The following is a 222,532-nucleotide window of genomic DNA, read 5'->3' as shown; positions in this document are numbered from 1 at the left end:
CAGGGTGGCAGACCACCCATTGGCCGGCCGGTCCTTTCATTTAAAACCGTCTTCACTTTGATCACCGGTGTGAGGGGTTGATCCACAAGCCCATCACAGAATTAGGGGAGTGTTGGGAGAGGGGAGGTGGGAGTAAGGGTGGGGGGCAGCCTGACACTTGTTCTGAGGCCTGTTTCCACTGAGCCGCTTCACTCCACATGCTGAAAGACGTTACTGCATCTGGAATTCCACTGAAAATCTGTAAAAAAAGAAAAAAAAAGAAACTGTCACGTCTCAGTGGACTGATTCACACTTTTCCAGCGGGAGGAAGAGAGAACAGTGTGTCTAGCAAAGGAGGCGGTGCTCACTGGGGTACAGTAAGGGTGGAGAGGCCTGGAAACCTGGCAGGCTGCAGGTGGGGAGAGCTGCTGGTTGTGCACGTAACAAACCCTGCTGAACCCTCGAAGGCCAGGGGTTAAAGGTCAGAGACGAGGCTCTTCCTACCCCTCCCGCCGTGGCTCCTGTCCACTTTCGCTGTTTTCACAGCTGCAGGCTGCAACCCTGAGACAAGCCTGCAACTGCCAACTTCACAAGGAAAAACATGCTGGAAAAGATGTGAGAAAAATGGGAAAACAAACGATTCATCCATAATCCTTCTTTCTGTGTGCTGTCTGGTTAAGCTTCAAGGTCACTGGCCCTGGTCTTTGTGTGTGCGTTTGTGTGTGTGTGTGTTTATGTGTGTGTATCTGTCTGTTTGCGAGTCATTATGTGCGCGAATGTGTGTGCACATAAGTGTGTGCTTGTGTGTGTATGTGTGTATGTGTGTGTGTGTGGTATGTCTGCGTCTGCGTGATAGCTCATTTGTTGCATTTGCAAGTGATTATCAGTGTAATTGTTATGCATGTTTGATAAATAGCAAGGAAAGTACTTTGCTGGCTGATATAGACAAAAGAATAACATGACCGTATAACTTCCATCTTTGGAATCTACTCTTCCTGGAGAATAAAGAATTAAAATAGGTTAGCCGCTCACAGCCAAAATAAACAGCAAAAGGGGCCTCCAAGTGACAGAAAATCCTTGCCAGTTACATGAAACTATTAGCTCCTTGGTGGGGGTCTGCAGCAGCTGGTGGGGCAGGAGCAGTATGAGCCATTTTAATAAAGAGCCACGGGGAGAAGCATGCAGCCCGAGCATTCCGGCTGTGCTCCTTTTGCTGGGGGCCATGGAGGAGAACAGCAGTTTTCATGGAGAGGGGATTACTTGATTGTGGTTCTCCACCTCCCCTAGAATGCTGCGAATCAAGTCGGCTCCTTTGTGAGCTTGGGAAAGTGCTGTATTGCTTTGTGCTGGACAGATCCGTGTGGGAAATGAGGTGTTTGGCCTGAACCGAGACAGAAAGAGAAAGCGGGGCCAAAGAATGTGTTTTGCTAAACTGAGACAGAAATGCAAAGACATCCATCTTTGCTGTTTCGATGCGAAAATAGACTCTAAAATATGCATGTGATTTACCAGTGTGCTGTATCTTAACACAGAGTTCAAAGTCACGGCACAAGCATTAAGCATTTCTCTTTGCTCGGACTGGTTGAAACCTAGACGGCATGAACCAGTAGGGGGAACTGTTGGCATTAATAAGTGGAGGGTAATATTGCACTGAAATCAGGCCGGGTGCGGTAGTCTTCTCATGGTCCATTAGCACTTTTTTTTGGTTGTGAGGTGTATTATGGGGAAAACACAAGACGACACTGCCTAACATTCGTAAAGACTGAGAAAAAAAAACAGGATGTCCAACAGCACCAATCTATTTGTTCCCTGGAGAACTGCTGAAAGCCTGATCTTATAGAAAGCTGACCCATCCTTTCAGAATTTATGGTGTGTTTTTTTTTGGTCTGAGTCGCCGGGGGAAGGGACAGGTTAATGTGATACCTCAGCCTGGCTGAAAAGATGTGACAGTAGTGCCGTCGCCTTTGTTGCTGCGACGCAGCTGCTCCCCGTGTTTCTGCTCGGTGGATCGGCGGGTGCCAGCGACAGTAGTGTCGGATTATAGTCTGCGGGGAAATGCATAGAAATGTATGGATCAGAAATGCGCCCTGTCCTGCCTCCCGTCTTCAAAAGCGCCGAGGCCTGCTTTGTGAAGGCAGGGAGGTGCCGTGGAGCGGGCTTTCCGGCTGCTGCAGTGTCACAGCGGATCTTTGCTCCCTTTAGGGCTGTGTTGGGAGAACTGAATGCTCATAATGATAAAGGCCTTGTTTCTTATGCTTTAGAAACACTTAGCCCCAGTGACATGCGCTATGGCTCTGCTGGAAAGGTTCCGATATCTTGTTTCTGTATGGGTGTGCGATTGTTCTTGGAGCAGTATAGACAATATTGCCCATAAAGCCCCTTGTGTGTGTGATTGGATTAATCACCTCATGGTAGGATCAACTAACAAAATGAAAAAGCAAGTTTAGCCTGCATTAAGGTGAATTAACCTCCGTGGACTGTCATGTATGAGAGAGAAAATGTTAAAATGACAGAATCATTCCATGTCTCTGAACTTTTCTTCATTATGACTAACTACTATATGTACAGTATATGTTTGTGTGTGTGTGTGTGTGTGTGTGTGTGTGTGTTTTCGAGAAGATCTTGATACTGATTAGAACTGCAAAATGTTCGAATGTTCCTCAAAAAATGGCGGTGTATTCATTATCCCAAAAGCACACAAAAAAAAATATCTTACAAAGAGATTTTGAACAAAGAGAACTGGGGCATCCTGTCTGTATTGGGACAATGTACTCAGGTTAGAAGGTAAAGACTGAGGCTGTGCCAGCGCTGAACATGTCAGACTGTGACTGACCTGGCGTGAGGTGTCCTTCACTTGTGAAGTAAGATCTCTCCATTAAGACAAGCACCACCATGTAATACTAAATAAATACCTTAACAGATTTGTGAATGAACTCTAGGCTCTCTTACAAAACAGGACTGTGTATATCACTTAGAGTAAGGGACTGTTGATATTTCCTGCTGTATTCTCTAAAGCTAATATTCTGTTCATCTGAAATCCTTATCAAACATTAAACAATTTAGTCTTTTCTGAACGCTATTAAATATCCAGTTATGTTTGGTGCCACTTCATTGAAATAAGAGTGCACTGCTAAACCCCACAGAAACCCATTGGGATTCCTGTCCTTTCTTCCCCTGTGGAGGAGATGGTTTATCTTTTGCTTTGATGGATGTGAGCAGACTCTGTGCTTCAAACTGGTGACATCTGTTGCAGATGTGTGATGTCTGAACGGTTGTGATCCCTTCAGTGCAGCATCCCATCCAGATCTGTCTCATCTTGGCCCAGGGAGACCAGAGGTTTTCTACGGGCTCAGTGATAAAGTGCACTGTGTGAGGGGGGCCTGTCTGCACACCTCCTTCCCAGTGAGGAATCAGCCTGAGGGCCCCACTATTTCCTCCTGTTTGTCATGTGAGCATGTGGAGTGTGTGTGTGTGTGTGTGTGTGTGCATGTGTGTGTGTTTGTGAGCGTGTGAGCGCGTGTGTGTAACTGTACACATGTGTGAGTGTGGGTGCCTGTGTTTGTGTCAGACCCTACATTTACATTTACAGTTAACGGTAAGAATTCATTTTCAAAGATTTGCATTGGTCTGTGTTTGCAAAAACATTCACAAACAGAAGTATCCTGAACTAAACATCGAGACACACTGTGTGGTGACTTCCCTCTGAACTTGACGAGGCTGAATTTTGCATGAACATTCCTGGTGTTATTTTGAGTTTGGGGAACGGCAGCGGTTGATGTTTACTGTGAGAACGCTCTGAGGCGAAGGGACCCCCTGGAGGGCGATCAGCAGGATGGGTGGTTACCGTGAGAGCGGTGTGTTTATGGGAGGGGCTTGGGTCCACTGAAGGTGATAGATTGGATCTTCCCTCCCTTGTGTCAGCACAGGCTGTCAGTCTTAGAGGCAGAAGGCAGAGCCAGGGCCCAGACGTCACATCTGCCACTACCTCTCCCCAGAGGCCCCCAGGGCATGGGAACCTACTCCCCCCCTCTGGCCTGGGACCTCACTTACTCCCTCCCACTTACTACTCCCACTCTGGTCCCTACCATTCCCTCTTTGGCTCTCACCCTCCCTTTCCGTTTCAGCCACCCCCCCCCCCACTCTCTGTTGTCAACCACACTTAACTTTACACAATATTCTCATGTCCATTTTGTTCCAAAAGACGGTACATTTCCAGAACTGATGTCGTGTCATCCTTGTATAAGACTTACTCTACAGTGGGAGTTAGCATATGGCTAAATTGATTGTAGAGTGCTCTGTAATCTCAGTCGTTACACCTGTACTCCTGATAAGTCATATTTGTCCCTTTTCTCATGAAATAATGGGAAAAATAGAAGTTACACCAAGAGGTGAAGAATGCCTGATAGGTGAACATCACCGAGCTCTGGCCTCCATGTGTTTCGGGTGTAATAAAGAACTTAAAGGATCAAAATGATTTTCATGCTGTTACGATGAGAAATCATTGTCTAACCACTAACCACAACTAGAATTTCTGTGGAAGTGAGTAATACATATGCCAGCTAGAAACCCTCCAGCATAACTTGTCTCTTGGTTTGGCCCAAGCTGTCCAGTTGTTTGACTGTGTACAGACAAGAGAAAGTGTCTTGGTGTTCTAATGACATGATACACTGTAGTTTCAGTAACAATTTGTGAAATTCGGTTGGGCACTATGATGTTACAGTATTTTTGGGTGGATGCGATTGTCCCCATATGCTATCCAACACTCACACACGCATACCCAGCTCTATTTCTATATATATAATGCTACAAATGCAGACACTCAAGGGATGTTTTTGGATCTCATTTCAGAATGCTCCATACTCAATGCTTCAGCAGTGCTTTAACTCAGCTGCCCACAAACCAGCTGCTTAACTGCCATCTTATTTCATCAGCTTTCTCTCTGTCTGAAGTTCATCCAGGACAGTGTAAATAAGGCATGAAAATGCCCCCTCCCTTTTCAGCACTCACTATCAGCTCCTCTCGCTGTTACGAAAAATTATCCAGCACCCATGGGCACAATCTATTGTAGGTTTTCAACCTGGGCACACCAAAAGCACCACAGGGGGGTATAACCCCCGACCAAAGCCCCATCGTATTCACTGGGATCTTGTTTCTCAGCTGCTTGTGTCGGAGGGAGTCGAGTTGCCACCGACATGCTCATCCTTTCGCCCCGCAGATTCCAAACACACACTAATGGGTCATTTTGCGGGTGTCGGCTTCCCTCTCTCCACGCCATCAGCTGGTTGACCTGTTTAACTCCTGCCGCTCGCAGGCATGCGGGGGGCTGAGGCGGCGGGGTTAGCGTTTCACTCGCGGCAGCTGTCCCCGCGCGAGCGCCCGCGGGGCGCTGGCCGCAGGCACGCCAGGCGCTGTTCAGGAGCACTCCAGAAGGCACAGCCAGGCGCTGTTCGGGAGCGCTCCAGGAGGCACAGCCCTCTCCCAGCTCTGCTCAGCCCAAGTGGTTTGAGCCCATGGTCAAACTTTGAGTCTTCTTCGTAAAGTTGCATAAAGACAGTAAAGTGGCACACTCTGTTCCACTCATTATCTTCCAATGACTACGTGAGATGGTGGAACCATGCGCACTGATTCCCGCTGGACACGCACAGTGACCTCACTACCACTCCCACTGATCCATTTTCCAGCTGAATTTGGATCGTCATGAAGCGTGTACGGTGTGTCTGGGGCACTGGAACTCTGCCGGCGGTCTACTGCTGTCAGGGGTGCCTGAAACAAAATGAGAGGATGGAAGGAGAAAGAGAGAGAGAACAGGAGACTGTAAAGATTCTAGGAGGTATATGCAAGCTGTACGCTAACATTGTGGAAGTCCGGGGTACCTGTGGGGTAGGCCTGAGGGACCCTGCCTGTGTTCTGTCAGAACCTAGTGAGACACTAAGGCATCACTTGTATTTCTTCTCCAGGTCCCAAGGTCTCCTTGCATGGCCCTAATGCAGTACATGGCTGTGTATGTCCATTTCCTCAACACTACTGAAGTCCATCATTTTGTTGATGGAATGTAGAGGTGTACTGGATTGTATCATGCTTTTGTATCTCTCTGAAATGATCACCAAAATGCTAAAGTGAAATAAAACCACAAGTCTTACTGAGGGAATATAAACCTGCAGTCCTGCAAGTATTACAAAAGGGTTGTCATTGATATCCTCTTATGCTCTGGAGGCTGATACATATATAGTGTTTCTCTCTGACTGAGGCGCAGCAGAGCACCCACTAATTCCATGTGGATAGAAAGTGAGAGAATCATGGGTTGGGTAACCTGCTTTCCCTCTTCCCCAAACCCCCTCCGCAGCAGGGCGTGGTGCAGCTTTGAGTGGCGAGGGGGACAAAGTCAGAGTGGCAGTTGTCCGACCCGAGGGCCACCGCAGGGAAAGCGATACCAGAGACAGCTGAGGCTGTCGTGGGTCACGACAGTCTAAATTAAATCAATGAGCTGAACGATGACAAATATTCGGGCCAACTCGGGTTTCACAAACAAAACTGCAGCAGCGTCGTTCGGGCCATGGGTCACAGACTGATCCGTCAGTGAGCCCGATCCGAGCTCCTGAAGGAGCAGAGGGAAATGTTGAGCACGCTCAGTGATGCTCAAGCTCAGTCACATGATCCAGAGCACATGGTGACTGCTCTCAGCCCTTTGCCACATCTGACATTCACACCCTTCCCTTCTACACAGAAACAACATAGCTGCATAGCGGAAGGCAACAGGGCCTCACATACAGATTTAATAGTTGTCCTCAATGTTGACTTTCGCAAACCTGTGTTATTTTCATTCAGTTCACATGTTTTTTTTGTTTTTAAAAAAATTAATATGGGTGAAAGATGAGTTCACTGAAGTGTGTTCATGAATGAAAAAAAATGATGCATGTATTGACTTAAAGTTATAGACAAATCTGGGTCTCTTTTGTTAGAGTATGTAATACTGAATGTACAAGCAACTTAGTTATGTGTGTTGCTAACAATCAAGTAATGCACTTTTCACCAGGGCATTCTTCAGTGACTGGTTTTGAGGAGGTACAGTAATATGTCACTACTATAAATACATGTCATTTTTTTATAGTGGCATCTGAATAAAATCTTGTAGTGTCGAATGCTGCCTGTCATCAAGGTGTGTCACTCTGGAGTTCCCCTCATTTTTAACAAGTGGTCTTGAGTAGTGGAGAGATGCTATTGGTCTGTTTCCGTGTGGGTGCATTACTAACATCCTCTGTACAGTATTCCACTGTGGGCTTACTGAAGCAGGGGTAGATTTAAAACGCCTCATTCTCCAAAGCAGAGGCAGTTTTAGGCATAGGCGATGGTTACATGAGCAGCTTTGTGTGTATGTGTGTGTGTGTGTGTGGGGGGGAGGGTTCATGAATTGATCCATAATAATTGACAGCCCCCATGGGATATTACAAATTTATCACAAAAAAGGCCAGAGTGGCACTATGATAGAAGCATGATGGTCATGTTGTGAAGTCAATGGCTGTATAGGGGTTAGGTTATACTTTGTTTGTGAACAGTTTAAGTCGCAGCACCTTTTCATGATGTCACAGAGCTTCAAGTTGCGCACTTCTGATTGCATCATTTTAATTAGCGAAAGCCTTTCCAAAAACACAAAAAATTTAGGCTGTTCATACTTCTTCCTGCATTTGTGACCCCTGCTTTCATTATTTTAAGGGTGTTTACAATGACATCAGCCTGGATTTCCTTTATGCAAGGGCCAGGCTCAATTGATGGAAAACATTCATCTTTCCGTAGATTCAAGGTTCAGTGGCACGCAGTCAAGCTAATTACAGCTTATCATGCACAGAACAATGTCCCCATTCAGAAATAACTCCAGAGTTGCTGATATCTGCTCTGCAGGACAATGAGAGTACAAGAATACTCACTGGATAAACAGCTCAGCTGATAGTCAGAGATCATCAGTTTACTAACCCTCATACGTACACAGTTTGTGAATGAAGTATAATATTACTGTTAGCCTTTAGGTACAGAATCAGCCCAGTCAGCACTTCTTAGTAGCATTGTTCCATTGTGTGTGTGTGTGTGTGTTTGTGTGTGTTCAAGGACTAACTTTGTCCTCGAGAGAAATTACTTGAAATAACGTCATGGTATTTTCAGCATGTGATCATTTTATATAGATGATGATGTCAACCAGAAGTGGTAACAAAAGTGCCTATCTCTTACAAAAGTGCCCCAGATGTGATAATGGCTACGCCTTATTCCCCACAACTCCCTTTTCTGTGACACAGTACAGGTTTCCTCTGATCTGTGCTATCAGGCCTGTCGCCAAACACACTTCCTCTACCCCCAGAAACGTCCACTCTCTCAGGCCCCAGCTGCATGTGTATGTGCTTTGTGTGTGAAAGTGTGTTTGTTATCATTAGGGCATTGGAGTTTTTTGAGTCTGTGCCTTTAACCGGGCCCTCCAGTGGCTAGATGCAGACACAGCCTCCTTTTGAAGCCACCTGCTGAGCAATCATCTGAAATCAGCCCATTGCAAAGCCTGAGTACTCACAGGTGGTCAGTTAATTATTGGTAATTATGCGCAATTTCACATTAATTCATGCATCAGTGATCATAGCTATTAGCTCATAGCTAATCTGTTTTGTTTATCAGTAGTCTACTTACAATAACATGCATTTAATACACTGATGTTTACTATTAATATACCGTATATATATATATATATATATATATATATAAACACTTCTTGTTGCAAAACACTTCTATGATATAGAGATAGTTGACATAATAAAGTAATTTGTCAATTAAAAAAACCTCTCTTTTTTCATATCTCTTTTAATGAAATTTTAACAAAGCTCTTTGGTAATAAGCCAATTGCAGAATACACCAGGCTCCATATCTGTAGCCAAATATGATTTTCCACCTATGTTGCTCTATCGAGCACTGGATATAAAGAAATACCAGTTATACAGTTTTGTGATTATATGCCTTTGTATGATTATTCTGACACTGCAGAGTTTGGGGATTTACGATAACACTGAAAAACCTATTCCTGCTATACACAGACATAAACAGCTATGGCCTCTCGCTCTCTCTCCACACAAATCATTCCGGGCTTCTTGGGTGATATCTGGGGCGATTTCCCAGGGCCTCATACATGAGCAATGCTCTATTTTCACCCACATTCCCACACACTCCATCTGAACTCTCTGGCTCCACGCACATCTTTCCTATAGAATGGCCAAGTATAACAGGCACCTGCCCAGTCCTCATGAGAAGTCTCCTGTTGCCCGAGACCTATATGATTAGCAGATTTCACAAGCATGTAAGCGCTGGTCTGGGTACCATGCCATTGGAAAATTGGAAGCTTGCAACTGGAAATTTGGGAGCTGTTATTGATGGCACTCGAGAAGGCCTGGCACCTCAGATACCTGTTCCACAGGATTCAAACAACTGTATCATTAATTCAGATGACAAGCAACGGAACCCAATAAAGCACAATGCGCAACATGCTATTCCTGGAAATCTGGCTTTCCCTTTTTTATATACAGAATGAAGAAGTTTCCGAAATGAAATTCCCAGACTCTCATGAATTACACGCTATTTATGGCATGATGGATTTTCAGCTTGATTGTTTTTTCCATGACATGCCCCTTGTAGCCATGGTCTGCTCAGGATATGGTGTAATGTCATAATGTCAGGTTACGACAGCTCTGTGTGCTGCTCCATACACCTGTGCAGGTTCTGGGGAGTGAAGAGCTGGATCTGCTCAGCCTACAGCTGCTGCCGTCTGGAGGTAGGAACCTGTGACCCAGCCTGGCTTGACGCCCACCACGTACAGCGCTCTTTATTTGTGTCCAGGCTTATGTAATACAGCTGAACTTCTGTTACCCTGCTGTCAAACTACTTTGAGGTTCTTGTGGACATCATGTTCTCTACAACATTGACTTGCACCACTCTGTTTTATCTGTCTTGCGGAGGGAGAGCTGAGAGAACGGATGTCTCCAGGTACCTTGAGTGCAGTGCAGTCAAGGTACCTGCAGTGGCTTGAAAGAGGGATTCAGAGGGATGTGTGGAAAGCATGCATATCGTCTTGTGCGATGTCTCTATAGAATGAAGACCAGACCAGCTGGGACTATGCTGTTTGGTAGAAAAATGAGTTGTGAAATTTCATACTTCATAGAGTATTAATGAATGTAACAATAATAATATTAATAAACACACACACACACACACACACACATATATATATATATATATATATATATATATCATCATAAAACATAATAAAGGACAAAAATAATCTATCATAAAAGCAATAAATATAGGCTACAGAATATTTAATTGACAAGGCAGCACATGGTAACCATACATTCCCAATAAGTAATATTACCTTCAAAGATTTACTGAATTATACAACTGAACTACAGTATGTACAAAATATGAAATTATAGCATTCAGTCAGTAAGTCACCATATTAGGTCAACCATGCAGTCAAGGGAGTTAAAAGTAGCATACATAAAGTATAATTACTTATTTCTTCTAAGCTGATTATAGCACTTTTTAGGTAGCCAGCAAGTGGTAGAGGTTAACTAAGTATAAAGTATAGAAGCAAAGCTTTCCTCAGCAGTAGCAAATACACATTTAAAAATACAATTGGAAGAATTTTTACCATAAGGAAAGATTTTGGTATATACCATATGAACAAACATATTAAAATACCTTTTGGTCTGGAACTGCTTTTTATGGTTTGGGCTAGGCCCCTTCCAGTAAAAGCAAATCTTAATGCTACAGAATACAATGACATTCTTGCCAATTCTATGCTTCCCAACTATTTGGGGAAGGTCCTTTCCTGTTTCAGCATGACAATGCCCCCGGTCACGCAGCGAGATCCATATAAAAATGGCTTTGTCAAGAACGGTGTGGAAGAACATGACTGGCCTGCACAGAGCCCTGACCTCAGCTCCATCCAACACGTTTGGGAACAGTTGGAAAGCCGAATGCAAGCCAGGCCCAATCGCCCAATCAGTGCCCGGCCTCTCTAATGCTCTTCTGTCTGAATGGAAGCAAATCCCTGCAGCAATGCTCAAACATCTGGTATAAAGCCTTCCCAAAAGAGTGGAGGTTGTTATAGCAGCAATGGGTGGACCAACTCCATATTAATGCCCATATTTTTGGATGAGATGCTGGATGTCAGGTGTCCATCTACTTTTGGGCATGTAGTGTATGTCATTTCAGAGCCCTGTACTTCAGTGAACTTTTGTCTGTTTAAACATTTAAAATTTTAAGAACATCCAGTAACAGGCTTCAGCTGCATGACACTATAAGGGTGAGATGGATTATATGGAATAAATGGCTCCGGTATTACAGAGCTAGCATATTAATTGGCTAATGGATATAGAGTATGCATTTAAAGTCTACTCAGCATATAGTGGGGAAACCAGAGTTGTGTAATACATTATAATTTTTATTTTTAGTAGTGTTATGGAGCAAAGGCCCTTTTACTCTTGTAATTTTATTCGCTAAACTTTGGCCTTTTGATATATCACTAAGGTGTGAAATGAGGTGTGTTTCGTTTCCTGTTTGTTAAAAGCTATGTATTTTCAGACCTAATAATGGCTGTTTCCTCAAATCAAATCGCAGCTGCATGAATACAATCTATATTGTTGGTAGTAAAGATTATACAGTGTATAATTTAATGTAATATACAACAAGATACTCTTAGTGTTCATTGATTTCTGCATCAGTCCTTTCTTGAAAATAAGTTCAGACAATGCTTGCGTTTTTCACTTTATTTGCAAATCAATTTTCTTGATGGAAAGTAAACGCCACCGATTTGCTCAAGTTTTAGATTTATATTGAGAACTTGCAGAACTGTGACTAAATATCATAATATGTCAAGTTCACTTTTACAATAATCCAGCCACAAAGAGAAAAGATGTCTATCTACCGAATGAAACACATCTATTCCCAAATAACCACTCCAATTGGAAAATACAATGTCCCCCAAATACTTTTTTTCTTGATTTGGTTCTGTACTACAAAACGTTAGATTTTTAATCATACAATTCACATGTGGCTTAAGTGCAGGTTCCCATTTTTTGTTAAAGAGCATTTTTATACATTTTGGTTTCACCATGTTGAAATAACAGCATTTTTTTTACATAGCCCCTTAATTCAGGGAACCATTATATTTGGGACAAATGGCTTCGGATGTGTTTCTGAGGTGTATTCAATTGTTTCCTTAGTGTGGGTATAGGGGAGCTTTCAGTATAAAGTCTTGATTCTAGGCTTTTGATTACCTTTGGAGTCTGTTATTGGCATTTGTTAGCCTGAGGACCAATGAGTTGTGCCAATGAAAGTCAAGGCAGCCATTATGAGTTGGAGAAATAATAAATAAACAGTCAGAGTCATAGAACAGACCTATGGTGAAACCAAAATGTATAAAAATGCCCTTTAATAAAAGATGAGACATCTGTACTTTAACCACATGTGAAGTGTTTGATTACAAATCTGGAATTGTGGATTAGATAAATCAAGAAGAAATGCCTTTGTCCGAAACATACTGTATGTCTAAAAAGTGTGATCTGAATCACCAAAGTGCAAAGTCAATAATCTATGTTCAACAAGCTATAAAACCTGTAAGGCAATGTTGTAAACGAAAGACAGCAAAGGCAAGACAACGATATGTGCACAAGGTGAGTCTGTGTAGAGGCCTTTTATGTGGTACAGCAGTGAATGGAGGGTGTCAGTGTTGGTAGGCTGTCTCTTTGTATCGCTGAGGATCTGGGGTGTGGCTGCTAACGCATGTGATGTGTGCATTTCTGCATGCAGTGTCTTAGTGACAGAGACTGGGGGTTGTATCTGTTCCTCTAGGTTTGGGCGGTGTGGCTCCTGTGATGCGCTGATCTTTGGGACATGTCCCTCCAAGATCACAGACCCAGGCATGCTTGAGAAGATTAACTTGTGTAATCCTCAGGTCCCCTGAGTGTGAGAATCAAGCTCAGCATGGAGGCCAACACAGATAGTGTCTCTGTCAGGACCCCCTCCCCCTTCCCTTCCATGCCACGGCTGGCCAAGCAGATGCCTGCAAAAGAGCAGCTGGGGCAAATAGCCTGACCTCTTGGGTTGTAGTTTCTGATTGGAACATTCCAACATTTAATGTTTTTTTGCTTCCAAGAAAACAACCCTTTACAGAAAGGGGGACACCCCCCCTCCAAGGTCAATTAATTACTTGTTGTTCTTTTACATTTGCTTTGGCAAAATTGCCCTATGTCATGCCAAATCTGCACCTTTGGATTTCAAATAGAACTGCAATTAAAAAATTTAAAAAAGGGGGGGGGGGGTGAGAGAGAGAGAGGGAAAGGGATAGAATAGGCTGCACTCCCCCTCCCTCTCCACACTCCTGACATGTGTCCCCTAATCTCTGTGCCTGGGAGTGCAAGCCTGGACATGCGGCTGACAGGTGTCTCTGAGCCGACCCCTGTGCGGATCCTGGCCTGCGCGTCGCCTTTTCTGATGGCATGAATTATGGATGAGTGCCGAGAGGAGAGAGGGAGCAGCTGAACGACGGCTCTGACTGAACTCATATTTTTTTCTTTGTGTCCACCGACTTGGCTCCTTTTTTGTTTACATTCCCTCCCCCCCACCCGCATTGACTCTAATCTTGCCCACAGACCTACACAGGCTGGACAAATATCTTCACTCTCCATGGCCACTCTCACTTACTGACACATTACCCTGAACAGCCACGCTCTCTAAGACAGATGGTGACAAGGAGCAGTGCTCAGCTGCCCAGGGTCACAAACAAACAGTTTAAACTGAAGAATGTTAATAAAGCAGAGCTGGTCATTTAAAATAAAACAGAGGTGGATGAATGAGGTTTCATGAACCACTAGCACTGAGAATATATCATAGGCAGGCCCTGACTCAGTGATCAATCAAAAGTGTTTTTCTTTGATGGAAATTTGTTAGTGACTGGAAACACAATGGTTCTTTTTTTAAGACACAATGGTTTCTTCTTTGATAAAATCTGTCAGGGTGCTTATGTGTGAAGAGCATTGGTCATTTGGACATGAGACAGACCTGGAATGACTTTCCTGCAGTATGCATGCCACACAAAACCTCCAGAGAGCCACCTCAAGGGCATGACCTGTCCTTCGCCTATCACGCACTGCTTTGATAACTGAAAGAAAGAGCACGAGAGAGCAAGAGAGAGAGACAGACAGAAAGAGCAAGAGAGAGAGGGACAGAGCAAGAGAAAAGAGAGAGAGACAGCAAGAGAGAGAGTTACAGAGAGCGAAAGAAAGAGAGTGTGTGTGTGTGTGAGAGAGAGAGAGAGAGACAGAGAAAGAGAGAGAGACAGAGAAAGAGAGAAAGAGAGAGAGAGAGAGATAAAGCCTTGATTCAGCCCTCCTTGAGTTCCTGGCTATGTTGCACATTGGCAGGTGTCCAGTCCCTAATGAGGGCTGGTGGCTGCAGTCAGCCTCTCTCTCTCACTCTCCCTCCTGCAGCCTCCCAGAGCCGCTCGCTTAATTAAAAGACACAAATCAGACAAGGGTTTTTTCTCCTCTGAAACTGCCCCGCCACAATGGCTGAAGAGCTGAATTTAATGGCATTGGTCAGGCAGGAACCGGTTGCTCAAGAGGCACACTGCGCCCCAAAAGGAGGGGGCGGGGGTGGGGGGGTCACAGTGAGCCCCAGATCACCAAGGACAAAAAGGCCTTTGTTCCCCGCGGGCCCCCGTCTGCTGGACTCGGCGGAGATGAATAAGCCTCATTCTGGTCGTGTTTCATTGGCAGGAGAGATGCGCGGCGTCCGTCCGCTTTGAGGACCTGCTGGCTGGAACATTAGCATGTGGCGGTGCGCGCGCAGGCCTGGGGGACGTGTGATCCAGACGTGGCGGGCCCGCGGACCTCAGAGGGGGGCCCGGGCCCCCCAACTGTGTCACCCGCTCCGGCCTTGCTGGCGGGGCATTTGGGCTGGCTCACTGGTTCTGAAAGGCTGGGCTAATGGACACGGTCGTCCGGTCCTGGCTTTCATCAGAGAGCCAATGAGGAGCTGTCAGTGCCCAGGCATGGAGAGCAGCTCTTCGGTGTTCACCCTGCCTGTCCTTCTCAATCAGACTGATGCCTAGACCTCCTCTGTAGTCCCCTCACTGACCTCAGAGCATACTCCAGTCAACTCACTGCTATAGTCTCCCCATTGCTTCATACAGCTTGCCCCAGAGCCTGTGACCCTGCATGGTATAACAGAGCTCATGGGTTGTGTGGCCTGAATTTATTACGCCAAAATCTTCAGACCTGTTGCAGCCATCTTTGGCATTATGGAGATCAAATACCACGCATAATATGGGAGATTCATACTCACAAGCAGGATTACCAAAAATGGAAGAGGGAGTTGTTTTTTCACTCAAAAACCATTGCTTTATGGAAACACATTTAGTATGTGCAGTTCTTGAAAACCCCAGATGTATGGTTACCCACTGTGTTCTGGAGTTTTTTGAATATACTTATAGATGAGTGTGAAAAAAAGTTTTTAATTAAAAAAATGTGTAGTCAACAAAAATTGTTGCTAAATGCAAACAATTATACAAATACAAAAATTTGCATAATAGAATTCTATTGTTTTCAGACGTGTAACTGTATACATGTTGATGACAGGCTGAAATTAAACGTGACAGGCTACTCAAAATGTTCTTTAAAATCCAAATAATTGGCAGTGAAGTTATGCAAATATTTTGTTCCTCGTTCAAACATGAATGTCAATGTGAACCCACATACTGGCACATCAGTTATAACAGGAAGTGGGAGGGAAATACACATCTGTCTCCTCCAAAATGCACTCAAAATGACAATTCTGAACTTCACTTCAATCACTGTTTTTGACCGCACGAAGGCTCACTGGTGCTCGTTGAAAGCATACAGTCGTTATGGTAACAGTCTGAAATGATATTCAGTAGATAAAGCACAGTGCATCAGTTCTATGCTATTAGAAAAAATGTCATCTTCTGTATCAAGGGTGAATTCCAACACTGGTTAAGCTGTCAAACATTTTCTTGTCCCCTCTGGCAATACAAGTATGTGGCAGCTATACTTACTCTCAGTTGTACTTTATCGCAGAAAGTATAAACCACTATATATTAGAAGATTTCAACACAAGATGGGCTTGATAATGCAGCTAACCATGGTACTTTTTTTTGTTGCTGTTTTGACAAATATAGCTGGAAAACTCTATTAACATACTGTACATTATTTCAATTTCCATGAACATCCAAAGAAAAAACCCTTCTACTCATGCCCTTAATGTGTTGTAGCCAGAGTTCCGTACAGGAAAACTGAGTACATTATATCAGTCAGGCTGGGTTACATATCACAGTAGGGCTGGACTCAGTATGGTTCCGTTGCTGGAAAAGGGATAGAAGTCAACCGGCCTGACACGCGGACCTCTGGTGGGAAAATATTTGCTGGCTTGGTCTGGGAAACCTGCTCCATTATGTAACTCCACAAGACTGGATTCTGTTGCAGGACCTTTGGAACCTTCTCTGGGAGACGGTGCCTCCGAGCGTGTGGAACAGCCCAAATCAGAGCAGCATGGCTACTTCCTGAGGGAGAAAGTTTACAGTTAGGCCAGGGGTACACGCCCAACACTGTGTGACAAAAGTCACTGTGATGAATGTATTATAAATACTTTCATGTATTCAGCCAGTGCTGTTAGCATCTGTATATCACGTGTATATAATAGTATTATATTATAATCAGTATTTTCATCTTTTTTTCCTTTGCTGCTTTGCATATTCTCTTTGTTGTGCAACACATTCAGCCACATGCAGCTCTTGTTCTAAATTCTTTGGATTGGAAATATAGGCTTCATACTCATTAGTGCCGTGAGCCACTCGGGGAGGTGTGGCACTAACCGAGGCAAACCTTACACTGCAAGAGAGGGGCTCTGGATGAAGGCAATCACTGAGATCCTGTGTGCTTGTGGAAACACTAAACCATAAACACAGGAAGGCGCTGCGCTGTTCTGGGCCCTTTTTCCCAGGGTCTCGCACAACCCGTGCTGCGGGTTTAGCCAATCAAACGGCGCAGGCTGAGAGTTATCAGGCAGAGTGATCAGCCGGCCTGCCGCCTCTCGCCCCTTGCGGTAACGGTGAGAGAAAAACGTCGGTTAAGGCGGAGCAGCCTGGCAGGTGTGAGGTGGGTGAAATCCGACTCGCCTCTCGTGCCTGAGGAGCGGAACAGTCGGCAGCTTTTCAGCTGGGAAAACACGTTCCCAGGATTAAGGGTTTTTTTTCTCTGCCCTCCTCTGTGTGCCGGGGAGAGGCGGTGGGCGATGGCAGCAGGGTCCTTGCTCAGCATTGTGGAGTCACCTGAATCAGAGGCAAGGACAATGGACCTCCACGAGAGAAATCTCTCATTACCGCCTTAGAGAGGGGACACTGCTTCTTTGTCTCTGAGGTGTGGAGACAAGCTCTGTGTGTGATAGCTAATGATGTGAGTCATTCACACTTGCCAGTATCGAATGGTTATGACTGTGGTTATGCAATATTACTGCTGACGTATTTTTATTTTTATTTTTTGGAAATGCAGATGTCATATTATGCTGTACATACTGTTTTTTCTTCCATTTTAATTTGCTTAAACATGCATTCATACTGCCAATACATAAAAAAGAAAAGCACAATATCACAAAATAAAAGATGAAGAGCTAAATAGATTAAATATATAACAAATCAATTTATGATTGAAAAATCATATTTCAATTTACAATCAAAAAACATAAAAAGTAGTCAAATAAAATACTGAATTGGAAACAATCCTGAAATAACAAAGCCAAATAAAGTCATAAAATGTATGTAAATACTAAGAGTATTCAAGTTTACATGTCCTGTAGAACTGTGAATTTCAGTTTTATTTGTGTTATTCTGGGGAAATAATTGTGCCTTACTTTCCTGTGTTCTTATACATATCTGATAGTGCAGTTCTGTCTCATCCCTTTCAAATGTGTCTCATTCTCCCTGGTTAGCCAGATTACTCCTTGTTAGTCAGTCTCCTGGCCATGCTCATGCTGACAAAGTGTGTGCGTTGTCAAAACATGTCTTTGCTTAATATCTTTCCCTTCTTTATTGGGTCATCTGGTGCAGTGTAGTGTCTCTCTCACAGCTGTGCTCACCGCCACTCTGCTGTGAATTGGGGACCGTTTCCTGGTGAGAGAAGCCAAGGTGACACTTTTCCCACCAACGCCATGTTGAGACACAGCAGTGTGAACCCACCGGGGAGGCACAATGAGGGTGGAGTGGAAGTGTGTGTGTGTGTGTGTGTGTGCATGTGTGCATGCCTCTATGTGTGTGTGTGTGTGTGTGTGTGTGTGTGTGTGCATGTGCGCATGCCTCTATGTGTGTGTGCATGCGTGCGTGCGTGTGTGTGCATGTGTCTGTGTGTGCATGCATGTGTGTATTATTTATATATGTGTGTGCGTGTATGTGTGCAGGTGTTTGGTGTTTGTGTGTGTGTGTGTGTGTGTGTGTGTGCGTGTGCGTGTGTGTGTGTGTATGTGTGCAGGTGTTTATGTGTGTATTTATGTGTGTTATGTGTCTGTGTGTGTGTGTGTGTGTGCGTGTGTGCGCACGCGTGTGTGTGTGTGTGTGTGCAGGTGTTTATGTGTGTATTTATGTGTGTATGTGTTTGTGCGTGCCGGGGTTATTGTCTCCTCAGGCCTATAAAGCCGTGCCTGGGGCAGAATGGAGCCGTGTCCTTCCTGAGCTCCATTGTGCTGTCGCAGCTCATTGTGGCTCAGCTGAACCCCCAAGATGGAGAGATCTGCCGCAGCATGAGGGTGCTGCACAATGGATCCCAGTGCCAGGGGTTCATGCAAGGAAGCCCCGAAGCGCCGCACTCCTGGGCTGCTCAGTTTTGTGGCAATTGTTCAGGAAAGAGAGGAAGTGTGTGCCTCCCCACCACACACACGCACACACACATGCACAGACACACACACACACACACACACATGCACACACATATGCATGGGCAGCTTGGGGGGTTATTTTAGCTCTCCTGCAGTCCGTATCTTGGGTCAGTTCCAGTCAGCCCAGGACAGTGGGACAATGAGCAGTCATCCTCAGTCTGTTCCCAAGCCTGAAAGGAAAGCACAAGTCTGCTTCCCAGCAGAGCCACAGAGCTGCCCTCTCCTTCCACAGGGCCCGATAAAATCCGAACTGTGACCCACGCCCTGTACTGGTGACCGTTCCCTCTGGAGAAGAGCCAGGAGCGCTCTGGCATAGAAACATCCTGTCATTACTAACGGACTTGCGACAAATTATTCGAGGATGTGTTGACATATTTCCTGCCAATCTGTGTTTTTCACTTCAGCCGAACACGATTTATCAATTCGTTTCAAAATAATAATGTCTCTGAAAATGGAAGGTAGAGTAAACAAATGTGTGCATGCCAGTATGCTATTGAACTGTTAAATGTCATTTTGTATTTTGAGATTTCTATGCATGAAGGTGATGACCATGCACATACGCAAAATAACAAGCACATCCTCAAAGCACGTGCAGCCAATATGCTTTTCACTCTCTGATCAACCCGTTGAGCTGTGCGGTTATTAGACCAGCTGGTGCAGGTGAATCACAGGTGTTAGCTGAGCAGATGGAATTGCGCAATTTGGTTGGAGATGCCCTGCTGACTGAAACCTTTCTTCCCTGGGTAGATTTGTGATTTCAATCATGTGTGGCAGGCAGGCAGGCATGGAGGCTTCTTTCCAAAGAAATGTGCCATGAAACTAATACCTGTGAGATGTGAATTTTTTCTTTTTTTTGTCTGTCTTTTCTGAGTTTCACAAAGAGTTTCACAATTTTGTTCCAGGAACTAATTTAGCAAAGTGCTTTCATAAGGCTTGCATGAGAAATCAGCCATTTGGCCAATCATTTTCATACCTATTTCTTGTTCAATTGCAATGAGTGAGTATACACGTCAACATAACTGAAATTCAATTTTCAGAAAATAGGTCCCAGAAGATGAACATAGCTTATTTTATAACATAAGAGCTATAATCAAATAATCAAAAAATAATTGATCAAAAAATAATTGTCAATAATAAAAATCCATATCTTTTCAAATTTTAGATTTAATCATATTTGCTTGTTAAAGAAAAAAAAATGAGGCTGTCCATAAGCATTAGATTGACTAAAAATAATATTTAATTGCTTCTTTTGAAAATTAACATTAGCACTAGTTGCGAAACGTAAGGACGTGGTATCCGATTTATTTAGAAATAGCGAGCAACAACATCAAAAATGAAAGCTTTCTATTATATTTTATGTTCTTCAATTTGGAATGCCCGATATGCAGGGGAGTGTAGACAAGCACATGCTTTTTGGAGGCCTGCCTGCTTCGTTTGCCAATGATCAAATAAGTGTCCACATGTGGCGACTCCTCCTGACAATTTCTGTTCACCAACCAGAATGGCACACAGGTTGGATTTCTGTACTGTAGAATGGCTTCTGATATTCACCTATAGTCAGTTTGATATGTAAAGGACTTTAGTTCCAATGACTGCAAAGCAGAAATGTTTTATGACAGCTCATCACTGTAAGCATAAGAATGTTAAGACTGTAATGTAAAACATACAACACATATCAGTTTATGAAGGTTGCAGTAGTCACTGTAAATAGTCACCTCACAAACTGAGCTGCTCAAAGTTTTTCTTCCTAGGTGAATTCTTTTGTTTTTGTTTTTCCACTGACATACAATACTGCAAATATTTTAGAGTCATGGAGTCTTTTCAACACTCATGCAGATTTCTGATTATTTGTCATTTCAGTCAAAAAATAAAATTATTAAAAAATAAGAATTAAGGATTAGATAATAAACCTGTCTGTTTTTTTTTACAGCAGATAAGTCCTTATCATATGTTAGTAAAGTGTATTCTCATTTGCTTTGTTTTGCTGTGCATTGGTACTTACATTTTGTTGCCACTGTATATTTCCTTTTTGATTGATCTCTTGATCTCTTTTTTAGGTTTTGAATCCACAGGAAACAGCCGGCTGGTGTTTTGGGCCGTTGTTTTGTGAGGGAAAAGTACAACGTGCGTCATTCAGTACATCACGAATGAAATACTCAAGGTCCTTATGCAACTCTGTTTCAAAGATGAGTGCAGAGAGGGGATGAATGACACAGTCGTGGATTTAGAAAGGTGCTCATTTTGAACAAAACTATGCAAAATTAAATTACCTCTCACACAACGGATCAAACATATTTTTATTTGATTAAAAAAATGTTCAGTGGTGTCCTAAGGACAACTGAGCTAGAACATTTTTTCCTGAATGTTCCCATCCATGCAGGTCTCCACCTAAATCACTAAGAGACATCATTTGCAAATTCACTTACTAAATAAGCTTATAAACAATTATGACCGTACTTATTAAATGAATTATCAATACTCAATGAGATACTCAAAGAGATTAGAAGAAGTAATGTTTTGCTCATTCATTTTGTTGTTTAATTTTTTTTAACAATTAAGTCATTTGTTGTTGGGATAAATCTTTGACTATGTCTTTTACTGACAGTAATAGCAATGAATAATAATGATAAATTCAACAATAGGATACAAGCACAATAAACTTGTAGGCTGAGGTAATCTTTCACTTTAATAGCATTGAATCACAGCAAGAATGAGGATTTCATTTATTTGTAGTGCGCTCACCATACTTAGCCTAATGGGAAAACAAAGTAGTGCGCTGATATAGATTATCAGTGAGGATAAATTCATCAATTTACTTATTGCTGAGGTGTGTCTTTAAAAGTTTGAATATATCACGTTGATCAATACACAACACTCATTCTAAAACAATGGACTGTGATGGAAGACCTTCTTTGTTTTCTAGGCTCTTCTCCAAAAGGTCATGCACAGTGTCTATAGCTTGATACGCTTTCCCTGGTCAATGATGAGTCATGATTGGCTCCAGCTGATCGACTCCTACCCAATAGGAAGGCTGAACTGGCCCCAGCTGTCCATCTGCTGTGAGGCGACATTAGTCCCTGTCCATCGCTGGTGGGGAAACTTCACCAGCTGTCTGTCCTCCTCACTGGCACTTTTAGCGTTGGGGGTGGGGTGATTGACTATGCTGTGGGGGTGGACAGTGATTTGGTTATGAAGCTATGGAGAGACGCTACCCACGGTAATGAGAATCCTTATCTATTCCTCAACCTTCTGTTGCACCCCAGTGTTTGCACCCTGTCCCAGGGCCTCTCAAGGTAGAGTTTAATCTAATGGCCCCCAACGCTGGCTTGGCCAAGGGAATATTTTCATCCCCCCTACCCCCCACCCATGTCAGACAGAGACTGAGATATGTTTTGGGTCCAGATGTATTTACCAAAGCTTATTCAAATGAATAGCATGACAGCATACTTTGTGATCAGTTATTAGGGTGAGATTAGGAAGTGAAATACTGTTTGGAAGGAACTCAGGATGAGCTCTGGGGAAAGACATCAGCCAGTTAACGGTCTGTGTTAGACATATTTATATAAATGATGAAACTTAATATGCAAACAAACCCTTTCCCTGGGTATTATCCTAGTGGAACAACCCTATTTAACCAAGAAAAATGCAAGTGATCTTTGAAATTCCAGCAAGATTGCTGCTGTGAGTCATTGTGCATAGAGGGTAAGATGGTGGAGGGGGGTGACTTTGTGACATCAATGTAAACTGTAAGTGAAAGAACAGTAGATTTAACACCCAGTTATTTGGATCTCCTGGCATCTGTAGAAAGGTCATTTTCAGCAGGGGCCTCATGGCAGGACTGTGGCATCTCTTTTATCTGCTTCAGATTCAAGCTGTTTATTCATTGCGAGCTGAGGCCCTTGTCCCTTCTTGTTCGTCGCTTTCAAACTGTAAGCCGTGATCTTTATGGTTGAGCTGGACTTTTCTGCCCATTGTCCCTGAGCTTAAGTGTACAGTATCTGGGCCCCGGTGCAGGCATGCTCCTAACGGGAGACAAATGGCTCCATGATTATTCGGTCAGAGAAGAAAACAATCCTTCCCTCTCCGCCTTTACAAATGCTAATAAAGCTGTGGACACAAAGGAGGGAAGCCAAAGACAGATGTGGCTTGGAGGCATGCGTGGACTTGTCTGCAACCTTACGGAGGGATCAATGGCTCCCCATATCTTAGTCCATCTATCTGTGAAAATTATTTAATGGGATTTGTGGATTTTGCCATTGTCATTGCTTTGAAAACCCTAGCAGCCTCGTTTTTGATTAAAAGTCCCTTCGGTGCGTCTCAGGGGGATGACATCTTAATTCAGTATCTTGCAATCACATTGACCCATTTGACATAGTCAGATTAAATAAATGTCAAGTGGGTAAGTGGACACCAATGTATACTAGGGATCTACTAGCACTTTTGAAGAATACAGCTATAGTGGCAGGCTAGTATATAGGTTAAGCAACAGGTCTTGTAACTGAAGGGTTGTGGGTTTGATTTCTAGTTGAGGTTTTGCTGTTCCCTTAAGCAAGGTGCTTAATATTAATTTATTTAGTGAAGTTACCCGCTGTATAAATCAATTGCACATTCTTAAAAAATATATAGCCTTGTAGTCTGCTCTGAACAAGAGAATGTGTTAAATGCTACGCTGTCAATGGAAATTTATGTGTCTGCTCTTGTGATATTTTTGCAAGATGCATCTCCTATTATTTTACTTTTAATGTAACATGTTTTGTAATAAATCAAATGGCAGGTTGGGTGAAAAACCATAAAATGTTACTTGCTTAAATTGCTTAAACGTGTTGGTCAAGGACAAAGCACGCGCACTCATACCATTGCCATCATTGTTCATAGAGCTGCGATATATTTGGGATTCTTCCAATTTATTCCAGGATCACAGAATTCTCACATATTTGTGGGTAATTGGTAAGACAGACGGAGTGACACAGACTTCCTGTGTTGCATGTGGATCAGACAGACCGATACTCACACGGAAAACAATCAGAGAAATTCGGAAGTGCAGCGTGAACCTGTTCTATAAATACCCAGGAATCCAAGCCTGCGCAGAGATATTTAGTGCAGGAAGTGCAATAGAGATGGGGACGGGTAAACCGAAACACGACCACGGCGTGAGCTGCAGATCCTGTGTCCTAAATGCTAAAAGCAGTCAGCTCTCGTGTTTCAGGTCTGCGGATGAAAGACCAACATCATCAAACACCATGGTTTTAAGCTCAGCCACACCCCTTAGAATCACATACAGAAGACAGTAGCTTTCACATTTTCAGACATACACCACTGTTATCTGTTATGCCACACATTTATGGGGAAGAAGTAAAACTATTTCAGTGATTATCAATCAATCTTTATTTTGCATCGAACCATTTACAATCAGGCAGTCACACATTGACATTCTGTGGGCATTTCCAATGGGAATGGAAAAACAGCTATAACACCACTGGCACTATAATATAATATAATATAATATTTTGGCTTGCTATGAGACAAAGTTTTTCCTAATGTTTTTATTTTTATTTTTTATTTTTTAAAGAACATGATCAAAAAGACAAATTAGGCCCATGCATCCAAGGCATCTTTCATTGTGCTGAAATAATTTATCAGGAAAATAAAACTTTATGCATCATTGTAAAGCTCTTTTCCCCACAATGTGCCAGTGTAGTGTTATTTTAAAAGATTTTAGAAAATGTAGGGAATAAATAGTTTTTTCTTTAATCCATCTGATACTTTTATGTTCCCTATAGAGTACAATTTCTGAAATTTAAATCTGAGAGGAGCCCTCTTCATACCCTTTCTTTTTATAATGTATTGACCTTGTCAGGGGGAGTCTTGGGAATGCCAGTGATGCCTTACATTGCATATACAAAAACTCTTACATAGACTTCTGATGGCAAACTAATGCAAACTATCAAATGAATTGACCAACATTACATTGAGTTGTAGCACATTATTTTTGTGACTCACTACGCATTTCCAAATTTTGCTAATATAACTGTATTGCATATGACAATGTGGTAGACAATTTAATCGTGTTCCCTTTTCATCCCAGTTTAAAATAGCCCCCTGAATGAGCACATAATCACAATTGTTTTTATGTGATCCTGTGGTGAACGGGCATTCTCACACGCTAATGACGTGGCTTCTCCAGGAAGCAAAGTGCAAGGACCAACAAAAGAGAGCATTCAATTAGGTCTACAATAATGTTCCCACAATTACAGAAAAGGGACAGGCCCAAACATTCATTAAGGTTATTAAGGGCCTTTATGTTGGGATAATCCACCCGCATGGTTTTTTCTTTGCTGTAAAAGTATGTTCATGTTCCCACCCCATGTATTTGTTTGCACTTTCTCTATGTCCACATAATTAATGTCTACAATAAATTCATTTTAGTTTTGAAAATGCTGTATTTCTCTGACTTGTTCTTGCATAAGGTGGATAATAATTGACTAGGGATGGAACAAGGTACATATACCTATATTTATGGAATTTGGGCTTATATTTATTATTTTATACAATAAACAATATTTGTATTTTGTAATGGTTACCTCCGGCTTAGTCTCCAGGCTTAAACCCAATCACAGATTAATGGTTTAGACCCGAAATGGACAGTCCACACAAGCTGAAAGAAACACTCTAGATGAAGAATCCCTTGTGAAAGGGAGGTTGCAAAAACTGAAAACAGTGTGAACATTTGTGACACATTTGTTTTTATAAATAAAGGTTTAATTTAATAATTTGATGTGTTATTTTGGATGATTATATTGAATCAATATATATATATAAATTAATGTAAAATGCTATTCCACATGAGAATTTGAGAATTAAAACACAGCTTGTTGACGGTATTCTTTATTTTATAGTCTGTTTTGTTCATCATTCAATATGAATGTGAATATTTCTGGAGAGCAATGTGCATAGTATTTCTTCTGCTCATCATTTACACACATATATTACACGCCATTCAGGGCTATATTACACGCCATTCAGATAGTTAAGGTGTAGCTCAGTCACATAGGGAGATTTTGAAGCAGAGTAGTGCTGCTCTGTTATTACAGGCAATCATGAAGTAAAGCTGGTCTAGTAGATGTGTCTGTCACAGTAACAATAGCCTTCCCCTTCCCCCTCCTTTGCCACCATCCCATCAGCTATAAACTACTGTCAACAATCATTTGTCAGTTTTCTTCTCTTATCTCTGCTCACTTCTCATCTGAATATCCATTTAAATCTGAGAGTCCCTCCCCCCCTTCAGCAAACACACTCCCACCTGGTCACTGTTTCCTCTTTACACACTTTGGGTGCCATTTCTCCCTACACACCCTGAGGCGTTAATTCTTCACACGTTGTGTCCCTGAAGTGTTCCTGTCCCATCAAGAGGACGCCTCAGAGCTGTGATGAGCGCGCTGGTTGGTCACCTTGGCAACAAGTCCCCCCACAGCCCCCAACCCATGCAAACTGTGCTCACTCACACCACAGCCCACTTCAAATAGCCTGGGGGATTTGAAGCAATTACATGCCTCTTTTCAAGCTTCCCGCCAAAGCAACCCCCTGCAGCCACGGCAACCAACCCCCTCCCCTCCCCATGCCGCTACCCCCACTTTGTCTTCATCTCTCTCAGACCAGTCCTCTGAGGATCAAGGTGTCCTGGCAGTCTCGATAGTAATAATGAGTATTGACTTAAACACCAGGCCCAGATGTCACCTCTCCTAATTACACATGTTTCAGACAGGAGAGTTTGTTTCAGCTGGCCTTTTGTCCCTTTTAACTTTTTTAAACTTCCTTTTCCACACCTTAGGGTTATCTAACAACACAAGTCAGCTAAAACTATCCAGAATGACTTGTGAGAAGGCAAACTGCAAGCTTTGATTTAACCTCACTATCACAACACAAGCTTGATTCCACATCTGAGGTTAGACTTGCTCACATGCTTTGGCTGTTTTGCTGAAACCTGTAAAGTTCAAATTTTCCTTCCTGTTAATTCACTGTTTCTGCTGAATGTGCTTCTTGTGTAAAACAAATCAAACACCTTTTTAAATGGTTTGGGTTTAATAAGCATAATACTATCGTTAAATGTTGTGTGGAGCTCCACCCAAACAACTGCTTTTCTTTTCCTTTGTAAACCAGACATGTGCACCAGAATGTGGAAGTGGAAGCTTTTTCATGCCTCTCAGCTATAAGGATTTTCTCCACCTAATTCATTCCTTATGGTGTGTAATTTAAAACTGATTCCATTTCAAACTCACAAAAAATCTAGCATTACGTTCTTTGAGATAAATTGCCCTTCTACCACTTTGTAATGTATTTATGAACCTTTGCTACAGATTTTAATGTCTCCCAAAATCATCCTTCACTAAAGTACATGAACACCAAAGTGATATATGTGATTATTTGGAACTTAATTTGGATCAATGATTTAATAGTTTATAAGCTTTAAATATTTTAATATTGTTTATATGACAATCAAAATGAAAATCAAGAGCCAAGAGGGAAATAGTAAATGATATTTAAACTGCCATAGCAGGAAACTCTACATGACTGAGATTGTGTCACATTTGTGCACAAGAGGGCTTCATCAGTCTGTGGGCAATCTCACGCAGAGCCGTCTGCTACTGACACTTTCTCTTTGTTTTGTTTCTATAGACCTTTGACCCCCAGTGAAAGAGGAACAAAGTAGAGGAGAAGCAAAGCTGTCTGCGGTGCCATTCGTCAGGAGGAAGAATCCTGCAAACGGAGCCCCATCTCTCAGGTTTAGGGCTGAGGACCATCGCACACGGGAGGGTGGGGGTGGGGGTTCGGGGGTTTGGTGGGGCGTCATGAGCCTACCCCTGTTCCTGAGGCCTGTTCCCAAGGTGCCTGTTGAAATCAGTACATTCTAAAAGCAGAGAAATGTCTCCATGGCAGTCATGTTTTGAATGGCTGCAATCTCCTGAATATCTCCAAAACTCAGCCTGTGATGATTTTTTCCTAATTCTCTCTAACTTTATTGAGTGAAGCTGAGCTACTGAGTCATGAAATAGCAGCGACCCATCATCTTACATTGTTGGTATCCCAGTGACCAAGCTGAGCCTGGAGAACTTTTGGCTCCACAGTACACCTACAAAGGAGGGGGAGTCATCCGATCCCTGACTGCAGTCATAAGAGGTCAGAAGTCAGAGAGTTCTCTACTAGAATAGAAATGACCAATCTTGGTATTACTGTAAATGCTGTGTGCAAATGTAAAAACGCACCACTCGCATTATTCTGTGAAGGAGCTAAGATAGCATGCAGAGGGACACAGTACACACGGTGTGTTTGAGAAAAATACTGTAAATAAAGAATAGTGCAGGTTTTCACAAACCACTAATAACTGAGAGAGATTAACCAGAACTAATGTTTGAGGGTAGCTAACTACACAGCAGTGTACCGCCACTGGGACATTTAGGATAGTTATATTTGTTCAGCATCCATTTGAGCCATGTTGAGTGGAACAAAGCAGATCTGGTCCAACTTATCAATACCAATTCAGTCATGAAAATATGTTGTACTTGTGTTAACAGCAGAACGACCCTTGAAGTGGAATAAGTTCATTATTCTTTTTTAATTTCAGCAAATTTTAGGTATTTTGCATTTTTAATCACTACTTTATTTCTCTGCAAAGGCTGCACTCCTGTTTTTTTATATTTTATAATTTAAAATAATGTAATCCATGTTGAGCAACTGCACACTTCACAGATCATTCTAAATACCGTGGTGTAATTGGCAGTGAAGCATGATTGTTGGGGACCTGGGTTTATAAATCCAAGGCTGTAGGTGTTATTCCCACATGGGGCACTGCCATTCTACCACCAAGGTACTTGACTTGCTTCAGTATATTCACCTGTATAAATATATTGTATGAAAAGAAGGTAGTGTTGCTAGGCGGCTTATATTTCTCTGGATAAGAGTGTCTGCTTAATCCCTCAAATGTAAACATATTGAGCATTACATGGTGGCCCTTACTAACACAAAGTGGGCCCACAGTGGCACTGCTCAAATCCATACAGAGATCAAGGTCACTTGATAAGGTATGAGTTGACCTGCGAGGCCACAGACAGGAAGTGAGCGCGCCAGCCCTGGAGCAGTTTCCTCCTTTTGTTTTTAGAATTGTGCGGGTTCTGTAGTGTGCAGACCCAACAGCCGGCTGCATGAGCCCATCCCCTGGGACTAAACTGCAAAAGGCTGGCCTACTATGTGTGTGCTTTTATCTGCACTATAACCACACTCTCCAGACATGTCAGCTGGGCTATTTATCTTCCTTATTACAAACAAGAATCAACTGCTGTGCCGTGGTTTGTTTTTTACATGTGCAATTTATTTTATTGTTGCACCTATGCACACTTGCAATTGCTCTCACAACTACTGCCACTGTCCAAATGTGAATCATTTAGAGGCCAGCCAAGGTCAGAGGACAGTAGGTTTGTAAATATGTCACACAGTACAGACTCGTCCTGCCATTCAAATAGCCCTAGGTACAAAGGAAAGGATCATTTTTGCCCCCGTGGAAGGTGCTGAAACGTACGAGCATGTATGTATGCTGGATATAGCATAGACACAGCAGGTGGCGAAGCGTGCTGTACGGCGAGGGATCGCTGGGCGGAAACGTAAGTAGGAAGACCATTGTGGACGAGTTCACCCTGTGGAGTGCAGGTGTCCAGCAAGTCCAAGGCCACCAGTGGGAAGTGGCGGCTGGCCTGGGCTCTGGGATGCAAGCATGTTCAATGCGTGACACTGGGATGTTCTGGTGCCCCCCCTCCCCCCTTTCCCATGAGTTCTGGTTCCCATCTACATCTTTGTGACCTTTGGCAGCCTGTCTTCCTCTGCTTCATTGTAAATCCAGGATTGCTTGGCCTTTATGACACTTACTTTGCTTTTTTGATGTCAAAATCTTTATTTATGTATTCCATTATTTTCATTTTTTTCATTGTTGAAAGTACATACTATGATGAAATGCAAAAATCAAGTAAGTAGTTTTTGTGCTTTATTTAATATGGGACAGGTCACATACAAATGTATGCTATTTAATTTATGTCAATCTTGTAGTTTTGACTTATTTTATGTAAAGAGTGTGTGCACATCTGGATAACAGTTGCATTCTCAGCCAAAGCAGGACTTGTATTTTTGTGATTTTGCAGAGTTTATGACTGTTTGATGGAGAATCTGAAACACTCCCCAGAGGGTCTGGCCTCATACAGTTTGTGGATGTTCTCTCTCTACACATCTACCCCACAATACGATGGAGGTCGGGGGTGCAGCTGCGGGCAGGGCTCCAGAAATAAGCCCCAGGAGGAGAGTTTGGGAACATTGTGGCCTTTCCTGACACAGACCCCAATCCTCCCCCCTAACCACAGGGCCCGGACAGTTCTGGAATGCTCTCTCTGGGAGTGCGATGGCTGCTGAGATGATTAGCTGGCATAGTGGGTACAGCACTCAACCTTTTCAACTTTTTATTTTTTATTTTTTTTACCATAGAGTTCATACTGGAGACAATATTATCATACCGTGCCACCATGAACTGTGAGTCAGAGAATATGCAACAGTTGCATGGAAAAACAAACATGGGTTTGCTAAAATTTGAAGCTGAATTTGCATTTCAGTCAGTGTTTTTTATCTGGTGAATTCCTCAGACAGCATGGTTCTGGACTATATGGGCAATGAAGTTTAATCTGCTGAAGAAACTTGCAAGCAGCACGTGAAGACAGAAAAACCATAGTTTAACTGCAGGCGATGACAAAGTTATGATGAATGATATTGTCTTTTCCATAAGGACGGCTGCCTGTCAGCATGGCAGAACCAGCAGCCTTTCGCTTATTTAACAGCAGGTTAGGGTGCAGAGGAAACAATGGCCCCCAGTTTCCTGTCTCACTTTCTTAAGAAAAAAAAACAGTTTTTGGTGCTAACAATGCATCTCTGTCTCAGGGAATGCCCTCTTGAAGTAAATCAATTGTACATGTCAAACTGATCTGCCGAATATGTTTTGTGTCCATCTTGACAAAACATATTACACGTACATTTAGATTTACAGCAGCCTACCAACACAGTTTTTCTGACCTCACCCCAAACATTATCTGTACTTAATCATGAGTACATTGAAGGGCTGCCCATGCCACCAATTATTTTCTATTTACCCTATTCATATTTCAACCGGTGTGAATCACTTGTAGGTACTTTCTCATGTCTCTAAGCTTAAAACAAACAAACATGCATTTAAAGTCAGCAAACAAAGCCTTTGCTGTTCACAGACTACTCAAATGACAGATCACTATCGAAATTAACAATACTAACAGTAGGTGTTCACACATTTCAAACCTGTTTCGTTCGTACGAGACATCATCTTTGAGTCATTATTTCAAATCTCATTGATGGAAATTTTTTTGCCGCAGTGTGAAAGGCAGTGTCATGGGGGTAAAATAAACCTTTAAACAAAATTGTGAGAAAAAATTGTGATACAGCTAGGCAGTATGAAAGACAGCCCTGTGAAGCTTTCATATCATACTTGATCCAGTATTCCTTGGACCTATTCTAACTTTTTCTTTGATAACTTGCTCAAGTACTTATGCAAACAGAAGCTGAATTTTTGAAAAAGAAAGGAACTGATTAATTTTTATTAAAAACATAAAAACAAAAAAATAGTTAAAGTAATTAAAAACCATTGAACTGTGGGAGCTATGTAATTTAGGTTATAATAAATCAATGCTCTGCATATTGGTAAATGGACTGCATTTATATAGCACTTTTATCCAAAGCGCTTTACAATTGATGCCTCTCATATTCATAATTTATGGATTATTTAACAAGTTCTTCATCACACATATAAAACGTACATATGCCCAACATATATTTTTGCCGCTGATAAAAGAGGTGGATCAGGAACAGGGATTGTATTTCAAATCACAACGTCTCTTGAATAATTATTATAGTGCGGCTTACCCACCCATGATACACAACTTGTGAAGTCTTTCCAGAAGTGAAAATGTATGAATGAATTGAATGAATTAAATATTGATTTCATAATCAGACAGCAATGGGAAAACACACAGGTATATTCACTTGTTCACATGCACACGCACACACACACACACACACACACACGTGCGCGCACGCACGCACACACACGCAAAATATGTGTATGCATGACTGGAAAATGTCACAACATTAAACACTCATAACAACCTTGGTGATGACAAACATGGGTTCTCAGAGTATCAAGATAGAGAGACCTGACCTCTCAGTTTGTGGAGAAGAAAGTTCTGGATTTTAACTGCTGGGCTTTCAATATATGGAGCTGACAGGTCTGTAACTGTCCATATGTGATGCAAAGAATTGTGGATTACTGAACTGGATTGCCTGTGGAGAACAGAAATCTTCTATTCAGATTTTAGTTGGCACTTGCTCCCAATACACACAGTGGTTAATTCTAAAGACACACACAATGCAGTACATACCTTGACCAAATAAATTTCACAAGTCCATTCATCACATTTAGCATGTGCAACAGAATATATGAAAGGGTATATTTGCACAAACTTGATTTATTGTAACTCCAGTTGCTGTGCATTGCATAGTGTTTCTGCCAGTCTTCTCTGTGTGAGATACAGGAAGTGTACTTTATCTCACACAGAGGACACTGGCAGACTGTGACTATGGATGGAAATATTATGCCACAAAACTGTAACTCTGAAACACCAAGTCTATTGAAACATTTCTTACTGTAGTGTTGATTGTCAACCTCCTGTCAATGACAACAATTTCCTGAGTTTTCACTTTATCTGGGTATATTTACATTATCACTCAAGGGCTTCTGTGGAATAAGTTGAAATTAAGAAGAACCACCTTGTGTGATTGTAAACTAGACATGTGTAAATGAGTTTTGGTTGCTCCCATTCCACAGCCAGGCGTCTGTGGTTAAAGCATTGTACGCTGAAATCTCAAGGCAGGGTGTTTCTGCCCTTGAGATGTAAGCAGACGACGAAGAATAGTACACGGAATGAGAATGTGAGGGTGTGCACTAAGTGCAAGGTTAACCGCGGAGGGTAATGACTTGTAGTGGCAGAGCATTCTGGCAGTTCTCACACTCAGTGCACGATGCCAGTTATGAGTGTAGGCTGTTCCTACATGTCTAAGCACAGTTCCCTCATTGTCTCTTTCATCATCGCCGCCTCCCCCTGCAGTTTCTCTTTTCTGTGCCCGTGGGGTCAGAGATTCCCCTGCTGAGAAGTTCCCACGCCACTCTTACCTGTCTTGTCACGGTCACTCCCACTGTCAGGCAGAAATATAGATATGTAAAATTAATCTGTGCCTTCAGGCACAGAAACTGTGGGCTGCAGTTTCTCTGTCACTCTCACTCAGGGAAGTTAACTGTGCAAATGCCTGGCAGGGGTTTGCTAGGTCTGAAGTGAAACACACAGAATCCTGATATTTATATGAAACTAAGAATACTTTATATTGAAACCCTTTAACTGTAACAGTAACATAAAAATGGACAAAGTCATATTTTAACCAAATACCAATGTTTGATACTTCTATTTATTGACACTAAAAAACCAAGACATCAATTTAAACCTTATTTTTAGATTATCCTTTAAAAAAAATTATTCTTTGAAATGGCACATTGCATTTAGTATTTAAAGGCACCAGTCAGATCTATTAGTAATAATCTCTTCAAAAAGATTGGGATTAGTAAGTATGTGTGTGAGGGGGGCTTTAATGATCCCCTTGGAAGATAAACAACACATTTAAAGATCCTCGTGTCAACGTTGGGATAAAAACAGGGAAGCAGAAAATGACTTTGCAGATGCACTGTAACTAGAGCACTTGATCAGTTACTGTCAGCAGGTATTTGTCAGGTGTGTTTTTTTTTTTGGGGGGGGGGGTAGATTGTTATCAGATCTCCATGCTGGTGATGAACTGTGCGATTCTTATCAGTGCTGACTTCTATTTCACTCCTTTTTCTCATAAAACTCTTTCAGGGACAAGAGTGATGAGAAGTGTATGTCATTTACCAAAAAATAAAAATAAAAAACATGATTTGAAAGTTTTTGTTATTCTCACTGTAACACTGTGTGCTGTTACTTCATGTACAGCTACATGGCAATGAAAGATATACTGCTTTTCCAACACAGGCAAGAGCTCACTGCAAAAACACTAGTGTTCACATTAAATTTAGTGCAAATCACTGTTACAACATACGATAAGTGCAGGGATGGCTGAAGCTTTAAATTAGAACATTCACCTTTATTTATGTAAACGATATGAGTAGTGAACACAAATGCTTTTTAAAACTTACGTGATTACAACAAAGGAACTTCAAATTACAAGCTGTTGAATCATTTCATTATTGTAATATGTTTCTTGTTTTGCACATATACATGGTATGTATATGATGTCCATGTTTTAAATGCTGTTAGGCTATTTGTAGCTTTGACATCATCAAACCTGTTGTGTTCTGTGTGTAGAGGTGTCTGCAGTTTGATTACATCTTCCTATTTATGTATTTATTATTTCAAATATTGCAACTGATAATTCCCTTGCCGTTTTTTTTTTCGTTAATACCTTTCATAACTAAAGCAATCTCAGTGTCTCAGGGATCCATTCCTATTCTTGGAAAACAACTGGTAATGAAACATATATGATGTATTTAACATTTAAAATAAACACTAAATTATTATTTCTAGTATAAATGTAGTCACATTTGTGTTTAGGATCCCTACGCCATTTGCTTTCTAAAAACACTCAAATGGGGACTTTCTCTGTCCCAGACCAGGACAAAGCCCCCCAGCAAATAGTGCCAACCTCAAGCTGCTAGCCCAAGCCGTCAATTGATTTGCAAATTAGGTAAGAACTTTGTGGACTGCGCACAAGGACAAAGTAGTGCTTTGCCGCTAGTCCCATGTTTAAAATCTGTCTGTTTTACCAACGGTCGCGGAACTTTCATTTCAAACTTAAAGTTTTGAAAACAAAAACTAAGTTTGCCGAAGGGGTGTGTGTTTCCCACTGTAATCTGAGAAAGTGCTTGGGGATAAATTGTTTTGATGAGAAGTTGTACCTGCGCGGAAGGATAACGCCCCTGGACGCGAAGTGGAAATTGCGGAGTTGAACGTAAGAAGTCATTCAGAACTGAGAAGCAGACACGACAACATCTCTCGCGCGGAGTTCGCACAGGGACATTTCTCTCACGAGTGAGATTTTGTTGGATCTATTTGTTGAGGATATTTATTTTTGTTTTGAACCTCTTCTGGAAGAAAAAAAAAACTTTGGATCTATGCGAACCCTACGTGGAGTTATACATCAGCTTTAAAGCCGAAGAGAAGGAATGCATCATTTCTTTGTGAAACTAATATTTCTGTTGTCAGTGATCGCTTTAACACGAGGTACGTTACATGGTTTCAGTAATAGCATATGCCTTTTAGTTCAGGCTATGCGGTAACATGCAGAAACAGACTTTTATAGTACGCGATTTCGTAGCAGAATTGCATTTTATACTACCATTAGTTGATGATCTGTTGTATGCATGTGCATTTATGTGTGGATAATATATAGTGATATTTTAACGAAAAGTGAATTAATTAGGTGTTTCTTTGTGGCTAGCCTACACAGTGACACTTGTTGCGCGTTGCAAGCGCAAAATCTGTATTTGATCACCGTTATTTTTAATTCATTTTTTACGTGTTTTGTAAAGTTAGCAATCCGATCTAGACCCTCGTTGTTTAATTTGTAAGAAGTTTTGCATCCACCGAAACGAGATCTTTGGTATTTTAGGACTCGTGATTTTAGCAAAAGCATTCTTAAAGATACTTTTGTTCCTTCATCATAAAATTTAGTTGCACTTATTTAGATTTCGTGGCTTGAGGTGTAGACATGACGTTTATGTCATTTATTAATATATGGATAGTCTGTGACCTGTTGCAACTGAATGATCGCCGAATGACTTGCGCTAAACATAGTTTGTCTTGCTGCTGGGATTTTGAACGTACATTTCAAATGGAAGTGACTGACTTAGTTTTACATTACATTTATTTTACATTACATTTATTTATTTTTCTTTAGAACCTTTGAAGTGTTTGAGCAGTGTAGTTTGGCTGTTTGTTGAGAATACGGTGGCATTTTTTAACTGTAGTATTACCTCAATGTAAGAGTTGAGTTTTGTCTGAGATGAGTGATTCAGCAACAGATTGTGATCTGTGAGGGTATAGGCTAGTGGATACATTTTCTGTGCCTAAAGTTATTGTTATGAGAACGTTGGTTTTGAATACGGCGCAACCTATTGTTTGAATACACTTGTTATATTGGTGTGATTACCTGCTACTATCTGTGCTGGAAGGGTGCGAGGCAGAAGTTTGAGGCGGGGGAAGCGAGCGAGGGAGGGGTGTGTTGACTGCATGAAGGGTGGGGGCATTATTTTCCCTCGCTGTAAACAGTGCAACAGGAGGGTGTTGTATGGCTACAGTGGTGGACTCTGATTTCTTTTGTTCACACATCTGAGCTCCACATCTGTTGCGCTCTTCACAGCGTTATCGCGCTTTCAAACAACGCACGCGTGGTGGTAACTTCATTTCAGACTTCTATAATGTAGAACATGCGCAAGAAAACGCTAAATACAGTCAGCCTACAGATAGAAAACTTTAACTCTCCAGTGTTATATTTCCACTATGGCGTAGCAGAATGGGTGTAGAAAAAAATATTACATTTTAATTCATTTCATGAATTCATTCAACTAGCGCTATCAGTCAATGATTCTGCCCTGAGATGCTGGCAGTATTGATCATCTTGGCCCTTTAAATTTGCAGTGAAATGTTTGGGCACCTGATTATAAAAAAATAAAATAAAAATCACTTATTCTTGGCCATTAAAGGCAGTGGCCGTGAGCTACGTGTCTGTGTGTTGTCTGTGCATTTGCAGTGTTGTAACCATTTTATTTCCACAGGTCTAAGATGCAGCCATCCCACTGAATCATGCTTGAACGGTGGGAGGTGTGAAGCCTCCCAAGATGGAAATGGCGAATGCAAGTGAGTATCATACGACACTTTGTAACTGTCCACAAAATATGAAACGCATTCAAATCTGGGGATGTTTTTGTCAACTAGTTATTCATTGCCCAGCATAGACTTTGGAAAGGGTGGCTGATCCAGTACCACGATGAGGGGCCCATAGGTTGAAGCTGCCTCATTCCTGCTTTTGATGTGTGGCATTGCTTGGCAACAGGCGGTGCTGCATTTCCTCTCTGTCCCTTTTGTTTTTTTGTTTTTTCTTACTCTTACTTTCATAGCCCTGGTGCTGTCCCAGTACGTACGCATTCTTGGAGAGAAAAGAAAAACCTTTTCCAGCGAGTGGGTGAATCGGGCACAGGGGAGATTGAGGGGGACAATGGCAGCCCCCTCTCCCTGTCTCTCAGCCTGCCGCTAATGAATGCAGGACACTTCTCTAGCAGGAGTCCCAGAGACGCTCAGAGCTCTAAATCTTGTTTTTCATTTCTTTTATGGGGCGACAGCTGGGGTTCGCCTGAAGCTCGGCAGCTATTGTTCCCCAGTCAGATTAATGCTGTGTGACTAATCGGTGCGAGGCTTCCCAGAATGCGTGTGCCCCCCCAAACCCTATGCCCGCCCTCTGGTTTTGTCCTCTGTATTTTGAATGGGGTCTCTCCCTGTGTGATTTACATTAGAAGGACAGATGGCAGTAAAGTGTAATTAGATTGGATGTAATTGTACTTTGAGGGAATTCAGAGAGGGTGGAAAAAGATGCATCAGGTGGGACCAGATCAATTTTTGTTCGTCAGAACTAGATGGAGTTTGGAGGAAAGGGTTTGGAGGAAAGCCTTTTTGTGATGGGCCAAACATTCACTGTTCCCATCACCCCCCACCCCCCACCCCCTCCATCTTTTACACAAAGACCTCTGGTGAAGAGGGCAGTCTTAAGTTGGAACCCAGTGCATTGGTGTCTTCTTACGGATTATCCTGCTGGAGATCTGTTGCTAAATGCAGTGTTGGAATGAAGTGGGCCAGGTTGGTTCTTGGCACCCCTGAGAAGGTTCTGAAAACAGGGACCCATGCTGGCCCAGGGCCACGTCTTAATTCTGTCTGGCAGCCATTCTTGCCTGGCCACAAAGCCACCATTGTGCAGCTCCATCCTCAGACTCCTCCAATTAAACTGGGCGATGCAATGAGCGCTATAAATGAGTTCTGCCCTTCCAAAAGGGATGGTGGTCGTCTTTCTTTTTACTAATTATTTATCTCTTACCAAGTGGACTGACCATCAATCTGACTATACTTCAGGCATTTCTGGTCACAACTATACTCAGGGTTCATATTAAGTTTTTCTGTGGGCTGTGCAGAGTCTGTTGGTAAGCAAAAGGCATTGGGATATTTTAGCTATTGTCATTAAAATTAAAGAAACAATGCAAAATCATATATAATATAGCATGTTATGCACACAGATACACTTGTGTGTAAGGTGAGTTTGTCCTTTGTCATTATGAAAAAAGAAAGCATTTGCTCAAGTGTGCACGTATTACAAGCTTTGAGTCTGGTTGTCTTTGAACAAGTCTTTTACTCTATTTGTTTTTGTACAGATAGATAGTTAACGCCTATGGAAACTCGGCTTCTGTGTGGCTAGATAGTGAGGGCTCAGGATGAAACTTCTCCAGATTGTGTCTGCTGCTGCTTCCCACAGGATGGGTTCTTTGGCTCACACGGACTCTGTAAACAGGAAGAGCTCTCGGAAAAATCGGCCATGTTTTCGGCCCTCCGGGGCCTAAAATAGCCACATTATTTCAAACCCCCCATTTGTGTAATGTTTAACCATTCCATCTTGTCAAAACTACAAAGCAAAGAGATTGCTGTTTTTTTTTTCTTTCTTTTTGTTTGTTTTTTTGTTGCCCTTCTGTGAGGCTTGTTTGTCCTCAATCAGCCCTGTATCTGAGGGGCTCTCTCAGACCTCCTGTCCTTTTCGGCTCTGATGCCAGGCCGTGCCGGAATAAGCGGCTGATAGGGGATATTGTGAGAAAATGGGAGCTGCGTGAAATTGCGGCACACTTGGGAAGCTGCCGTTTGGAGCGTAAACCTGAGTCCAGCGGGCATTAGTGCAGTTAAGTGGCAGCAGTGGGAACAAGTGTCCTTCAGAAAGCCAGGAGATCCCAAAGGCCTGCCTGCAATTCCCAGTTCCATCTACCGCCCTTGTCAGAGGCCGTAATAATAATGGAGATGGGAGTTCCATAAAGTGTTTTTGAAAAGCCTGTGGTTTGTAACTTCTGCCTGGAGGTGAGGGTGTTGGAAATCATGAGAATTGCACGTGAGGAGTCTGGCAGGTGTTTAGGAGAGACGTGGCCACATGCAGCATCACAAATCAGGCACACGCAGGCCCACTGTAAGAGCTGAACCTGTGGGAGATAGGTGGGCGCCAAGGTAGTGAGCATGGCACGAGAGGTCACCAGAGCCCAAATGAAAGGGAATTCCTCTGAGGTATCCAGCCGTGCCAACGAGGTTGGGCCAGCCCAGACTCCCACACACAACGAATGGGAAAAGATGAAAGGTTGGTCTTACAGCATACTATTTGAAGCATGGATCAGTTTTCCTGCTTAATGGAGTCTGTGCCTCTCGGACTGGAAAGGATACATTTATGTCAGTCCATATTAATGCCATTGTGCCATTAAAAGGAATATTCTCTGAGTGCAAAATAGTTTTTCTTGACAGGAATACCCACGTCCAGTTTGAAGTTTTATTATTGGAGTTACATAATGATTTACATTTTTTTTTATTTCAAGGCAGCATTGCATTCTCTCATAAATTTCTGCTGCTCTCTTGTCTCTTAAAAACAGAATTTAATGCAGTGGTACCTCCAAAGTCATTGAGAACTGAAATATTTGTTACTTTGGAGGTGGCATTACAGCAATTTTAAGAATTAAATTAGTTTTTTTAATAAGCAGCTCAAATTAAGTTATATATTGTTAACTTAGTTTAAGTTATTAACATTAAACAAAATAGCAGGATAATATTATATACCAAGCTTTTACGGTATTTGGACCGCTTACTTTACACTATTAGATGTCTCCATTAAGAAAAAGGGTAAAACAGTATGTAGTCAGTTGCAATAGTAAAGTTATGATATAAAAAGAAGTTAGGGTTAGGGTAAGGAGTAATGGTTTTTAAAAATCTAAATAAGATCAACCATAAAAATATAGTATTATAAAGAAAGGAGTTAACATATTACTAATTAATAATAAGGAATGTCAAAACAAAAAAATCAACAAGCATTGTTGTCTTCCCCCTCATTGTATTACTTAGTGCTCAGACATACTCAAAGGTGTGACTCTTTTTAGTAAGTAAATACTTTTACCAAATATTGAAATAACAGCATGCTGCACTGTCATTAAATCATGACAGCATGCAGGAAAATACCCAATGCTCAATATGATTCACGTGTGGTTTCTTGCAGTCTGTGAACTCTTTCTGGCACTTCCTGAGAGAGCAGAGGAAGTTCTGTAAGTTTGTTTGTTTGCTTAAAGATGTTCCTGAGCTTATTAATTTTGGGCTGCAGTCAAATAGCCTGTTCTCAGATTCATATCAAGCCCTGTGTGTCAAATAAAATATTTCCTGAGGCACTCTTGGTTCATTCACTATTGTGAGCAAGCTTAATCACACAGAGCAGAAACAGTCACCGGTAGCGGATTTTCCTGCTGTTGTACAAAGTAAGATCAGTAAGTTCTGGCCCACTGTCACTGCAATAAGATCATCTTACTCAATGGAAAGAACAGCACCATGTCACAGTTCTAGTAAAACCATACAGCTTTCCCATTCAGTCAGTGCACCAGTTATGAAATATTAGACATCTTTACCCATCTCATTTAAATGTAATGAAAATGCACTTAGTGCGGAGTGCTTGTGTGTCTGTTGAGCCTTATTGATGTGCCCAGTATACTAATGTGAGAGGCTACATATCTGAAAGGCATGGTAAAAAATGAACATGTTTTGTTCTGAGTTCAGCTTTTAATTCATTTTTAGTAGAGACTCTAACGGTCTTTAGAACACAGTAAGTCCTTCCTGTTGAATAAGTGAGAGCGAGTTTCACAGTTTGTTGCCACAACCCTTTCATGTTCAGGACAAATTCATCACCACATTGAGATAGGCCCAGAGGCCTTGATTAAGGGCTCTGGTTAAACAGCTCAGAAACCCCTGAAACCTTTAAGCACTTAAACGTGGGCTGGACTTAATTATCCCCAACAGACAGATAGGGGCCACAGGGAATCTCAGAAGATCTTCTGTTTGTTTAAATCAAAAAAATTAATAAATAAATACAGTGCAATTTTGGGTGGCATTTTACTGTGCCTTTAAAAAAAAAAAAAAAAACAACTGCTTTGTCAAGTCTAGATTCATTTTAACATTTGGTAGCAGGGTCTAAGAAAGGTAAGCCTTCACTTGCAAATGTTTCACGGAAACCATTTTAAGTATTTGTTTATTGTACATGTCTCTGCTGTCTGAAATAGTCACCACAGATTTTACCACTTAAATAACAGGCTGTCTCACCACACACTTGTCTGATAGCCTCTGATAGAACATATCAGAAAGCCACACGTGCAAATGTGCCACTGTGAATGCTCTTAAAGTATTATCTGTGAAAGTAGGCTGTAGAAATCGCCTTTGAGCATGGGTACAGGCTACCATTCATGCAGTGAAAGTGAGCCCCCTGTCTCGCATTGTGTTCTGGGGCATCACATTTGTGCATTAATTGTACAGTTCCAGTGAGCATTAAATAACCTGGATGGACTCCTGTTTGGGATACAGGGATATAAAGCCTGTCCTTACAATGTAGGTATGCGCATACTTGCTACACAGTTCTGATACCCTGAAACATTCTCGTTGCCAATCTGTGCAATGGGAGGAATGTTGTCCACTGAGTTCCGGGCTATGAGTTGCCTCCTTTGAAAGGTGACAGTTGCTCTTGGTACTCAACTGTGGACTTGCTTCTACTCTACTCTTGTCTTAAATGTATTTATTTTGTCATTTTTAATTTAAAGTGGCACAACCCTGAATGGATTTTAAATCTTGTTGGCTCAGTTGCTCGCGGGAGTGCCAAAGTGGGAAGTCATTTGGAGGTCAAGTGTGTCACCCATTGGTTTGGGTTTATGAGGTATGGGAGGGATACAGCAGACCTCCATCACACGTCATGCCATAAATACCTCAACTATTAGATATGGGGGGGGACCGGGGAGCAGTTATCTCTGGGGCTGTAAAGGAGGCCGCCGCCGCGCGTAGGCCGGGTTGACGCTAACGGAAAGCAGCCCAGGAAAACCCGTCCAAGTTCTGAATTCCCTGCGGCCGCGGAGCCTGTGGCTGGCCGTGATCAAAGGGCCCAGACCCAGACGGGGAGATAAGAGACGTGAGGCTTGAGAGCACGCTGAAAGTTCACATGCACCAGGGGAGGCTGTCTTACTTAATTTTTGACAGTCCATCGATAGAGTCGATTGCGTGGCCTGGTGTTCTGGCTGGAGAGGGGGATCTGGGGGGTGGTGGTTGTGCAGTCAGAATGGGAGCGTGCGTCTGTGCATGCGTTCATTTCCTGAAGGACGTAGCCTGCCCAGAATGTTTCAGCTGTGGAGGAGTGCTTACGGCAAATTAACCTCTGTTAATAAGAGTCATCGCTTAGTGTTGGCGAGCAGTCTCGGGATCATGAAATGGAACACCATCCGAGTATGTAGCCCGACTGACCCTGTCTCTCCTGAGGCAGAAATAAACCGAGCACTGGAAGAAAAAGGTGCACCCAGACCTAATCTGGTATTTTAGGCACAGTATTCCTGGGATGAAAGCGACCTCCTCGTATCAATCGCGGGAGTGTTGGAAGTCCCGTTGGAGTCTCAGCTGGGCAGATGGGATCGCAAACATACTGAAATGATAAATGGGCTCACAACAGAGTATTAATTCAGAGGCGTGTGTGGCCACCGCTGTACATGGAGGGCCGTGTGAGCGGGCCCTTGTCTCTACGAGGGAGCCTCAATGCGGGCACTGTTTCCTGTGGGCGTCCGAGTTCCTGTTGGCTCCCCTTTCATTCAGACACCGGAAGAGTCCTCACCAGGCCGGGGAAGAAAAGGTGCTGTCTCTTATCATATCGGCACAGGCGCTGTGCCACGGGATTGGGTTTCTCCTGGCCAGCACATCACAGGAGGTCACTGTGGTCGCTCATCTGACAGTGCAGAGGAGTCTCGCCACCGACTGAAATACTTCATACAGTAGATCTTCCTGTCCTGATCTTAGAAACCCAATCCCATTTGACCCTGTAGTAGCTTATTTCAGGAAGCTTCCACCGGCAGACTTAGCGTCGCGCACAAAGACGAAGCAAACTTGGCAGAGAACGTGTGGCTGCTTTACCCACACGGAAGAAATGACGCACTTAACATTCAACCCGGCCATTTTCTCTTTTTTTCCTGTTTGCTTTTGGAGCTTAACCATCTGCCCATAGACACTCTTCAGCAAACAGCCTAGCAGGTGATGCACACAAACTGCCCAGCAAGCAGCCAAGCAGGTGATGCCCTCAGTAACGTGGTTGCTACCCTCTCATACCCATGAGTACCTGCGGTTTGCCAGTAATCTCTGAAAAGAACGCTCATTCCTCTCTGCGGCAGATGCTATTTAAAAGTGCCTCGCGTACAAAGGGCAGAGAAAGACACCAATTCTTCTCTTTGTGGTAAGTAAACATGTTCTTTAGCAGTGCCTCTGTGGCTCTGACGGAAAAACAGATGGATTTAAAAATCTCAGCTCAGGCATGCGGCGGATTGGAACAAGTTCCTCCTCCGTCCTTTTGTCTTTATTGCAGCTGAGCCGAGGTCGGCATACCGTTGGCCTCTTTCAAAGGTTTAAAGTGACTACGAACACTATTCATTTACAGGCTGAGCCATTAGTTCCTCCTCCTCGCCTTGTTCCCAGGAGCGCGGCCTTTCCCATGGGCTCCCTCGGTCATATAGACAAATAAACAGAGCCCTAATTGACTCTAACAGATGTGGGCCTGGAGGGTCAGGGCTGGAGTAATGATTAGAGAGACAGGCAAGCTTGCTGGAGCTGTAATGCAGAGATCAGACGAAAGAGAGAGCTTTATGGGCTCAGAGGCACTAAACAACAGGAAGCCAGGAGAGGGAGGCCTGCTGACCAATCAGGAAAGAGCACAGACCCAAACACCCGCTGTCATTTATGACTTTTTAAAAACTTGGGATACATGCAAGTCTGTGGTGGGGGATGGGGGTGTATTTTCAATAAATTGTCTACTTGTATGCTCATATGTCATGATATTGCTGTGTGTACTATAAGAATATCATATCATCATGGAAGCTTGCTGTGGATCTTTTAATCTACTGCTGAGACTCATGTGAAGGTGGAGAGGTCCAGTCACTGTGGACCTCTCATTGTTGAGCCGGCAGCATCTGCTGGCTCCCCCCTCTGTGCAGCAGCACGTGCGCCTCGCGCTCCTCCTCGCCAGCTCCTCAAAGACATTTTCCACACTTTGGGCATTTCGGCACACAATCAGGCAAGTTTCACTTTTTGTCATCAGTCAGTCAGCCCTTTTTTTTGTGCGTCCCCCAAAGTGGCAGATGGCAGATTGGCTCAATGGGGGGTAAACCCCATAGCTGCAAATGGGCCGGGGTCACAGGTCGAGAAAACATCTGCTCGGCCCCGGGGGGGAAGTCGCGTCGCTGGGAGAAACCTGTTGCCGAGGGCTGCGGAACCCGGGCGCGCGGGACAAAGAGATCCTGGGCAGGGACAATGACACGGGGATGGATTACAGTATCATCCCAACAACAGGACACACTCAATGCCTGCTCTTTGTGCGGCCTATCTCCATCTGAGGCTCTCTTTCTGCTCTCAGAACTCCACACAAATGGAGGTGTTTAAACGGCTCTGGGCCTGCCATCTTTGATCTCCGTTTCATGTGACTCTGCTTTCTCTGGCGGAATGTTTACTTGCTGGAGTTCGGTGTGCTATTTTGCACCGTTTGTGGAAGGCTTTCTTGGTGGAAACAGCTGCCGCTGCGTGTTCGATTCACAGGTGATAAGGGACAAAAGAAAGCAGCTCAGTCGGCTCTGTATGGAAGTCTTACCAGCATTGAATGGCGATTGGGAGTAAAAAAAAAAATCGAAGCGTGTCCTTCCCCTGGTGGCAGGAGCTGAGGTAGCGTGTGGCTCCTCCGTTTAGCACACATACTTTGTGCTGACTAAAGTGTATTTGACAGCCCCTCGCCAAATCAAACAGCGGCAAACAGTCAGCATTCCTGGGCCGAACGCACGGGGAGGACTCTGCGTGCCTCTCCAGACTTCTGCCAGGGCCAGCCCCGTGGAAGGATCGCACCGGGAGTTTTATGTGTTTATCTTTTGTGTCCTGCCGAGAAGTGGAACTTTGAGCAGTAGGGGGGGGCGGTGGGTGGTGTCAGCAAAGGCGAGAGTGGTGCCATTTCAAAGCTGGCGAGAGTTTTCGCGGGATCCTGCGAATCGGTGCCAGGGGTCGGGTGCAGGGGTGGGGGGGGGGGGAGTGGACATTGGAGTTAAACGCCAACATTCCTCACTAACCAGAAGCTCACCCCAACCCCCCTTCGCCTCCCTCCACTAGAGGGTAAACCATAAACCCACACTCCCAACCCTAATTTCCTTTTGTTCAGAAAGGCCTTTTGTTTGGGTCTGTTTTGTGCGTGTGCACTTTTCAGTGGTGTATGATTCTACTAAAAGTTGCTCCTGAGGACCGCTAACCCTATTTTTGCAAATGGCACAGCCCTGAGTGAGTAAGCCTCTGGTTCGGGGGGAAGAGGGGCGGCAGGGGGAGGATGTTGAAATTCAGATTTCGTAGAGCCGTGCTTACAGGCAAGTGCGAAGTCTGAGAAAGGAGCTGAAAAAGTTGCACCGAAAAGAGAAAAAGAGGAGCGGGAGGAAAAGGAGGACGGAGAGAGGGGGCCGCGGAGGCGGCGCGCTGCAGGAAGGGACTGAAGGCAGTGCGGAGGGATGGAGGGAGGGAGCAAAAGCAGAGAAAGAAAGGACAGAGGGCAGTAGGGAGAGAGGGGAGGCTTAACAGCTGAATGCACACTCTCTCAGTGTGGAGGCGCCGGTCCCCGGTCGGCCCTGAATGACGGGCGAACAATGGCCCCACTCATCCTGCCGCCCGCTCCCGCCCCGCAGCGGGGACGCCATTCAGCCACCCGCGGCCCCCAGCCCCGCTAGTCTCCTGGGGACAGGGAGGGGGGGCACAGAAAGAGGCGAGCGGTGGCTAGCAGCTGCCGTCCCCTCATTAACATGCGCACCTGCCCCTGTGGTGCTTCTGGGAGGCCAACAGATGCCTAACTCTATTATCCCCCAGAGCTCCCCCGTTTCCCCCCACTTGCTCCTTACAACCCACTCCTACCCCCTGTTTTTAACCACTTCACATCTTCAGGAATCTTTACATTTTGGCAATTATGATTGGTTATGAAAGAAAGGTTTTTTAAAAATTGTTTTTTATATTTTTCAAGTGAAATGCATGTGTAATTTACACAGCTGCCACTCAGATAGAGGAAGTGTACTACAGCCCCACCCCCATTTTTATTAGTGTATTTCTTTTACATGTTTGATTTGAATATGTGACTCATCATCAACATTAGTTAAAGTCCACACAAAGAGAGGACTGGGCAGGGGTCTTCAATCTTATCCAGAAAGTGCCGATGTGGGTGCAGGCTTTTGTTTCAACCAGGCAGTAACACACCAGATTCCACTAATCAAGGTCCTTAGCTAGCAATGACTCTTGTTGTTGATTAGTAAAATTGGGTGTGTAACTGCATGGCTGGAACGAAAACTTGCACCCACACCTGCCCTTTCTGGATAAGTTTGAGGACACCTGGTGGAAGGTGTTGTGGGGTGCAGGTCGGGGTTGGGGTTGGGTGCCAGCGTGTCTGAAATTTAGTGTGGTGGGTTGGGGCAGTGTGAACATGCCCCTGAGAATCCATGCATGGCCCTTTGGTCTGGTCTCTTGTTGCTCTTCCTATCTGGTTGTGAGATGGCGGCTGTGTACTTTGGGGCTTAGGTCCTGAATGCGGCCTGGGCCGCCGAAGCCGCCCGTGCCGCTTGATCTCCAGAGAGGTGACGGGATGGGCCCGGACAGCGCGGGCAAAGGTAGATGGGAAAAGGCGAGGCACAGGGCTTTCCCAAAACGTGTTATTGTGGAGCACAGGCATTCAGCGGGATGTTTTCTTTCCCCGGCAGAAGTTTGGAGGCGTCGTAATCCCAGGAGACACTCTGTACAAACACCAGTCCACTCACCCCCTACAAACCCCCCACCCCTCTCTGCACAACAGAGGGGGAGTATGGCTATGTTTGGGCCCCCTCCAGGATCATTAGCTCTTCAGGCATTTGGAGATTTCACCGTTCCTTTGCTGTTGTCATGCCAGGAGAAATAGCATCTCTGTATCTCCAAAGGGAAATTGCGGGGGCTTATGTCAAAGCTGCTCCATGATAAGCTTGTTATGGAGTCTATGGCTCCCTTCACAAAGTTTGAAGACCTGTCTTTTGTCTGTCGCCCAGCTCTGATTGATGCAGCAGAGGACTTCTCCGGTGAAACAGTGCAAGGTATTGAGGTGGAGAGGAGGCCTTTGAAGTCTGATAATATGTGCTGGGAGTTCAAAGGCTCTGGGATAGACAGCGCTTTGTCTTTTGACAGAATGAGCGTAGAAGAAAAGTCCGAAGTGAGCAGTTTCACTGTAAGAGCCGCTGACATGCGCTCATCTCCTTCTTTCTTTGTTTTTCCTTTTAATCATTTGAAAGGAAACAGTATTTTTTTCCAAGGCATCTGGAAGTCTGTGAGTTGAATTGTGAAGTTTAGTACATGTGTCCTCTGCAGCATGCTGGTCTGTGCCAGGTCAACCAGACCAGAAGGTGATTGATTGTCTAAAGGCTGACTGACCCCTCCAATCTTGGGGAGAGTTTGTAACCCTAGCAACCGGCTCATAGCCTTTGTTTGAGGCCATCGCTCCCATTGTGTCAGGCCTGTGTAGCGAGAGGGGACATTAGCATGCGTTTGCCGCCAGTGGCCAGCGCTGTGTGTGTGAGTGCGCGTGTGTGAGCGAGCCGGGAGATGACCCCTTTTGTTGGGTCCATTCTCTCGGCCTCGGGGGCCGTCCCTTTTAATGGACGCTCTTTTGTTAGCACGGTGGGAATACATCCACCGTGCCCCCTTTTCTGGACACCGCATGGGTGTCGGGGTCCCAGCGAAGCCCAATTCATTAGTCACACGGCTACGGATGGTGTCCAGGCAATTTGCCCTGGATTTGATCTCTTCATTTGACGAGTGTGTATCGGACTTTGACTGGCGGGGCGGCGGGGTCTGCTGCTGACGGAGGTTAAGCGGTTAGCACTGCAGCAGCAACTTCAAAGGGGATCCACGAGGTCGGTCACCTGACGGGCAGCACTCTCTCGACCCATCGCTTACAGCGTTCCATTGTCCCTCCTCTCCAGGTGCCCCGAAAATTTTGTGGGCAGCAGGTGCCAGTTCTCTGACCCCTGCCGCCAGCACCCGCCTCCATGCAAGAACGGTGGGGTGTGCAACACGGCCATCCGTGGGGGCAAGGCGGACTTCACCTGCACCTGCCGCCTGGGCTTCATCGACGACCTGTGCCTGACGCCCATCAACCACGTCTGCCTCAACTCCCCCTGCAAGAACGGAGGCTCGTGCAACCTGATCAGCCTCACCACCTACGAATGCAGCTGCCCCCCCGGCTGGTCAGGTAGAGACGCTAACGCAGTCAGAACAACACTACTGCACGCTTACAGCCAACTGGACATCTGTGCTGAATATTAATATTAATGCTGCTCAGTCCCACTGACAATGAGAAACTGTAGTTAGTCACTTGAGCAGCGTACTAATGGAGTCTCTGTCTCTGTATTACCTTACGAATTCAAGTGGAATAAATGGGTAATTTGTATAAATACAAGCTAGAAAAGTTATACAGGCTGTGTACATTATAGAACAAAGGTATGTAAGATGTTTGTATTTCTGAAATATTAAAGTAAATTGATGATTGTACTTGCTTTTCTCTTTCAGGGAAAACGTGCCAACAGGCTGACCCCTGTGCTTCCAACCCCTGTGCCAACGGCGGGCAGTGCACCCCCTTCGAGTCGCACTACATCTGCACCTGCATGTCCGCCTTCTCTGGGCAGACGTGCAAGCAGGACGTGAACGAGTGCGCCCTGAGCCCGTCGCCCTGCAAGAACGGGGGCGGGTGCATCAACGAAGTGGGGTCCTATCACTGCGTGTGCCCCGTGGAGTACACGGGAAAGCACTGCGAGACGCTCTACGTGCCCTGCAACCCCTCGCCCTGCCAGAACGGGGGCACCTGCGTGCAGAAGGGAGACACGTCCTACGAGTGCACCTGTCTGCCAGGTACGCCCCCCGCCCCGCCCCGCCCGGCGCGGCCTTACCCTGACCCTGCTCTTCTGTGCTCCGTGTCAGAGGACGGGGAGTGACGAAGGGGCTGTTCAGCTTCTCCTTATTGTGACTAGCCATCATGCAAAACTCGAGGATGTGAATTCCAGAGTCCTTACGTCATCTTGCAAACATTCAAACCTGTGCCAGGTGGAGTGAGAAATTTTAGTTTTAAAACTGGCAAGTTTATTAGGCATTTCCCTAAAAATGGAGGAAATGTGCGTGCGTGTGTGTTTGTGTGTGTCTGTGTGTGTGTGTGTGCGTGTGTCTGTGTGTGAGAACACAGTGGAGCAGGAAAGCATTGGGTCTTATCAGGAGGAAACGCCTGAGCAGCAACATCCTCCACACAGCCGTCACAGGCAGGCCAGCCTGGCAGTCAGTCACATCCACTCCACATAGGCCTCAAACTGGTTCCAGAGCACGTCACATCCCCACATCCACAAAGGCCCTCACAACCTGTGTTCCCAGAGCATGAGTCACATCCCCACATTCACAGAGATCGTCACAACCTGTGTTCTCGGAGCACCAGTCACATCCCCACATTCACAGATGTCTTCATGACCTGTGTTCCCAGAGCAGCAGTCACATCCCCACATCCACAGAGGTCCTCACTACCTGTGTTTCCAGAGCACCAGTCACATCCCCACATCCACAGAGGTCCTCACAACCTTTGTTCCCAGAGCAGCAGTCACATCCCCACATCCACAGAGGTCCTCACAACCAGCAGAAAGTGCCTACAGGGCCAGAGTACAGCACCTTGTTTCTCGTGAGAATCCCTGTGAACATTGGGGCCAAATTATTCAAGAGCTCTGGCTAGTTCCACTGCTGTGAATAAAAGAACAAACTCTCCCCCTAGATTTAAGCTAGTGATCTCGAATGGGTGAGGTCAGTCATTGTTCAAACCTGTTATCAACTTTTTCTGTCACTTCTCTTTGAAGAAATTGGTTCAGGAACTCCTGTATTGTCTATATTAACAGACTTCAGGGATTATACCCCCCAAAGCCACAACAGGCCTTTATATAAGAATACATAAACACATTACACTGTCCTACTTTCAGTTCTTTCGAGTCATCACCAAAATACTTTTTACAGTAAAGACACTTTCTTTGAAGTCTTTCTTTGTGGTTTGTCAGGGTAGATTAGTCATTTCATCATAGAAAAATGTAGTTTATGGTAATTTGTGCTACTCATCTGAACATATACTCTTGAGTCTTCTCAGCAGAAACTATTGCATTTTCACTGTGCGATTTTTCACTCCTCTTTGATGGTTTAGACTGAGTGCGTCACGTAGCAGATATGGGAGAGGGACAGGTGGTTGATTAGAAATGCGACGGGACTGATTTCCTTATCAGTCACACCCTCTTGATAAGGGCCATCGTGTGAGAGGTGTCGGCAGCGTTCAAGGGTCAGAACTCCCCGGGCTTCCTCAGAGCGAACCCTTTGAAGCCCTGTGCCCAGCCCCAGTTTCACCCCATCGTGCTCTACCAATGATTCTCCAGTCTTCTGAAACGGGCTTACTCGCCACGCACGCTTTCCGTTTTTTTCCCCTCGTTTAACTATTAGAAAAGTACCGACTGCCGCCAGCCTGCCCGACATGAGAAGTCATGGCTGCGGCAAGACGGCGTGGTTAATTAGTGATAAAGACGTGGTTAATTGGTAACCTGCCGCGGGCCAGTCTCGTGGTGGCCTGTGCTGGAATTCAGTCAGAGAGGCGGCCACACCGTCGTTTGTTCTTCAAGTTGAATATTAATCTCAGTCTGTCGGATGCTAAAGGCACCTCCCTGCACACAGCAGGAGGCCGTCTTTACAGAAGCCAGACCTGCCAGGAAGTGTGCAAACGGCAGTGGTGGGTTTCTACCCTCAGGATGTGGCGTCTGAGTGGTAGAAAGGACGGGGAGGCTCTGGTTGGCGTGGTGTTGGTTTGTGACTTTGTTCCTCTGTGTGGTGTCTCTTCCCAGGGTTCACCAGTCAGAACTGTGAGCACAACATCGATGACTGTCCCGACCACCGCTGCCAAAACGGGGGTACCTGTGTGGACGGAGTGAACACCTACAACTGCCAGTGCCGTCCCGATTGGACAGGTAACCCCTCGGCCATCTCCAGAGCCTGCTGTGCTTGCTCTCTCTCCGTTACCCGTTCGCTGAAACAGTGTCCTCTCTATCGCCCCCCCTCAGGCCAGTTCTGCACTGAGGACGTGGACGAGTGCCAGCTGATGCCCAACGCGTGCCAGAATGGCGGCACCTGCCACAACACGCACGGCGGGTACCACTGCGTCTGCGTCAACGGCTGGACTGGGGACGACTGCAGCGAGAACATCGACGACTGCGCCAGCGCCGCCTGCTACGCGGGGGCCACCTGCCACGATCGCGTGGCCTCCTTCTTCTGCGAGTGCCCCCACGGCCGCACGGGTGAGCGTCTCAAACGCCTAATCACCGGGACGAGTAGCGCTGCTGTCCCCGGCCTGGTCTGACTCGTCTGCCCCTGTCCTGCTCAGGTCTGCTGTGTCACCTGGACGACGCCTGCATCAGCAACCCCTGCCAGAAGGGCTCCAACTGCGACACCAACCCCGTCAACGGCAAGGCCATCTGCACCTGCCCGCCTGGGTACACGGGCTCCGCCTGCAGCCAGGACATCGACGAGTGCTCTCTGGGTGAGAGCCTGCTGATAGGATTTAGGCCTGCCGCGCTGTCCCTGACTAATAAACAGTGTCTACAGCGGTCTTGTGTATGTGTGCATTACCTGATGTGTGACGAGCCAATGGGGAGGTCTTAACTTCGCGCGTGCGTTTCAGGGGCCAACCCGTGCGAACACGGAGGGAAGTGCCTGAACACCAAGGGCTCGTTCCAGTGCAAGTGCATGCAGGGCTACACCGGGCCCCGCTGCGAGCTGGACATCAACGAGTGCATATCCAACCCCTGCCAGAACGATGCTACCTGCCTGGACCAGATCGGAGGCTTCAGCTGCATCTGTATGCCAGGTGGGTTTGGCCCTGAGACTCTACCATTATGATCTCATGGGGTGCTGCTGTTCCTTGCACAGGAGCACCTTTTGGGTAACGAAAAGGTAACAACAAGACAATTGTTTCACTACTACGTGGGGAAAAGACACTCATAAGTTGTTTTGGGAGAGGGACTACATGAACCTCTTTGGGTGGAGTTACCATATACTGTCAGACTTCCATAAACAAAGACATTGCTCTCATTAGCAAAGACTCTACCTTGGTTGAAATCGGCAATGAACTGACCATCTGTGATGGCTCCACCCATTTTGATGGTCCTGAGGCTTCATGAATTACTCAAAGCTCTCAGTGAGGGTAGTGTCTGCTGAATGATAACTGAATTTCTGTTTTTCCAGGGTACGATGGAGTGTTCTGCGAGATTAATGTGGACGAGTGTGCCAACATACCCTGCCTGAACAATGGAAAGTGCATCGATGGGATCAACACCTTCCGCTGCGAATGCCCCACAGGTAATTAGAGGGTTGGATATGAAGCAGAGGAAGAAGAAAACACTGCAGTCTGTGCCAGTCCCGTGTGCTGAGTGATTCACACAACAGCCTCAGGAAGCCTCCAGCTTTGAGTGTTAGCAGTTTTGAGATCTAATGCTTGTGCGAATGCATAGTTTATTAGGACCAACCCACCAGAAGCTAGGTTTGGTAGTTTTCTTTATTTTAACACGTCCATTTCACGGTGTGTAAGTCCCAGGAGGGGTTTCTCAGGGATGATTTTGAGATTCCGTTGAGGTCCTGCTGGGCCAGCACAGAGGCGTTTGTTTCATTCAGAAAGGAAATATAGGAAGGGGTTAGAGAGGAGGATTGTACTTCTTAATCTCCCCCCCTCTTCTTTCATATCACCATGGCAGTGAAGAAGCATTATTTGCCAGGAAAAATAGTCCAGAGCTTCCAGAGGAGGATCAAAGGCCGATGAGTGAAAGGAGCAGGCCTCTCCCAGTTGATAGACTTTGAATCGGGATCCCTAGGAATTAATGCGGAGGGTACAGCAGCAAGGGCAGACTCCTAACAGCCCCCCCTTCCCGCGCTGCGTTTAGGGGGGTGAGGGGGGGTGGGAAGGCCTGAATGGGGGGACCGTGGGGCCGCAGACAGTTAATCTCTGCGAGGAGGCTGGGAGCAGGTTGGACGTGAAGTTTGGGGTGTCCACTCCTGCTTGAGATGGAAATGAGCTCCTCTGTGAGCCGGCTAGCGCGGGCCTCCATTCACCGCATACGCGCCATATCCATGGAAACCTCCAGAGTGGCCCCGAAAATGTCTGCCATCCAGAGGCCCAGAGGAAATCCCTCTCTGCTCTGCTAGGAGGTAGCTGGAGCCCTCAAACTAGATTCCCTCAAACTGCTTTTAATACAAGAAGAGATTTGTATACTGAGACAAATTTGAAAGTATGGAGAGTTTGGTTTTGTGTTTGAAAAAGTCTATCCCACTTTGCATTGAAACACATAGTTGCTGTACACAAATTGTAGGCATCTCACTCGGTTGAGAAATGTACGGTCTAAATATCGGACTCCCAATTAAAGTGAACCATAAGAAGAACTAATGGAAAGAGAAAGCCTGCTGCTGTTTTTTAAAGGCGGTTTGAATAACAGGGGTCAGAGGTCAAGCGGGGCCCTTTCTGTCAGGCATTCCATGCGAGGGGTGGGAGAATGCACATTGTGATGTAAAAGTTTGAGGGACAAAGGGAAAGCAACTCATCTCCTCTTTGGTTTGAAAAGACAGTTGTCCCTTTGTCTAGTGTTCCTCGTTATGAAGGCCTTGGAATTTGTTTTCTTCTACTTAAATAAAAAAAATCAGATTGAGACCCCACTTTTCAAAGAGCAAAAAGGGAAGATAAAAAGCTTGGGGTTGTACAGAAGCCTGAATGGGGCTGTAGATCTTGTGCTCATTTCCTCCTGGTTATGCAGCGCTGTAGTGTGGCCTGCATCTAGTTGCTCCTGAGAGTCTGCTCAGGGCTGGCTGAGCTTTGAAAGTCCCCTGATGTCATTCCCGCCATTCTCGTTTTCCCAGGATTCTCTGGGAACCTGTGCCAGGTGGACATTGACGAGTGCGCCAGCACGCCTTGCAAGAACGGGGCCAAATGCACTGACGGACCCAACAAGTACACCTGCGAGTGCACAGAAGGTACGGGGGGAGATGCAGTCAAATGTGCCGGCTTTGCTTCGTCTTAAGTCCTCAGGCAAAGTAAAAAGGCCTCACGTTTGTATTTGTTTGACGCAGGCTACTCAGGGCCTCACTGTGAAACGGACATAAACGAGTGCTACTCGGACCCCTGCCACTACGGGACCTGCAAGGACGGCCTGGCCACCTTCACCTGCTACTGCAGACCTGGCTACACCGGCCGCCTGTGCGAAACCAACATCAACGAGTGTCAGAGTCAGCCCTGCCAGAACGGGGGCACCTGCCAGGACCGAGAGAACTCCTACATCTGCACGTGCCCCAAGGGCACCTCAGGTGAGCGGCGCGGCCTACTCGCACGCCCCTCAGCCAGCGCTCTGTCTGAACACTACAGTTCCCATAAACCCATAACACTGAGCGCACTGCATACACGTACAGTTCTCTTAGTTATCGTACAGTTATAACATGGCAGCACAGGGAATGTTGTGGGATTCTTCGTTATTTAAATGTTCTCAGTGTGTTTTCTATGAATCAAATAGACACTGATGTTATCGTTTGCCTGTGCCCTCAGGGTTCAATTGCGAAACCAACCTGGACGACTGCAAGAACAGCCCGTGTGACTATGGGAAGTGCATCGACAAAATCAACGGTTACGAGTGCGCCTGTGAGCCTGGCTACACAGGTGAGGGTGTGGGGCGGGGGCAGGGGCGGGGGTGTGGGCGGGGGCCGGGGGGGAGGGGGGGTCTCAGGGGTGTGAGGAGACAGGTGGCTGGCGAGCTGACTTGGCAGGAGGCTGGTCTCGGCTTACCTGTGTCAGGTGAAGGAACAGTGACTCCCAGTCTCCAATCTGGCACATAGACAGGCAAGCCTCGGCTTTGTTCATTTACTGAAAAGATTTAATGAAGCCTGGATTTTAAAAAGCTTGAAAGGCGATCTTTTAAAAGGGGGAAGTTGGTTGGCTCTTTAAAGACAGCTGAAACCTTTTTTTTAAGCCCACTTGATATTATGAGGCTTCAAGAGAATAGTATTTCTAGCAGAGACACAAAAGATTTTATTTCTGGACCCTTACGCCGTAGGAAAATGATGCTTTTCAAACAGGTTTTGCTGGTTTTTCGTGACAAAGGGGAAATATCTTGTGTACTTGGGTACTTTATCCCAGTAGGAAGTTTGAGGGCTGGGGGTCCGGCTGGCGGTGTTGTCATCAGGAGTGTGCGTCTGTAATCTCTATCAGCTTTAATGCTCCAGATGAAAGGCTCCTAATTGAACCGCAGCAATCCCTGAATGCCGCTCCCATTGGCCGATTCCCATGGGGATCGTGTTGCAGGGGCCTGGTTCAGCTGCTGGGTGGGGCGGTGGTGGAGGAGGGTTGGGGGGCAAGTGGCGGGGTGGTGGAGGCTGAGCCGGGCTCCCTCACCTGCCTCGTACCCCTGCCACGGCCAGCGGGCAGCAGAACTCCGCCCACCCCCCTCTCTCATCCTCAATGGAGCCTTTCTTTGGCCCCACTGCAGGCCTGTGTGTAGAGTTACACCTCCGCCCCCGCACACCCCCCCCCCCCCCCCAGCAGCTCCTCGCTTTCTCACAACCCGGAGGGATTCAAATCTGTGACAAAAGTGCATTGTAATTTATGAAGTGACCCACCGCCATTACCATTTTTTATTAATAAAGAGGAAGGGGTGGGGGTTGGGTTAATTGCTGTTCAGTCTAGTGTAAAATGAGGTCTCCCCCCCTCTGTCCTTGTGAACAGGCCTCCAGCGAGGGACTGTATCCGTTACCTCAGCTATTGTCTTTGTTAGCATCATTGTTCTGGCCTTATGTGGAGCTGCAGCTCAAGTCTGAGCTTGTGAACACTCCCTCTGCTCCATCAACGAACCCAACGATTTAATTAAGACTGATAAACGTTTCTGTGTTTCGGCCTCAGCGGAAGAAGGGGTATACCAGTAATGGCCAGCAGGGGGCCCATTTTCTTCTTTTGATAAGTTGAACTCTAAAAAGCTTCCTGACTCCTTATTGGCCAGGAGGGGTCTGTGGAAGCCGCAATGCTGATGTCTTCGCGTTCGTTTTCAGGAACGATGTGCAACATCAACATCGACGAGTGCGCTTTGAACCCCTGCCACAACGGCGGCACCTGCATCGACGGCATAAACGGCTTCACCTGCATGTGCCCCGAGGGCTACCACGACACCACCTGCCTCTCTCAGGTCAACGAGTGCATCAGCAACCCCTGCATCCACGGGCACTGCGAGGACCAGGTCAACGGGTGAGTGGGAACGCGGCGAAGACGGACGTCCGCGCTTCTCCCGGTTGTTATTTAATATCACCGAAGGTACGTGCTGCACGGGTGCTAATGTGGAGGCATCCGTCTCCCCCTCTCTCAGGTATAAGTGCCTGTGCGACTCTGGCTGGAGCGGCCCCAACTGCGACATCAACAACAACGAGTGCGAGTCCAACCCCTGCATGAACGGCGGCACCTGCAAGGACATGACCAGCGGCTACGTGTGCACCTGCCGCGCGGGCTTCAGCGGTCAGTACCCACAATGCTCGTGTGTGACCGCGCGCCCGGCCCCCAGATGCCCCCTCTAACCCGTGTGCTCTCTCAACCTTTCACCGTAGGTCCTAACTGCCAAACTAACATCAACGAGTGTGCTTCCAACCCGTGCCTGAATCAGGGGACCTGCATTGACGATGTTGCCGGCTATAAGTGCAACTGCTTGCTGCCTTATACTGGTACGCTGGTTTGTTATCATCATGTTTTAACAGTCTTCCAGTTTCTGCTGTAGTTGCGGTGACAACATGTTTTGTGGGGCCTTGATATGCTCGTCTTTGACCTGAGTGCTTTTTTTTGCTGTGGGGCTTGCGTACTCTGGGAACAGTAGGCATGGGAGTGCAGTGTTTTGTGTTTTTTCAGTGAAGCCAAAGACTTAGACCTCAGCAGAAGGACTTCCCATTGACTGCGTGCACCTCTGAGTTTTTGGGTTTGTGTACGGACGTGTACCTTTCATTAATGGCAGCAAATATTTTTCTCCTCGTGTTCTCTTTCCTATCTCTATTGTTTGAGAAAACACTTGGACCGGTTCGGCACAGAGATGTTTTTACGCTCGGTGTCGTCTTTTTGGAAAAATCCACACGAACGTGGGGTTGGAATAATACAGCACTGTTGGTGTTGGGGTGGGAACTGCTGCTTGATCCATTTCCTGTTTCCCTGCTTCCTGATTCTGGTCTCAGAGAACAGCAAAGGCTCACACAATGGCAGGAAACCGTGGTGCACTTCCTGCCTGGGGGGTGGGGGTTTGAAATTAAACTCCGCAACCTTTCAGAATTAATGTGAAAACTGAAAGTGTGTCCAGGAACATGTATAGAAACAGAATACTATCCAAAGATAGTATTCTTAATTTCCCATGTCTCTTAAATGTGCTACTTCCCATTTTCAGACCACACTTTAAAAGGGAAATGTACTTATTTGTAAAATCAAGAACAGCACGTGCATAATCGGGATTTATTTTTGGCTAATTTACTGCACTCCAGTTTGTCTGTGAGCCAGTCCTTAGATAATGCTCTCATAAATAATGTGTGATGTGTCTCCTAGGTGAGAAATGTGAAGATCTGCTGGCACCATGTAGTTCTCGGCCCTGTAAGAACGGGGGTGTGTGTCAGGAGTCGGAGGACTATGAGAGCTTCTCCTGTGTGTGTCCTGAGGGTTGGCAAGGTGAGGCATTGTCTTTTAACTGTTGTTCAATTTCTAGCCGAGCAAATAGGGGTTAGTCCTCAAAATGCAGTTTCTTCAACGTGACAGCAGAGGGCGCCAGAGTAGATTCAGCAGGATTGTGTATGTTGACACTGAAGCTCTCTCCTACGTTTGCAGGCCAAACCTGTGAAATTGACATCAACGAGTGTGTCAAGAACCCCTGCCGCAACGGCGCCACCTGCCAGAACAACATAGGCAGCTACCAGTGCCTGTGCAGGGCAGGCTTCAGTGGCCTCAAGTGTGAGGTGGACATCGACGACTGCAAGCCCAGTGAGTGTGACCCTCCCCTTTACGCCACGCTTAACGAAGCCCCTCAGGCCCTGCGACCGCTCTGTCTCACCGCCCCCCCTCTCCCCTCCCTGTCTCCCCTCAGACCCCTGCAGCAACGGGGGCCTGTGCAAGGACCAAGTGGACAACTTCGTCTGCACCTGCCTGCCCGGATTCCGGGGTCCCAAGTGCGAGGAGGACATCAACGAGTGCGACAGCAACCCCTGCAAGAACGGGGCCAACTGCACCGACTGCGTCAACAGCTACACCTGCACCTGCCCCTCCGGCTTCAGCGGCATCCACTGCGAGAACAACACCCCCGACTGCACGGAGAGGTAGGGCCTTGCACAGGACACACCGATTCCATGAGCTCCACTCTCTGCCTGACTCTGCCTGTTTTAGTCCTCTGCTGCCCCCTCTGGTGGCACGCTGAAGTGCCACTCATGACTGAGGTTTTCATAAGAAGTGCTGATGGCTTTTAAAGCCTGGGATTTTGCCTGACACCTACTTGACAAAGACATGGATGTCACAAGAAATGTTTTAAGCACTTTTACAAAATAACGCTTTGTAAAATGACCTGGGTGCTACCTACTTGTCCCTGCCTGGGATAGACTCGTATTTCACAAACGGATGTTTTTGCTCGCGTTTCTAGCTCCTGCTTCAACGGCGGCACCTGCGTGGACGGCATCAACACTTTCACCTGCCTGTGCCCGCCCGGTTTCACGGGCAGCTACTGCCAGCACGACATCAACGAGTGCGACTCCAAGCCCTGCCTGAACGGGGGCACCTGCCAGGACAGCTACGGGACGTACAAGTGCGTGTGCCCCCACGGGTACACCGGGCTCAACTGCCAGGTACGGGCGGGGGCGAGGCGACGCGGGTCTGCTGGGGCCGTTTGAGGCCCTGGGTGCTGTGTTTCCTCGTCGGGGGGTGACGTGCTGAGGTTGGTTTCCTGCTCCTGTTTCAGAACCTGGTGCGCTGGTGCGACTCGTCGCCCTGTAAGAACGGCGGGTCCTGCTGGCAGAAGGGCACCTCGTACAGCTGCGAGTGCCACAGCGGCTGGACCGGCCTGTACTGCGACGTGCCCAGTGTGTCCTGTGAGGTGGCGGCCAAGCAGCAAGGTGTGTGTGCGTGCCTGTGTGTGTGTGTGTGTGTGTGTGTGCGCGTGCCCATGTGCGTGTGTGTGTGTGTGTGCGCGCGTGCGTGTACCCCTGTGTACCTGTGTGTAAGATAGAGGCTGGTTCACCTAAAATCCTAAATCCCTTCCCCTGTCCTCTCCAGGTGTGGACATTGCTCACTTGTGCAGGAACTCTGGTCAGTGTCTGGACGCCGGAAACACCCACTACTGCCGCTGCCAGGCCGGGTACATGGGCAGCTACTGCGAGGAGCAGGTGGACGAGTGCTCCCCCAACCCCTGCCAGAACGGAGCCACCTGCACAGACTACCTGGGGGGGTACACCTGCGAGGTGAGCCCCCACTGCAGCGTTTAGTCCATCTGCAGACACTGGTTTCGTATGACCAGCACTGGAGCACGCACTTATTTATCAGTGCAATAGACAATGTCCCACCTGGGGCTGGAATCCACTGACCTAACCACTGAGCCACATCCAGATGAAAGGTTTCCCCTGGTCAGTTTCACAGGGCTATAACGTTCATGTTAATGCAGCTCTCCTCTGAAAGCAAGGCATTTGAATTATTGAAAGCAAAAACAGCCAGGTGGACAGAAATGTGTGATTCATGTCAGCCGTTGATCTCACTCTCTCCCTCTCTCTCTCTCTCTCGCTCTCTCCCTCTCTCCCTCTCTCTCTCCCTCTCGCTCGCTCTCTCTCTCTCTCTCTCTCTCTCAGTGTGTGCCAGGGTATCACGGGGTGAACTGCTCCCTGGAGATCAACGAGTGCCTCTCCCAGCCCTGCCAGCATGGAGGGACCTGCATCGACCTGATCAATACCTACAGATGCTCCTGTCCCTGGGGAGCGCAAGGTCAGGGCACCCGCCCCCCATGCCCCCCTCCCCCCCCACTCCCCACAGCCCTGCGCTCACTCGCTCCACGCTTCATTAATTAGGGCTTAACAATGCCCAGCACCTGTCTATAAATCTATCCTGAGGGATACAACATTGATTTTTACAAACACACAAAGAAATATTTATATTCTCCTAAGTCTTTTATCTGGGGCATGTAAATTCCTTCATTTGGAATATTTTAGTTTTTGAAAAGCGACCCACTACACTACATATTATTGTCCGAATGTGAGCATTTTGAAGGGTTTTTTTTGGAGTTTAATGTTGCGTTTGCCCTGCTGAGATTCTGACGCTGCTCCTCCGCCATGCAGGCGTTCACTGCGAGATCAACGTGGACGACTGCACCCCCTTCACGGACCCCGTCACGCACGAGCCCAAGTGCTTCAACAACGGGAAGTGTGTGGACCGCGTGGGGGGGTACCAGTGCATCTGCCCGCCGGGGTACGTGGGGGAGCGCTGCGAGGGCGACGTCAACGAGTGCCTGTCCGACCCCTGCGACCCGCGCGGCACCTACAACTGCGTCCAGCTGACCAACAGCTACCGCTGCGAGTGCCGCACCGGCTACACAGGTACCCGCCCGCTAGCGCCGCGCGCCGCCTGCCCGCCAGCCACCGCCGCCCGTCCCCTCCCGCAGCGGAGCTACAGGGGTGTGCTGTGCCGACTGCCGGGTGAGGCTTCGTGAATCACACAGTGGGCGGAGCTACCTCAGACTGTCAATCTCAGACTTGTACGAACCAATCTAACAACTTCTCTCAGCTCGGTGAGAACACTTGTCGATTCAAATCTGCGATTCAATGATGACAGGTGTTGGCTCCGCCCATTTTGAGGTTTGAAGTCTCACCCGACCAGCTCTGGTGTTCATTTGACATAACCTGGCCTCCCACGGGTCAATACACTTATCCACTAATTGTATTAAAAATCATACTGCAGTGTGTTCATTTGGCTGTTGAGGGACGCCCTTGTTAATGCCGTGGTAACTGTGCGTCACAGGGCAGCGCTGTGACACGGTGTTCGACGGCTGTAAGGGGAAGCCCTGCCGTAACGGAGGGACCTGCGCCGTGGCCAGCAACACCCCTCAGGGCTTCATCTGCAAGTGCCCCCCGGTGAGTTCCCCTCCGCAGGTCACTGTCCCGCCCCCCTGAGCGGGCAGGGAGCGTCAGAAAAGTGCTCTTAAATTCCACTTGCGTAAGACTCCTAATCCATTGGAACACTAATGCGTAGCTTTGGTCTGTAAGCTGCCGCTGTCTGTCTGTCTGTGGCCCCCCGGTTTTGAGCTGAAACGGGTTCTCCTCGCCCTCCTCAGGGGTACACGGGCTCCACCTGCGAGTACGACGCGCAGTCCTGCGGCAGCCTGCACTGCCGCAACGGCGGCACCTGCATCTCGGGCAACAAGAGCCCGCGGTGCGTGTGCCTGGAGGCCTTCACGGGGCCCGAGTGCCAGTTCCCCACCGACAGCCCCTGCAACAGCAACCCCTGCTACAACGGGGGCACCTGCGAGTACGCGGCCGAGGCGCCCTTCTACCACTGCGTGTGCCCCACCAACTTCAACGGCCTGCTCTGCCACATCCTGGACTACACCTTCCCCGGCGGCTTCGGCCGCGACATCGCGCCGCCGCCCGAGATCGCCGTCAGCTGCGAGATCCCGCAGTGCGACGAGCACAAGGGCAACAAGATCTGCGACACGCTCTGCAACAACCACGCCTGCGGCTGGGACGGCGGCGACTGCTCGCTCAACTTCGACGACCCCTGGAAGAACTGCAGCGCCTCGCTGCAGTGCTGGCGCTACTTCAACGACGGCAAGTGCGACCGGCAGTGTGACAACGCCGGCTGCCTGTACGACGGCTTCGACTGCCAGAACCTGGAGGGCCAGTGCAAGTGAGTGGCGGCGGTTTCCTCCCCCCCTTTACTCCTCAGTGTGCCTTTAGTGCAGTTCAGTTCAGTACGGTGCTGTTCGGCCCGTTAGCATGTTCAAGTACAACATGCTAGAAGCTTCTCTAGGTAGATTTGCTTTTTTGTAGTGCTGTTACATATTGAACAGTATCATTGTCATACTTAATTGAAAATAATAGTCACTGAACCTCATGTAGTCCAGTGTCTCACGCATTTCCTCCTTTCCCTTAGCCCTCTGTATGACCAGTACTGTAAGGACCATTACGCGGACGGTCACTGCGACCAGGGCTGCAATAACGCCGAGTGCGAGTGGGATGGGCTGGACTGCGCCAACAACATGCCGGAGAAGCTGGCGGACGGGCGGCTGGTGCTGGTGGTGCACATCCTGCCGGAGAGGCTGAAGAACAACTCCTTCGGCTTCCTGCGCGAGCTCAGCCGCGTGCTCCACACCAACGTGGTCTTCCGCAAGGACGGCAAGGGCGAGCTCATGGTCTACCCTTACTACGGCAACGAGCAGGAGCTCAAGAAGCACAACATCAAGCGCTCGGCCGACAGCTGGGCCGAGGTCCCCAGCAACGTCTTCAGCAAGATGAAGAAGAGCGTGTACAGCGTGGTCAACGCCCGTCGCCGCAGGGAACTCGACCAGATGCAGATCAAGGGGTGAGTCCGTGACACGATTGGTCGGTTCGGAGAACGGGTTCCACCCACTGAGGGTCACGTTGCCCATGGATACAAGCTTGCCTTTTGCCCAGACGTGATGTTTCGGAGGCAGGTCTTCCACTTGTATTGTGTGAGTTGTAACGCCGCCTCTCCCCGACGCAGGTCAGTGGTGTACCTGGAGATTGACAACCGGCAGTGCTACCAGCAGTCATCGGAGTGTTTCCAGAGTGCCACGGACGTGGCTGCTTTCCTGGGAGCGCTGGCTTCCAGCGGGAACCTCAACGTTCCGTACATCATCGAGGCTGTCACCAGTGAGTACTGAGCCGTCCCTGTCCTATCAGAGCGACCGATGCCACAGTGCGGACACGTGCACACTGTCCCCTCCCACCCACCCGTCTAAAGCAGCGGCCCCAACGCCCACTCCTCCCAAACAGCAGCCCCAACACCCACCCCACCGGACACGTGCATACGCCTTGGAGAGAAGCCCCCCCCCCCCCATCTCCTCCCACCCAACCTGACCTTCCGTGCTCCTAACCCCCCCACCACCTCCACCCCCTTTCCAGAGTAATTCTCAGTTCTCTTTGAAGGTCTGTGTGATATCCAACAATGCAAGAAATGCAATTAGCCCGTGTGTGTAATCAATCCTGGAACGGGTGTTCAGAATCGCCGGCTACGGGCTCCAAAATGGTTAATTGCTGTAAATAAACAGAGCCCTCACTCTTCCCGCACCCCCGCTCTCCCTCTCTCCCTCTCTCTCTCAGATGAAGGAGTGCTGCAACCTTCCCCTCGTTGAGTGTAATACCAGGACTTAATGCATCTCTAAGGGTTTGGGTGGGGAGAGTTTATCATTTCAAAATCGTTAGTGGGGAAAAAAAAGAAAAGGAAAAATTGATCGGGAGTGTGCTAGAAGTTGGGAGACTTTGTTATCTTGAAAATCCGAATAAATCCTTCGTCTTTACAGCTTAAAGCGTGCGCAGTAATTTGAAGTTCATTAATCCCTCCTTTTTCTCCCTTAAAGAAGAAATGGTAAAGTTGTCTCCCAGCGCACTGGGCTGGTAGGGAGGAGGGGGCGGGGCTTTCGCGCCTCTTTGTGGAGAAGTGGTTAGCTATTCTGATTATTAGCGAATGAAGCAGCCCCGCTTTACAAACCGTCCGGCCGTTCCCGGCACCAGCGAGCGCGCCCATCCACTGCGCCGGATTTTGCCAAAGCTAGCAGGTCGCGGCCGTGCCCCTCCTCCGGCCCCGGCACCCGTCCAGCGGCGACAGCCCCGCTCCCCACCGATTCGGGCTCTCTCTGGGGGGGCCCCCCCGGACACCCCGCCTGACATGCCGTCCCCCTCTCTCGCAGGCGAGAACGAGACGCCGCCGCCGCCGCCGGTCTACCTGGTCTACGTGGTCCTGGTGGGGCTGGCGCTGCTGGCCTTCGCCGGCGTGGGCGTGGTGGTGTCCCGCAAGCGGCGCCGCGAGCACGGCCAGCTCTGGTTCCCCGAGGGCTTCAAGGTCAGCGAGCCCAGCAAGAAGAAGAGGAGGGAGCCGGTCGGCGAGGACTCCGTGGGGCTGAAGTAAGTGCGCCCGTTTCCCTGCCTCCTCCCCCCCTTCCCCCCCGCTCTTCCTCTGCGTCCTGTTTGAGAAAGATGATGTTTTTCATTGGCTTTTTTATACCTGTTTTCAGTATGGAGTACGGTAGTATGGCGCATAGTACACGTATTCAGTATGGAGTACGTTAGTATGGAGTATTGAGTACGGAGTACAACTGCTTGACCTACGATGGAGACCAGTGGATTTGCTTTCGTCTGCATTGCCTTTGGATAGGCTTGAATTAAATTTCATTTATTTATTTTTGCCCTATGAAACAGACCATTGAAGAATTCGTCGGACATTTCTCTGATGGACGATAACCAGAATGAGTGGGGAGAGGAACCGTCTGACATCAAGCGCTTCAGGGTAAGACGGGCTGCTGTCTGACACTGAATTCTTTACTGAACCTGAAACTGGAATTCAATTATTGTGGATAATGTTCCTTAAAACCCTAAAGTCCTCTTAAGAGCTATTTCTCATAAACTGAACTAGTGATTATTAAATAAATTCATGAACTCTGAAGCTGTTTTGAAGGGCACAGATGTTTGCTGAGGGAAGGCTTAGGGCTTTGGGGGAGTCATCGGGGGTAAGCGGGTCTCTCTGCACGTGTGCGTAAACGGATCCCTTCCCCCTCAGTTCGAGGAGCAGGCGATGCTGGACCTGGACGATCAGACGGACCGTCGGCAGTGGACCCAGCAGCACCTGGACGCGGCTGACCTGCGCATCCCCTCCATGGCCCCCACGCCCCCCCAGGGCGAAATCGACAACGACTGCATGGACGTCAACGTCCGCGGCCCGGGTACGTGAGCCCCCTGCTTTTAATTCCCTCAGATCAATGCCTGACCTGCTTCTTGCGCGCGCGCACGTCCCGTTTGAGCCTGGTGTAGTTCTTAATTAGCCCAGCCAGCGGCGCCGGCGCATTCGCAGACGTTGCGGCCGGCGATGCGCAGCCAGAGTCAGAGCGGTGCGTGCGCTGCCCTTCGCCGCTGATGGTGCTGACGCCGTGTGCTCTGACGGGCGCCTGCCCTGACTGCGTGAGCAGCCTCTGAGCGTCGGCGGTGGTTGCCTAGCGAGCGAGCGAGCGCGTGCGGCGGGTGTTGGAGTAGTTAATGCCCGGAGCCCTGAGGGCGCGGAGCTGCACTTCAAAGCGGCGAGGCTGAAGGCTGGGGCTCCCCTGGGAGAGCCGCCGCGCGGGCCGGGGTTAACGAAGCGCCCTCCACCGTCCCGCCCCCCTCACCGCGCTTTATTAATAAAACAATATGGCTATAAACATTTTGTTAAGTAACCCCCCGCCCCCCCGGAGGAGTGCTTTAGAGATGGGGAGCGGCTGCTCTGGCGCTCCGGCGTCTGGCGTGGGCTCCGCGGCCGGATCGATGCGCTCGGAGCCGAGGCTTCTGGGAGCTGTGGGAAGTGCGGGCTCTTTTGAAGAGACGGGCCGTGAGCGCAGACAGGCAGAGCCGGTGCTCAGACGGGATAATGCTCCCGCTAGCAGCCGCCCGGGTGTGAAAGGGCTGCAGCCTCTCCCCCAGCTCTGCAAGAGGAGCGGAGAGACCTGCTGCTGGCAGGAGCCCAGCGGACTCACAGGGGCAGACCAATCAAACATCAGTCTGGGCTGTCTGTTCTTTCCATTGATCCTCACAAGTTGAGCTTCTTGGCGCTGTATCAGAGCCCTGATCTTCTTCCTCTGGTGCTGATGTGCGTTTTCTCCCCCCCCCCTCCCCCTTCCCCCCGCAGATGGCTTCACCCCCCTGATGATCGCCTCCTGCAGCGGCGGCGGCCTGGAGACGGGCAACAGCGAGGAAGAGGAGGACGCGTCCGCCAACGTCATCTCCGACTTCATCTACCAGGGCGCCAACCTGCACAACCAGACGGACCGCACGGGAGAGACGGCCCTGCACCTGGCCGCCCGCTACGCCCGCTCCGACGCCGCCAAGCGCCTCCTGGAGTCCAGCGCCGACGCCAACGTCCAGGACAACATGGGCCGCACCCCGCTGCACGCCGCCGTGGCTGCGGACGCGCAGGGCGTGTTCCAGGTACTGCGGCCCGCCGCGCGCAGGAGACTGCAGGGCTGCTGCAGCCAGCTCTCCGCTCACGAGCCTGTCATTACGCGCACGCAGTGCAGTCTGCAGGGCGTGAAGTACGGCCCTAAGCCATTTGCCCTCAGTAGGGTTGTTGGGCTCAGTTCAGTATTATCTATGTCCATGTCATGTGAGAGAATCAGGCTAAAAAGTTGTTTCATATCAGTTGTGCGTTTTATTTTATTTTGCTCTAGGTGCACAGCTCCTGCATATAGAAGTCAAAATTGAAAGATTGATTCTCTGCCTTTGAACCTTCTGCCTGCCTCAGAAGTTTTGTTTGGCACCGTAAAAACACAGAAGCGCGGTGTTCTTGATTTAGCTTTAGCGCACCTCCGGGTAATTTAGCTCGTGATCAGCGGTAACGTCCAACCTCGGATCCCTGCAGATACTGATCCGGAACCGAGCCACGGACCTGGACGCCCGCATGCACGACGGCACCACCCCGCTGATCCTGGCCGCCAGGCTGGCCGTGGAGGGCATGGTGGAGGAGCTCATCAACTGCCACGCCGACGTCAACGCCATCGACGACTTCGGTGAGGCAGCCGGCTCGCTCGATCCTCGGTCCGCAGAGCGGGCGGCCGCGGGGCCCGGTTCAAAGGCAGAGGGGGGCATTGATTTTGCTGGGCGGGTGTTTCTTAAGGTCCTCCCTGAGTCTGATCACAAACCTGCACGTGTGTGTGTCTCTCCAGGCAAGTCCGCGCTGCACTGGGCTGCGGCCGTCAACAACGTGGACGCTGCCATGGTGCTGCTGAAGAACGGGGCCAACAAAGACATGCAGAACAACAAGGTGAGGAGCCCTCAGCCCCCTGCTTCCCTCTCACTCTCACCTTCAGTGTCCTCATACTGTAATGCCTGTCTGTTTGGCAGACTCTTCTTTCCAGAGCTAATTACAGTACCAATGTGGCATGATGAAAATACCTATTCAAAACCATAACAAGTACAATGCAGCCAAAATTACATGTCTGTATGTCTCATTATTACCTAGTAAGTCTTGCATCATATAATATGCACAGATTATCAATAATGCAATAACTTTTTTAAATTATAGTTTGGTTGAAGTTGTGTTTTCTGTATTGATCTCATGAATTGTAAGTTGCCTTTGTAATTGTGTGTAAGTGGCAATGATAATGCTGGCGCTTGTGATAAAGATGATGTTATTTTTAATGTTGAGCACGTTCTCATGGGCTTTTCTCTGGTTTGCAGGAGGAAACGCCCCTGTTCCTGGCTGCTCGAGAGGGAAGCTACGAAACCGCCAAAGTCCTGCTGGACCACTTCGCCAACCGCGAGATCACGGACCACATGGACCGCCTCCCGCGGGACATCGCCCAGGAGCGCATGCACCACGACATCGTGCGCCTCCTGGACGAGTACAACCTGGTGCGGAGCCCGCCGGTGCACAACGGGCACATGGGCGCCACCCTGTCCCCGCCGCTGTGCTCGCCCAACAGCTACCTGAACAGCATGAAGCCCTCCGCCCCGGGCAAGAAGGCGCGCAAGCCCGGCTCCAAGGGCATCGCCTGCAAGGACGGCAAGGACCTGAAGGCCCGCCGCAAGAAGGCGCCGGACGGGAAGGGCAGCCTGCTGGACAGCTCGGCCGTGCTCTCGCCCGTCGACTCGCTGGAGTCGCCGCACGGCTACATGTCGGACGTGGCATCCCCGCCCATGATGGCCTCGCCCTTCCAGCAGTCCCCCTCCGTGCAGCTCAACCACCTGCAGGGCATGTCCGACGCCCACATGGGGGTGGGCCACCTGGGCCTGGCCGGCAAGCAGGACCTGGGCCGGATGCAGTTCGACTCGGTGCCGCCCCGCCTCTCCCACCTGCCGGTGTCCAGCCCCAGCAGCTCAGGCTCCATGACGCTGGCCATGGGGGGCGCGGGCGGGGCCGTCAACGGCCAGTGCGACTGGCTTCCCAGGATGCACGGCGGCATGGGGCAGCAGGGCCAGTTCAACCCCCTGAGGAGCGCGGGGGGGCAGGGCAGCCTGCACCAGGCTAGCCCCTCCCTGCAGCACAGCATGATGACCTCGCTGCACAACGGCCTGCCCACCACCACCCTGTCCCAGATGATGAGCTACCAGGGCCTGCAGAGCACCCGCATGGGCACGCCCTCGCACCTCCTGCAGGCGCAGCAGATGCAGCAGATGCAGCACCAGCAGAGCATGCAGCAGCAGATGCAGCAGCAGCAGCAGAGCATCCAGCTGCAGCACCAGAATTCCAACAGCACGACCGGCGGCCACCCCATCGGCCAGAATTTCATCAGCACTGACCTGAGCGGCTCGGACCTGCAGCCGGGGTCGGGCGGCACCATGCCCATCCACACCATCCTGCCCCAGGAGACCCAGATCCTGTCCTCCTCGCTCAGCCAGACCATGCCCAGTACACAGTTCCTCACCCCGCCCTCTCAGCACAGCTACTCCGCCCCTATGGACAACACCCCCAACCATCAGCTGCAGGTGCCTGACCACCCCTTTCTAACCCCTTCCCCAGGGTCGCCCGACCAATGGTCAAGCTCCTCCCCACATTCCAATATGTCTGATTGGTCAGAAGGTATTTCCAGTCCTCCAACAAGTATGCAGTCTCAGATTGGACATATTCCGGACCAGTTCAAGTAGGGAGGTTGCAGTCTTCCCACGCCACGGTGGACTGCTTGAGATTTTGTAAAAATTTAAGAAACTCTTAAATGCAAAATCTCATAAAAAGCAGAGGGAAAATAAGAACAACTGATGTGACTGAAGGATCCCTTTTTTATATGATTTTATACTAACGATAAAAATTATGTTGCATTAATTTTGTATTTATTTATGTTCTTTATATTTTACTTTGGAAATAAGAAGCTGTTTTTTTATTTATGCTTTTCATTGTGTTGTCTGCTAAAGGAATCTCGGGGGCCAAAGACTGAGGCCTGTGACCATGTGGAGGAGTAGCTTTTGTAGAAGAAGAATGTAGTCTATTTTATGTTAGTGCTTTTGTCTGCAGTATAACAGAAAGATTCCTGATTATGTAAACACTGGGTATTTATTGGTGTCTTAAATTGTTACTTTATTAATTGGATTGTGCACCAATTTTATTTTTCATTTTTAAGTTTATTGTGATGCTATATAATCTTGTGTAAAAAGTGAATGTTTTTGTTTTTTGTATATTTTACAAGACACATTTTTTAAGTTTCAGTATTATTTAGATTTATATTTGTCTTTTAACAGAAACTAGATTTTTTTCTCGCATATTGACGGAGCCAGAGTCCATAAGCTAAGGTCTTATTACTCATATCTGTACCAATAAAGTAGATGGTCAATATTATGTCTTAAAATGGCTGGATGGACGATGGTTGTCCCTCTTGTAGAGTACTGTACTGCCACTTCGGTTAATATAATGATCCTCTTTATCGCTTAAAAAAAAAAAAAACACTTTTTTTTTTCTTTCAATATTAGCCTGGTTCTGAGCAATGTCAGTGATCCAGAGGCTACATTAGATGGGTGGCAGTTTGTATGTTGTTTCTCTTGCCGTGTGCATGAAAGAAACCCCTGGATTTGTCATAGCCTGTTTCAGTCACTACAGTTGGTCTCCATGGTGACATGAGTGGACGCTGCTTGTGAGGACACAGGGTTGTTGACTCACCCTTGGGGTTCACTCTGGGTAAACTGAGACGAGCACGGGAGTAACTCGCAGCTGGGATCTATTCGAAGGTCAGGGCTACGATCCTTTTACAATCCTGTGCCGCTCTTCTAACCTGTAATGAAAAATGGTCAAGTGGCCAAGTTATTTGAGGATTGGCAGAGGAAAGTTTTAAGAATTGTCAATCCTCTTCATCCATGTGGATCTCAATGTCGGTCATAGCCTGTTTAAAATGAACAAGCTGTGGCTGGTGGTCTGTAAATAATGTGTTCACGTAAGCAGGATTTTGTTTCAGAAATCTTAAGTCTTAAGCATGTCATGCCAATAAGAGATGTCACAACCACTTCAAGCCCCCCCCCCCCCCATTTAGAAGTCATACATACACGCACCTATGGTACTCAGTGTTACTGAGTTGGAGATAAATATAAATATATGGAAATTTATAAATACAACAAATGGGAGATATTTGACAACCCTTGAATAACATAAATATTGAGTCTATATAAATCATTATTTATTGACTTGTATTGTCATACAAGATAGTCTGGACAAGATAGTCAAGACACTGAGTATCCTTGGGGTTTAGGGTGTAGAGTTAAGAAAATGGCAATTGTAAAGGAGAGCTTGTTTTGTAGTGTCCCCATCTGGTGCGATGTTGTGACATCTCTAATGCTTTGTGAGGAGCATTGGACAGTGTCAGTTCTTACTGTCATGTTTTATAAACTAGGCTATAGATGAAATGTAATAAGATATCTGTAAGAAAGTGACCTACCTGCAAAGTTGTAGTTTGCAACAAAAAAATGTATTTTCTGTTAACTGATTTGTAAAACAATTGTTTCTTGATACAATAAAGGATGCCATTTGGTGTCAAGATTTCACTAAAAGTCAGCCGAGTGCCTTCTTTTCCTTCACAAAATGTGTCTCTTTTTCAGTTTGAAAAAATGCATTCTTTATGTGCTCGCTGCATTGAGGTCTGAATGTGTATGTTCAAACAAAAGACAATCTGCTTCAGCAAGTGATCATCACAGTCGATTCAACCGCCTTCCTTTAACACGTTCACCACCATTAATGTATAGTGCACGCCTGTGCCTTTTATTATGATAGACTGGATTCTAGTCCCCTTTTACATAGGACCCACATTCAATAAATACTATGTTTTCCTATAGTCAACAATAGCACGTAATTTTTGAATAAGTGAAATGAGATCAAATTGAAAATTGACATGAGACAATTGGCTTTTCCAATCTACTTCCTCCTGCTAGAAACTAAATATGTCCGAATGATCTGCAATAGATTGAAGGTTGATATTTTCCTTAACTGTTTCTCTCTATGCAGAGATCAGTCTGTTGATTTTTAGTAAACATTAGCTGGTTTAAAGCAAATGTAGCCCAACATTCCTGTGACAAAAATACTGATAAGAAAATGCTTGTGATTTTATCCACAAATTTATCATATTAAATTTAGTTCCACAAAAATCCTACACTATCCTTGCCCCCATGTCACTTTTGTTAATCTCCTATTTAACACTGTTGGCAAAAACATTGTAAAAAAAATATTGCATGCATTTCTGAAATCTACACATTCGGTGTGAAATGTGCTGGCACCTTGCAAGCAATTAAACAGACAAATGAAAGGCTAGGCATCTGTTCTGAATAAAACTTCTGCCTATTATAAATGGCACTTTGTTGCCAATTGTTCTGATTTCTGTAGGTCTAATAGAGCTTCAATATAATATGGTGTTTCTCGCCATCTAGTGGACATGGCAGAAGTTTCTCCCTGTATGATTTTGTATTCATCTTTGTGTTCGTTTTCATATACAGTTAAAATTAAATGTTTTGTACAGCTAGGCAACAAAATATGAGCTCAAGTGAAATGCCCAAGTGAAATGTCTATAACCTGCTAGCAAACATTCACAACAGACAAGGCAATCGCGCAAGATATAGATTCGATTTAAAATATTTAAGAATACATACAAACATATATCACTGCAATCATTGTGTATTCGCTACAATCATTTTTGAAAATGATGCTTGTTGGTTGCAACACAATTTGCAACTTCCGTGTACGCAAGAAACTCCATTTCCCATAGTCCACCAGTTTTTTCCCCTCCAGGGTTCAGAGTTGAATCTCGTAACTTACAACTGAGCGACAAAATAGGTAGGGAGCTGGCCTCCGTGAAAGGTAAATAAGTGGAAGCCCTGGCAAGTTCGACATAAAAATAACTTCATTGTCATTACGGTTAAATCCGATCGGACAACTGGACAATGTTTGCCGAATAAGAACCCATCACGTCTGGTGTTTTGTCGTGTTGTTATCGAGTTCCAGCAAGGTAAAAGCCACCGAGCTAGCTTGCTAGCTAGCCAGTCAGCTAACATGTTTGTGCAGGAGGAAAAGATATTTGCTGGGAAGGTACTGAAGATTCATGTCTGTACCATGGAAGGGACGGAATGGCTGGAAGAGATAACCGAGGATACTACAGTTGAAAAACTCAAAGAGAATTGCTTAAAACACGTAAGTGTATTTTTATTTGTGGTTTCTCTTAGAATATCTGATAGATAGCGAATCGGGTAAATTTAGTCGAGCGTTTGTAACGTTAGCTAGCTAGCTTGCATATCAACAGCAATTGATATAGCTAGCTAACGTTAGCTTGCTATCTTGTTAAGGGAATCAGATATGTGAGGTGACTGGCAGTAGGCCTGCTGAACCTGACATTGCATAGTATTTATAGAAGACCGTTTACGCAGCTATATTTATACTAGTGGTTAGTATACCTACACGTGATTCTTGCATGCAGACTACTGAATTTCTTTTCAAGATAATATATCCGATCTCTGAAAAATCTGAATGGAGGTTAAAAGCATAATAGTCTTACTGGCTAGTGCACTACTTTTGTCTGGAATTTCTTGATATTTTCGTCGCCCAAATAGAACCATATCCATGTTCAGATTGGTTATTTGCTGCTCAAGCTGGCCAATGACATTCAATGATCGCCAGTACTGCAACTTCAGTGTCTTGTATTAGATAACGCCAGCTATCTTATCTCCCAGAGGCATGCCTCTTTAAGAATAATGCTATTTCAGCATTTATACGGGTTATTTCTTTCGATTATTCACTCAACGTTTAGTAGTTTCTTCTGAAAACACAGTTTGTTCCATTCACTCCCTTATCCCGCAGGATTTGTTTGAGTCAGTTTATTTGTAACCAAAACTGTGAGATTATTTCATTTTAATCACTTTCTTCCACCTACTAATTCGTTTTATTCTTTATTTAGAACGATTGACTCGTTTTTTGCCCTTTGATATAATAGCTACTTTGCGAAATTATATTTAATAGTATATTTATTGTTCCACATCTGATAATATGCTAGATCATGTGGTTTTTATGAATAATTAAATTAGTATGACGGAGGAAATTACGTAATATTCGTGCATTTTAATTGTTATTTATACTGTTATCAGATTTCCATAGCTATTTTATTTTGTGTGTGTTATATATAAATTAGGCATTTAAGAGAATTACTGTGGAAAAAACCCTATGCTGAATCTTTTCCCCTATAATTGTATGTTTAACTCAAAATAGCCAACTAGCTTGAATTAAGTGCTGTCCGGGGATTTTACTTGTATTTTGCTTGTGCTTGTCCATGCTTTAGAATGCACACGGAAGCCTGGAGGACCCAAAGGCTGTGACACAGCACAAACTCATCCATGCTGCTTCAGAGAGAGTACTTACAGACACCAAAACCATAGCAGAGGAAAATATCAAAGATAAAGGTGAGAATTGATCGGAATGTTTGAACATATGATTGCAAGCATGTAGGCAAAGTCTATGACATTGGTTTATTTGTTATTTTTTATTTTTTCAAGGACATTGATTCACCTTGGTTCTTGTTTATTATGTGGTTCATAGTTGCGTAATGAACTCTATTATGCAACTGTGTTTTATATGTGTGTGTGTGTGTGTGTGTATACACATATATACACACACACATATATATGTACGTACACACACACCGATAAATGCGTATAGTGACACAATTTTTGTTGTTTTGACTTTCAAACCAGACACTGCAGCACATTGGATTTGAAATAAAATAAAATAAAACAACAAGAGTTGTGTCACTGGTTTTCTACCTTGCCTCTGGATCCACAACCCCATAATTACTGTAGTCATGCTGTCCATGATGCTACTGCTATTTCTGTGCTGTTGAGCAATAGAAAAGATGTGATCCCTCCTTATTTACAAAATATTAAATGCTATGCTAATCACTCTCTCTTGGGCTACCTCAATTTCTGTCTGCAGATGTTTTACTGTTGGTCAGGAAGAGGCCCCCACCTCCCCCACCCAAAATGGCAGACATATCGGGAGAAGAGAAGGTAACAACAGTGCTTTATTTAAAATAAAGATCATTCATAGGGACATTCATTTTTCCTGATTTACATTTGCCCCAATAAGCTTTTCTGTTTGCCCTTCCAATGTTACATTGGTCGCGTTCCTTTGAATGTTTGCCATGATTATTGCTTTTATAGTGCCTACAGTGACACCTTGAGGATAACGACTGAAATACAAGTTAAATGTTTCTCAGGTCTCTTGTTCAGGGAAAAATGATCGCCCTTGCCTAAATCAGCTAGGTGGCTATGAACTGCCATGATTCTCGCATGGCCTTTTACCCAGTGGATTTACACACATTTGAGAATGTCTGTACTGAGAACAATTTACAGTCAAGTAGCATCCAAGAAAAAAAATGTAAATGAATGAAATGTGGTGATCAAACAGGATTCACAACTTTTGCCATGGCATGGTGGGCATGTTTAAAATGGAAAATGTACAACTCATTGACTGCATGTTCAGTACATGCTACAAATACATGAATGATATCGAAATCCTGTCAATGCTGACACGTAACACTAGTAATACATTACAAATAGGACCTTCTCCATTCTCAATCTCATTTTGACAAAAACTGGTCCAGCGCTCATATCCTGAGACCAAAAAATTCATTTCAGATCATTCCCTTATTCAGATGTAAAAGAAAAACTAATTCAGCGATTTAACACTGAAGCTGTCCGGCCTAATTTCTGGGATGGACTTTAACATCCCCTGTTTAACTGGTGGCTTTCATTTGGCTGTGTTTGCGTTTCAGAAGAAGCAGGAGAACAAGGCTCCGGACAAAGAAGCTATCCTGAAGGCCACTGCCGGCCTCTCCACCCGCGAAACCGACCGCACCGTCGCCCAGCACAACATCCGAGACGTGAGTTATCACCCGACTGTGTGACCTGTCGGATATCTAGTTTTTAGATTATGGCCTTTGAGAGAGAGAGAGAATATAGTTTGATATGACAAACTTGTTCATAGTCTGCGTGATATTACATTGTTATGAAGTGGCTCGCTCCGTTTGAACTGACCATAGGAATACTGCCTGTTTCTCTCTCCCCCCTCCACAGGCATGAAAAGTAATGTCCTTAGACAATTAAAAACCATGCTGAGGCCTTTATCTATGTGTACAAATCCAGGGTTTTGTGGTGTCTCCTGTATTGGAGAGTTTTAACTGCCTCTGAAGAGACACAAGAACACAAAGCTATTTAGGGGGTCAGTGCCCAGTGTGGCCACAGAATACCATAAGGATCTTGGTTTCCTTTTTTATTTTTAAGTTTCAATGCCAATCTGTGACATTCATTTAAAATCATCAATTGAAAGTCGTAATGTATGCATAGTTCAGTGTTTTCTAACTGGTGTGCTGTCAGCTGTGTTCTGTATTCAGAGTGGCAAACTTTAAATGTGGCTGTTAAAAGGGCTTGATTCAGAAATGATCATTTTAAACATTCTCACTCGTCAAGGCCTGGCATCAGTCGGAGAATGGTACACACACAACTAACGTCCGGCTGAATCTTTGATGTGTCTGCACAGTGCGTACCTAATTATTTATTCTCATTTAAATGTGGAGGTCATTTGAGATCCAGTTCTGCATTACAGTAACACCTGGTCATGAGACTTAAAACACAGCTTTGCAGTCTTTGCAGTGAATACAGAAAGCCCTCATTAAAAACACAGATGTGTACAATCAAGAAAATTGCCAGAGCACTATGTACGATACATAGTGCTGTACGTACACATACCCTGGACATAGCCTCTCATTTCCCCAGACAAAGCACCCAGCAAATGGGCTGAGACCCCAAAGATGTGTAAATAATAATGTAGGACCGAAGCCAAATCCTTCCCCTCTCCCCATTGGTTTGTATCCCTATTGCAATCCTTGATATCAAAGTGGAAACCAATGTCTTCCTGCTGCTGGGGGCATTGGGACTGTGGTTTCCGTGGCTACAGTGGGTTTGGCTGGATCACTGTACAGTTAATGGACATTCCCTGTTGCAGGTCACTTGTTTGTGGAAACCACAAAAATATCATTTCTGCCAGTCATACCCAGAGTCTTGAGGGTGATGGCTTGCAGTTTTAACTGAGCTTTGAATCCTTTGATTTCATAAGTTTCCGAGATGAAAAAGCTATTTTTCTTCTGAAAAAACAGAAGAACAGAACAGAAAAATTCACGAACTCTAACCTAATAATGCTTTGCCTTTTTTGTTCATGTTCCAGTTTCAAACAGAACTCAGGAAGATCCTTGTCTCACTTATTGAAGTGGCACAGAAGTTGTTGGCTATGAACCCTGATGCAGTAGAACTATTCAAGAAAGCCAATGGTATGTGTGATGTCATATTTCCAATTACCTCTTAAGCAGTCACATACCTTGGGGTTAGACCAGAGAGGTCCTGTTGGGTTGGTAAGGATCTGGTGTTGGTGGGATTTTAAAATAAGCAACTCTATCAGTTTCTGCATCATCATACAATTTAATATGCATATCACCATGATAAAATGGTGCACAAACATGACCTTTTCAAGTTCTATGTTCAGTTTAAGATTGTAAGTTCAGTAAAAGTGAGAAAGCTGTTTGTCATTGAATTTGTTGACTGTGGCGCTAACAGTTACTAGAGTCTAGAAATGCACCCACACATGTACAATGCAATATTGAAATTCTTTGGATGTTGGAAGCTGGAAGTTGCTGGATCACATGTTAGATGTGCTGATGCATCTTCACCATTGGCCTGCAGTTCTGAGAACTCTGCACTTTAGGTAACTGTATAAACCCTCCTGCTTCAATGGAGAAGTCCACTGTAACAGTTTAGGTCTTTGAGAGTTTGCATGATTTAAATTGGACTTCAGAGCTGACTGCCAGTTCCTTTTATGGTGCCAGACAAGTATTTATGACGCTAGTGCACATTTGGACAAGTGGAAATGCTGCCATCATAGTTTGCAGGCTGCCACATTTTCCTGGATTTAAAGTAAAGTGCATCAAGGATAGTGAGAGAACTCTGAGCCACAACTTTCATGCATTCTCTTTCCCACCTCTAATATTTATTAGTGAATGTCTGTGAAATTTAAAAGTGAAGACTGTGATCATTATTATTAGTGTCTGGCTCTGTGAATGGAAGTGGACTGGCGGAGAGCGCATGACTGTCTCAGATGTTACAGTATTGTGTGTCTGTGTCTATGTGCAGCCATGCTGGATGAGGATGAAGAGGACAGAGTTGACGAGACGGCACTTCATCAGCTGACTGAGATGGGCTTCCCAGAGAGCCGGGCGATCAAGGCACTGCGTCTGAACCAGTGAGTTTAGCATGACCCAGTGTGGCTGATCAGTACCAGTGAGTTTAGCCTGATCCAGTGTGGCTGATCAGTACCAGTGAGTTTAGCCTGATCCAGTGTGGCTGATCAGTACCAGTGAGTTTAGTCTGACCCAGTGTGGCTGATCAGTACCAGTGAGTTTAGCCTGATCCAGTGTGGCTGATCAGTACCAGTGAGATGGTTAGCATTTAATGGCCAATAAAGGGCATTGGTTACTGAGTATTATTTTTCATCCATCTCAGGACAAGCACAAAATTGGTTTTAAAAAGTGTATTTTTTATGTTTGTTACAAAAGCTAATGCTTCTGAGCTCTGTAAATATTTTTTTCTCCTGCATGCCAGTCTACAGTAGTGCATATCTCTTCTAGCCTGTGTGATGTAATTCATTCCAGAATTTTGATGTAGAAGCAACAGACCCTTGTAACCCAAAAAAGGGCTCCATTGCGGGTTTGTGCAATTGTGTGAGTGAGTCAGTGCAAGCGTTTACAGATAACTCCGCCCTTTCCTCCAGCATGTCCGTGACGCAGGCGATGGAGTGGCTCATCGAGCACGTGGACGACCCCACGGTAGACACCCCGCTGCCGGGCCAGGACGCCGCCGCCATCGGAGCCGCCGCCATCGGAGCCGCCGCCGCAGCCCCCCCCGAGCCCTCCATCGCCGCGGCAGCAGCTGCCGCCGCCGCCGCCCCACCCCTGCTCCAGAGGCTCTCCTCCCAGTCCAGCACTGAGGACTCCAAGCCGGACGAGCTCACCGAGATCTTCAAGAGGATTCGCAGAAAAAGGGAGTTCAGGCCAGACTCACGGGTGAGTGCCAGTATAGCTCACACATGCACACGCACGCACACACACACACACACACACCACGGTGGTCCAGCAGTGTTTTACATCTCTGTCATCAGTGTACGTAGTTATTCAGGACCTGGAAATGCAAGAGAGCACAAGGAATTTTAACTTCACAAACATCTCACCAAGCGCAGATTTTATTCAACTACAAATGGCAATACATAATTGTATACAGTTGGAACTATATTGGCATATAATTGAGTTACAGAACGCTCAGGATACTCAGAAGACTTCTGATGTAAGACGTTGTTCCCAGGCTTTACCAGTATCTGAAGTCCTCTGGTGCCATCAGTGTACCTGAAACATGTTTGAATCATAATTAATTAAGATAAGTTGGGATACATTTAGTGTTGTACACTATCCAGTATGGTGACCTCACCATTCCTGCATAGCCCTTTCCCCATTTACCACCAATTATTTACAATCAATTCCATGTGTGTTTTTTGTGTAGGCATCATGAATAGAAAAGTACATTTGGATGCTGAATTGCATATTTGTAATCCTTTGACACAAAACTGTTGTGTTTGGATTTTTTGTCCCCGGTATCTGTCTTTAGTTGGTTGTAATCTGGATGAACCATCGTAATCATGGCAAACTCTCAAGGGGGAAAGATAATTATTCTTTCCAGAGGTAGAATATCCAAGTTCAGAAAGTAAGAGTCCTCCCCAGTATTTCGTTCCAAGCACCTGGATTTGCTAATTGGCACAATTCTTCAGCCAGCAGGTAGAACTAATTGTGGAATCAGCCGTCTGAGGTCATGAATGGAAGAAACACATGGCAGGACTTTCTGACCCCTGCACTTTCTTCCTCTCTTTCTCTTTCAAGAAAAATAGGTTCCTGCTGTTTTGAGACCAAATTTAAATATCGGGGCTGTTAATTTGGTTTGGTTTTACTCAGTGCTGAATTGTTAAAGAAGTACACAGTTGTGCCTGAAGTCATCAGGCCAGTCAATTACCTTCTCCTGCCTACCCTCTCTGACCTAGAATGAGGTCAGATGAGGGACTGCACCAGTGGGACACATGAACCCTCCTGGGCAAATATGCATTTCTCTCTCCTCTCTCTTCTCTCTTATATTTAACTTTTAACTGACATGGTACTTGTGCACTTCATTCTACTGACGTAGTATTGTCTTGTTGTTTTTTTTTTTTTTACCAGTTTTGGTGTCTGTGATGAATACCCAGAATGGAATTGCCCCTGAGGGGTAAAGTTTATTGAATTGAATTGGTGTGCTGCTTGGCAGGCGGTGATTGCGCTAATGGAGATGGGCTTTGATGAGAAGGAGGTGATCGACGCCCTTCGTGTGAATAACAACCAGCAGGATGCCGCGGTGAGTTTCACCGGTTTGTGCTGTGACGTGGATTAGCCAGGCCCCTGGGAAGTCTCCGATAATTTGTTGATTTATTATCATACTATTATACTATTATAGTCCAATTCTGTTGGTCGGTTATTCCATTATTCGCAGTTGTGCCATTCGTTGTTTTCCATGTATCGTTAGAGATTTACAATAAGGGGGATTGTGGACCTCTTTAACCTGCTGATACCCCATAACTCTGTTTGCCGTAACCCTGCAGTGTGACTGGCTCTTGGGAGACAGGAAGCCCTCCCCGGAGGACCTTGACAAGGGCATCGACACCAACAGCCCCCTCTTCCAGGCAATATTAGAGAACCCTGTTGTACAGCTGGGCCTCACAAACCCCAAAACACTGCTAGGTATGTGTGATTTACGCCAACATGTCTTCAGAACCCTGCTGATGACATGAGGTCACCATGTGGTGAAGGCACTTGGAAATGCCATCTTAAAACTCATACATCTGATCAGTGGCCATCCAAACATGATGGTTCACAATGTGTGGGCAGAATGGATAAGTAGGCTTGTTACTGCTGCAGGTTAAATTTCCTGGTTATCCTTGAGCAAGGTTCTTCAACTGAATTTGAGTAAATAGGTGTTTTAGGTGAAGAATCTGTAAAAAAGCAAGCTATGCATGTCTGTGTGAAAGGGTAAAAACTCGCTTGCATATTGAAAACTTTTGAATTTGTGTTACCTGATCACTTTCCAAGAACTGACTGGGTACCTATTCAGCCATAATACTGTCTTTAAAACATCTCCTCTTGCTTGATCTGCAGCCCCATGGTCTGTGTGCAGTCAGTGTATGTTACCCATTTAGAGCTATGGATTTACACTATATCCTCCAGCAGTATCCAGCTCTAAACTCCACAGCCCCTTTCATCTCTGCTCTCACAGGCTGTCAGTGACGTGCCATTATCTATGCTGTGCCTAGCCTGGCCTGACGCTGACCATTGGTTTCTCTCCCTAGCCTTTGAGGACATGCTGGAGAACCCGCTGAACAGCACCCAGTGGATGAATGACCCTGAGACGGGTCCCGTCATGCTCCAGATCTCTAGAATCTTCCAGACGCTTAACCGCACGTAGGGCCTGGCTACTCCGGGAGGAAGGGCCGAGCTGCTCTCTGCCTCACTTTGTGAGGGAGTGGTGTGTGTGACGACTGATACCTCCATTTGCCTTGCAGAACTGGGGCTCGCAGGAGGAGGAGTGTGTGTGTGATGAGTAGTGGAAGTAGGACTGCTAGGGGTTCCACAAAGACTCTTGCTCTCGCGCTTGCTCGCAATTCATATATATATATATATATATGTATGTATATATATATATATATATATATAATGTATTCATATATATATATGTATATATACATATATATATTATATATATTCATATATATGTATATATACATATATATGTATATTCATATATGTATATATACATATGTGTGTGAGTATATATATACATATATATATATAAAACAAAGGAAAATGCTTGTAAAAAACAATGTAAACTATCAATTATTATTGTTTTTTGTTTTTTACATTTTAACAAGAAACATTTTGAGTTATAATAGATTTTTAATTAAATGTCACTCTGTCAAAAAAGATGACAGTAGGTCATCAAACAAATGTTTACACTTCCAGAAATGGCTTTGTTTTTTTTTTTTTGTTTAAGATATTTAAAGTATCTCTCTGTGGCAACTTTGTTTCTCTCACAATCATACGTATGTTGTGAGGGGTGAATGTGTTTATTTCTGTCACAGAACACGTCTCCTGTTTAGCACCGTCTCGTGTGTGTGTGTGTGTGTGTGTGTAATCGTATAACACCAGTTTGCATGTGAAGTGGTGGAGATTCAAAGCAGACGTGAGAAAGGTAAATGATTGATCTCATTTCGTCTGTAGAATTCATAGATGCTCCAGCATTCAGAAAAGCAAAATGATCAACAGTGGAGTTCCATATGGCAAGTAAAAGTGGATTAAGATGTCATGTTGGGCAGAAGAAAACTGGTCCCACCACATACTGGTCTTTCTACCCTAGTTCATATGGCACTCATTTGGTACTGTAAATGTACTTGGAAATTGCAGTGACGTATGGTTACTTGCTTAAAAGCTGTATGTAAACAGCCCTGACCAGCTCTAGGCATCACACAAATAACCAAACAAAAGCCCAAATACCCATTTAATTAAGCTTGAGACAGGAACTAGTCTTTGAAACTTCACTGTTGTTTGCCTTTGCTTGGTGAATACACCATTAAAACCTGGGAGCACCAGTACTAATAACGATGTGGCCCCACCCATTTATACAGCTAAGTGGGAGGAGTCCGTAGGTGTGGTACAGTGGAAGGTGCTTTGGAGTGTCATTGCCAGTCAGAGTCTGAGCCATGACATTTTAAGTTTTGCTTCTTGAACTATTTATTTAATTAACAAGCCTTACCTTTTAGATGATTTAAGTTGTTTTGTGTGTCTTTTTATATAGATTTTAGGTCATAGGATTTGTTTTTGCATTGTCTGAACAATTCCTCACTACAAAGACCATTAGCTAGGTCATGAATGTCCACGTTCTACCACTGTCCTCTATGGCATGCTGTTTTTTGTGTTTCTGTCCTGTGCTGTCATGTCTGGGAGTCAAAAATCATTTTATTTACATGAGAACGCTTTTTCAAGAGTGACTCTGCAAGGTGTGCAGGAGGTATGGGGAATTTGCCGTTTATGGTAAATAAACCCTAACTTACTATACAGATTTCATTTGAAATAAAAAAAAAAGAAAAAGGAAAATGGTTAAGTTAAATTGAATTTTATGATTTGGAGCAGTGTTTCCTGTTACATCAGAAATGGGAAAATGTGTGTTTACCACAAGGTTATGGGAATACGTACCCATATTTTGTGTCCCTTTCACAGCTATAGACTGTGCACAAGTAGCATATTGCACATTCACTTTGACTGTCCACTGACCTGTCATTGGTGTTAATTAGCTCTCTTAGGAGGTAGAAGCTCAGAATTCCTGTGCACCACATGCTCTATCAGTATAGAAATGAGAGTGGAAGTCCTGGATGAATGTTTATGAAACCATAGAGAGGCAGACATCCTCCTTCCTCCTGTTCATGTTGATATAGCGCGAGTATTATTCAGTGTGTTTTGTGCATAGTGCCTGCAGTACCAGGTGCGTTCCTGGTGATACCGCTCTCTTACCTGAGAAGACTGCATTTACCAGCTTCAGTGTGGAGAACAAAGGCAGCTGGAAAAGCTGAGGTTGGCTTAACCATTAAAATTTGTATTCCTCAGGTGCTCTGGCACCCTACTGTTTTCTTAATTTTTTTCAGGACATGCTTTGGTACACGGTGCCTGTTGACTGAAAAAAACTCTAAGACACCTAAAGTAATTTGACAATATTATTGTTCTGATATGGCTTCATATTCAGCCGTTCCTAATGGCCACAACAACCTATGCAACTACGTTCTGCTGCCGATTCAACACCAGAAAGGCATTCAGATCATTGTTTCTGTTGTTCATCAGCACTATATTTAACCATTAAATTACTACAGTTACTACATTACTACAGTGCTGTGAAAAAGCATTTCCCCATTACTGATTTCCTCTATTATTGCATATTTGTCACACTGAATGTTTTCAGATGTTTAGACAACCTATTATGTATATGGGGAACCTGAGTAAACACTAAACACATTTTTTAAATTTCATTTATTTAATGAAAAAAGTTGTCAAACGCCCATATCACCCATGCAAGAAAGTAATCGCCCTGTTAAACTTAACTGGTTGCACCACCTTCAGCAGCGATAAGCGCAACCAAACTCTTCCTACACTTTCAGTTTTTCACATTACTGGAGGAATTTTAGCCCACTCTTTGCAAAACTACTTTAATTCGGACAAATTGGTAAGTTTTTGAGCATGATCAAAACTGCTTATTTCAGGTCCTGCCATAGCATCTGTATTCAGTTGAAGTCAGGAGTTTGACTAGGCCACTCTAAACTAAAAAACTAATTTTGTTTCTTTTTAGCCATTCAGGTGTGGACTTGCTTTTGTGTTTTGGATTATTGTCTTGCTGCATAACCAAATTATGCTTCAGGTCTTGGACAGATGACCGAGCGTTTTCCTTTTCAATTTTCTGGTAAAGAGCAGAATTCATCGTTCCTTTAATAATGGTGAAGCGTCCATCGCTCTAGGTAGCAGAGCATCCCCACGTCATCACACTACCGCCACCATGTTTGACTGTTGGTATGATGTTCGTATCGTAAAGTGCTGTATGTGCTTTACGCCAGACATAGTGAAACTCGATTGGCCAAGTTCCACTTTGGACTCATCTGTCTATAAAAAATTATCCCAAAAGGCTTGGGGATCATTCAGGTACGTTTTTGAAAATGTGAGATGAGCATTGATGTTTCTCTGCTTTGCTACTCTCCCATGAATCCTATTTTGGATGTTCTTCTTGGATCTTCTGTGACTTCCTGGATGAGTTGTCCCTGCACCCTTGGAGACATTTTGGCAGGCTGACCACTCCTGGGGAGATTCACCAAGTGTTCTCTATTTGGAGATAATGGCTCTCACAGTGGTTCAGTGGAGTGCCACAGCCTTAGAAATGTGACCCTTTCCAGACTGATTTATGTCAACAACTTTTTTTTCTCAGCTCTTATGGAATTTCCTTTGATTGTGGCATTGTGTGCTTGTTGAAACTTTGTGGTGACTACTTCACTTCGATGGAAAGATTCAATATGTGTGCGGTTTAGATTCATCAGGGCTGGTTGTAATCAAGCCTGGCTGTGTTCAATCAACTGAATCTAATTATCAATTACATTTGTTTATTTTGTTGATTGAGTAACTATGGGGGAAAATACTTTTTCACATGGGTGATATGGGTGTTTGATAACTTTTTTCATGAAATAAATGAAGAAAAAAAAAGTTATTTATTGTGTGTTGTGTTTACTCAGGTTCCCTTTGCCCAAAAGGGATTATGTCCAATAATTTTGTCTAAATACCTGAAACCATTCAGTGTGGCACATGTGCAATAACAGGAAATCGGGAAGGGGGCAAATACTATTTTGTGATTTTGGATGTACAGTTGAATTCTTTGTACAGAACTGTTTCAAATAGATGTAATCAGGTGACTACAAGGTCATGAATTTACATGAGCTTAAAAAAATAGTTTTGTAATTCATCACTGAAATTGAACATGTGGGGGAGGCATTTATCACTGATTAATGAGAAACTAAAGAGAAAATACTGAAGTGGCATAACCACTGACTTCTAATAGCTTTAAATCTGCAGTTTTTCTTCAGAAAAGTGCATTATAGGTGCATGACCCCTGTGAATGCATGCATGTGCATGTTACTTACAGTGCCTGTCACTGTCAATCAATCAATTGGTCAGTTGCACAGTAACTACTGTTTGTAGTTACTGTTACAAATTAAAGGAAAAACCAACATAAAGTGTCTTGGTAAGGTGTTGGGCCATGTGAGGTGCCAGAACAGCTTCAATGTGCCTTGGCATAGATCCTACAATCTCTGGAACTCTACTGGATGGATGGAACACCATTCTTCCAAAAGATATTCCCTCATTTGGTGTATTGATGATGGTGGTTGAGAGCTCTGTCTAACACGTCAGTCTAAAATCTCCCATAGATGTTCAACAGGGTTCAGATCTGGTAACTGCAACTGCCATAGCATATGATTCACATGATTTTCATACTCATCAAACCATTCAGTGACCCCTTGTGCCCTGTGGATGGGGGCATTGTCATCCTGGAAGAGTCCACATCTAACAATGTTTTCCCCCTCCTTCATAAAGGTCAGGCATAAATATGAGCCTTTGATAACAGCTACAATAGATACCATTTTATAATTCACTTACTATTTGTGGTGAGAAGGGCGATGAAGGTGATGATCAAGAACATGTGGGAAAGGATCAAGCCAAAGTGTTTATTGTTCTCTACTTCGAGTTTGGGGAGTATTCAAAATTGTTAAATGATCATTATTTGAAGTATAACTATTATGTGTTATATTAACGTATTAAGCAATGGAATAGACAGTGTTTCAGGATTTTAGGAATAACACAATGTAAAAAAAAAAGGCGCACTTCACTTAAATACGCCCCCATAAGCACTGTAACCATAAAAGCTACAATGCGTTGTTACAAACCCGTTACAAATAAATACTTCAAAGTGGCACTTGTCTCGTTTTTTGTGCTCCAGTTTATATTGTGAAGAAATCAGTGTATCGGCTAGATTTTGTTACGCTCGCTAGAAGCTCATTCATAGACCTACCATTATTTATAGGCAACAGCTTGAAATTCTGTTTGTATTATTTTCATCTAAACTTTCAGATCTTCGGAAAGGGGCAGTTTCGCATTAATCCGTTATCCCTGTTATTTTCACTCTACTGGACAAATGCTTTGGTTGGATAGACGCCGACAGGAATTGGAACTGGGTGCGATCTACGGTGTCAGCTCTCATATTAATATGCAACACTTAACTAGCATGGTAGAGACGTCGCCGAGTAGACTGTTCGGCGACGTCACCTTCCCCCACAGCAACCTTAAACACTGCAGGATTTACCGGTAAATAAAAATAGAGATTAACATAAACTATGCATTACCGTCACCTACTTTAATTCTCGCTCCATAGGCTACAAATCATAATGTCTCTTTCATTATTTCTAGTGTTTATATCCTGTGTTTTTCCTGATAAAATGAACGGACACAACGTTTTATATCCAGCATTTAGATAATTGTGTTCACTGCATTTTCATTTAGGATGCATCAAAATAGAGAGTTCGTATGCAGTAGCTGTTTCCATGTGTGCGCGCACCTGCGCACATGTTAACGTGCTGGTTATATTAGCTATTTTGTGCATAACAACGGTTCACTTAATGGAAATTTAATTTTGGCAATTTATTTATTCATTTTCGAATCTGCAGTTTAATGTTTGGTTTTATTCGCCAGGTGGCGCAATGACCTTCACAAACCATTAACTCGTGATCGGCTTATGTAGGTAGAACAGAGGTTTTGAAAATATGGTGGTATTTGGTTCCAACAACAACTGTTTATTGATTTTAATTATGTACTTTTTTGAGAAATAAAAGTTACAAAGAAAAAAAATATGGCAGGAACTTTAAAATGTTTTCAGGGACCAGCATACACTAGGGGACCCAGGGTTGAATTTAAGCTGTTGTCCATTTCAATCAATTAAAAATCAGTGGTTGTACTTGAGTTAAAAATACACCGTTGATTTTTAGGAAATCTATTGTTATCTCATGAACTTACAGGCATTTTTAGATTCAGGACATTTTCTAAAATCCAGTATATTACTCCTAGAAATATTACTCCTGAAATGTTTCACTTGGCCCCAAATATCCCTCATTGACATCATCACAATGACAGTAACAATGGTGCAACATGAAAAAACCATCTCCATGTAATTTCACTGCATGCAGTCTGTTTTTTTCTTGAATGAAAAGGAGACATTTCACACCAGAGAGGAGATAACCCTCTTAAAGTTTAGAATGAGGAAATATTGGTCCCCTGTGAAGTGATACTGTGTATGTGTATGTGCGTGCATGCATATGAGTGTACAGTATGTGCATATATGTGTGTGCATGCTGCCTGCTTGAATAAATTTGCCATGTCTTTGTAGTCTAATCCAGAACAGAATAATACCAAAAGGGCTTCAATACCATCATTTGCCATCTTACATGATGTATTCTGTCTCGATGGAATACCTTAGTTCCATACAGCTTTTCAGTAGCAACATTTTTGTGGATAGATCAGGTGAGAATGGTGGTGGAACATTCAACAATAACGAACTTATCCATGCAACATTTTCTTACTTTCTACTTTTTTAAATCACATTTCCCTTTTGATTAAATTGCCGGCCAGAAATGCAGATGTTCTACATAATTGCTTGAGACTGCCATATGACCCAACCATCAACCACAATGCGAATAACAGAATATTGGCATGTGGCCAAGAGCTCCATTGGTGACCAGCTGGGAGTAGGCGATGCTGGTCTCATCAAATAAGACAAAATGATCCCATGTGCACCACTACTCCTCACCTGACACCTGAATCCTGAAAGACTGCACTTAGCGAAGGGCTATTTTTGCTAGTATGTCCTGACTCAGGAACAAGAGGGGCTAAACATTAAATCATCATTACATAATAAATGGACAATGATTTCATACAACAACAGAGAAAACCATGAATATTAATTTATGAATGAGCTGGGGTGAAAGAGAAGGCAGCTCCACACAGATGTAGAACAAATCCCAGGCTCAGGCTGAGATAACATTTAATACCAACCATCCTCCACCACCCCACTTGTCTCCAATTACTTTTGTGGTACCTCCATTAGCCCCTCTGTGTACCTCTCAATCGAAACTCATTATAGAACTGGCTGAATAAACACACTGGCACCCAACAAATATGCTGTATTCACATGCTGGAGTTTTATATGCTGTCAAATACTGCTCAGAAGGCATGTCTGAATTATGGATTAAGACTGCAAACAATTTGAGAATAATACTGTCTCTTTTCCTATCTTCAGTCACAGGTCAGGAGACACAAAAGAGTTTAACTACAGTATCACTGGACAATCAACACACTGGCCTTCTGCAAAAAGGGACAATGGAAAGTTACTGATTGATTTTTCAATTTTGATAAAAGCCCGCATCTGACACATCCATATACTCAGTTACAGTATGAGCTCTTCCCTTCAAAAAGAAGACCATGCTGGTGAAAACACATACCTGTACTTGTCTTTAGATAGTTGTAGTTTTACTGACTTGCAGTATGTATGAAATGGTGCTAGTGACCAGAAGGTTTCAGGTTTTAATTTTATGTGGGGCATTGTTAAGAAAATATAATTTGGTTTGATTACAGAAAAAACAATTATACATCCAATACAATTAGTGGTGACATCCTAGCATTTCTGAAACGTACAGCACCCTTATGTTGTTACAGTCCTCCAAATTTTTAATGTGATATTTAGACTTGATAAGGTTGACTTTTCAGGTTGAAACAACATTTCATTAAGCAGTTTTTGGGAGAAACATAATATTTGGCACCTTAGATGCATGCATTCTATGAGTATTTATGGCCACTACATTGAGAAAGAAGCCTAACTATATAGCTTTGAATATCCAGCTTTATGAATGGATAATGCAAAAATTGCAAACCACACATGATATGAACATATACTAGCTAAATATTAAAATATTTAATAATGCTGGAATATTTTGCTAATTACCTGTCAAGTAAAAATGATCACACAAGTATCTCGCTCTTTAGCAATGAAATATTCGTGTTGTCTTCATTATTCATAGCAGATCTTCCTTGTGGGTAGCAAATATCTTTATAACGCAACCCTATAATGCCTGTTGGCGCACATAGTGAGTTTGGAGCTGATGCAGTTTTCACTTTCCTTTTGTTCCTAGATCTGTTTTTAGGCATATGCTCAGTTGCTTTCTCATTGCACTGTGGTACCAGAGACATAAATCATGTTTTACATCACAATCATAGGTATGTCAGTAAGTCAGAAAAATGAACAAAGCTTGCAGCTGTAGTTTTGCATCCTTTATCCACACCTCCGCCTCACTGTCACTTACAGTAGGGCTCATTTAGGACTCACTAAGGGCTATCTGGCATCGTTGAGCCCCACACACATTCAGATGGGGATTTCCCATCTAGTGAAAGATTATACAGTGAATCAACATACAAGTTGCTGGTTGGAGCTGATCGCGTGAACTGTTGCAAAAACATGAGGAGTAAGACCGGGTCATCTGGGCATCCTTTAGAAGTATACTGACACAAAACACTTAAGGCCCACATCCACTCAATTTACCAGTACAACATTGTTACCTTTGGCTGACTGACAGCACGCTGGATGTGACCACACCCCTTCAGTAAACGCAAGCTGGGGATAGAGTGGCATGAATTTAAAAATGATTTGTCAATGAAGAAAATCTATACTTATATTTTGTAGCCTAATGATGAGCACAGTGATTTATCATTTTATTTAAAATATTAAAACATAAGCAAACGGATTAGACAAGCAAAATAATTATGCAAGCAAAATTTCATACAAATCTAAAAACGTATTGATTCTTAATGTGTCTTAATAGAAAATTCTAATTTCCCTCTAGTTTGATTGCATTGCACTGCTAGCTTGACGCAGGCGTGTTGCACGTTCACGTAACCGACTGAATGTGAACGTTCAGCCAGACATCCCCATAGAGACGAGCGTTCTATCCCGTAAAGAAATCGGTGGTATCCTTCTTAGAAGGATAATATACATGTATGCCAATCAATGGACTAAGAAAATACGGAAATCTGCTGAAAAAAATACTACGCGGAAAAGAGCCTCATTAATATATTATTTTGAATGTTTTTTCTTGTGGGATTTTCTCTGGTTCACTCTCCCTTTGCGGTTGTCATGTAGCGATAGGCCGCAGTGGATCGGATTGTGTTGCTGGGGAGGAGACCTTACAGCCAGCTATTAACGTTAGATTTCGCTGCTGATATTTCACGGTGAAATCGAGACTGTTTAATTTATTTTTCTTTGGAGGTTTGCGATATTTTTCAAAGCTGGATTGTGGATCCCTTGCGGTTTTGAAGGTATTGTTTCACACTGCCCTTATCGTGCGATTCTGTGATTCGCCCAATTTATTCAGAAATCGTCAGCTCAATTCATTCATCGTAGCAAGCTAGTAACGTTACCTTAGCTGCCGTTAGGTTAACTTGATTTGCCACAAGCCATCTTGCTACGTCGCTGTTTAGCAATTTGGTAACTTGCCTAGCAATATTAGTAATTCTAGCTTGACCGCATTGTAGCATTAGTTAGACTAGCTGTTATTGTGAATGTCATGCGAGTTAGCTAGGTAGCTAGCTAGCTAACGGTAGCTACATAACGTTACCTGGAATACCTATTATCAAATCTAAGCGTCCTGTATCAGATCGTGCTGACATTTAGCCGACTAGGTGGTATGTACCTACATTTTGTTCACATGTAACGTTAATGATTTGGCTTTGGCTTTGTGTGAGCTATCGATGTAACTGGCCAGCTAAAGCCATGTATGAGCAAGCTAGCTAACGCTTTACCTTGGACTAGCTACCTACAGACAGTAGAATGAGCTTGCTTGCTAGGTAGTTAATATTATTAGAGCACACATATTTACCAGAATAGCTAGCCATTCAGCGTGCGTTCTTGTGACTATATTAGCCACAATTAGCACCCCGTAATTATCCAAAGATAATATTTAGATGTCAGCAGCTAACTCCGTTGGTAGCTAACCAACTAAATGGCACATTGCCATGATGTCATGAAAACAACGTGTTAAACGAATTGCTTCCATGGCATCAAGCTCCATGTATGATGGGCGTTCCTTGCTAGCAAACGCGAATAACATTCTCATTGTTTTGTTATTTCTTCAGCACATTTTGCATTTATAAGTTTCACTCACCGCATTTCCCTTTCATTTTTGAGAATGATATAAGGTTCGCTGGATGTGTTTGTTAGCTAATCGTTTTCCTCCAACTCGACTTCATAATACAGCTAGCATTCTCAATGCAACGACTAACTTGGCTATGTCAAAATGCTAATGTTTTAGATAATTTAACTATAGACGAGCTAGATAGTTATCGTTAACGGAGACGATGTACCATATCAGAGCTGTCAGTTATTAGTGTTTCTACAAAGCTCATATTTCTGGCTTATTTATGGAATGGGTTTAAACAACTAACGCCAGCTATATGTGGCTTACAATCTCGCTAACTTGGCGAATAATCAGGCGAGTTTGTAGCTAAATCTTGACACTGTCACCTAGGATGGACGTGGACGTGTGTGCTGGCGGGGACAGCACCCGAAGGAGGATGGATTCCGGAGGCGAAGGGGCACTGGAGGTTGTACCTTTGGAGCTCTATGACTCAGCCAGGGCAAAAATTGATGCAAATCTTCGGTGGCTGTTTGCCAAAGCATACGGTATAGGTAAGTGAGATGCACTTTGCAATTCACATGCTACTAGTAAGACCGCTGTGTGTATTGTCCCAGCTGTTGCTGAGTCCTACTGGTTATTTTACTGACGATTGCGCACTGAATGAGGGGCGGGGAAAATACTGTAATTGAATTTTGACGTCAGTGAGACAGCGAGAGAACCTCTTGTCGATCACTGTACAAATACCGGTGTTATTTATCAGCTACGCCCTTCTCGTAGCTGTGAAGACATCAGATATGTCATTACTTCTCTGGCGTTTGATTAATGTAAAAATAGGACGGAGCACATGTACATGCAGACAGTAGCACTTGGGATAGAACTATAAAAGTTTATTGTGGTGAAACTTGGTAAGCGAACACGAAATGGATTTTACTGTAAAATAACTAGTTCACAGTGCCTTACAAATCCTGTGTAAAAGGGAATGTCCCTGAGGGAAAATAATGGCATGCAATTTAATGAGCTTAAATGCACTGGCAGAGTAACGCCCAAAATACAAAATAGCCCTGCTGGTCACTGCTTAGTTTGCAGAGAGCTGCTGGTTCAGAGGTATGGGGTCGGAGTGTCAGTGTATCCGTACAGTTTCGGGGAAGATTGGGAACCCAGGGCCATCGGTCAGTCATCCACCTCTGTCATATCTTTGCGGTCTTTGGACTTGCTTTAAATATTCAGTGGTTCCCTAAAACTGATTCTTTTTCTAATTAGTTTTAGTTTCCCATTGTTTTATTGTGTTGGGGTGCTTATTGGCTTGTGTATCGTGCTGATAGGTAACTTGATGAACCCTTGCTGCAGTGGGGAGCTAGAGCAGGGCAGGTGTTTATTGTAAAATATGTATCTCATGCAGGGCAAGCAAGAGAGTTTGCTGGCGGTCATTGTGAAGTGGCACGCTTCAAATCAGATTTTTAAGCCTGCGTGAACGGCCATTTTTTCTGTTTGCATGGCCAGCAGAATACTGTGGCATTCGGGGAGAGGAAGTGTGTGTCCTAATGCCACAGCCTGACAGTCAGCAGTTGTTGAGCCCCGCTGAGAGCTGATAACCCTGGAGCCAGACAGCGCTGGGGCAGGAAAGCCAAACTTATTCTTCTTTAAACCCATGTTACTGTAGTCGGCACTAGAAGTTATACATAGGATGCAAATTTTTAATGCTCTGAGAGTTCACCTAGATGCACTCATTGTATGTGGAGTCTAATTTGAAGACTTTTGTTGGACTGCAAAATAAAGAGACAGGTTGTGGTTCCAGTGTAATCACCAGGAATATCCTGCAACAGAGTGTGTAGTAAATCCATATTTGAGAAACTGTATGATGCTGGCAGTAATTCTGACTGCTATGGGTGACTGTCCTGAGTAATTGTAGAAGTCTTTTTTTGTCTCTCTACAACCAGCACAGTTCTGTGTTTGTCAGTGTTTTGTGGTGGAGGCCCTAGGACCTGTATACCCATGTGTGAGAGACTTGAGGCTCAGCAGGCCAAGTTCTGGAGAAGAACCCTCCTATAATCGTGTGAGCAGAAATAACATGTCTCTTCCTGAGACATGGCTGTAATCCATTGGCAAATTAGTTTAAAAATATCATCTACCGTCAGTGGGCTTTGTGAGTGAGTATGTGCATGTGAGTGTCTGTGTGTGTGTGTGTGTGTGAGAGAGTGAGAGTGTGTGTGTGTGAGGTGTGTGTGTGTGTGTGTGTGTGTGTGTGTGAGAGAGTGAGAGTGTGTGTGTGTGAGGTGTGTGTGAGTGAGTGTGTGTGTGTGTGCGCCTGTGTTTGTTTTGATCCGAGGGAATCCTTGCTCCATGACCGGTTTAGTGGCCTCAGATTTGGGGGTGGGGTGCTTGCACTTTGGTCCAGCTCAATGGGATTACAATCCCAAATGTAGAACATAGAAAAACATAATATTGCTGAAATTAATGAAACATTTTTTGGGCATTTTGTGATTTTCTGTTAGACGATACATAACTGAAAAGCCAGAATCAATCAGGAACTTTGTCCTGTTGGATTAATGGGTAGCTTCTGGTCTTGATTATATGCATGCATTTGGTATTGATTATATGCAGCACATTTAGGGAAGGCTCGAGTACCTGTATACACAGAAAACCAGCATGGTACAGTCTCATACTCCTTTGTGTTCATCCAACTGTAACCAGTTGTCAGACCTAGACTTAAATTACATTGTGTTGTCAATGAAATTTTCATTTTAATGTTTATTTTCTTCTTAATGTCATTTACTTGGCTTCTTGGATTTTGGCTTCACCTAACAGGGCTGGGCTGCCCTCAATGGCAGGAATGCATTGTAATGTTAATTTATGATCAGTTTTCAATGTACTGTATGTTCTTTTTTTCTTTTTGTTAATATGTATTTTTGCATGTCCTAAAGATGACTGTTGTCAATGATTTTAGGTACAGTTTGTGTACTAGCACAGAGACACAGGGCTGTGGGGACAGTGTGTGTACTAGCACAGAGGCACAGGGCTGTCAGGGCAGTATATATACTAGCACAGAGACACAGCGCTGTGGGGACAGTGTGTGTGTTAGCACAGAGGCACAGGGCTGTGTGTACTAGCACAGAGACACAGGGCTGTGGGGACACAGTGTGTACTAGCAAAGAGACACAGCGCTGTGGGGACAGTGTGTGTACTAGCACAGAGGCACAGAGCTGTGGGGACAATGTGTGTACTAGCAAAGAGACACAGGGCTGTGGGGACAGTGTGTGTACTAGCACAGAGACACAGGGCTGTGGGGACAGTGTGTGTGTTAGCACAGAGACACAGGGCTGTGTGTACTAGCACAGAGGCACAGAGCTGTGGGGACAATGTGTGTACTAGCACAGAGACACAGGGCTGTGGGGACAATGTGTGTACTAGCACAGGGGCACAGAGCTGTGGGGACAATGTGTGTACTAGCAAAGAGACACAGCGCTGCCAGGGCAGTATATATACTAGCGCAGAGACAATGGGTTGTGGGGACAGTGGGTGCACTACAGAGAGACTGAGGAGTTACGGGATGGTGTGTGTATAAGCCCCTAACTTAATGATGTCAGTGGCAATATTAACAGCCCCTGAACCCTCCAGGAACCGAGACAGAAGGCGCTGTAATTCCTTGATCTCTGATGTGGTTGTAGATTAGCTGATCTAGATATGATTACACACCTGTCCCCTTCAGCAGCACAGTGACAGGCAAATCAGGGACAAGTAGAGGGTGCTTCATGCCTTCAAGATGCCAGGGTCAGGAATTACTAGCATTACCAGCATTGTCTCCATAGCCAAATGTGCTACGTTTGCCCGCGTACCTGCGAGCTCACCACTGTAGTCAGGCTTGCTCTCATGCAGAACGTGTGTGCTTGAAGGAGAAGGGGGAGTGTTCAGCACAAGGAGCAGGGTGTTTTTAACCCTTTGAGCAAAGCCCAAATTTTTTTCCTGACTGTGGCACTAAAAAAAAAAAAAAAAAAAAAGTTACATGCTCATACTGATTGCATACAAAAGGGGAGAAGGGTACCACAAAAATGCCATTGTTTTGAGTAGCAGATGTTTTATGTGACGGGTACCATCATTCCCATGGATGCAGGCAGGCAGTCTGTCTTGTATTTTGCTTTTGTGACTGGTCTAGGGAGAATAGTTTTAGCAGTTACCAGTTGTGAATGCCTGATATCCTTCTCAATCCAGCTGATGTGCTATTTTGGTCTGGGAAGGTTTACCATATAGAATGGCCTCCTCTGCTGTAATTAGGCTAACTAGTTCCTGATTAAGCGCGATTAGAAAGAAGCATCGATGGAGCTGTTTTTGGGTATGTCTGACATTGTGGAATGGCGGACAGTTTGTTCTGATTGTACTTTCAGAAAGGGGCACACAAGGGACAGCTCAATACCTAGCCAAAGCTGGAAAAACTGACACCTCGCGGTTTGTAAAGTTGTGATTGATATTCTGTTGTTTTATGTTGAGGCCCCGTTTTCCATTCAGGAGTATGCGGACAGGCTCAGCTGCATATCCACTGTAATTTCCTCTCCTGCACTAACCTGTTTTGTAAAACTGGTTTATGATTTTTCCTGTAATAGCGTGTGCATCTTTGTTGTTGCAGCTGCCATGAGAATTGCGACAGTTAAAGTGCAGCCCTTCTGTATCTTATCGTAGCTCTCTAGATTTGGGCATTGGAGAAACGTCCGCTATTTTTTCATGTCCACGTGATCATATGGCGTCGAAGTTAGGCTGAACCTGATCAAACACACACTCTCGCCTTACCCTTTGTTATTGTGGAGGCGGGCGTGGTCTGTTCACGGGGAAGGAAACCGTTGACCTATTTTTACCAAAAGCAGTCACCCAGTTTATCAATATTTAATTGGGGAATACTCATGTCTTCGAAGCACTGTGTAGCCTATTTCTGAACTGCCTTGCTGTGAGGCCATCTTGATCTGGACTGTCTTCCCCTACCCTTGTTTGTGGCGTCGGCCCATCTATTCTGTGGAGTGGCAGGCGTGTGTTTCCGTGGTGCTGTGAATTGTGTGATTGGCCGAGCGGCTCGCTGTCAAACCTGTGAAGGCTCTGACAGCTCTTACTGTATGAGCTGTGGTGCGCCGCGCGCTGTCTGAATTTCCAGAGGCTCAGAGTGGCCAGGAACGCTGGGTCTTGTCGCGCCTTTTCGGTACGTGCGTCAGGGATCAGCTGGCCCTCCCACATGGGACCCATAGTCGCACTGACTCATTACAGCGCCGCCCTTTCAAAGTGCGGCACCTCCCCTCTGTACCTCCGCAAAGCCACACGCAGACTGGTCTGCGCTTCAGGATGAGCCTCGCTGTCTCCGCGGTAACTCCGTGAGACCGGCGTGTCACGCGGGATGAAGCCCTGCCGCCAGACACGCTGGGGCGCCAGCACTCGTAAGGAGTGGCGTAACGTGCTAACCCCAGAAAGCATTTACATAATCAGCGTACCTGGCTTCAGGCTGCAGCAGAGTTGCGCTGGCTGTACTCATGGCTGAAGGCAAGCCACATGAGGGATTCCCTCTCTGTCAGAAGTTAGGTAGTACGTCGAGACTCATTTCTAGGCTGTTTTTTCTTGGATGAGTATATAGGTCACTATCATTACTGGCTTTCCCTCGTCTTTGGGGGAGGCTGTATGAGCTTCGTCACTCATTCATAATTTTTCTGTCCGACTCGGTAACTGGCTTTAGTGATCCAGCTCTACTGTATTTAGGCTGCAGCCTGGCTGGGACTCTTCATGCTGACTGCTTTTGAAGCACAGGGGAATTCTGCATCGCCCGTGCTGCTCACGTGTGGGTGCGCCCCTCTCTCATTCTTAACCCTTATGTTGAGGTATCAGGCAGGCTCAAAGCCTTCACTTGCAGTGGTCCCTTCAAATCCCATGGTGCTCTTTGTATCCTGTTCAAAATGTGCAGCTTGGCTCTCCAAATCTGTAATCATCATATCCTACAGTTTATTTAGCTGTTTAATGTCTTGGCACTGCACCTTCAGTGATGGGTAGCGAGCTGGCACAAAATGGCTGCCACATCTCCCAGGCTTGTACTGTACATTGGCAGCCTTTTCTCACACACCGTTTGGCGCTTGTTTCATATGACTGAAGACAACCCTTAAAGAAGTGATGTTACTTGTCAGGGCTGTGTGCATCTTAGTTTGCACCGTCGCCTAGAATCTGCTCAATCGGGATTTTTATTTTTATGACAACGGTGAGAAACTTAAATGTGTGAATATAGGTGTTGGGATTCTTAAACCCCCTAGTGACACCTTCAAGTGCAGTTAATTTGTGTTCATTCAGCTAGAATGGAAATGCTTCGCACAAAATCAACCCTTGCCTCCCCCAACGGCTGCAGCATTTCGAGACGCCGAACACAAAAGAGTGTAATAAATTAAGGCAGACCTTCCCATTGGGTCTGCCACTTTAATGATGCGAAGCTTATCCGAAACACAGTGCTGAGAATCAGCTGAAGGCAAGTGGCGAGTCAAAGCAATCCCATTACCCAAACAAGCTATGCATGCTGCGGGCCTCGTGGCCTTCAGCTGTCTGCTAAACGACCAGGGAGTTCCTCCTCACAGAGCAGGCAGGGACATTGAGAGTGTCTGCAGTAAGCTCCTTGCTGTGTGTGATCTGTTAGACGGGCCCAACAGTGCTAGGCCAGCGACGCTGCTTGAGGACTAGCAATAATATGTGTCTTGGAGTTGCACTGCTAGGTGGCCCTTTGTTAATGCACAAGTGCTCGTAAATGCAGACAAAAGCCAGCATTTCCTTATGTTGAATTGCAGTATTGTGTGCAAGATTGGTGAAGGACTTTGCAATGTGCATCCTCATAATGTAATGCCTTGGGGTGCTTCTATAATGTGTTGGACAGATTTTTTTATTTTAATCAAGGGGTTGTTTGCAAAGCCTGTGCTAACCCGGTGACCTGTCTCTGGCTGTAGACTTTTAGTCGTCATCTCAGCTGTGACACAGTGCTAGTCTGCCTTTTGCTGGTTGGTGGGACGGGGTTTTTCCCTCCAGAAAAGGAAAGGTCAGGTCGGTCTCAGGATTAGACCAAGGCCCCCGGTCAAGATCACATTGTGGAGATTTGTACCCTGTACACAAACAGGACTGCGGTAAGCTGTTTAGGTGCTTAATGCGAGGCTGTTGTGGAACATGTTTGGAGTAATTGTGTTTTGTTTTTTTTTACCTGCAAGCCCTGTAGCCTGCGTACTTAATGTCAAATAAGGACAAATGTTGTTCCTGACATCAAGATGAGTCATTAGTCGTTAGCCTAAATTAATTCCTCATTTTCTTTTCATCTATTTAAACTATGTATCTGCTGAAGACGATATGCAGAGAATGTTCCAAATGGGAAGAAATGGCGAGGTGCAGGAGAGCATTAGAGGCTTCAGCGTGCTTTTGTTGAGATGTCCACGCGTACGCCAGCATGGACGCTCGCTCTTCAGATCTGGCCCATCTGGGGCGGCCCATCTGCGTGTGCGCTGCTCCCTTTGCCGGTCCAATGACCAGCAGCAGCGGGAGTTTCTCCTCAGCCCTTTGTCTGAGCCACGCGGAGCAGCGGAGAGGGGAGTGCTTGCTTCCTCCCGTGGACTGACGCTCGCGCGGGGAAATTATGCCCTTGATAGCACGCTGGCATTAGCTTACAAGCAAGTGTGTTTAAATGCGGATAAGTGTTAGTTTCCAGCTGTGTTGGGGATATTAAGGCAGACCACCTTAACAAGAAAATGGAGGGCTTTAACAAGAGATCAGCGAGGGGGAAAAATAAGAAAAGAAGAAATAAAAGAAATGAAACTGCAATTTGTGACTGCGGCAGCCCTGCTAGCTTGAAGCATGACAATGTGTCACGTGTGTCCCATCTCCAAACACAGCACTTATCATAACGTGGACATGAATCACCCCAGTACGGTGTTAGCATATTATTAAACTGTTTATCATAGCCTTGGAGATGGTATTTTGGACACAGAAGAGCCCTTCAGGTTGTTTTGTTGTTTTGTTTTGAAATCTTATTAAATTGGTTATATTTGTAGTAGTCAAATGCACCCCTTTTGTTTGAATTGCATTGCTGCCCTGTTTTATGGACCACAGAACGTACTGTTGTTTTACTTTCATTTGTCGTTCTCTTAGGAACTTGCTCCCAACTCGCTGATTTTAGATGGACCCAGGATGGTTGTGCATGTCCAGTTTGTTTGATGCTCACTTCTTTTGGTAATGGTAACAAAGGGAATAGCCTAATTGTATTGTGTAATTATTGTTTATGCTACTTTGGGGTTGGTGCCCTGTTCGGTTGACCGATGGAGTTCATACAGTGTATTCAATGTGCCTTGCATTTGTTTATTAAATGTGTTAGACTGTCACTGTGCACAAGATTTCTGAAATTTCCCTAAGAATCTGAATAGTAAATTAGCTTGCCTATAAGAAGAAAGCTGAGTAAAATGGCAGTGGCCAAGTAATTTCCTTAGCATACAGCTACTCTGGCTGCTGTTGCTTTTTCTCCACTATGCTGTAAATTGGAATGTAAGCCAGTATCACAAGTCTTCATTTGAGCTCACAGGTTAGTTAATGGATTAGCTAATGATGAATCCCTTAATTTTTAATCATTCTTAATCTAATGCTTTAATTAAGTATCAGTAGAATCCTTTTTTGAAATTTTGTCATTTTTGAGATTTGATATTATTTTCCCATTTGTATTTTTATTTAAATGAGCAAATAGGATTCAAAGGGCTGTTGTTTCATTTTAAATATGTTTTTGTGTTGGGTGGGATTATTTATTGAGAGCAACCAAATTTAAGACCTACCACTCTTGGTGAACTGTCCCTGTAAATTAGAAAGGGGGTACAGCGTATGAGGGTGTCATGAATTTACCCCTTGGTGGGTGTGGCCTTGGCCAGCAGCTGACAGACGGCCTGGCTGGAACAAAGGCTGTCCGGTGGGCAGGAACAGGGCGGGGCCAGGCCGAGCAGCAGGGGTCACGTCTGCAAGCCAGGCCCAGCGAACACAGGAACACAACCCCCCCCCCCCACCTCCTCCCCCCGGAGCAGTACTGCTGCCCCTCAGCCTGGTCCTGCTCCTCAGCAGTCGGTCCCGGTGGCAGTGGGGTCGGGGTGAGAGAAACCGCTCTGCCCCCCCAGCCCGCCCCCCCCCTGCAGTCTTTAAGCTACGCTGTGGTAGCCTGGGGGCCAGTTGCCAGGACACATCAGTGTTTCCACGGAAACTCAACCGTGAAGAGCGGGAAGGTGCGACTGAGAACCCGGGGCATGGCAGACAGTGGAGTGTTTATGATATCAGGGGCCAAACCAGTGAGTTCAGTAATGTGCACCTCTACCTTTACTGGAGACGAGACCCCTGTACAGCCACACCTAAAATAGATTTTATAACTTACCATCTGTTTATTTGTCTTTATTGAACTTTGCAAAACGTGCTCATGCATCAGTTTGCCTGTTGAGCAGCCAATGTATTACAACTCATTTGTGTCTGGGCTTGTAGAATAGTATTCTGTAAATACTGTTTTTATGAATGTTACTAATAAAAAAAAAGCAACCGTCATGTTTTTTCAGTTACAAGTTAAGTGCAGCAGTATGCTATTAATTGTCATATTATTGCTTAGAATTGTGAAGTTGTAAATGTCAAAGTTTGTTCAGTTTGATTGCAAGTGCAGTTCTAGTTGTAGAGAATCGGTAAAGCCATTGATGTGGTAGCAGCATGATGACATCGGGCTCAACATGGGTCCTCGTCCACTCCAAAAGGATGCAGTTGTGTAACTGGTGGAGACACAGCCAGGAGCTTCTGGGGTAAAAATAACCCCCCCCCCACGAACACAACGACAAGTCCATCCTGGGGCTTTGTCGCTAACGCCGCTAAGCCTGGCTTGTGCTTTTGCACTGGCTGCGTACCTCTCGACTCTGACGCGCTGTTTACCATCGACACTGAGGAGGCGTAATCCTCAGCGGCGCAGAGTTCTCCTCACGCCCTCGTCATTCATCCCGTTCGGCTCATTGTTGTGTGTGTGGGAAGGCCCCCCTGCTGGCACTGTGCGGGCCCTGCCCCTCCCCTACGCTGGCTGCACTCAGACAGGCTGGCTGGACAGAAGCACAGCATGCGGCCTGTAGTGAGGAGCACGACTCTTTGCAGCGCTGTGACTGTGGAAGTCCGTGTGTGAGACATTGTGCAAGTGAGATGCTGTGTTACAGAGTGCTGTAACGTGTGTGAGAGAAACTGTGTGTGTGAGTGCTGTAACAGTGTGTGAGAGAAACCGTGTGTGTGAGTGCTGTAACAGTGTGTGAGAGAAACTGTGTGTGTGTGTGTGAGTGCTGTAACAGTGTGTGAGAGAAACTGTGTGTGTGAGTGCTGTAACAGTGTGTGAGAGAAACTGTGTGTGAGAGAGTGCTGAAACACTGTGTGAGAGAAAGTGTGTGTGTGTGAGTGCTGTAACAGTGTGTGTGTGAGTGCTGTAACAGTGTGTGAGAGAGTGCTGAAACAGTGTGTGAGAGAAACAGTGTGTGAGAGAGCCCTGAAACTGTGTGAGAGAGTGCTGAAACAGTGTGTGTGAGTGCTGTAACAGTGTGTGAGAGAAACAGTGTGAGAGAGTGCTGTAACAGTGTGTGAGAGAGTGCTGAAACAGTTTGAGAGAAACAGTGTGTGTGAGTGCTGTAACAGTGTGTGAGAGAGTGCTGAAACAGTGTGTGAGAGAAACAGTGTGTGAGAGAGTGCTGAAACAGTGTGTGAGAGAAACAGTGTGTGTGTGAGTGCTGTAACAGTGTGTGAGAGAAACCGTGTGTGTGTGAGTGCTGTAACAGTGTGTGTGAGAGACGTGTGTTGTGGTGCTGTACAGTGTGAGAAAACGTGGTTGTGAGTGCTGTACAGTGTTGTGGAGTGCTGAAACAGTGTGTGTGTGAGTGCTGTAACAGTGTGTGAGAGAAACCGTGTGTGTGTGAGTGCTGTAACAGTGTGTGTGAGAAACAGTGTGTGTGTGAGTGCTGTAACAGTGTGTGAGAGAAACCGTGTGTGTGTGAGTGCTGTAACAGTGTGTGTGAGAGTGCTGAAACAGTGTGTGTGTGAGTGCTGTAACAGTGTGTGTGAGAGCGCTGTGTTTGTGGCTCTTGGCTTGCAGTGCTGCAGAGCTGCTCCTGGCTCTCTCTAAGCCTCCGGCTGCAGGATTGATGGCCCTGTCTCAGGAGGGGCCGCCGTGCTGCAGATCACAGGAGGAATGCACGCTGCTGCAGTGCTGCCTGCCCGTTCGTGCCATTGCATACCACTGCTCCACTGCTGGGGTCCCCTCTGCCTGCTGCTGGGTTGTGTCCAGACTTTTAATTCAGTGTCTCTTTCAAACAAGGGTTTCACTATTGCGTCTCAAACCTCAGTGTATTCTGTGACAGTCAGGACTGTAACTCTCTCTGCTCAGTCAGGACTGTAACTATCTCTGCTCAGTCAGGACTGTAACTATCTCTGCTCAGTCAGGACTGTAACTATCTCTGCTCAGTCAGGACTGTAACTATCTGTGCTCAGTTTGACTGTAACCTATCATCGCTCATCAGGCTGTAACCATCCCTGCCCGAGTAGGACTGTAATCATCTCTGCTCAGCAAGGTTACTATCTGCTCGTCAGGACTGTAACCATTCTGTCAGTCAGGACTGTAACTCTCTCTGCTCAGTCAGGACTGTAACTATCTCTGCTCAGTCAGGACTGTAACTATCTCTGCTCAGTCAGGACTGTAACTATCTCTGCTCAGTCAGGACTGTAACTATCTCTGCTCAGTCAGGACTGTAACTATCTCTGCTCAGTCAGGACTGTAACTATCTCTGCTCAGTCAGGACTGTAACTATCTCTGCTCAGTCAGGACTGTAACTATCTCTGCTCAGTCAGGACTGTAACTATCTCTGCTCAGTCATGACTGTAGCTGCAGTAGGCCACTCAGATCTGTCATTGGACAGGTGGGTACAGATTTAATCTCACTTTGAAAGGTCACAATATGGTATTTCTGTGCCTATGCTGTGAAATAGCCTTTGTTTGTTCTCCGTCTCTGTCTGTGGACTTCATGCATTTCATTAACAGACAAGCCAGTGTTTTACAACTCTGTGTTTTTATTTTATCGTCTTGTTAAAAACAAGGAGAAATTTTGAGCGCTGATGTGGATCCTTCCAATGTTTTTTTTAGGGCTGCACAATATATCTAATCACAGTTTTTTTTAAGCGTAGTTAGAATAATTGCCACCATAAAGTGTATCATGATCTTTTCCCTTTTTTTTATTTAATTGTCCCTGATGTGGTAGTAAACAACCAAATGTCTGAGGTCATGTAAAACATCAGTACTGATATGCACAAGCAGTTCTCTGCTAATATCTATTTGGTATTGATGAGCCAACCGATCAGAAGCAAGGCCTTGCAGCTTCCATGCGATTGAAAAAACATTTATTTTGGGGCAATGTATTTTGGGGGTACTGTGAGCGCCTTACTGTTTGTATTGGATTATGTCTGTGTGTTTGTGTATGTAAGTGTGTGTTTGTGTATTTGAGTACGTGTGTGTTTGTGTACGTGAGTGTGTTTGTGTATTTGAGTATGTGTGTGTTTGTGTATGTGTGTGTGTGTGTGTGTGTGTCCGCGCACATATCGCAGTGAACTGGGAGGCTTTGTCATTGGACCGTGAATGAGAAAGCGAGACGTGCTTTCTGGGACAGGGCCTCAATGTAAGCAGTGTCCTGCTGCTCTTATTGAACTGCATGTCACTTCCTGAGCTACTGCTCTTACTGATCACTTCCGAGTCCTGCCATGGTCCAGGGCCTTTGTTATGATCCGGGGAGCAACGCTGACTCAGCAGGCAGCACCTAACAAACAGCACCAGGGGGCCTTCAATTAAGCTGTCACCAGCTGTGTGTGTGTGTGTGTGTGTGTGCGCATGTGTGTGGACCTGGTTTCTGTGTGCAGTGCACATTTATTGCATTACCAGACAAGCCCAAGTGTTACAGCAGGGTGGTTTTTAGCGTGTTTCTGGTCCTGTTAAAACAGGGTGGAATGTTGAGCATTGCCTTGGCTCCTCCCTGCGCTGCGTGAGCTGAGTTTGGGGCTCTGTGAATGTGCTTTCCCGCTGCTGACCAGGCCCTCTCCCCTGCCCTCACAGACCACATCCCAGAGGACCTGCGGGACCCCTTCTACACGGACCAGTACGAGCAGGAGCACATCAAGCCCCCGGTGATCCGGCTGCTGCTGTCCGGCGAGCTGTACTGCCGCGTGTGCGGCCTCATTCTGAAGGGGGACCAGGTGGCCACGCTGCAGTCCCACCAGTCCGTCATCCAGGCCCTGTCCCGCAAGGGGATCTACGTCATGGAGAGCGACGACACCCCCGTCTCCGAGTCGGACCTGGGCTGCGTGCCCATCAAGATGGTGAGCGGGGCGGGGCGGGGGGAGCAGGAGGCTGGGCGGGGGGTTTGGGAGTATCTGTGATGTCCCGGGGGGGGGGGGTTGGGCTATTTGTGAGGGGAGGGCAGGGACGAGGGGCCTCAGCGAGGCCTCGTATTTGGGGCCTGCTGTTGGGGGTCTGTGAGGGCTCGGTCTCTCCTGTGATGTGTTGGCGGGGGCAGTTGGTGGCTCAGGTGTGTCAGCAGGATGTGTGTAATCCAGCTCTTCCTGCTGTAGATCTGCTATCTAATGCCCGATTAAACAGCCGCTCAGGGCCAGTATTTACATGTCACCTCGACTGCATTGATTTTTCCTCATGTCACGCATTGTTTTGTTTTTTTCATGGTAAGGTATTATCAAGTTTCAGTGTTTTTTTTGTGCAGCAATCACTGCAGAACATTTTATAGTCAGTTAAATTCTTTACATCAGCAAAGTGCATTTTTGACAAGTTTCAACAAGGATGTCAACCTGAGTAACAACCGATTGCTAAGGAAGCGCAATGCAAATATTGTATGAGGAATTTTTTTGTGTTGATTTGAATAGGTCTTTTGGATCCATTGATAGTGGTGAGCATGACAACACGGAGAAAAAAAAATGCCATTGGTTTGAATATGAAGCCAACGGCATGCATGGCCTTTGATGCTGTAAAATACGGTGCTCCCTTCTACAACCACCGTCAGTTTACCTGGACCCCCGTGTGCACACCACTGTGGTGAAAAGCACGGGTGTGCTGGTCCTGCTGGTGCTCAGCTGTGCAGAGACAGTGGTGCTGGGAGTGCCAGGTTATTGTGTCTGTTTTCCAGAGGTGATTAATTCTTTGAATGTCATTATTCTGAACAGAGAGCTCGGCCTGACGGTGTTTCCCAGCCTGTCTGTGTGAAGGGCTCAGGCAAACGCTCCTGGAAACATATTACTGACTAGCAGCTGAGTGCAGGGAGACCATCTGCTCCCCTGCCTGCAGTGGTGGCCTTTGCCAAACTGACGGTGGGAGAGGCAGCGAGGTGTCTGAACAGCCAGCAGGGCCTGCGCTAACCGCGGCTGCTCTCTCCCGGTGTTCCTCTGCCCGCGGCTAGGCTAACTGTGAGATAAGCTCTGCTGCACTGATCGCTGCTGAGCCAGGCATTCAGGACTTCCTCTCTGGAAACCACATCTGATGAGAGACATTTGCATTCTCGCCTGTTTTGTGTTCTGTCCAGTTTGATTTGATTTGTAAGCATTGGATCGCCAAACAGAAATGTAGTATGAATTAACGGCAACCCGATTCTTGGAGAAGCAGAGAAGGAAAAGATCAGCGGAGGGGCATTTAGTGCAGCAGATAATGTGCAGAATAAGGGTGGGAAGGAGTTCATTGATTACTGCATATATTCATAAAGCTAACAGTATTGTCGTGATATTTTTTCTCACAATTTCCAATTTAGGTTACCCTTTCTGTTCAGTGTTCAGCTGATCGATTGTAAAAATGACTGGAAATGTCCAGCCCTTTCTGTTTGTCTAGAGATCGCTATATCCTTCTTCCTGTTTCCTTTGCACCATTTCCTGTCCTCCTCTGCTGTGCCTTGCAGTGAGCTTTTGGATCAGACATATTTGCCTCGTCATCCTGCTATGATTCCTGTGTTGCCTTGGTAATATGGAATGGTGCTGCAGTTACACTACCTCAGTTACCCTGTATTCCATATTTAATGAGTTGTGTGTAATTTGCCGGTCACCTTCAAACAAACACATAATTGCAGTCTCATTTCATCAGTTTTCTCCTGCTAACTGATGGAATTATGGTCTTCATGTAATAGATATTTATGGCAAGGCATTCTGGGAAATGGCAGTGACTCATTCAGATGGATTAATGTCACCCAGTTCCAATTCCTGTGGTGTGACTGTACAGTATGTGAACTCCAGTGGGCCGTTGACCAGTCAGACACCCGAATGAGGATATTGACATGGCTCGGTGGGGGGCAGGCAGAATCTTTATTTTACAGCTCTGGGCAAATCTACACACCCTGGTTTCTCTCTTTCAAATATCGCATACATTTTTGCAGTTAGTTTCTGTCTCTGTCTAGCCCCACCTCTTTGCTCACAGCTGCCATGGATACAAACAATGAGCTGGGAGATTGATGCTCATCTCCCATTGGCAGACGGGGTCCCATTGACAGAGATATGCCATAATAGTGGCACGTCACTGCGTAAGCGTGCGATCTTTCAGAAGCTCAACACCATTGAATGCGCTAAGAAATGCTGCAGAACATCACGGGCACACTCTATGTGCTGACGGAAGCCCAGCTCTCCAGACTGACTGTGTGGTTTCCATGGCAACACCCGAGCCCAGCAGCAGCTTGAGGGCTGTGTGAGAGTGTGTCTTAGGCAGAGAGAGATGGAGAAGGGGAGCCTCGTCCAGCCCGAGCCAGCAGAGAGGAGGCAGGAAGCAGCTGTGGGGAGGGTAATAATGGTGGATCAGTCTCCCCTGGGTTTTGCACACAGTCTGGGTGCATCTGAGACGCAGTGCAACGCACAAAAGAATATCGACTTATTGACGCTGAGGGCAGAGGTAGCTTGCGGGCTCGCACAAAGCAAGACCACGGGGACAAACAAACAACGCTTCAGTTACCAAATTTCAGCGTGTAAAAGAATTGTTCTCTGTCGTGGTTGATGCAGCGTGCTCATAATTAGCAAACATTTAGGTACAGCTGCAGCAGGCAGTGGCGCAGGGAAAAATGCAGTACAGCGCATGGCGCAAGCATGAGTGTGTTATTTATTTTTTATTTTTATTTATTTTTTGTTAGTAATATTTATTTGCCTGTCAGATACCATTACCATAATTTATATTTAAATATTATTACAACTATTATATATATAAATCTGTATCTGTTCACGTATCCATTTAAATTGACTGAAGCACCTGTTTTAAGTGTTAAATACCTTACTAATATGAGGTGCTTGAACAGACTGAATTACTCCTTAATCACTGTAGCATTTTACCTCCACTCTGCATTCCCGCCCTGTGCTGCAAGCCTGTGATCATTCGCTCTATACATCCAGCCGTGGGTCATGTGATCCATCCCATGGGCACAGACCACAGCCTGCGGGGACGTGATGTGGGGTCTATGAAAGGAGGCATTCCTGAACTGCGTCTGCAGTGTGTCAGAAGCGGGATGCTGTGACACATAGCAGGGTGAGACCAGGAAGAGAAACCGCTCGCCTGCGTCTTTAGAAAAACTGTACATTGACCTCCCACCCACCCCTTATGAAAGCAATGCCTGCACGCTGGCTCTGCCTTCTGCAGATTAAAATAGACAGAGCTCCGCTGCTCCAGCCAGCACGCTGCTGAAACAGGAGGTGTGTATACTCTGCATCAGCCTCTATTCAGGCTTCCCACAATGCACTGCAGAATGTTTCTTTTAATATTGTAGAAATAAGGTTCCATTTATTATGTTTACGGAGCACAGCTGCTTTGAGTGGACATCTTCAGCTTTGCTGAGGCTGTGACATGATAGAAAATTGCACTGCTTGTTTTGTGAAGCTCTCCGCTTTGTGCAACTGTCTGATGTCTTTGCTGTGCGTGATATGCCTGACCGTGGATGTGAAAGTGGGTAACTGTGGCAGAGAGTGGGAGTAGAGCCTCACTGCTCTCAAGGCTAATAGAATACTCTTGGCAATGTTATTCTGTGACGACAGACTCTTTCGGTTTTGTTCTCGCCAAATTTGGGAATGAGAGTATTTTTGAACACTAACCTTTGCATGACCTGTGATGATATGATTCAGGAATTTCTTTCCAGCTGAAAGCAGGAGCTACATTGAGGAAGTGTGGTTGGTTGCCAGATTGAGCCCCATTTTAGTTTTTAAAAAAAGTGTTATTGAATTGACTTACAGTACATTTATAGTAATATATCTCATAAATGGTATCAATTTTTAGACTGGTAATTTTGTTGTCACCTCTCAGACCTCATTTTCTCATGACTGCATGTTCCCTGTTGCGTGCATGTGCATTTTGGTCTGTTAAATTGCGATTTATTTTTAGTCCTGCAGCAAGTTTCCTAAACTGAATTGTCTTAATTATCGTCCAGTGGATGTATGATTTATTCTGAATTACATTTTTGCGCCTAGTTTGCTTTTTGATGATGCCTAATTTAGGCACAGATTCTGTATTGGAGCAGTTCAGTGCTATGGGTGTTGTGCATCAATAGAAATCAGAGGCTGGTATTTTGTTTCCATAGACTAATGGGCATCCCTTTATTATTTTTCTTTTCTTTTGTGTCCCCGGGAGTTCACCTGTATTAGTTTACATAATAGAGCACATAGTAGAAGTACATTTAACCTTAAATACCTTTATTCTTTATTCAGGTTTTGTCTTTACCCCATGTATATAAAGTATCAGTGCAAAGACACATGCTTGTATTGTGTTAAATGGATAAACGCTCTAATCAACAGTGTTTGGAAATTTGAAGTGGGAACTACATTCTTTATACCTCTCTCAAGTCTATAGGCAAACCGAGTGTCTTTGACAGAAAGCACTCTATTAAGGACTGGTAACACCTTTCATGGACAGTGATGCCTAGCAGAGGTCACTCTTCACGCGGTCTAGGTTTCATGGGGACAGATACAATATTAGACCTTGCTCACAGAGCAAGGATGCAACTCGAGCCGATGGACAGTCCAAAGAGTTTTTAAAAAGAATGTGCCTGTTTGGCAGCTTGTCTTTAAAGGCACATTTGAAGGTGCTGTTTTCTGTGTGAGGAGAGGTGGGTGTGGCTACAGAGCCTGTGCGGTGGGATCAGGTTTAAACAGTATCCCAGTGTAGTGGGAGCAGTATAAAAACAGACATAAAATATAAAAACAGGTACGTAGGCAGGGTTGAGGACAGAGGAGGAGACTTCATTGATTTTAAACACAGGACCACAGTAAGGCTAAAAATACTGCATAGTAGGTCTTTAATACTTTATAGGTCATGCAAAACTTAAGCATTTATTGTCACTACTATTAAGAAAAAATGTATGTTGATTACATTAAAGCTTGCTTAGAAATCTGTTCCTCAGCACTCAACAGCCAGATGTAGTGCTTGGTTCTGTGTGTTAGGCTGCTGCCTTCTGTCCTTCAGAAGTTTTGAATCCAGTAAAAATCAACATTCAGATTTAGATTTGAAAGACATTCTTCATAATAGTAATAATAATCTTACGTATTTACACATACAATTGGAAGAGCCATATACTTTGGTGACCATATTGCTATTGTATTTATATTTATGTTCATGTGCCCGGAAGATGCATTTTTTAATAAAAGGGTCGTCCCATTTCAGTATGAATTATGCCTGGACTTTTTGTTCTGAATGGTGACTATTGTATTTGGCGTGTGATTAACTATCTGACACCTACATTACCTTATAACTGTGTGTAGGCTCATCAGGTTGAACATAAATTCCCATTGGTCATAAGAAAGCACTTTCTCAGAGAGCCTTAGTACTAAAAGGCATGCATACGTTTCGGTGTGACAGCCTGTGAAGGAGAAAGCAAACTTGCATGGCTGTCACTGTGCTGACAATCTCATTATGTTATCAAAGTAAGTGCTTTGCAGTGCACAGTATATGTTTCTTTAAATCAGTGGTTGTATAATGCCACCTGTGTTTTATTTATTCACCCTAAAGACTCTGTATAGGCCTTAGCTAATCACAGCCTGTCCTGCAGTTTCTCAGTGGGGATTACTAAATCTCTGAGGACAACGCTTGGATTAAGTCCTGTGTTCTGTGGTCTCTCTCTCTCTCTGTCTCTCCTACTCTCTCTCTCTCTCTCTCCCCCACTCTCTCCCTCCCTCCCACCCCTGATCACTGTGTGTTCCTCTCAGTGGGGTTCCTTTTCATCATAGCTGCAGTCACTCACAGACAGGTGTGTTTAGCCTCCTCCAAACAGCATCTTTCACACTTGTATGCTGGGATTTCCCGAGACTGGATGCTTCTGTAGGATTTAACCAATCAAAATTTTTTCCAATTTAAAATGGAGGAAAATGCAAGGTTGTGAAGGGAAGGGAGAGAAAGAGGTGAGTTAGAATTGACTCTCGATTAAAAATTTCACAGCTCAGCAGTGTGCTGCTGTACAGCTGATTGAAAAGTGAGAGGTGTGTGTCTCTCAGGAACAGAATTGTGTTACGGCTGCCGGGCCAGTTTGTGTTGGTCATGGGGTTGCTTTCTGTGAATGGGAAGTAAGGTGTAAGCACATTGATTGGTTCTGACCCAGCTGCTCTCCCCTTATAGAGTGCCCACATGCCCATGATCGATGCCCTGATGATGGCCTACACGGTGGAGATGATCAGCATCGAGAAGGTGGTGGCCAGCGTGAAGCGCTTCTCCACCTTCAGCGCCTCCAAGGAGCTGCCATTCGACCTGGAGGACGCCATGGTGTTCTGGGTCAACAAGGTGAGAACCTTCTCTCTGTGTCACAGATGAGAAGCAGGAAGTAGGCACCATTTTGAACGCAGGCTTTATACTGATGGGAGAGGTGATAGGAATGCATGGTATTTATAACATAGAAGACATGAAGGAAAAGGGTCTCAGTTTTTCTTGGTTTAGGCTTTAAGGTTTTTCTGACAGGTGCATGTATCTCTGAATAACCTACATTATAGTAAACTGTACTCTGTGGCCTTAGTACTCTGCATGGCCAAGAGTATGTGGACACCTGACATCCAACATCTCAGCTCGCTGTTTGCCCGGGGGCATTATCATGCTGAAGCGGAAAAGTGCCTTCCCCAATCTGTAGCCACAAAGTTAGAAGCACGGAATCGTCTAGAATATAATTGCATTAAGATTAGCCTTCACTGGAACTAAGCAGCTCCAGGCCAATGGTGTCCAGATACTTTTGGTCGTATAGTGTATGTTCAACCTAACAAATCAAGCAGTATATTTATTGACATTTTTCAAGGGAACTTGAAATGCATCTAGTCAGATGTTAAGTGTTTTTTTTTTTAACTTACATTGGAGACTTGACTCCATAATGATTAAATGTGGTTTGTGTGTGCAAAATGAGCAGTAAATTATTAAAGATATCCTTGCATGGATTTAGAGCCATGTACAGTAGGCAAGGAAATATCAAATACAGCCAGCTCTGGTGTCCTCGGCGTATCTCTGGAGGAGTCGTTACCCTTGCCCCAACTGTTCCTCCTCCCCCAAAACACATTTTGCTACATCTGTTCCCGCCCCGTATATTGTCCCCGGGCGGGGTTAAGTGCTTGCAGTTGGGCGTTTTGTGGCTGCAGGCTGCAGGTCCCGTGGACGGTCGGCCCTGCTGAGTGCAGCTCCGCACAGGGGGGTGACTCAGCAGCATTGTGGGTTTTTATTGCCCCCCCTCCCCCATCCATCAGCCCAGCTAGAACTCCACACTCAGCCCCCCCACCCCAACCTCCCAGTCCACAGCTGGGATGCAGACTGCTCAGAGCCTCCCTTTGCACTCTGGGGCTCTAGGGCAGTTATGCTCAATCCTGGTCCTGGAGAGCCACAGAGTCTGCTGGTTTTTGTTTTCATGTTAAAATTAGCGACCAATAAAAACCCAAGAAACCAGGTGACCTGAATTAGCTTAGTAACAACAAAAGCAGCTCTCCTGGAGCAGGAATGAGGATTGCAGCTCTAGGGTGTGTACTGCTGTTCTGTTTTGACTGAGCTGCAGCGCAGGTGTTCTGTAATGACTGAGCTGCAGCGCAGGTGTTCTGTAATGACTGAGCTGCAGCGCAGGTGTTCTGTAATGACCAAACGGCAGCGCAGGTGTTCTGTAAGGACTGAGCTGCAGCGCAGGTGTTCTGTAATGACTGAGCTGCAGCGCAGGTGTTCTGTAATGACTGAGCTGCAGCGCAGGTGTTCTGTAAGGACTGAGCTGCAGCGCAGGTGTTCTGTAATGACTGAGCTGCAGCGCAGGTGTTCTGTAATGACTGAGCTGCAGCGCAGGTGTTCTGTAACGACTGAGCTGCAGCGCAGGTGTTCTGTAATGACTGAGCTGCTGCGCAGGTGTTCTGTAAGGACTGAGCTGCAGCGCAGGTGTTCTGTAAGGACTGAGCTGCAGCGCAGGTGTTCTGTAAGGACCGAACGGCAGCACAGAGGTTGGGTTGTTTTTCACCCTTGCAGCAGGAGAGCAGTGATAGGTGGAGCTCACTGTGTGAAGGGAATGGAATGATTGCATTGCAGGTGAACCTGAAGATGAGGGAGATCGCTGAGAAGGAGCTCAAGCTGAAACAGCACCTACTGGAGTCTCCCAGCCACCAGAAGGTAACGCCCCCGCCCCGCCCCATCCTGCTTACCACAGAACAGACACGTAGGTGCAAGGTGACCATGTCCTGTTATGGGACAGGACGGTCTCTGTACACCTCACTTGTGTTTTAAACTCTTCCAAGCTGTTTGCACACAGATGTGTCCTGATTCTGCCTCATGCGTAATCTGGGCTTCCTCTTTATCATAATATTATTCTTTATTAATCCTGTATCTTCAGTTACAGATCAGTTTAAAGTGTACTGGCTTTTGGGTCAGCAATGCAATTGGAGCAATTCTCACAGATTTGCAACAGATTGACAACTATCACAAAGTTTAACAGTATATAAACAGTTTATTAAGGACACTGAAGAGTCAGCTTAGCCAGTCGAATGCCTTTGACAGGACCCTTTTCCTCCCTGGACCTTGGAGTCCTTATTAGCATGCACCCCTGTATTTGCCTGACATTGTCTCATGTGTGCCCATTCATATCAACTCTTAACTGCATGTTTTTGATATCCTTTACCTGAAACCCACTTAAATTAGCGTTCATCCTGGACCCTGTTTAACCCATTTAAGACTGTTCTCTGACTGAAGTAGGTCTAATTCTAACCTGGAAGTAGATTTGATCCCGTCTGTTTGCATCTGACCTTTTGACTTCTCTGCTGCTCTTCCTGTTTGTCTCCTCCTCCTCCTCCTCCTCCTAAACTCCTTCCCTGCTACTTGGATAGTCTCCCTCCAAATGGTATTGGAAACTAGTGCCTGTAAGTTGACTGCTAGCTTCTCCTCTCTTCCTGTGTTAAAGGCATCATCACTGTGCTCTCAGTGTGTGTCGATGTGTGCCTGCAGCCATTTCTCTGTGAACTGAGAGTGGCCCATTGTAGCCAAGGAAACTAGTGCATCCAGGAAGTCCCAGGGTTAGCGGCACGGCCCTGCCGCCGTAGCGCTCGTGTTAGCTGCCTGCGCTGGGGACCGTCTGAAGGCGGCTCCGTTCGCTACAGCCAGCCGGCGGGTTTCGGCGGGAAACGCAGCCGTGCTTTCCTCGCTGAGTCGAGAACGTTGCTCTCCCCCGCCCGGCGGGGGTGCAGGAGGCATCGCAACACCGCCCGCGCGACCCCCGTCATCACTGCTCTGCCCACATACCCATCAGGCCGTTCTCTCTCACTGCTCCCTTGCTGAAGTTTATGATGCGCCCCCCTCCACTCCTCACTGTTTCTCTGGTGTTTCTCCCACCAGCCCGATTTCATGCACGCACTGGCCCACTGCATGCTGGAGCCGGCCGAGTTCTCCCGCGTGGTACAGTACAACGTCACGCCACTCTGCCTCCCCCCATGCCACGCCTCCTTCCCCCTACTCCTCCTTTCCTCTCATGCTCTTCTCCTCAACTGTATTCCCTGCTACTGCTATACTCCGTGAGCACACTGCTCCATCACAGCCATGCTTTACTCCTGTCTCTCTGCTCTCTCTGTTTGTAATGCACCTTTTCTGTGTTCTGTCTCACTCTGCTACTCTCTGCACACAGTGTGGCTTCTTTACTGCATTATTAGTGTAGATGTAGAGTCCTGTGAGTGGCTCTGTAGATGCTTCTAGTGATAAGAATCTCAGAAACATGGATTCTTCGACTCCCTTGATGCATGTAGTGTCTACAGCTTGAGGGTGGTGTCTGTTGTGGTTTTGTTTTGTGCAGTTTGGGGCACACCCAGCTGAAGCTCCATGTTGCACTCAGCTTTCGCAGATGTGGGTCCAACAGATCAATGCCGCTTGGCCAGGGAATCTACTGGCATGGATGAGGTGCCCAAAATCTCCCTGTCTGTACACGGACGGTCACTGGGCTTGTGCTGCCCAGGCCATACACGGAGTATTGAAATAAGTACAGACGGGAATAAGATGTACAGATTAATCTGTTACATTAACAGAACTGGGAAGTTCAACTTGACTCCTGGAGGGTTACGTGCATGTTGGTTTTTGCTCCAGCTCCTGCTTAATTGAGCCCTTTCACGTATTTAGATAATTTTCTGCATTTTTGCAGAAAATGCATTTATGACGACCGGTGGTGAAGGCTCATGCTAGTTCCTCATTCTCAAGAACACATTCAGGGCATTTAGAGCAGTTTAGTAGCAGGAATTGGTAACAGAAAGCAGCACGCGCACGGCCCTCCAGGAGCTGAGTTTGACGCCCCTGCAGGGGAAGTGGAGTCTTCCCTGACTCAGACCTGCTGTTCACACGGTTCTGATACTGCTGTTGGACTGAAGGGGGCTAAGGCAGGGGCTTCCGTCCGCTCCCCTTTGAGACAGCATCAGCGGGAGGCCTGCTGCTCTGGGGACTACTCTAGTGGACTTGCGTAGAGTGTGTCATGAGGGGGAGAGATGGAGGCTGTTGTGTGGGCCCAGAGCAGTCTGCGATGAGCCGGTCTCGGGTGATGGACAAAGCAATCCGGGGGATACATTGCTGAGGTGAGGAGAGCCTCATTGTACAGTTGTCCCTACCCACTCTTGGGGTTTCTTTCCTGAAGTGCCCACTGTTGAGGAATCCATGCTTTGCAAGGGTTTGTGTTGATAATAAATTAGACTATTGAAATTAGAGGGAAACAAACAAGCCTAAATTTTTATAACTTGCACATCAACGGTAAAAATAGCCACCTTACATAACGACATTACAGTCACTTATCCAGAGTGACTTACAGAAGTGAAACTCCGAAAGCATGAAACTGTGTTTACATTGTTACATTACAGCCTTGTTGGCCAGTATAGCTAATAACCTTGCTTCATGTGCTAGCAAAACTAGGTAACGACCATGGATCCTAGTGAATGAACAGGAATTTGAATAATCTTAAGCTTGGATGGTGTGGAGACTGACAGTTGGTGACAGTGGAGCTGTCTTTACAGATGCTAATTAGGGTCTGTCCTTGACCCACTGTCATATGGTCTCCCCATAACAGTGCAGCTCTCTGTAACAGTCACCACTGCTCGACAGCTTGGAACGAATCAGATAGTGGACTATATCTGCAGGTACCTACACGGTTTGGTCATAAGACCAGTCGGAAAGCCACGATTCCTCACCTCAGTCCTAGCTGCACTGCTGTTGTGCAGTGATCGTGCCGTACGGATTGCTGTGTCCTACCCTGACCGCTGGAACACGGGCGCTTTCTGCTTCAGAGAGCGCCCTCTGCGCCTGAGCTGCTCTGACCCGTCTGCGTCCCTGTGCCCAGGTGCGCTATCGCAGGGACCACCTCTCCGGCCGACAGCTGCCCTTCTTCCCCCTGCTCGAGGATCTGATGAAGGATGTGTGCGATGGTGCCGCCCTGCTGGCCGTGGTCCACTACTACTGCCCTGAGCACATGAAGCTTGAAGGTAGGCACGCTTGCACTTTCTGCATATTCTCCTTGCTGAAGCATACCGGTATGCACACTTAACAGATGACTGGGTATCAATGAGGACGGACCGCCTACACTGGTTACACTATCTTACACAATCTAATTAAAGTGAGTGGAGTATGTATAATCCCCTTTCTTTTTATTATTTCTGCCATAAAACAAGAACAAAGTGCACTGTTGGCTTTTTGCTACTGCACAGACCTGATCACAAGATGAGAATCTTAACTTACTCAATGTTAAGTTATCGTGTTTGCCTGGGCCTGGCTTCTGTAAGTATGGTGCTCTGAAGTGACTTAAATTTAGGTAATTGTGTTGCCGTGGAAAATGTGCAACTGAGCTATGATTGGCTAAAATAAGTAGACTAACTGCAATATATACTGTAGCTATCTCTAGACGCAGCTGCAAGGTTGTATGTCAAGCTACATTATTACATTATTTTTAGTTGTCCTGCAGGAAATAAAAATACAAAGAACAAATATGGTGTCAAATTGACATATTGGTGTTAAGATTGTTATTTTGAAGACTAGTTTTTGTTTACTGTGTTAGGTCTTTTTTGAACTGCTGTTTAGGCAGTTTTAATTTTGATGCTGTTGGTTAGGGATTGCCACGTTAACTTTGCTTTGTTTTTTTGGCAGATATTTGTCTCAAGGAAGTAACCTCGATAGCCGACAGTCTGTACAACATCCAGCTCCTGAAAGAGTTTGCCAATGAGTATCTTAATAAGAGCTTTTACCTGACCACTGAAGACATGCTGTATGCTCCACTAGTGCTCAAGGTAAAACTTCACCTGGCCTGAACCCCAGACTAAATATTTTGTAACCCCAAAATAGTACTGGCAAGGATAGAATTAATGATCGAGTTAAAAATACATATCAAAATGTGAGGATGTTTTAATACCTTGTTGCTTCAGCAGAATGTTTTATTTCACACACACATACACACACACACACACACACACATTGAGTCCTAACCACAGGGTCAAAACCCATGACCAACATTATCCCAGTTTTGTAGTGAACGTTCAGCAGTGACACTGGTTTTCACCACCTGCCTAACTCTCATTAACTGAAGATGGCTCTCTCTTCACAGCACAACGTGATGGTCTTCATTGCCGAGCTGTTCTGGTGGTTTGAGATTGTCAAACCTGAATTCGTCCAGCCCAGAGACCTCCAAGAAATCAAGGACGGTAAGGAAGGCGCCAGGGCTTGCTCGTCCTGACGTGCCAGATTCCTTATAGGCGTGAGAGTTTATATCTGCAGCGCTAAGGGGCCAAGCAGTTCAACCTGCACTACAGGGAACCTGTAGAATATCACTAGTGTAAGAGCTTGCTCTTTGGTTAATTGTTGTACACTACAAAGATATATGTGTCTATATACAGACATTTATATAGTGCTTCAGTTTTGCTTTTACATCTGTATATTGTTTTGTTTTTAAAAGGTTCAGATATGTGTAACGTATACTTGACCGTAGTGAATATCTTCAAGGTCAGCCAGCTTGTGGAAAACAAATAGGCCTGACCTTTCAAAGGAACAAAAGTGTACTCTATTAGCAAAAGTATTAATGCGTTGACATTTGCAAACAGTTCGCCAAGGCTTTCAGCACCTTTAGAAAACTTGGTGCTATTCACCCATATGGTTCAGTTTTACTCAGGAGAACCTGGTGATCACGTAGAGCTGGGGTTTTGTAACCTCTGCACTTGATTTCATTGGAAGAAGAGTTATTCGGTTGGATTTGTGTGGACAGTACAGCCGCAGTGTCCATTGCTTTATGACTGATATATTTGCACTCTCAGTTTCCCCTGACTGGCTTGATTGACAGTTTTTCCCTCCACTCACACAGCGAGAGCAGTGCTTCAGTCTAAGAGTGCCCGGCCCCCAGTGCCCATCTCCAACGCCACCAAGCGCAGCTTCCTGGCCACACCTGGCTCAACCGAGCCAGTGGTAACTGTCCAAAACCCAGAAGTCTGTAACAGGTACTACCTGCACCCTGAAGAGTCTGACCCTCTGTAAGTCTGTCTTTCTGTCCTGTCATCTGCTCCCACTTTCTGTGCTGCTGTTCTTCCTCCTCGGGCTACTGTGGTGGTTTTTGAAGCTGTGCAGGGTACTTATCTTTTCTTTAAAAGAAGTGCATACATGCATACACACAGATGTCTGGATAGTTGGCTGTTGATAGATATATGGCTGTAAACTGGTATTAAATATCTGTAAATAATGATCTGAGATCACGGTCAGGGCAGAAGCAGTGTGGGTGGTTTCCTCCTGAGGGGTGTGTTTTTTTTAACGCGGTGGTTTGTTATTCTTTTTCGGGCCTGTGCTTCTCCGGGCTTCCCGAGGGTTCCTGCTCCATTTTGATCTCATTAAAGCAACAGATCTGCTTGCGTGCCCTACGTGACACAGGGAAGTGAATGAAACAGCTCGCGCTGTTAGCCACACTTTTAACTCTCAGATTTGTGTCTCAGTTCACGCGCTTGTTTTTGCACACCGCACGGTAATAGCTGTGGGTTTTTGGTGTTCTCGCCGTCTCTCTCTGGGCTGTCGGTCGTTCGCCCAGCGCTGCTCCAGGTCTCGCTGGATCGCGGCATTCAGAATTAGAGCTCCGCTCTGCTAATTGGATCGAGTTTGATTATGGTGACAACATGCCAGTCATCGTGCGGCCAGATAATCTAGTGACGTGCGCGTAGGCAGGGACGGTGGATGAGCATTAAGTAATGCTGTGAATGTGACGGAGTGAAGGGACGCTTGCTGTGTTTCATGTGTCCTTTTCTCACACCTGTGCTTTCCTCGTGTTACACTGCCCCTTCGTCCCATCTGTTTGGTGTCAATTGTTGTTTTTTGTTCAGAGGTAAGTTATCTGTCGGTTGGTGATTGTTTCCATGTTCACATGGTTATTTTTTCCCCCATGGAAAAAACTCATGGACACCAAAGTCTCTCATGGGGTTTGTGGGAGAGGAAGTCTGCCTATGGAGTGCTCTAGGTCTGTAGCTCCTCCCAGCTCTGGCCTGGATGAATCAATGCTGCTGTGATTTGGTGGCAGTGATGTGATGTGATATTCACATGCATCATTGGCTGTTGAATCTCAGGCTCGGGTGGGGTATCTTGATTAACATCTAAACACTGAGAGTACACCATATCTGTGGACTTCCATCTCATAACTGAGCTTTGACAGGCATATTTCTTTATTGTTGTCTGGGCATCTAGTGTTCTCTTTCTATCAATGGCATGTCCAGTAAAAAAAGGGTTTCGTATGTTAATAAAATTTTGTAATGCTGAAACCGTACTGGATTAAACCTGGAACTATATTTTGCTGACTGACAGCTTATTCTTTCTCACAGTAATAAAGGAAGTCCCTCCCTCGGCCCTTCCCATCCCTTGCTTCCCCTCAGACAGAGACAGCAGAAATCCATGCAAGGAGAGGAGAGCTCCGGTAAGGGCAGTCTCATGACCAGTGCTGCCCTCTACAGGGGCTGTGTGGAACCACATGTGAAATGACTACAAATTATACAGTACCACGTCATGGGTCATGTGTTTGGCCAGTGAATTCAATTCAAACCACAAATTTTCTGTCAGGTTTGGAGACTGATCATTGAAAAATAGTAATTTTGTAGTCAGTTTGCTATTTGTCAGTTAAATATCAAATACAATTACGTATGTACTGTGAAAGCAAAAAATGTGGAAATGCCTCTGTAGCTGGACACATTTATTTTCATTTTAACTGGTTCTGTGCAGCAAGTAGATTATTGAAAGCAGCCATGTCAAATAACCATATCAAAGTTTCCAATGGGAGTCTGAAGTGGCCAGTTTTGTCTTAATGGTAGTAAAACTATATTTTCTCAAAAAGTATGAAAACGTCATTATAAAATTCAAATTGGTTAATTTTATTGGTTGACCATTTATTTAAATCATACAGCAACATAATCACCCAGGGTAAAAAATGATCTCTAATTTGCATTTAACAGTTCATTTGCAGTTACAAGTGTGTGAAACTCTGTGTGATGTTTATAGCTATGCGCTTGGTTTGTAAATATAAAGTTGTGTTTGTGTGCTCTCATTTACAGGCCAGAGAAACCGCTCAAACTCCCTGACACGGGTGGACGGCCAGCCCCAGGGGTCAGTGGTAGCCTGGCCTGAGAGGAAGCAGAGGTGAGGAGCCACTGCTGCTGGTGTGGATCTGTGCCTTAACTTCACATAAATGAAACTGCTAATATTGGCATCATTATGCATTCATATTGTAATGGTACTGGTGGTGAGTTACATGTCTATCTGTAATTGTTTTCAATTGTCTAACTGTTGGACGGTGGGGAGTGAAGTAGCTCTGTAATGGCTTTGTTGACTCTTTGAGTGGAGGATTGGCAGTTCATGAAAAAGCTGCAGTTTGGTTTATTGTTTGCCCTCTTGTCTCGCGCTGCCCCCCAGGCCCTTGTCCCAGCCCACGCCCTACGGCCTCCATTCTGCCACCGACAGCGATGCTGACCTGGCCTCTGGCGACAGTGTCAGCTTGGCCCGCTCCATCAGCAAGGACAGCCTGGCCTCCAACGTGGTGAGCATCACCCCAAAGCACCAGCTGGGGGGCCCAGGGGCCCCTCAGGGCCCCCGCCGGGTCAATGGCCAGAGCCTTCTGGGACACGTGAACATGGAGGATGAGGAAGAGGAGGAGCTGGTGGCCATGATCAAGACGAAGGAAGGAGCAGAGAGCAGCCGCCTCCCCGACCAAGACCTGGAGCTCCAGAGCGTCTCCTCCAGAGCCACGACCGCCCGGTCCCCCCAGAGGAGGCCGGAGGAGGCGCCCGCCGAGCCCCGCCCCGATAGCTTTTACTTAGAACCGCTGATGCCTGCCGTCTTAAAACCGGCCAAGGAGAAGTCTGTAAACCCCAACAAAGAGGAGGAGTGTGGGGAGGGGAGGCCGAGGGGCCCCTACCGGCGGGTCAGCGAGGCACCCGTACCCTCCAGCAGGAGGAGACCCCCTGCTGCTGACCTGGACCTCAACCGCACCTTCACCCCCATCGCCAGCGCGGAGTTCCCCGACGCGGCGAGGCCCCCTGTGGAGGGCAGCCTGGGCGGCTTCCGTACCCCGGTCATGAGCAGCGGTGAGGCCGCCGAGCAGCCCTGCGGCTTCTTCCTGCACAGCTCCAGCCCCGAGGACAAGCCCCCGCTGGCCGGCACCGTCCGGAGCAGCCCCTTCTCGGCCGCCGCCGCGCTGGCCTGGGAGATCGGCAAGGACTCGGACTCGGAGGTGGCCGACATGGACGAGGAGGAGGCGGACGAGGAGCTGGCGCGCCCCGTCCGCCGCAAGTGCTTCGAGGAGGAAGAGGAGGAGTCGGCCAAGCTGCGGGAGGACATGAAGGTGCGGGAGCACGAGGACAAGGAGGGGGCGAGCGGGCGCTCCAGCCCCTGCCTCAGCACCATCTCCCAGGCCAGCAGCACGGCCAGCGGCAGCGTGCGCATGACCAGCTTCGCCGAGCGCCGGCTGCACAAGGGCGCCCACGACGCCCGCTCCAGCTCCAGCAGCTCCCAGAAGACCACGCCCGACGGCTCCGAGTGCGGCCCGCTGCCCCTCACCTCCTGGAAGCTGAGGCGGGAGCAGAGCCCCACGGGCAAGGACGGCGCCAACGTGCTGGCCTCCGAGCTGGTGCAGCTGCACATGCAGCTGGAGGAGAAGCGCCGCGCCATCGAGTCCCAGAAGAAGAAGATGGAGTCCCTGTCCGCCCGCCAGAGGCTCAAGCTGGGGAAGGCGGCCTTCCTCAACATCGTCAAAAAAGGGAAGAGCGACACTCTCCCCCAGCCGCTCAAGCCCGAGTACTACTCCCGAGAGGACCAGAAGCTCAACGGGGGGAAGGAGTTATCTAAGGACGACTCGTGTGTGGACGGGCTGAGGGGGACAGCCAAAGAGGGGCAGGAGGGAAAGGCCAGTGTGCGGTGGGCCAGGGAGTCCCCGACTTCCCCGGGCTCCCTGGAGGTGGACAACAAGCTGAACGGCGGCCTGTTGCTGGACGACGGAGGGCCGGAACCTGACCTGAACGAGTGCAACCGCTCCATCGAGATGCTGAACGAGGCCATCAGCGCCATCCAGCAGCAGATGATGCAGCTGTCCCAGCAGCAGGACCTGCTCATGAAGCAGAACATACAGTCTCCGCCTGGGGCCGCCCCCACGGCCGCAGGCCCCGCCCCCATTCCCGCCCCTGCCAATGGGAAGAGCAGCACGCCCGAGCCCAAGATCCGCCCCGCCGTGCACTTCGTGGAGCCGCTCTCCACGGCAGGGGGCGGGGTGGTGCGGCGGCCCCCCAAGCTGAGCTCTGGGAGGGGGCCCCGGTCCAAACCCACCGACCTCAAGCTGCCCAAGGAGAACGGCAAGCAGGCCTCGCGGGTCATCACGCCCACCCAGAGCGTGGAGACCCTCCCCCACCTCAGACAGTTCCCTGGGGGCCGGACCTCCAGGGAGGAGCAGGAGGAGGGTAGCAGCCCGGCGGGGACCGGGCCCAAAGAGGCGGCAAGCCCCATAGAGAGGGGCAACCTGCGGCGCGCCACCTTCCGGCTTCAGGACGAGGCCAACCAGAGGACTCCAGCCACGCCCGAGCGGCCCCCCGAGGAGTGCCTGTCCAGCACCCCGAAGGAAAAGGAGCCAAGCGCCATGGAGGACCCCGGGAAGGAGGACCTCCCCGGTGAGGAGGTGTCCAGAGGCAAAGGCCACCTAATCGAGGTGGACCTGTCCGACCTGAAGGACCCATCTGAAGAGGGCGACTCCGACATGCAGGACGTGATCTGTGACGTCACCGACGGGGAACAGAAGTCTGTGCTCGGGTACTTCTTCAAGGTAGGTGTGTGATGTGTGTGTGTACGTGTGTGTGCGTGTACATTTTAAAATTGTAATGGCAAATAATACAACATATGATACTGGCCCAAGTAATACACTGAACAAGGAGTGACAGTAACATTAGCAGTGTGCACTGAATTTGGCTTGGGGGAGAGCTAACTGTGTTTTTTGGTCTCCAGGACGAGCAGAAGGCCGAGGATGAGCTGGCGAAGAAGCGGGCCGCCTTCCTCCTGAAGCAGCAGCGCAAGGCGGAGGAGGCGCGACTGCGCAAGCAGCAGATGGAGGTGGAGACCGAGATGAAGCGGGACGAGGCCAGGTAACGTCGCTGCTCATAAGAGCTATACCTGATAGTAAATGGGTTAACCACTCATCAGTAAAACGTTTCTTCTGGAAAGGTGGCTATTGAGGAGGTGTGAGAAACTAAAAACGTGTGTATACGTGGAAAGAGTGACGGTGAAATGATTGGGATTTCCCCAGGCGGAAGGCGGAAGAGGATCGGATCAGGAAGGAGGAGGAGAAAGCTCGGAGAGAGCTGATCAAGCAGGAGTACCTGAGGCGTAAGCAGCAGGAGATGATCGAGGAGCAGGGCCTGACCAAGCCCAAGAGCAAGCCTAAGAAGCCCCGCCCCAAGTCTGTCCATCGGGGCGAGTCCTCGAGCGACACCTACTCCAAGTGCTCCTCCACCCGTGAGTGTCCGCCCTCTTGTCAAAATGGCTAAAACCCCGCTGTGTTCCACTCTGGTCCGGTCAGGTCTGGTCAAGTCTGGTTCTGTTGCGCCCCTGGGGATCTGGGTGTTCGATTCCACCTCCACCACCATAGTCGCTTAGGGTTATTCAACCACTGACTGACTGTCAGTAAAATCTGGTGGAACTGGGCTCTCCAGGGCTGGACCTAGCTAGTCCTCACTGTAAGACATGGTGATCCAGGATGTCGTTGCACTGTGAAGCCCCCTGCCGTCATTCTGAGACTGCTCTGAACCCCATCCTGGTTGATATGGCCCTCCTAAATCTCCCATTTCCCTCTGTGTTCTTTGTCCTGTCCTCTTATAGATCTGACACTGAAGTATTGCGAGTGTCTACTGTTCTCAACTGAGTGCACTGTTAAAAATATGAAAGTGCAGCTTTTTATCATAGACCTGTTATTCTTGAATTCCTTTCCTGACTAACCCTTGTTTTTTTGCTACTTTTTGCTACTGTTTTGGGACAAGTGCTATTCTGACAAAACAAACATGTTCAATGTTTGGATTGAATCCCGGCCCATGTTATTGTGATATGTAGCTGGATTCATGTGGGGAGGGCTTACCTTGTTTCCCTTTTGGTTGAATGCAGCACTTTTCTTCAAGGTTTTGGCAACAGCGTTACGCTTCTTTTCGGCTTAATTTAAAACCCATCCCCAATTATTTTTGAGAGACCCTAAAGGCACCAGATTCCTTTTATGGGGAAGCGTGTGCTGTCTCTATGGCTCCTGCATGGCGAGGCGTCCCCTTCTGTCTCTCTGTCTGTCTGCACATGTCTGCCTCTCTCTCCGCTCTCCCTCTCCCTCTCCCTCAGCTCTCCCATGTGTCTGTCACACAGGACAGAGCCGCGGGTCAGCGTTGTGGATCAGGGGCCATGGCCGGCAAGGCGTTGGGGGAGGTGAAAGATTTAACGTTCCAATGCCCTGCATGACATACCATTGCCCATGATCCTCAGAGGGCTCTGAGCAGCCATTTCCCATCTTCCCTCTGCCAATCACTTCTCTCCATATCAGCTTTAGAGTGTGGTCACACTCTGAATCTGTTGGCCATGACATTTGGTGCCATATAAAGACAATAAACCAGAGATAAAGTACATATTAATAAGCCAAATTCATGGGTTTGAACTTCACAGGTGCCCAGCTGTTATAAAAAGCATGTAATATTGACAAAGAACACGAAAAATTGGTCAAATTTTTACAGTAAATTGATCATTTTGGCTCAACGTTAAATTGTGTGTTCACAGAATAATTTGAGGGAAATTTTGGTTGCAATAAGCCATGTTGATTGATGGCCAGGCTCTATGGTTTTACCTGTCAAAAAAGTTGGTACGGAGATCAGTGGTCCGGGCTGAAAATTTCCCATAAATCCTCTGAGCGGGCAAAGGGTATTTGGAGGTTTCCATCGTCAAGGGGTTTCACTAACATCTGAGACATTCTGAACGTGCCTGAGTTTTGGATTTGTAAGTTGGAAAATGCTTTGACTGGAGAATTTAGCCATTGCGTACTTCCTAAGAAAACATTCAGTGTGAAAATGCATTGAATGAAATGTGTCTTCCAGCATATGGGGAAAAGCTTATGATGTGCAAGATTATGTAAAACTGAAGTCCTTTACAGCTTGGTTTGAGATATATCTGTTTTAACAATGGTTGTTGAGGTTCACACACTAATCCCATGTTGATGACGGTAAGTTGCATGTGTGTGCTCTTTGGTTTTGTGACGGGAGTGAAATGGCGCTGAGGTAGATGCTGGGGTGTGTGCGCGTGCGCGTGTGTGTTTTTTGGTGGTTTTTTGTTTGTTCTGTCTTTCGATGTATGTGACTGAGAGTACATTTTGAGTGCTGCTGTGGTGTGTTCCATGTTGGGTATGTATGTGAAGCTGACGTGCTGTTTTAGCTGTGTGTGAGCATCGCGTGTCCTCTCTCTGCAGCTGACAACCTGAGCAGCGCCCAGTCCGGCTCCAGCCTGTCCCTGGCTTCAGCTGCCACCACTGAGGCAGAGAGCGTCCACTCCGGGGGGGCAGGGTCCCAGCAGTGAGTCCCTCTCTGTGTACCCTTTATCTGTGCGTGTGTGCCTATGGGAGGTGAAGGCAGTAATGCTCTCCCTGTCCTCTCCCGTGTTAGCCTGAGGTGGCCCTACGTACAGTAGCCCTGTCCTCTCGACGGGTCACTGAAGCCCTGTGATTGCCCTGTGATTGCCCCGTGATTTCCCCGTGTTTCACTGTGCCGTCTGCTGACAGGGCCGAGTCTGTGGAGTCTTTCCCGGGGCTGAGCCGGAATGCCAGCAGGAACACGGAGAGGGACTGGGACAACGGCTCCACCGCGTCTTCCATCACCTCCGTGGCAGAATACAGCGGTGAGACTTTCAGAGAGAAACATTCAGCATTAGTCAAACTTGAGTGAAATGTCTGAATGTCGTGCTAGAGATTCTTTAGATAAAGATATTGCTTTCACCTGTACTGAATTTTCCTTTGAATAATCTTAAGGCTACACTGTGCTTTTGTTCCACATAAAATCTCTGACTGGACCTAATACCTGGTTTATCCTGCAGGGCCAAAACTGTTTAAGGAACCAAGCGCCAAATCTAACAAGCCGATAATCCACAATGCCATTGCTCATTGCTGTCTTGCTGGCAAGGTCAATGAACCACAGAAGAATTCCATTCTGGAGGTATGCTGGGATTTCACCTATTATTAACCTTTTTGTTAACCATATTACTAACCATTTTTTCCTGTTTTCCTATCATGTTTGTAATGTTTCATGGTCTTAGAAAATAATTTCCAATTCTTCAATTCACCCTACATTAAGTTTTTAGTTTTGACTGAAACATTCAAATTGTATTTACTTGTGTGTTTTAATGTGTTTTAATGTTCCCCTGCACATTTATTAAAAGGCAACACAGGTGTGGTTACTGCAGTCAGGTCTCTTGCGCATGGTGCGTTAGAAGGCCGTCACCGGTGCTGATGTCATTGCCCTTCGGTGCGTTTACAGGAGCTGGAGAAGTGCGAGTCGAACCACCTGATGATCCTGTTCCGGGATGGCGGCTGCCAGTTCAGAGCTCTCTACTCATACTTCCCTGACACTGAAGAGATCCACAAGCTCACCGGCACCGGGCCCAAGAGCATCAGCAAGAAGATGATCGACAAACTCTTCAAGTACAGTTCAGACCGCAAGCAGTTCACCGTCATCCCGGCCAAAACGGTGTCGGTCAGCGTGGACGCGCTCACCATTCACAATCACCTGTGGCAGGTCAAGAGACCCACCGTGCCAAAGAAGAGCATGAAGTGAGAATGACCACGAGCATGAGGAGGAGGAGGGGGGAGTCTCTCACTCTCTCTCTCGCACACACACTCGTGCGCACACGCACACACACACACACACATTACAAACTTATATACACACACACACGCAGTCGCACACACACAAACACCCATTTGCTGTTGTCCTGGACAGGTTTCATTAATTTCCGAAGTACTTACTAGAGTGGTGACACCACTGACACTGGTCGGCCGATTCTAGGTGTGACTGAAATGGGACAAGAGTGAGCCACAGTTTGAAGAATTCTGGGAAATGACACACATCTGTGAAAGTGGACATTGTTAATGCCGACGAACAGATGAAGGCGGGATCTTAATGCGGTCTGTTTAGGGCCTGTTTTTTTTTTTTTTCTTTTTCTTTTTTCTTTTTGTTTTTAAAAGAGGCCTCTGCATGTGGTGCTTTTCCTAACCGGTGGATTTCTTTTTACTTGAAGTATTTATTGGTTTGCACCATTCGCGCTGCTCCTTGCAGCTGAACACCCCCCCCCCCCCAGCCCCCCCAGAAGGACAAACTGAAATGTGGACGAATCTTTCCTGAGGAGGGCGCTGTGTCCCCCACGTGGACCAGGACTGTGTCCAGGCCGGTAGTCTCTTCCCGGCACCGCTACAATCCAAAAGACCTGCAATGCAGTTCACCCGACACGTCCTGCCAGCTCCTCCCCCGAAAAGCTCCATGAAAACATGCTGCTGAGAACTGTTTTTAACTGTTTTACCCGGACGGCCCCGCCCCTTTGTAGGCCTTCATGCGTCGTGGTACTGTTGTCTATTTATTCAGCGCTTTTACCCGCTCCAGCGAGAGAAGTTTTAATAATCTTTCTCGGTCGACATTTTTTTTTTTTTTAAAGGTACGTAAGGGATTAAAAAAAAAAGGACTGGTACAAGCGCCGGCTGCTTTTTTCTCTTTAGTTTGTGTGGTATAATGACTAAAGCAGGTGTTACGTGTGCATAACATAAACCGAACGTTGTTAGAGCTAGCGGTGTTTCTGCACTCTGCACAGTCGTCCTCTGAGAAAGTGCACTCAGTCACATTTTTTATTTTTATTTTGCTTTTATCATGCAGTGTAACCATAACCAATGTTGGCTATCAAGCTGTCTTCTGTTATGAGGAGTTTGTCGCTTTCATTTTTTTTTTTCTTTTTTTTTTTCTTGGTGACAGTATTTAATATATTCATAAACGGCTCTGGATTGTTGTGTAATTATTTACAGGGCATTTTTGGAATGTGCAAGCACTAAACCCGTAGAAAACTGACTCGTGTATCCTCATGATCAAAATAATGACGTGTTGCACAAAGTACCTTGCTTGCTGATAAAAGTAGGAATGAGGGTATGAACAGTGTCACTACATTGGTTCCAAATGAACTATACAGTTTCACCTCTCTGCAAAGGTTGGGCTGTGGGCTCCAGATACCCTGACTACCAAAAACAATCACGGATTAAGAGAACACTATAAACAGAGCAAGCTAAAGGTCTTCCATTGCTACTACTGTACGGATCTCGTGTTTGCAGGCCAGGCTTTAGAATACTTGATAATATAATTTGCTGCATCTTGTATATATGTTTTGAACAGCTGTTTTGTATATAACGTATGATTTATGTTCACTAAAATATTGGTATTAATATTGATCTCACTAGGTTGTTTTCAACTTTCAAATACCATGCTTTTCATGCTTGAGCCTTTTTTCCCTTTTTCTTTGATATTATACCATATTTATTTTCAAGAGAAGCACTGAAATTTAATAAATATTACAAACAAATTACATTGTTTTCATGCTTTTTTCCTCATGTCATTTTTAGTTGCGTTTGAAATTTCCTTTGCAACATTCTTTAATTTGTGGCATATTTTCAGTTCCTTTTATGCTGCAACCCACTTCATTAAAAATAATACATTCATTAAACCATTAATGAAGAAAAGATTCCATTTTAGCTCTATTCATCTGTGTGCCACATAAACCATAACTCTGTATCACCTTCAGCATACAATAAATACATTCTTTATGCCTAATTACATATGAAAAGGGCTTTTTAATCCGTGGTCTAGACAATGGTTTATCAGTTTTTAAAGTTTTACAGTATGAAAATCAAATTAGTCTCTTTGAAGTTTTATAAGAAACATTTTTGAGACATCTTTTTGCTTATTAAAAAAAAGCACCTTGAATGATTAAGAAAAATGGGATTAACAAATCTTGTTTGATTTAAAAAAAAATTTGTTGTTGCATTTGAAGCCTTTTCGACTTGCACAGTGCACCCCCACTCAATGGTTATCGACCTGCAAACAGCAGTCTACTTCACATAGTAGGGGTCCTAATTTGCCCCTTATAAAGGCTCCTTTAGTCTGTCAGTCCTGACAAAATAAATGACCCTGGTGGCATCTGGTGTTTCTCCATTGACAGGAATACAAAGGGATTATTAAACTGGGTCACACAATTATGCAAATCATAATCGTACTAATTAATTACTTGTGAATCATATTGAAGTCATACTGTCATTCCCATGATTATACGCCAACCTCGATCCAATGACACGCCTTGCTTTGCCATGGCTGCATGCCTCGCATTTATTATGTTTCTTTTACGTACAGTAGTGAAGCACACAGACTTCATATAGGAAATAGTACAAAATGGATTTATCAGTAGATTATTCCGTACATTCATAAAACGGTGCCAAGGACTTCAAAAAGGACCTTTTATAGGATTGAAAAGAACATGCATGGTGTAATTCGTTGAGAGTATTTTGTCACGAGATAAAAATATTTTTTGCAATCATACATCAAACAGTTTTTTTTGATGAAGTTGATTTACAATGATGATGATTTACAAAACTAAAAACAATTTGTTGGCTACATAATATTTTTTTAAATAGGTTCACATTTATTTGGAATCACTACATTATAAAAGACTATATTAGTGTTCATTGATGGATTTCTGTCCAGTTCATGCAAGTTTGTGTATTATTTGAAATGTTATAGATGATATCCCTGACCAAAAGTCCAGTCTCCCATCTCAAAAGTGGATCTGAAAAATTACTTCTCTTGTTAACTCCCCCCCACAAAAAAAAAAATTGACGCATTCATTCAGCAGCTGAAAACATGGCATGATCAAAACAGTACTACTTATCAAAATATATTTGTCTTATGATGAAAAAAAGCAGCTAACGACTAGTTTTTAAAATGACTATTTACAATGATCCCATAGCACTTTTGAGTTCTTCATCTTGTAGAGAATGGGGTTAAAGGGTTTTAAACTGACCTTCATCTACACTGCCATCCTTTTAGTGCAAAGTTCTTGTTCCTCTATTATATTTAGCAACGTAAAATTAACATTGAAACTGAGAAAGAAGCATAACATTTAACAGAGGACACCTTATCTGAGTTCTAATTCCACTTGAGAAATTCATTGATTGCATACAAATATATTCACATCAGTATATTTTAAAGTGACTAGCTTTGATAATTTAAAACAGATACTAATAAATTATGTCAGTATTAATATAAATTAAACATACAAATGTACACAGGAAATCACATTTCATATTAAACAGTATATGTATTATGTAGTAAAGTTGAATGCATGTAGTCAAGATGGTTTTCTTCAAACCAGTTGATTTCAGTGAGCGTGAAGGTTGTCAGCAACATAAATAAAAAGTTCGCTAAAAATCTTGTGTAACAATTGCAATAAATAATAAGAATAAGATAATGCCGATTTTACATTTGTATAACCAGCTCTACAAATCTCTCCTATTTCCAATAAATGGGTTGGTTCAATGAACACAAAAATAAATGCGTAAATAACAAATATAATATTCTCACCCAGTCCAGTCAAAAGAAATACAGTGTATCAGCACTGCAAATATCTTTCAAGCACCTGATGGCATTTTCTGTCATTTTCTGTCACATCTTGTCTTTAAATTTCATACCCAAGATTTACACTCTTTGGGGCCATGTCAGGTAAATTTCATACCCAAGATTTACACTCTTTGGGGCCAGGTCAGGTAAATCTCATACCCAAACATTACACTCTTTGGGACCATGTTGCTTTCTCTTGCTCCCAGCTCTTACCCCCATAGTATGGTTGGTAGACTGGCCCCCCTCAAAACCACATGGCACAAAGGAATATTCAGACTGCAGTTTAAAGCAGGTGACACCAAATGACGTTTCCCTGACACTTCCCATTCTGCTGGGAATGCAGTGACCAATTTAATTTGCAATAATATAATGCTGAACCGAAAGGTGCTAACAATATGCTATTCTGATTTTCAGTCAAAAGTATATGTTAAACTACAATCTCTAATGTCAAAACAATGCAAACCTTAATCTGTTGTAGTGTAACTGATACTTTTCCAGAAGACATGACTTCATCCTGCAAGCACCAGTAATACTCCCAACAAGGAACACAGCTTCACAAAAGTTATGACAAATTATCAGCTTTCAATTACAATATAGAAAAGTGATAATGCAAAGTGACATGTGTTTTTTTCTTTTTCAATCTAAGATAACATACCCTAAATTATACAGTATTGTACTAAAGCCTTTTGCTGACATTAACAAAGATTTCTAAAAAAAAATGTATTACATTACAAATCATTAAATTAATGATCTTATTTGTGACATCATATTAACCTTTTTGTTCTCTCTTTTTCAGACACATGCAACTATGTGAGGAAAGCAGCGTGGCAATAGAAGGACACACTGTGAAATCCAAAAGGAAAAGAGCAAAACCATTACATTAAAGTACTCATCAATGGAAAATCAGGCAGATCTACTTCATGAGCAACAAGTTAATAAATAATAAAAGAGCAGCAGTTTAGCAAGTACTCAAGACTTGCTTATACCAGTAAACAACTCCCTGCTCGTCTCTTTAGGGTTCCCTTTCATAGACATCACCGTCTATAAAATATGATATGAATTGATGATATGAATGCATGATGAAAATTTACCAGAGTGACTTTACTGTACCAATGTCTGACCTGGTTGCTGGATTGGTTATGATTTGATAGGGTGTCGCTGGTGATGAGTCATGTAAATACTGTATATTGGCTTCTGTGCAAGATATCAGTATGTCAAAACAACATCAAAAGTGACAAAAAAATAAATAAATAAAATTAGTAATTTATTAATTTACTTGGTATGAAATAAAAAATATAAAGTTAAATAAAACAAAATTCCTCAAACTATATAAAGGGATTACAACCTGACCACATCTATGGGCCTTACCCATCATCACCTCTTCCTGGGGGAGCCCTGAGTAAGGCCAAGTCCAGTAGATCAGTGCTTGGTGGTGCATCATCTACTTAGAAATCAAGCATGTCCATCGGACTCCTCACCAGCTACTGCTAAAAGTAGCCACCGCGGTGCCATGCTGAACTCAGCAGGGTATGAACATGTGAGGTCTGAAGGCATTCTGCACCACATGCTATGCAGCAGATTATCTGTTCCAGGGGTTTGTGATGGAGCAGCCATTGCACTCAAGTAGCACAGGTGGTTAAAGAGAGAGGAGTCAACAGCCACACGGACAATGCGTGATGGATTTCTTTTGTCGTAGTGCCTGGTGGTGTGAATTCCACCCAGGAACCATTCGGTATTTGATTTCTACAGAACTGGGAGGAAGTGGGTGGGTGGGGGGGAGGGGGGGGGTGTTCCAAGGATCTGAGGTCACTCGTTGTACGGAGGAACAGTGAGGGCGTTCCTGTGTACAACACGATCCTCTCAGCTCCATTACATTCCGCCAGGGTCCTCCCTCTGGCCCCACCCCATGCAGTGACTCCGCCCCTCTCTTGGGCACAGCTGTGCCTCGGACGCAGGAGGAGCTGCACGTGTTGCCGGGGGATCGCCGTGCGTCGCCTGCACTCCGCACCAGGTGGGCTGTCTCCATTCCGATTATCTCTCAGTCAATCTAGGCACTCTTTGTGAACTGGGCCGCCTCTGCCGTCGCGCTCTGGCGGAGGGGCTCAGAGCTGGGTCTCGTCTCTGGTCTCCATGCCGAGCTCCTGCCTCATCCTCCCGCCGCTCGGCCTGGCCGGGGGGTCGTCGGGCACGTGCGCCAGAGGGTCGGAGCGGATCAGGTACCTGCAGCAGAAGGGTCAGGGACAGCGACAGTCAGCACAGGGTGGCCCCGGGCATGGCTGCTCTAGAGAGCCCCACAGCCTGGTCAGGTTTGGAGGTACCTACACGATGTCATTGAGCTCCAGTCTGGTGTCCGGCGTGGGGTTGATCAGGACGTAGGACAATGTGTTCTGGTGGTCATTCATTTCATCTGAAATGGATAAAGGGAATTTACAGCACATGCTGTGATGCAACATTGTGAGTCTGACAACTTTGGCTGATTACAGATAAAAGGCTTATGAGTATCAAGAATATGAGGCTTATAATGAGATTATTTTTAATCTATGGGTTAACACTAATAAAACAACCAGGGAAACGAATATCTTTAATTGTTTAAAGATACACTCAAATTCCTTTTTTCCATATAAAAAGTTCATGCCTGAATTCAACAGTAGGGTCATTTATCATGCTCTAAAAAAATCCAGCTTGTGTTATTTTGTTCCAGCATAAAATAACTTTCAAGCACTGCTTCTCCTCACTCTCAGGTGGAGTGTCATTTCAGTCAGTAACAGACACCAAGACATCATGTTGCTGTGGACCAGAATGGCTACCTGTGCCTCCCCTTCGTGTCTTGCAGGAGGTTAAGGGCTGTAGAGGGTACCGTGGTTACCCGGGTGAGTGTGTGTGATTGGACTCTATACCTCATACTGAACTGGGACTCAGGGGGGGAGGGCACCAGCTTCTCCGAACCCACCTGTGTGCGCCACTTATTAAGCCAGGGAGGGGTGGGGAAGGGTAAAAGAGAGAGAAGGTCTGACCGTTACTGACAGAGCAAGGCTGTTGAGAGGCCCATGCAGCAGTAAGTGCTTCCATGCGGAAACATGCAGGCTTTGTCCAGATTGATCCCATTCCTGCTCATCTTCGGGGGCCACTTTCCAGGTTGCCATGCCAACAGACAGAGCCTACACCAGCCGTACCAACACGCACAGAAGGGGGAGGTGGGGGTTGCATGCTCTGGTGTCTACATCAGACCCCTTCCCCAGCATCATACTCAGCCAATCAGAGTGGAGCACAATACATCGGAAAAGCTCGGCAGAGAGCCTGGTACATAATTACTTGTGAAGGGAGTGCTAAGGCTGCATTTTGGATATTTCTGAGCGGCTCCGTGTTTGCCAGCATCTGCAGGGGTAAACCGTTAGCATGGTAAATCTTCTGCACACAGGAGCAGAGCTAGACGAGAAGGTCAGTCGTTTACTGTTCTGGGAGTGGCCAAGCACATGCGGATGCACTGCAGGCGTGTGCAGGCTTTCTTTCACATTGCACTGGAGTCTGTCTCCCTCTTGCTGCAGTGTTCAAGCCCAACGCTCACATTTCCCCCTCCACGCGTCCAAGCCAAAACACACCACAGGCTGCATGCTTTCTGCTCCACTCTGTCATCTCTCAGTGCACACGCAACGCCAAACAACACCACCGGCTAATGCTCAGAGAGAAGATGCAGAAGGAAAGCAGGAATAGACAGAACAACTTGAAGTCTGCTTCAGAGCATTATCTCATCCTGCACTGTACGCTGTACCTTAGAGAGTCATTATTAGTCACTGGGCACGTATTGATGGTTCCAGCGCAGACAACAGGTTGAGCATGTGTTTCATTTTTCTTGATAGTTTCATGCATTTATTTTTTCTAACATGATGATATTGCCTCATTCACAAATATAACCTCCCTGCTGAATGTTCATTCCATCTGAAAAGCTCCATTAGCAGACAGTAAAGACATCATTCTGTGTCCTGTTAACCAGCCTACAAGAAGTAGATTTAGATTTTCTTCGAATCATGTAAAGGCGACGCTAAAGATCTACAGAGACCAATCCAGCAATTTACTGTAGGCTAAGTGCGCATTATGCAGCCCAGGTTGTGGGTTGTAGGTTGGTATACCTTAGTGCTTTGCCTCAATGTGTACCAGCTTTGAAGGTTTAAAACATACAGAGAGGTTTCAAAGGAAATAAAGACAATCAGTTTCAGGATTTGTTCGTGGGCCTTAGGGGCCCTGTTAGAGACGTATTGAACTTGTTGAACATCAACTTCCAAATGACTATGAAGTGGAAATAAAAGTAATTTTCTTTATATACGGCTCTCGCTGAAGTCCATGCGAAAAAGGCTAAAAAATTGACTTCTCGTTCAATATATAGATGTGTAAGAGTGGTAGGCTGGCTGTAGTACAGCAAACATCCCTCAAAAGACCCCGTTGTGGTAATGCCCTTCCTTGCCCAATATCTCCATGGCATTGAATGACTATGCCCTCTCCTTTGTAACCCCTCTCTCCCCGTGGGATGGTCTGTACCACGTGATACATCATAGACCCATTCTCCTTTTGACCACTTCCTCCTGTAGTCTTCTCCCTATATGCATATGCATGCCCCTCCCATTCCTTCAGTATCCGGACTACAGTTTCCCTGGAGTGTAGAGCCATGTCTTCTCTGCCATATCTCCTTCATTAACGTGGCTGTTGATAATGCCCAGTTAGGGGTACTATTATTGTGTTTCTTTGGTACAATTATTGTGTTTCTTTGGCCGTTTATTCTTACTGGAAGTTCTCACTGTGGATCACGTGGGGAATTACCTTGCAAATATCCTAGGTTTACCCGATTCATCACATCGCTTGCAGTTAAATTAGCAACATCCTCTGCAGAGCAGAGGGGAAAGACAGACAAACAGGGGAAAAGAGAAAAAAGGGAGAAAAAAAAAGCATGTCAGGCAAGCAGCAGCAAGAGAAGTTTAAGAAAAAGATGAAGGGATGGTGGGGAAGGGGGCAAGATGGGGCGTATGAGGATGGTCAAATGAGATGGGAGGTAGAGGTGCGCTCTGGCAAAGCCGCAGGGGAATAAAAATCAGTTGCCGGATGCAGCCAGCAAACCTATACTGCCCCCCACCCCCAATCCCTGCAGTCCTACACACTACCAGAAGGGGAAGCAGTGGGTGAAATGTTATGAAACAAAGCTAAGCAAATTGCTGTGATTCACTTTTGCTTGATGTGACAAATGACAGTGGAGCACATATGTGTAACCGAGGGACATATGTGCATATGCCTACAGGGGGCTGATACAGGTGCACATGACAGAATGTGGAGTGATGGCATCATGAAAGGGCGAGAGGAGGAAGAATGATGATGTCTTTATTCAATTTTCCACTGTGTGCACAGCAAGGCTGTTCATCCACTGGCACACAGTGACCACATATAATGTGATTGTGCAGCGTTGGGGTCCACATTTCACATTACTACATAAACAGCATTTGGCATTCCCTGGCTAAGTGAAGGAGCAAGCTTTGCTTATTAAAACAAACATCTCTTCGCTTATATCCTGAATTTTCATTTCCCATATTACCAGATTACCAATTACTGTATGTGTGTTATTACATATATTTTATAGGATGGGCGAGAACATTTTGTCTTGATTCACACAGTGCTACAGTTACCCTCCTTGGCATTATCCAGCACAGGTGAGCACGGCTCGGCTCACCATATCCGGTGGTGGGTAGCCCCAGGTGCTTCATCCGGTTCTTGACGAGCTCCGACAGCTCCTGCCTCTCGGACCGGCGGGACAGGTTAAGGCGCTGCTGGTTGATGCGCTCAGTCCGGCTCGGAGGTTTGGTGTTCTTCCTGCTTAGGCGGCGTGCCCACTGCATGCTCTTCCTCCTCAGCAGGGGGTGCTCCGATTGGTCACTGCCCATGGAGTTCCGCTGGGAGGTCTTTTCCTTCCATGACTCCGGCCGTTCCCTGGTGTCCTCACAGTCCTCCACGTTTATGGAGACCTGCGACTGTGAGAGAAGTCCGTATCCATAACAGCAGGCTACACACACAGCCTATTGCGCTGATGCCACGGTTCCTATGACAACAGGCAACAACAGTTCCCGCAGTGCAGGGTCTACAGTTCCCATGGCAACATACTAAATCGGTTATAAGAGTACAGTTCTACAGTTCCTATAGCAAGAAACCATATTTCATGTAGAGCAATAACTTTAGAACACAATGAACATTCAAAATGAAATGGCAATTTTCATAAATTAAAGATTGCCAACTGAAACAATACATGAATGAAAATTATAATTGCAAAATAGCAACAATAAAATATTGTCAACTGATCTGAAACACCAATGTCTTCTTACCTGTCTGCAAATATCCTTACACTGGAGAGGACAAACAGACAAACAGATGAAGGATGGTTATGAAAATGGATGCAAAATGAGATAACAATGGAATTGACCATTCTATGAGTGTGCATGTATGCACAGGCTTAAAAAAACAGTATCTGACCAATGTTATGAATTGCATGTTTACTCTGAGAAGTGTGGCATAATGGTTAGCGAACTGGGCTGCAGTGCCCCACTACTGTGACCTTGAGTAGGGTACTTAGCCTGAATTACTTCAGTTAACAGAGTAAACATGAATGAATAGATTATACATAGAATATAATCTCTGTGAGCTGCTCTGGATAAGAATGTCTGCTAAATGGCCAAAATAAAAAAAGAATATAGCAAAATGGTTACTGATGCCTACTGCAAATATCAATAATCCACAGGGATATACTACATAAAGTATTACCCATCAATGTCAAAACTGAATTGCTCAGACAAATAATGCACTTCTTGGTGTACATCCCATGCTGCCTCATGTTAATGCAGCACTGCGCCTCTCTTTGTTAATGCGTGTCTGTGGTGCTGACCTCACCTCTGAGGAGGAGAACATGTGCGACTCTGTGCGGTAGATTCCAATGGGGATTTCTGCGCTGGAGGAGCAGAGCTTCTGGAACAGCCTTCCATAGGTCCGGATCCACAGGTCCTCCTCGCTCACCTTCATCTTTGCCAGAACACACAGTGGATCACATTACCATGCGCGTACCAAACACAAAACCGAGCCGCACCCACACGAACCAATGCCACACTCACCGCACACAGGTAGCCAGAGCCAGGCGTGGTGTCCAGGCCTAATAAAAGTCTTGCGATGGGAATCATGTAGTCCTTCACGAATGACTGAACAGAAAAAAATACATAAAATCACACTTTGGGCGTTTAGGGTGTTAATGCGCCATTTTCAGTTTTTACAGTCCACTAACACCAGAAGCGTGAATGTGATTTATTTTCGTACAGTGTTTGAGACTGAACCCTAGAGGGCGATATTGGCTTTGCTGAAAGCAGAAGAAGGCGAGCGTGTCTGCATAATCAAATTAAAGCTTCTGAGCGATGATGAGCGAAGCTTTAATTGAGCAACAAATTACCACATTGCAATCAGACAATCACATTTCCCACAGTAGGCAAGGCTTTCACACATAATTGTATGTTATTAACAAAGCAAGAAAGTATTTTAATGCACATCTAGGCATATCATTCTGGGAGCACAGAATATGGTTTTGGCTGCTGACATATGGAAACACAACAGAGCCAGCGCACTAAAATAATATGAAAAAGAGGGATACGTCTGAGTTTTTTTAAAGCATTTTGAATGAGACTACAGGAGCAGCAAGTGAAAATATTGCTGTATGTCAGCAAGTCACTTCAGCTGAGTGAACACAAGAGTTTTAGTGCCCTTTGCAATACCAGCCACTTTAACCTGCAAATTAGAGTCAACCTATATATCAACTGGATGGGCTGTACTACTGATGGATACGATCACCATCTCGGTCTCTTGAAAGTAAACTCTCATTAGGTGCTGTGCATAAATCTAAGCTGGTGTTAAATAGTTCTCAAGGAGTGAGCAATTGTGTTTTTCTACACAAGATTTACACAAGAAAACAGACCTTTTGTTCCTCCACTCAACTTCCACTCAGCTTTATCATTAGTCCCTATTACATATATGCGCCTCACAGTCCAGAATTGAAAACTGGTACTGTCAGAGCTGCCAGTGGCCAGGGTGTGCTGCAAGGTAATGGCCCGTTGCACAGGGTCTCTCCTGGAGGTAGGGTTTAACTGTCACAACAGAGAGAAACAGCTACAAGGTGCTCAGTTTTCAGGATATCCGTTCTAGTCTGTGCTCTCCTGCCTTGTTTGAGGACGTGTAGCAACAGGATGGGCTTAAAACCGTTATTAGGCATTTCAAATCTGGAGATAAAATGTAAAAATAAACTTTACAAAATGCCCACGAATGCAATCAGGCTCTTATTATAAGTATAATTGTATAATCAGTATCATTAGCATGGGTGGTAAGTGGTGGTAAGATGCTGTGCAGACAATGCGTGATGAAACAGCGAACCCAAGGACTCACCTGGTAGAGCAGTGTGTCGAGCATACTGATGCTGAACACCCTGCCTGCAGCAAACGGGAGGCGGAACATGAAGGCCAGGTTGGAGCCCTTGTCACGCTCTTTCTGCAGAGAGCAATAGCAGCACGAGTCATTTCCAGGGTTAATCAGGGATATCTGGATGAGATCGGGTATGGTATTACCCATGCAGCTCTACTGCCACTACCTCCACGCGATCCCTTCCCATGATTCTCAGGCACACAGTAAAGAAGGCTGCCTCTCCTCACCTTTTCCAGCTTGGACAGAGCCAGCGAGTAGCAGTCCTTTGCTCTGAACTGCATGAACCTCATGTTAGAGGGATGGGTGAGTTCAGTGATGATGCTTAGACTGGGGAATAACCTAGAATGAGAGAGAGAAAGAGATATTTGACTGCAATCATACAAAAATAGCATTATTATTATTATTATTATTATGATTATTATCTTATTTCCTCCCATAACTACTGTTAAATTTCTGGGCTTAAATACATTTACACTCACATCTCATCCTCTCATAAGCAGAACACAGGGATAATAATGTATTCTTGCTTCCTTCACCAGTATTCACACAAAACTTTAGTACCTTTCCATCAGGACGCGTAAGAAAGAGGGGCAGACAGGGACAAAAGTTGCCGTGGCAACACTATTTATGTGCACATTAATGCACAGTAATGACCGCCCTTTGAAAGTGAAGGGAAATTGAAAGAAAGACAGAATGAGCAAGGAAAGAGGGAGAGAGAGAAAGGTCCTAATGCCTTTCAATCCAAAGTCTTTCCATGGTTCTCATCACTACATAAAAAGCACAGGAGTCTCAAGGGTCATTATTCAGCTGCTACAGAATAAAACTTATCTGTGAACAGGAACAGCATGCACTTATAACTACTATAGCTCCTTTATTTGTCACACACAATGAAAACTTGCCTACACCTGGCCCAGATATGTGACATTTGTTTTCTAGAGTAGACTGATCATAGCGAGAAATGTGATAAAAATGCAAGGAAAAAAACTAATATACCTGCACAGGTTGCCCTCACCTGAACATCGTCTGAACATTAACAATAGTTTTGGCATCGGCCATGTAGTCCTCTTCTGCACTCATGGTGCTCTCCTTGTCCACCACCACCAGATTGTCAGCATAAATTATCCCACACTGCAACAAGTTATCCAGACTGCAATACAACACATCAACCAATCAGCTGCTGTGAAACTGCATTCATTGTTCATTTTAGTGGCAGGGGCAGTACATTTGTGTCACACGTCAACCAATATACATTAAACTCTTAACACTACACCTCAAACACCCTGAGTTACAGTAGCTGGTGTCTACATGACAACCACTAAAGACATGTTGTATGACAGTGTATTGGATAATCCATTTAAAAATGGTTAATGGTTAAACCCATAAGATAATACAGTCTGTGATATCAAGTATTTATTTTGAAATGATGATATAAAATCAGTTCCTTGCGTAACCTACTTGTCAATGGTCCCAGCCATGAAGTAAACCATTGGGAAACAACATATAGCTTCTAAAAAGTGGTTGTCTGGCCTGGAAGAGAGAGAAACAAATCAGCAAGTGGACAATTTCCATTTAACTCCAGAATTTTAACCCACATCTCTGCATACAGATTTGGAATGGCTTTTTAACCCCATGTCTCTGACTGCATGCCTATTTTGGAATGAATTTTTAACCCCATTTCTCTGACCGCATATTGATTTGGTATGACTTTTTATTCCCGTTGAATCCACATATCTAAGTATATTTGTTATTATATGATTTAATAGAAATGCATTTATCACTAGTGGTGTGTGTGTGTGTTTGTGTGTGTGTGTCGCTAAGTGGACTACAGAATGCCCTCCTGTCAGACTCTATGCACACGCCTACACTGTGCAGTAGCAGACAAATACTGCTTTCACATAGATTGTGAAGAATGATGGAGATATCCAATTTCTATTAGGCAGTTTGTTCCATCTGACAAATCCATTTTCACATTTCACTTTTATATAACAACAATTTTCATTTTAGAAAGTGTTTCTTATGAGTCAGTGTTCATATCTGTCTTATCGCCTCTCTTTAATCCAAACAGAGCTGTAAGGTGGGGAGTTCACTTTCCGGGGTTTAAAAAAAAAAAAATTCAGTTTTAGTGTATGTTTCCATTGACCCAGACAGTTGTTGAGTACAATGAAAAATATTTGAGATATTTTGAGCTTCAATGAATCACTGGCACTGGAACACATGGAAGCCCAACAAACACTCTGTCCCCCCAGGGCTGGATTCTGACAGCCGTCCAATAGGGTGTGGAAAATGTACACACGACCAAGAACTTACAATACTCTCAGAAGCATTAAAATTATATGCTATATACTTTATGTTGTCTGTGAGCTTTAGAAGTAGCTAAACTCTCAATAATAAGGTAAGGACATTTTACTACACTCTGTTTTAATGGTGGTCACTAGGCTGTGCTTAATGCTTTTTAATATTATTTGTGTTTATGCAATGATGGCAACTTAGCTCAAGCCTGGATTTAAGCCTTAATTAAATAATGCTTAATGCATTTCTTTTGCCAAGCAGATTCTGGCCAGAAAAAGATGGATCATAAAGTGTCTTTTCTTCCGCAATAAGAGTGATGTCGTTGCTTTTCACCGCAGTTTCAGCTATTGGGAATGGATTGGTGTGCATTAGCACAAACGGTATCAATGAAACAAATCAGGCTTTTCTCTCTGAGTTATAGTCAAGACAGCTGAGCGATGACAGTTGGTTCCTGCTATCGAATGAAAATCTCCTGTGATTTAGCTTCTTCATAAGCTTTTTATAGCTCCCCTGCCGTACCATGTTCTTTGTATTTTCCTCCAATCGCTTCACAGGCCCTAAACCCCAAGTTGCCAATCTAAAATTAATGAGCCCCCTGTTAGGTTATTGTACATGAAGGGATTGCTAATGTACATGGAGAACACAGGAGGAGGAATATGGTTGTCGATGTCAGCATTTTTCATGTGTGTCAGGAGGGGGGTGGAGGTGGAGAGGGGGAGTGTGTGTTGGGTCCTTCTTCTAATGCTGACACCTTACCACATCCCCTGCCTTGGGACTCTGGGACATGTGAACCTTTCGGAAAAAGGGTTTTCAAGGTCTGCCCCTCCCCCACCAAGTTACACTCCAGTTATGCGTTTCAAGGAATTACGATGTTTCCATGGAGACCTTTTCTGGCTATACAGTGATGATGTTTTTTTTCGCCCTTCTACGCCTTACAAATAAAGAGTAATACAGCTGTGCTGCAGTCCTGACGTGAATAACTACGGCTTGACATCACGGTGCTGGGTGTGCTACTAGCCTTAGCATCCCTGCCGGGGGTTGCGGAGCTAATTAAAATCCACTGTGACTACTTACAGCAGGAGAACAAATACACCCACACCCACGCTCCCAACCTTCTCATAAAACAACACACTTATGAATTATGCATGGGTCGTGATACATTTCTCGCCCTGCAGTAATGTTCCAGTTGAACTGGGCTAATCAGTGTCTCACCCACTGCAAAGCACAGCTCTCTCCTACTAACAGACTACCAACAGCGCTTTGCCAATTTTCAAATTGTGAGCAAGAGCATTGTAAAAAAACAAACAGCCACAAGAAGAGACTTGGAAATGAGCAGCGCGAGCAGGCTAGCCATTTACTGCCTTTCATTAAATAAAACACCCAAAAGGGATCGTGTGATGTCTGAGGCAAAAACCAGGGTGCAGGGACTAGGAGGAGAAAGACGGCAGTGCTTCATCCCTCATTGGCTGTCCACGAGGAGTGTCTGCTCGCATTAACCCTAGGGTCGACAGGAGGATGACCGACATTAAGGGAAATGAAGCTGACAGACCGTGCTGTTATGTTGGCACATATAGCAGGCTGTGATGAGAGCAGGAGCAACGGCGTGCATGGACGGCTGACTTACGGGTAGTCCAAGAGCAGCACGATAGGGTTCAGCTCCTTTCGGGAACGGTAGTAGGCTCGAAGAGGAACAATGAAATTATATAAGCCATTCCCCGCTGTCTCGGCAGACACGATGATGAGCTTGTTCTTAAAGCCGTAGGCTTTGGCATCCTCAAAGCTGTTGTGCTTGCAGCCCTGAGCATTGAATAATAGCGAGCAGAACTTAAAGTTAAACACGCTCATGTAACATGTTCAAAATATGTACACACTGTGCTTTGAAACCCTCCGGTTATCAACATTTTCAAATGAATGACAACTTCAAAACATTAATTAAACAGTATTATTCACAGTGGCTAGCATCATTTCTTTTTTTTTGCATTGAATTATTGACTGAGGACAATCATTACATTATGTTTATTACTTATTCAGGGGCACAACATCACTGTTCCGTTTGTTTCACACCTGCAGAATGTTATTCATTCTTTCTTAGGTCCCTAACCACTTTGTCACGTTTCCCACCGATCATAAAAAGAGCCAAAACGGAGAAAGCATAACTTGACTTTACACAACAAAAACAGATTCCGCCAGCTATTCTATTCTCATATGCATACAAATGACCCCAGAGAGAGAGCCACCTGAAGTTTCATTTACGACTGGCTCTTTCCAAATAAAACATAATGCAGTTGAGCAGGTGGCAAAAACAGAAAGAAGATAAGTGTGTGATGTAAAGGAAGAGGTAGTGCTAGAGAGAAGGGCCCTGCAGAGTCCCCTTAGCCTCCTCACCTTGTCTAGTCGCAGGCAGCAGAACGGGGCTTTCTGGGGCAGCAGATGGCAGAGGGTGGGGGAGCTCCCAATATAGGGGGAATTGGGTGGGTATCCTTTCACATAGCTGAGTGGGGAAAAATGAAATTATTATATTATTATTTCATATTGTGTGAGTGTGTGTGTGCGTGTGTGTGTGTGTATGTGCCTCATCTATCTTTTCTAAAATAAGTGAAAAGGCACTTGTGGAATAATTTGCACTGGCATAATGATTCCACAAGGGGGTGGTGCAGAATCACGCAATGGCGAGCACAAACCATCACCTGACACAGCTCCTGCTGTTTTCTCCACATATTGGTACTGACTGAGCTGACATGTACAGGCTGGATGGACACAGGGTGAGGAAGCTGGTGTGACTCATCAGCAAACTTGTGTCCAACCAGGTCAGCTTTCTCTAAAACAAGTTTAATACAAGTATAACACACAAACACACACACACACACACACACACACACAAGTCCCTGAAAGCTGGCAGGGTGCAATTGTACTGCTGGAAATCAAACTCATGAATAGACCCCTTGAATCTGCTGCATTATGTTGTGTGGAGACAAAAGAGTCTTCACGGGGGATAATTGCTAGTCTGCTTGGAATGATACTGCTCTCTCTCTTTGGAATGAAAAATAGTGAATATTTTGCATGAAGCAACAAATAAGACAAGATAGAAAGAGAAGCAACAAACATGTGCCTGTGAGTGTGTGTGCAGCAAATAGGTCAGTGGAAGCAAATAGGGTAGATATTTTACCTTTTAACAAATGACTGCTGTTTTGTTTATCAAATACTATCAAAGAACAAACATACACACCCTGAAATGTTGGCGTGCGATGCAGAGTGCAAATGCCACATTAGAAAATCCAGAATTAAAATGCTCCATACTGAATAATATAGAGTGAAAAATCATGAGTTGTAATTTAATAACCATAAATTCTCTTGGTGTTGTGTATATTAGAATGTCGCAGAAAACACCAAATCTTAAATCATCTGTTAAGCAGAGGTCCTATAACTGTATATCTTGATGAGAGATGTTTTGATTTGTCAGCTGGATATAGTTTGAGCCAGCAGAGCCAGGCGGTCATTAATCGAGAATGACATTTTCCAACTTCGATTTAATTCATAACATAAAGACATAACCTGAGTGTATCCACCAACAACGTGAGAATTATGAGTTAAGCTATAACATTTTTTAAGGTTCATTTCCAGGATCAGTTCTTGCTGTTAAGCGCTTAACAGCATTAGATGTCCTTACTGTATGTGTTCCTAAAGCAGGCACTGTGCTATTCTGGAAGGAAAATGGATACATCCTTTGCAATTACGTATTTTTTGCGATATGCCTTGAACAAGGATTTCAAAGTACTCTATTCTGTCTGCGTGTCACAAAGGTGGAAAACTAATCATGGCCTCCCATCAGCATGTTAAAGCAAAGTGGCTAATGAAAGCTACCCAGGGCACCTTCTGCCTTCCTGTACACCCACACTAACCAGCTACTGAGTGCTCACAATAGGAAGTGCAATTAAATGACTCATCTGAGAGGATAATTAATCGAGGTTTCCGCCTCCCACGGTCATCAGCTCGTCTGAGCCCGCCCCCTTTTAACCTAGGCTCCTCCCAAAGGCAGCGACTCACTCGCAAATGGATGACCCTTCATCGTCCGACTGGGTCATCTCGTCCTCCGATTGGTCACCGAGGAAGTCGCACGGCAGGATGGCGGCAGAGTCGGCGATCTCCAGCACGGGGGCGATGCTGGGCCGCCGGCTCTCGGACCCGTTCTCCGTGGGCAGGGCCAGCTTGCTGCTGCTGCTGTCGGGCGGGTTTGTGCTCTGCAGGTCCATGGCTACTGTTCCTGCAATGAGAACAACACCTCTTTTTCTGTTCCTGCAATGAGAACAGCACCTCTTTTTCTGTTCCTGCAATGAGAACAACACCTCTTTTTCCGTTCCTGCAATGAGAACAACACCTCTTTTCTGTCCAGGAGTGGGTATGAAGTGGTGCTCCGTTGTATCACATCAAACCCTTTAAATGAACTACACTAGGGTAGCATGGTGGTGCAGAGGAAATACAAACATTTGGTGCAATGTTGAATAAGATTGCAACCACAAATACTGTAATATTAACAGACACTAATACTACGACGTACTCTGCTCCGCAAATAATTTTAAATCAGACAGTGGTAAACACCATTTAATAATGTACGCATAATGACATCGGTCATATATATCTGGTAATTTCTTTGAGTTCATTGTAACTTTTTGTTCAATCTTGACATGGAAATGTGTGCTGTAAGTTGCCTGACAAATCAATTTGGAATAAACATTCTTTTGAAACTATTGGTGTGCTGTCCAATCATCCTCTTTTTGACTGGCCCTTTTCCTGCCTTCCTTGGGAATCTGCACCCCTTATGAAATAAAGCCTCTTACTAAACATCAGGGATTGGACCAGGTCCCTCAGCTCCACTAACCAAGGCCAGAATCTAACTCCTGCTTTTATGTGAATACAGACACAGAGCTCTGCGAGTGAATAGCAACCAATTAGCACACCTCTATCAGAGTGGCCCCTCAGGGCTACACACCTTCACAGCAGTGACAGACAGCACAGTGCATGAATATGTATCGCAAGAGCAGAGTCTGTGCTGACTCAGCAGAGTATAATACATGAAACCGTTTAATATTCTTCTGTTCTCTTCTAAATACTGTTATCCTCTCCATGGAAGATAAGACATTCTCAGGGGGGCAATGCTTATCTTTATATGCAGATAGGACCTCTTCCTTCCTGCAGTGGTAAGTAGTGCAATTGGAAACCCAATCCCTGAACCCTACAGCCCTACATAACCCCAAGAATCCCACAGGCCCATGCATGGGCCTCACAAAATAATTTCAGGACAGCTATGATGTTTAATTTATGTGTTTAACTAAGCTGGGACCATCTGTTACAACATGCATTTTAGTAAGCTGTCTTGTAACCTCTTGCCCAGTCAGATGGTATCTGTCATAAGAAGCAGTGTTTTTCTTCTTTGATTCACTTTCATTTGATATTCAGTAATGCATGCTGAAATAGCAGATATTCACTTGGAAATGGCACCGAGTTGTATTCCAAGGCCTATGAATCCTCATGCTAGTCTCAAAGCCACCAAGTTTTTTATAAAATAAAAATATGGATCCAAATTTTTAAAAAGCGGAACTATACTAGTGATATTCTGCCAACTGTATAAAGAAAATAATCCCTTAACTGCTCTTCAGAAAAGCAGGAAGATAAGGATTTATAACCTCATGTGACCTGGCAGAAACTAGCTTAAGTATTTAAGTTTTATAATACAAGTGTCTTGGGTGACAAAAATATGTTGCAGTGAAAAAATTATCAAAACTACTGTTTATTTTGTTTTTATTGAATGTGGCTTCCTGGGTTCGAATCCCGGCCTGGGCCTTTCTGTGTGGAGTTTGCATGTTTTCCCCGTGTCTGCGTGGGTTTTCCTCCGGGTACACTGTCCAAAGACATGCAGGTAGGCTAATTGGAGACTCTAAATTGCCCATAGGTATGAGTGTGTGAGTGAATGGTGTGTGTGCCCTGCGATAGATTGGTGACCTGTCCAGGGTGTAATCCTGCCTTTTGCCCAATGTACGCTGGGATAGGCACCCTCTATGACCCTGACCAGGATAAGTGAGTATACCTTTTGTCTAAAATTATATGCTTTTTTGCTATAAAAGTGGGTAAAAATATAATTGCAAGATTGAAAATTATAAGAACCTGAACATTTTCTAGAACATCCCTTGTTCCACAATGCTACAAAAACTACATGCACAAACTTACCACAAGCAGTGAACTGACCAAAGTTATTAAAATCAAACAGATGCAATAAGTGAAAAAAGCCAACAGTCAGCTTGCACATGCGAGATGTGTAACACAGGCACAAAGAACCGTCAAAAAAGCATGAAAAAACTACAGCCTGGATACAACAGTCAATTGGCAACTATCCAAACAATCCAAAACAGTTTGCTGGACCTAAAGTGCCCTTCCAGCTGTCAAGCTGAAATACTTTGAGTGAACGTGAGAGAACTCCAATACTCCAGCTAGTGAAACGATGGTTTTGGCATGCATCCCACTGCCTGGGAGAGAGGCCACTCCCCTGCATGCCCGGCTCACCCATGCTAGCGATGATGCTGTGGACGGGGAGGCGGGAGGGGGCGTCGTACAGGCCGCCCGGTGACTTCCCCTTCCTCTTGTGCTTCTCTTCCTGTTTGAAGATGAAGGCGGAGTTCTCCTCCTTGGTGATGTTGATGTAGTAGCAGGTGTCAGAGACGGCCATGATGTGGCGTGGGCCAGGGTTCAGCAGGATGCTCTTGTTGTCTTCCCTCTTCACTCCGATCAAGCACACGCCATACCTGAGGGGGATAAGAGACTCAATCAGCACAGCTGTTCCTCTTACTGAGAGCAGCACCAATAAGAAGAATGCAGTTATTTTTCTACCCTCAATTCACCAATTAATTCATATTATCCTGAACTGAAATGTATAGTTGGAAAACACTCACCTTAGTGTTTCCCAATGGACATTTAATGTCATTTTCTTCCTTTTAATTGACTAGCCTTTTCAGACACCTCCATACACTTAGAAACACACACACACACACACATTCATATACACATACACCCACCCTCAGCACAGGCATACATAGGTTACTCACTTCTTGTGAGCATGGAAGGAGGCATAGGTGAAGCTTTTGCTGTCATACTCCCCAAAGAACTTGCTGTCACTGAGGCGGATGTGGTAGACTTCGTTGCCTGAGCAACGGCCATACATTCTCTGCCATTGCTCGGGGGATTGCTGGCCTTCCCTACAATAAAATACCTGCCTTAACACACAAATCCTTCCCATCATGCAACTGCATCAAAGACATGTTCCTCAGACAGCAACAATAATGAATTCATTCTAACCGTGACATTAACCATTGTAAACCACTTCATCCTCACATGATATTGTCTTGTTATTGCTGCTTTTATCTTTACGCTCTGCCTTATTAAGCTCACTGCTTGTTGCTTATTGAAAGCTCTTTAAATTCATATTAATACAGCAAAGCATCGGTATTCTGCCTTTCTCACTAACAGGTGAGGAGAAAATGTCACACATGCATGCAACACCACAGACACACACCACAACATACACAGGAGATACAAAGCTTGCTGGATTCATCAAGACCTTTGGTCAGCTTCTTTTGTGGATCAAGAGATTGACTAATTGTCCTGATCTCCCTCTCTGTTTTCTCATTTAATTTAAATTTCTTATGCTTTTTTATCAGCCTCCTCTGAGCAGCAGGTCAATCTTGCCCTAGTAAACACCATCACTAGCTGCTAACAGGATCCACTCTCCTCAGGAGCTGGCTCATAATAATGATTGAATGTGAAGGAAAAAGTCGCAATTACTTCCCATCAAATCCTACCAAACGTTTCAAATTTCACTGCTGGGATTTTCAGTCTCATTCAATCTTTACAGAACATAACAACTGAGACAACAGCTACATTTTCATAGTGTATCATTTGAATCACTGACACCTATTTTACATTACATTTACATTACATTACAAGCATTTAGCAGATGCTCTTATTCAGAGCAACTTACACAACTTCTTGTTTCTTTACATAGTATTTACATTACATCCATTTATACAGATGGATATATACTGAAGCAATGCAGGTTAAGTGCCTTGCTCAAGGGAACAATGGGAGTGTCCTACCTTGGAATCGAACCTGCGACGTTTAAGTTACAAGACCAAGTCCTTACCCATTATACAGTGCAGTATACCCATTATACTGCACTGCCACCTCAGTTTTGGAATTGCATGTGTCTCTTGTAAGCTTTGCTCTTTTCAGCGCTTTGTAAATGCATACTGTATACACATCTTATTTCTTCTTCAACTACAAATGCACCAGGTGCAGGTCAAGCAGCACCTTTGAGATGCTGACATAAATGTAGCTTCAAATGTTTTCAGACAATATTTTGTTCTTATATTTACTACATGACATTACACTAAGTAACATTACATTGCATTCATTTAGCAGAAGCTTTTATCAGATCGACTTAAACTAACACAGAAACAGAAGTACATTCACCTGATTAATAAGACCAATAGTGCCAGACCTGGCAAACAGTGTTCCCACACTAGAGGGTATGGATGCACCATCACAAAAGCACTAGGCCACATTAACTATGCTAACAAAGAGCCAAAATACAAAAAGTTAAAATACATACAGACCATAGCGTGCCCTAAGAACAGAAACTTAAAAGCATAAAAATAGAACCTAAAATCATCAAAATTCCTAACTTAAATTAGCACAAAAGGAGGGAGCGCTATGGCATAGGGATGGGAAGAGAACCACCGTGCAGTCTAAAGTTGAGGGTCAGCAGTCTGCTTGGAGGAAAGCGGCAGCATAGACAGGCTCCAGAAACAGATTCATGGACTTTTTCCAACTTTTATTAGTGTCACTGGATCTGAGTGCTATGCACAGAACTCTGGCACCTCCGCCTATAATAGAGGCTGACAGAGTGCCTCTGCTCTGCCATTTTCTGTTCTTTCAGTCTGCCCAACGGCACACACACACACACACACACAATCCAATTTCATCAGGACACAGCAGTTGCCTTGTGCAAATGGTCCAGGGATTGTAAAAATCGGTGCCCAGTTCCCGTTCAGAAAAGTCCTCATTTGAACTCAGTCCAGGGCCCAGTATGGATTCTGACAATCCATATTGATCAGTTTCTAAAAATCTCAGAGTTAATGGTGAGAACACTGCAAGACAGACGTAAATTCAACCGTTATTATTTATTTAAATGTCAAACATTCCTAACTGCGCACAATTTTTCCACCACTTCCATACCACACAATACCACCTAACATCTTTCTGAAGAAAAGGTCCTTATGAATTACATGTGAAAATATAGCGGATAGATCAAAAAATTTCTTCATGTGTGTAAATTCTGAACAGAATGAATTATCTCAAGAAAACCTTTCTAGAAAGATGCCCCAGTTGTTTAATAAATGAAGGTTTGGCAGAAGAGTTCTGGAAATCTTCAGCCTTGTCGCTCTGGCAGGGCACTTATCTGAGTGGCTTTAAAACTATACATTTAACATTATTTGAGTGCTTCTTAGCATGGAGCATATCTCTATAATATATTTTTCTTTAGGTTTTTCTTTTTTTTGCTACAGCAATACTGAAATGAAGATGAAAACATCTGCATCAATGAACACCCAGAGCATTATGGGTACTTACTGTCCACGGGATGTGTGAACAAGGAGTGTGACCAGTGTGGATGTTGCAGGACATACACAGTTCAGGGCCAACATGGCATACTTGAACTCTTCTTCACAGACGACATGATCTGAAGCACAACCCAAAAACACAGTTAAGAGCCAAAATGGTGTGTATGTATTCCACCTCACTGAATACTTCCAGTGAAAGCAAAAGAGGATGTCATCAAAGTCATCAAAGTCATCATAATTATTTCCACAGAGATAGGGGCTGACACTGCACTGTTTGAGTGCTTTCTAATTCATGAACATTGGCTGCTGAGGCTTTCTATTGGAATTAATTAAATCACCTGTTCAGAATCATGTAACTTGTATTTTTGCACCGCAGTGAAAATACCACTCACTCCTCTATGGTCTAAGGCAGGTGGGATGTTGTGGCATTTTCATTATTCAATGTGAAAAACCTCTGGGTAGCTACACTGAACCAAGGCTGATAGGTTGCAGTGTGATTATAATTTTGACACCCACTGCTTCGAAAAATTTTCAAAGGGCTTCAAGGGCTTATTTTTATGTCAACCCATTATTATATTCAAATTTTATGTTTGGAAATTGGTTGCTATGCGACACACTTTTTCTACCACCTCTTCTCTTAAAATATTAAATTCCATGGTAGAAAATGTCAGCTGTCCTTGCTTCTCCTGCAGGATTTGACTGCCATAAGCCCTCATACCAGAGAAATCTGATGGTCAGTATGCCATGTATTCTGTCCCTCTAAACAGCTTTAATAATGTCTATAATAACCCACATGGTTTACGCTCTCACTCTGTCATTCCAACAGCTCCAATTTCTGCCTGTTATCCAGCTGCACAGCAACATAATTCTGTGAACAACTTTAATAATTTATGGGCCCATCGGGATCACACCTGTAGTACCCAAGTATCACTATACAATGCAGGAATACTGAAACATAATGTACTCTCTTTTTTTTTTTGCTCTTTTTTTACACAATTACTGATCTAAGTTATTCAGATACATGTATCTTATAAATGTCATGGTTTTGGCTGATACCACCATTTATTTTCCTATCTGCGCCTTTTCTTCAGTTATTACGGCCATTGGTTTTTTCATGCGCCTTTTCTTCAGTTATTACGGCCATTGGTTTTTTCATGCGCCTTTTCTTCAGTTATTACGGCCATTGAGTTGATTAAATTATACACGTGCAAATTTCTTTTTACAATTTGCACCTGTTGGCATTCTATTTAAACCCTGAGCAAGCCGATAAGCTTTGCTTCAGTGTCACTTATGTTGCACGAAAGCTGGTATTCTGTCAAGCGAGGTGTAAAGGTGTAAAGGTGTAAAGGTGTAAAGGTGTAAAGGTGTAAAGGTGTAAAGGTGTAAAGGTGTAAAGGTGTAAAGGTGTAAAGGTGTAAAGGTGTAAAGGTGTAAAGGTGTAAAGGTGTAAAGGTGTAAAGGTGATTGAGTTGCGATATTGGATTGTTGTGGCTATAAAATTAGCACAACAGTCTTTAGCTTTTTTAGATTGTTGGCAACAAGTCAGTGCCACAATCTAAGCTCAGTATTCTTTCTTTAGGGTTTTACTTTTTCAGCCTCGGTTCGAGGTCTGTTTTCTTTGAGTTGCCCCGTTTTCTGCTCCGGCAGTTTTATTTTCATACTCCTTAAGCTTTAGTTCTTTTACCCAGTACGTGGGTTGTGTAGAGCTTTTCTTTGGGATACTCTCCCTAAGGAGTATTGTTTTCCTTTCCCTTGTCTCTTGAGACTTTGTGGCTATTTTACCTCTGGTTAATAGCTTAAAGAACCCCCCTGTTCAGTTGCGGTTGGTCTCCCAAAACTCCAACTCCCTCACAATAAAAGGGCAAGTGCTGCACATATCAGATGGGAGTTCAGGCTCATGACCAGAATAGTAAACCGTAACTGAATGAGTGGAAATACAAAATGTTATTCAGCTGTTTCCCTAGTAAAATGACGATTACATGAGGACTCACCAGCAAACTTCACGTGAAACTTGTTCTCTGGTTTGAGGATCTGGACATAAAGCGGGCAGTTTGGAGCAAAGTCCTTTACAGCCCAAGCTCTCAGGATGGTCTGGTGGTCCTACAACAGAGGAATGCAGAGTCAATCACTGCTCATCGAACAGCTTCTCTTGCATTCCAGTGAAAGTTTAATACTAGAGCCAAACTGATGTAAAGGATGATTGATATTATTAGGTAATAGCAACTGGTTTAATGTGTCTGCATCAGCATTTTCTTTGGTGTTTAATTTTTATTGTTTTTAAATGAAGGTTGTAGGGTTCTCTTATTAAAGAGAATGGCATGGAGCAGCATTCATGTCATTGGTGAGTAGCAGACATTCAATTACTGAGCTCATGCAATGACTTCATATTCAGCAGCTAATTTAGTGTCTTCACTCCTGTTTGTTTAATAGAGAATTACTGATGCTTATCTGAACTTTTATTTGTTTAAAAACTTTCTTATTTTCTTAAGCTTTAGTTGTACGATAAACATAAACCATACTTGTTGATATGAATACTGTACAGAATTCAGTAAGAGTACTTTAAGAATACAATAATAAAGACTTCATAGCAAAATTACAAAATTCAAATACAAGTAGAATTGATTGGCTACGCATAATGTATGTTATTATGGACATTTTGCAATTTATGGTTAAGTAAAATCTGATACTTTTTAGTACTTTGGGTGATTTTTTAAAATTATATTGTCCACAGTGTAATTTCCTCTGCCTAAATATTTAAACATATTCACAAGAAGCAATGTATCAAGTAGAGTTGTTCGTTATGACTGCAATCCTGCAACAGTAGGGAGATTTGTGATAACAGTGCGGAAAATGGAGATTAAATGCCCCACTACTTCCTCCTTACTGCAGCAGTGCGGTCCACCTCATTCCTGCTGCTCAGAATGAAACAGGACTCTGCATCGTCCATCCTGCGGAAGACGGGAATAAATGATTCACACAGCAGCAAATAGAGGAAAGCAGACTGAGGATAGACTGAATCAGAGTGAAGTTATTTCAACATGGAAAACTGGAAGATAAGTACAGTATATATGTATTAGGAATGCAAATGCCATGATAAGCAATGGCTGCATATCTACAAAGAATAAATAATCAGGCAGGCTTCTGAACAGAAAACTGAAGTGTTTTTTTTATTTTCGAAGATGAATGCTAGCATGGTCTGAATAAATATATGACTGTTGGATAGATAACTATTGCTGTGTTCTGAGAATTCTAATTCATAACTTTTTTATGTCCTTTTGTATCCATCTACAGTTTTTTTTTTTATTCAATATTTTTTATTTCAATAGAATTAGTCTTGAACAAGCATATTGGTTTTACTTTTAGAAATCTACATGACAAAACACAGTTTACATCTCATACACCTGCAGTTAAATATATTCAGAACATTTTTGTATAGCAAAAATGAGCAAAATGTTGTTTCATATGATGGTTCATTTTAAAAAAGAAAGCAACACCATTATCTTATGGGAAAGGTTAAATGTAGCTTTCTAAACAAAATGAAATGTCAAATTTTGTAGGAGTGCAGAGTGTGACTGAGAGAGAGAGAGGTATTTGAATAGCCTTTAAATGACATGCATCAATAACACAGTCAGGTAGCACTGCGCTGAAGGTCACCAGCAGTAACACCAGGAGTTCCACCTCCTACCACAGGGCAGACATTCTTCAAAAAATAACTTCAACCATAATGATTAGAAATGCATTTGAGCAGGAAAACATAACAGAAAGGTATTGACTGCACTGTGGGTGATACCTACAGCAAAGCAGCATCCTGTGGTCTAAATAATGTGAAGAAGTGTGTTGGCCATGGCTGTTAGTATGCCTTTGAACAATATTCAAAGTTACCATAACAATACAGAGGAGGAAGACATACTGTTCAATAGAAATCACTGGGTTGGAAAGCATTCATTTAAAGGAACAGAGTTAGAACTATGGGCACACTAGTTAGATGTTTAGTTCAAAAGCAAAGGTTTTCCAGTGCAGAGCATATTGTGTTACACTCTGGCAGAGAGGAGAAATTCTGTCAGTGTCAACAAAGGCCTCTTTTATATGACTGAATGAATAAACATGATGAACACTCATAAATGGACTAGAAAAATGTCAAATGACGTTCCTGACAAAATGGAGAAGGAAAGCCTTGACATCATGGAGGAAAGGCTAAATCTGTACGGCAAACTGATGTTAAGCATCATAGGGATTTTTGTTCAGACATCGCCCTCTCTAGTAAGCCTTCCTGCTATGAGATACTAGAAACAGTGTCTTAAGATAAACAGCTCGGCCTGGTAATTGATCCTTTCAGAGGAGGGCAGAGCTACCATCGTGGGTGAAATTAAACATAATTAAATAGTGGCTCTGTCGCAGCAAATAAATGAGTTTAACAAGCAGAGCTGACCTACAGATGCAATTTATGGGCTGAATGACCATCATGGAGATCAGAGGGGCTTGTCAGTGATCATTCAGCAGTGAGGGGAATAGAGATGGGATGTAGCAGGTGTGTATAATTAAGAGGGGAGGGAGTCTCCCTCCTTGCGCGTGTAAAAGAGCTTTACTTTTTTGAGGAGCTCTGAAAACCAGGGAGTATTCGGGTAAGAAAGCAGGACGCTCCACTTTCTGCGTTGTTTGGAGGTCCTGATCGGAGGTAGCATGTTAGTGATGGAAACTCACTTGGCCCTCATTAAATCCTGGTCCTTCAGAACAGAGCCCTGAAGGTAGATGACCCTCTGGGACCAGAGTGGGATCTGCAGGACTCGACGCACCTGGATGTCCATCTCCGTGGGACAGAGTATCACCACATAGTAATCCTATAGGAAGAGAGGGTGCACAAGGGTCTACTGTTATCTATTTAGCATGCTAGGAAGGAAAGAAAGGAACTCAGAATATATTCAAGGCACTAAAAGGTCCCAAGGGCTGTTATGTAAGAAAATGATCCCTAGTTGTTTGGATGGCCTTCACTAATATACACAAATCACACAAAATTTTATTTTGACTTTTCCAAAAAACTGAATTCAAACTCCAAAACCAGCAGTAAGGAAATTAATAATATTGGTATGGGAAATGATTAATATGTTCACACAGAAAAACATAAGGTCACTTCCAGAGGAGTATTTCACAAGTGAACCTGAAGATGAAAAGTTACATTTTAAACCAAGATCTTGAAGGTTCTAATGAACTGTGAATCTCTGATATTCCACAGTTAGCGAGAAGGTGAAACACACCAGTATGCCTGATCCGTGAAATAACAGAGTCTAATTTTGTATGTGTGAGAGGGAGTATAATGGTGACAAAGAACCCATTGCATAATATTTGGCAAAGGCCTTTACAGGAAGAGATCGTACGGTGAATATCAAATTAGCTGAGATCAGAGAGGACAGGTGGAGCACAATGTTTGCATGCATGCTGCTGAATTTTATACCAAGTGCAAATGAATGATGACTTTAGATGGACAAGCTGTGAAAAAGCACAGCAATAATATGAAGAGCCAAAAGAGAAAGCACATTTTTCTGTGTCTAAGCCAGAGATCTTGGGTGTAATATTGGCTGTGTTTCCAAGATGGATAATGACACCTTATTAAGGTTGATGTGGGGATTTGAATGGTAATTTTGGCCACGGAGGATGCACCAATTATACAGCCGTCAACTGCGAATAAATTGATGCATTTACTTCTTTCTCAAGTATCCTCATATAATTTGTTAGGTGAGATCTGTCATGTTTGCATTTGATGTCTATAGTCCATGGCCAGCTTCCTCCTGAGCACTGTACATTTACCTGCAGTCTGGGATGAGCATAGAACTCGTTCAGGAAGTCCATGAGCAGGTCGATCTTGAGGGAACTGACACACAGCACAACATGCTTCTCTGTCTGAGCACGATGGCGGCTGTAGTTCCCGCCAGACTTCTGCCGCTCCATCCACAAGTATATCAGCTCCTCAAACTGGGAGACAGACACAGCAGCCATAATAAAATTAGTCTACAACCCCAAACTACATCATACACAATACATATCCAATCGGCAGGAAGATGTGCCATCATATTAGAACTAGGTCACAAATTCAAGACACACGCAAGTAAATGGTTGAATATCACTCTGTATATAAGTGAATGGTCAGCATAGTTTAAAATCTCAAGAAAAAAAAATCTGAAAGGAAATGTGCAGGCATCATTCCAAAATTATGTGTGTCCTGCTTTCCTGAGTAACTGTAAATTATGCATATAGTAATTCTAGAGAGACTAAACTACATGCCTCATAATTTCATGTTACCTTGCCTTAGGGAAAGTCATGAGAGTTCATCCTAAGGAAGTGCTGAAAGCTCTCATTATTTACTCTCAATTTACAGCAGACAGGCCATTAAGTATTAATCTCACTGGTCTTCTAAACTATGCCATTGTCGCTGATTATTGATTTCGTCAGGGCTTACTTATATTGTGAGTATGAATGTATGTAATAAGCACAAACCTTGCCATATAAATACAAACTATTTTAAAAACTGTACAGATAACTGATTTCAAAATACAGATATGTATGCTAGTAAATTCACTCTGTACACATGTAAGTCAAGTCCCCCACCTGCAGAGGGAGCACTACCAGAGCCACGCAGATCATGATGACCACTAGCAGCTGGGAGGGCCAGATCTGAGGTGTTACATCGCCATATCCCACAGTGGAGAAGGTAACAATGCAGAAATACAGGGACTTGAACAGGCTGAGGTTCCTCCCTGCTCTCTCTAGATGCTGGATACCACATGTCCTGGGACAAAACATGAAAAATCATTTTTAACTGATCCAAAGGCCCATCTATCGCAGCCCAGAGGGTCCTCATCACACCACAACTAACATATTATGCAGTTAACTTTTATGAATTGAATATTAATTAATCTCTATTGAGTCTTCTGATTATGCTGCTCTAGGACCATGATCACAGGTTGACTTCCAATTTAGTCAATGAGAGAAAGACAAAAACAAAGAGAGAGAGAGCGAGAGAGAGAGAGAGAGAGTGAGAGAGAAAACAGAACGCACCCAGTGAAGACCAGACACAGCAGGGTGCAGATGAGAATGAGAACCTGGTTGAACATGGCAGAGTGTGTCCGCTGTATGGCTCGGTGTAGATCATTCTGAAGGAGAAAAAAACACAACTGAGCCACTCAAACAATCCAACTGTATACCACTCTGAACTGGAACAGCTATGACAAATGGTTATGTTTATTATTTCAGACAGCCGGATATCCAAATGTTTCTTTATACCCTAATGCAGTATGTCCAATTGCAATTTTAAGGAGGAAGAGTCACTGGGGTGGGGTTGTACTCTATTGGCTGAAACCCTCATTTCCTGGGTAATACTACAGCGGATTGTTCTTTGCTTTGAGAGATTCTGAACCACATACAGCAGTGACAATGCCAGGATTTCACTCCAAACAGTGGGTTTGAATATGCAGCCAGAGAGCTCTATGAAACTATAATTATCATGAAATCAACTGTGCAATGGCTGTGAGTCCAGCATCATACATAATTTAATCTAATATTTTCTACACAGATAAGCTTTGTAAGTCGACTTGCAATAGTTGAGGATGAATAAATTATTAAAATAGATTTGCTTTCTTCAAACTACGTATATTTATAAAATGTCCAATTTGAGTGTTTTTTCATTTAAGTCCAACAGAATGAAATGTTTTTGCATATCAGTGAAATGATGTTACATGCTGAGGGCAGTCTGAAAATCCCACATATAAGAGCTAATTAAAGCCAATCACAGCCTCGACACACTGCTGTTTTAAGCTAAAATAAGTGCACAATACAATATGTCAAATCCTTTTATCACACAGCATGAACAAGAACATACATTTCAAGAGCTTTTCATATCGCAAGCTATCGAGTTACAGGATTATACAGCAGGTGATCGCATGTTAGGACTTTTGCTTAAGTAAGCTTCTGATCCTCTACTTCAGAAATCCTGGCACCTCACCATCAACTGTGTAAAGGGCAATGAAAACTTCAAGGTAACCTTTTATGAGAGAAAGATGTATTGAAACCTTTGGGGAGTGTATGGTCTTGCATTTCGTGCTATACATTAAGTAATCAATAAATCAAAGTAGGATTAGATAAAAAAAAACAGTTGACTGCCATAAACCTATATTTACTCCCTCCGAGTAAAATAACATATTGGCATATTGGTAACATCAAGGACGTAGATCTCATTTCAACTTTTGGAGAGGACAACAAACAGGAAATGTTTGAAGTTTTATTTTTCTTGGGGGGTGGGGGGTACTACAGTACTACCCAAAACAAGATGAAAATATTGGATATCAGAGGGGACCATTTGATGTTTTCCCAAAGTTTGGGGGGTGAGATCTACAGTATCTTCAAGGATAAAATGGTACCTTAACTACTTCATTCACAGAATTTGAAGCTTTGAAGCTTTATCTCCCAAATAATGAAGCTATGACTCATTATTCATCAGACTAACTAGATTGGGGTTAGCAGGGGCCTTTTACAGGAATATTGCAAAAAGGATTGCATGAACAATGGCAGAAAGAACCATTGCATTAGGCTTAGAAATGGCATAAGCACAGAAAATTCTTGTTTTAAAAGCAGCACTCTAATCATTTCCTTTATTCTGTTACTCAGCTTCCATATTTATGAGTAATGTCCAACAGTCCAATGGTGGGTAGATAGTTGCAGCCCCTTATGAATATGAGCAGACTTACGATCATATTCTCCAGTGCACACTTGGCTAGCCAGCAATTGAGAAACACGGGGATGAAGATGTTCCTCAGTGGAGGCCAAAATATCTGCAGAACACAAGTAGCAAACAATAATTACCAACTGGTTATTAAACAGATTCCTCCATCCACAATTACAAAAAGTAATCACGGTAAATCACGTTTGATGGTAGTGCCAGCGGTGTGTACTGTTGTGATTAATTAAACTAACCAATCATAGTTTACAGGAGAGCAACCAAAAAACATTTCAAATGCATTCCTGCAAAGAATAAGGGATGAGGACCTGCAGTGAAGAAATCTTTCTTTTTCAACACCATGGCTGCGTAACACCATATATATCATGGATATTTTAAATGATAGTTAGCTGTTTCATATTTGTACCCATTGTCTATCATAATTTATTCTGGTTGCCATCCTTTCTCAAAGCTCTAAAGGTGCATGTATTAATGCAGATGAAGCAAGGCAAGAGCAGTTTAAAGTTAGTGATCATTAAACTGCATATTCATGAGTTCTGAGAAATCCAACACTTTAATAAATAAATTAAATTTAAGAAAGCACAGTCCCAAGCCAAGAATTATTGGCACAAATTTTCTGAAAAGTCTCTCACCTATAGAGAGAACAGTCTAATTCTGAACTATATAGAGAATAGCCTGAATCATTGTATTATTTGTTATTAGCTAAATAGATATATTCATACATTGCTTATTTTATTTTACTGCTTATCATTATAATGTAGTTTTGTACTTTTGTTCACATGCAGTCATAGTTGACTGAACACAAATGCATATCAATATACTTAAATTTATTGATTGTATTTTGTATACAAATACACAGCATATGCACATTGAAATACACAGATCTGCATAAATGCACAAATGTTCAAATACTTGCCGTGATGATGAAGGGCACTGTGTTGATCATCTCCAAGAGAAATGACACCTGGAACATCTGCTCCCAAATGTTGCCCTGAATGAAACATTTACCAGGCTGCTAGTGTAGAGGGCATGACTATAACATAAAGAAACTCTTAACTCTTGAATTATTTCTCACAAAATAACTTAATTTTCAATGTATGGTTCAAAATGCAAGACCACAAACATCTGTTTTGTTGAAACATATTAGAAGTCATAATTGGAATCAGGGCAATACAATGACATTAGTACATTAAACAGAATACTAATACTGTTCATGGTTCATTCTGAATGGAAATTCAGTTTTTAAATGAGAAAAAATGCAGTACAACCATGTCATCCAACAAATGCATTTACCCTCCATAATTCCCTTCATGATAACAATTAAATAAAAGGCAACAAGATAAATAATACAAGCACTGAGCTACATCATGGTGCACATTTTGTATTTTAACAGTGATTCAGTGAAATCAGCCAAATTAACAATTTTTAATTATACGTTTACACTCATTTCATTCACTCACTGTAGCCCATCACTGATGTTTGTCTGCTAGCTTTTCTGACAACATATCCAAAAAGCCTACTGGCAGTGAGGTGGTATCTGATGGTTGATATAGGGGCTTTGTTTCCCCAAGATGTAACCAAGTTTAGCAAATATCCAACTGTGGCTCTTGGATTTATATTTACTGCTAAAACCGTCTGCCTCACTGAACATGGGGACAAGACACACTCTTCATCTGTCAGGCGGGTTTTACACCGTTCCATTGGCTTCACACTAAATTATTAGCCTACTGTAATAGTGGAAAGTGGTAGCTATATTTTCTTAAAATGTATTTATTTGTAACTGTCTCCTGGTTTGTGTAGGTCAACAACCCTTTGAATTGTTTCATTTGAGAGTTCCATGCCTTTGCTTATTATGATGAAGGACACATGGATTTTACATGTATGCTACCTCATTTTAGTACCCCAATGAAACAGGAAGTCATGAGAGGCCAAGATACCATTCCTTAAGGTTGAGATGTGTGAATTCAGATTTACATTTATTAGATTTTCTTTCTGAGTAAAACAAGTATAATGCAGTTGATTTTTACATATATTTGAGCATATATCATTAAATGATTATAACTGTATATAAATATAATTATTTATTTTACATAGCTTTTTTTTCGCACATTTTGAAAATCTTGTGATACTGAAGCATTTGAGGTTGGAGCATTACCAGAGTTCCTAAAAATGTTTCAACGGCATTTTTTATGAGCTCTGAGACTTCCAACACTTAAATAAATAAAATTGGAAAAAAATAAAAGACCCAAGCCAAGAATTATTGGCACAAACTAATGGGCCTTCAGAACAGTCTGTCTCAGCTATATATAGAAAAATAAAATTCTCATCTATATAGAGAATGGCATGAATCATTAATTGTATTATTTGTTATTAGTTAAATACATATATCCATTAATTGCTAATCACATATTATTGTTCTACACTAAAATGTAATTTTGTTCACATGCTGTCATAGTTGCAATGCAAATTTATTTGTGTAGGATTTTATATAAAAATTAGGGCAAATACAATTTTTTTTAAAAAGTTAAAATAATTGGGCAATCTTTTCGGAAACTGAGTAACTGTATTTATATAAAGAATATGATTTCTTACACATTTCTGAGCTTACAACATTATTTATTTTATATAGCCTTTTTTCCACATTTGTGATACATATTAAAGCATTTGAGATAGGAACATTACCTTGTAGCTGAGGTACGTCAGGAGCATGGCCTCTAGAAAACTGATTAAGGCTACGATCACCTGAAGCATAAGAGAACAACAAATTTAGACAACATGTCAAGAGAATACATAGCTTCAGGGATCATTGCCTGTGTCTGTCTACCGGTCTGTCTGTTCTAAAACCATAAAACATGGCAATATACTGTTATATATTTGAAAATGGTATGAGCAGTAATGGATGTGGACTGTGAAAAAACTTAACAGAGTATATCATGAGTTACTGTATATATTGCAAGAGCCGCGGTATGCAGCTGCCAGTTAAAACACTGGTCTTTTTCCTATGTCTTCTCACCTGTATCGCCCACACATAGAGCTTCCTGTCAACCCAGAATATCACCTCCCTGTGAGGGGCAGAATGAGAGGAGAGCCTTCCTCATGCACATAGCCAGGAATACTCATCTACACCTTTCAGCCCTTACAAACAGTAGGACAAATATCGGCCCGGTAGGTTCCAATGTAGTACAATTTCATACTTTGAGACACGCAGTAGATTACAGTTTAAAAAGATAATAAGAGAAAATAATAACTTTATTGTCCCAACAGTATTCATAAATCATTTACCAATGGTGACAAACAGAGAACAGATGGGGGTACAGTGTGATATTTTCCCTATCTCTGTGTGATCACCCTTACCAGTTTATGCCTGTTGAGTATGTGGTTTTGTTCAACTGACAGTCCACACTACAAAAGTATTCAATGAGAGACAGAACAGATGGAAAATGCAGGTCCCATCAACAGCCTGTACATGCACTGTGTATAACAAGCACTCAGAGATTTTACAATTACAATTTCTAAATAGGAAAATTATATTTTTACGTGCAGTAATAATTTTTATTCACAGTATCCACAAAACATACAACAATGGCAACAATCATATCTCACGGTACACAATGTGTAATGGTACACACAATGATTTTTACCATTCTGATGTGATCTCTCTTACCAGTTGATGCCTGTTGCGTACGTGGTCTTGTTCAACTGACAGTCTGCACTACAGAGATAATCAATAACGGACAGGGGAACAAAGGAGAAACAGAGGCCCTGTCAATAGCCTGCAAATGCACTATGGATAACCAACACAATCATTCTATGTGGTTTCCATGACGACCAAGGAGAGCCTTGTTATTCCGAGCAGTTGGCAATGTGTGCAGTTGAGCCACTCCTGCCCCATACATCAGCCCCACAATAGGAAGTGACCATAATCCTGTCCAGTCAGTGCCTGACCGAGGCAGAGATAAAAGCTCCTCTGAACTAAAGCCAAGAACCCTTGAAAAAAGGTAGGCTATTAAAAAAGCAAAGACATTGCACTTGGTTGGTTGTAAACAGAGCCGTAAATCAAATAACGATATTAATTTCAAAATTTTATCCTTGAGTTTTAACTCAATGCAACACGAAATACTGTTAATAAGCTCCTTTTAAACCCCCCTTTCCAAAACAATAAACAAGAGGATTCCGTGGAAAATCCAGCTATTTAGTTTTAGGACAATAATAATAATAATAATAATAATAATGTACTTTCAGAACTAATCAGAATAGCTTAATATTTTAAAACATGAAGACAGGATTACAATACACTAAATTTAGTTTACAGACTAAGCATCTGCTCTCTTTCAGATCTGTAGTAAGTGTGTGTGTGTGTGTGTGGATTGGGGTGGGGGGGAGGACATCAACTTTGGGTCATGCCACCTTACTAACTTTAGTTCCATGTGGTCTGTTGAAATTCCTTACTCTTGAAATGTCACAGCTGGTTGAAATAAATTAAGACCCCCTTTAATAAATGAGTGGCAGCTTCTGTCATCACACATAAACTCAAATCCTGCAAAGATAGTAATTTAAGAGCCTGTCCCAGAGACTGCAGTATAAAGACATGGGGGGTTTACTGTCATAAAGTATACAGTATATAGTCACAGTATAGAAGTTAGAATCTCAATAACATCAAATATTAGTCAGACACAGCCCCTTGGAGTGGTGCATAATTGGTCATAATTTCTCCTCTCTTCACAGGGATGAAGGAGGTGAACCTTACCAGTGAGACCAGTTGTCAGCCGATTTGTCCAGCATAACCCGAACAGTGTACAGGAGGCATGTCAGCAGCTTCAGGCAGAAGTTGAAGATCCGAATTCTAAGACCTGCCAGGCAAAGGGAGAGCATCAAGATGGCGCTTTTGGATTTCAGCTCACTGGCACTGAAGCATGCACCTAGTCAATGTCTGGTCAGTCTCTGAAAACCCCTGGGACTGCAGGTTAACTCTGCTGTTTGGCTTATGCGAAATTGAACATTATGCAAATACATGCAACAGGCAAATTAAATGGGCAATAAACCCATACATCTGTAACCCAGCACCTGTTGTACTGCAAAGTAGTGCCTGTCCTACTCTTTCCCATACAGATATATGCAGCAACTGGCACAACAATGTTCCTACTAACATGAAGACAGCTAGATAAATATTGAAAGAGCACATAGAATTTTCAGTAAATAATCATATGCAATCATTATGCAAACTCACAGCTTAATCCACACTGTTAGTACAGGCTGCTGATTTACCAATATAACGTCACTGCTCATACCATACTGTGATGGAAAATTTAAACTAAATGAAATAATTCCTTGTATAATCATATTTTGTCTTGTCCACAATGTTTCTTTTAAGTGAACAGAATTACAAAATACATCTTAAGAGAGATCCTAGTGGTATCAATAATTACAGTTAATAGCTCTCCATCACTCGTGGGATCCCCTTCAAATCCATTTCCCCCCTAAAATGGCTGGATATGAGCACTTCACATAGATTTAATAACACAAAACTGGGATATTATTCAGATCCACACAAGCTGAACACAAACTCAGACAGCCGTATACCGGAATCATTTCAGCCATGTTGCTTTAGAGAGAGAACAAGCAATATACGATCGGAGAGGACTGCCCACAAGATCTTACTCCTAGTCCCACTGTAGTGCAGGTCTTGTTACAGGTATAGAAAAAAAAATTGATACCACATGAAACACTTATCTGGTTTGTTTAAAGCCATCTTATTTAATGTGGAAAACCTCCCATACATGAGCAGGGTATGTTTACCTTGCAGTCAAGGGTCAATGAAGCATAGCTTCACAACTTTACATGCGTCTGTTGACCTCAAATCTAACAAGGTGGCCAGCTTTTGCATACAGTATAGGTGATGGGCAAGCAAATCTTTAATTTGCCTACCAGACATCCAGATGCAAGGGAACTTGTGATCTTCCAATCGAGCAATAAATATTCAGCTGGCAGTGTAGCAGAATTGTAAGGGAAGTGGGCTTGTACCTCAGAAGTTACAGGTTTGATTCAGAAGTGAGACTCTGCCATTGTGCACTTGAGCAAAGTACTTACTGTAAAACGCTTCAGTAAAATGCCCAGCTGTATAAATCAATAGTATGTAAAATTATGAATTGTGTGAGTCACTCTGAATAAGACTGTCTGTTTAAATGTCCAAATGTATTTACAAACACACACACACACACACGCACACGCACACACACAGTACTGGCATAAATTATGGAAACGCTGCATTTATAAAAAAGATTTTGACAATTAATGCAATATTTTGCAACAATTTCTCATTAGCATATGTTGCATACTGTATGTAGCATAAAAAGATAATATTAATGCAAAGAAAATCATTATTTTCTTTTGGCTTGTATACTTTATTTCAAATTACTGATGGTCACTTAATGTTGGTCAAGAAGACGACTATTTTGAATATATATTGACAGATGAAGATGGCTCAGGTAAACAACAACAGAAGAAAGGGCACAGATATAAATTTTCCAAGTATGAAATTAATTCTTTAAGCACAGTGTTCCGTACTATATAAGAATGAATGTGAGTATGTATGTGTGTGTGTGTGTGTGTGTGTGTGTGTGTGGGTGTGTGTGTGTGTGTTTGTGCGTGTGTGTGTGTGTGTGTGTGTGTGTGTGTGTATGTATGTATGTATGTATGTGCAAATTTGTAAAAGTAACATAATCTAGGCACAAGGCCGACAGAGTGAGCTCTCATCTAGACTGCTGCTGTTCCTGAAGGACAGGGATGTGCGGCAATAGCTGAGCCGTGAGGAGAGCAAGAGATATGAGAGCTCATCATATTACCAACCCCCCCTAAGACCTACTGCTATAAAAGCACTTCACACATCAAAAACACCAGGAACCAAGAACAAACAAGTTTTAAAAAAGCCCAGACATCAAACACTCTTGTCAAGCTCCTCTTTGTGATAAGAAGAATAAATGTCTCAGAATCCTTCATTACAGTAGGTTACCCAAGCAACATTTTGCCCTGACAGTCACTTCTCTAATGTGTACTTTTTATAAACATGAAGAACCCACAGTATGAAGATGAATGGATTTGTTGCCATGGCAAATTTTAGTTTAATTTACATAACTAAGGGCCCAAAACAACACAGGAGATGAAAGGTATGATGGGACATCTAACCACAGAGATACAGGAAGGGAATGTTATGCAGATCGTTTTTGTAAATGGTTGATCTGTGATTAAAAAGCTTAGAGCTCTGTACCCTCACTCTAATCAACCATGGTCCTGATTCCCAGCAACCTCAGTATGAAAATGAAGACCGCCCCATTACTGTATTTCCCCATTGAAAAATCACTCAGATGTAGAGGTGTAGAGATGGATAAAGGAACATCTCCAGCCCAACAGAGATCAGCCGGGTGGACTCTCCCGTCTCCTGAAGCTGCAATGGCAGCTGCAAGTCACAACAATCTCATCCTCTGGGTTCAGTGGAAAATACCCACGCATACTCAGAGGCAGAATTAATCTTCCTGATTCACTTCAGTCTGACAAGCTGACATATTAAATTTATTCTGGCTTATTCTGGGGTTCTCGAGAGTAGCACTGCCTAATTTTGAAACAATTGTTACAGGGCAAACTGCTCCACAAAATAAGAACTTAATTTGCATTTCACAAAGCTGAAAAAAAGATCTTGAGTGCAATACAGTCAGCTGAACATTAAAAAATCTCAGAAACCCATTTCAGAGGATTGGTGGGAACTATGTGTCTGGCTTGCTGATATTTGTGCGGCTGGTAAGGTGGGCCTAACTGAGACTAACATGCAAGAATGCTGTTAAAAAATATTCTTGTGGGCAAATCCTGGACCATGGAGTTCCTAACCACACACACACAACCCCCCCCCCCCCCCCACCCCCCACCACACACACACACAAATTTCACATAATTCTGGAAGCTTGGCTGTGTAATTTGCTGGCACATGAGGACAGGTACAGAGATGAAAATTATATTCAGAATTCATTTCATATAAATAGAATTTCTGGAATTTGAAGGGCTGAAATGTGGTGTATTCATTCATCCTCAGAACATAGCCTGACCTGACCTGCAAATCGTAAAATTGTATACAAAAGAGTATCTGCTTAATCAGATAATAAACAATGACACCACGCACACACACACACACACACACACACATGCACGAATAAACAGGTACAACAATCTGCCAATAATAATTCTACGGATTAAAAAAATTAAATTCTAATCCTGTGGTATAGTGGTAAATCAAAAAACTGTTACTGTAAGTGACTGCTATATGTACCACATTTTGACCATTATCAGTGCTGAACAGACCATGCCTTTTCCCACATCGGAGCTACATTTGCCCATGCCCTTCCCAGGAATCTTAGCCATGCACTCCTCCACAGCTCTAATATAGAAGCTGCTTGCACTTACTTGATCTTTGGTTTTTTATGAAGAAAAGTTTCAGCCTCTCCTTGAATGTGTTCTCATTCACGTAGAACTCCACCTGCACCCTAAGATGGAGGCACAATGAGTGAATCAATGCATCAGAAAATTCAGTTAATAAACCAAACAACAAGCCACCCACCAATCATACAACAATTTCAGTTTTTATAAAATGCTCAGAAAAGGATGTCGATTTTGTTTTAATTCTTAACAACACTGACCTTCACCCTTAAGAATATGAACACATTTCATGTCAGAACATGAATGATTCCCACAGTCACTCTGTTCCCTGAAATAGTATATGTCAGCATATCACCCCCATGATGAGCCATTGACAAACCATTCCTGTTAAGTAAAACAACTGGTGGAAAAATATCTTTCTTGAAGTTGGAAAATATATTCTGATATTTTTGTAATGTAAAATGATGCACATCTATTTGGTAACTGTCAGTTTGATAAGACAAAGAATGGTATGTGAAAATTGTTTTGGACATTACCTGCATTACCTTAGACTTCCTAAACATTAGCAACTTGTGTTATAGTTAAATCAGAAACTGAAAACTGATATCAGTGAAATTAGAACGGTTGTGTTTTTAAAGAGATGCATATTACATATTTGTGTTACAGTATACAACATAAAATGTGGATTATTTGTAAAATAATTATATGTGTTTCTTCTATATTCTGTCCAGGATTAATGTTCTGATTACAAACTTATTTTTTCCTAAAAGGGAAAATATGAAATCATAAAATATCTCTGCCTGAAAACTTAATATCATGAACACTAACACAGGAGCACACTTTGGACTTATTTCAGGAATTCCTGTGATTCAAAACGTACAATAAACAGAAGATTAGCATACAGAGCCATCCATTACAATATACAAATAGGAACCTGTCACTATGGAAACCAATATGTAAAAAGACCAATACGACAGAGCTGAACATGTAGGTGAAAATGTTCTGTATAAAATTATATGCTGCGCTCCTCCACAGCACATTATGCTAAATGAATGACAGTGTTTTACATTCTAGTTATTTATGTATATATGTATAGACAGAGAGAGAGAGAGAGAGAGAGAGAGAGAGAGAGCAGTGTCTTTTACTGAACAGAAACAATTAATAGGAACACACATACAAGCAAAGATTTACAATATCAAAAGAGGAACAAGTATACTTCATTGTTGATTAGATACTGATACGTAAATCAACCAAGTCAATATTTGGGTTAAATTGAATCAATTCGTCTTTGCCACAGAGCATCTTTAAAACCTGTTCAATCACCAGCTTCTGGAGAGAATGGCCACTGGATCAGTAAATTGACATGAACTTGTACAGAATTTGCATATACATATGGCAGAAGAATAAACAGAAAAAGAAAGCACAGTGGCAGAGCACAACCCGCAGAGACAAGGGCCTTAGAACAGCCAGACACCGTGCATAAGGGACGAAAGAGGCAATTATCCTCATCCTGAGGGCTGAGGCGGAGCAGGACTCTTCTGATGTTAGACAACTCCCACGTTACCCCACTGACAGCTCTAAACTGGGAGATGCACACACAGTAGCACAGCAAAAGAGAAAAACAGAATGCTCTCTCACTCTCAAATTCAAATTCAACTTGATTTTTTGGCATGAAATACAAATTTACATATTGCCTATTGTCAAAGCATACATATAAATAATATGCAAAATAATTCTTTCTGTCTTTGTCTTGCTCTCTCTCTCTCTCTCTCTCAATTCAATTTCAAAGTACTATAGGTACAGTTTATCACAAAGCAGTTCTAATTTCTGCTTTATTGACAGGGCACAACAATAATAACAATAGGCAATATAGTGAACAAATGTTAGCACCTTTATCACTAGCGGATTGTCAAACATCACCTATACACATACACCAACCAGCCTTAGGTGTGTGTGTGTGTGTGTGTGTACTATATGCAGAGGTGGTAAATCCAGGTTCAGAAAGTCCTCCCAAGTATTTCTTTTCACCTCTGACTATATGTTAGCTCTCTGCTCCCCACCTTACCGGAGTCTATTTGAGGCAACCACAAGATACAGTAAAGCTCCAATGATGAAAACTTGCAGAAAGCACTTCCAATTGCCTACAGAGGCATAACTCTCATAAATCTCATAAATCCTGGTACCCAAGCACAACACTCAATGCTGGGAAATTACATTACGAGATAAGAACGGTGGCCAAACTTCTGAGTGACAGGAAGCATGTTGCACGCCTGTGTTTCTGGGCTTATTGCCAGTTCAAAATGGTTTTTCTTTCAGGGTGATCTGTTATTAACTAAAGTAAAGGATGACGGAGGGACCAAACTGAATGCCTGATTCAGCTCATACGAGTTAAAGCCTGTCAGATGACAGATATCAACTTTGTGATGGTCCATTGGGCCACTGGAGGAAAACAAAAAACATAGACATTCAGTGCTACAATTATGAATATGTTGGGGCATATGTTGGGAATATAATTTAGGCATTAAACAGACAAACGCAACATTAACATGGGAACTGGAGTTCTCTCCTATAGCACAGGCCAAATCAATTTAATTGGATACATTCAATTCAGGATCACACCTCATCTTGATAAAGCCCAATGAACCACGAGCCAAAGGTTTTAAAACTGAGGCTTGGACTAAGTAGGACAACCGAGAACAACTTCATACCTTGCTACATCTGGACAGGGCACAAAGCGAAATGAGCCATAGCTACAGAATAGGTCAATGCAAGCCCTGTGAATTATTCACAGCAAAAAATGCTACACTTCTAGTGCATCTTGAGTGGATTTCTCTCAAGGTGCATATTAAATCCATCACTGTACGCACTGTAAGATATAGCATCACTTATGCTGCAGTACTTACTTTTCCTGCACTTATCTGTAAATAATACAATATTTTGCACTTCTGATTAGATGCTAACTGCATTTCATTGGCTTTGTACCCATACTCTGCACAATGACAATAAAGTTGAATCTAATCTAATCTAATCTAAAATGGCCCCGTAAATTATGTGTTCATTATTCATATGGGTCAAAATGCTAACTAGGGCACTTTCTGAGAACTTACCACCTCATCCTCTGGTCGTGGTGTGTATGGAAGTTCTTTCAGCTAATATTTTCTAAGTAGGGCCAATCTGTTAACTATTAAATCCATACAGATTTACTTCTAATTTCATCTAAGAAATCCCCCTGTGCTAAATCAATTAATGAAATTTCAATACCATAACCGTGCATTGTAACAGAGATATGATCCATACCAGTACAGGCAAATGGGCTGTTTATCCAATTAAACATTGTAAACAGCAGGGCCAGATGAAACAGCAGGGCCAGATGCAAGGTTCATGTTAACTGCCTGATCTTAAGCACCTAAGACTCCAAAAACGTCCAACTATTTAAGTAAAGAAAAGTCCACCTTTTAAAGTTATTACAAGAGGGTATGGAGAGATGGTTGGGAAGGAGCAAGGCCGATGGCTGCACTGAGGACCGATGGCTGCACTATAAATAAAAACAGCATTTACTTCTGGCACTAGCATGTTGGATTTGAAAATAGTTCAATTGGTGTGTGAAATTTGTTTCACTAACCGACAGTTGGGAAACCTTGATACAGGGCACTCAGCACTTGGGAAACCTTGATAGAGGACACACATCACCAAGTTAATACCAGCTAAATAACTCCTCCAAAGTTGAAAATTATCAAGCATTTAATGTACTTTAAAGGATTTAATGCCATCGTTTATTCTGAATGACCAGACAGGAATAGACTACTCAGAAAGTGCTGAAGGAAGGACCCTTAGTCCAAGCTCACAAAGGTTTACAGAGTATTAAAAAAAAATGTGAACCATGTCTACTCTGCTTCTGGTCTTACATGGGATACATGTAAACTAAAACATGTACTTGGTGCTAAATTTCTATAGGAAGAAGGCCAGGTTTCCCTCATAGCATGGTACAGCATTGAAACGATATTGTCTCTGCATGTCAAATTCATTAACTCTTGGTACTTCTTCAGAAAGGTGGACTGGATTGCTGAGAAACTGACATTAACAGAAAACAGAAGTCCATTTGTTCAATACAGATTAAATACAGAAGACAGAATGTGGTAGATAATGCTGGTCATACTGCCCTCACATATGGCAGCTAAGAGCAATTCTTTTTGGGGAAATGACAGTAACAGTATGCATTGGCTGATTTTGGTTGAGATTGTACAGTTGCCCATTTTCCATTTGCTCTTTTCTGGAGTGATACCCTACAGGGAGACTGGATTTCACTGGAACACCTTCGGCACCAGAATACATTTGGATTTCTTTAAACAGCATATGGTCAGGAAGCATGACTTGGAAAGCCACTAAATCCCAGAAACATACTCTATAGTCTTATGTATTATCTAATTGGTATAACCAAGCCAGTTCGCAAATCTGTTGAGGTCAGGAAACGATCAATACTCTGAGTTATTCATTTCCGAGCTTAAGGCTCTCCATTCCTCACATTGATGGATTTTACATTTCCCTTTACGTGTGGTAGCTGTTGAATGATGGTATTTCACCTGTGTGGTATAAATGAATGCAGGCAAATACAGGCCATCACAGGTCAGACATGAAAAGCATGAATGAGTCCTGCAGACTTTGAGCTGGCTCCTGCCAATGAGAGTGGATACTGTTTATTGTTTACAGTGCACTCTCAGTGTGCCCCGCTGGGAATGAGCTCATCTCAACAGTTCATCTGCCGGGTCCCATTAACATTGTATATGGAAGCCAGCTGATTGACACTAGCTTCCTGGAACTAAATGTATGATGTTGTGCGGAATTTCATTATTATTAATGTACTTTCTCACCTCTTCAGGCACATTACTCATCATTTGGCTGCAAGTACTTCAGTAATAAGTATGAAAAGGAAAAGTACTGAATTGTCAGTACTTTAATGGAATTTTTTTTTTTCAAGACAAAACTGTGAACTTAGGTTTTGTCAGAACTGACACTCAGGGCCTACCAGTGGCATAAACGCTCTATGCGGTTGTTTAGGGCCAAAACCGCTAGGGGGGGGGGGGGCACACGACCACGAGGGGGGCCACACGATCCAATGTTTATCTAAGGTAAATAACGTTATTTCCATATTTACGTTATTCACCGGAACTATCGCGGAACTAGCGGTATAAATTGAAAATGGAACGGCAACAGAACAGTTCATAACAATGTAATGTAAGAAGGATTTTATCAGAATCCAGCAACACCCCCCCCCCACCCTTTTTAAAAATAGGGGGGGGGGGTAATTCAAAAAGGTCTGTTGCCTTATGAAATATTACATGGCAGCTCTCATGTTGAAATGGTACTCCATGAGATGATTGCTATATTCTCTGCGCTGCCTTGATATTTACAATGATTTGCCAGGAACAACACATTGTATTGGTGATTTATGTTCTACACTTGAAATCTCATCAGACAAGACAGTCTGAAGCTGGCTTTATCTAGTCCTTCCATCCATATTTCATAAACTGAGGGCCTCTGAGATATCCCCACAGCCTGTCAGAGCTTTAATTATACACAGAGCGAAAGATATGCTGGAACAATCTCATAAGAAATATCTAAATAAAATGTGTAGTTTATCAATAAACACAATCAGAATGACTAATAGCTGAACTGAACTGATCTGAATACTGTTTTCCAACAAGGTAATGAGTTGTATGGCCAATCTAGTCCAGAGAGACATTTAAATGGCATCTGGTTTCATCTGGTCTTGGACAGGTATAGTCCAGAGCAAGGGTGTCCAGTCTTATTTGAAAACAGCCGATGTGGGAGCAGGTCTTTGTTATAGTCCAGCACTAACACACATGATTCTACTTATCAAGGTCATGATTGAAGACCATAATTAGTTAATTATTTGAATCCGGCATTGTTGTGTTGTGATAAAACAAAAACTTTCACCCATACTGGATAAGATTAGACACCCTTGGTCCAGAGCCAATCTTGAACAGGCATCATCAAACAGCCCTTAATCACAGGCCATTATCTCAGAGCAAAATTGCATGGATAGACCCCTGCTTATTCTGCAGTTCAATTTTGCAGCCTGCAATGCAGTTTAAGTCCTTAAATTAATTTCACAGTTTCTGTTCCAGCGTGTACTGTTTTCACATTTACTGATTACAGCTGCATGAAAGGAAAAATATGCACCAAGAGCATGACAGTGTGACTTAGCATTCAGTTGTGAATAATTGGTATTAATTGATGTTCCTAAAATGACTTATCAAAATGACTCACACACAAAAAAAAAAACTGAAGAAAGCCTTCCTTACGGAGCGTCAGGGATTTGGCATGGACACAGTAGACAAAACAGCACTGTAAGTGCTTTCATGAGCCACCATTAAAACATGAAGTGAGCCAACTATTTTAAGGATGAATTATTTATATATAATTATTTATATTACAAATATACATTAGCAGGGCTTGAACATATACGCTCAAAGTACAAAAATGAGCACAACGTTAGGTCAGTGTTTTAAATTATACAACTAAAGCTCCTCCTGAACATCTGTTCCTGGCAAGGTGTGAGTGGACAAAGGCTGACCTAAACATTTGCTTTCCTTGACATTTGTGAGAACCAGAGAAAAAACAAAAGCAGTTTTATTGCCTTCTCTAATGTCTACTTTGTTGTACCCAGACACACAATTAGAACAAATTCAGAAAGGACACATTGATCTTGCCTGCCCTAACACATCCGGTTCTATACAGCAAAGGCAAATAGTACCCCAGAATTGCCAGTAATGGCTGATCACGAGCTGCAGGGTGGTTGTGCAGAAGGCTTATAAGATATACCATGGTACTGTACATTTTGTACATCATTTTGTAGATAAAGTCTAAAAAAACAAAATGGAATTAATGACAGCTTGTACTTTTGTACAAAGCCACATTCACTTAAGGACTGAGACATTTTCCCATTTCCTGAACAATTTGGTATAATGGACTAAGAACTTGGTCCCAGTCTGCAGTCTGAAAGCAAAGGTTCACTATAGTCCTGGTATTAAACCATCCTGATTCACATCTTGACAGAACATCTGAAGGAAATCAGCATTTGTCCTAGATTAAAAGAATGCAAATATCTGCAGGTGTGATTACTTTCATAAACCCACCAACAAAAGCTGAAAGGGTGCTGAAGATGGAATAATAAAAGAGTATTTAAGGCATCATGAGGCCGTGAGGTAGTTTGGTTGTCTCAACATATTTTGAAAAGGCTAAAGCAGCATTATTTTTAATAAGATTCAGCAGACTACTGGGTCCTAACAATAGAAATCACCAGTGGACTTGATTACGTGCAGGCTGGACCATCACAACTTTTCAGAAGTAGCACGTAAATGCCTGACCCTTTGAAATGCATATTGGACTAAAAATGATGGCCCCTCTTCTCCTTTGATCAAACAATAGGTTCCAGTATGCCAACAAGCTTTATTAACTGAGAAAGTACATTATGTTTCCATCAACCCAGACCACCTCTTAACTGAAATGCTGGTGTTCTGTATGTTTTCTACAACACAAAGCTCAAAATAATTTAATCAGTACAGTTAATCCTGCTTTCCATGATAGTATTTTTTTCTTGTAATTCTGAATTTTTAATGAAATGACTTAATGAATTATATATCGGCCAATGATACTTGATTACCAATTAATAAATAAAAGAACATTTTCAATTTATGATATTCTATTAGTTAAATGTTCTAGCTTGACAGGGAAAGCTGTCCCTGTTCAACCAATATTGTAGGCTATTTTCCACCTAGAAAGGCTAGGATATGTTTCCTCATTGTATAGTTAATCTTAATTGTTTACCATTTAAGAAGCAGTTCTCCCTGTAGCCAAGGAATCCACATAGGACATGCGTGCCTATTAATCTCATTCCCCTTCACTTAGCACTACTGCACTGAGCAGTTAGGGCAGACCTACACGTAAAGCAGGCAATCCATTTTTTATGAGAAAGTGCTTCACCGGCACTGCTTCTGTGAGCTATCGAAACAGCCAATCCAAAATCAGGCAATATGCTAGCAAGGAAAGGACAGTGCATACTGTATCACCATATATTCTGTAGCTCACTGAGTATCTGTTTGTATTAACATTAAGAATCAACATTGCACTGTATTATAAAATATTGTGCACATCGTTCTAAGCTTGAGATGGTTTGTGTAGTTAAACATTGTTAGTGATTCATGATAACCTGAATCATGTGCCATTACAGATGACGGCTGTCAAGTTGTCAGAAACCTGACAGTTCATATCATACAGTACATTAATGCAAATATTAATTAATGCATATTAGTTTCACTGATAATTATGGATACATAATTCAGCTGACTTGTAAGCTATACACTAGCTTCTGAATAGTGATATACAATAAATCAACCCCAAGAATCAGTTGAAGTAGAGGCTGTAAATCTCTCTCAGAGCTGGGTATCCTGCTGGGAGGAGGGACTAGTGATGGATGATGGGGTGATGTTTAGGTACTGCAAAAGCCCTCCTGCAAAAAAGTGTTTAATCTTTGTTTCTCCCAGAAAAAGCACCATCTATGCCCCTTTCAGGCTTTAAACTCACCAAGCGAAGCATTCCAAGACACACCATGTCCTCCGCTTCCACGTTAAAAGGGTCACAGTATACATTTAGGGGAACTGGAATGATGCAGACCTGGATCAAATACGTATTTGTTATGGATTCAAATACTTTTCTATGCTTTACTTACCTTGTCTGGTGTATTGGAACCAATGAAATACTCTCAAAAAGTGCAAACCCCGCCGTCTGGTCATATTGGCAGGCTGAATTACACCAGGCAAAATCAACAGAGCACAGAAAAGTATTTGAATCCAAAACAAATACATATCTGACCCAGGTCTGGAATTATATAAAATGTTGATAGAGTTGTATTGTTAATTTAAGTAAGTAACAGTTATGATCCAGCTTGGCCAGCTGCATTTTGTGCCACACAGCAAGCACCCTCTTTCTTAGCACTCTGCCAACTATGTTAAAACACTCAGAGCTGCTGCACTGGACACAGGGAGAACGCCTCACTGCAGAAGGTGATGTCGTCATTAACACCAACTAAAAGAAATTAGCCCTGCAGCAACAGTGGAAGCTGCTTACAAAACAGAAGAGGTCTTCAGCCGATAAAGATCAAGCAGCATAAACCGCAAAATTAAGCTCCCTAAGGGCGCAACAGGAGCGCATGCTGCTCTGACTTACTGTGCGTTTGTGGAGTCCAGACTGTACTCCTCTGAATACCTGGGCACACAAAACACAGATACAAGAACAGGAGAAGGAATTAAAGATGGAGGAAGGCATGCAGGCGGACAGACAGGAATGATCAGACTGCCCGAGTCTCATCATTCCTGTGTGGCGGTTTCACTGGTTGCAGCTTTTGAAAAGGCAAAACTGCATCATTGCAGATTTGGATGCAAGACTGGGATGGCTGCTTTGCGTGGTTCAGAGAATGCAAAACAGCGTGGTGATTGTTCTTTCAATAAGACACGACCAGAGAGATACAGAAGACTGAAATTATATTTGGAGGTCTTTCTCAAAGAATTAGCTGAAATATATCAGGAAGTCACTGCTATATTTTGGTAAAAAGACTAAAAATATTAAAATAAACAAGACAATGAATTATGTAGATGAATATGAGAGAAACGAAGGCCTGTTTTTGTGTTCATTCAGGGCCTTGGATGAGAGGAGCTAACACTAAGCTACTTCTTAGTCAATCTTTTATCATTACAGCATATTCCTGCAGCATAGTTCCCTCAAATGGCTTATCTCCTCTGAGAAGGATTTCATTTATCATGCATGATTAATATTCACCCTCAAGATGTATTTTTATTCCTGCACTGTCAACATGAGACAGAAAAGACGTTTGATGCATGAACAAATCAACTTGCCTATATGCACATGCCCAGCATGCACTTGGTAACCATCTGTCACGAATCGCAGCACAGTTGTATCAGAAACCAGCAGAGAAATCGTGAAAAAGGAATGCAGCCGTCATTGCAAATCAATTCAGTGAAACTTACATATCAACAGAGCAGAAACCTTCCGTCTGCTTCTTAGGATCCTCTCATTTACTTAATGTTCTGGTTTGAAGGCTGCTCTCACACCACTCAGATTCCTGCAGTAAATTGCTGGAAAGGTGGGATTTGTAGTTTCTGGCATGCTGCTGCTCAATGGAACCTGCATGCATGTGGTCTTTATCAACTACATTTCCCGATGAAGCAGCGGCACCAATCACCCAAGGCTACTGGCAGCCGAGAGCCCGGCAGAACTCATCCATAAATCAAGGGCCACCAGCAGCAGTGCATGGCTTTGCCAAGAACCCAGCGCCGCTACCTCTGACTCACGTCACAGCCCATCTGATATCACTGTCACACTTAGTATAGTGTTGGGCTCATCACACATGTGTGGGAGCTGGTGGCGTATGCACGAATAAGCCCTGAGTTTGGCAAGTAAGGACCTCAGATGCCAGTGAATCAAAGAGGCATATTGAAAACAGAGTAGGTTGATGACTAAAAGGCAAACTGCCTCATGCAGTGAGTTTTATTTCAAAAAGAGTGAATGGAATGATAGAACATGTCCTCACGTTGAGACTGATCATGATTATAATTGTGTGCAACAATTAAAACAAAGCTAATTGTTCAGTGTCAGGAGATGGGCTTTCCCTATAGAGCGCAGCATTGTAGAAGAGCAATGACAGTAGTTTAAGGCGACCAGCTGAAAGCCAGACATCATAAGGGGGATTTTAACACAGAGTGCATTGAGCTCTCCTATCACCAGAGGCATCCTCAAACAGAAATGAAACATTGTTGCACAAAACCGCTTCAGAAAAAGGGTTCAGAAGCATAAACTTAACATTACATTTACATTTTACATTTTAGGAATTTAGCTGATGCTCTTACCCAGAGCAACTGACAATTAACACAGGAAGAACAGGCCTATATTTTTTAAATCACCAACATTCCAAGCAGCAATTAATGAGAGTGCAATGCTCAGGCCAGAATTCTCTGGTGATAGGTAATCCCTTGTCACTAGAATCAACATGTAGAAGGGAAGGCAGAGCGGGAATTAACAACACAAGTTAATCACTGAAATGCTTGAAAACTCATTGTGCTGAAAATGCAGCTCAGTGCAGTTTAATATTTATTTATTTATACAATTGCTAAAATGTGTTTTTTTATGGAGGCTGATTGGAGCCAAAATGTATAAAGTACAAAACTGAAGCAAATTGCAATTGGACAGGTTGAGATGGGATCTTTCACGCAGTGAGGTTGATATTGTATGGAGGCTAAATTGTGATTGGATGCAAAATAATGCAAAATTTTAAATAAGGAAACAGATCTGTGGTGGTCTATTTTTCAATCTGCTCATTTGCATGGATGTTGACCTGCACTGTGTTTATCTTGTGGTCATGTGCACAGTTGTTAGCTGAGGCTTTTACATTGACTGCAGTTGTTGACAGCATGTTTGTCAGTCACTCGTCTAAGTTAGGCACAGTGCTGACATGCACCCTGAACACAGGTCATATCTTTTGGAAATTAACTATAGGTACTGAGCAAAAGTGCTCTCACCATCTTCCTCACACCTTCAAAAAGTCATATAAAAAGTAATGGGGGAATCAGTTTCAACAACAAGAAAAAAGTAGTTAACGCTCACTTAACAATCTCCATGAAGCCCACATCTGTATGTAATGTATTATCAATACATTCATAAGCCATAGAGTAATCCTAATTAAAAATCCATTTCAGTGGCTTATAATCTTATTGCAGTCTATCATAATGATGACAATGCATTATAAATGCTCTAAAGTGCATTGTTTAAAACATTTCTAATGTATTACTCCAATGGCCATTAAAATACTTTGTAATACATTATAATACACCAGTGGCCATTTCAGTATTGATATAGAGCATTATAAGTTACATGTATTTATAATTACATGTATCTATAATTGCTTTTAGTGACTATGTCTAATACTGTACATACGGATATCATTCTAATTAGAATATGTCTACACCTTAATGCCTAAAGCGTAGACAGGTATGTTATAAGCTGATTATAAGGTATTGTAAATTGTAATTGTCTGCTTTAACTACAGTGAAGCTATGTAAGAACAACATATCGGTTTTAAGCAATATATGAATTTTGTGGAATCCACGGTCCTGTGAAGGGCAGCCATACATTCAGCACTGTGTCCTGTTGGGATTTCTGTCAACTTTCAGACAAGCAGCAGCAAGGCAGAGCTCCTGTGGGCAATATTTGATCTGGACTGAAAGGAATGAACAGAATTTTAACCAAATAATGGAAGGAGATAATGCTCCAGCCTCTGCAGTTAAACAAGCAGACGTTTCCTCATTGTCATTTTAGCAGGCTTGTGTAGTGGGGGTTATGTGGAGAAGCGATGGGGTGGATTCTATGCTTCAAAGGGGAATAGACATAGCACATGAAAAAATAATACATACTGTTTTATTTTTATTACAATTAAATATTTAGTGGGTTGAAACAGTATGTACACTTAGACTAAATATATGACATGCTATGAAATATTTAATTATTTATTCACTTATTGATTTACTTTTCAATTATTTTTTGCAAACATTGGTCTAGACAAGTTTACAGCACTTGGTTTGCTGTTAGTGATGTAGATCAATGACTGAATTGCCCCAAGAGTTAAATAATCTTTTACAATGAGGGTGAATACAGTATATTCACTGTAAAGTTTTTACTCAGAAGAAAACTAAATAAGGACTAATTTGAATGCAGCATTCCAATCAGTAATGCCTGCATTACTGATCTAGTTTTCCAGGATTAAGCAAAAATGTGGAAAGCTGTGCAAATAATGAGATGCAATCCTGTTTAAAATGTATGGCTAATCTTTTATGTGATACTTTGAGTGTTATTATTGCCCTGCTATTGCTAAGCCCTTGGGAGAATAAATGACAATGTTAGTTAAAGTTAAATCCATTCTGACATATGAAAATTATGACGGAGTCCACATGTGCACTTGCACTCTATCCTACTTACTGTAACTGCTATTTCCACAGGTACGCAGCAAACAAAGGCTTGCCCACAGCTAGCTTGTGTCAGGCAATCTGGTTCCGCCAAACGACACTGGGTCCACAGAGCTGCTCTTTCCAGAACAGGGGTGTACATTCGAATCACTTCGCTAATACAGTGTATCGCTCTGTGGCAAATGGCCAGTCCATTGATTTACCTACACCTTACAAACTGTGGCAGACACGACCCTAACAGGCAGACTGATCAACTTCCATCATTGACTCTATTCATCAAAACATCCTTAATGTTTCCCTGGTCTGTCCTGCAAAGTGACAACTTCCATTGGGCTGATCTGTGAAGAAAAACCTCAAATCCCAGAGGACAACAAAGTAAAGCTCTTAAACTTCTATTTCATTTGAATGCCATTGTCACAACCACAGGTAATTTGAGTGTTTTCTTGACACATACACATCCCGGAGTAACCTGCATTACAGCACATTAATGTCTCAGACATGCAGCGTGCATGCTTCAATAGCTGCTCTAAGTGTAGTTTAATGGCCATGACCAAGACCATTTAGTCAATAAATTTGCTCTCAGCTCTTCAGACTCAAGCAACATTTCTCAGTTATCTATGATTATTCTTTCTGGGTTTTTTTTTTTTTTTTCTTCACCAAAGTGGCTTTCTTTGCATTCCGGGCATAGCAATAATCATAAATGATATTCCCACTCTCATATCTTTACTTAATGAAAACCGTTCATCATCGTAATTTTGCAGCTACGTAATTATTCCATCCTAATTATTCTGTTATGGCTGACGATATTACTTTCCCTTCCACCTGACACATATATTTCTCTAACCAATAACTATGCTCCTTGATATCTTGTGAAGGGAAATGCATGGTATGGTTGCAGTAAATACATGCTGTAAATAATATTGGGTACACCAACTGGGCTGCATCACTTTATGAAGAAAGAGGCTTTCTTTCTTTAAAACTGCTTTTGTTTATTTTTTCTTTCTTATTTGAGCTCACATTACAGCATTATTTATGGAAAATACTTTTAAAAAACTTAATAAATATGAATCAAATCAGTTTTCAAAGGAAATTTTTAAATAAACTGTTCATAAATAAAATAGAAGTTTTTTTATTTCAGAAATTGTGGTGACAAACTTCTGTCACATTACTAATTTTTTGTGGAAATTTCATGTAAGCATTCTGTTATAATGCTTACAGTATACATAAAAGAAAGTACATATTGAAATAATGTATTATAATGTCAGGTCTTTTGACGTGGCCAATATGAAACCACCTATAATATTTCAAGTGCATTTTGATGCAACACTGATTATATGACTTACATTTCAAACAGTATGTACCATTCAATTAATCCAAGATTGCATGGCGGATCAAGAATGACAAGCTCCTCTGATATACTGGCCTATATAGTGCCATCACACTGACCATTCTCTCAGGAAACTTATCCTCAAATACAAAACAGTTATATTTTATATTGCTTTATCATCCCAGTGATGTGATTCATATTTCTTGCGGACTAGCTAATGTTAAATTGAAATATATAGAGTCCACATTCTGAGGGACAGATTTGGTCAACATGACAGGTTAGATAAAATGTTGTTTAGACATAGCTAGCAAGCTATCTATAAAAAATAATTTGTTCAGATTAGATATTTTATAAACCTATTGTCTAAGGACCTTGTTTACAAATTAATACAGTTGCAGGGTGTTACTATCTACAATACCTGTCTTTAATTTATAAAAATCAAGAATGAATGGTTTGGGGCTAAATGATAGGACAAACTAGCATTCACAAAATGAATTAAGAAATGTAAATGTGTGGGAGTTCGTGAAGATGATGCAAAAAAGAAATTCCCCTTCCAATCTCACTAAATACCCCTTGCAATATCATCAGGGAATCACCCATATGTCACGCAATGTTTTTTATTTTTAATTTATATCTTGCGGCGAGCCCTAGTTACCTTAAATTTACCTCCACATTGTATTGCAGAACAAAGTTAATCAAGTAGAACTGAAAACAATGGCATGTTGAAGAAATACTGTACTTGACATGGACATCATTGACACAGTGATTCAGTAAGAAAACGCGCAAGCGGCAAACATTATTTTGGAATTATTAGCAGTGCATGGTTACATAATTTAAGTCGGCTTTAACTACTAAATAAAAAAATAAAAAAATGACCGAAAATGTTTATGAATTGTCTAATCATGCATAAAGAAGCAGAATCCTCCTTATTACATAACGTGTATACACGACCACAGGTTTAATGAATCAAGCTGAAATAACTAGCAAATATGCCAGGTACTGGGGTCGCTACATCCAAGTCTCACCTCCCTGCAACAATCTTTTACACCACGTGTGCGCTTGTATGCGGTGGTGCTGTAGCTCTTGACACGGTGTGCGCGCATTCAGCGCTCAATGTTACTTGTAGGCTTCCAATGCTTTAGTTATGTAAAGGAATCCCTCTCTAGACAAATGATCAATTTCAATTTAGATACTCGCCATACATTTATTGATTTGATGAAAATTATGGTTTTCAATAATATCACTTTTGAGGAAGATATATATATTTATCGCCATATGTAGTGATTTTTGTGCCGAGCAACAGTATAATACATGTGTTCTCTGTCAGTATTATAAAGTTCAAATCGGTAAAATAAATAGAGAATCTAGCAATCCACCATTTCTGTCAATTGCGGCGGTGACTATCAATGCTGTTGCAAAACCATCTCGGAGGATGCTGCGGCTTTGATTGAAAACCAGTGTCATGCAGCACTATGCGGACCGCGATACCTTTGCCCAGCATCGCTCCCGAAAGACTCCAATCTCCAGGTGGGCATCGCCGGATTAGCCCAGGTCGGCTCTGAAGCCCTTTGTGTCACTGTCTTCATGACGTCTGGGTCTATTTCGGAGGGCGATGGTGTCAGTTTTGCTCCAGCCATCCCACTGACTTGAAGTTATCAGCGGAATCAGTCTCTTTTGCTGTCAGTGCGCGCTCGTTAAGAGTTCACAATACGCCGCAACACAACACATACACTAAGCCGCTGCTAGCCGTTCTTTCTCCCTCTCCTCTTCTTCACATATCGCGCATCCCTTCACGATACCGGCAATGGAACAGTCCTGATACACAAACGCCTTCCTTGCCTGCATTCTTCATTATACTGAGAAGTGTATAACACATTGCTTTCCAGCATACGGCGGTGACGTTGATGGAGGTATCAACCCATGCCTTGTCCCTGCTTTGCACATTCTTCGCGATCCCAATTACAAATATGTCCATTAACAATCACGACTGTATGTCATAAACATATCCACGATCTGTTGCTAAAGAGACAGCAATGAAAATGGTTTGCTTGTAATTGCATTTATTTTCTATTACGCAGTGGGCTTTCTGACCAGATTTTTTTATGCTGCACAATTTCATTTGCATAAGCACGTGTCTGGTATGGTCTCCTGTTCTTCACGTGTTGGAAAATAAACTGACCAATTATACAAGAAAATAAATAATGCACGAAGCATGAAATTACGTTCAAATTATGTGGTCTTCGCACTGGTATGTGCAGTGAGTGTGCATAGTGATTTTCAGACTGCAGTATTCACATTTTCTTATTTGACTGGGCATTTCCAAAATGCGTCTCCCGCTGCAAAGCAGACACTGCTGCTTCCTGCTAGCCAGAGAATGAGCTTCCACGCACTAAAATAAACTTGTAGCAAAATATGTAACAACCAAAGATTCATTGCATTAAAGCTAGTGACCGTGCATCAGTGTGGTACTGCAAAATAAAATACATAACCTAACAAATGAACGCTGAAGCCAATGGCAATATAGGCTCAAAGCACATAATGAATTGAATAGGCAGTAATTTGGTGAAACGTGCCTAATGAAGCAATATGACTACTACTGCAGAAGTTTTCGTTTTTTGCCACCATACATCAGGCATGCCAAGGAATGACCAGCAACCAAGAGCAATGATATCCAAAATTGCAGTATTATGGGAATATATATATATATATATATATTTTTTTTTTTTTTTCATAGAAAAAAGCATGTATCATATAGACCTATAGCATTTGGTAAATGGTAAATGGACTTCATTTATATAGCGCTTTTATCCAAAGCGCTTTACAACTGATGCCTTTGAAAAATATTGGGCTGCTTCATTGGATATGGTATTGAATGGTAAGAGTCACACGAAGTTCTATACCATGCAGGGAAAATGTTGCATAATTAATTAGGTTGAATATGTTTTTTTATTTTGCAAAGTAATGTTCAGATTAGTATTGTTGGTTCAGCATCAGGTAGATTGTGCAGGGAGATATTTTGGGTTGCAGGAACATGGCGTAGATAAGTAAATATCCAGTTTCTAGTTCATTTTAACTTTAAACTGAGTGTTCGTTGATTAAAACTAACTGATTTAGTTTTTTTTTTTAAAAGAGAACCTCATCTGACAATTAGAATGTGTCAGACAAAGTAAATATACAACAGGGTGCAGCTACCTTTGAGTCCTGCACAGGAGTCCCAGAGGACCTGGCAGAGTTTCTTGTAGCTTGGGACAAATTTATTGCACTGCAGATGGGAGCGGTGGCCAACAAGACAGTTGTGAGATGAAAATAAAAAATAATAATGATTATATAATGGTTGACTTTCTGTCAGATAATTATTAATAATTATAAAATGCCTGCTAAATCACAGGCACTCTAAGCAAGGCTCTAATCTTGGGTAAGATCACTCCTGCTTCTGTACTGCAGCCAATTGACACTTATATACATAGCAACCAATCAGGACACTGGAATAAGAGAATTACACTACTTCTGTACTTTCCTGTGTCTATTATGCCACTCATGCAACATCGGTTAATGGCTCCTTACAGTGAATGATGGCAGACACTTATGAAATAAGTGCTAATAACATAGAGAGTGCCAATAAGCATGGTTAATTAAAAGAAGATGTTTTGCAAAGTTGTTGATACTGCAGCAAGGAACAAAATACAATACGTTTCCTGACAAATGCACTGAAGTGCAGATCAAAGCAGTCCCACCACTTATCCTGGACAGGGTCGCAGTGGGTGCTGGAGCCTATCCCAGCACGCACTGGGCGAGAGGCAGGAATGATTGGTATATTATTTTGTTAAAATGAAAGAAATGAGCTATGTTTCATCCAGAAAAACTCTAACTATTCCTACATAAATATCACTGTAGGGATAATTATAACACTGAAGGATTGTGGGCGGAAGCACGACAAACACCTGTGGGACTGGAACGAAAGGTAGTGGGACAAAACCTTGCAGAAGCAAGACAATCAAAATTCAGAAAGCAGTACTGGTCAGACCCCTAGTCTGTCTCTTTGACCAAATGGCACAGAGCTGAAACCATTAAACTTGGCTGATGTTATGTCAGAAATAGTGAAACTAATATCAGGGACATATGATCCTTATTTTGCAAGGACATTTGCCAAGATTAACAAGCTGGACCTGTCCTCAGGTACCTTGTCTCACTGCACATCTGTTCTTAAAGGAAGTTATCCACCAGTTATTATCTATGGACAAGAGTGGGACTGTTTCATGAACCTTCATTTACCAGGTAAGCTATCCTTTTGATCTCTATGTTGGCCACACTTTTTGTCCAAGTACTTTCTTATTGATGTTCATGGTTTATTTTTATTATTGCATCCCTGATTTTTTGAACAGCGGTTGTGTGTTATTTGACTGCCTAACTTGTGTCCCTTTGCATATATATTGTTCTAATATTTTACTTATTCCCTATTGCTTGTGCTGACTAAACATTGTCTGATTTCTTCCCATTACATTGCTAGGCAAGCCAGTCCTTCCAGAAAGGCAATACACTGCAGTACATTGAAAATGTGTGTGTGTCTTCACTCACATGTCTTGAGTGTTCAGTACTGCAGACCTTTGAATTAGATTCATTCTGGTGCAGTGCATTCCACAGGTGGCAGACGTAACCATGTGTTTACAAAAAGGGGGAAAAATGACAAAAATCACATTGTTCATACATAAGTACAGTACAGTGAACACTGCGACGTGCCTTAGTCTGGTTTTTACACATTAATATTCCATCTAATTTGACAGGCAAACTGACAGTTTGCCTATCAAATGTGGAGACTTTAGAGACTGTCATTTGCCTTATGAAAGTGTCATGATTATTCATGTCATGCCTACAGTACGTCATGACATATTTTGAATATTATGCAAACCATCGTGATAGGTCTGACATATATATAGTGATATATTGTGTTATATAATAGCTGAATGCCAGCTGTTACAGAAATTGCCCAGAAATAACATGAGCCAACCGATCAAACTCAATGCAATCAGTACTGCTACACTCCTCCAAACAGCTGATTGTTACGCTCCATGAAGAGTCAGAGTAAGTCAGCCGTGAGTCTCTGAACTTTGTGCTATCGTCTATTCTCTGCCTGTGTCTTCTGTCTCTGTGTGAGCTCGCTGCCTGTTGCCACAGCAACATTGCTGCGACCAGAAATAAACTCAAACTGATGTGTGTCCCTCATCTGAAGCTTTGCTCCTCACCTCTGCTTACGACTGTGGCAAAATGTGCCAAACAGCTCACTTAAAATTTCCATCATTCGGCACCGTGTCAGCCTATTTTAATTGTGATTGTATCTATTTAGTTTTGCTTTTCATTTGATTAGCAGCACTTTCTACCAATAAAATGGTACCCGGTAAGCAGAGTTGACCTCAGTAGTCAAATGTCATAGGGAAATTACAAAGTGAGACACGGAGCCAAATGTGAATAATCCCAACCTGCTGGATCTTAGAGTAGACCCACTTACTTGCCATGGCTAATTCTGTAAAGTGCTAAAATGGTATCACAGTCTAGAATAATCTTGAGGGATTCAAGAGATTTATAATGACAGAGTGCTGCTCATTATACAATATCCAGGCAGATTCTAGCATGTTTAAAACCCAGTAAACTTAAGGAGAAAATTCCGGTGCATGGTCGTTTTTGGAGCTGTGTCCCTTACAGATGGAGAGACAGGAGCTGCCAAACAGGGGCACAGAGACTCCATGTGGCTGCAGTAGGAAGTGCAGTTGTATTTCAGCCCAATGTATTTCACAGGCTTTTTCTAGGGTTTTTGTTGTTATTATTTTAATTTTAGTGCATGTTTTTTCTCTTTTTTTTATTTTTTCTTGGCACAAACTATTTTTCTGTTCAGCAAAATCTATTAAAGATACTTAGAGAATATTTTGAAGACAGCTGGTTTAACACTGGCAGTTAAAGGGCATTTGGGGTTTTTTTTTTACCTAAAGCAAGAAAATATGCTTGGCATAACTCCAAAACAGATTGTACAATAACGTAATGAACAGATTAAGTTTATTCACAATCCAACATTGAAATTTTTATATCATGCTGGTACTTATTTCTTTGAGCACAGCAATCGTAGGTTGCATGCCCAATAGGAAACTAATATTAAATGTAAAATAATATTGAATACCTTTTTTGAGAATCATCAGGTAACAGACATACATAAAACCTCTGGATGCATAATTTTACTGTGAAAGCTGTGTTAGAGTCACACAAAATGTATTGTCTTGCTTTAGACTACATATCTCCTTGAATGCCTAATCACTGCCATTTTAAAACCACCAAGTGAATATCTAAAATATTAATAAAGTGTCAGTCAAAAATATACACTAAATCTAAATTAATTTCAAAATGCCCCAGGAAATGAGGTTTCCCTTTGAGTAGATAATATATATTCCCAGTAGGGGGCTCTCCTGTGCCAATTCTCCAACTGCAGCACTGAAAGCAAAAACAACTTGGCAATTCACCCTGCTTTCAAACCTGAAATTTACATATAACACAATACAAAATTCATATTTTCTGTATAGGAATTCAGTAAATGTCACTCATATATTTGCTGAAAGGACAAAAAAATAAGCTCACCCACGCAAAAATAAAATAAAATTCTGTAGGCAGCAATGTTGAAATCAATCACTGATTTGAGAGTGACAAGTTTAAAATGTACAGTACATTTAGACAAAACAACAAAATTATTTTTTGGTGAAAACAGCCTATAAGCAAGGAATCTCAGAGTGGGGCCACAGTGCTTGCAAGTTTTTGTTGTTTACTTGTAATCATTAATTTAGGTGTGGACCCTTTCACCACCCAGTGACTTGAATTAACCCCTTGAAGTGTGAAAGACAGCAAAAGCCAGCAGACACTATGGCTCTCTAGGGTTTGAGCTGGAGATGCCTGCAGCAAACCAAGTAAATCCATGTATTTGCTGAATCCCAGTGAAGTCATAAAGCATAACATTCCCTCCCAGCAACAATAGCAAAGACTTCCTGGAGCTGGCAAAGGCAGAGAAACACAGCGACACATCTCTCGGATCTCTCCTAGATTCCCTGCATCAAAACACACACTTGCAGCACTGATGAGACCCGTGACATTCTCTTTGGTAATTGCCGCTCACGCATCACTTCCTGTCCATCAGCAGCAGATGGGAACCAAGGGCTACAATAATGAGGCAGCATCAGAAGGAGCTACAGCAAGGCAGAGTACCCCTGGGCATCGCACTGCCATCTGATCAGGCCAATACATGCTCACGCAAAATGACTACACGGAGCAGAATGATTCTGATCCACAGAACAGGACCACTCAGACACGGCAGGGCCACAGTCACTAATGCACAAAAATCAGTATGATTAAAACAGTGTAGTGATATGAAATTCCATTATGCCAGTTCTACTCACTCAGAGCCCTGTACACTGACTAAATCCCCACGGGAGGACAAAGGGCATCGTGATACTGCACTGTATAGCCTATGTATGAGAGAAAAATACCTGCATCAGACAGCACCACATAAAACATCTACATCCTTCAGACAAAAACATTTTTCATTGGCACTTGATAATGATGCAGAAAAAAGGCGGTATAGTTCAGTTCAGCTATTCAGAATTCAGAGTTTTTTGATACCACCACAGTACTGTATTTAAACCTAATCTGAGATTTCATCTCAGAAAAATTACTGAAAAGCACTAATTATCACCATAATGTAACAAACTGTAAGATCTACACTGCTGTAATTCACACTCCTGCTACTGAAAGCATAGGCAAATAATCTAATTAAATAAATAAATGTCTGACTGAAAATCAATATTTATGAATAATTATTTCATGTTTTGGTGGTACAGAAAGACCTGTTAATATAACCTCCAGACGTCAGGGGAACACAATGAAAAATTCTAACTGCCAAAAAATAGTGTAATCAAATGGGAAAATTGATAGACTGATAGAGTAAAAATTGATATACTTGTTGTTATAGTAGGGTAAAACCTTTGAGTTCCACTTAAACAAGCAGTGTCATGAAGGTGGGGGCTATTGATTTTCCCTGTAGAGTAACATTATGAAATGAAACAGATTAGGCCTTGGCAATTCTGAAACGATTAAATGTTGAGAAACTCAAGAAGCTAGTAAACCACTGATTTCCCACAATCCTTTTTGCCTGTACAAGGATGAGATGTAAATTATAGCAGCGCAGCTGTTCAGGGATCAGTGGATTTATTGGTTGGTCCCTGTAACAAAGCAAATCACCATTCTGGGACACCAATCAGTAGGAGCAAATTATTATGAAACCAGCGGCTACAAGACAGGGAGAGGGAGTGACAGAAAACACAAAGGTTTTAATTATTGAATCTTCACCAGTGGTATATATTGTGTGCGCGTGCGTGCGTGTGTGTGTGTGTCTGTGTGTATGTGTGTCTGTCTGTGTATGTCTGTGCATGTGTGTGTTTGTGTGTGTCTGCATGTGTTTATTTGCAGTGCAGAACAAGGGAGGACATAACAGGCAGTGTCTGAGCGATAAGCAACAACAGAGCAAGGGGACAATGCTGGAGGATTCTCGATAATATATCAGATTTCATTACACTAGACAGCTCCACCCACTCCATGCCCGGTACACTGAAAAATGACAACCACAGCAGGACAAAGGGCATGGTGATTCTGTACCTTTTACGTATGAGAGCAAAAAACCTGCACCAGACAGTGTCACATAAAACATCTACATCCTGAGCTTTAACTACGCTTTATGCAAAAACCTTCGTCGTTTGACACTTGATAATTATGTGCAAAAAAGGCTGCATAAAATAAACAATACAGGTCATGCACTATGATATGAACAGGAAAAAAAAGAAAATGATTCATTTTCATTCTTATGGAATTGGTCCAATGCTGAATTTTGATTGGAACTGGGTGTTAAATTCGAATGAGAGCAAAAATGTGTGCTTTATTTAATCACTGAACATGAAATTACCATAGTATTAGGTTAGTCAGAAGGGACTGGGAGCCAAGGGTGATTATGTCACTAAAATGGGTACAATGGAGAATTTACAATGAATTGGTTTTTAAATATTGAGCAAATGCAATACGCATCAAGTCAGTAGCAAACACAAGGTTCTTACAGGGCCATCAAGGAAAATGGGATTAAAGCAAAACAATTATTAAACATAAGATTACAAAAAACCATTTTATAACTCCGCTCATCATAACATCACAATATATAAAATAGTTTTTTAAAGAATGTGTGCTGTGTTCTAATGCTGCTCCTGTGTTGTCACAGGGGATGTTTGAAGGTTGCATTGCCATTCTGCAGAACCTGCAGCCATCATCCCCCAACTGACCCGAAATGGAGCAGTTAGGTAATGTACACATTATTTGCATACTGAGCTTTCTATCAAGCATAAGACCTGAAGGGGAAACATCGTGTTCCATATTGAACTGAAGTGCCTTTACGCTTGCGGAGCCTTTCCTTTCTACATCCCCACACAGACAGCCCCTCCTTTTCCATCTCCACGGCTCAGAGCCATGCAGTGATCTTCCTTATCACCTCTCCCCATCATCCGCAGCACTCCCCTCATCCGTTTCAGAAACTTTTCACTTCCTTCTCTCTCAGGACTGCTGCAGGCTCAGTCTCCCAAGTCGTATCAAAGACTATGAACAGCATCCATCACCTCACTGCTTACAAGAGAGTGCTATGGTGCAAATGTACTTCTGTGAAAGAATAAAACCCAGGGAATCTTCTTGGTTGGACATATAAAACATTCATAGAATGTCTTCTAAAGGTCATCCATCTGACACATGGTAAGTACATCCAAAAAGAGAAAGAAATCTATTTGGTTTGTTTTCTTGCACTTGCTGAATTTTCACAGGGAAATAGTTTCAAGCTTGTTCTTTGGATAAATTTAAAATGTACTCTTGGGCCCTTAAACTCATTCTTTCATGAAAGCAGCTTCATTAAAAGTCTGATAGCCAGGGAACCAGCGCTGTGAACTCCCATAATCCGCAGCACAGAGCCAGAGTATTCAACTGCAGAGTGACTGGCCATCTGGGAGTTACATGAAGCTAAGGTTAGATGACCAAGATCATTCCCATGAGAATAGACCCACAGAGAGTCACATTCTCTGAGGTGGACCATAGAACTTTTGTCCCTTTCTACATTACATATACAGTATTACCGCTAAAAATGTTGAATTTTTTCAAATCTCAAAATGTAAACACACATACTGTATAACCCCTAGCATATGTGAGGAGGCAGTGGACAAGGTTATTATAGTTGGTATTTTCCATTCCTGCATTTCAATTTTGTTTTAGTTTCTTGGAAATGTGTTTTTATTATTTATTTATTTAGAATTATGAATGTTTTTCATGGCTAGTTTTCATTTATGATAACTTGTGCTGTGCCAAAAAGGTGTACCCCATACTCTGGGGAAATGGATTTCCAGCTCCTGTCAGAGAGGGTACAGTTTTTAATCCCCTTCTGTGTACCTTGTCTGGCAGAGAACAGTAATTGTGGTGCACAGGACATATTCTCCACGTGGGTTCATTTCCACCCACCCACGCGCCTGGTGATTAATCCAAAGACTGCAACAGGCGCAGGGTCCAAGCAGAAACACTGACCTGTGCAGGCATCCAGACCACTTGTCCCACTCGCCCACGCAACTTGTTATGCCCGTGTGGTGAACAATGATAAATTACACCTCTGTCTGATACATCTTTCTGGAGCATCCTAGCCTGGTCCTGCCTGGTAAGTGGCCCCTTGTGAGAAGTTCTTTGGAATGATCTGGTGCCACCCTCCACCATTCACAATCACCCTGCTCATCTGAAGTGTCCTCAACAGCTATCAAATGTGACTGAGTCACAGCTCCCACAGTAGCAAAGGGTCGTTTGAACTTGCATTCATTTTAAAAATGGTAGGTGGTAATGATTTGAATAGGTAGACATTTACGTACAAAGCCACAGGCATACAGAACCTTAGTATTATTGAGCAAGGCAGCTGTTTTATACATGAAAAGCACCTATTGTTTTTTCAACAATTGAAAAGTTTTTTGTGCTCCTGCAAGACACAATGAACATGGCCAAGTGCTTAAGTGCGAGGAAGCAAGAAGAGAATTTCTTCTGCACCATGATTGGAGGTGAACATTGGTAAGAGCAGATCAGGGTTACAGAGTAGTGTGATAAAATGGCTTCTCACGCTTTTAAAGCCTTAACATCTTCGACATTTCTATACAATATAAAAAACCTTTCAAAGGTCAACATTACGTAAGACACACAATCACATGGGCAGACCTCATGACAAGTAAGGGAAAAGGAGGTTTAGCGCAAGGGCTTTCCTCCTCTCTCCCAACAGGGGGCACATTCCTTTCTTTTGCGCTGGCCACAAATAGCCTTAAAGCTGAAAAATGGGAACCCCCGAGTGAAATAGAGGAGGCTTCCTCACTCATCTTTTTCCAGAAGAATGCCCTAAAGAACATGATGCAAGGAGGAAAGGAAACATTTTATATGACATCACTTGGAAGAACGGGCAACCTCTGCAGGTGAAATGTGCTGATGCCTGTACCAGGGGATGTGTGATTTAATTAGGCTCAGCATAACGCATGTGGCTACTGACCCCAAAGCAATGCAAAGACACACAAGTACTATTTTTATCCAGTTCGCGGACCGAAATAGTTGCTTTTTAAAAAATATGATTTGAAGGACTAATCAATGAACAATTTAAGGCTGAGCCTCTGTAAAGGACTTCCGAGCATCCACCAAGAAATTAATACGATATTTTTTGGATTATTCTACTACGAATACCCTTGAAGGGCTATTATTTCACTCACAACTACGCACATAATTTTATACCACACCTTACCCTGATAATCATGCTGCATTAAGAACTTACCATCTGGACCCTCCACCATGCACACTCTTGAGTGTGAAAGGCATTTCCTCAGCCCCGGTGATGTCTTACCGCATTTTTCACATGCCGTGCACTGTGGCTGTCCTCAATCTGAACCCATCTGTCATTTACGCTTTTTCCCTGACCAAATAACACTTACACTTTACTCACTGCCCCAGCTGTTGTCGGAATAGCACTTTGTCTGCAAATGGCCCTGTTCACAGCAGCTTCAGACGCTGTGAGGGGGCTGTGTTTAAACTCTGGCGGCAGTTACAGTACAGGAATTAATAATGCATGATCAACACACTTTCTTTCAAATGATCCTTCAGTGAATACAGCACTGCACAGGTGAAAGTAGACAAAGCACAGTAAAGATGGTGAGACAAACAGACATGAAGGACACCAAAAAAACAAAACAAAACAAAAAAAAAAACACATACAAAATATTTTATCAGTCGTCTTTAGCTCTTGGCATCAGTGAGAAAACTCATCTTCAGCTCCCACGCAGCTCACCAGCGTCAGCCCCCATAATACCGCCCCAGAGATAATGACAGCACGGTGTGGAGATTCCCTCTCTAAACACCCACACTCCTGCCTTAAGTGTCTGAGAGGCTGTGCATCTCCCACCACGCAGACATGCCAGCTGAGCCAGAGAAGGGGCTGCTGGGATACTGAGTAATACTGACCAAACTGAGGCTCACGGAAAAAAAAGTCCTTTCTGTTGCTATGCTGGCAGGTTTGTACTGGCTACTTCCTGTACTTAGGACATTCCTCTGGTGAGGCTATAGTGGCCACTTCCTGTTCTGATGACGCTGCCCTGGTTGGTCTATACGGTCTCCTTCCTGACCTGGTGACACTGGCCTGATGGGTCTGTGAGGGACACTGAACAGAAGGTGGACTGAGCTGTGCTGTCAGTCTAGTTTAGGTCACAGTTGTAAATTGCGTTCAAGTTAACACAATTCCGTGGTATTCTACAGCAGCAGTCTTATGGAATTTCAGTTGCCTTCATGCAGAATCATTTGTTTTCGGTTAGTTTGATGGGTAAAGGGTAGTATACGGATAGTTGTATTCTGGGAAGGTCCACAGTGCTTCGCTGATTTTAAGCGCTCCTACTTCCTCTAAATACAAAGCCATACTGCCAAGGTAATTAGCACCTTTAAATTGGCCCCAGGTTGCACGCCTCTCTGTGTGTACTGTAACTGTGTTTGTGTGTCCACATGGTATGCCAAAAGACACAATTAGCTTCTTTTAGGTCACTGAACAGATGAACCCAAGAGAACCAGTCACATGTTGGCTCTGACTCAACACAGTCCATATCAAGCAAAAGAGACAGCGTAATGGCAATGCTAATGGCTGCTTGTTTCAAACTGTAGTGATCATCCAGAGAGTGCAACAGGAGATAAAATTAGCTCACTGAACTATGGACCCAGGTCCCCAGCCAAGGGACCAATCATACTCAGCACTGGCCCTGGGGGGGGGGGGTGAGACCTAATCTTCTGTATCAGATACTTGCGTGCTCATTCGCACACGTACATGAGCTCCACTAAATTCTGCATGCTGGATCAGACTCCCTTCAGATTGTTATTTTGGTTAATGCAGCTCTGCTTAGTTCCTCACTCTCTTAGAGGTCAAAAAGCAGTTTCCCAGTATGCTGAGGACTCATTCTTTATTGCCTTCAGCCATTTTGCATAATTGTGCTGTGCAGGTGTAGCGAAGGTTGTAGCAACACACCCCATTGCCTCCTTTGCTTTCACGTTGGAGTTATCAATGTTAGTATAAACAATCTAAATCAATAGAGATCTTAAGAATGACCACCAATGCAAAACACCTCTTCGCCACAGAAGTGCTGAAACTGGAGAGACAAAAGATTTCTGTGGAAATTGACTACAATTAAATATGCCACCGACTTTCACAGTAGGGGAAATTGGCTAATGTTGGCTAATTCTGAATCCTGACAGACTTGTGCAGAGGCAATGAATCGCTGTTACACAGAGTCACTAATCAGTACAAAATGAAGTGGCACAGAGCTCAATACACTTTTCTCTATATCACAGGCAAAGCTCGTGCTCTGTTCCCTGAACATAGGGTTTGCAGGGTTTATTTCTACATAGTTCTTGGCCTTGCTTTCACTAATGCCTTCGGAGAGAAGAAGCCTCTTGGGTCTTTGGCTATTGCGGTGTCTCTGAAAAAAAAAATGATCTAGTGATCTGTTTATCTTGCAGTGCTTTTCTCATTCCCATACTTTATGTTTTGCTGTCCATCTCTATTGTTTTCCTTGTCTGTCAGGTACATATTAAACAATTACATAACACATATAGGATAGGCAAGAAGAAGCTTCATACTGGTCATAATAACACGGTGCGCGATTTCCTCACTGTAATTTCACAGAACTCCAAATTGTAAGCTGCAAAACACCGCAGGTAGGAACCACTGTAGGACTGCAACAGCAAGGCATTTCAAAACAGATTGTCTGATTTCTTGAGAATCTTTCTTATTCTGTTAACTTAAAATGGAAATTAGATTTTCACGATTTAACAACACTGAATAAACCTAGATAAACATATGTCTACTGAATGTGTTTTCACTTAATGTGTAAGAAAGATTGATTATTTTTTACAGCATTATCTGGTTCTCAAATGTAAATTACGTTGAATAAAATGTCAATGTCAATACAGACAGAGTTTCTCAATACTTTACCCAGAGTATTTTACCTTCCATTAATATTTCAAGCAGTAAGCTGCGTATAGTCTTGCAAATATAAGATTTCTTGATTACACTTTTAATTTCTATTTTATATTGATTTGACAAATTCCACCACTGTGAAACTAAACTATAAAGTGAAAATCAACCGAAAACGTTGAGTCAGTACAACAATACAGCAACATACCAAGCACAGGTTCCTATCTCCGAAGCAAACCCAAGTAAGGCTAAATATTCAACACATTCATAGAGTAGGCTACTTTATATCCGGCAGTTTGGCGCTCTACAACCTAGCACCGAGCTCCTTGGTTTCTTTCATTTTCACACAATTCAGAACTACATCGTGGACAGCTCCAGTATCGCCACCACGGGGCTGCAGCAAGTCAAACAGTTCTGTACGCTTCAATAACACAATACCTGTCGTCGTTTTGGAAGGACTGGTCCCCAAGCAGTAAATCGCGAAATCGGTACCGAGGCGGAAGTGGGGGGACCTCCGAGTCCACCTCGGTCATCTTGAGTGCGGAAATATCCAGAATAACTCCGGTGTTGCTGCTGTTGTTCTTCTGAACAGTCTCAGGTGAAGGCCTGTGAGGGGAGATAAGAACACTGGTTAGCTTCCTGTAAGCATCAGCATCCAGTGCGCCCCCACATCACTTGTTGATACTGCAGGAAAAACCTACAAGAGTCTTCGTGCAATTTACAATCAACAGTGTTGCACGGCAAATTGGTAGGCTTATGCAAGCGCGTGTAAAATTGCTTGCATATTCGTCATGTAACGAGGAATTCGACACAGTTAATTTGACAAAGCTATATTACACCTTTCCGGTTTGTTCATCCAGCGGTTCCTCAGAAAGTAATATTCGTAAATATTCTGAGCGTTTGAGTTGATCACTGTTTGTTTGATACGTAAAAGTATCAAACCATGTTATAAACGCAACCACGCCGGCATTCATTTGTGGTACTATATTCCCTTAATGAAGCATCTTATTGTCTTTTGTCAACACTGAGGTCACATGAGATTTGCTGTTCACGGGTTTCATTTTTTTTTTTTACTTCAATTAATGATAGACTCAATATCTGCGCCCAAGGGACTGATGTGCGCAACTAATCATGATTGCCATGCTGATTGTAGCTATCTTATTACTGGACTGCCATATCCTCATGCTTAGAAATAGAATTTCATGAACTGAAATTAATAAAACACATATGCACAAAATAACCCATAACATCCTTATTCCCTCCCACTGTCGCTAAACTTTGACAAAAAAAGAGAAATCCTCTGATGCAGCAGTGGTTGGTGAGTTGAAAATTGGTGGGGCTGAAAACTTTCCTTTAAACCGGTCAGGGCATGTTTTCAATAATTTTCCTTGAGTAACAAGCGTGCCAACGATCTGACTAATCACTTGGCAAGTGACACACAGCTTCTTCAAATTATGTTAGGAAGATTAAATGATAAATTCAATTTAGAAAAATCCGTTTTAATCACTAAGTACGCTTAAGGATGAAGATGCACTACTCTGTTAACTACCATGCTAGCTTTCAGCATAACCACCAACAGCAAATCCTGCGCTTCAAGATTGTTTAAAATCTACGCATTACAGATCTTTTTCATGAATATTCTTAGAGTGTGAGTGCGGAGAAGGAAGGGGTCTACACGTATCCATAATTTTGATAAAATGTCCAAAATTTTGCAGCACAAATAAAAATATTTTTATTACTCACTAAATGGCTTAAATGGCTTATATCTGACGGTATTGAGTATTTTGTGAATTATTCGTTGGATTGACAATCAAGGAAAATGACTGGAAACAGGTCAAGACCAAAAATCACCTTAAGGGGAAGTTTGTGGCCCCATTAATTTGCACTCACCAATCACCGTTGATCCAACATTCCAATATATTTGTTACAGGAAAAATTCTATAAGAAAATGTCACAAGACCATTAATGGGAGAGGTTTACGGAGGACATTTTATGATAATAAAAACATATAACCAGGTTGTGACCTTTAGCATTAAAACAGCACTAATATAACACAATGACAGTATTTGATTGATAGATAGATAAATCCACCATTTTTTTATTTTTAAAGTTTCAAAAGAACACTTTACTTCCACTGTGCCCTCATAACCTTTCATGTGATTCACACATTTATAAATAAAATGTGTGATGAATAAATTAATTTAGTTCTGTCACACAGAAGCATGATCAGCACCTTTTGGTTAACCCTGGTTGCACATTAACAGCCAAAAGACTACATTTGGAAGTGAGATGTTTTCTGATTATAACAAAAATGGCAGATAAAACCTCAAATGGGCTAAAAACTCAATAAACTTGCCACCAGTTGAACCTAACTCAGATTACATGAAGACTGATAGTGCTTCTAACTTTATACACTCCTGAGACAAAATTATTATTTTATTTTTTATTCAATGTTCCTTGTAGTGTAGGTTTCAGAATGGTAGAATATATGGTTCTTGAGATTATGACCAGCGGCTCATTTCCCCTAGAGGGGACAAAAAGGAATTGCTGGGTCTTAGGAGGATATTTAGACCAACATTACCCTTTAGCCAAGTTTACTGTGACATTCCAGAAAGGATCTAAAATGATCAGTGAAATTTCTCTGTGTGAGTATGAGATAAAATACCTAAGAATGACTTTTCAACAGAATGGCAAAAGAAAAGCTTCCATGCATTCAAGTGACAGTACAACTCAAGTGAGGCGTGAACCTGAACCATGGACAATGCGCTGTGTCATGGGCATCAGTGCCATTTATTAGCTGTCAGTTTACTAATACAGTGTGCATCCATGATCAACATAACCACCTGCATGCAAAAGTGTACCACGGTGCAGTCAGAGCATATATTTAAGCATATATGCATTTGTGCATGCACAAGTGCCTTCAACCATCGTCATGCTTTTTCTGTTAGAACCAACTTAATCACAACACATTTTTCTTTCCTGCCAGAGAAAAGAAAAGTTTATTACCGGAAACACACCCAGTCACAAAATTTTGGTACACTCAATCTTTTCACACCATACTGCAGAGGCTGACTTGTGGAAGGGTTTCACACATGACACGTGCCAGCACTGGGTGACAGCAAAAGGTGAGGGAGTTTATAGTTCTGTGGGTTGTCTGGCTTTCCCGGAACCCAATGGGGTGGAATTCTGCATGCGGTTGAATTAAAGGTCAAAGGTCAAGCTTTACCTGTCGCCATGGGAACTTGGGGAGTGAGCTGGTCGGCTCATGACTGCCTCTTGGTAAGAGATTTGGAGTGAATAAAAAACCCAAATAAAAAGGGGGAAAAGAACAGCAATTAATCATTCATCCCATGATTCCACCGAAGAAGCTGACGTTATTCTATTTGTTACACAGATTGATTACATTAAAATTGGATATTGGATAGGTCATGCATTTGTATTGCCAAGTAGATTAGCACTATTGATCTGTTTGTTACACATAATACATTAAAATAGGTGAAGACCCATAGACCTACTGTTATTCTGTGCAGTTTCAAGATCTATTAAATAACCTCTATTTGGATTTATAAATTGTTGAATATTGCACAACTCCAATTAATTATTTAAAAAAAATCATACATATGAAGCATTCTGCACTGTTACTATACAAGTAATTTGGTCCAAAACATCAACAAAAATAAATCTAAATCCAAACAGTGCAGAGTTAAATAATATTGTAAGAACATAATATGCCACATAAGGAGACTCAGAGGTATACTGATGGTGTGTGCCTCTGTATCACATTGGATAAAGAAGTTATTTTCTTGGGACCCAATCACTGTCTTTCAGTCAGCTGTGTTGACAGAGCAGCATGGAGAAGAGAGAAGGCTTCCATTATCATCATCTCATCCTCCCTCATCCTGAAACAGAAAGCTTATTCTCCAGACCCCATAAACCCCAGGGGCACATCCAAGTGGACTGCCCATCAAATAGAAATGCAGGTAATGCAGTTAATTTGTCAAAGGTCTAAAAGGAAATAAAACTTTCACACTCCACTAGGACAGGTGTTAATTGCATAAAAGGTGAGAGTGTGATAAGTGCTGACTTAAACCCTGGCCTTTAAAATCCAGAGGTGGACTGAAGTGGCTCTGATGAGAGTGTGGAGACAAATACCCTCATTTCTTATTTTCTCTGGGGCAAAGAAAGTCTAGCTCTTTCTCTCTAATGTCCAGCTCAGCGTTACATTTGAAAGAAGAAAGGATATGGCAAATCCTTCACTGGCAGCACTGTTCGCTATTAAAGTCAGAGTCACTGTAGTGAGTTTCAGTGAAGCCTGACAGACCAGATGGATTTTCTGTCTCCATGTATCACTGCAGAAGCATTTATCTCTAGATAGTGTTAATTCCATCTAACAGCCTCTTATCACCATTGGGCTTAAGGTCTTCTGAAACTAGCATGATAAAGTACCACTCCCAATGACTTTATAATAATTGTACACGAGGTGGGATGCATGTGTACCCATAAAGCGCTCCTGACGATGGACATAAAACTTATATTATTCACCTTGAAGTCATTTTAACCACATGCAAATGAACCATTATTCCTACCCATCTCTTTTTAATAATTTGATAATGAACTTAGGTATTAATCTCCATAGTTCCCACACAGGAGCGCTTAATGGCCAATTATGCTAAATAAGTTGGTGGTTTCTGTCCCTCCTCTGTGTCTTTAATGAACTCAAGTGAAAGACCTTCTCTCCCATCACAACGTCCAGAGAGGGATAGCAGATCACAGCTAAGTACTACAGTACTCAGGTGGTTTTTAAAGATAAAGAATTTGTCCTACAATTCTACCCAAAAATGGACGCCGCATAATCCAGAAAAAAAAAAAAAAAACCTCTGCAACAAAATGAAAAGGGTAGGCTCGGTCACTAAAGATCAAATAAAATAACCACAGGCAAACAAAGCAGTGGACTCCCATAGAACACTAAAGGTGAAAGATGACACAAAGGAGTGATATGTTCATACTCTTATGTTGTTCTATGTTTAGGCTGAGTCCCTGACAGTTAGCTATTCTGGGAGAAATGTATGCTTGTTGCTTGATTAAAATATGAAACATTATATTTGATTAATCAGCGAAAAAAAACACCCACACAGATTGCAAGATACATAAAACAGCTATTCAGTGAAAAAAAAGGTTACACCGCAGATAACAGCAAAACTGCACACAATGACTTGCTCCCAAATGGTTGTAATGAAATGCAATACAAAGAAATTTCCAGCAACTATGGTGCACTGCTGCCACTTTCTCCAGCAGCGATATGGGTTTGCCATTGGATGGCTGCCCAGGGCCAGCCTTCTTTTCTCTTTGGTCAGAATCAGTGATTAATGCGTCTGTTCGGTAATTAAACAGGAGTCCTTACTCCAAGGATCAGCAGGTAGCCAATCAACCGGCAAGTCTCTTTTCCCCCCGGGGCAAACAGAGAAGAAGTATTAGCTGGAAGAAGAGAGAGCACCACCACCATTACCCATCAGTCAACAATCTGGTAGTGTGGCCCGAGAAGATAAGGTTAGCTGCTGATATCACTGTCATTCTTTTATACCTCAGAGACCAAACCTCTGAGATCTGACAATCATCAGCCGATTCGCCAGGGCACAAACGATCCATCTGCTATTTGAGTTGTCCGTTAGGGCCAATCTCAGCTTCAATTACTAGTCAATTTGGAGTAAACACACTCAGTGATGGCTAAAGTACAGTGCCTGGGTCCCAGTAACCAGAAGTCATTTCATTTGAGGGCTGCCTTTCATCCGAGGCCTTTTAAACCTATGAGGCCCCATTTCTGGCATGCAATAATTGAAGTGGACAGTGCAATGAGATGAAACCTGATTAGGCAGTTTCTAACTGAGTTCACCAATAATGGGAAATTCCAATTATCTTTGCCAAATAAAGTCTTGACAGAGTAACTTATTTATTAGCAGACTCTCAGGATATCCTGAAGGTCTCAGGTCTAAACATTGAAAATGGGAATTCATTATTCCACACTGAAAATCAAATCAACCAGGCATTATTAAAAGACCATATCTACTGAATTCAGACAGATATAAAAGATGTCTTCTGAATGGCAAGCTCTTGTGAAGTCTGTCCAGGCAAACTAGGAGTTAAAATGCCTCCTCATATCATAAGTCCCGCTGATTCAAGGACACGTTGTATCAGAGCATTCCTCATATATAATACACTGTTTTCATAAAGCTTTCTCTCTATGTTTTGCTCTATATGCTGTGTTTTTACTTGAAAAAGAAATGCTTTTGGATCCGTTGGGCCCTTCCGCTTCGCTTGCATGTGAATGGATTTGTTCAGGTAATGGTCTCCTAGCTGAGCATCCTCATCCTTCTGTCCCTGTCAGGTACAAGCGAACGTGGGCTGTGGTGCCGTCACGGGCGTTTCTGCACGCCAGCGAGCAGGACCATCAATCCCACAGACAGTCGAGTCCGCACCAAGACGTAAAGAGCGGACCCTAAATGCACTGTGGCTGAGGAGGGTGCACTTAGGGTCCGCTCTCAGGGCTGATGCAGAACTGAGTGGGTGTTACAGTGAGGAGACAAGGGCAAACCTGAGGATAAAACCACAGAATTTTTAGGTATAAAAATCAACACTCCCCAGTGTCTGAAATCCCTGACAAAAAAAATAAATTAAAAAACAAAATAAATTTACATTGAAGCATTATATTTCATCTGAAATAATCAGAAATCTGTAGATTTTACGTATGGGAGGGAATAATGTAGTGAGTTCCCCTCCTAGCATGGGTAAAGAGACAGTTGTGAGGTCATATTCCACGATATTGAGTAGTGAGATGTACTGTACATAGTCATCTTTGGTATCACACAAATCCCTATTAGGGAGGATGATCCTTTAACCACACATTTTACATAAAGTGTGATGAAGTGGACATTGTGTATACTGAAGGTAGTCATCTTCAACAGCAACAAACACAGACATCCTGCATATCATTTTTGATAGCAAGTACAGTGATATGCCTGACTCTTTGCTTTTATCGATAATTTCTGGTGAATGCAGACCCCAGTTTGCATAGAGACTGCTTTACTGTGGCAAAGCATGTATGTACCTTCATGTTTATACTACAAACACCATGTTTTACTACCTATGACAAGATGCAATATCCAATTGAAATGTATTTCACATGTATTGTCCATTAAAAGCACACATAATTAAGTAGAGTGTCTTAGCTGAAAGATATGTCAGGCATGTCACTGGTTTGCGACACAACGCTTACCAGAACACACAGCAACTGACTCTGAAGAGTGACCATAAAAGCTAGTTTTGGTTACGCTCATTCAAAATGCTCTATGATTCAGGACAAAATGAATCAAGCTGAATTCATTTTTATTGGCTAATTACAGTCTTTCATATGCAGAGGTATAGCCAGAAGAAAATACCTTTTAGATTCTGATGAATTTATACTCTCTTTTTTTTCTCCTGTTGCATTATGCCTGCTATGTTTACCACAGGGCATACCTATCACAAAATTTCAGAATAACATCTCCTTTTATAACATAGTGTACAAAGCAATGTAGGCTACATATCCGACACAAATCATTCAAATGGGGAAACTTTGTCAGATTTAGTATTATTTCTTTATTTGCGCATATATATATGTATATATGTATATATATATATATATATATATATATATATATAAAGTTCAATGAATGTATGACCTCTATAGATTTGATTACAAGCGGATAAAATATCACAGCAACACCCTTCACACCCGATTCTCATTTCAGCCAACAATTAACGTGAGAATGCAGAAAGAAAGCAAAATATACCTGGCTGTGTGTTCGTGCGCGGTCCCATCATCGTAAACAAACGTCTGGTTTGTGTAGCATTCACTGCACATTTTGGACGTAGCCCCGGTTGAGTCGCAGTGGTGAGCTTTCGATTTAAATGTCCCCTCGAGAGCTCCGTCTTCCTTGGAAAATTGCATCGGCGGCAAGACAGGAAGCAATCCCCCTGGAAGACCTTGTCCCAAGATTTCTAGTCCTAATTAACTTATTTCAGTCATTTCTTACACGGTAGATTTTTTTGAATGCTTTAGTAATTATAAAACCACATTTACCGCTGAGGTGCATCATTTAATTAAGCGAAGGATAAGACTCGATTAATATCAGGTATCTTTCTAATTCACCTCTCAGTACTGGGAAGTTTAAATGCTACTTAAAACAGCGATAGTTTATCATTTTTAGAGCAATGTTTTCTTATAAAGTGTGGCGACCAAACGTTAGATATCTTTTGTAAATGATATCAAAGGTATCTCGAGCAGCCCCAAATGCATCCCTCTCCGGACAGCATATATCCATTATAACAGCATCATTGTCCCTTTGCTAAACGAAAGGTGCTTCTGTTTGAAAATAATTCCAGGCTTGGCAGGCTATGCTATTTTATACATAAGGACTCACGCCATCTTCCGGAAAACCTTGAAATGACATTTTTCCTTTCGTTTCAAGTGAATGTACGAATGCAATTTAAGAAAGCATGGATTGAATTAAACTAAATTCAAAATCCTTTGATATTTTTGCATATTGTATTTATATACTGTTTTCACGACGATTGTATATACCTAATTCCTTCATACACACGGTGTAATTTATTTTTTATTTGACAATAACGTTAAAGAATTACACAACATGAAAACACGAATTGATTGATGGTTGTGTGTCAGAGAAACAGCATGCCGGTAGGAGTGGAGTCGGGAGCAGCCACATCACGTCGTCTTGCGGTGACAAATCAAATAACAGTTATGTCTGTGGCCTGAAGTAGCTATACGCATTTGCTTTTAGTGTATATGTAAATGCGCGCCTAAAATGCCAATATATTTGTAACTCGTATACAAAATAACAAAAGCACAGAAAATTACATATCCTTCAACTATTTATCTTAACCTTAACCCTAAATCTGTCAAGCAGGCAAGGGTGGCCCAAGTTTTGGATTCTCCATACAAGCCCAATTCTAGTCTTCCAGGCTAAACATCATAAAACACATACATTTTTAGTATAAGTTGATTGTTTGGTTTTCAGTGATTTTGCTCTGCTAATACGCATTAAAGAGACTTATAAATTATTGCCAGCGCCTGAAAATTGGTTGTAAATTGGTATAAACATACAATATGTAGTTCTACCTTAACAGCATTATACTACCTGTATTATAGCAGTATACTGTTGTAGTATTCCGTTGAAATTATATACTTCTTGTGTGTTCACATTTCTTGAGCTGAGTTAATCCCGTTATTCATGACCAAAGAACTACATAATTTATATTACAAAAAAGTGTCCATTCGCCTCAGTAGCCTCTCTGTTACATTCCCTGCATTAATCCTTTGAACGTGCCGTTGAGAAACCGTTTCTCATGTAGGCTGCCCTCCTTTATTTCATCAGTTCCAAAATAAAGTATTGTGTAATAACCGAAAAGCTTGGAATCTCTTAAGCCTAACATTTGATAAAATGGCTAAAATGCCACTATTGCTGTCAAGCAAGGGGGGGAAAATAAACAGATTAAAACGATTAATAGTGACGCCATAGACATCCCCTGGGGGAGTGCTGGTAATGATGTTGCTCTTTTGGAATGTCAATAGCCATATACTTTCATTACATTCTTGCTGTTACATGCCTGCACATCATCTTCCAAGGAATTTGTATGTTAAAATGATATTAATAACCAATAGACATGTGTTTCTTTGCACAGGGAAAACATTAACTTGAATTATAGCACAATTTTAATACAAAGAATAAATACGATATCTCAATACTTTACTTATTCCAAGGAATGAGATTCAACCCCATTTCACATTGACCAAACCGCTTTTCCATCTGACCAAACAAATAATTATGACAGCTTACAGTTCATTACCAAAGAAATAATTGTAAATTGTTCATAGAAATGTAATGGCTATGCTTGGGTCATTCATACTTTCTACCGTAACTTCTTATGCACTTTCTTAACTATCTCTCCTGTGAAATATCGTTGCAAATTACCTTTGAATGCATTTTCTGCAAAGCATGCATATTACACCAGCTCCACAGTGTGCAGAAACATTCGTTCAGCAAAGTGACTGAGCTTAGGGAATTCAGGAACCACAAACCTGCATTACAGCAGTATTAATTCAAGTGGAACCAAACTCCCTCCTGACTCTATAACCTTGCACACTCCTATAGCACTCTCCATTAATAAAGCCCAGGCCTTGCTTCAAGATCACTTACACTACATTACCCACAAGGCCAATTAACTGGCCACACCAAGAAAAAACCTGTAAAAATGATAGTGGCTGATTGAACAGACCATTAAAGAGTTAATGCCGGTGATTTTTTATAGGAACCTAGTCAGACGAGCAACATTCTATTTTTCTCCAATGGTCATTTAAACAATGCCTGTGTTGAGTAGGTACAAATATATATGAGGGGGACACAGATAGATTTATTTATCATATTCAGTTGTGTTTCAGCAAATTTATGCAATGTTAGGAACTGTCTTCATCAAGACAACATGACCTCCTGGATGTCTGGACTTCGTACTGCCAAAGTGTCTGAAAAATAGAGAGAAAAAATGAAATGTCCATGCTGTTGTCATCAGGTATGTGTTATACATACAGGTATGGGGTTATTTTTTCATCGTGTAAGTTTATAAAATTTTTGCTGTGTTGTAGCAAATGCCTGACATTACTGTACCCTCTATCATGGTCAACATTATCCTGAGAGGGGCTCTCTTCTCCTCCATCAAAGACAGCAGGGTGTTAGCACAAAATACATTCTACAAAAATCTGCTTCAAATACATACACACAAGTATTGCTACTTCTTTTTGTATGTGCTGGTGGGGTCAAAATAAAAACACTGCCATCTTTTTAGAGCCTGGGGCAATAGCCTTGCTTACCTATGCAGTCAGGCTTCAGCTATGAAGATGGAGATACTTTAAATAATGTATTCTGCATACTGACTCTATTTTATCCACTGCTCTAAAATGTATACTAAAGTTTACTATTACTATTAGTATCATTGGCAATTATGGTTATGATTTATCATGATATTTGAGAATATTTAGCATCTAAAATTCTGTCATTAAATATCTCACTGTCCTTTTTCCCCACACACAATCTCAAGCCAAACCAGAGTTCATGATATCATTATCTCTCGTACCTAATTAAATTTATGACTATATTTCTTGTGCCGCTGGTGAGTAAATTTCATTCTACCCAGTCACTGTCTGCCAGACTCTCTGTACATGCACTAGAACTTTCTTTAGAAAACCCAGTGTTCTTAATGTGATCTTGTGATCTCTGGCCCGCTGTCAACTGGCATGCATTGAGAAGTGTCAGTTATTATTTATCTTGCAGCTTGAACTGTAAAATCACAAGGAATATGACTGTCACAATTTCCAAGGCTTGTGTGAAAAAGTGCTTTTTATAAAGCATTAAATTGCACCATGTCTCACTTCATTACATCAAAATCTTAAGTGCTGCCGATACATTTTTCCATTGGATTTTGTATCCATTGAATATTCAAAAACAGGCTATATGCACACTGAAAAAGCTGATTTTGTGATGATTTCAATGTGGATGGATGTACTGCCTAATGTATTGCCTTTTTACTTTTACTTATTGTGTTTTACCTCCATGAGTTTGTCTCGTGATCGTAGAGCTCCATCGTTTTGAGGTTTATGATGCCATCAGAGCCTCCAACAGCCAGTAGAGACTCATTAAAAACCAACAGAGACACCTGCAATAGGTTTATAACATATATCGCATACAGACCTGTAACAACAATGCTCTTCAGAAACACTCACAGCGTTTTGCTAAATCAAAGTGTCCTAACCAGTACACTAAAAAGCTTGCTAAAGGTTGAGGGGATATCACTGTTGAGCTTGTTGAGGTGTTGCTGGTGCTTTTGAAACCCTTCGCTAACATTTCTATAATCACTCACCTGTCTAATGTCATAGTCACTCATTCACCTCTCTGAAAGCTGTAAACTGATTCATTCAAGTAAACAGGCCTTCACACACCTTCTAACTGATACACACACACACACACACTCACATACACACACACACACACACATCCTCACCTGATGCCGTTTGCTCTTCATGCACTTGACTGGGCTCCAGTGGAAGTTTTCCGGGTCAAACCTCTCGGCGGTGCTGAGCTCTAGCAGGAGTTCGTCTCTTCCCCCGGCCACATAGATTTGCCCCAGGAACACGGTGCAGCCAGGGTTCTCCCTGGGTGTGTGCATGGGTGGGCAGGTGGCCCAGCATCCATCCAGTGGACTGTAACGCTCCACTGAGGGACAGTGAGAAAAGCAAAGATGGGACCTGGGTTGTTTCTTCCAAACCAGTGATACTGCTATGATTGTTGCATAAATGATTTGTAGTATTTTAATAGTAAAAAGTCAAAAATGTATATAATCTCAAGGTGTATTAATACTGTGTAAATTCTCATTCATAGTAAGGATTACAAAAATATTAAAGAAACAAAGCAATTCTGGTCAACTGGTGAGCACATTACTTCTTTAAATAGCAGTGTCCACTCTGGCTGACTTTGGCCAGCTGGGATATGGGAGAGCTCCTGACTTCAAGTTCCCACAGATACCATCAACCAGCAGCCAACCCTACATATTTTGTCTTGGCACACACCCCATGTCTTGGCTTTTGACTTACGGTATCTGCGTTTGTTTGCTTTCATGATTTTATTTTTGCATTTTGTGCTTTTGTTCCAGATGTCGATGCAGGCTGCTGGGAAAGCAACCACAGTGGCCCAAAGGAGGATCCTCACCTGAGTTAAGAGGAGCGTCATCATTGCTGCCGCCCATGACATACAGATACCCCGCTAATACTGCGGCAGCTGCCCCCGAACGCCTGGTACGCATGGGCGGCAACTTCATCCATGTGTTCTGACTGGGATCGTACCTGCAAATACAGTTGTACCCCCAAACAGGAGATCAGCATGGAAGCCTAAAATTACACACCACACCAGTAAGAAGGCACACATCCTGGTTCTTGTAAAGTGAAAACAAACACGCTCTACCCTAATGCCACAATAAAAATCTATACAACTTTAAAAATAGCCCTACAGCTTTACTGTAAATGTTACGCAACAGAAAAGTACCTCACTCTACATGACCAAAAAAGGGTACTCTGTATTGGACTGGATGTTATACTACCATCTGACAAGTTATGAAGGGGTGGCACACAACACAGGCATTCTCAATGGACACTGGTTAGTTTTCTTGGTATTTCGTTCATATTGCAATGTTTTAATATTCAATGCTTTTTGTTAATGAACACGTTGGCTGTGTCCTCTTCAGACATGTATTCACGGGGGATTGGTTCACCTCTCCACGATGTTGGTGCAGGTGATGTCATCATGTCCCCCAAGGGCGTATAAGTACCCCTCCATCTCCACCAGGCATACCTTGCTGCGCGGGCGGCTGAGGGGCGCCACATCTCCACTCCATAAATTGGTCTCTGGGTCATACCTGGTGGAAGGGAGAGGGGCAATCATTGAACTGGATGGTTAAAGGTCATTGAGCAATTCTGTCCTGTAGTACTGTAATGTGTACCTAGCAGTTGTATGTGTTGTCATGAGTTAAAAAAATAAAATAAAAAAATAAGACAAGAATATCTACACAGTGTCTAGGAGAAGAATATCTGAATAATATCGAGAAAGTCTCTTTCACATGTTCTGTCATCAGCAAGATAGATAAAAGAGTGAATACTGAGAATGGAGCTGAATTTGAGCCAAAGAGAATTCTGGAAATGTGCAAGACCCCAACTGTGGACATGTTGAACACCGTTTGGGAGACCAACCAGTTGTGCACCCTGTCAGCGGTCTCTGGGGCCCAACTCAGATTACTGATTGAGTGTGAAGGTCGCTGACCCACTCAGGGATGTGAGGGTGCCCTTCTCCCACCAAATCTGGAAATGGTATCTTTGATCCCGTGTATGACATCAGCCTGGTGTCCTGTCACCTTGCGTCGTCAATCTCAGCCGTCCGATTGATTACACCCAACCATTCTAACTCATGCTGATAGTCCTCAGGTAATATCACTACCTAAATATGTTAATGAGCTTTCATTCAGCAGAACTATCAACTCCTGTTCCTGAGCTGCTTTTGATGTCACACTATTGGGACACCTGCCATGTACAATTAAATGTTATTTGAAGAGAACACAACACAACCACTGAGAGGTTGCTCAAAATAATTTCTTATCATCAAAGGCCTGGAAGCAACTCAAGCATTTAATTTAGCATAAAATGAATAAAAAATTATTTTTGATTTGCACTTGTGTTTTTCCACTGCAAGTAAATTGGTATTCTGTAGAGGACAGATAAGGTAGGATTGGAAGCAGTTGCTGTTATGAATAAAAAATTATAGAACTGTCAAGAAATTGATTGCAAAAGTTTTTCTTTATACTAGTTTTGACCAATTTTGTCTCACTGTGGTAAGTGCAATCCTGAAATTAAGCTGTTGAATCTGACCCTTACTACTATACTTCTGAGTGACCTGTATTGTATGGTAGCTCACAGTTTAGTAAGTTATTGATCATGAAAATGATGGGTATAATGTGTGCTAAAAAGCAGCAGCAGATAAAACAACAATAAAAACATTGCTCAAAGAAAGGCCCTAAAAAGAGAATTAATGTTAATAATATTTTTTGTAAGGCATTACCTTTGCTTTTTTTTGATGTAAAAAGTAATCCAGACCTCTTTTCTCTTTTAGAAGTTTTCACAGGAGTTTTATAATTGTTTACATATTTCTTAAACATAAATTCTTGGAGTTATAAAACAGAATGATTTGACACACACACACATATGCATACACTCACACACACACACATTTACACACACGTACACACGCGTGCATGCACAAACGAACACACACACACACACACACACATTCCCACACAGACAAACAAACACACATCGTCACAACAGAAAATAGCTGCCCTCTTTCCTTTTTCGTAATTCTTTTGAAGATATGCCATTGCATGAGTAATTTCGGCTACAGGCCCTTAAGAATAAATAATAATTTCAAATTTTTACTCAGATCAGGTGTGTCAAACTTGATTTTTGATTGTTTAGACGTTATATTTTGGTCATTAGAAAAACAATTTTTCTATTTATTTGTAAGGTGATCACTTACAAAACACAGAGAAAGCCAATGATTTAGGCAATTACTTTTTTTTGACAGCCAAAAATAACTGAAATACTGATGTGCAGAAAATGTGCAGAATAAATGTTTTGTAGACACGACTTTCATGACTCTGTTTACTGGTCTGCAGAAGAGGCATTCTGTACTCATAATTGGACTAATATTGCTGGAGCATGAATAAATGGCTGAGGAGGTGCAATTCTGCAACACCGATTGACTCTGGACCTGCCTCATTTCACAGCTCCAATTTCATCCATCTCATGGTGTTACTTAGAACTCACTCACCCACATTACCGAGTGCGTGTGTGCGTGTGTGTGTGTATGTGTGTGCGCGCATGCGTGTGTGTGTGCGTGTCTCAGCTGTGCATCGTAGGAAATGACATTCTACTATATCTATTTTTTTCTCAGATGTAGAGCATTACTTTCAAGCAGTAGTGCATAGCTGTTACCAATTGTACAGCAGCGGTCACAGCATTTTCAATTTATTCCTCACCTTTACATTTTTTTCAATCTCTGCCCGACTCTGGGTAACACCCTTAAGCTTCTTCTAGCGCCAAGAACCCCAGAGAGGCGCTGGACAACAAACTTACTCACTCCGAGAAAGCTGTGGTGGTGTGTGACATGAGGATGATTTCTATAGAACATATAGAATCTGGCCGTCCATCACTAACTACACAGCCCAGCTCCAGGTTCAGGCTCTGGTTCTCTCCCACCTGGACTACTCTAATTTGCTCTGCTCTTCTCCCCCAGCCAGTGCCGCCAGGCCTGTGCAACTCATCAAGAACCCTACTTGTCTAATCTACAGTGGTCACCATCCCTCCAATCTGAACACAATATACTGACCAATATAATATTTCCTCCACACAAAATCTTTCAAAAGTCTACATATCCTTTGCTCTGTACTATTGAACTAACCTCTGGTTTGTGGACTTGCTATATTAATATGAATAGTTGCAAGACAGACAGATAAAAAGCATTGAATCAAATATATATATGTATATATTTTTTAAATCAGATGCTTTCTGGCTAATTTTTATATGACCTATTTTTCCCACCGCGTGCAGGCAGGACTGCCACCGTGGGCTATGCGTGACAAATTGTGGTCACTCACCTCACTCACTCATAAATGTTTTGTAGGACGAATGCGCAGGTGGTGCTTCGTTTAGTAGGAGGCATGCGCAGGTGCATCTCCCAAAATCACCACTTTGAACAACACAAGATTTTTAAGCTTTATCGCCTAACATTACTTTAGCTAACCCTAACATGTTAGCGTTTCGCCTACTTTAGTTAACCTAGTTAGCGTGTACGGATGCTATCCTGCACACATGAGTAGGAGCTACGGACACACAGCTACAGCCTGCGTACGGATGCTATCCTGCACGCATGAGTGAGATGCACACGGACAGATTATGGACACACGGACACTACAACCACCGATACAGATGTATGGACTCACGGACACTACAACCACCGATACAAATGTATGGACACACGGACGCTACAACCACCGATACAGATGTATGGAGACACGGAGGACAACAAATAATGTTACAGAGGTGAGTACATGCCATAGCTAGCTATATAGTTTGCCAAGTTGTGCCGTGGTTCTGGACGGTTTTGTGCTTGTTACATGAAGAGGGAGCCATTATCACCGTCAGGAATAAGACCAGACTTCTTCTCCCCACCACACATTTGCTCATCTATTCATCACAGCACTCTTCCATAAACTTCAGGTAATAATCAATGTATTCTACAGATTTTGACAAGCAGAAATGGTTTTTACAAATTTTATCAGAGTATATTGTTATTTACAAGTAGCCAGCATACGTAGGCTGATATACATGGTTCCTCACTTGCACCTCATTAAGGCTATTGTGCTTTAATTTGAGGCTGTTTGTTCTATTTTAATCTGTGAAAAGTATCAGTGATTTTAACAAATCCTATTCATTCGAGTAAATTGTGTTGCAGTGTCTTATGAGCTCATTTGTTTCTGTTTCTGCTCTTTTTCTGTTAAGGCAAAGGGGTTTGATTTCTTTGTATGAAACACACAGTCTCCCTGAAACAAAAACAAGAAAATAACATAACTTGAAAAGTATGGATCCCCAAAACAAAAATGAAATTTAAACAAACACTTTGGACTGAACTGAACTGATACCAAAAATTAATTGAAAATGAAATTGAAAAATTGAATAGAAACTAAAATGAATGGGGAAAGTATAATAACCTTGTGATGGCCACTATGCTATGGGGGTGGGAGGAGGGGTGGACATTTTGACCTGTTGTCAGCCATTATGACCCACAAGTAATACATCACTCGCCAAAAATAACGCCTTACTATAAATAAGGCCTTACTGTTCAGTTGAGACCTGTACGGTCAGTAAAGAAAAAAACTCTTTCACAATGACTGCCTGTCATGCAGTTATATGAAAGTGCACTTTATTTCCAGAGTCTGTTTACTGCACTAGCAGGCAGAAGACCATTTTACGGTGGAACAGTGCACATAATGTCCTGGGAGCTGTTATGTGTTCTGAGGCCATTTGTTCCTCTTAAACTCACAAAGCAGACTGATTATAAACGTTGTGAAGACCTCTAGCTCTTGCTGTATTTGGAGTAAAGTTTTAAATAAGCAACTGTTCTAATCCCTAAGTATTTATGACTGTCATGAAAATAAAGGTTGGGGTAAAGTTACCAAGATGTAAGCTAGAGAGGAACTAGCAGGTCATACCCTTGAAGGGCACCGTTGAATGGAGGTTAAGCCTCCATTTTGAAATAACATGAGAGATAGCTGAAAGAAAAGAGAGGATCTGTTTGCGTGTGTACCCCTTACTTCTCCACATTGCTGATACAGGTGACACCATCATGGCCCCCAGCCATGTAGATAAGTCCCCCAAGGGCACACACAGCTGCATCTCCGCGGTGACGAATCATCGGAGCCGTCATTCTCCACTCATTGAGCTCGGCGCTGAAGCGCTCCACTGGACATGATGGGTCATCAGAGCTCCAGCCTCCCACTGCCAGGCAGAAAGACCAAGAGACAGAGGCAGAGTAAGAAGCACAGACACGCACAAACACACAAACACATGTACTGTACACACACAGACGTACGCACACACACACACACGCGCATGCATACACACACACACACACTGTACACACACACACACACACGCATGCATGCACACACACACACTGTACACACACACACACACGCATGCATGCACACACACACACTGTACACACACACACACACGCATGCATGCACACACACACACACATACTGTATACACAAACACACGTACTCACACACACACACACGCACACATACACACACATACTGTACACACACACGTACGCACACATACTCATGCACACACGACACACGCACACACACACGTACTGTATACACACACACACGTTCGCACATGCACACACACTCACACACGCACACATACACAAAGAAAGAATTCTTCATGACTATTATCTCTATGCCCAATATACAAGCTTTTCATGTCTGTTTTGGTCTGAATTTATGGAGGTGCTGTTCGTTCTTTATGCTGCTTGAACGGTTAGGAGATATAATATGCTGTTTTCCCAGCTGTTCCTCTCCCATGTGACATAGGGGAGCCTGTCTGTCAACTTCTCAGACACCATGGAGACAAGTGCAATGACTCCACTTCTAAAATGGGATGTCCTCTGAGTACTGATGGAGCAGAGGGATGCAGATAGTTTTGGGTCTAGACTGAAATGCAGTGTACAGGAAACATTTGAATTTGCCTAATGGGAATCAGATTTATTGCTCCCACACGTATAAAAATTTAGGGAAAGAATTCTTATCTGAGCTGACTTTTTAGTACATCTCTGTGCTGTATTTGCAACAAACAAAATCGTTTGCATAATGCGAAAGCAACATTTCTAGAACACACAAACACACATACACACATACGTATATATATGTGTATATATATATATATATACACACACACACACACACTGCCAAAATTATGAACAAACCAATATTTTTTTCCAATGTCTACCTACAATAACATGTAACATAAATCAATTTTACATAAAAGTAATCTTAGACACGACTTTCCTCAAAAAAACCTCCTTTCACTTTAATTAAAATTCAATTAATTATTGGAAGTCTATCCAATCTTTTTTGCAAAGTGGGAGGTGGATGGGTGGGAGGGAGGTGGAGGGGTAATTAAATTGAATGAAATCTTATCAACCTTTAGGTTGCCTACCTTCAGGTAGCCTAATACTTTTAGCCTGTAGGTGCAAGTGAAATAGGCTCTAAAGTTGCAAGAAATATGGCTAAATAGAAGGAGTTCGGCTTGAATGTGCAGGCCAAGTAGGCATTGTGGAAAGAAGGTTATTCGCAGAGAAAAATTGCAAAGAAGCTTAAGATTTCCAGGTCCAGTGTTCACTGCACACTCTGTGATGTCTAGCAAGAGAAACCATTGCAAAACTGCATCGCAACTACAGGAACATCTAGAAAGAAACCAGTTCCCCTGACTACAGTGAAACAGCAACTAGGATCTGCTGTTATAAAATGATGTGTATCTGCTATGTGCTGTTAACAAGAAGAAAAGACTCCAGTGGGCCAAGCACCATCAACACTGGACCAAAAAGATTGGAAAAAGGCAGATGCACATCCTTTTAGACCAGCAAATCATAGTTGCCATTTCACTGTAGGCAGTGGAACTAATTTCTTTCTAGCCGCATTGAGTTCTTTCTGTAGTTGTGGTGGAATTTTACAATGGTTCCGTTTGCTAGACTCCACAAGATATTTGTCTACTGCCTCTTGATCTTCTTGGTCTTCTCCTGTTAACATTACTGACCATCAGCTGGACTGAGTGTGTACTGAACATGGTACCTGGAAACTTCTTTAAAAAAAATTTTCATGGGGAGTGACCTTGCCACAATCATTTTACTTGGCCCTGCACATCTAAGCCTAACGTTATATTTCTTGCAGCTTTAGTGCTTATATTTCTTATACTACAAGCCAATGGTATTAGGCTACCTGCGGTTTTAGAAATACTTTAGGTAGATAACATTTTGGTCAATTTGACTACCCATCCACCTCCCTTCCACCCCTCATTTGCAAAAGGACTGGATAGACTTCCAATGATTTATTTAATTGAAAATAAAGCCAAAGGGGAAAGCCATGTCTAAGATTATTTTTTAAGTAAAACTCCTCTGTATATATATATATATATATACCTGATACTGCAATATGCAAGGTGAGGACTGACCTACATACACCATATCCACGGGCTGTTCTTTTGGAGGCACTTTGCTGGGACACCCATTGTGGGTAACAGTGCTACGGCGTTGACGGACACCCAGAGGGCGGTGGGCTCCTGAGCTTTTCACGGGAAGCACGACAGAAGTGTCCCGCTCACCCACAGCCTCCCTGTGACAGCCGCCAGGAAATAACACAAGGCGGGATTAGTCTTACACAGGAAATTACTCATAAGACCATGAAAGAAGAAAATACACAGAAATCATGAGCCAATCACGACACAGCGTGTGTGTTCATGCAGAAAATCAAACAGAACAGCATGGATTTGACAAATTCAGCACGAAGCTGAACACCTAACACGGGAGCTCATGGAACAGCATGCTTTTAACTGAAAGAAAGAATGGTCATCACATGATTATATTATACTCAACAAAAAAGCATCTCAAGTCGGTGTAAGTCTCAGTGAGAACAATTACCAAACGCAATAGCATTCGTGTTAGTGTAAACAAGAAAAGAAGGACAGTATGTTCAACAGCCACAGAACTGAACATTATTTGTGCAGCAATAATTTCACACATCAGGAACAGTGTGGAAGGAAATAAGTATGTACATAACATAACATCGTAATTAAACATGACAGATGATTAAAATGATTAGTCAAATATTAAAAAACTGACCATCACAAATAGGTTTATGAATCATATATTGCAAATGATCAAATTGAACAGACTGTACAAAGCAGTGAAATTGTGAGAAATACATAAAAAGGTAGTTCAGGCAGATGACAGACTGCAGTAATTACCCTTGCTCATTGTAAACTCCCATCTTTCCCAGTGAACCACAGAGATGAAAGCCTTTCGTCAGAGTAAATGAGGGAAATCTGACTTGTCACTGACTACACACTCTACTGCGCTCCACCGCCCGTGTCTTAGCCAAGAGTGTGTTCTACAGACTGTCAAAGCCAATCTCTTGCCTCACTCCCACACCGCTCTGTGCTCTGAAACCCAGAGTGGCTACCAGCTGCTCGTAACCGCACGGTTAGTCAGGGGGAACACAGCACGGAATATTTCTGTCTCACTCCTGGAGGGCTTCTTTTGTTGACCCAGCATGGTTTCTAGGTCAATGGGTCATTTTTGAACCTTTGGGTTTACTGCCTCGGCCCTTATTGGACTCCCAAATTAGTTTATTTGTTTCACAATTTTATTATTTTATTTATGGGTTTATATTTAGCCATTCCACTGTTTTTGTCAACAGTTTTTTCCACTTTGGAACCAGCAGGAGCTTGATGGAAAAACATGAGCACTGAAACAGACTCATGGTGGGTATAAAAATGAGGGACAACTTAACTGATGGGCAGAAAATGGACGTTTCTTGATCCATCAACAGAGAACTGAAGTAGCTACCACAGTCACACAATATCAGGGAAGAAACAGATTACTAGATGCCTTTAATGGAAATGGTAGCTAGGTGATTATGTGTCTGGCAAAGTAATATTCTTCACTTTCAAATTTCTGAGGATTTTCTTAGGAGGTTTACTGATGTGGTAACAAATAAACTATTTTATGTATGCAGTGTGTCAGTGGTGACTCCATTGATGCCACAGTTCGTCAGTGTCAGTAACATTCAAAGTACACTTGCATGTAGTTTGCTAGTGTGCAATTATAATACTTCCCCCTAAAATTTCTTGGCATTAATAATGCTGGAGTTTAAGTCACCAAGAATCATTTTATAATTTATAATATTTATAAATTTATAATACTGAATTATTTCCCTCTCTTCCTGACATAGATGCATTTAGGAGCTTGTGGTCTGTGCTAATGTACAGTACAATGTCAACTGCAAGTCTCAGAATTTGCAGGCTTGTGAAGGAGGTGGTTTACAGCATGAGTCAAGGCAACATTCCCAGCTGACAACTGGTCTGTGGGCGGGGGGTGGTTGGGAGGGGCAGCTGTGAGCAGGTGGGGTTGTATAATAAAGGGGGGGGGTAGCTTTTAAAGCGATGGGGAGAGGCTGGAAATGATATAGGTGACAGAGGGGGTTACATTAAAATTCATAAATGAATAATAAAATAATGAAAGAAATACAGAAATATGAAAAATAAATATATGCAATCTCAGAAATCTAAATAAATATTAAATTGAATATATCATTTATCTTTTCATTATTGATATCATTTTTCTGACGAATAAGAACATCACATCAGTCCTTGAGAGAAGACAAATAATATATTTTTTAATGTTTTAAAGAGACACTTCACTACACTACAAAGCCTGATGTTATCATAAACATGACATAGCACCAGCTATGACCGCATATTACAGCTCAGGACAAATATTGTGTGTCATAGTGTATGCAGCAAATTTTACAGAACTGAATTTTTTTTTTAAATCACTGCATACATTATGATAGTGTTATGATCTTTGGCACAAGCTATAATATGCTGTCATGACTAATTATAACAGGAATCACAAAGAAAAGTTCTGGTACTACTTTTATGAACACAAGGTACATTGAATGGAATTTTTTTTTTTTAATCACAGCATACGTTGTGATAGTGTTATGATATTTGGCACAAGCTATAATATGCTGTCATGACTAATTATAACAGGAATCACAAAGAAAGGTTCTGGTACTACTTTTATGAACTCAAGGTACATTGAATGGAAAAAATCATCAACAAGGAATAACTACTCTTGAATCAGCTACTCTTGAAGTAGAGAGGAGGCAAATGAATGCCCTCCATTTGGTTTTCAAACAGTAAAATACATTTTTGTCCTCTCAACATCAAGAGTACCTAAAGTTTTTTCCTTGCTTATGAGTTATGTCATGCTTATGAGAGTACTTTTGGTATGTAGTTAAAGAGTATTTTCTACACCGAAAGCCACAGTAGTACAGAATATCTAATACTGACCATGGGAGAGTTCTACCTCTAAGAAGTGATAGCTTGTGTAAGCCAAGGAAGCAACCTTTCTTCCTGGTGAAAGAACTTGTCTTGACTGTTGGGCCCAACCTACAGTCAATGTGTTTTTATGTCTTCTTACAGACTAAGCCTCTTGAGATGCCATAACTTTTGACTTTAAAATATTTCCACTAGCCTTCTGTCAGGGATTGGCATGGTACTGTGAAAATGTGCTGTTATGCAAAATAATTTGCATCCATATGTGTGCTGTGAGAATTATGTGAATTCTCTACAAGGAAACATGTCTTTGTTTTAATTTTCAGTAATCCATAGCCAAATGCATTTTGTGTTCCATTTTTTAATTAATCTAAGCAGAGGTTGATATCTGTCATGGTTCTGTTACGGTTATTCCTTTTCTGGTCGCCAGTTGGCGACATTTCACATCTTTGTACTGTGGTTCGTTTGTCTCATTGCTTTCTCCTGTGTTTTATTCAATTATTGTGTTCGTTTATTCAACCATTGTTTGTCTCGTTGTCTTGTTTCATTCTGCACCCGCCTGCTCGTTGTCTGTGATTGTCTCCAAGTGTGACCCAGTGTATTTAAGTCCTGTTTCCCTGTCACTCAGGACTGTTTCTGTTCACTGTTTTCTGCCCTTGCTATGTGTTCCCAGTGTTTTGAGATTTCTATGCTTATGTTTTGAGAATTTTGGAGTTTTCTTTTGTATTGCCCCTCGTGGCCTTGTTTTGTTCTCTGTTTTTGTTGCTTTTGAAAGTAAGGTCTTTGTTTAAATACCTTTCTTTCTCCTGTGCTTAACTCTGCGCCTGGGTCCTAACCCGCCAAATCCTGGCAATATCTTACCAAGCTATACAAATGAGCAGATATAAAGATGGCATATTTCGCCTGAATTACAGGCTAAAAAATCCAGCCAGTCACTGAAAGCACAGGGCCATATATTTAACAGCATCTTGACGGGTTCTCCACATAGTTCTCCATAAAATCTCAAAACGAAATGAGATGTCACGGATTGAGTTACGCCAGTCCCCACAATTTCAGGGCCATTGGGGAGGAGTGCACAAACAAACAGGCAGACCCAGTGATAAATCAAACAGAATTACTAGATAGAATAAAAACATTATTACATTAACAACTATAAAGCTGCTACTTGACTTGCAAAAATGTGATATTCCGGCAGCTATACATTTGCAGCTAAACCAGAAATAAAGAAAGCAAAATAGGCGAAGAAAGCAAAGCAAAGCAATGTTACAGAACAGCATGAAGACCATGTGCACACTAATTCATTGAAGTTGCATCTCTTACGGTTGCTCT

General features: G+C 43.3%; 5 protein-coding genes across 26 annotated transcripts; 3 read left to right on the top strand and 2 right to left on the bottom strand.

Moving 5' to 3' along the window:
* The first annotated feature begins 35,093 nt into the window (after positions 1–35,093).
* Positions 35,094–71,252, top strand: notch1a (notch receptor 1a). Its single transcript, XM_064308600.1, has 34 exons — positions 35,094–35,363; positions 36,917–36,998; positions 48,437–48,705; positions 49,023–49,361; positions 51,362–51,484; positions 51,578–51,811; positions 51,898–52,053; positions 52,195–52,380; positions 52,758–52,871; positions 54,417–54,530; positions 54,627–54,860; positions 55,096–55,206; positions 56,589–56,781; positions 56,900–57,045; positions 57,135–57,248; positions 58,108–58,227; positions 58,384–58,536; positions 58,640–58,868; positions 59,186–59,387; positions 59,501–59,654; positions 59,815–59,999; positions 60,381–60,513; positions 60,864–61,121; positions 61,543–61,655; positions 61,856–62,427; positions 62,674–63,102; positions 63,265–63,413; positions 64,451–64,664; positions 64,959–65,046; positions 65,317–65,479; positions 66,415–66,713; positions 67,144–67,291; positions 67,448–67,545; positions 67,962–71,252. Exons 1-34 carry the CDS (start codon positions 35,306–35,308, stop codon positions 69,366–69,368), a joined length of 7,587 nt encoding a protein of 2,528 aa, XP_064164670.1. The 5' UTR covers positions 35,094–35,305; the 3' UTR covers positions 69,369–71,252.
* Positions 71,253–72,474: 1,222 nt separating this feature from the next.
* ubac1 (UBA domain containing 1) lies at positions 72,475–83,522 on the top strand. Its single transcript, XM_064308601.1, has 10 exons — positions 72,475–72,879; positions 74,018–74,138; positions 74,668–74,741; positions 75,509–75,616; positions 76,957–77,059; positions 77,916–78,024; positions 78,553–78,844; positions 80,124–80,210; positions 80,455–80,593; positions 81,199–83,522. Exons 1-10 carry the CDS (start codon positions 72,742–72,744, stop codon positions 81,312–81,314), a joined length of 1,287 nt encoding a protein of 428 aa, XP_064164671.1. The 5' UTR covers positions 72,475–72,741; the 3' UTR covers positions 81,315–83,522.
* Positions 83,523–90,417: 6,895 nt separating this feature from the next.
* Positions 90,418–129,249, top strand: LOC135240224 (calmodulin-regulated spectrin-associated protein 1-B-like). Of its 6 annotated transcripts, none has more exons than XM_064309633.1 (19): positions 90,419–90,844; positions 92,053–92,213; positions 104,782–105,044; positions 111,292–111,453; positions 113,209–113,289; positions 114,505–114,564; positions 116,477–116,618; positions 117,277–117,416; positions 117,731–117,827; positions 118,481–118,613; positions 119,973–120,064; positions 120,696–120,780; positions 121,054–123,448; positions 123,628–123,764; positions 123,926–124,134; positions 126,110–126,212; positions 126,419–126,534; positions 126,730–126,848; positions 127,170–129,249. In XM_064309633.1, exons 2-19 carry the CDS (start codon positions 92,054–92,056, stop codon positions 127,464–127,466), a joined length of 4,791 nt encoding a protein of 1,596 aa, XP_064165703.1. In that variant the 5' UTR covers positions 90,419–90,844; position 92,053; the 3' UTR covers positions 127,467–129,249. The 6 variants fall into 6 exon arrangements, with proteins under 6 accessions (XP_064165706.1, XP_064165703.1, XP_064165701.1 ...); XM_064309631.1 differs by having other exon boundaries at positions 118,481–118,646; XM_064309635.1 differs by lacking the exon at positions 114,505–114,564 and adding an exon at positions 114,000–114,032.
* A 771-nt stretch (positions 129,250–130,020) lies between these two features.
* On the bottom strand, positions 130,021–207,455 carry kcnt1a (potassium sodium-activated channel subfamily T member 1a). Of its 17 annotated transcripts, none has more exons than XM_064309646.1 (34): positions 205,698–205,867; positions 201,098–201,146; positions 198,310–198,477; positions 168,948–169,027; positions 165,247–165,349; positions 164,164–164,211; positions 163,854–163,901; positions 163,513–163,561; positions 163,182–163,241; positions 161,416–161,490; positions 160,510–160,593; positions 158,825–158,919; positions 158,375–158,555; positions 157,577–157,741; positions 156,476–156,612; positions 154,659–154,722; positions 153,766–153,874; positions 151,785–151,893; positions 149,204–149,371; positions 148,665–148,903; positions 146,154–146,370; positions 144,495–144,600; positions 143,734–143,906; positions 141,276–141,347; positions 140,833–140,967; positions 140,048–140,159; positions 139,785–139,886; positions 138,473–138,556; positions 138,255–138,383; positions 137,693–137,713; positions 137,047–137,344; positions 136,137–136,211; positions 133,659–133,743; positions 130,021–133,556 (listed from the first exon to the last, which is right to left on the bottom strand). In XM_064309646.1, the coding sequence occupies exons 1-34, from the start codon at positions 205,726–205,728 to the stop codon at positions 133,439–133,441; spliced, it is 3,789 nt and encodes a 1,262-aa protein (XP_064165716.1). In that variant the 5' UTR covers positions 205,729–205,867; the 3' UTR covers positions 130,021–133,438. The 17 variants fall into 17 exon arrangements, with proteins under 17 accessions (XP_064165716.1, XP_064165724.1, XP_064165717.1 ...); XM_064309654.1 differs by having other exon boundaries at positions 136,149–136,211; positions 149,204–149,353; XM_064309647.1 differs by having other exon boundaries at positions 201,098–201,140.
* An 861-nt stretch (positions 207,456–208,316) lies between these two features.
* si:ch73-29c22.1 (kelch-like protein diablo) lies at positions 208,317–219,359 on the bottom strand. Its single transcript, XM_064309656.1, has 8 exons — positions 219,110–219,359; positions 218,318–218,478; positions 215,890–216,073; positions 211,243–211,386; positions 210,684–210,817; positions 209,980–210,191; positions 209,528–209,634; positions 208,317–208,447 (listed from the first exon to the last, which is right to left on the bottom strand). The coding sequence occupies exons 1-8, from the start codon at positions 219,130–219,132 to the stop codon at positions 208,372–208,374; spliced, it is 1,041 nt and encodes a 346-aa protein (XP_064165726.1). The 5' UTR covers positions 219,133–219,359; the 3' UTR covers positions 208,317–208,371.
* Positions 219,360–222,532: the final 3,173 nt, after the last annotated feature.

Source organism: Anguilla rostrata, chromosome 14, assembly GCF_018555375.3.
Source record: "Anguilla rostrata isolate EN2019 chromosome 14, ASM1855537v3, whole genome shotgun sequence".
Lineage (NCBI taxonomy): Eukaryota > Metazoa > Chordata > Actinopteri > Anguilliformes > Anguillidae > Anguilla > Anguilla rostrata.
This window is presented reverse-complemented; position numbering and strand designations above follow the sequence as displayed.

Coding starts and splice junctions, on each gene's coding strand:
- notch1a (XM_064308600.1), top strand. CDS start 35,306: ATGCATCATTTCTTTGTGAAACTAATATTTCTGTTGTCAGTGATCGCT. Junction 54,861..55,095: donor GTGCCCCAAGGGCACCTCAG/GTGAGCGGCGCG, acceptor CTGTGCCCTCAG/GGTTCAATTGCGAAACCAAC. Junction 59,388..59,500: donor ACACCGGGCTCAACTGCCAG/GTACGGGCGGGG, acceptor CTCCTGTTTCAG/AACCTGGTGCGCTGGTGCGA.
- ubac1 (XM_064308601.1), top strand. CDS start 72,742: ATGTTTGTGCAGGAGGAAAAGATATTTGCTGGGAAGGTACTGAAGATT. Junction 78,845..80,123: donor AGTTCAGGCCAGACTCACGG/GTGAGTGCCAGT, acceptor GCTGCTTGGCAG/GCGGTGATTGCGCTAATGGA. Junction 80,211..80,454: donor ACAACCAGCAGGATGCCGCG/GTGAGTTTCACC, acceptor GTAACCCTGCAG/TGTGACTGGCTCTTGGGAGA.
- LOC135240224 (XM_064309631.1), top strand. CDS start 92,054: ATGGACGTGGACGTGTGTGCTGGCGGGGACAGCACCCGAAGGAGGATG. Junction 123,449..123,627: donor TGCTCGGGTACTTCTTCAAG/GTAGGTGTGTGA, acceptor TTTGGTCTCCAG/GACGAGCAGAAGGCCGAGGA. Junction 124,135..126,109: donor CTCCAAGTGCTCCTCCACCC/GTGAGTGTCCGC, acceptor CTCTCTCTGCAG/CTGACAACCTGAGCAGCGCC.
- kcnt1a (XM_064309637.1), bottom strand. CDS start 205,855: ATGCAATTTTCCAAGGAAGACGGAGCTCTCGAGGGGACATTTAAATCG. Junction 151,894..153,765: donor GTTTCACGTGAAGTTTGCTG/GTGAGTCCTCAT, acceptor GTTGTGCTTCAG/ATCATGTCGTCTGTGAAGAA. Junction 133,557..133,658: donor CTGGAGCTCAATGACATCGT/GTAGGTACCTCC, acceptor CTTCTGCTGCAG/GTACCTGATCCGCTCCGACC.
- si:ch73-29c22.1 (XM_064309656.1), bottom strand. CDS start 219,132: ATGGGAGTTTACAATGAGCAAGG. Junction 216,074..218,317: donor CGTGGATATGGTGTATGTAG/GTCAGTCCTCAC, acceptor TCTGCCTGGCAG/TGGGAGGCTGGAGCTCTGAT. Junction 210,818..211,242: donor TGCACCAACATCGTGGAGAG/GTGAACCAATCC, acceptor CTGTATTTGCAG/GTACGATCCCAGTCAGAACA.